The following is a 288,358-nucleotide window of genomic DNA, read 5'->3' as shown; positions in this document are numbered from 1 at the left end:
AAGCCAATGGGATTTTGGCATGCATCAATAGGAGCATAGTGTCTAGATCTAAGGAAGTAATGCTACCCCTCTATTCTGCTTTAGTTAGACCACATCTGGAATATTGTGTCCAATTCTGGGCACCACAATTCAAGAGAGATATTGACAAGCTGGAATGTGTCCATAGGAGGGCGACTAAAATGATCAAGGGTCTGGAGAACAAGCCCTATGAGGAGCGGCTTAGGGAACTGGGCATGTTTAGCCTGAAGAAGAGAAGGCTGAGAGGAGATATGATAGCCATGTATAAATATGTGAGAGGAAGCCACAGGGAGGAGGGAGCAAGCTTGTTTTCTGCTTCCTTGGAGACTAGGACGCGGAACAATGGCTTCAAACTACAAGAGAGGAGATTCCATCTGAACATTAGGAAGAACTTCCTGACTGTGAGAGCCGTTCAGCAGTGGAACTCTCTGCCCCGGAGTGTGGTGGAAGCTCCTTCTTTGGAAGCTTTTAAGCAGAGGCTGGATGGCCATCTGTCAGGGGTGATTTGAATGCAATATTCCTGCTTCTTGGAAGGGGGTTGGACTGGATGGCCCATGAGGTCTCTTCCAACTCTTTGATTCTATGATTCTATGATTCTATGATTCTATATTATATGATTTGATACTATATATTATTATCATCATTTATTTTCCTTGCATGCTTTTGCTTTGCCTCATTGGTATGGAACAGACTGTTTGTGGAGGCAGGAGCTTGTCTGTGTAAATGGACACCTTAGCCACACACATACATATTTTCACTAGTATTATGTGTATAGATTGTGCATTCCTTTTTTCCTCCCTCCCCAAAGGGGTTTAATGAAGGTATACTTTGGGGGGGAAATATACATTAAAGAGGTGCGATTTTCCTTTGTGGGAAACAGCAGTTGTAGAGAGGGATACAGTTGTCTTAACCGTCTGGTTTCTCTCCCTTAGATGATAATGGGGGCCACGGTGTGATGTGCCAGACGTTGACCGGAAGAGGTACAGATCCACCGTCGCACCAGCCACCTTTCCCCCCTGATTTTCTCTTTCTTATTTTTTGAAAACTGTTGGGTTTGTTCTCCCTCAAGAGAGGTTGCCTTTCCTCCGAAGGCTGTTGGAAAGGATAGCATAAATGGAGCCCTCCCCAAAGCAACAAGAGCGAATGTAGCCCTTAAGGAGCAAAGGAAACCGAGTGGGAAAGGGACACGATGGAGGGGAAATGCCACGCTTGATATGTTCCTTACCGCAATGGGAGATGAAGCCGTCATCATGGATCGTTTTGGTTCCCAAGGAGTTTTGCTGGAGGGTTTCGGGATGGCAAAAGGGGTCACAACATTCCATATTCCTCCATTTCATTCCGCATTTTGGGAAACTACACAGTTTGCCAGGTTTGCCATTAACCAGAACTTGTTTCCCAAGCCTTTGAGGATCGCCTTAAATTCAACCAAGCCATTCTGGAAATGTGTACCTTTCAGGCGACTTCTTCCATGCCCCCAACTTCCATTCCTTAGACCTCAATGCAGGGTTTGGAATAGAATTCTGGGCAAAGCAGAGAAAGCAATGGTTGGAGACTATTAACTCTCTTTGCTACACCCTTTACATGTCAAGGTCCCATTTTTTTGCCCCAAAATGCCATCTAGAGGCATCTTACCATGATCTTAGGCCTAAGAGTTACCTTTTAAAGTCTGTCCTGGGCTTACAATGAACCAGGGAGTCAATAAAATCATATTTGGAAATGCCTGCTACACTCCTGAAGGTCACTTGAGGGTCCAACCTTTCCCCCCTGAATATATTTCCCCCCAAAATATACTGTACTGTAAGGTAGATATAACACAGGCAGAACAGAAGAGCAGTAATCGAGATACAAGAAGTGATTTGCAAAGGAATCTGTGGAGCAGACTCCATCTTCTAGTATCCCCCTCATCGGCTGCTGTGCATTGCAGTGCAGTCAGAAAGCCCTGCAGACCCTTTCCTAGTCTAACGTCGGGACCGAAACTGAGCCTTTCCATACACACCGAGCCTGATGCTTTGAAACGTGAGAGAAACAATGCTTTGAAATGCAACCTTCCTGTTTATATTTACTTCTTGCCTTCCCCTGGTATTTGCAGGATTTTAAGGGGGTCCAATGGATTCTTAAACATTATTCGGAGTCATGAGATGAACTTGCCCACCTCAGATTTGTAAAGGAAGCCTGTTTAAATGTCTCTCCGTTCCATGAAAGGGCCCAAATTTGGGGAGACCACTGGATGAGGCTTGAAACGCTTGCTTGCATGAGTCTGCAAAAAACCCTGGCTATTTTCCTTCAGAAGAGAGAATTGTTCTTCGAAATGGGACCAGTGCGGAGCCAGGCTTTGGCCCTTCGATTTTTTTTTTGTTCTCGACCAGAAATCAATCTGCTAATCCTCAAATAAAGACAAATAAACACACTGTCCTTGGTTGTCTTTTCTACTTCAATCGTGACATTGGAAGACTGAGCTATGGGCTTCAGAGAGGATAATAATAATAACAATCTATATAAATAATAATAATAATAATAATAATAATAATACGTTATTTATACCCTGCCACCATCTCCCCAAGGGGACTCGGGGCGGCTTACATGACGCCAAGCCCAACAGTACAGCAAAGCAAATATACAATATAAAATACAAACAGTAAAATATAATCAAAATAAAAAAATAATAAAATTAATAAAATACAAAAACAGTATAAATAAACACACAAACTATGGTCACAGTAATTGGGCAGGGCGAATTGCAAGGATTAAAAGTTTAAAACACTGGGTAAGCAGGCCATGTAGTGTATCTAGACAGAGGGTCGGAGGGATGAAAGTGAAGTTTAATTGCACTAGAAGATAGGATAAAGTGCTTCTGAGGACATTTTATGCAGGGTTTGGTCAAGATCAGGGATTATTGTTCATTCATTGAAGGCACACTGGCATAGCCAAGTTTTCAGACACTTCCTAAAGACTTCCAGGGCGAGGGCTTGCCTAATTTATCTGGGGAGCAAGTTCCAGAGCTCAGGGGCCACCATGGAGAAGGCCCTCTCTCTCATCCCCACAAGTCGCACTTGCGATGTGGGCGGAAACGAGAGAAGGGCCTCTCCAGGAGATCGAAGGGGTCGTGTAGGTTCGTAATAGGAGAAATGTAAATGACTGTTCAAAACCTCAAATCTTCACTGATTGCTTTGAAATTTGAGCACAATGTAGCATTCACTTAGGTGCATGTTTTTATGTTTTCACATACCTATTATATACACTTCACACCTGTGACAGGTAAAAATATGCTTTTAAAAGAAAAACAGCACCATCTGTTGGATGCCAAAGCAACACATATTTTACAATTTCATTTAAATGTTCCCGAATGCATTGTTAAATTGATTTTTCATACAATTCCATTTAGTAGTATTTAGATTTCCTTGTTTTGTGTGAGATTGTGCTGAATTGTGTCATTTACCTTAGCGGTCATTTCGTGAGCATAGTTTATTGTTGTCCTTTTTCACTTTGACGCTGTTCACTTTGCCCTGAAGGGGGCGGGATTGCCCGGGGGTGCACCTTTGCCTTCCCCCCTCAACGCTGCATCTCTGCCATAGTCCGAAGTTGCACCCGAGGGAGAGGATGCGCACCTTGGCCACTCACCCACTCAGCCAGGCTTCTTTAGGCAGGTAAGTCAGGCAATGCCTCTTGGATATACTGTAAGTAATTTTTATTATAATAAATATGTACTACAAATACTCAGCCCTAAACGGTTCTGGCCCTACTTACCTCTCCGAACGCATCTCCTATGAACCGACTAGGACACTAAGATCATCTGGGGAGGCCCTGCTCTCTGTCCCGCCTGCATCACAAACGCACTTGGCGGGGACGAGAGACAGGGCCTTCTCAGTGGAGGCCCCTCAGCTGTGGAACACCCTGCCTGCAGATATCAGATCGGCCCCCTCCCTGCTGGCGTTCCGGAGGAAAGTGAAGACCTGGCTGTTCGAACAAGCATTTGATTAAACAGTGTAATTGAACATAGAAATACGGAATAATGGATGACGAGACTGGATTCTGATTTTACTGTTGAGGCGCTAATGATTGTTATACTGATGTTAATGATTTGTGTTACAATTGTTTTTAATTGCCCTATACTTGTCTCGTGATGTTTTGTATCGATGTTGTTCACCGCTTTGAGCCGCCTGAGAGCTGAGAAAAGCGGTATACAAATAAAGTAAATAAATTAATAAACATTGGTTAACAATTACAATCAAATGAGACATAGTTTTGCAAGGGGTTGCTGATAAGTCTTTGGCTTTGTGTTCTTGTTTTGTTTCTATGGTAACGAATGTTACATCACATGAAAGCCTTGTGTGTCTAATATATGTTTTCAAAATTTTGTGTTTGTAGCTTATGGTGACAATGATCTAGGCACGTGGAAAAACAAAATGGCGAAGTCTAATGTGATATTCACAGCAAATGACAGCAGAGGAGTGATAAAATTCTTGTTTCTGCAAGGAAAGTCCACGTAGGACATTCATGGTGATATGTTGCAGACATTGGGGGATCAATGCCCTTCATATTCTACAGTTAAGAACTGGGTTGCCAAATCTAAAATGGGCCAATGATGAGCACCAATGATGAGGAAGGTTCTGGACGACCGAGAGTGGTTGTTCTTCCAGAGATCGCACAACCTCATACTGGAGAATTGGTGAATTTCATCTAAAGGAATAGCAGATATCATGGGGATTTCTCATGAACGTGTTTGTGTCATTATCCATGAACATTTGAACATGAAGAAGCTCTCTGTAAAGTGGGTCCCCAAATGTTTGACAACAGATCAGAAAAACATGCAAGTGAAAACTTCCCGGTCCATTTGTCAGCGTTTCTGGACTGATAAGAACTTTCTGGATTGACTGGTCACTATGAATGAGACCTGGATTTATTTGTATGACCCTGAAACCAAGGAGCAGTCAAAAGAGTGTTGGCACAGTGGTTCTCCTCTTCCAAAGAAGTTCAGGGTGCAAAAATCGGCCACTAAGGTGATGGCATTTGTGTTCTGGGATAAGGAGCGTGTGTTGCTAGTAGACTACCTTCAGAATGGTTCCACCATCAAATCAAGGTATTACACTGAACTTTTGAACCAATTGAAGGCAGTTCTGAAGGCCAAAAGGCACAGCAAGCTGTCCAAAAGAATCTTGTTCCTACAAGACAACACTTCCGCTCACACTGCATAATAATAATAATAATAATAATACTTTATTTATATTCTGCTCTATCTTCCCAAAGGGTCAGAAAAATTCTCAAAAGCAAGCTCAATGGAGGTAATACCATCAAGGCTGTAAACACCTGGGCCATACCTGTCATAAGATATACTGCTGGCATCATAAACTGGACACAGGCAGAACTGGACAATTTGGACAGAAAAACAAGAAAACTCATGACCATTCATAATTCATTACATCCTCGCAGTGATGTTGACCGGTTCTATCTGCCTAGAAAGACTGGTGGCAGAGGACTTTTACAAGTCAAACAAGCAGTCAAAGAAGAAAAACACGCCCTGGCAGAATATGTCAAGGAAAGCCAAGAACCTGTTTTAATTGAAGTCAATAATCGGAAACTTCTCAAAGCACAGCAGACAAAGAGTCATTACAAGAAAACTGCACTCCAAGCCAGAGCTGACAGCTGGCTCAACAAAGCCTTACATGGGCAGTTGCTTGAGAAGATTGAAGGAAAAGTTGACAAGGAGAAGACCTGGTGATGGCTCACGAATGGGACCCTGAAGAAGGAGACAGAAGGCCTGATTCTTGCAGCCCAGGAGCAAGCCATCCGAACCAATGCCATTAAGGCCAGGATTGAAAAATCAGCGGATGACCCAAAATGCAGACTGTGCAAGGAAGCTGATGAAACCATGGACCATCTCCTCAGCTGTTGCAAGAAAATTGGACTACAAACAAAGACACAACTCTGTGGCCCAGATGATTCACTGGAACTTATGTCACAAGTACCACCTGCCAGCAGTAAAGAACTGGTGGGATCATAAACCCACAAAGGTCATGGAAAATGAACATGCAAAAATACTGTGGGACTTTTGAATCCAGACTGACAAAGTTTTGGAACACAATACACCAGACATCACGATTGTGGAAAAGAAAAAAGTCTGGATTATTGAAGTCACCATACCGGGTGACAGTCGCATTGAGGAAAAACAACAGGAAAAACTCAGACCTCAAAATCGAACTGCAAAGGCTCTGGCATAAACCAGCACAGGTGGTCCCAGTGGTCATTGGTGTACTGGGTGCCGTGCCAAAAGATCTCAGTCGGCATTTGGAAACAATAAACATTGACAAAATCACAATCTGTCAACTCCAAAAGGCCACCTTACTTGGATCTGCGTGCATCATTCGAAAATACATCACACGGTCCTAGGCGCTTGGGAAGTGTTCGACTTGTGATTTTGTGATAGGAAATCGAGCATATAGATCTCGCTTGCTGTGACATACAGTGCTTTTGTGTCAGTAAAATAATAATAATAATAATAATAATAATAATAATAATAATAATAATAATTTATTTATATTCCGCTCTATCTCCCCAAAGGGACTCAGGGCAGATTCCAAACATAAAAGGCAAACATTCAATGTCTGAATACATTAACAATACATCAGTGCTAACAAAATTTATTCAACCCAACATATAAATACAAATTATAACTTAACAAATTAAAAATTAAATAAAAAGCACCTGTTCTAACAGACATAAGACAAAATATCCAACATCAAATGGAAACACTGATTTCCCATTTCTTTGGGGCAAATCATTGCTGAAGATATCTATTGAGCTGGTTGGGTGAGCAGGGCACAGATACAGATGGCAGCTATTAATCAGAGGTGTAATGGTAGTATTACCAACTACTATTCCTCCTCCTCGTAAGGAAGAGAGCAAAAGTATGTCTTCAGCTGTTTTTTGAAAGCAGGGAGGGAGGGGGCCATCTTTAACTCCTTAAGAAAGGAGTTCCAGAGGTGAGGGGCAGCCACAGAGAGGGCCCTTTCTCTCGTTCCCACCAGCCGTGCTTGGGACAGGGGTGGAACTGAGAGGAGGATCTCCTCCGATGACTGCAGTGTCCGAGTTGGTCTGTAGAGGGAGATGCGGTTTGTCAAATAGTCTGGACTTAAGCCGTTTAGGGCTTTAAAGGTAAGAACCAGCACTTTGTATTTAGCTCGGAAGCACACCGGCAGCCAGTGGAGCTGCCGCAACATGGGAGTAGTTCTCTCCCTGAACGGTGCTCCAGTTAGTAACCTGGCTGCCAATTTCTGGACACAAGCGACCATGGCAAAACTAGTGGAGCTAGGCTACCAGCTGGTTGACCACCCAGCTTATTCACCGGATCTAGCTCCCTCCGACTATCATGTTTCCAAACCTGAAGAAACACCTCAAGGGTACCAAATTTCACACCATTTCTGATACCATGGCTGCCACGGATGACTGGTTTGAGGCACGACTGAAATCCTCCTTTTTGCAAGGCTTGGAATACTGATGCAAGAAGTGTGTTGATATCAGTGAAGAATATGTGGAATAAATGGAAAGTGTCATTTTCCTATCTCGTTTCTTTCTGGGTAAAGCCAAAGACTTATCAGCAGTCCCTCGTATTTACAATGCTTGCAACATTTACATTTTCTAAATCATTACAGTTACAAAACCACTTTTGATATTACTTCACAGTTTTTCTTTCTTCTTTGGTTTCAATTAGAAATACAGTTATAGTTACAAACACAATTGCATATATCAGTTAATATGTATTTGCCCCGTTCTTTTCTTAAATTTCCTAGTTATATTTCACCTGGTCTTGCTCAGCATTATTTTTTTTTATTTTAATCATTACATTTGGCCCAGCCATATTTTTAAATGCTATTGTGTTATTGTTGATGTTTACTGCCTATTTTTGTTTTATGAGTTTTATTTCATTGCTTTGTATTGTTGTTGTTGTTTTTGCTGATGTATTGTGGGCTCGGCCTCATGTAAGCCGCACCGAGTCCCTTGGGGAGATGGTAGCGGGGTACAAATAAAGTATTATTATTATTATTATTATTATTATTATTATTATCCCCCTGGATCCCCCGGTGGTGCAGTGGGTTAAACCCCTGTGCTGGCAGGACTGAAGGACCGACAGGTCGCAGGTTCGAATCCAGGGAGAGGCGGATGAGCTCCCTCTATCAGCTCCAGCTCCTCATGCGGGGACATGAGAGAAGCCTCCCACAAGGATGATAAAAACATCAAATCATCTGGGCGTCCCCTGGCCAACGTCCTTGCAGATGGCCAATTCTCTCACACCAGAAGCAACTTGCAGTTTCTCAAGTCACTCCTGACACGACAAAAAAAAAATATTATCCCCGGTGGCACAGTGGGTTAAACCGATGAGCTGCTGAACTTGCTGGTCACAGGTTTGAATCTGGGGAGTGGGGTGAGCTCCCGCTTTTACCTCCAGCTTCTGCCAGCCTAGCAGTTTGAAAACATGCAAATGTTACCTTCCCGGCGGGAAGGTAACAGCGCTCCATGTAGTCATGCTGGCCACACGACCTTGGAGGTGTCTATGGACAACGCCGGCTCTTCGGCTTAGAAATGGAAATGAGCATCAACCCCTAGAGTTGGATACGACTGGACTTAATGCCAGGGGAAAACCTTTACCTTTACCTTATATATCAAACTTTTCAATTTTTTCTTTCGTATTAATTATCTATCTATATAAAATCTACAACCCTTCGGGTGATCCCAGGTGTGGTCTCTGCCAGCCAGTGCCAGAACTTTTTCCATTGGCCGTTTTACTCAGGACTCCTATTTTCTTGACTACCCAATTCACACTAGAGATAACATTTGCTGGGTTTTGAGTTGTTATTTCTCAACATCTCTGTAAAGCCATGGCGAGGAGAACATAAGTTGATCAACGTTGATGGTGACCAAGGAACATTGCAAAAGGCCTCCCATGACTCCCCCTGCTGTTCTCTCTTCCTGGTGTTGGCATGACCTCTGAATACCGGTTTCCGGCTCCATTCCAGAGGCCACCACCTCCCAAGGTTGAAGCGCCAAGTCTGGCCAGTCAAAGACGATGGCCACCTTTTGCCAGGTCTCTGGCGGAAGGGCAGTCCCTGATGAAATGCTCAGTGGTTGATATCGAACAAGAATTTAGGGGTCTTTGCCAGGAGGCAAAGACCAAGCAGACTCAACAAGGAGAGTCCGGAGCCCTGGCGAGACAAGCGAAGCACCCCAGATTTCCCCCTAATTTTTCCCAAATAAAGTCTCACCAAGTTAAGGAAAAACCACCAAGTTGTCTTGATTTCGTCCCAGCTGGTACGGATGTCAAACCGCAATCTCATGCCAAAGTTGACATGTTTGGCAAGGGAGAAAAGGGTACATTTTATAGAAAATACAAAGTTGTCAGATTCAAATTTCCCGCCCCTCTGCTGACTTCGTGCTGATTGGCTGGAGTGCGCCTCAACCAACGGGGAAGCCAGCGCCTCTTCGGCTCCTGAGTCAATGGGAGTTGAGGAGGCGGTACAAGCGGGAAAACAATGAACCGAGAGGAAAATGAGTTGATTAAATGGTTTTTTTTCTTTCAGCCATGGTCAGTTGCCCTTCAAATAGTATATTTGATGGTAAAATCTCCATTGAATCTCCATCAAATGCCTCTTGGGCTCTGTGTGTTTATTTGGTGGTGTGTGCATGTGCATCATGCCCGCTCCATTGAGTTTCCCAAACTTCAATGCCCACCCCCTTTAAAAAAAGCCCTCGCTATCAATCGGGCTGTGGCGCAGCTAGTTAGTAGGCTCAACAAATATCCCACTTATACAGAAAATAGAAAATAATCGAATTCAGCATATAAACTTGTTATACTATTCAATTTCACAGTAATCACAAACAATATTATATGAGCTTTTGTACACTCTGAAATGGTATCAACGTCATGTCTTCTTATGTTGAGTTGAATATGAATCAGCCGCCCACGACTGGTTTTAGCCTTACTCCAGGCCTTCCTCTGGTGGTCTAAAATTATTATATACATCAACATTTGCTGCAAATTGAACAACATATACTGAAACACATTTGAAGATACTTACAAAGTTATAAATTTAACACTTCTTATATACATCAACATTTTCTGCAAATATATCCATTAAACATCATATGTTAAAACACATTTAAAGCTACTTACAAAGTTATAAACTTGACACATTTGTTATCCTTAGAGATACAGGCTTTTTATTTAGTGGGATCTAAATCAAAGGAACAAAATGTGGCTTTAAACATTTGAAAGTTACATATATTAAAAATGAATGTTTAGTCAAAATATGAATGTATTTTACAAAACAAGAGTGTACTCACAGGACACTCTGCTGTGTGTTTGGTTCTAATAGCAATTATGAAAAAGGTCTGGGAGTTCTCTCAATTTAAAGGGGGAAGATGTGCGTGAGATGTTAAAAAAACCGAGAAGCTCAGCTAGTTAGTAGCCAGCTGCATTAATTCACTACTAACTAAGAGGTCATGAGTTTGAAGCCAGCCTCGGTCGGAGTGAGCTCCCGACCATTAATAGTCTAGCTTGCTGTTGACTTATGCAGCCTGAAATACAGTTGCATCTATCACGTGGGAAATTTAGGTACTACTTTATGCGGGGAGTCTAATTTAACTAATTTACGACACCAAAAAATCTTCCAGCAGCATGGGCAAGAATGAGGAAGAATGAGGAAGTACTCCATCAAGGACTTGGTGTCACAAGTGGATGGTGAGGTGGCAGCTCCCCCTGTGGCCGGAATCGAGCATACCCTCATGAAGCCGGAAAACTGGAATATTAAAATTGCCTCTGTGTCTGTCTATGTACAGTGTTCCCTAACTACTTTGCAGTTCGCTTTTAGCGGACTCGCTGTTCCTTGGGTTTTTGCGGTACTTGTTCTGCACATGCGTACTACGGCCACCATTGGCCTGAAGCACTGCCAGTGGTTGTCAATCTCAGCTTGTTTACCCTACCGGGTCGCCAATGAGGTTCGGAGGTGAGGCGGCCTCCCAGTTTATGAATGGTTGTTGTTGCCCAGAGTGGCATTCTAATCTTGCCTCCTGGCAACGATGGAATGTGGAAGGGGGTTTCAGCCAATCAAGGCGGCTGTGATTTACATACTGTTTCGAGGAGCATTTTCATTCATAAAAAAAGAGAGAGAGGAGATACAAAGCAGTATGTAAATCACGGCCTTATAGCCTCTTCCTTATAGCTAGGGGGAAAAAAGGTGTACGGTGCCTTTAAATCTCTCCTCGCTTCTGCCTCACCCTCGGAACACTATATCTATATCTATCTATCTATCTATCTATCTATATATATATATATCGTGTTCCAATATATATATAGTGTCCCTACCTCGCGGATTTTCACTTATTGCGGGTGGCCCTGGAACGTAACACCCGCGATAAGTGAGGGAACACTGTATGTTGCATTGAATGTTTGCCATGAGTCCCCTGTGGAGTGAGAAGGGCAGAATATAAATACTGCAAATAAATAAATAAATAAATCATTGTCTTATCTGAGGGGGGTGGGCCTTCCTCCCTCCTTCCTCCCTCCAATGCCACCCCGACCTCAGAAATGCCACTATATGTTTATTATTTACTACATTGGGGCTCCTTTGGGCACCCTGTGTCTTTCTTTAGGCCCTTTCCACACAGCTGTATATGATCCACATTGAACTGGATTACATGGCAGTCTGGACTCAGGTTACTCAGTTTAAAGAAGACATTGTGGATGATCTGCCTTGATGTTCCGGGTTATATGGCTGTAAGGTAGGGCCCTAAGTCTACTCTGACATATAATCCACTACAAAGCAGGGATTGTGGATTATCTGTCTTGGTATTCTGGGTTGAAGATGTCCTCATTCCTATGACTCCAAAAGATATGCCATTTCAGTTCAAGAGATTGCAATCCCCAATTCGATTGGCGTTTGCTATCACCATCAACAAAGCTCAGGGCCAGTCTTTAGAATTGTGCAGTTCTGATGTAGACATAGACACAGATTGCTTCTCACATTGATATCGAAGAAGAATTTAGGGGTCTTTGCCAGGAGGCAGAGACCAATCAGATCCACCAAAGAGAGTCCGTTCATCCTGGCAAGACAGACAAAAGCACCAAATAATTTTCCCTGATTTTTCCCAATAAAAGTCTCACCAAGTTGAAGAAAAGCCGCCGAGTTGTCTTTTATTTCGTCCCAGCTGGTACGGATGTCAAACTGTAATCTCTTGCCAAAAGCTGACATGCTTGGCAGGGCAGATCAGTACATTTTGTAGAAATACAGAGCTGTCAAATTCAAATTTCCCGCCCCCTCAACCGGCTTCGCGCTGATTGGTTGGAGTCCTTAGCTGGAGGGGAGGCATGGCTGGCTCAGGCACACCTCAGCCAATGGGAAAGCCAGTGCCGCTTCGGCTTCTCAGCCAATGAGGAGCGAGGAGGCAGTTCAAGCAGGAAACAATGAACCGGGAAGAAAAGATTAGTGGATTAATTTTCGCCCAATTGCCGGTGATAACCCGAAGAGTCCTCAAGCTAGCTTTTGTATTGTTTCGTGCAGGTGAAATAAACATCTGTGACTGGCGCAGATGCCAAGCCCCGATAATCTCCAGTCCTGGGTATGGGATCAATTGAAGGACTCCCTCACAAGGGATATGTGGAGCGGCTTAAAGAGCTGGGCATGTTTAGCCTGAAGAAGAGAAGGTTGAGAGGAGACATGATAGCCATGTATAAATATGTGAGAGGAAGCCACAGGGAGGAGGGAGCAAGCTTGTTTTCTGCTTCCCTGGAGACTAGGACGCGGAACAATGGCTTCAAACTACAAGAGAGGAGATTCCATCTGAACATGAGGAAGAACTTCCTGAATGAGCGCTGTGCTGGTACAGCTGTACCAGAAGCTCTCACTTTATTTGCTTTGTATTAAGTGTTTGCTTGCAGCCCAAGGCTTGGGATTCTGCAGAAGGGTGGCTTCCTGTTAAAGTTTGCAGTTATAGGGCAGGCCCCCTGTCCATCATCGTTAAGTTTGGTTCTGCCCTCTGTTCAGGACAATTGAGAAGGGAAGGGAGCCATTTTCAGTCAGTCTCAGCAAAGGAAGTCAATGTACAGGACGTGTACAGACTTTCTCCTGTACAAAGGCTTAAACTCTTAAGACCTCCCGGGGGAGAACAGTCTTAAGAGCTTCTAAAGATTCCCAAAGGCTCCCAGGGAAACAGCCTTACAGCCCCGAGGAATTTCAGAGGGAATAACAGCTTTAAGCATGAAGAACTCCAGCTAAGTGATTACAGGCCTACTGGTAAGTCCACTCGGTTTTGAGATGCAGTTCAGCCCGGTAGTGGATCCACATCAGTTAGGTTTAGGTTCACAGTTAGCCTGGGAGAAGTTTGGAAAGGGATTTTCCTTTAAAGTAAAGCAAAGATACAGTTAGAAGCCACCAGTTGCTTGAAGCCTGGAAGCATTTGTTTAACCTTTGAAGACAAAAGAAGTTCCTGTTTGATTGTTCATCAATAAAGACTTTGTTGTATTTAAGCTCAAGCCCTCTAAAGACTGTTTATGGGGGGGGGGATCTCTAAAAGCTTCTCTTCGGGCTTCCTGTTGGGCTCAAATTGCACGTCCTGTTTTAACAACAATTCATTTTAAGCCCAGCGGCGACAGAACTAGCACCGTTCAGCAGTGGAACTCTCTGCCCCGGAATGTGGTGGAGGCTCCTTCTTTGGAAGCTTTTAAACAGAGGCTGGATAGCCATCTGTCGGGGGTGCTTTGAATGCAATTTTCCTGCTTCTTGGCAGGGGGTTGGACTGGATGACTCTATGATTCTATGATAATACACTGCTAGAATTGTGAACTGTACACATTACACCCGCGTAGTGATGTCGACAGACTTGATCTGCCCAGAAAATCAGGAGGCAGAGGGCTTCTGTAGGTGAAACAGACGGTAGACGAAGAGAAACATGCCCTGGCAGATTATGGGAAAGGCAGTCAAGAACCAAGATTGATGCAAGTCAATAGTAGAAAACTGCTTAAAATGCAAAAGACAAAGAGGGAATCCCGTAAAAATACAGTGCAGAGCAGAAGAGAAAACTGGCAAAGAAGGCTCTCCATGGACAGTTCCTGGGAAAAATTGAGAGCAAAATTGACAAAGAAAAAACATGGATGTCGCTCACAAATGGAGCTTTGAAAAAGGAGACGGAGGGCCTGATTCTGGCAGCTATACAATATCCCAGAATACGAACAAACACAAACACAAAGCAATCTATGCAAGGAGAAGGTATAATATCCAAAGAACATAGAGTACACAATTTTACCAAAATCCCCGGTACCTCTCAATTCAATGGCATAAATCAAAATGAAAAGGAGCAGCCGCTCTCAAACATATGAGTTCTAGGTCTGATATAGATCCCAATGTATATAGACTTCAGGGATACATATTCAATGAAAAAACTTTTTAGACGAAGTAAGCAGATGATGAGTCATGAGGCTATATGTAGAATGGAGAGAATAATAAAGGTGGAGCACCTCTCTCAAAAAAGTAAAATCCAAGTAAAGTCCAGTGATAATGGAGCACCGCTCTCAAAAAACGTCTTTGTAAGAAGAATCCAAATAGCATCAACAGAGGTGCCTGGGTATTTTTGTACCGTTTCGGGGAAAGAAATCCCCTAAATCAGGAGTTAATTATGTTAAAAAAAACAAATATGGATCATCCACGTTGCAATCCCAGGTGATAGCAGGATTGAAGGGAAACAACTGGAAAAGCTGACACGATACGAGGATTTAAAGATCAAACTGCAAAGACTCTGGCACAAACAAGTCAAGGTGGTCCCAGTGGTGATCGGCACACTGGGTGCAGTGCTTAAAGACCTTGGTCTGCACTTAAACACAATTGGCGCTGACAAAATTACCATCTGTCATCAGCAAAAGGCCACTCTACTTGGATCTGCACGGATTATTTGCTGATACATCACACAGTCCTAGACACTTGGGAAGTGTCCGACGTGTGATCCAATAGAAGAGCCAGCAGAGTGATCTTGTTTGCTGTGGACTCATCTTGCTGTATTGCTAATAATAATAATAATAATATTTAATAATAATAATAATAATAATTTATTTATTTATATTCCTCCCTATCTCCCTGGGGGACTCAGTGTGGATTACAGTATACATATACAGCAAATATTCAATGCCGTTATACAATTAACAAGGACACAATGCATAAACAGAGGTAAAAGCTTTGCATCTTCTTCCATCTCTGGAATCTGGAAGTTGTGCTCAACTCCAGCCATGGGGTTGAGTTGCTCCATCTCCCATGTCAAGGAGCTTTGCTGTCCTTAGACACTCTCCCGATTGAATCACCACCATGTCCCCATGAGCTTCTTTTATTACCTCCCCAGCAAAGTGGTACCTATTTTCGAACTGCTAGTTGGACAGAAGCTGGGCTGACGGTTGGGAACTCACCCCAACTCGAGCTTGAACTGTCGACTTTTCGATCGGCAAGATTTTCTGCAGCTGGCAGTTTAACCCGCTGTGCTAAAGCCCTGCCCTTTTGCTATATACGCTGGTATTAATTTTAAAAAGCCAACATGGGACAGGTGGAAATGAAAGAAAACTGACGCTGTTGTCTTGTCACGGAAAAGCGATTCTTGACAGATAAGGATAAACTTCATCCCACCCCCCCGGCTGTCCATCTATCACTTTGCTTGTTGATCTGCTGTCTGTTTGCCCGCAGTTGGATATTGGCATGTAAATTGGTCTCGTTGAAAAGAGCAGTGGCAGAAGCTAGTGGGGCATCAACACGCAATAAAAACAAATGCAATTCTTTTTGTGCAGGGCGTTCTCTTCTTTTTTTTCCTGGTTCCCTTCATGAAACGCAGCACGCTGAGATGGTGTCGCCGTACTGTGACGTTATACCAGTTTGATCCCACTTTAACGTCCAAAGGCCTGCTTTTCCGAAAAGAGGGGTGCGTGTTTTCCCAGCAAGGAGTCAACAGAAGGCTTTTGAATATGGACAAGGCCATGGAAGAGTGCCCTGCCTGTGTTTGGCTTGGAAACCCAACCGAGTGAGGAGTGAAGAAGGGGAGGCAGCAGGCAGTGGGCATCCCTGTGTGGCAAAGGATGTGCTGCTGCTCGAGGCGTTAATCCACTTTGAATCGCAACGCCAGTCTCGAGCCTGACAGGCCTTGACAGCGCATGAGTGGCAAGCCTTCAACATACAGGAGGGGGAAAGCCCAGCAATCCACCGACAGAGACAGGGACAAGGGGTTGGGCATTGAAAGCAGCGGGGGGCTTTGGGAGGCCCTCTGCCTTGGCTTCACTTTTCATTGCTTTGGAGGAAAGGAACCTCGGGTGGGAAGAATGGCACCAGCCAATTCTCAATGGTGCCAATGAGTCTTCCATGGTTTTATAAACCCGTTCTTAATGGTGCCAATGAGTTTTCCATAGTTGCATAAACCAGTTCTTAATGGTGTATGGAGGTATTTATATGTATATTTGTATATATGTATTTTTTTGTCGTGTCAGGAGAGACTTGAGAATCTGCAAGTCACTTCTGGTGTGAGAGAATTGGCTGTCTGCAAGGACGTTGCCCAGGGGACGTCCGGATGATTTGATGTTTTATCATCCTTGTGGGAGGCTTCTCTTATGTCCCCGCATGAGGAGCTGGAGCTAATAGAGGAAGCTCATCCGCCTCTCCCCGGATTCGAACCTGCAACCTGTCGGTCTTCAGTCCTGCCGGCACAGGGGTTTAACCCACAACGCCACCGGGGGCTCCGTATATATGTATGCATATATGTGTGTGAGTATGTGTGTGTGTATACAGTATGTGTGTGTGTAAATGTATATTTCTATACTAGCTGTACCCAGCCATGCGTTGCTGTGGCCCAGTCTGGTTAAATGGAAAAGAAGGAAAAGAGAAAGAGCTGGTTTATAATATATGCTTGTGGGTATCCGATATTTTTTGTTGTTCCATTCTCTGTGAAATAATAATAATAATAATAATAATAATAATAATAATAATAACAGTGAAAATAATAATAATAATACTGTGGGACTTCTGAATCTAGATTGACAAAGTTTTGGAACATAATACACCAGACATCACGATTGTGGAAAAGAAAAAAGTTTGGATTATTGAAGTCGAGTCGCCATACCGTGTGACAGTCGCAATGAGGAAAAACAACAGGAAAAACTCAGTTGTTATCAGGACCTCAAAATCGAACTGCAAAGGTTCTGGCATAAACCAGTACAGGTGGTCCCAGTCGTCACTGGCACACTGGGTGCCGTGCCAAAAGACCTCAGACAGCATTTGGAAACAATAAACATTGACAAAATCACAATCTGTCAACTGCAAAAGGCCATCTTACTTGGATCTGCATGCATCATTCGAAAATACATCACACAGTCCTAGACGCTTGAGAAGTGTTCGACTTGTGATTCTGTGATACGAAATCCAGCATATAGGTCTTATTTGCTGTGACATACTGTGTTTTTGTGTCAGTAAAATAATAATAATAATAATAATAATAATAGCCTATATAATCTGTATAATAATAATACTGGTGTACATAATAATGTGGGCTGGTCCGTGAGGTCACGACGACTGAACGAATGAACAACAACACATAATAATGATAATAACAGCAATGAGACCGTTCTATATAATAATGATTAGTGTGTTTTGAAGAAACCCTTTCCTTTCCTTCCCTCCTATCTATCTCTCCCTTCCTACCATTCAATCCTTCCTTCTGACCCTCCAGTCTTCCTAGAGGCGCAGGCATGAGGCGGTGCCAGGCAAGGCCAGGCAGGATGTAAGGCTGGCTCTACCTCCTTGGCTGCCTCCTTCCCCCTCTTCCGTGAGCCCATGCCCTGCCCCTCTTCCTGGCCTGGATTTCCCTACCTTCCCTGCCGCCCTTTTCCCACTCTTCTTTTGCCAGTTCAGGTACTTAGGGGCTGGCGGGGCATGAGGCTGGGTGGGGCATGACCAGGCCACAGATACCCAATGGCAGCTCTGTGTGATGTGTTGCTTGGATGTCCAGCAGATGGCGCTGTTTTTTACCCCAAGCATGTTTTTACTTCTCACAGGTGTGACATCTATGTAATAGTAGGTATGTGACTACATGAAAACATTTGCCTGTTGAAATGCTACATTGTGTCCAAATTTTGTCACAGTTGGTGAAGTATTTTGGGAGATCTGAGGTCACTCACAAACGGACATTTACATGTATTGTCGAAGGCTTTCATGGCTGGAATCACTAGGTTCTTGTGGGTTTTTTCGGGCTATAGGGCCATGTTCTAGAGGCATTTCTCCTGACGTTTCGCCTGCATCTATGGCAAGCATCCTCAGAGGTAGTGAGGTCTGTTGGAATTAGGACAATGGGTTTATATATCTGTGGAATGGCTGGGGTGGGGCAAAGAGCTCTTCTCTGCTGGAGCTAGGTGTGAATGTTTCAACTGACCACCTTCATTAGCATTTGAAGGCCTGGCTGAGCCTGGGAAAATCCACGAGAGTAAAGATGAAGATCCACCCAGAGGAAAAGTGTTCCTGCCATACATCAAGGGAACCACTGACCGCATAGGGAAGCTGATGAGGAAACACAACATACAAACAATCTACAAACCCACCAAGAAAATCCAACAAATGCTACGTTCAGCAAAGGACAAGAGGAACCCTCTCACTTCTGCAGGAGTCTACCGTGTACCATGCCGCTGTGGACAAGTCTACATAGGGACCACCAAACGCAGCATTGCCCAAACACAAATCAAGGAACATGAAAGGCACTGCAAACTACTTCAACCAGAGAAGTCAGCCATAGCAGAGCACCTGATGAACCAGCCTGGACACAGCATATTATTTGAGAACACAGAAATGCTGGACCACACCAACAACCACCATGTCAGACTACACAGAGAAGCCATTGAAATCCACAAGCATGTGGACAATTTCAACAGAAAGGAAGAGACCATGAAAATGAACAAAATCTGGCTACCAGTATTAAAAAACTCTAAAATTACAACAGCAAAACAGCAGAGAGGAAACAACCAGGCACATCTTAACACCTCTCAACAAAAGATTTTCCCAGGCTCAGCCAGGCCTTCAAATGCTAATGAAGGTGGTCAGTTGAAACATTCACACCTAGCTCCAGCAGAGAAGAGCTCTTTGCCCCACCCCAGCCATTCCACAGATATCTAAACCCATTTTCCTAATTCCAGCAGACCTCACTACCTCTGAGGATGCTTGCCATAGATGCAGGCGAAACGTCAGGAGAAATGCCTCTAGAACATGGCCCTATAGCCCGAAAAAACCCACAAGAACCTGGACATCTACATTTTTATTTATATAGATGTAAATGGTGTTCAAACTGGGAACAGGTTTACTACATCACTTCCCTTATGAAACCTCCCAACCCCTTTGCGCATGGAGGACTGAACAAAAAACAGCCTCAATTGGACTATCCGCACTCCTTCTGCTCCATTTGGGATGCAAGACTCCCTGAAGCAAAGGTTGCGGGACATTGCCCTGGGAGAGCTTAGAGCTCACTCAAATTCACCGTGCTCCCACAGAGTCCTAAATTTACCATTCAGGGAGCCATTTAAGACATGCGAATACCTAAAAAGCCTTACAGTGACTAAATATCGCAGATTCTTTACAAAGGCGAGATTAAATGTATTTCCCTCAGAGCTGCTAAGAGGCAGACTGTCTGGAATTCCTTACCCCCAAAGAGTATGTCCCTATGGAGGTGTCATGAATGACTTTTCAATGACTTTTCAGTGCGAGAGGATATATCAGATTACAGAAAACATTTAGACAAAGAATGACATTGGACATATAGACATACAGATTCTATGCAACTACATTGGATTTACAATTACATGGCTAACAAACAAACAAAGGGGAATTACATTTTCACTCAACATTCACACCACATGTACACACATTCATCCTCAGGCATTCAAATATTACCATATCATTTTCTCCCTCCTTGGAGAAGCACCTGTTAGGCCAGAACCTGCTTTCCTACAGCCTGCCAATGCATAGTACCATAGAATCAAAGAGTTGGAAGAGACCTCATGGGCCATCCAGTCCAACCCCCTGCCAAGAAGCAGGAATATTGCATTCAAATAACCTCTGACAGATGGCCATCCAGCCTCTGTTTAAAAGCTTCCAAAGAAAGAGCCTCCACCACACTCCGGGACAGAGAGTTCCACTGCTGAACGGCTCTCACAGTCAGGAAGTTCTTCCTCATGTTCAGATGGAATCTCCTCTCTTGTAGTTTGAAACCATTGTTCCGTGTCCTAATCTCCATGGAAGCAGTAAACAAGCTTGCTCCCTCCTGCCTGTGGCTTCCTCTCACATATTTATACATGGCTATCATATCTCCTCTCATCCTTTTCTTCTTCAGGCTAAACATGTCCAGCTCCTTAAGCCGCTCCTCATAGGGTAAACAGGAAGCAGCAACTACTCACTCTGACTCACTCTGACTCATTCTGACAAACAAAGCAAACACTCAGCAGCTAATTTTAAAAATACACTCAGATTCCTAGTGCCCCCTAAGACAAGGCTTACCTGAAGCAGAAAGGAACAAAATGGCTTCTTGCTTCCTCAATTTCTGTGGGGCTTGTTCTCCAGACCCTAGATCATTTTAGTCGCCCTCCTCTGGACACATTCCAGCTTGTCAATATCTCTCTTGAATTGTGGTGCCCAGAATTGGACACAATATTCCAGGTGTGGTCTAACCAAGGTGGAATAGAGGGGTAGCATGACTTCCCTAGATCTAGACACTATGCTCCTATTGATGCAGGCCAAAATCCCATTGGCCTTTATTGCCGCCACATCACATTGTTGGTTCATGTTTAACTTGTTGTCCACGAGGACTCCAAGATCTTTTTCACACGTACTGCTCTCGAGCCAGGCATCATACTGCTCTCGAGCCCCCATTCTGTATCTTTGCATTTAACTTCCATAACGCCATAACTTCAAAACGCTGAAATGCCAAAACCTCTTTCCCTAAGAACAATGCCAAGGACCAGATCTCTGTTTTCTATACAGCAGAACCTGACTCCCTGCACAAAATCCAAGACTCCAAAAGTGCACTTCTTCCTCTTCCCTTGAGAAAGAAGGCCAAAGTGACCAGACTGCTCCCTTGCAATTCTGCCATTCTCCATATGTACACTATCTCCTTCCCATGGAGCAGAGCATAGCGGGTGAACAGCATCTCTATCTGTCACAATTTGAGCATTATTAGACTGAGTCTTTTATAGGAATATTCTGTTGATGTTGTCCCAAAGTTGTAAATTAATGATAGACGTCTTCCATCCTGGCTCCATCTCTGTTTCCTGGCCAGATGTTCATCTTCTTGATTGATGTTGATCTTATGTCGACTTCCTTCTTAACATTGTAAACATTTCTGTTATCACTATCCCACTTCCTATCAGAGTTTGCTTTTCAGCTCTTATTAGCAACTTTTAACTACAGTCCAGCAAGCAGGTAGTTAGACATTGCAAGCCTTAATATTTTATTGGTGTTTCCAAAATTATAAACTCCGTCCATCTATCCATTCTTCCATTCTTTCCCACACATCATATTAAATCCACATTTATCAAATCTGCATATTAAATTTTTCGTGACAGAGGAAATGAAACAGAAACAATAGAACACATTTTATTGCAGTGCTACTACTACACAGTGCAATGTAGCTAACTCTTATATCCAATCCTGTCCCGCATGACCAGCCATCCCCCATATGTCGAGAATTGTTAGATACCTTTGAGAGGACAAGTGCCACAGAGTGACTCTCATAGTGGCAAAATTCCTCATAGTGGCAACAAGGCTGAGAAAGTAACTATCCTTTGAAACCATGTAGATGTGTCTTGTACAATTGACTTCTCCTGAGATGGGAGAATTTATACTGACTGATGGATCTATGGACCGAAACAAATGTTGTTGTTGTGTACATGTCTGAATATATCTATATGCGTATGTTTATATAAATGTACAGTAAAATCTCGACTATCCAACATAAATGGGCTGGCAGAACATTGGATAAGCGAAAATGTTGGATAATAAGGAGGGATTAAGGGAAAGCCTATTAAATGTCATATTATGTTATGATTACATTATGATTTTATAAATTAAGCACCAAAACATCGTGTTTTATAACAAATCGACAGAAAAAACAGTTCAATACATGGTAACGTTACGTAGTAATTACTGTATTTACAAATTTAGCACCAAAACATCGCAATGTATTGAAACAGCTGTGGATCCAGGTGGGAGGCAGACTGCATTGGATAATACAGAACGTTGGATGAGCGAAGGTTGGATAAGCAAGACTCTACTGTATGTGTATGTGTGTATATATATGTGTATATATGTGTGTGGGCATCTATGTACATATATGTATATGTGTATATGTATATGTGTATGTATACACACACACATAATAAAAGTGGAAATATGCATGTGTGCATGTGGCTGGGGGCCCCACTTTCACAGACAGGCTCCCTCTTCCACAAACAGTTAGGATCTCCACCTATAAGGAGCCAACTATGGCCTCCCTCCAAGGACATTGGAGCCTATAGGGAGCACTGTAAACATGTCCAAGAGCCCTGCCAATGTCCTCCACAAATGCCATACTGTTCACCACCCTAGTGAAGGCTTTTGTATGGGGACAATTTCATCCTAGATTTTATGTTTCCTCCACCAAAGACATCTCAGTGTTTCTGACTCTCTCCATTGGTGTGGATTTTTCATGATTCCACCCACTGCCCCTCCCTTAACCCTTTCCTACTCTTCTGCAGGGCACAGCAAACAGAGTGGGATTCATCAACAACTGAACATACTGGAGGGGGTTGGGGGACTGACACAACATGATGGAAGTTGTAGTTCATCCTGCATCAAGACAGAGCACTGTGACGCCCACTGATGATGGACCTGGATCAATCTTGGCACAGAACCATCATAACAAACTGAACATATTGGAGGGGTTTGGGGAAAACTGACCTTCCTTTCTGGGAGTTGTAGTTCACCCACAACCAAAGTCACTGTGACCACCACCGATGACAGATCTGAACCAGACTTGGCACACAGAACACCCATGACCAACTGAACCTACTGGAGGGATTTGAGGGGATTGATTCACCATAGGGGGAGTTGCAGTTCACTCTACAGCCAGAAACCACACTGAACTCGACCAGTGATACATCTAGAGTGCAAACTTGCCCAACATGACAAACTTTAAGCACTGATGGAGTCTCTGGGGGTTAACCTGATATGATGTGAGTTCTAGTTCAGCCACAAACATATGCATTTCGTAAAATAAGAAACTGTTTCAAATAACGCAGGCAACACTGTGTACCCAAGCTAGTGTGTGTATATATATGTGTGTGTGTGTGTATACATATACATACATACTAGCTTCAGGACCTGGTGGTGTAAGTGGACACCTCCGCCATACATGTGCATACACATTTTCACACGAACACACACACACCCCAGGTATGGGCAAACCTAAGCCTGGAGGGCGGATGCGAACCCTTGGGCTCTTTTCTCAGGTCCTCCTCTCTCTCAGCATCCTATCTTTCCTTCCCTCCATCTTTCTCCTTCCCTACCACCATTTCATCCTTCCCTCCCTATTTCCTTCCTCCTTCCCTCCCTTGCTTACTTCCCTCTTTCTCAATCTCCTTCCTTCCCTTCCACCCTTTCGTCCTTCTATCCTTCCCTCTCTCCCTCTTTCACCTTCCTTCCTTCCCTTTCATCTTTCCTTCCTTCTCTCTTTCCTTTATCCTTCCTTCCTTACTTCATCCTCCCTTCCCTTTTGTCTGTCTTCCTTCCCTCCTTCCCTCTCTCCCTCTTTCTCCCTTCCCTTTTGTCTTTTCTTCCTTCTCCCTTTCCTTTATCCTTCCTTTCTTACTTCATCTTTCCTTCCCTTTTTTCTTTCCTTCCCTTCCTCTTCCCTCCCTCCTTCCTTCTTGTCCTCTTTCTCCTTCCTCCCTTCCCTTTTGTCTTTCCTTCCTTCTCTCTTTCCTTTATCCTTCCTTTCTTACTTCATCTTTCCTTCCCTTTTTTCTTTCCTTCCCTCCCTCTTCCCTCCCCCTTCCCTCTTGTCCTCTTTCTCCTTCCTCCCTTCTCTTTTGTCTTTCCTTCCTTCTCTCTTTCCTTTATCCTTCCTTCCTTACTTCATCCTTCCTTCCCTTTTGTCTTTCCTTCCTTCCCTCTTCCTTCCCTCCTTCCCTCTCTCCCTCTTTCTCCCTTCCCTTTTGTCTTTCCTTCCTTCTCTCTTTCCTTTATCCTTCCTTTCTTACTTCATCTTTCCTTCCCTTTTTTCTTTCCATCCCTCCCTCTTCCCTCCCCCTTCCCTCTTGTCCTCTTTCTCCTTCCTCCCTTCCCTTTTGTCTTTCCTTCCTTCCCTCTTCCTTCCCTCCTTCCCTCTCTCCCTCTTTCTTCCTTCCCTTTTGTCTTTCCTTCCTTCTCTCTTTCCTTTATCCTTCCTTTCTTACTTCATCTTTCCTTCCCTTTTTTCTTTCCTTCCCTCCCTCTTCCCTCCCCCTTCCCTCTTGTCCTCTTTCTCCTTCCTCCCTTCTCTTTTGTCTTTCCTTCCTTCTCTCTTTCCTTTATCCTTCCTTCCTTACTTCATCCTTCCTTCCCTTTTGTCTTTCCTTCCTTCCCTCTTCCTTCCCTCCTTCCCTCTCTCCCTCTTTCTCCCTTCCCTTTTGTCTTTCCTTCCTTCTCTCTTTCCTTTATCCTTCCTTTCTTACTTCATCTTTCCTTCCCTTTTGTCTTTCCTTCCTTCCCTCCTCCCTCCCTCCTTTCCTCTTGTCCTCTTTCTCCTTCCTCCCTTCCCTTTCGTCTTTCCTTCCTTCTCTCTTTCCTTTATCCTTTCTTCCTTACTTCATCCTTCCTTCCCTTTTGTATTTCCTTCCTTCCCTCTTTCCTCCCTTCCTCGCTTCCTTCCATCACCGGGCAGCCAGTCCTCCTAGTAGGGAGTGCAGGAATGCGACCCCCAAGTTAGAAAGTTTGCCCATGCCTGAGATACACACACACATACGTACACACATTATATGTATGTTTTGATGGAAAGCAGCATTACCAGAGGCTGCCAATAGGCGGCAGTGTTGTACTATATTGCAGTTTTTGAATTCTATTTGTGTTGGAAAAGGTTAAATAATGACCTTTGTAATCTATTACATTTTCTGCAACTCCTTCACCTGTACTGAGACCACACAGTAGGCAAGGGAAGTTCTCCTTGTTGCTATTTCCAAGCTTTTGGGAACGACTGAAATGCCTTTGAGTTGTAGTTAGGCTTCTTTAAAGCCCCACGGCCTCGATTGGCCTGGCATTTTCTTTGTATGGTCTCTGTGTGTGACCCCATAAATTCCATGTTGTCAAAAGCTTTGGAGTTGCTTTTGATAAAGATGAGTTTGAAATTCCATGGGTTCCCTTTAAAAAACATTTTTTTAGAAAGGTCTTTTAATTCTCCCCTGTTGCTAAAATTAATTAGGTCTCTTCTTCCACCGCTAATCGTAGTAAAATGCCAATAAAGTCACCACTCTTGGCAGGAGTTATTGATGCACTTTCGCATCCCTTTCTTCCCCACCAAAGCACATGCAAGTCTTTTTGTCCTTCTATCACTTTTGGCTTCTCTTCCCTTGTCATAATTCAGGCTTCTAACCCTCATTTGATATAGTATCCCTTTGATTTTGCAGCATGGCTTGAATTTCAGTTCTTTTGGGCCTGCAGTGGCAACGTTCAGTCACTAGGGTGCAGCAGAGCCTGAGAAATTAGAACTACAAGCTCCGCCCCCACTCCCTGATTGGTCAGGAGGAGGACTGGGCTGTGGCGCAGCTAGATAGTAGCCAGCTGCATTAAATCACTACTGAGTTCAAAGCCAGTCCAGGTTGGAGTGAGCTCCCGACCATTAATAGTCTAGCTTGCTGTTGACCTATGCAGTCCAAAAGACAGTTGCATCTGTCAAGTAGGAAATTTAGGTACCGCTGTAACGACGCCACCAGTTGAAGGGACGATCCTGATTTGTCAGAGTCTCCTACAATTTGTAATGAATCTACAAAATCGATAACACAGCCACTAGCCTGTAATAGGTTGTTTATCTTCCTTTGATATGCAGCGCAGCTTGACTCGAAAGTATACGAAACAGAGACTTGGATGTAAGAGAAACTGTAATAAGTTTATTGAAGTATAGAAGCTTAATGGTTTCAATGTTTCTTAACTCCTAGAGGTACATCCCTTTAGTGGTTACATTTATAACCTTTCATAAAACAACTCTTAAGACAGTGGTTCTCAACCTGGGGTCCCCAGATGTTGTTGACCTACAACTCCCAGAAATCTCAGCCAGTTCACCAGCTGTTAGGATTTCTTGAAGTTGAAGGCCAAAAACACCTGGGGACCCCAGGTTGAGAACCACTGTCTTAAGAGGACTGTTCTTTCCACTAGACAGGTTTTAAACTTATTTCCTTCAAAATGTGTTTCTTTCCTTAACAGATCACTCCAGGTACAAGTCTATTCTTTCCCTCTGTTATCTCTGTTACAGTAAAGATTCTTACTGGGGTTCTCTTCCCCTTTTTACTCAAACCCTAACTACTAATCTAAATAAGTCAACTTGACCTATCTAAACCACACAGGCTAAAAGCCTAAACCTTCCTGATTCTCAACACAGTAGAACCAGCTTTCCCTGCGATTCTCTGACCACAGACTGCCTATTTAAAATGCCTGCTCTTGCCAAGTGGCAGTTGGCTCCTCCCCTTTTCCATGCCAACACAGCTCAGAGTGAGCTGAGCTGGCTACCATCCCCCTAGTTATGCTATTTTAAATACTTACCCCTTTAAACACCTACCTATAATTATACATGACTGTAGGTTAAAATTCACACTTCACCACAACCGCTTTATGCGGAGAGGCTAATTTAACCAATTTACGACACCAGAAAACCTTCCAGCAGCGTGCATAAGAATGAGGAAGTACTCCATCAAGGACATGGTGTCACAAGTGGCTGGAATCGAACATACCCTCATGAAGCCTCTGTGTCTATCTATATATGTTGTATGTCTAACGGCATTGAATGTTTGCCATGTATATGTGCATTGTAATCTGCCCTGAGTCCCCTGAGGGATGAGAAGGGTGGAATAGAAATATTGTAAATAAATAAATAAATAAAGGCAGAGCTAAATGATAGTATATAAAATCAAGGCTCCACTAGCCCAGATGGAAGAAGATGGCCTAAGTCAGTGTTTCTCTACCTTCCTAATGCCGCAACCCCTTAATAGAGTTCCTCATGTTGTAGTGACCCCCAACCATAACAATATTTTCATTGCTATTTCATAACTGTAACTTTGCTACTGTTCTGAATCGTAATGTAAATTTCTGATATGCAGGATGTATCTTCATTCACTGGACCGAATTTGTCACAAATACTCATTACACCCAAATTTGAATACTGGTGGGGTTGTGGGGGGACAACGACACTGATTTTGCCATTTGGGAGTTGTAGTTGCTGGGATTTATATTTTGGGAGTTGTAGTTCACCTACATCCAGAGAGCACTGTGGACTCAAACAATGTTGGATCTGGACCAAACTTGGCACGGATACTCAATATGCCCAAATGTGAACACTGGTGGTGTTTGGGGAAAATAGACCTTGACATTGGGGAGTTGTACTTGCTGGGATTTATAGTGCATTTACAATCATTCTGAACCCCGCCAACACGAGAATTGGGCTAAACTTCCCACACAGAACCCCGATGACTAACAGAAAACACTAACAGACCCCCCAGGACTAAGTAGTAAGAAAGGTATGCTGGGAGATGGGTTTTCGATCCAAGTTGCCAAACTGTAATTTAACTGCATTGCAATGGTGATATTTATTTATTGCTACAATAATAACTATCTATAATCCATACACATAATAAAAGTGAAAATATGCGTGTGTGGCTGGGTATCCAATTACACAAACTCCCACCACTCAGGAGACACTGATGTCGAACACAAATTTAAGAGGCCTTGGCAAAGCAGAGAGCAGCCAGACCAAAAAGTAGGATCCGCAACCCTGGCGAAACAGCAAGCATCAAAATATTTTTTTCCCTAATTTTTCCCAAATAAAATCTCACCAAGTTGGAGGAAAGCCACCGAGATGTTTATTTCATTCCAGCTGGAATGGATGACAACAACAATCATTTGCCCAGAAGCCGACATGACTCGTTGGAGAAAATAATGCAATATTTATAGGAAATACAAAGCTGTCAAATCCAAATTTCCTGCACCCACTCCTTGAGCCGCCTTCATGCTGATTGGTTGGAGTCATCAGCCAGCTGGGAGGCGCGGTCGGCTAGGCTGCACTCTGTCCAATCAGAGTGCTTGCCCTGCTTCGGCTCCTAAGCCAATGGGAAGGGAGGAAGTTGGCCAAATGGGAAACAATGAAGGGAATGTAAAGATGACAGGATTAAGGTGACCAATGTTTGCCGAACGATCCAGCAATAGCTTAAGCTCTCGAGTCAAATCTAAGTTATTGTTTTAATCTTTCGAATCAGCATCTTCGTCTAGCCCTGGGAGGCTAGGTCCTTTTGTTTTACTGTCCTGGGATATGGAGTTCATTGATGAAGTTAATGTCAGGATATGACACAATGGATGAGGCTGTGGCGAAATCTCTGCTTCCTTGCAGATAGAAAATTGCCCTTTGTGTTGGGTGACCCAAAGTCCATAGACCTTATCATTCCAGGTGGCCTGGAAAAGCTCTCTGAGGTCCGCTCTGATAAGAGCCATTTATTTATTGTCCATGCAAATAGGTTTTGGTTGAGTCCTTTGTTTAGGGATTTACTGGCCCAGGAATTTGGGAAATTTCCAGAAGCCATGAGGTGCTGGTTTTATGAAAACATGGCCTTTTCCTTCATTTTTAAAATATACTAACATACACACATAGAGGCGGCACTAGGTAATTTTCAACAGTAAGCAAACAATATTTCGCCCCCCAACCAATTATTGATATATATTTTCTGTTCATCATGGGAGTTCTGTGTGCCATATTTGTTTCAATTCCATCATTGGTGGAGTTCAGAATGCTCTTTGATTGTAGGTGAACTATACATCCCAGTAACTACAACTCGCATATGTCAAGGTCTATTTTCCCCCAAGAGCGCCTCAAGAGCACCCCTGGGCAAAATCAACTCTACTGCGAATGCTTACTTTGCATAATGGGTTAGCCACCCCTGTACACACATATATGGAATGGAGAAATGGGGTATGGAAACATACAAGATATTCATAAGGAAAGGGGAAATCATGCAGGGTCTAAGGGGAAGTCACATCAGCCATCAAAGTCCATCAAAGTTCATAAAAGTTTGTGGAAGTTATTAAAAAATCCATAAGAGTTCATAGGGGTTTGGCAAACAGTCAATGGAAGTTCCCAAAGATTCTAAAAGTCCTCAAAAGTTGATAAAAGTTCTCAAAAGTTTATAGGAGTTGGAAAAAGTTCATTAAAATCCTTGGAAAGTTCATCAAAGTCCACAAGAGCTTCCAAAAGTTAATGGGAGGCGTATGGAAGCCAGTGGGAGCACTGGGGGCTTGGAGTCCATTTATTAAAGAAAAAGAAAACTGCAGATCCAATTCATAAAGGCCAGAATGGCCTGCCAGGAGTCTAGGGGGGTCCCAAGGGATATTTATTTATCGTGTCATCCGCAACCAGAACATTGTATTACATTTCTAACAGAGCAAAACAAACAAACAGATAAAAAAAAAACCCACAGATTTTGCAAACCTGGTAGTGGATTAAATGTCCTTTGACCAGTATCTGGCCACTTGGAGTGCCTCTGGGGTTGCCACAAGAAGGTCCTCCATCGTGCATGTGGCAGGGCTCAGGTTGCATTGCAGCAGGTGGTCAGTGGTTTGCTCTTCTCCGCACTCGCATGCCGTGGATTCCACTTTGTAGCCCCATTTCTTAAGATTGGCTCTGCATCTCGTGGTGCCAGAGCGCAGTCTGTTCAGCGCCTTCCAAGTCGCCCAGTCTTCTGTATGCCCAGGGGGGAGTCTCTCATCTGGTATTACCCACGGATTGAGGTGCTGGGTTTGAGCCTGCCACTTTTGAACTCTCGCTTGCTGAGGTGTTCCAGCGAGTGTCTCTGTAGATCTAAGAAAACTATGTATTGATTTAAGTCGTTGACGTGCTGGCTGATACCCAAACAAGGGATGAGCTGGAGATGTCTCTGCCTTGGTCCTTTCACTATTGGCTGCCACTGCCCGGCAGATGTCAGGTGGTGCAATACTGGCTAGACAGTGTAATTTCTCCAGTGGTGTAGGGCGCAGACACCCCGTGATAATGCGGCATGTCTCATTAAGAGCCACATCCACTGTTTTAATGTGGTGAGATGTGTTCCACACTGGGCATGCGTACTCAGCAGCAGAGTAGCACAGCGCAAGGGCAGATGTCTTCACTGTATCTGGTTGTGATCCCCAGGTTGTGCCAGTCAGCTTTCGTATGATATTGTTTCTAGCACCCACTTTTTGTTTGATCGTCCCAAGGGATGATCACAAGGGACTCTCCCAGGGTCGACAGGCTTCCGGATGCACATGAAATGGAGACACGAACATCGTTGCAGCATGGAGCCATGGAAATAAGCTTGCTGGTCTCCACATGAGGTTTTGAGACAAAAATGGTTTGCACGGGGCGCAGGGGTCAATTCCGCAAAAAGTAACATAGCAGTTAGTCTTAAAATTAATCTAGGAAAAAGATGGCACCGGTTTGGAGCCAATCGGTTAACCCGCGGATACGGGGGCCCAGTGGGTCTCCGTATCCACAGTTTGAAGGAACACAGTTTCGGCCTCCCCGGGATGCTGTAAGAGCGTCCCGGATGAGCCAGCAGTAATCTGTGGCTCGGAAAGGGAAAGGTTCATGCTAGAGCAGTGTTTCTCAACCTTTCAAATGTTGCGACCCCTTAAAACAGTTCCTCATGTTATGGTGACCCCCATTTTTGTCCCAACCATAACATTATTTTCACTGCTTCTTCATAACTGTAATTTTGCTACTGTTGTGAATTGTAATGTAAATATATGCAGGACGTATTTTCATTCACTGGACCAAATTTGGCACATATACTCAATATGCCCAAATTTGAATATTGGTGGGGTTGGGGGGAATTGCTTTTGTCATTTGGGAGTTATAGTTGCTGGGATTTATAGTTAACCTAGAATCAAAGAGCATTCTGAACTCCACCAACAATGGAACTGAACCAAACTTGGCACAGAGAACCTCCATGACAAACAGAAAATACTAGAAGGGTTAAGTGAGCATTGACCTTGTGTTCTGGAGTTGTAGTTCACCTACATCCAGAGAGCACTGTGGACTCAAACAATAATGGATCTGGACAAATCTTGGCACGAATACTTGATATGCCCAAATGTGAACATTGGTGGAGTTTGGGGGAGAATAGAGCTTGGCATTTGGGAGTTGTAGTTGCTGGGATTTACAATTCACCTCCAATCAAAGAGAATTTTGAACCCCATGAATGATAGAATTGGGCCAAACTTCCCACACAGAACCCACGTGACCAATAGAAAATAATTGTGTTTTCCAATGGTCTTTGGTAACCCCTCTGACACCCCCTGGTGACCCTTCCAGGGGTCCCGACCTCCAGGTTGAGCAACGCTGTGCGAGAGGGTGTTAGAGTCAGTAAAGGGACACAATGTATCACTCTGAAGACAGAAAAGTGGCAAGTAGAAGATACTTTTATTGGGGGAGTGTTACAAGGAAGCAGGGTGAGTTCACTAGGAAAGAGAAGGAGGGAAATGTCTCTTTGTTGAAGCCACTGGTGATGCCACAGTCCCTTCATGTTCATTTTAACTCAGGCGTCCAGGAACTGTGGAACTCCCTGCTGCGGTTGAGAGGCAGGGGCCTGCGAGCTCGTCCTCAACACCAATGGCTCTCCCTCCAATAGCATTGCAGGTTATAGTGAGCGCCAGGAACATGTTGAAGAGCCCTGCCAATGTCCTCCACACACACCATACTGCCCACCACCCAAGTGAAGGCTTTCATACAGGGACAATTTCATCCTAGATTTTCTGGTTTACCTCCACCATAGACATCCTAATGCTTCTGACTCTCTCCGTTGGTGTGGAATTTGCATGACCCTGCCTATGGCACCAGAAAACAGAGGAAATAATCAGCAACTGAACATACTATAAATGTTTGGGGAGAATTCACCATGATTTATAGGAGTTGTAGGTCCTGGGATGTATAGTTCATTTGCAATCTAAAAGCACTCTCCACCACGGATGGACTTGGAACTAATTTGGCACGCAGAGCTCCCAAGACTATATATATATATATATATGTGTGTGTGTGTGTGTGTGTGTGTGTGTGTGTGTATGTATATGTATATATATATATAGGAGATCTTTGGAGGGATTTCTAGGAGTTGTAGTTCACCTACACCCAGAGCGCACAATGAACCCAAACAAAGATGGATCTGGACCAAACTTGGCATGCATACTCAATATGCTCACATTTGAATACTGGTGGGTTTTGTGGGGAATTGGCCTGCATATTTTGTAGGTACTGGGATTTATAGTTCACCTGCAATCAAGGAGCTCTCTGAACTCCACCAAAGATGGAATTGGACCACACTTGGCACACAGAGCCCCTATGACCAGCGAAAAATACTGGAGGTCTTTGGAGGAAATTCACCTTGATTTTGGGAAGTTGTAGTTCTCCCACATTTAGAGAGCACTGTGAACCCAAACACTGATGGATCTGGACCAAACTTGGCACACATCCCTGATATGCCAAAATTGGAGAGATTTGGGGGGAACTGACCTTTCTTTCTGGGAGTTGTAGTTCATTCACAACCAGAGAAATGGTAACCCCCACTGATGATGGACCTGGACCAAATTCGGCACACAGAACCCGCATGACTAATTCAACTTACTGGAGGGGTTTATGGGGACTGACTCACCACAGTGGGACTTGTAGTTTACCCTACAGCCAGGGAGCACATTGAACCCCACCAATGACGCATCCAGAGCAAACTTGCCCATCATAACAAACTTTCAGTACTGATGGAGTTTTGGGGGGTTAACCTTGTATGATGGGAGTTGTAGTTCACCTACAACCATATGCATTTTGTAAAAAAAAACCTGACAATTTCAAATAACCTGGTCAATATCGGGGACCCAAGCTAATAAAAATTATTATTATTATTATTATTATTATTATTATTATTTCCAATAAAATACAGTAATACCCCTGCATCTGATTAGGGATTAGAAAGGTTAGGCCACTATCTGAAGGTAAATGTGCCTCTGCATCCTTTGCCCCCTCTTTTGCCCTGCTCCATTCCCAAACAGGGACACTTCACCTCCCCTCCCTTTTCGACCCATCTGCCAATCCATGACTTCTTCCTTCGCGACCTTTCTTGACCCGCAACGATCTCTAGGCATCTCTCCTCTCCAAAGCCGCAGCTGCCAATCTCTTTTTTGAAAGAGAGAAGTCTTGAATGGGGAATATCTTCACGTTCTTCGGCTCTGATAAAGAATCCTGTGTCGCTCCGAACCCAGCAAGTGGCTCCTTCCCTCTGACCTAAAGGCACGCCTAGTCTAGGACTAGGACTGCGAATGAATGCAGTTTGGCCACATTTTAAGAGCCCCGCTTCAGACCTTGTAAAACTACAACTCCTAGGACTGCACAGCAGCTAAAAAGTTGGGTTAAGCTGCATTCGTTCACCAGTGTAGGCCCTGAGTGGGCCCTTCCGATGTTTCCAAGTTTTGGTTTTTCGCAACTTTTTAAAACGTGCACCCTCTTCTGTGGAAGAGAGACCTGACTAATCAGTTGCTCATCTTGAGATATATATATATATATGTCTCGAGATATTGATCATCCATCAATCTATCACCTTGAGATATCTATTTGTTTATCTGTCTATTTCAAGGTGATCTCTCTCTCAAGGTACGTCTGTATGTATATGAATACATGTGTATATCTATATCTATCTATATCTATATCTATAATAAAAGTGAATGTTTATATGTTTGTATGTTTATATGCGGAGGTGTATCTGGCAGCTTTCTGATTGGCTGCCACATTAACAGGTTACTGTGACCAGCACAGGTGACGTACCTGGACCAAATTTGGCACACATAACCCCCATGACATCCTTTATGTCCTGTTGAGGTTTGGGGGAGGTGGGCCACGGATTATGGGATTTGTAGTACTTTCAAGTGCTTCAGTCCCCACAGACCACAAACATGGCGCACAGAGCCCCCATAATCCACTATACATCCTACTGCAGGTGGAGGAGGGTGGACCACAGATGATAGGACTTGATAGGACTGCTGTGACACTAATCCAATGACCGATAAAGGCCAAACTTGGCACACATAGCCCCCATGACCCCCTTTACATCCTGGTGAGATTTTCGGGGAGGATGGACCATGGATGATGGGACTTGAAGTACCTTCACTCACATTCTGAGACCACTGTGACCCTCATCAATGACTGATCAAGACCAACTTGGCACACAGAGCCTCCATGACCCATTCTGGTGCTGTTTCGAGGAGGACGGACCATGGACGATAGGACTTGAAGTACCCCACTCACTTCCTGAGACCACTGTGACCCTCATCCAATGACTGATCAAGGCCAAACTTGGCACACAGTGCCCCCATGACCCATTCTACATCCTGGTGCTGTTTGGAGAAGGATGGACCATGGACGATAGGACTCGCAGTATCTTCACTAACTTCCTGAGACCACTGCGAGCCACATAAATAACCGATAAAGACCAGCCTTGGCACAAAATGCCTTTGTAAAATAACCCGGGCACCGCCGGGTCCCCAGGCTAGTCTATATTTATATCTATCTATAACTATATAAATAAAAATGTAAAGTTTTGTCGAAGGCTTTCATGGCCGGAATCACTGGGTTGTTATAGTTTTTTTCAGGCTATATGGCCATGGTCTAGAGGCATTCTCTCCTGACGTTTCGCCTGCATCTATGGCAAGCATCCTCAAAGGTAGTGAGGTCTATTGGATCTAGGAAAAAGGGTTTATATATCTGTGGAATGATCAGGGTGAGACAAAGGACTCTTGTCTGCTGGAGCTAGGTGTGAATGTTTCAACTAATCGCCTTGATTAGCATACAATGGCCTGACAGTACCTAGAGCAATCTTTTGTTGAGAGGTGATTAGATGTCCTTGTTTGTTTCCTCTCTGTTGTTGTGCTGTTATAATTTTAGAGTTTTTTAATACTGGTAGCCAGATTTTGTTCATTTTCATGGTCTCTTCCTGTCTGTTGAAATTGTCCACATGCTTGTGGATTTCAATGGCTTCTCTGTGTAGTCTGACATGGTGGTTGTGAGAGTGGTCCAGCATTTCTGTGTTCTCAAATAAAATGCTGTGTCCAACAGACCTCACTACCTCTGTGGATGCTTGCCATAGATGCAGGCGAAACGTCAGGAGAGAATGCCTCTAGACCATGGCCATATAGCCCGAAAAAACCTACAACAACCCAATGTAAAGTTTGTTTGTGAGATTAACATAACTCAAAAACCACTGGACGAATTAACACAAAATTTGGACACAAGACACCTATTAGGCCAATTAGTGACCATCACTCATAAAAACACTAAAAAAAACACAGTGGAAGAGATTTAAAAAGCCAAAAAAATTATATAACAATGCATGCACAAAAACACACATATATATGCAAACAAACATATAAACATTTACGCAAATATGTACACACAAAACACATATACACAGACAGGGCTGCAGCAATGCATGGCAGGGGGTGTTTGTATGTTTGTATGTATGCGGAGGTGTATGTGGCAGCTTTCCGATTGGCTGCCACTTTCACAGGACACTGTGACCAGCATGGGCAACGGGCTTGGACCAAACTTGGCACACATAACCACCATAACACCCTAAATGTCCTGGTGTGGTTTGTGGGAGGATGGAAAATGGACGATGGGATTTGTAGTACTTTCAAACCCTTCGGTTCCCACAGACTACTGTGGCCCCCAAAAAAGACCTATAAAGACCAAATTTGGCATGCAGAGACCCCATGATCCAGTCTACATCCTACTGCAGTTTGGAGGAGGGTGGACCATGGATGATGGGACTTGAAGTACCTCCACTCACTTCCCGAGACCTCTGCGACCCTCATCCAATGACTGATCAAGACCAAACATGGCACGGAAACCATGGACGGAAAGACGGAACCATGGACGATGGGACTCGCAGTACCTTCACTAACTTCCTGTGAACACTGCGAACCACATAAATGACTGATCAAGACCAACCTTGGCACACAATGCCTTTCTCAAATTACCCGGGCAGCGCTGGGTCCACAAGCAGCACGGGTGACGGACCTGGACCAAACTTGGCATGCATAACGCCCGTGACCCCCTTTACATCCTGGTGAGGTTTGGGGGAGGACGGACAATGGATGATGGGATTTGTACTACTTTCAAACCCTTTGGTTCCCACAGATCACCTAGTGCAGTGTGGAGAGGGCGGACTATGGATGATGCGAATCACTTTCCGAGACCGCTGCAACCCTCATCCAATGAGTGATCAAGACCAAACTTGGCACACATAGCCCCCATAACCCCCTTTATGCCCTGGTGAGGTTTTGGGGAGGACGGACAATGGATGATGGAATTTGTAGTACTTTCATGCCTTCGGTTCCCACAGACCACTGCACCCCCAAACAAAAACTAATAAAGACCAAACTTGGCACACAGAGCCCGCATGACCAACTCTACATCCTGCTGCAGTTCGGAGAAGGGCGGACCATGGATGATGGGACTTGAAGAACCTCCACTGAAAGACTTTAGACCATGAATGATGGGAATTACAGTATTGTCACTCATTTCTTCAGACCATTCCGATCTACACCAATGACTGAGCAAGATCAAACTTGCCATACAGAGATTCCATTACCCACTCTACATCCTGGTGGGACTTGCGGGACGATGCATCATGGATGATGGGATTTGCAGTACCTTCATTCACTTCCTGAGACCGCTGTGACCCACACCAATGACTGATCAAGAAGAAACTAGACACGCAAAGCCCCCATGACCCACCCACCATCCTGGTGCAGTGTGGAGGAGGATGGACCATCGACGATGGGACTTGCATATGAGAGTAGTAGTTCACCCGCACCCACTGAACCACCAGACATTGGATCTAGGCTAAAATTCCTGTCATCTAGAAAACCGTGGAGCTGGGAGGCGACCACCCGCTCCAGCACCTTGCCCTGAAAAGGGAGGTTGGAGATTGGTCTGTAATTGTTCAGCACCGTGGAGTCAAGGGAGACCTTTTTAAGGAATGGCCGAACCACAGCCTGTTTTAGTCGAGATGGAAAACCCCCTGCTCCAATGATGCATTAATGATCAACACAAACCAGTCAACCCATCCCTGGTTGATTTAATTAGCCAAGACGGGCAAGGGTCTAAAGCCGACGTGGTCGCCCTCACAGCACCAAGGACCTCCTCCATGGTCTCAGGAAGAACAAGCCTAAAAGAATCCCACAAAATTGGACAAGCAGATGCCTCAATCACCTCCCCTGGCACTGTGATGAAATTGGAGTCCAACTCAAGGCGTATCTGAGCAACTTTGCCTGCAAAATGGTGTGCGAACTCGCAACACCGAGCTGCTGGGTCATCAAAAGTCTCCTCCACCACAGGTGGGTGAAGGAGTTCCCTGGCAACCCGAAACAGCTCCGATGATCTATTTGCTGCAGACGCTATACGAGCAGTCGTGAAAGACTCCTTGGCTACCCGTATAGCCGTGGTATACGCCCTAAGAGAGGCTGTAGCCCATGCTTGGTCAGACACGTCTCGAGATTTCCTCCATATGCACTCTAGCCCCCTTCTCATGCATTTCATCACAGCCAACTCCTCGGTGAACCAGGGAGATGGTGTGTCTCGATGCAGCGCGATGGGGCGTTCGGGAGCGATTGTATCTATCACCCTGGTCATCTCCCTGTTATAGTGATCAACCCAGGCGTCGACAGGATCGCCAGGCTCCATGGCAGGAAGAACTCCAAGATTCCTCAGGAATCCCTCCGGATCCATCAGTCTCCTGGGGCGGACCATCTTAATTTGTCCTCCACCCCTGCGGAGGTTAGGGGTCGCAGAAAGTCTAAAACTGATCAGATAATGGTCAGACCATGACAAAGGAAAGATGTTTTGTTCTTCCACTCTGACTATTCCACTGTCCGCCACAAAAACTAGGTCGAGTGTATGTCCAGCCTGATGGGTGGGCCCAGATATAATTTGTGAGAGCCCCATGGTCATCATGGCAGCCATGAAGTCCTGAGCTGCACCAGTCAAAGAGGTCTCAGCATGGATATTAAAATCTCCCAGCACAACCAGGTGCTGGGAGACCAAGGCCGAATTGGAGACCACATCTGCTAGCTCAGGCAGGGAAACTGCTGAGCCGTGGGGTGGCCAGTACACCAGCAGAAACCCCAAGCTCTCACTGTTCCCCACCCTCAGATGGACACACTCAAACTCAGATGATTGCACAACAGAGCATCTGACCACGGCGATGGATTGCCGAAAGAGTACTGTGACCCCTCCTCCCCGCCCCCCAAGCCTGGCCTGCTGGTGCACCCCGAAGCCCGGTAGGCACAGCTGGGTGAGATTTACCCCACCCAACTCGTCCAACCAGGTCTCAGTAATGCAAGCCAGATCTGCTCCCTCATCCAGGATCAAGTCCTGGATGGCAGCGGTCTTTCCATTGACGGATCTGGCATTTACCAGCAGAACCTTAAGGCCAATGGGTCTGTCATGGGGGCAACCACTTCCTACCTTCTCTAGGGTTGCAAGGACTCTGTTGCGTTGTACTTTAAAATCCTAACGAAACAAGCTAATGGTTACACCCTGAAGACCCAAGAAGAAATAAGAACTTACCATAACCTATCATGGTTCCAATGTAGACAATTAAAGGAGGCATTCAATAAAGGCAAGAAAGCTGGATTTGAAGATGGGGAAAAATGTGGGACAGGATCCTTCTTTCAGAAAACAAATTAATTTCCAAAATCTACAAAACAGTCCTGACATGGTTGACAGAGAAAGACCAAATAAAAGAGTGCATGGTGAAGTGGGCACAAAACATCGGTCACAACATTCAAACAATTGACTGGGAAAGCATATGTCCCATCATCCATAGTCTGTTCTCCCCCAAACCTCACCAGAATGTTGAGTTGGCCAAGGGAGCTCTCTGTGCCAAGTTTGGTCTTTCTTGGTATTTGGATAAGTGTCGCTGTGGTTTCAGGAAGTGAGTGAAGGTCCTGGAAGTCCCATCATCCATCCTTCATCCTCTTCCAAACAGCATCGGGATGTAGAGTGGGTCATGGGGGCTCTGTGTGCCAAGTTTGGTCTTGATCGGACATTAGATGAGGGTTGCAGCAGTCTTCGGAAGGGAGTGGAGGTACTTGAACTCCTATCATCCATGGTCTGTCCTCCTCGACAGTGCACTAGGATGTAGAGTGGGTCATGGGGACTCTGTGTGGCAAGTTTGGTCTTGATCAGTCATTGGCGAGGGTCTCAGTGGTCTCAAGAAGTGAGTCAAGTGACTGCAAGTCCCATCATCCATTGTCAAATTCTTCCAAACTGCACCAGGATGTAGAGTGGGTCATGCCGGCTCTCTGTGTAAATTGTGGTCCTGATCCATCATTGTTGGCAGTTGTAATGGTCTTAGGAAGGGAGTGCAGGTATTGCAAGTCCCATCGTCCATGGTGCATCCTCCTCCAAACTGCACCAGGATGTAGAGTGCATCATGGAGACTCAGTGTGCCAAGTTTGGTCTTTATTGGTAATTGGATGAGGGTTGCAGTGGTCTCAAGAATTGAGCAAAGGTACTGCAAGTCCCATAATCCATGGTCCATCCCCGGCCAAACCACACCAGGACATAAAGTGGGTCATGAGAGGTCTATGTGCCAAGTTCGGTCTGTATTGGTAATTTTCTGACTCAGCCCCTGGCCTTTTCCTTTCCTCTCTTTGTCATCTTGGAATCTTGGAATTGAGGCTGGCCAATCAGAGACCGTATGTAAATTTCCTTATCATGTCCCCGTTTCTGTCATGAACTCTTTTCTCCACCAGGGGCTCCTATTGAAGCTGGCCAATCAGAGACCATATGCAAACAGCACCACAGCGGCAGCCAATCAGAATGCTGGCACATACTCCTCCCGCCACACCGCCACATGTCCGCCGCATACAAACTTTGACTTTTTTTATATGTATAGACTAGCTTGGGGACCCGGCGCTGCCCGGGTTATTTGAGAAAGGAATTGTGTATCAAGGTTGGTCTTTATCAGTTATTTATATGGCTTGCAGTGGTCTCAGGAAATTAGTGAAGCTACTGCGAGTCCCATCATCTGTGGTCCATCCTCCTCCAAACTGCACCAGAATGGAAAGTGGGTTGTGGGGGCTCTGTGTGCCAAGTTTTGTTCTTGATCTATCATTGGATGAGGGTCACAATGGTCTCAGAAAGTGAGTTTAGGTATTGCAAGTCCCCAAACCACACCAGGATGTAGAGTGGGTCATGAGGGCTCTGTGTGCCAAGTTTGCTCTTTATCAGTCTTTGTTGGGGGCCACAGTGGTTTGAAAGTACTACAAATCCCATCAACCTTTGTCCGTCCTCCCCCAATCCTCACCAGGACGTAAAAGGGGTCATGGGGGCTATGTGTGCCAAGTGTGGTCCAGGTCCGCCACCCGTGCTGGTCACAGTGGCCTGTGAAAGTGGCAGCCAATCAGAAAGCTGCTACATACACCGTCCTCCCTCCACATACAAACACTGACTTTTATTATATACATAGATATAGATATAGATATAGATATAGATATAGATATAGATATAGACAAGCTTGGGGACCCAGCGGTGCCCGGGTTAGTAGAAAAAATGGGTAATGAGGGTTCTGTGCTCTAAGGAAGTGAGTTAAAGTACTGCAAGTCCCATCATCCATGGTCCATCCTCCTTCAAACTGCAGCAGGATGTACAGTATATCATGGGGGCTCTGCGTGCCAAGTTTGGTCTTGATCAGTCATTGGATGAGGGTCGCAGTGGTTTCAGTAAGTGAATGAAGGTACTGCAAGTCCCATCATCCATGGTCCATCCCCCTTAGAACTGCATCAGGATGTAGAGTGGGTCATGGGGGCTCTGTGTGCCAAGTTTGGTCTTTATTGATCATTGGATGAGGGTCGCAGTGGTTTCAGTAAGTGAACGAAGGTACTGAAAATCCCATCATCCATAGTCCATCCCCCTTAGAACTGCATCAGGATGTGGAGTGGGTCATGGCCTGGTCTGTGATTTGTAGGGGCTGCAGTGTTCTGTGGGAAGGGCATCGGGTTAAGGTACTGCTAATCCCATCATTCGTGGCCCAACCTGCCCTGAACTGCACCAGGTTGTAAAGTGGGCCATTGGGCCTCTGTGTGCCAAGTTTGGTCCTGATCCGTCATTGGTGTGGGCCACAGTGCTCTAAGGTATTGCAAGTCCCATAATCCATGAGACCGCTGTGACTCTCATCCAATAACTGATCAAGACCACACTTGGCACACATCATCACCACACTTGGCACCCATGACCCACTCTACATCCTGGTGCTGTTTGGAGGAGGATGGACCATGAATGATGGGACTTACAGTACCATCACTCATTTTCTGAGAGCGCTATGACTTTCATCCAATGACTGATCAAGACCAAACTTGGCACATAGACCTCTCATGACCCACTTTATGTCCTGGTGTGGTTTGGCCGGGGATGGACCATGGATTATGGGACAAGCAGTACCTTTGCTCAATTCTTGAGACCACTGCAACCCTCATCCAATTACCGATAAAGACCAAACTTGGCACACTGAGTCTCCATGATGCACTCTACATCCTGGTGCAGTTTGGAGGAGGATGCACCATGGACGATGGGACTTGCAATACCTGCACTCCCTTCCTGAGACCATAACATCTGCCAACAATGATGGATCAGGACCACAATTCACACAGAGAGCCCGTGTGACCCACTCTACATCCTGGTGCGGTTTGGGAGAATTTGGAGATGGATGATGGGACTTGCAGTCACTTCACTCACTTCCTGAGACCACTGAGACCTCGCTAATGACTGATCAAGACCAAACTTTGCACACAGAGCCCCCATGACACACTCTACATCCTGGTGCACTTTCGAGGAGGACAGACCATGGATGATGGGACTTCAAGTTCCTCCACTCACTTCCCAAGACTGCTGCAACCCTCATCTAATGACCAATCAAGACCAAACTTGGCACACTGAGCCCCCATGAGCCACTCTACTCACAGTACGTTTACTAACTTCCTGAGACCACTGCGAGCCATATGAATAACTGTGAATGTTTGTATGTATGTGGCAGCTTTCTGATTGGCTGCCACTTTCACAGGCCACTGTGATCTGCACAGATGACGGACGTGGACCAAACTTGGCACACATAACCCCCATGACCCCCTTTACGTCCTGGTGTGGTTTGTGGGAGGACAGACAACTGATGATGTGATTTGTAGTACTTCCAAATCCTTTGGTTCCCACAGACCATTGTGGCCTACAAGAAAGACCGATAAAGACCAAACTTGGCACACAGAGCCCCCATGACCCACTCTACATCCTACTGCAGTTTGGAGGAGGGTGAACCATGGATGATAGGGCTTGAAGTACTTTCACTCATTTCCTGAGACTACTGCAACCCTCATCAAATGACTGACCAAGACCAAACTTGGCACACAGAGCACCCATGAGCCACTCTACATCCTGGTGTGGTTTGAAGGAGGATTCACCATGGCTGATGGGATTTGCAGTACATTCACTCACTTCCTGAGACCATTGCGACGCACACCAATGACTGATAAAGACCAGACTTCGCACACATTGAGACCATTACGACCCACCCTACATCCTTTCGAGGAGGATGGACCATTAACGATGGGACTTGCATATGGGAGTTGTAGTTCACCCGCAACCACTGAACCCACCTGACATTGGATCTAGACTAACACTGTAGCACAGACAAACAATGCCTATCTCAAATAACGAGGGCCCCACTGGGTCCCCAAGCTAGTATACATATAAATGTTCCGTTCGTTTTGAGTGACATCATAACTCAAAATCTGCTAGATGAATTGCCACCAAATTTGGCCATACGACATCTACTAACCCAGGGAGTGACCATCACTCGAAAAAATGATTTTGTCATTTTGTCATTTGGCAGTTGTAGTTGATGGGATTTATAGTTCACTTATAATCAAAGAGGATTCTGAACTCCACCAACGATAAAATTGAACCAAACTTTCCAAATGGGACTCCGATGACCAACAGAAAATACTGGAAGGTTTTGAAGTTGCAGTTCACCTTCGTTCAGAGAGCAATGCAGAGTCAATCAATGATGGATCTGGACCAAACTTGGGACGAATACTCCATATGCCCGAATTTGAACACTGGTGGAGTTTGGGGGAAATAGACCTTGACATTTGGGAGTTGTAGTTACTGGGGTTTATAGTTCACCTAATCAAAGAGCATTCTGAACCCCACCGATAGACCCCCATGACCAACAGAAGATACTGTGCTTTCTGGTGGTCTTTGGCGACCCTTCTGACACCCCTTTGCAACCCCCCCCCCCCCGGGGCCTTGACCCCCAGGTTGAGAAATGCTGCCTTAAGGCCATCCAGTCCAACTCCCTTCACCAGGACAAGAAAACATAATCAAAGCCCTCCTGACAAAGAGACATCCAGCCATAGATATAGATAGGTAGATATGATTCACACACACACACACACACACACATATACACGTATATGACAGATATAGTATCATAGAGTTGAAAGGGACCTCTAAGGAAGGACAATTTTATGTTGCATGTTCCAGAGTAGGCAAACCAGACAATCTCTACATCAACACTGACAAAGAAATAACAAGAAATACTCTTTATCCACAAGCATAAAGAAATTGCATATATTAGAAACCAACACTTTCTCATTACTTTATTTTCCAGATCACCAGACTGGGCCACAGCAACACGTGGCAGGGGACAACTAGTGTATGTATCTGTATGTATGTATATCATACACCCCAGCCACACAGACGCATACATATTATTTTCACTTTTATTGTGTGTATAGATAGAAGATATATACATATATGTCTTCTATCTATACACATAATAAATGTGAAAATATGTATGCGTGTGTGACTGGGGTGTCCACTTACACAGACAAGCTCCTGCCTCCACAAACTCCCACTTCTCAGGAGACACCAATGGCCCTCCCTCCAATGACATTGCAGGTTATAGTGAGCACCATGAACATATCCAAGAGTCCTGCCAATTTCCTCCACAAATACCACACTGCCCACCACCCAAGTGACGGCTTTCATTTGGGAACAATTTCATCCTAGATTTTATGTGTTTCCTCCACCACAGATATCCCAGTGTTTCTTACTCTCTCCATTGGTGTGGAATTTGCTTGACCGCACCCACTGCCTCTCCCTTAACTCTTTCCTACACTTTTCCATGGCATGCAGCAAACAGAGGAATTGATCAGGAACTGAACATACTTGAGAGGTTTGGGGGGAATTCACCATGATTTAAAGGAATTGTAGGTCGTGGGATGTATAGTTCACCTGCAATCTAAGAGCACTCTAAACTCCACCAATGATGGACCTGGAACTAACTTGGCGCACAGAATCCCCATGACCAACAAAGCATACTGGAGGTCTTTGGAGGGATTTATAGGAGTTGTAGTTCACCTACATCCAGACCGTACAATGAACCCAAACAATGATGGATCTGGATCAAACTTGGTATGCATACCTGATATGGCCAAATTTGAATACTGATGGGTTTTAAGGGGAATTGGCCTAGACATTTTGGAGTCGCAGATACTGCGATTTATAATTCACCTGCAATCAGTGAGCCCTCTGAACTCCGCACAAGATTGAATTGGACCAAACTTGGCACACAGAGCCCCCATGACCAGAAAAAAATACTGGAGGTCTTTGGGGAAAATTCACCTTGATTTGGCGGAGTTGTAGTTCACCCTCATCCAGAGAGCACTGTGAACCCAAACACCGATGGATCTGGACCAAACTTGGCACACAGACCTGATATGCCGAAGTTTAATTACTGGACGGGTTTGGGGGAGAACTGACCTTCCTTTCTGGGAGTTGTAGTTCACCCACAACCAGAGAAACGGTGACCCCCACCGATGATGGACCTGGACCAAATTTGGCACGCAGAAGCCCCATGACTAACTCAACTTACTGGAGGGGTTTGCGGGGACTGACTCACCATAATGGGAGTTGTAGTTTACCCTATAGCCAGAGAGCATACTGAACCCCACCAATGATGCATCCAGAGCAAACTTGCCCAACATAACAAACTTTCAGTACTGATGGAGTTTCTGGGGGTTAACCTGGCATGATGTGAGTTGTAGTTCACTCACAACCTTATGCATTTTGTACAATTAAAAAAATGGACTTGGCAATCTGTGCATAAGGCTGGATTGATTGATACCAGGACCGGGGGGGGGGGGGGAGGGATACCCAATGCCTCATATACACACACCTGAAGTATTCCAGATTCCTAAATCTCCTTTGGGAGAGGAATAGATGGAGATTTGGGGATCTGGAATACTTCAGGTGTGTGTACATAAGGCATTGGGATCTTGCAGCAAAGAAGGGGAGGAGAGGAAGGCTAGAAAATAGGCCAAGTGAAGCGAACAACCTCGTTGGTCATCTTTCTGGAAGCCGGACAAAATGGGGAAAGAGGTTGGTTGGTGTGTACCTCAAAGGCTCCTCTGTGGCTTGATTTATTTATTTATCATATCATCCGCAACCAGAACATTGTATTACATTTCTAACAGAACAAAACAAACAAACAGATTAAAAAAACACACAAATTTTGCAAACTTGGTAGCTGATTAAGTGTCCTTTGACCAGTATCTGGCCACTTGGAGTGCCTCTGGTGTTGCCGCAAGAAGGTCCTCCATCGTGCATGTGGTAGGGCTCAGGTTGCATTGCAGCAGGTGGTCAGTGGTTTGTTCTTCTCCACACTAGCTTGTCGTGGATTCCACTTTGTAGCCCCATTTCTTAAGATTGGGTTTGAGCCTGCCACTTTTGAACTCTCACTTGCTGAGGTGTTCCAGCGAGTGTCTCTGTAGATCTAAGAACTTCCCGGTGGATGTCAGGTGGTGCAATACCGGCTAAGCAGTGTAATTTCTCCAGTGGTGTAGGGCGCAGACACCCTGTGATAATGCGGCATGTCTCATTAAGAGCCCCATCCACTGTTTTAGTGTGGTGAGATGTGTTCCACACTGGGCATGCGTACTCAGCAGCAGAGTAGCATAGCACAAGGGCAGATGTCTTCACTGTGTCTGGTTGTGATCCCCAGGTTGTGCCAGTCAGCTTTCGTATGATATTGTTTCTAGCACCCACTTTTTCTTTGATTTTCAGGCAGTGCTTCTTGTAGGTCAGAGAACGGTCCAGAGTGACTCCCAGGTATTTGGGTGCGCTGCAATGCTCCAGTGGGATTCCTTCCCAGGTGATCCTCAGAGCTCGGAATGCTTGTCTGTTCTTAAGGTGAAAGGCACATGTCTGTGTTTTAGATGGATTAGGGATCAGTTGGTTTTCCTTGTAATAGGCAGTAAGAGCACCTAGAGCTTTGGAGAGCTTCTGTTCAACCATCTCAAAGCTCCCTGCTTGAGCAGTCATGGCATGATCGTCAGCATAGATGAAACTCTCTGTCCCTTCTGGCAGTGGCTGGTCATTTGTGTAGATGTTGAACATGGATGGAGCAAGCACGCTCCCCTGAGGCAGGCCGTTCTTCTGTTTCCGCCATCTGCTTCTCTGGCCCTGGAACTCAACAAAAAAGCTCCTGTTTTGTAGCAGGTTTCCTATGAGGCGGGTGAGATGGTAGTCCTTTGTGATATTATCCATTTTTCTCAGGAGGAGGTGGTGGTTCACAGTATCATAAGCCGCTGACAGGTCTATGAAGACAGCTCCTGTGATCTGCTGCCTTTCAAAACCATCTTCTATGTGCTGAGTCAGGTTCAGCACTTGCGATGTGCAGCTTTTGCCTTTCCTGAAGCCAGCTTGCTGTGGAAGCAGACATGGGTCTATTTTTTCCATAATTCTATGCAGAATAAGTCTCTCCAGAACTTTGTAGAGGTGGCACAACAGGGAGATTGGTCTGTAGCTTTTTGGATCATTACGGTCTTTGCCTGGCTTCAAGATGGCAATGACTCTTGCTTTCCTCCAGATTTTGGGGATCTGACAGGATGCAGTGCAGTTGTTCATCAGCTCCAGTAGCAAGCACTTTGCTTTGTGGCTTGATGAATCTGGACCAAACAAAGCACATATATCATCAAATAATCGAGGAGTTTCAGATAAGAAACCCAACATTTTCAGGTCCAGAGCAGAAAATAATGGAACAAATCTGATTGGCTGTGGCTGGGTGAAGGATTGGCTGCTGCTGACCCAAAGGTTGGCAGTTTGAAGCCGCGGGTTGGGGTGAGCTCCCGCTGTTAGCCCTAGCCCCTGCCAACTTAGCAGTTCGAAACCATGCAAATGTGAGTAGATGAATAGGTACTGCTTTGGTGAAAAGATAATAAAGGTGCCCATGCAGCCATGCTGGCAACATGCCTGGGAGGTGTCTACAGACAATAGGCTTCTTGGCTTGGAAATGGAATAAGAGCAGAGCACCGCCTCCAGAAAGCCAGAGATGAAAGGAAAAGCCTTTACCTTTGTTCTGTGTATTTGCTTGTCACTGTTATTCAATTGTATTAAAGGCATTGAACGTTGGCCTATCTGTGTATGTTGTAATCCGCTCGGAGTTCCCTCGGGGAGATAGAGTAGAATATAAACAAAGTGGTGTTATTAGTATTATTATTAAAAGAAGAAGAGAAAGGAAGGGAGGGAGGGAGGGAGGGAGGAAGGGAGGAAGGGAGGAAGAGAAAGGAATGGGGAAAAGGTATGAAGGAAAGAAATAAAAAGAAGGGAAGAGAAATGAAGGGATGAAAGAAGGGACAAAAGAAAGAGGGAACAATGAAAAAGAAAGGAAGAAAGAGAACAGAAAGCAAGCAAGTAAGCATATGATGGAAAGCAAGAGAAGAAGAAAAGAAAAAAGAAAGAAGGCATATAATGTCCCCTGACATGAAGCCTAGTCCTTTCCGACTCTGAGGGGTGGTGCTCATCTCCATTTCTAAGCCGAAGAGTCAGCGTTGTCCATAGACACCTCCAAGGTCATGTGGCCACCATGGCTGCATGGAGTGTCGTTACCTTTCCACAGAAGCGGTACCTATTGATCTACTCACATTTGCATGTTTTTGACCTACTAGGTTGGCAGAATCATAGAATAGAATCATAGAATCAAAGAGTTGGAAGAGACCTCATGGGCCATCCAGTCCAACCCCCTGCCAAGAAGCAGGAATATTGCATTTAAATCACCCCTAACAGATGGCCATCCAGCCTCTGTTTAAAAGCTTCCAAAGAAGGAGCCTGCACCACACTCCAGGGCAGAGAGTTCCACTGCTGAACAGCTCTCGCAGTCAGGAAGTTCTTCTTCATGTTCAGATGGAATCTCCTTTCTTATAGTTTGAAGCCATTGCTTCGCGTCCTAGTCTCCATGGAAGCAGAAAACAAGCTTGCTCCCTCCTCCCTGTGGCTTCCTCTCACATATTTATACATGGCTATCATATCTCCTCTCAGCCTTCTCTTCTTCATGCTAAACATGCCCAGCTCCTTAAGCCGCTCCTCATAGGGCTTGTTCTCCAGATCCTTGATCATTTTAGTCGCTCTCCTCTGGACACATTCCAGCTTGTCAATATCTCTCTTGAATTGTGGCGCCCAGAATGGTTCAGCTCTCACATCCATAGGTTACTATGGGGAATACCATTGCTTTAACTATGCAGACCTTTGTTGCCTGTGTGATGTCTCTACTCTTCACTATTTTATCCAGATTGGTCATTGTTCTCCTTCCAAGAAGTAAATGTCTTCTGATTTCCTGGCTGCAGTTTGCATCTGAAGTCATCTTCACGCCTAGAAATGCTAAATCTGTCACTGCCTCCACATTTTCTCCCTCTATTTGCCAGCTATTGATCAGTCTGGTTGCCATAATAAAGTATATTATATTATTAAGGAAAGAAAGTAAGAAAGGAGAGAGGGAGAAGGTGTAAGAGGGAAACGGAGGAAGGAAAGATTGAAATAGGCCTTCCCTTTGAGGTTGTGAAATATGTTGCGCCCTTCTATTTCAGATTTCCCAACTTTTCCGGCCAAACCAAGATTTTCAAGGAAAGGAAGGGAAAGGAGGCGGATTTATTCCTCCCACAATTGCTTTATAAAAGTATAGCAACTCTTGTCTTTTTTTTTCTCTCCAGCCTTGCGTCCCCCCCCCCCCCCCCAATCTTGCCTAGACTCTCCTGGGCATTTGATGCGTCAGGTTGTGCTGAGGAGGCAAAAAACTTGACTCGATGTGTTTGGAGAGCGAGAGGAAGAAAAAGAGAGAGTGTGTCTAGTCATCTTCTCCCCGGCTTCCTTTCCATCGCAAGGTTTCAGGCAGAAAAGCCGCAAAGGGCTGCCCTGGATTCGAAATGGGTCAACGACTTCTTCCTTGCCCTTGTGGTGGAGCCTGACTTCCTCCTTTCCCTTCCCTTTCTTTCCCTTTCCTGTCTTTTCTCCCTCTTTCCATTCTTTCCTCCCTTCTCTTTCTTTTCCTTCCTCTCCTCCCCTTTTCCTCACTTCTTTCTTTCCTCCTCCTCACCTTCTTTTTCCTTTTTCTAACTCTTTTTTCAAAAGAGTTACCAATTGGGTAGATGCAGGGAATGACATAGATGGAGTGTATCTGGATTTCGACAAGGTCTCCGGGCCAATTCTCTCACACCAGAAGCGACTTGCAGTTTCTCAGGTCGCTTCTGACAAAAAAAAAAAAAAAAAGGACAAGAGGGATCCTTTCACCTCTGTAGGAGTCTACCATATACCATGCAGCTGTGAACAAGTCTACATAGGGACCACCAAACGCAACATTGCCCAGACACGAATCAAGAAACATGGAAGGCACTGCAGACGAATCCAACCAGAGAAGTCAGCCATAGCAAAGCACCTGATGAGCCAGCCTGGACACAGCATTTTATTGGAGAACACAGAAATGCTGGACCACACCAACAACCACAATGTCAGACGACACAGAGAAGCCACTGAAATCCACAAGAATGGGGACAATTTCAACATAAAGGAGGAAAACCTGAAAAAATGAACAAAATCTGGCTACCAGTAAAACTCTAAAATCAGGAAAGTAAATAAAGAGGAACACTTAAAAAAACAGGGGAATTCCAGACAGGAAACAATCAGTATCAGTACCGGTGGCGCAGTGGGTTAAAGCCCTGTGCCAGCAGGACTGAAGACCGACAAGTCGCAGGTTCGAATCCGGGGAGAGGCGGATGAGCTCCCTCTATCAGCTCCAGCTCCTCATGCGGGGACATGAGAGAAGCCTCCCACAAGGATGATAAAACATCAAAATCATCCGTGCGTCCCCTGTGCAACGTCCTTGCAGACGGCCAATTCTCTCACAACAGGACACTCCTGACATGACAAAAAAAAAAGCTAATACCTTCCAACAAAGGATTCCCGCAGGCTGGAAGCAGCCAAGCTTTGAAGTTGCAAGGCCATTCAATGCTAATCAAGGTGGCCAATTGTAACATTCACACTTGCCTTCAACAGGCAAGAGTTCTTTCTCCCACCCTGGACATTATTCCACAGGTATATAAACCCCACTTGCCTGGTCACCAACAGACCTTGGAAGTTGATGGTTGAGAGCAAAACTAGGGCAGAAGTGGGAGAAAGGGGCAGGATGCCAGCCATAGAAATGGACAAAATGTTAGGAAAGAATGCTTCCCAATCAGGGCCAGCTAACACCACTCTACAAAGGATTCCCCCAGGCAGGAAGCAACCAGGCTTTGAAGCTGCAAGGCCTTTCAGTGCTAATCAAGCAAACAAGAGTTCTTTCTCCCATCCTGGACATTATTCTACAGATATACAAACCTCACTTACGTAGTTTTCAACAGACCTTACAACCTGTGAAGATGCCTGCCGTAGATGTGGGTGAAATGTCAGCAGAGAATGCTTCTGGAACATGGCCAGACAGACTGGAAAATGCACAGCAACCCAGGATGTTAATGATTGAGAGCAAAACTAGGGCAGAAGTGGGAGAAAGGGGCAGGAGAGAGGGAGGGAGGGGAAGAAGAAGACAAGCACCCTATACTCTGCCTCCTTCCCACACACTCCCTATGTTCTCCTTCTCACCTGACGACACCGGTGATGATGATGATATTATCGTTTATCCACCCATCCATCCATGAGACACCCTGCAAAACAAAACACCGTCTTTAAGAAGAGAAGGGAGAAGAAAAGAGCTGGTTAAGTACATGACAGGGAACGGTGTTTTCCATTTGCGTTGCAAGGACGGCATTGGTTGCGTTGCAAGGTGACAATGCAGATCGCAAACACACTTGACACACACCAAAAAGAGAGAGAGAGGGGGGAGTAAAATCACAAAGCAGCCCCCCTCTTCTTTCCAACCTGACAAGGAACAATTAGGAATTGGCAGATCACAGGCAAGGCGCCGAGAGACGCCATCCTTGGCTGTGTGAGCTTCTTCTCAAAGGAAAGGTGGAGAGAAAAAATGGGGGGGGGGGGTGTTTAAGGGGCTGAACAGTCCTTTTTGGCTCAGCTTTGGGCCCTGAATGCAAAACCCTATTTGCAAGGCAGACAGCCCCCCCATTCTCCACCAAAAAGGCCATAGAGTCAATCAATCATCCCTGGTTTGAAAACATTCCGAAAATTTCCAAACACCTAGATTTTATGTATTTATTGAGTCAGAATACAGTTATAATATACAGAAAAATCACCAAGTTAAACTTGGCATGAAACTAAATTTCCTTTGACCAGAACCTGGCCACTTGGAGTGCCTTTAGTGTTGCTATAAGAAGATCCTCCGTTGTGTCCAATTCTGGGCACCACAATTCAAGAGAGATATTGACAAGCTGGAATGCGTCCAGAGGAGGGCGACTCAAATGATCAAGGGACTGGAGAACAAACCCTATGAGGAGCGGCTTAAGGAGCTGGGCATGTTTAGCCTGAAGAAGAGAAGGATGAGAGGAGATATGATAGCCATGTATAAATATGTGAGAGGAAGCCACAGGGAGGAGGGAGCAAGCTTGTTTTCTGCTTCCCTGGAAACTAGGACGCAATGGAACAATGGCTTCAAACTACAAGAAAGGAGATTTCATCTGAACATTAGGAAGAACTTCCTGACTGTGAGAGCCGTTCAGCAGTGGAACTCTCTGCCTTGGAATGTGGTGGCGGCTCCTTCTTTGGAAGCTTTTAAACAGAGGCTGGATGGCCATCTGTCAGGGGTGATTTAAATGCAATATTCCTGCTTCTTGGCAGGGGGTTGGACTGGATGGCCCATGAGGTCTCTCCCAACTGTATGATTCTATGATTATGTGGCAGGCAGAGTCGGTCCTAGGTAATTTTCAACAGTAAGCAAACAGTATTTTAGTGCCCCCCCCCCCCCCAGCCAATCATTGATATATATTTTCTGTTCGTCCTGGGAGTTCTGTGTGCCATATTTGGTTCAATTCCATCACTGGTGGGGTTCAGAATGCTCTTTGATTTTAGGTGAACTATATATACATCCCAGTAACTACAACTTGCATATGTCAAGGTCTATTTTCCCCCAAGAGTGCCTCAAGAGCGTTCCTAGGCAAAATCAACCATACTGCAAATGCTTTCTTTGTGTAATGGTTGAGCCGCCCCTGGTGGCAGGGCTCACACCGCATTGTAGTAGGTGGTCTGCAGCTTGCTCTTCTCCACACTCACATGTTGTGGACTCCACTTTGTGGCCCCATTTCTTCAGGTTGGCTTTGCATCTCGTGGTGCCAGAGCACAGTCTGTTCAGCGCTTTCCAAGTTGCCTAGTCTTCTGTGTGCCCAGAAGGGAGTTTCTCATCCGGTCTCAGCCACTGATTGAGGTTCCATGTTTTCGCCTGCTGCTTTTGGGCTCTCGCTTGCTGAGGTGATCCTGCAAGTATCTCTGTAGATCTTAGAAAGCTATTTCTTGATTTAAGGTGTTGGCTTGCTGGCTGATATCCAAACAGAGGATGGACCGGAGATGTCACTGCTTTGGTCCTTTCATTATTGGCTGCCTCTTCCCGGCAGATGTCCGGTGGTACAATACTGGCTAAAAAGTGTAATTTCTCCAGCGGTGTTGGGTGTAGATATCCCGTGATAATACAGCATGTCTCATTAAGAGCTACATCCACTGTTTTAACGTGGTGAGATGTCTTCCACACTGGGCATGCATACTCAGCAGCAGAGTAGCAAAGTGCAAGGGCAGATGTCTTCATTGTATCTGGTTGTGATCCCCAGGTTTTACCAGTCAGCTTTTCTTTGATATTATTTCTAGTGCCCACCTTTTGCTTGATAGTCAAGCAGTGTTTCTTGTAAGTCAGAGCACGGTCCAGGGTAACTCCCAGGTACTTTGGTGTGCTGTAATGTTCCAGTGGGATTCCTTCCTAGGTAATCCTCAGAGCTCGAGATGCTTTTATTTATTTATTTATTTATTTAATCAATTTTATATACCACTTGTCTGTTCTTAAGGTGAAAAACATGTCTGGGTTTTAGATGGATTAGGAATCAGCTGGTTTTCCCTGTCATAGGCAGCAAGAGCATCTAAAGCTTTGGAGAGCTTCTGTTCAACTATTACAAAGCCCCCTGCTTGGGTGGTGATGGCATGATCGTCAGCATAGATTAAACTCTCTGTCTCTTCTGGCAGTGGCTGATCATTTGTGTAGATGTTAAACACTGGTGAAGCAAGCATGCTTTTATCTACTACAGCATATATACTGGGTGTTGGAGAGGTCACTTGCCTACTTTCCCCCTTCTCCAGCTCTACCTACCTGAAGGCCTTCTGAGGGCCTTCTCAGTGGTGGCCCCTTGGCTGTGGAATGCCCTTCCTATAGATATCCCTATTGGCGTTTTGGAGGAAAGTGAAGACCTGGCTGTTCGAACAAGCATTCGATTAAGCAGTGTAATGAATATAGGAACACGGATTAACGGATGATGAGATTGGATTCTGATTTTACTGATGAGACGCTAATGATTGTTATATTGATGTTTAATTGTTGATGATGCTATTGTTTTAACTGTCCCATAATCGTTTTATGATGTTTTGAGTCGCCTGAGGGCTGAGAAAAGCGGTATATAAATGAAGTAAATAATAATAATAATAATAATAATAATAATAATAATAATATCTTACAATGGCTCCATGGCAATGATTTTGGCAACAGTGGACAGGTCTTCCTTCCTCTGTTTCTCTCATATACCTTCTCACTCTTTCTTTCATTTCTTCCCTTTCTTCTTCCCTTGCTTTCCCCGATATACTTTCTATCCTTCCTTTTTAAACTCTTCCTTCCCCTTCTTTCTCCCTTTCCTTTCTCTTGCCATCTTTCTTTTTCTTTCCTTCCTTCTTTCTCCCTTTCCTTTCTCTTGCCATTTCTCTTTCTTTCCTATTTTCTTTCTTCTCCTTCTTTCTTTTCCCTCTAAATAAAAGGGAGAGATAAACATATGAGAAACAAATAGATACATTTATCGTGTCATCAGCAACCAGACATTTGTATTACATTTTTAACAAAAACAAACAAACAAACAGGCAAAACACAGAATTTGCAAGCTTGGTAGTTGATTAAATGTCCTTTGACCAGTATCCGGCCACTTGGAGTGCCGCTGGTGTTGCCGCAAGGAGGTCCTCCATTGTGCATGTGGCCGGGCTCAGGTTGCATTGAAGCAGATGGTCTGTGGTTTGCTCTTCTCCGCACTCGCATGTCGTGGATTCAACTTTGTAGCCCCATTTCTGAAGGTTGGCTCTGCATCTCGTGGTGCCAGAGCGCAGTCTGTTCAGCGCCTTCCAAGTCACCCAGTTTTCTGTGTGCCCAGGGGGGAGTCCTTCATTTGGTATCAGCCATTGATTGAAGTTCTGGGTTTGAGCCTGCCACTTTTGGACTTTGGCTTGCTGGGGTGTTCCAGAGAGTGTCTCTGTAGATCTTAGAAAACTATTTTGTGATTTAAGTCATTGACGTGCTGGCTGATACCCAAACAAGGGATGAGCTGAAGATGTCGCTGCCTTGGTCCTTTCACTATCCTTCTAAATAAAAGGGAGGGATAAACATGTGAGAAACAAATAGATTAAAAAGGGTGCAGATACAGGTGCAAACTACCCAAAGTCACATAAAGTGGGATTATCTCTTTCCTCCATTTCCTTATGGTGCACATTGGTTTTTATTGCTGCTGCGTCGTTCTCTTGGCTCATATGTTCCATCAAGATCTCGATGAGAGACTATATACTGTGCTGTTTCCCATTATCCCGCATCCTAACCCCAGGCTGGCTGTGGCCGATGGAAACCGGGGTTCAACTGTATCTGAAAGGCTTACATTTACTACCCTTCTGTCCGCCTCGGGTTAGCACATCCAACTTTGACCCAGAGCATCCAGTGCTGGTCTGGTTTTCATATAGTTTAATTGTATTTGCTGCTGGCCCTGCCCTTGGCGCAAGAAGACGTTTGGGCACTGCCTTGGAGGGAGAGCATTTGCTTTGCTGGGAGGTGCTGCATGCGCATGCAGAAAAGGGCCAATGAATAATTGAGTAACCTGCAACCAGGGGATAAAAAAGAGCTGTATAAATGCATATGATTATTGCATAATTAGTGCCATAGGTTTTTTCAGTCTCCCAACTCTCTCGTACAATCCACATACTGACTAATGCCATACACACCCACACACAACACATATATACATATATATGTGTGTGTGTACACACACACACACATATATATATACATACACACACCCCGATATATACATGTGCATGTACATATATGTATTTATTTATGGTATATATCCCATAGGTTTTCTCACTCCCCCAACTGTCTCGTACAATCCACATACGGACACATGCCACAAATCTATATAAATAAAAATGTCATGTCCGTTTGTGGGATTAACAGAACTCAAAAACCACTGGACGAATTGACACCAAATTTAGACACGAGACACCTAACAACCCAATGTATGTCCTTCACTCAAAAAATTGATTTTGTCATTTGGGAGTTGTAGTTGCTGGGATTTATAGTACACCTACAATCAAAGAGCATTCTGAACTCCACCAATGATGGAATTGAACCAATCTTGGCACACAGAACTCCCATGACCAACAGAAAATACTAGAAGGGTTTGGTGGGCATTGACCTTGAGTTTGGGAGTTGTAGTTCACCTACATCCAGAGAGCACTGTGGACTCAAACAATGATAGATCTGTACCAAACTTGGTACGAATATTCCATATGCCCAAATATGAATACAGATGGAGTTTGGGGGAAATAGACCTTGACATTTGGGAGTTGTAGTTACTGGGATTTATAGTTCACCTACAATCAAAGAGTGTTCTGAACCCCCCAATGACAGAATAGGGGCAAACTTCCCACACAGAACCCCCATGACCAACAGAAAATACTTAAGGCCATCCAGTCCAACTCCCTTCACCAGGGCAAGAAAACGTAATAAAAGCCCTCCTGACAAACGGCCATCCAGCCATAGATATAGATAGATAGATATGATTCACACACAGGGAGATATAGTATCATAGATTTGAAATGGACCCCTAAAGAAGGACTATGATATGTTGCATGTTCCAGAGTAGGCAAACCAGACACTCTCCACATCAACACTGACAAAGAAACAGGAAGAAATACTGTTTACCCAAAAGCATAAAGAAATTACATATATTAGAAACCAGTACTTTCTAATTACTTTATTTTCCAGATCACTAGACTGGGCCACAGCAACGCGTGGCAGAGGATGGCTAGTCTATATAAATAAAAATGTCATGTCCGTTTGTGGGATTAACAAAACTCAAAAACCACTGGACAAATTGACACCAAATTTGGACACAACACACCTATCACGTCAACACGTGACCATCACTCATAAAAACACAGAGGAAGAGACTTTTAAGCCAACCCCCCCCCCCCCAAATACATTACAACTCATATGCAAAACCACATATATAAACACTCATATATACACAAATATATACACACATATATGCATACACAAAACATATACACAGAAAGGGAGAAGGAAGGAAGGAAGGAGAGAAGGAGGGAAAGAAGGAGGGAATGACAGAAGGAAGGAAAGAGAGAAAGGTAGAGAAGGAAGGAGATAAGGAAATAAAAAAGTTAAAGGAAGGAAAGAGAGAGGGAAGGAAGGAAGGAAGGAAGGAAGGAAGGAAGGAAGGAAGGAGAGAAGGAACGAAAGAGAGGAAGAGGGAGGGAAGAAATGAAAGAGACAAGGAAGGATGGAATCAAAGAACAAAGGAAGCAAGGAAAGAAACGGGAAGAGAAGGAAGAAGAAGGGAAAGAAAAAGAGGGAAGGAAGGAAAGATGAAGGGAAGGAAGGAGAGAAAGAAAAAAGAGAGAAAGAGGGGGGAAGGTTGGCTACAGCAACGCATGGTGGGTACAGCTAGTATATATCTATACACATAATAAACATGAAAATATATGTGTGTGTGTGGCTGGGGTGTTCACTTACACAGACAGGCTCCCACTTCCACAAACAGCTATAGCTCCCACTACTTAGACGGCACCAATGGCCCTCCCTCCAAAGACATTGCAGGTTATAGTGAGCAATGTAAACAAGTCCAAGAGCCCTGCTAATGTCCTCCACAAACACCACACTGCCCACCAGCCAAGTGAAGGCTTTCATACAGGTACAATTTCATCCTAGATTTTATACGTATTTCCTCCACCACAGTCATCTCAGTGTTTCTGACTCTATCCATTGGTGTGGAATTTGCATGATCCCGCCCACTGTCTCTCTCTTAACCCTTTCCTGTTCTTTTTTATAGCATACAGCAAACAGAGGAATTGATCAGTAACTGAACATACTAGAGAGGTTTAGAGAAAGTTCACCATGATTTATAGGAGTTGTAGATACTGGAATGTACAGTTCACCTGCAATCAATGAGCACTCTGAACTCCACCAACGATGGACCTGGTACTAACTTGGCACACAGAACTCCCATGACCAACACAAAATACTGGAGGCCTATGGAGGGATTTATAGGATTGTAGTTCACCTACACCCAGAGCGCACTATGAACCCAAACAAGGATGGATCTGGACCAAACTTGGTATGCATATCCAATATGCCCAAATATGAATACTGGTGGGGTTTGGGGGGAACTGACCTTCCTTTCTGGGAATTGTAGTTTACCCTACAGCCACAACCAGAGAAACAGTGACCTCCACCAATGATGGACCTGGACCAATCTTGGCACACAGAACCCCCATGATTAAGGATTTTGAGGAGAATTGTCCTGGATATTTTGTAGGTACTGTGATTTATAGTTCACCTGCAATCAATGAGCTCTCTGAACTCCAGCAGAGATGGAGTTGGAACAAACTTGGTACACAGAACCCCCATGACCAGCAAAACATACTGGAGGTCTTTGGGGAAAAGTCACCTTGATTTGGGAGAGTTGTAGTTCACCTACATCCAGAGAGCACTGTGAATCCAAGCACCGAGGGATCTGGACCAAACTAGGAACACATACCTGATATGCCAAAATTTGATTACTGGAGGGGTTTGAGGGGAACTGACCTTCCTTTCTGGGAATTGTAGTTTACCCTACAGCCACAACCAGAGAAACAGTGACCTCCACCAATGATGGACCTGGACCAATCTTGGCACACAGAACTCCTATGATTAACTCAGCCTACTGGAAGAGTTTGAGGGGATCCACTCATCATAGTGGGAGTTGTAGTTTACCCTACAGCCAGAGGGAGCACTGAACCCCACCAATGATGAATCTAGAGCAAACTTGCGCAACATAACAAACTTTATGTCCTGATGGAGTTTCAGGGGGTTACTCTGGCATGATGTGAGTTGTAGTTCATTCACAACCTTATGCATTTTGGACAATTAAAAAATTGGTGTTTTCAAATAACTTGGGCCATGCTGGGTACTAAAGCTAGTAGATATATAAATAATGTGATATCTATCTATCTATCTCTATTTATTTATATATTATATTTATTATATTATGTAATATTATATATATATATATATATATATATTATAAAACATATCAATATTGCATACTATAGAATCATAGAATCAAGCAGACAAGAGTTCTTTCTCGAATCCTGGACATTATTCCACAGATATACAAACCTCACTTGCGTAGTTTTCATAGAATCATAGAGTTGGAAGAGACCTCATGGGCCATCCAGTCCAACCCCCTGCCAAGTAGCAGGAAATTTACATTCAAATTTTTGGCTTTTTAAGCCTATTCCGCTGTGTTTTTCAATGTTTTTATGAGTGATGGTCATTTGTTGGTCAGATATGTGGATTGTGTCCAAATTTGGTGTCAATTCATCCAGTGGTTTTTGAGTTATGTTAATCCCACAAACGAACATTACATTTTTACTTATATAAATAATATAATATTACACAATATTATAATATATATATATATATATATATATAATTATATATATATCACATTATTTATATATATACTAGCTTGGGTTTATTTATTTTTTTGTTGTGTCAGGAGCAACTTGAGAAACTGCAAGTCGCTTCGGGTGTGAGAGAATTGGCCATCTGCAAGGACGTTGCCCAGGGGACGCCTGGATGATTTGATGTTTTTATCATCCTTGTGGAAGGCTTCTCTCATGTCCCCACATGAGGAGCTGGAGCTGACAGAGGGAGCTCATCCGCCTCTCCCCGGATTCGAACCTGCGACCTGTCGGTCTTCAGTCCTGCCGGATCAGGGGTTTAACCCACTGCGCCACCGGGGGCTCCACTAGCTTGGGTATAGATATAAGCCGCTCCTCATAGGGCTTGTTCTCCTGACCCTTGATATCTATATCTATAACTAGCTTGGGTATAGATGTAGATATCAAGGGTCTGGAGAACAAGCCCTATGAGGAGCGGCTTAAGGAGCTGGGCATGTTTAGCCTGAAGAAGAGAAGGCTGAGAGGAGATATGACAGCCATGTATAAATATGTGAGAGGAAGCCACAGGGAGGAGGGAGCAAGCTGGTTTTCTGCTTCTTTGGAGACTAGGACGTGGAACAATGGCTTCAAACTACAAGAAAGGAAACTCCATCTGAACATGAGGTAGAACTTCCTGACTGTGAGAGCCGTTCAGCAGTGGAACTCTCTGCCCCGGAGTGTGGTGGAGGTTACTTCTTTGGAAGCTTTTAAACAGAGACTGGATGGCCATCTGTCAGGGGTGATTTGAATGCAATATTCCTGCTTCTTGGCAGAATGGGGTTGGACTGGATGTCCCATGAGGTCTCTTCCAACTCTTTGATTCTATGATAGATGTATAATATAATATAATATTCTATATAGTGTATATATTATACATATTATATATTATATCCATATATATATTGCCAAGATATTTTTTGGAGATGAACATAAATTCCTTTTCCTTATATGTAGATATATCTATATCTATCTATTCTATGAGTAAGAGAGAGAAAAAAAGGCATGTTCTCCTGGGCTCCCACTCATTCACTCGCCTCTTTCCTCCCCTCTCCCCTTTCCCAATAGAGCTGAATTGAGGGACTACAGGAGGAAACCCCTCCCACCAGGAGGGAGGCGGGGCTAAACCTCGCCGGCCAACCAACCTTGCGTGGGCGGCGTGGGCGTGGCTTGTGTTGGCCACGCCCCTTTTCGCGAGGCGCGGGAGGGGAGAAGGCAAGAGCCAGCGGTTAGTTTAGGGTGAGTGATCAAATGGCAACAATGTCTCTCTTGCAACTGTAGCAGGGTTCTTTCCCCCCTTTTGCAGAAACCAATTGCATTTTCCCCAGTTTGCTGCACCAGGGAAAAAAAAGAGAAAAATATATATGTAAAGGTGGGAAGCATGTTTTTTTAATATATCTATATCTATATATATCTATCTATCTATGTCTCTATCTCAAAGTGCAAATGCATGCCCTAACAGGGGGGTGGAGAGGGCAATCTGTGAATGTGGATGGCTTTTGGGACAGCCCCCTCCCCTTTCCTCCCTTTTTTCCCTTTGCAATATTGCCTCTGTTTCTTCTCTGATCCCTCCTCTTTCTTCCCAGTTGCAAAAGAGAGCTTATTGCATGTTTCTTTTTTCTTTCTTTTTTTTTGTCAATGAGAGAAAAAAGGAGGAGGGGGAAAAAAAGTGGGTTTTCCTGCTTCTTTGCCTTGTCTTTGTCAAGAGTTAGAAACCTGTTGTGATTGTCTGGGACACAAGGTTTTGGAAGGAAAGGCTTAGAATTTGCAAAAACTAAATAAATCCATCTTTAATTTCTGATTTTTTGCTTTCAATCCCTTTTTTTGATGGAAGTGCATTTCTTTTTCTTTTGACACAGGAGCAATTTGGTGCTTTGTTCCCTCGAGCCAAACTTGGGACGGACGCTGAGTTTTGTGGGGCAGTTTTGGAGTTTTCCTTCTTCTTGATCTGTTTTGGAAATTTTATTTTGCATTGATCAACTGGACAAAAAAAAATTTAAAATCATTTCCTTCTCTATTATATATATATATATATATATATTGGATTTTTTTAAAAAAATTGGACATATCCTTTTTTAATGAGATGCGAGGCATGGCCGAAGCCCGGCGAAGCAGAACGAAGAAGCCCAACTTTGCCGCCTGATGCCATTTCTTTGCAAGGAGTTTTGTGGAATGAGAGACAAGGCTCTTTTGGAAATGAGTGAGAAGCCGTCCCTTTCCCCCAGTTTTCTGAGCATCTTTCTTCCATTGGACTGAAGGACTTCCATTATTATTATTATTATTATTATTATTATTATTATTAAACTGATGACTTCTCTTTTCTGTCTCTGAGGATCTAGAGACGAAAACAGAGGACTTTTCCCTTAATGTGGGATTGAAAAAGCAACACAACCCCACAAAAGGACAGCCCCACACTGTTACTCTCTCCTTACGGGACACATGTGAAGTCCACCTACCCTTTGCCATAGACTTGACCCCGCTTGGGATGCTTTTGCCGTTGTTTTGCAAAGAGACCCCGAACGCATTGGGGTCTGTTTGGAAAGGTATGAATTAAGGATGTCTTGTGTTTTTGGGGTTTTGCAAGAAAGCACTGTTTTGGTTGGAAAAACAAGAGAACAACTTTGGACAGAAGCATGAGCTGGACCCCTTCTCCCTAAAGGAAAGCAAAGCTCGCTTGCAGAACAGCACAAATTGAGCCTCGTCTCTGAAGAAGACGACAACAAGCTGAGAAAGGAAAGAAAAGGGGCGGAAATCCGGTACGATGCCGCAATTGGAGGTAGCTGCCTTGCTTGTCACCCTCGTCGGGGTCTGCGTCTGGACAGAGGACAACAGCAAAGTCATTTCGGACCGCTACGCCGTGTACTGGAACAAGAGCAACCCCAGGTAAGGTGGGCCACAGGTCCAGGCCTCTCAAGCCGAGAACTGGATTTGGGGGGGTATTGGTTCTCCTCGCAGAGGCCAAAACTGGGCTCTTTTCTATCTTTGCGTTGGGACCGTCTTGACTTTTCCAGGCTGGCACTTGACTTGATTTGATGTCCCCAAAATCCCACACCAGCGTTGTCATTTACGTCGCCGTGCAAAGCAGGCGATGGGGAAAGGCGATAGTTCGGTGCGGCTTATGTGTCAGATTATTTTTATTGTAGTTAGATTTTTATTGTAGTTAGATGTTGTATTATTATTGTAGGTAGATATTGTGGATCGCTGCAGCTGTCAGATTATTATTGTAGTTAGATGTTGTATTATTATTGTAGGTAGATATTGTGGATCGCTGCGGCTGTCAGATTATTATTGTAGTTAGATGTTGTATTATTATTGTAGGTAGATATTGTGGATCGCTGCAACTGTCAGATTATTATTGCTGTTGTTGTTAGATGTTGTATTATTATTGTAGTTAAATATTGTAGATAGCTCAGTGCAGCTGTCAGATTCTTGTTGTTGTTCTTGTTGTTGGAAAAGTGCTTCTAAGTCCAGGTTGTCTAAGTTTGACTCGGGATTGGGAAACGGCCGGCAGGTAAATGCCATCCAAGGTCCGCATGTCTCTCCTTTTTTACGTCACTTTGTCAGTTGCATTTTGTCTGTTTATTCTTCGTCTTGGCAACAAGCAGATGTGGGACTGCACAAATGTACCCTCTGGTACTGCCATACACACACATACATATGTATACCTATAAATACACACATATGGGGCAAAAAAACATATAGGGCAAAAAAACCTAGACTGGAATGATTTGGCTCCTTCCTTCCTTCCTTCCTTAGAAATACCATCAACACAAACTTATTCTTTTTGTTTGAGTAACATCAAAAATGTCAGATAGTAAACACTTCCAAGCGGATGGGAAATTACATATGTACATTGGCCAATTTAAGGCTAAGTTTATATAAGTTGTAATGGAGCAACATTTCTCTCTTCCTTTTTCTTTCCACACTGAGGAATAAGCATTATGTGTGTATGCATAGCTTTAAATATATGTGTGTATCCATATATATGGTGTTTTTTTTTCTGAGCACCTGTCTTACATCTGGTTCCCTGAGTGGGAATCAGACAGCCTTGCAAAGAGAGAGAGAGAGAGGGAGAGAGATGGGTAAATAAATAAATAAGACGCATCAAATGCATTCATCTAGAAGTCAATTCGAGGAAGTTGTAAGCCTGTGCAGCCAAGGAGAACAAAACGCGGACAATTTTCCAAAGCACGGCAGACTGTAAAATCAATTACGCGTCACTTAAGGACTTGCTTCTTGTCAAATTAAAACACCACTTTGCCTCTCTCTCTCTCTCTCTCTCTGTCTCCCTCCCTCCTCTCCGTCTCTCTTCTCCACTCTGGATGGAGAAGGCAATAGGTTGACCTTCTTCCTCCCGCCGTAGGGCTTTCCGACTGGCTGGTGGGCAACCTCATGCCTTGCTACCAGACCTCTAGGTCAGGAGAAATAACTTGAGCCTTTCAGGTTGCAAACTGGGGAGCATTGGGGTGGCTTTGGACATTCAGAAGGAGACATATCTGCCACTGGTGTCCAAAGGATGGTCCCCATGTTGGTAGACCTTCTTTGGATGGAGAAAGAGCTCTTTTCTATGTTGTTTTCAGACTTTATACACTCTGACCTGCAACCTAGTCATAAGTTTCAGGCAAGTCCCAAGTTTCCTTGGATTTCATTTCGTCTTTCTTCATGTTCCATCCCTTGTGAACTCTTGGAGATAAATGCCCCTGATTGTATGATACAAAAATAAAGGACTATGTGGTCCTTCAGGAAACATCTCTCTCTTTCTTGTCCTCTCTGTCCTATTTCTATCCCTCTTTTTCATCTCAAAGGATGAAAAGAGTCCTAAGAACTGTGTGTTTCCTTCTCCTTTTTGAACTCTTATCACAGCTTTCCAAAGTATGAAGCAGTTGCAGATAGGTGGTTGGACAATATTACTCATGATGGATGGGACTGTACTCCAAAGTACAAACTTTTGCTGGAATGTTGCTCTAAAGATACGGAGGTGGGTTTGTAAATCTTGGGGGGGATATCAATGGGAAACATCCTTTATCTCCCCCTATCACCCACTCCAAATAGAAAAAGAAGAGGGGGACATAGAAGTGTGGGTTCCCACTTCTGTCCATTTCACTGTGGCTCTTTTTATGGCGCGTAGCCTCTACATTTGCTTCATATTTATAAATTTGTCATATCTGTCCCCATTTAAAGCCCAGAATCCCTTGGTTTTTGTCTCGCCTTCTGTATTGTTAGCTGGCAGCGAGGGTTGAGTGGGTGGCACCCGCAGTCCCAAGGTGTGAAAAATAGGTCAATTATTATATTCGTTCTGTCAAATTTCTTTCTCTCTGTAGTTGCGCTGATCTCTTCTGTTTTCCCCGAAAGTTTCGGCAATGGGTTAGGAAACCTCTTGTGGGGGATAACTCTGTGGTGTGTGCGCCATTTTAAAAAATGTCACTGTGTTATCGCGAGCAGTGGGGTTTTCCCCCCCAACCTGCGACCCCAAAAGGGGAGAAATTTGTATGCGAAATGCACTAGTGAACCGTTGTGCAAAGGCCCTGTCCCGCCTGTGTGAAACGTGCACAAAACATCTCCGCCTGGTTCCAAGCATTCCTAAGTAGCAATCCCATTCTTTCTCAATCTTTTTGTATGTCTCAATGGAAGATCGTTTTCTCCCCTCCGTTCTTGCCGAGAGAGAGAGAGAGAAAGAGAGCTCCAAGGGGGACTTTCAGCCAAGCCCTTTGGCCCGTTTCCGGCCATTATGAATGATGGGCTTCATTCGTGGGGTGAAATGTCTGAGGCTGGAATGGGAGTTTGCTCCCTTCTTTCAATGGGGACCTCTGTGTGGGAGAAGACGGAGGGAAGTTGTTGAGGGCCTACTTCAGAGTGGGTTTCAACTTGGCTTGCATTACGAGAAAGGCTTTGGGAGATTTAGGTGCCCCAAATGTCCTGGGAGGATTTGTGATGGCTCTTGATCCTTTCAGACAAGTCTGGCTGCTTGGACCCCCACCCAAAAGAAACACAAAAATAATGGTAGGTTTCGGGTCATCACATATTTTAACTTTACAAGTCCCTTTGCTCAAGTATCTACCTTTCCTGGTAGAATTAGATGCATTTTGTGTGTTGCGGAATTTCCCCCCAGTTTATCAAATCATAATTCATTCCCCTGCAATTCCACATAGACCATGCACTTTTGCAGTGGGACCCCACTTTTCGGAGTGGAAACACCACAAATACCGTAGTAGTAGTAGTAGTACTTTATTTATACCCCACCACATCTCCCGGAAGAACTCGGAGCAGCTCACAACGCACTCAAAGGTGCAAACACACACTATACAAAAAGTGCAAAGACAACAACACAAAACAACAACAACCAACATAAAAATTGCAAATAACGTCGTCCTTGTGTAAGCTTTTTTTTTGTAACGTGAAGTCGATGATATTTCAGATATGTGATTTATTTATTTATCATTTTGGAAAACAGCAGGACAACGCTTGCTTTCTCGGGATATTTGGTTGCTTTTATATACACATTGCATTCGACCTTCTAATTGTGTTTAGAAAGCAGCCTTTACGTTGCCTTCCTGAAAAGCCCAATGTGTCCCTTAAGAAAGGGAGAATATTTGGGTCACTGTCTTTAACCCCTCCCACTGAAGCACTTGGATATTTGCAGAAATATGAGTCGTATTAAGTGGTCGTTGTCGTAATCATGATTTTTAATGATATGCTCTGAGACAGATAAGAAGCGAGCAACCACGAGCAGAGAAATGGAGGCAAATTTATGGATTTTCACTACTTAGACCAACAAGGTTCCTAGCCAATGAATGCTGCCAATTTATCCCGTTGGGACTCATATGTGTGTGCATGGTGTGTTACGTTTTTAGAGCGTGCAAATTTGCACGTTGGGGGCGATTCGTACTGTTTGCACCATTATAAGAAGGGTTTGCGGCCTTTGTCAGTCCTTCAGTTACAGGAATGATATACTGCGAGGAAAAGGGGAAAGTGCGGTTGTGTTTTGGTTCCTGACTTTGCAATAACCACAAAACCCCAATAATGTGTCTCGACATAGAGGGAGAGGGTCAGTTTCATGGAAATCAACCTGGTAGGTTTCCATGGGACCCAGTCCATGTTGGAAATATTGCCTTCAGACTCTTGAAGTTGGTATTTGTAGAATGGACGGTTGTTTCCGTAAAGCAAATTTCCTCCATTTTACAATGGCTTTGCATCTCGCTTCAGGAAGGTTTGCTCTTTGGATGAGATGTATATGGAATGAGACCTAAAACCATTTTCCCAGCAAGAGCATGTATCTAAGACTCAACTGGTTCGCTGGTATATATTGGTTATACATTTATTACAGACCGAAATCATGGTTCGCAATGGGAAAATGCCAATGTTGAACCGCGTCGGTTGGCAAAGTGTCTGTCTTTTGGAAAAGGCGAAGGAAGACGTGTTGGTTTTAAGCCAAAACGCTCCAAATGTGTCCAAAACATACATTTTCCTCCCTGCAGTATTTTCCCCATCTGGAAATCGAGGTTTCCGTTGCCTGGCAGGTACAGCTTCCTTAGGCAACGAAGAAAAGGGAAAAGAAGGAAAGATACCCTCCTTGATAATTGTGTCTAAATTAAAAATCCATCGTAAATGGAGACGCGGGAAGCTCTGCCCCTTCTGAATGTAATTTCGGATCACCCGCAGGCCTCCCTGATATCTCCCGACCCGTCGTAATGTTTTATGTTGGGAGCTGAGGGCCTGGAGAACGTTGAGAGAGAGAGATGTTTATTAAACACGTCTCTGCCTCCACCGTTGATTGAAATGTCTGCGGGAGGGAGAGGTTTGAGATGGGTTGGATGCTCTCTTGTGTGTTTTGAAATCAAGGTGTGCCTGTTGGGGAGGTTGCGAGGCCAAAACCAAGATGGGATTGCCCACAAAGGCTGGGTGCGCATTCGGGGAGAAAAAAATATGGACGCCATGTTCGATTCTGTGCACGGAGCGTTGGGAGACGGGGCCGTTTGCCATCTTGGTTGGCCTGGCGGCCAGGAGACGATGTGTTGTGCCCAACTTTATGTCACCAGGGATCATTGGTGCAGGAAGCACACTCTTTGGAACAAAAAGACATGGAGATGGAGTTGTGCTAATATAATATTGTGCTATGCTAATTATACAATACATTGTATGTACATGTAATATTGATCATAATATTATAATGCAATATAATTCTAATAATAATACAATATAGTAATATAATAATTGTATATTATATATTACATGTAATATTACTAATAACATTACAGTATAGTGGTATAGTACCATATAGTAATACATAACACTAATATTGTGCTATGCTAATAATATAATATATTGTGAACACATATAATATAATATCATAATATCATAATGCAATCCAATATAATACTAATAATAATACAATATAATAATATAATAATTGCATATTATATATTACTAATAATATTTCAGTATAGTGGCATAGTACTGTATAGTAATATATAATACTAATATTGTGCTGTGCTAATAATATAATATATTATATATACATAAAGAATCATAGAATCGTAGATACATAAATAAATTTTGTCCCTTGGTTTTTATTTTGTGCTTATGTTCTCGTTTCTCTTCTCTATGTTAAGTACCGGTTTCCTACGGAGAAACCATGTGAAATGGTAAAATCACAATTTAAAAGAGTTTTGTGGGAAATCCTTGTGTCCTTCCTTTTTTCTTTTTTTTCTCTTTCCTCCCTTCTGTTTTCTCTCCATTTTACTTTACTTTTTCCTTCCTTCCTTCCTTCCTTCCTTCCTTCCTCCTTTACTTTTTCCTTCCCTCCCTCCATCCTTTTTTCCTTTATTTTTCTTTCTTTCCTCAATTTTTGCTCTATTTTTCCTTCCTCCCATTCTTCATCCCCCCCTTTCCTCTTCTTTTACTTTTCCTTCCTTAATAATAATAATAATAATAATAATAATAATAATAATAGTCTTTATATATATATTCCATCCTATCTCCCCGAAGGGACTTGGGGCGGATTCCAATTACAAAAAAAGGCAAACATTCAGTGCCTGAGTACAACCAATACACAAATAATAACAAAAAATAATAACCCATCATATAAAAACAAATAGTAACTTATTCCTCCTTCCCTTCTTCAGCCTTTTCACCATCCCTCTTTCCTCCCTTCTCCTTCACACACTTTTGTTTTCATTAGACAACTTCAACACAAACCCAGATTGGTTTCTCTAGTTTACATCGCCTGTGTCGGTCATTTCTCGTCAAATTTTGCTCAGAATCACTAACAAGCCACATTTCGCCACACAAATCTGGGACTTAGACTCTGGCCGTGAAAGCCTTTCCTAGTGCCGAGGTGGGTGTGTTCGCACAAGCACGCATGTGCCATGGAGATGTATGTAATAATAATATCAATAAACTTTATTGGTACCCCGCCAACATCTCCCCGAAGGGACTCGGGACGGCTCACAGAAACACTCAATCCAGAGTGCTGCATATAAAAGAAACAATACACAAGCATGAAAACATCAGCAACATAAAATTATAGCAGCAACCACAACGAACACACATGTACAAGCCTGGCCCCGTTCTGTGCTTCTGTTAGAAAACTGCCTTGCTTTGCGCCGGCACGATCGGTCAAATCATTTCCAAAGTAGCGGAGAGGAAGATGCATTTCTCTCCTCCGCGCTCCCCGCAAACCGTCTAATGGACAGTTTTAGAGTAATTCGCGAATGACAGTTTGCCTTCTGCTGAACGCAATTCCCAAGGAGGCTGCCAACTGCGGAAGGGAAAAGAGAGATGGGCAAATGAGCGCCTATTTTCTCTCTCAATTGGCAACCCCGGCACATTCCCATTACCTTATTTTGCTTTGCCCCCTGGCCTGCCTTGAGCCGAACCAACGATGCTCACCTCCAATTTGGATTATGTTGTATTTTTTGAAACAAAGGGACAACTTTGCGGGACTCTTCGTGGAAGACATTTGTTTGTTTGGTGGGGGGCACTGAATTGTGGGGGGGAAGAGACATGTTTTGTGAATCCTTCCTTATTGGATTTTATGGCATGGGCTGAGAAGTGGTGTTTCTCAACTTGAGATGCCTTGCTTCTGGGTGGGGGGGGGGGTGGGGGACGGGGACCAGGACGGGACGGGACTTTTTGATCAAATCTCTTTTTTTGTGAGTTTTGCACAGAAGGAGGGAGAATTTAGGGTTCTCATTGCAGTAGGTCCGTACAACAATATTTGCTTCCATCCAAAGTTATCCTTGCTGGAAAATGCCTTGGGTAGAGCCTCCATCCCTAGGTGCTTTACCGCTAGCCCAGTGGTTCCAAAACTTTTTTTGACCAGGGACCACTTGACTAGGGACCACTCTCCAACATTAATACCAAAAGGGTTATGAATCAGTTTTAGATCAACTTTAGATTCAGTTGGGTTCTTCGGGGTGCTGATTCAGGAAAAATTGCATTGGATAGACCACATCAGCTCTAGTTTTTGATACAGAACACATGCCATCCAGTAGTCACTATTTGCTTGCCCCAAGAACACTATATTTAAAAATCTAGAACAGATGTGGTAGTAGTAATGTTTTGTGGGTAGTCAGCCTCTTCCCTCCTGAACTCCCAGTTGCATAAGACCAGTTGCTGTCGTTGCGATGTGGTTTTGAGGCAATGGTGTAGTAATGGTGAGGTCGTGGACCATATTTTCATTCCTGTGGACCACTGGTGGTCCACAGACCACAGGTTGGGAACCACTGCTCTAGCCCATTGTACATTTATGGGATTTCTAGATCTGGTGAAAAAAGAATCCCAGTCTTTGTCAAGTACTGCGTATCCTAATGTGCCTCCAACTGAACAATTATATTTTGAAAAACTCATATTATTCAATGGCTACAGCCCTTACCTTCTTCTTTGTCGTCTTTCTTCTGAACCTGGAGGTCATTTTGGTACCTTTTGTTCACCTTTATCCAATTGCATGTGAACGTTAAGAGTACGGAACTAGATTCTGAGAGACTAGGGTTCAAATCCCTATTTGGCCATGACCAGATCACACTCTCTCAGCCTCAAAGCCTCTCTCAGCCTTTGTCATACACAAAGGCGCCACTCTCTCAACCAGTTTAGGATTGTAGTATTTTTGGCTTTGGATAAGGGATGCGCAATCCATATCTTTGAAAATAACAGTGAAATATATATATTTTATAGCACAGAATTAAAAGTTTTGAGTGCAAGTTGGCTATTTCTGGATTCCAGAGCTGGCTGCGTTAGATTATGTTAAGCCAGTGTTTCTCAACCTGGGGGTCAGGAGCCCTGGGAGGGGGGGGGGGGTCGCAATGGGTGTCAGAGTGGTTGCCAAAGACTATCAGAAAACACAGTATTTTCTGTTGGTCATGGGGATTCTCTTTGGGAAGTTTGGCCCAATTCTCTTGTTGGTGGGGTTCAGAATGCTCTTTGATTGTAGGTGAACTATAAATCCCAACAACTACAACTCCCAAATGACAAAATCAACCCCCCCCCCCAACTCCACCAGTTATTCAAATTTGGGCGCCTCGGGTATTTGTGCCGAATTTGGTCCAGTGAATGAAAATATATCTTGCATATCAGATATTTACATTATAATTAATAACAGTAGCAAAATTGCAGTTATGAAGTAGCAACAAAAATAATTTCATATTTACCACAACATGAAGAACTGTATTAAGGGGTCGCGGCATTAGGGAGGTTGACATCCACTGTGTCAAGCAATACTTTTTCTCAAATATCATATTCCTTCAGTTGTAAGATGCTTCTAAAGCCACACAGGATATAATGGCAGCTGATACTGATAGAAGCAGGCAACGTCTACACCGACCATATTTCTTCAATTGTAAGACATCATTGATTGTAAGATGCATCCTTATTTCGGTACCACCAAAAACAAAACAGAAGAAAACAATGTATAAGATACACTTTGGTTCTAAGATGCACCCCATTTTTAGAGATGTTTATAATAAGTACAGGAGTTCTCTCCATTTTTCATTTGGGCAACATGTTGGAAATGGTGTCATTTGCTGGTCTTTCCCCCTCTTTGACCCAACTGTGAAACGATAAACCAAGCCGTACGGATTCCGTGGGTCTCCTCGGGAATTGCAATTTGGACGCGGGCCTCTAAGAGTGGATTATTGGCGCTCCCAAGGAGACGCGGGTCAGTGCCAGATTTCCGAGAAGGGTTCCACGGCTTTGCAAATATGACGTCTTTGTTTTCAGAGGCTCACATAGCCGTTATCGTTTGGAGAAGATGTCTCGAGAAACAAGTTCCTCCTGCCATTGGCTTCCCATCCCCCCTCCTTTCATTGCATTTGATATATTCTTTAAAAATTCTATTTTTTCCTCCCGCTTCTGAGGCTGGGAGTCGGTGGGCAAGACCTTTGGACAAACGGGTCATTTTGGGATGACGGGATTGGGCCCACATCCTCCACCATGGTTGCCGATGTGTGAGCATCTTCCCAAAGCTTATCGTGTCTTCAAGGAATTCAGTCCTTCTTAGTTTAAACCAGACTTCACCTCTTGGCAGCCATCTTTCCCCGCCCCGATTCTTTCCCAAATATCGCCCTTTGGGAATCCTCTCGTATGTTGAGCCCGCCTTCTCCGAAATGCTTGGACCAGAAGCGTTTTGGATTTCAGATTTGGGAATATTTGCACATATGTAATGAGATATTTCGGAGAAGGGACCAAGTCTAGACTAAGATTCATTTATATTTCATATACACCTTGCACACATAGCCTGAAGGTAATTTTATACACAATTTTTTTAATGTTGCGCATGAAGCAAAGTTGATGTGCACTGAAGCAAAGTAAAGATGCATCTTTCTCAGGCTCTTTTGGATTTTTTGGATGATTTTGGAGAAGGGACACTCGTTGCATTATATATCATTATTTGACCGCCTTTCTTGCTGGGTGCTTTTACGACACGGAAGCCGTTTTAGGTCTCTTTGTCTATTTATTGGTAATATTAATGACGCCTTCTTTGTGCAGGAAACCAAGTTTGTAAACAAAGCAAAGGTGCCACTCTCTCGGCCGCCTGTGCGGACAATTTCGGAGCATTTTGGGATTCCGTATTTAAAAAAAAGTTATTTGAGGAATGCATTGCTTTTTTAACCGTCTCTTTGCCCTTTTTTGTGGCCTGTGTGTTGTTTCCCCTTCGAACTCTTAAATCCGCTTAGCGGGTCTCCACAAGGTGGGAACTGTTAATAAACAGCAGATGCAAACGGAGTCCAATTGCTCTGGTTTTCTTTTTTTCCGTGCGCTCCCTCCGGCGAAACACAATTGCGTTCTCCACAGGTTATGCATTTGGCATCCAGATTTCCGTCTGTGCATGGAATCCCAAATGAAGGTGCGGAGGAAAGGTGTGGACTCTTCGACACTGATGCCGTGCGCCCACCTTTCCTCCAAGCATTTCTCTTTCCCGAAATGTCCACCATACTTTTAAGTTGGTTTGCTTTTCCATTTTAAGGTGGCATTTTCAAACCCATCGATATTAGGCGCCGTTTTGTCCCCTAACATATATATATGTGGGGATCTTTATTTTTGAATGCTTCCAAATTTCTTATGATTTTCAAACTGAGGTGCACAGAGAGATATCAGTCGACTCCATGCACTTCGGTTTGAAAATTGTACGCAGCTTAATTTACCATTTTGGCCTCATGTGATATACGTATTCTTTTTTGCAAACCGAGAAATGGAGCCCACTTCACCGGCTTCCCATGTTGTGGTTTTGGCCATAATTCAGATACGTCGCATTAAAGAAACATACACATATGTGTGCCATAAATTCTGGGATATCCCTAGAAATATAGGTAGGTCGATTGCTGTGCTTATGTGTTTAATACGTGCATTAGAAATGTAGCCATATGTATGTAATGTAGATTATTTCTTATGGAAGTTTATTTCTTCCATATTTCTTCAAATCATGCAGTTAATTTTGTCTCTCTTGGATGCATGTGCTTTATGTATTTCATTTTGCTTATATGCATATAATTTATTTCTTATATGGCATATGCATGTTCATTTGTTTCTTGTGCATTTCTTATATGTGTGTACATTTATTTATTCTGCATTTCTTATATGCATGTAAATTTATTTTTTCCACATTTCTTATATGCACGTACTTTATTTCTTTCATAGTTCCTATATGCATGTACTTTATTTCTTCCGCATTTCTCACGTGCATGTTTATTTCTTCTGTATTTCTTATATGCTTGTTAATTTGCTTGTTGTTAATTTCTTCTATATTTCTTCAATGTGTACAGTTTTGTTATTTCATTTCCCTTTTATGTGTGTTGTTTATTTCTTATGCGGCAGATGCATGTAAGTTAATTTCGTCCGCATTTCTTATAGCCGTGTATATTATTTCTTCTGTATTTTTTGTATGCATACAGTTTATTATTTCTGCCGCATTTCTCATTGCACGTCATTGATCTCTTCTCTGTGTCATTACTTCCATATTTCTTACATGCATGTGGATTATTTCTTTCATGTTTCTTATATGCATATAGTGTATTTCTTATATGCGTATAGCAGTGGTTCCCAACCTTTTTTTGACCAGGGACCACTCTCCTACACTAGTACCAAAAGGGCTACAAATCAGTTTAGATTTGGTTTGGTTATTTGGTGGTGCTGATTCAGAAAATTGCATTGGATAGACCACATCAGCTCTAGTTTCTGATACAGAACATATGCCACCCAATAGTCGCCATCTGCTTGCCCAGAGAAAAGCATATTTAATAAGCCTTGGCACTCTGAGAGGGTTTCGTGAGAGCCATCGCTCTCGTTGCAACGGTGTAGTAATGGCGAGGCTGTGGACGATATTTTAGTTCTTGCGGACCACTGATGGTCCACGGACCACAGGTTAGGAATCACTGGCATATAGTATATTTCTTCCTTATTTTTTACACACATTATTTATTTTATTCACATATTGTATTTCTTCTATGTGTATAGTTTATTTCTTTCATATTTCCTTAACGTGCATGTGATTTATTACTTCCATATTTCTTACAAGGATGTAGATTATTTCTGTTGCATTTCTTATATATGTATAGTTTCATTCTTCCTTGTTTGTTATGTGGAATAATAATAAAAATAATACTTAATAATGATAATAAAAGTTAATTATTAATAATTAAATAATTAATCATCATCATCATCATCATCATCATACTTTATTTCTCTCTCCCCAAAGGGACTTGGGGCAGTTAACAGACACAAAACAGAAAGTCAAACATTCAATGCCACAAATGAATACAAACACCCTAAAATAATACAAGATGATGCACAGAAGCAGCAGTAAACTTACAACAAGGAATTAAGCATCGAGATGAAAATAATAAAAAAAACAATCCAATAAGATATAGCAAAGTAAAACATGAGTAAAACATTACAACATATATCCTAAAAGCAATTATGATACAATTAAGTGCTACTCACCCATGCTGTGATGTTCAGGGGTGTTATTTCTTTCGCCGACTCAAAAAGAAATCATGGAAAAATGGAACATATTTATTTATCGATTTATGCAGTCAATAGGAATTGTTATCCGAGTCTGGATTTTGCTGCGGGGAGCTAGAAGGCCCCCCAAACGTACCAGAGAAGGCGGAGGGGACCCCATGGGAACCTTAAGGTGAACCTCATGAGGTTTTCTTGGCAAGGTTTGTTCAGAGGAGGTTTGCTTTTGGCTTCCTCTGAGGCTGAGAGAGCATGACTTGCTCACGGTCCTCCCAGTATTTGTCCAATCCACCCTAAATTAAGGGGACAAATCCTTCGCTAGGGGAAGCAAATACTGGATCTCATTGATGCAAACCTTACTCCTATATCTATAGACGCGTGTGTGTTTGTCTATAGCTATGTTAGTTCAATTTCATTTTATGCAGTGTTTCTTTTTCATTATCAGCATTGTTGGAACTGTTTTTTAAAGTAAACGGGGGTGTTTTTAAGACATATATTTCCCATTTAAAATATTTTAATCCATTCTACGTTACTCGAAGAGGGATGACGGTTGGGCCAAGAGGGAGTCAGTAAGCAAACACCTAATATTTCTATAGATATATGGCTATATCCCTAATATAATAGAGCCTATATATAGATCTATATCCCTAATCCCTGATTTTTAAAAAATGCATCAGACACTGGTCATGCTGTATGGCTTGATCGATGGCTTTATCTGTAGTTCTTAACCACGGACCACGAGAAGGAATGTGAACTAGGAGCACAAATATGTGTGTGTATATTTATATGTATATATGAATATATAAATACAAGTATATATGTATGCATATGCACAGACATATGCCTTATATGTGGATTATGGATATATATATATATATATATATGTGTGTGTGTGTGTGTGTGTGTGCGTGCGCGCATATGTATGTGTGTCTGAACATATATGCAGATATACCATAGATGTGTATGTATATATGTGTATCTATGTGCATATACATACACCTAGTATATGTGTGCCTATGTGCATATACAGAAACAAAAGTCCATATATCTACACACTCATACATATATATATGCTCTGACATATACCATATATGTGTATGTAAATGTAAGTATCTGTGTATCTATGTACATACAGGATATGAAGATCTATCTATCTATATATATACGCACGCACGCACCTATAATATATCAGTCATCTCTATATATACTTACATATAGGAAATGTGTGTGTGTGTGTGTGTGTGTGTATATATATATATATACACACACCGTGTACCATATATGTATATGTATATGTAAGTATCTGTGTATCTATGTACATATACATACAGGATATGAAGATCTATCTATCTATATATATACACACACGCGCGCACCTATAATATATCAGTCATCTTTATATATATTACATATAGGAAATATATGTGTATGTATATGTAAGTATCTGTGTATCTATGTACATATACATACAGGATGTGAAGATCTATCTATCTATCTATCTATCTATCTATCTATCTATCTATACACACGCACGCACGCACCTATAATATATCAGTCATCTCTATATATACTTACATATAGGAAATGTGTGTGTGTATATATATATATATGTGTATGTATATATATGTGTATGTATATATATGTGTGTGTGTGTGTATCTGTATATGTACTGTATACATACAGGAAATGAAGATATCTCTCTCTCTCTCTATATATATATATATATATATACACACACACCTATACTGTACCAGTCATCTCTATATATATACTTACATATAGGAAATGTATGTATCTGTGTGTGTGTGTGTGTGTACACACACACACACACACACCAAAAACTGATTTTCTGTCAAGAGACTATGGTTTTCCTATGGATTTTCTCGCTACATGAGAATTCTGCACAGAATGAGAACATAAGTATCTTGAATGTCCTGTCTGGATTTGAATCTTTACTTGGTGATGGCAAACCACTGGATGACACTGCGCTGGTCGCACACTCTCAGCTTCAAAGAACTGGGTCTGAGCTCCTCTATATCTTTATCTCTTTTAGGGTATAAAGAGAGAGAGAGAGAAATCTCCTAGAACTACATCTCTCCTGACACACACAAGCAGAGATGGAGATCCAGCGTAGCTGAGACCCAATTCTTTACTATTAAGAAATGTAGTTATTATTTTTGGAAATAAACCTTTTGTAATTTGAAAGACTGAACTCTGCACTTTTTGCTTCCTAAGCTCTAAATTATTTTCCAGCCACAACACGCTCTGCTTGCTATGAGCTGAATGCTCAACCTTAAGTATCCTGTTCATATTTTGGATGCTCTGCTGTATTTTTGGGAGTCTTCCCTAAAATGGATTATGGGCATAGGGGTGTAAGAGCGGTCGCTGAAGCTGCGGACTGAGGAGTGCTTCATGCTGCTGGTAGTGGTGGTGACGACAACGACTACATAGAGGAGGATGACTGAAGAATTACCATGGGGAAAAGGTGCTTCCACTGAAGCTTCATCATAAATCCTTGTTTTAACAAGAAGCCAAATTGTGCAGGTAGCTACCCGACTTCGCATGGTTCCCAGTGAAAGAAATCACTTTAAAATTATCTTATTGCAGAGCGACATAGGGGTGCGATGCCCTGAAACACTCATTGTGTTTGTGTAATAACATCACACTTTGCGCCGTGGTTTCTCTCTCTTTGTGTACAGCAGTGGTTCCCAACCATTTGACCAGGGACCACTTGACCAGGGACCACTTTGACCAGGGACCACTCTCCAACATTAGTATCAAAAGGGTTACGCACCAGTTTTTGGTCAACTTTAGATTCAGTTTGGTTATTTGGGGTGCTGATTCAGAAAAGTGCATTTGATAGATCACATCAGCTCTAGTTTCTGATACAGAATATATGCTATCCACTAGTCCCCATCTGCTAGCCCACAAAAAGCCATATTTAATAAGCCTCAGCACTATAAGAGAGTTTCGTGAGACCAGTCACTCTCGTTGCAACAATGTAGTAATGGTGAGGCCACTGACCATATTTAAGTTCTTGTGGACCACTGGTGGTCCACGGACCACATATTTGGAATCACTGCTTTAAAATTATCTTGTTGCAGAGCCGCATAGAGGTGAGATGCCCTGAAACACACATTGTGTTTGTGTAATAATGTCACACTTTGGATGGTGGCAGGGGCGGCTCAACCCATTACGCAAAGTAAGCATTCGCAGTATAGTTGATTTTGCCCAGGGGCGCTCTTGAGGCGCTCTTGGGGGAAAATAGACCTTGACATATGTGAGTTGTAGTTACTGGGATGTATAGTTCACCTACGATCAAAGAGCATTCTGAACTCCACCAATGATGGAATTGAACCAAATATGGCACACAGAACTCCCACGACGAACAGAAAATATATATCAGTGATTGGTTGGGGGGGGGGGGGCGCGAAAATAATGTTTGCTTACAGTTGAAAATTACCTAGGGCCAACTCTGGATGGTGGCTTCTCTCTCTTTGTGTACAAGGAATGGGCACTCAACCCCGGTGGCAGGGGATGATGGGTGTTGGAGTCCCGTCATCCCCAGCTTTCATGCAAGAATGTGAAACTACGTGGACAGGTCGAATGAAAACTCAGTATTGCGTTTCCCACAATGACATGTTGGATGCCTTTTTAAGGAAAGGTGTGTGAACGATACAAACGCGGTAACCTTTGTAACGTTTTCTTGCTCTTTTCCGGACTTTTGTTGAGGAATTTTCAGCAAGAATTTTCTCAATGCGAAATTTTGGCACAGAACGCATAATCCTTTTGCTTCAAGAATGGGACATTTCAAGGGGTGGGAGGGAGAGAAAGTCTTGATGTCCTATTATTGTATTTTACAGCATCCAATTCCCACTTCCTACAAAAAAAGCTCTGTCCGGCTGATGGTTCAATTTTTGAAATATCAATGCAACGAGCGCGGTGGTTTTATGTAACTATTGTCATTTTATGCAATTGTGCAATTGTACAATTTGCTCACAAAATTGCTCTCTCACTTGTAAGATCTCTCTCTGAAAAGGGCAGAAAATATATATCGCTGCTCTTGGGAGAGGAGAAAAACCCAACCTTTTCTTATATTCCTCCTCTATTAAAAGAAGAGCAGAAGGAATTGCATCCATAATATACCTGCTCATGTCGTCTGTGGTGCTTTGAAATAATTCCTAGATTCATCCTGAAAAGCTTCAAGGAGTTAACCTCCGAAATGGGAATTTAACATTGCCATTGAACAGTTCGATTCCATTCACTGTGAGTAAAATGGGAATTTCACATTTCAATGTCATGTTTCCCCTGTACATTAACACAGGATAAAAATGTAACGGCAGTCAAAATATTTAACCATTTAAAGATGATTTTTAAAAATCATTGATTTAGTTAGTATTCTTCCTTTCTTTCACTAGGGGAATCTATTTAAGTCACTTATATCCTCGACCCAATATGGATAATGTTTTAAAAACTATCTATACATCAGTGGTTCCCAACCTGTAGTCCGTGGACCACCAGTGGCCCGCAAGAACGAATATATGGTCTGCAGCCTCACCATTACTACACCGTTGCCTCGAAACCACACGGCAACAAGAGTGACTGGTCTTGCGAACCCTCTTCTAGTGCCGCAACAACAGGGATGTCGGAGGGGAGAGGCTGACTGTCCACTACTATTTATGACATTTCTACCCCGCCTTTCTCACCCCAGAGGCGGATTTACATATAGGCAATGATTCGATGCCTTAAAATACAATGTGCACTTAAATAAATATTAAAATAGAATTTAAAAGTACATTAAAAACAATTAAAACATTTAAAAACAATACAATCAGAGTTAAACACATAACTCACGTGCATAATCCGGGCTGTTCCAATGGTCATTGCACATTGTTCCAAGTTCTCTAAAAGTTTGGTCACAAAGCCACGTTTTCACTCTCTTGTGGAAGGTCAGGATGGAGGGGGTTGATGTAATATCCCTGGGGAGGGAGTTCCACAGCTGAGGGGCCACCACTGAGAAGGCTCTGTCTCTTGTCTCTGCCAGTCGCGCCTGTGAGGGAGGCGGGACTAAGAGCAGAGTCTCCACAGACGATCTTAAACTCTGCAGTGGTTCATAGTGGGAGATACTACATAGAGGGAGATACTACTACCACATCAGCTCTAGATTATTAAATATGGTTTTCTGTGGGCGAGCAGATTGTGACTACTGGATGACATAGGTTCTGTATCAGAAACTAGAGCTGATGTGGTCTATCCAATGCAATTTTCTGAATCAGCACCCCAATAACCAAACCCAATCTAAAGTTGACCAAAAACTGATTCGTAACCCTTTCGGTACTAATGCTGGAGACTGGTCCCTGGTCAGAAAAAACAAGGTGGGAACCACTGATATAGATTGTATTGTACTGGGTCCATTTTACAGCGGAATAGTTTTCTCATTGGATTAGGACACTGGGAAACTCAGGTTTGACTCTTGCTCGGCTGTGAATCTTGGGCAAGTCACACGCTCTCAGCCTCAAAGGAAGGCAAGGGGTTCTGAGCAAATCTTGCCAAGGAAAGGCCTTAGGCTTGCCATAAGTTGAAAGAGATGGAGATATCTACCTGTCTTTGGTGAAAATCCCCATATCTAGGAAAAGCCTTGCCCTTGAATCCAGGCCAAACAAACTGCCTCCCTAGGTCTCGCTATTTCTTTTCCTACAAAACCATAGAGAACTGCTGCACAAAGGTCTTATTATAGTCCGATCTGGTGGGATTACAAAATGGTCTTGGTATAGGCAAGTCTTAAAGGACTATCATTTGTTCCGTGGCAGAATATTGCTGTCCTAGAAAAATCTTAAATTATGGAAAATGTGGATTGGTGAGATTACTTCTTGCTACCTTTGTTTACTTCTGCCTCTAGAGCAGGCATGGACAAACATTCTAACTTGGGGGCGGTGATGGAAAGAAGGAAAGAAAGGAGGAAGGAAAGAGCGAAGAAAGGAAGGACGAAAGAGAGGAAAGGAAGGATGGAAGGAGAAAGAGGGAGAGAGGGAAGGAAGGAGAAAAGAAGGAGAGAAGGAGAGACAAAAGGGAGGAAGGAAGGATGAAAGGGTGGAAGGGAAGAAAGGATGGATGGATGGATGCGTAGATGGATGGAAAGAAGGAAAAAAAGAAGGGAAGGAGGAAGGAAAGAGAGAAGGAAGGACAAAAGAGAGGAAGGGGGTGGAGGGAGGGAGAATGAGAGAAGGAAGGAAAGATGGAAGGAAGGAAGGAGATAGAGAGAGAGGGAAAGAATGACAAAAGCGTGGAAGGGAAGGATGGAAGGAAGGAAGGGAAGGAGGAAGGAAAGAAAGAAGGAAGGAAGGATGAAAGGGAGGGAGGGAGAAAGAGGGCGGGAAGGAAGGGAAGGAGGAAGGAAAGAGAAGGAAGGTTAGGATGGTATGAGAGAGAAGGGCCTGAGAAAAGAGTCCAAAGGGCCGCATCCCCCAGGCCTGGGTTTGCCCATATCTGCTCTAGAGCAGTGTTTCTCAACCTGGAGTTCGGGTCCCCTGTGGGGGCCGCGAGGGGGTGTTAGAGGGGTCGCCAAAGACCATCAGGAAACACAGTATTTTCTGTGGTTATAAGGGTTCTGTGTGGGAATTTTGGTCCAATTCTATCGTTGGTGGCGTTCAGAATGTTATTTCATTGTAGGTGAACTATAAATCCCAGCAACTACAACTCCCAAATGTTAAGGTCTATTTTCCTCAAACTCCACCAGTGTTTACATTTTGGCATATTGAGTTTTGGTGCCAAGTTTGGTCCAGATCCATCATTGTTTGAGTCCACAGTGCTCTCTGGATGGAGGTGAACTACAACTCTAAAAATTCAAGATAAGTGTCCACCCGATCCTCCCAGTATTTTCTCTTGGTCATGGGAGTTCTGTGTGCCAAGTTTGGTTCAATTTCATCATTGGTGGTGTTCAGAATGCTCTTTGATTGTAGTTGAAGTATAAATCCCAGCCACTACAGCTCCCAAATGACAAAATCCATCCCCTCCCAACCCCACCAGTATTCAAATTTGGGCATATTGGGTATTTGGGATTTGAAAATACATCCTGCATATCAGATATTTACGTGACGATTCATAACAGTAGCAAAATTCCAGTTATGAAGTAGCAACGAAAATAATTTTAGGGTTGGGGGTCACCACAACATGAGGAACTGTATTAAGGGGTCGCGGCGTTAGGAAGGTTGAGAAACACTGCTCTAGAGCCTTTATCTCTGTTTACGTCCTTATTAATTGTATAACGACATTGAATGTTTGCTGTATATGTGTTCTGTAATGCGCCCTGAGTCCCCTTGGGGAGATAGGAATATAAATAAAGTATATTTTTATTATTTTTTATAGTACTCCGTTTCCATTCTTTGACTTATAGTTGATAGTCAAGCCTGATTGTGAAATAGTATCTGCTGGGATTTAGAGTGCATATCTACTGTAGGATTAATGCAGTTTGATGCTGCGTCAACTTCTGCGGCTGGGAGCGGTGGTTTTGCAAGAGATGCTTCCACACTGTAGAATGAATGCCTCTTGGCACACCACTTTAACTGCCTTGCCTCAATTCTGTAGCACCGTGGGAGTGTAATTTGGTGAGACACCAGTACTCTTTGTCAGCAAAGACTCAAGACCTTGCAAACGACAAGTCTCAGGAATCTATAGCGTTGATCCATAATGAGCAAAAGGTGTCGAACTGCATTCATTCTACAATATATATGCACCCTTGGCTCCAGGATCCCCAAATCCATAGATGCACGAGGAAAGCAATTGGATTAGAATTTAGCACTGGTTCCCATTTTTTCGACCAGAGACCACTTGACCAGGAACCACTTTGACCAGGGACCACTCTCCAACATTAGTACCAAAAGGGTTATGAATCAGTTTTGGTCACCTTTAGATTCAGTTTGTTTATTTGGGGTGCCGATTTAGAAAATTGTATTGGATAGACCACACCAGCTCTAGTTTCTGATACAGAACCACATCAGCTCTAGTTTCGCCCACAGAAAACCATATTTAACAATCTAGAGCTGATGTGGTAATAGTAATATTTTTTTGTGGGTTGTCAGCCTCTCCCTTCCCGACATCCCTGTTGCCTCGACACTATAAGAGGGTTTCATAAGACCAGTTGCTCTCATTGCCGCATTGTTTTGAGGCAACAGTATAGTAATGGTGAGCCCGCGGACCATATTTTCGTTCTTGCGGACCACTGGTGGATCACGGACTACAGGTTGGGAACCACTGGAATGTAGGAAAGATTTCTCTTTTTAGCTCAAAATTGTTTTGTTTTGTGTTTTGATTCAGGACTTTTAAGTCTCTGGAAAAAAAATCCAAGTTTGAGGCATGCTTTGGAACATTAAAACTCCTGCACACATTTTCCGTTTCCAACATCTGAGCGGCCGAAGCCGATAAGCATTTATCTTGCTTCCCTTCCTAATCGACTTGTATCTCTCGCCCAGCTGTTCTCGGCTTGTTCCGTCTCCTATTTGATATGGCAGGTTGTTGAGTGAAATCCTTGTCCTTAGGAGAGAAAAAAAAATCCTGCCAGGAAAAAGACAAATACCTTGTTTCTCACTGTTGGACTTTAGACTTGTCTTTCTTATCCATAGATTTTGCATGTGTAGATCACATATTGAATATATTGGGGTAGCAAACAAAATCCATTATTATTATTATTATTATTATTATTATTATTATCATTATCAAACAAAATTCAAAAGTTTTCAATGAGCAAATGTGTTCCTGGATTTGATGATAGCGAACCCTATTGAACAAAGGAATTCTGACCCAAGAATACCGTAAGAGTCATGCCAAAGGACCTAAAAATGCACAATGGGAGCATATTTTGTCGGATGTGGATCAACAAAACCATGGATGCTAGTCGATATGGAATCCGTACTGTACACTGGGGAAACAAGATGTTTGCAACATGCCTTCTTCAGTGACTAAACTAAAGTCAGTTGTATCCAACTAGTATTCTATTGGTGGTTGTTATTATTATTATTACTAGTTTGGGTACCCGGTGTTGCCTGGGTTATTTGAAAAAGTCAGTTTTTAATTGTACAAAATGCATAAGGTTGTGGTTGAACTACAACTCACATCATGCCAGGTTAATCCTGAAAAACTCCATCAGTAATTAAGTTTGTTATGTGGGGTTTGCTGTAGGTGCATCATGGGTGGCGTTCAGTGTGCTCCCTAGCTGTAGGGTAAACTACAACTTACACTATGGTGAGTCAGTCCCCTCAAACCCCTCCAGTAAGTAGAGTTTGTCATGGAGGTTCTGTGTGCCAACTGTGTGCCAGTTTCATCATCAGTGGAGGTCACAATTTCTCAGGTTGTGGGTGAACTACAACTCCCAGAAAGGAAAGTCAGTTCCCCCCAAACCCAGTAATCAAATTTTGGCATATCAGGTCTGTGTGCCAAGTTTGGTCCAGATCCATTGGTGTTTGGGTTCACATTGCTCTCTGGATGGAGATGAACTGCAACTCCCCCAAATCAAGGTGAATTTTCCCCAAAGAACTCCTATATTTTTTGCTGGCCATGGGGGTTCAGAGTGCTAATTGATTGCAGGTGAACTATAAATTCCAGTACCTACAACTCCAAAATGCCCAGACCAATTCACCTGAAAACCCACCAGTATTGAAATTTGGGCATATCAGATATGCATAGCTAGTTTGGTCCAGGTCTATTATTGTTTGGGTTCATAGTGCACTTTGGACTCCTATAAATCCTTCCAAAGACTGCCAGTATTTTTGTTGGTCGTGGGGGTTCTGTGTGCCAAGTTAGTTCAAGGTCCATTGTTGGTGGATTTCCGAGTGCTCTTAGACTACAGGTGTAGTATATATCCCAGTACCTACAACTTCTATAAATCATGGTAAATTCTCCCCAAACCTCTCTAGCATGTTACTGATCAATTCCTCTGTTTGCTGTGTGCCATAGAAAATAATAGGAAAGGGTGAAGGGAGAGGCAGTGCGTGGGGTCATGCAAATTCCACACCAATGGAAAGAGTAAGAAACACTGGGATGTCTATGGTGGAGGAAACACATAAAATCTAGGATGAAATTGTCCCCGTATGTAAGCCTTCACTTGTGTGGTGAGCAGTGTGGTGTTTGTGGAGGACATTGGCAGGGCTGTTGTACATGTTCATGGCGCTGACTATAACCTGCAATGTCATTGGAGGGAGGGCCATTGGTGTCTCCTGAGTAGCGGGAGTTTTAGCTGTTTTTGGAGGCAGGAGCCTGTCTATGTAAGTGGATACCCCAGCCACATACAGATTTTCACTTTTCACTTTTATTATGTGAATTTTAAAAAAATCACTATTTCTTTCATTAGCAATCACCTCTCTACTCTAGGCATCTCTAGGTCTTCTAGCACTTTTGCTGGACACTATCGTGCCTAGATTCTCAGAGAATGCTCTCTCTAGGAGTTTTTAAAGTTCTCCAGTGTGACTCTATGGTCAACATACATCGGAAGGCCCCCATCGAGTGTCACCGGAGGACTTAAAAAATTCCTAGAGACACCATATCAACCGAATCTGTGAGCCATTATAGCCATGAAAGCCGTAAGCCACAACTGTGGAGGGCTGTATTGTGTCCACCTTTCCCTTTTGAAAAGATTATTTTTTGAATGAGTTTGTGCGCTAAAATTTTGACTTCGACTCCTCTGCGCTCCTTTTTTTGTCATAAATGGCAAATGCATATTAATTAGCAGTCCCAAATTGACTGTGATAAAACGGTGGTGCAATTCGCCTCCGTGCGAATCGTCGGGCTGTGTGGATTGAAAGAACATCAAATAGATTTACTTGATTGGAATTTCTGAACAAACGTGGGATTTCTTCCCTTTTTTCGAGAGGTGCGTGTTCTTTTGAATTACTTCCCCGTAGCTGGGAAATGAACAAACGGAGGGCGGAATTGGGGTTTTCTTGGCCCCGCTTTGACGGCTTAAAAATTTATATTGGAGAGATAACTTTCCTTCCACTGTGATCCAACGGACAGAGGATCGAAGAAGACTTCTGCGGCATTTGAAAGACGGGCGCCCAGAAGAAAGTTGCAAATGGACTTGTCTTTGGACATCTTTGATAGATCAGTAACACGGTTGTTATTCTCTTCCTGTTTTTGTCTTTTTCTGCCCTTCTTATTCCGGAATATCATAGTACATAATTGTTTTGTTTGTGTTTTATGGTACAAATATATCCCCTACAGATATTGGGCTTTACTTAAATCTGTGTTTTCTTTCTATTTTGTTTGGAAAGGGAGGTAGTATTGACTGTAAGAAAGACCCAGAGCATTTATCTATTCTGATTTGCCATTGCGTCAACTTTAAGGTATGGCAATCCTATGAGTAAGAGACCTCCAAGCCTTGGTCTTGCAAACTCAGGCAGTAATGGCTTCTGTAGAATCTTAGAGTAGGAAAGGACCCCAAAGGACATCTGGTCCAATCCCATTCAGCCATATAGGAACACAATCAATCCCTCCTGACAGATGGGCAACCAGCCTCTTTTTAAAGCAGTGGTTCCCAACTGTTTTTTGACCAGGGACCACTTTGACAAGGGACCACTCTCCAACATTAGTCCCAAAATCAGTTTAGATTCGGTTTGGTTATTTGGGATGCTGATTCAAAAAAATGCATTGTATAGCCCACATCAGCTCTAGTTTCTGTTACAGAACATATGCCATCCAATAGTCGCCATCTTTTTGCCCACAGAAAACCATATTTAATAATCTAGAGCTGATGTGGTAGTAGTAATCTCTCATGGGTAGTCAGCCTCTCAGCTCCTGACATTTCCATTGCCTCGGCACTATAAGAGGGTTTCATGAGACCAGTCAGTCTCGTTGCTGCGTGGTTTCGAGGCAATGGTGTAGTAATGGTGTGGCCACTTACCATATTTTTGTTCTTGCAGACCACTAGTGGCCCATGGACACAGGTTGGGAACCACTGGTTTAATGCCTCCAAAGAAGGAGACTCCACTGGACTCCTGGGCAGCCTATTCCTCTGTCAAATACCTTTTACCACCAGGAAGGTCCTCTTAATGTTGAGGTGGAATAGCCTTTCTTACAATTTGGATCCACTGCTCCGTATTCTAGTCTTTCCAATAGCAAAAAAACCCTGTATAACATGATATCCTTGTCCGTCTCCTCCTTGAATTATGCTGGACACAGGATTATTCCAGGTGAGGTCCAAGCAAAGCAAAATAGTGTGGGTCCATGACTTTCCCCAGTCTAGAAACTAGACTCCTATTGATGTAACTGAGAATCACATTAGCTTTTCTAGCTGCCGCATCACACTCTTGACTATCTGACTATATCACACCCAAAGACTATGCCCCTGTGAAAGAAATGAAGTAGAAACAATAGAACACATTTTATTGCAGTGCCGCTATAATACAGTGCAACGTGGCCAACTTCTGTATTCAATTTTGTCTTATATGACCAGCCATCCTCCGCTAGGGATTGTTAGATATTTGTTAGAGGATAAATGCCACAGGGTGACTCTCACAGTGGCAAAATTCCTTGCAGTGGCAACAAGGCTGAGAAAGAAAGACCTCCAATCGGGGTATTACTTGAAACCATGCAGATGTATCTGGTATTTGGTAGAATGAACGTCTCCTGAGATGGGAGAATTAATAAACCATTGTCTGTTTCACTGATGGGGCTATGCACCATCTATATAAATAAAAATGTAATGTTCGTTTGTGGGATTAACATAACTTAAAAACCACTGGGCGAATTGACCTCAAATTTGGACACAATACACCTATCAGGCCAACGAGTGACCATCACTCATAAAAACACTGAAAAACACAGCAGAAGTGATTAAAAAATCCCCAATATAAATATACATTACAATGCATGCACAAAACCTCATATATACGCAAACACACATATACACAGACTGGGCCACAGTAATGCATGGCAGGGGGCAGCTAGTAATAAATATTGTTGTTGTTGACTCACGTTCCGCTTAGGCTCTGTGAATATTCCTAGACCTCTTTCTCATGGACTGCTCTCAGGCCAAGTGTCATCCATCCTATCCCTGTGAATTTATTTTTTTCTACCTAAATACTATACATACTATAATTTCTCTATGTTGTTAGTTGTGGCCTAGTTCTCCGATCTGTGAAGGTCATTTTGGATTCTGATCTTGCCCTCTGGGGAACTAGTGATGACTTTGAATTTGGTGTCACCTGCAAACTACTTGCAGCTTAAAAAGATCGCTTTTTTAGGATCACCTTCTGCTATGGAACAACAATGGGTTGTCCCTAAGTGCCAGGTTTTGGTCCAGAAATGGTGCTAAAGTGGTTTATGCTGGGATTCCCTCTTTGGGTTGCCAGGCTGGGACAATATCGAAACTCAGATTTCATGGACTGAGGAATACTGCATCTGTTGAGTCTGAGAGAGTGTGACTTTCCCAAAGGCATTCAATGGGTTGAGTGGAGATATGAACCCTGGCTTCCCGGAGACTTGGCGCAGAACATGTCTCCCAACGGAATGCATTAGTGGGGCCGTTTTATAGTGCGGATCGCAAGGCTATCCCTCGTGTGACAGATGATATGCCTCAGTGCATCCGACGGCAGGGCGGAAACCTTGGCAGCCCCAGAAAGAAAGGTCTTCCCCCGAGGGAGCCCTGACTCCAGTTTCCTGCATATGTCCTTCAGTGTCCACCCACGCCCGATTGAAGATGGTGCTTCTCGCTTACCCGCTGTGCCCAGAAAACTTCAGAGGTTCGGGGGGGGGGGGGGTCTGGGGAGTCAAAAGTGACAATTAGGGAAGGGTAATAAAGGCAGGGTGCAAATCTGCCGGAATATTAATTACGAGGTTGGATCCCTCGATTCACACAATGCCGAATTGCCAGTCCGTGTGGTTCCTCTCCTTGTTCCGTTCTCTCTCCCCGCTTAAATAGTGCCCTGTATTATTATAACACCCTCTAACTAAATACACACAACTCAGCAGCAATTGAGGAATCCACTGTGTGTATTCATTCATCTACAGTTGGTACTCTGCATTAGTCAGCTAGACATTTGCTGATTTTGGTTGTTCGCGGATTTGATTGAAATGTTCTGTCTAGGAACTTCCAAGTCCTTCAGTGCAACGCTGAGAAGGATCTCTAGGTCCTTCAGTACCAAACACTTTTCTAGGAATATATAGGTCCTTAGTGTGGTTCTTTGGTATGTTTTTGGTAGAATTTGACTATAGAGACATGCTGTTGGGGGGGGGGGGGGTGTAGAGATTCCTCTACTCCTAATTGCAGCAAATATGGAGGGCTGACTGCATGCACCATTTTCTTTTGCTTTGTTGTTTTGCACCATCTTGGTGCTTTGCTTCTTTCCAATATTTCTGAATATTGTATGTTATTCGTTAATTGGTTTGTTAACTGGAAACAACCACTTTTATCCGCAGTCACAACTGCATTTTATGAATTTTAATATTTTATTATGTGGTATTTTGTGATGTGTTTGCGATTGTGATCTTACATTATTATTGTTTTCATGTCTATGTATTGTTTACTGTATATACGGCACTTCAGAGTGCTTTGTGAGTCTCCCCAAGTCTCTTCAGGGAGAGGCTGTTGGGGTACAAATAATTTATTATTATTATTATTATTATTATTATTATTATGATACAAAACACAGTATGACATAGCAAATGAGATATATATGCTAGATTTCGTATCACAAGTTGAACACTTCTCAAACGTTTAGGACTGTGTGATGTATTTTTGAATGATACGTGCAGATCCCAGTAAGGTGGCCTTTTGCAGTTGACAGATCGTGATTTTGTCAATGTTTATTGTTTCCAAATGCTGACTGAGATCTTTTAACACGGCACCCAGTGTGCCGATGACCACTGGGACCACCTGTACTGGTTTATGCCAGAGCCTTTGCAGTTCGATTTTGAGGTCCTGATAATGGCTGAGTTTTTCCTTTTGTTTTTCCTCAATTCCATTGTCATCTGGTATGGCAACATCAATAATCCAGACTTTTTTCTTTTCCACATTCTTGATGTCTGGTGTATTGTGTTCCAAAACTTTGTCAGTCTGGATTCGAAAGTCCCACAATATTTTTGCGTGTTCATTTCCTACTACCCTTGCAGGTTTATGATCCCACCAGTTCTTTACTACTGGCAGGTGGTATTTATGATATAAGTTCCAATGAATCATTTGGGCCGGATAGTTGTGCCTCTCTTTGTGGTCCGTCTGTGCGATTTTCCTGCACCAGCTGAGGATATGATCAATGGTTTCATTTATCATAATAATAAATTATAATAGTTATTCTGGCGGTTCGAAGTTTGGGCTGGAAAGGTCTGAAAAGAAGAACAAATAGGGAGGGTATGGATGAGGTCAACATTACAGCTCCTCAGAATTGGCACAGTGGCCAAGCAGTTTTATTCACTTGCCATTGTGTTTGGAAAATTGGAAATGTCAAATATTGCAAAGGCGAAGAGGGAGAATTGCTTCTGTCTTGGGTGAAAAAGTCTAGGATATTCTTTCCCTTTCGGATTGGTTACCCAGAGGAAATGGAGGTTGCTGCCAAGGTGGATGAAGCAAAGGTGTTCGTAAGGGATTCATCTGGCTGTAAATCATCCTGGTTTATAGGAAAACAGAGACGTCAAGGGCAGGAAGGTGTGTGTTTGCAAAAAATAATTGACACGAGGTTGTCATACTTTGGTCATATCACAAAAAGATATGTCACTAGAAACGACAATAATGCTTGGAAAGGTAAGAAGGCAAAAGGAAAGAGGAGAACTGGATTAGAACTGGTTGGACACATTTGCCCTGAGTTTGCAAGGCTTGAGTTGTTGAGGATAGGGTGACATGGTATGTTGATTTTATGTCATTGGTAACAAAGGCCACACTTGATCTTTCTTGCAGCATTTTAATGGATTCCCTTGTTTTTGGTGCCACCTGCCTTTGGTCTCTTCAGGACCACTGAGGCCACATCCGCGGGTCCCCTTTCCTTGCTGTCTGCTCTTCTTGCTGCCTGCTGAAGCCTTGGCATCTGGCGCCATGAGCAAACCGGGGTTGACAAGTGCGGCGGGGGTGGTGGTGGTGGAATGGCGGCTCTGTATTAAGACAGCAATTTCCTCCTTTAAAAAAACCTGTGAGAAAGAGAAATAATGTTGACAGTCATGGCAAAGCAGACGTCTGGGGGCCATTTTGTGCTCGAGGGCTTCTGCCGAGACCTCGGTTGATGAGTCCATTTGGGCCCAGGATGGACAGCAGCAGCCGGGCAGAGAAGTTGTCAGGGAGGAGAGACTTGGATGTAGCAGAAATCATGTTTTTTCTGCCAGCGGCAAGCGGCGTGTCTCGAACATGATTTCGGTGCAGAGATACAAGTTCATTCCTGTTGCTCTTGGATCTCTCTGAGACAGAGATCCTATTTCTTTACTGTTTTAATACTGGAATAACATTACATGATAAGAACGCTTGATAGGCTTTGTGTGCCTTCGAGAGGTTTTCGACTTATGGCAACCTTATCCTGAGGTTTCGAGTGTGTAACTCTGCCCAGTGGGTTTTGGTGGCTGAGTGGGAATTCAAACCACTTTTAGCCTACCAAGTTTTATAAAATTTGGATCATCCCCGGATTTTTAGGATTTTTTTCTTTCTATAAATAAAATCTCCTTAAAAACCTTCCCACTTTCCCTCCGCTGGCCCCTTCCTCTAACTTCTCCCGGAGCAGCAGCAGGAGGGAGGCAAGGCAGGGTACCATTCCTTCTTGCCAAATGTCAAGGATGCTCCACACACCATGCACACAACCCAATGCTCAGCCCCACTATTTCACTTCTTTTTAAACTGGTGGCAATGGGGGGAATTCCTCTCCCCGTCCCATCATATTTTGGCAATTGCATGGTTTGTCCTTATATTCTTCATTATGACCTGGATTAAAAGCATCAAAGTTACTTAAGACACCACTCCTCCTGTGATGTTTTCTTCTCTGTCTGCGGAAGAGAACTGGGTTTAAAGACAGGGCTTAAGCTACCACTATTCCTGTGATGCTTTCCGCTCCGTCTGCAGAAGAGACGAGTGGCGGGCGGGCAAGGCAAGGCAGGCAGCAGGTGAGCCTGATGGCGTTCTTCTCCGCCACTTGGCCCAACAGGCAGGGCTCAGAGGAAAATAGCACCAGCAATTCTCTGCCGGCCGCATGAGGAGTGCCATGTGGGCCGAAAAACAGGCAAGGAAATGGTACCGGTTTTCTCTTTCTTTCGTTTCGAGGTTATTTTTGTACGGAGAGGGGGCGTTTTGTGCCCCCAAATGAAACAATTGACATTAGGTTGTCATACGAAAGGAATGAAACAACGAATGAAATGGGACAAACGGGTACCGCGCACTCCTCTACTAACCACTATGACATGCTGACATTATTTCCCCATCAAGAGGAAATTTCGTTCTTCCCTTTTTCCTTGTCTAAAAGCAAAGTTGTGGTGCTTTTGGAAACTTCCTTTGGGCTCTTTGGTTTGTTTTGCCATGTTTCTGCTTTTATTTCCACCTTTCCAGTCCCGTAGCCAGGATTTTGATTCGGGGGGGGGGGGGGGGGGCGCTGTGTTTGATTCGGGAGGCAGGGCTGAGGATCTACCCTAGCAAAACTTTTGTATCGTTACCCCAATACCCCATACATATGGGATATATTGAGCATGGTGAGTAGATCATGATATGAGTAAACATAACAGTTTAAATAATGTACCAGTAAGGCCTTCTCGCGGACCACCCTGAGATTTGGGGGGGGGGGGGGGCTGAAGCCCATCAAGCCCCCACCCCCGGCTACATGCCTGCATAGGAGCAAACTTTTTGACACTCAAATATTTATCTGTGCACCTTCTTTCCTGCCATGTAACCTACAAATTGGATTATAGCATGTCCATCCACTTTGCCACCATCGTGTCAGCATTTTAGTTATTGCTTTTGATTTAAAAACAGGCATATTGCATAATTGAATTGGAAAGCTCTTTCAACCTATTGATAATATCAACCAAAGCTTATTGAACACAATATTCTGTAACTTTCTCATTTCTAAAAGGGCATATTTCCCAGTATCTATTGCTGTCTTATTGGAAGCCTAGTAAAAAGGAGCCATCAGACATTCAAATTGCACACAATAACCACACAAATGTCACAATACAAGAATGGCTTTTTGCTTCTGGTTCCCACCTTACAGGAAGCCCCCAGTGCCGCAATGGGTTAAACCCTTGTGTTGGCAGGACTGAAGACCGACAGGTCAGCGGTTTGAATCTGGGGAGTGCGGGTTGAGCTCCTTCTGTCAGCTCCAGCTCCCCATGCAGAGACATGAGAGAAGCCTCCCACAAGGATGGTAAAACATCAAAACATCCGGGTGTCTCCTGGGCAACGTGCTTGCAGACGTCCAGTTCTCTCACCCAGAAGTGACTTGCAGTTTCTCAAGTTGCTCCTGATACAAAAAAAAAAAAAACCTTTCAGGAAAAAGTTATGAGTTCTCTATAACTTGTTCAGCATCAATTTAAGATTATTTTTATTTCCCAGGCAATTGGATTCAGGGGAAATGTCTTAGTGTGCTGTATGTATTTTTTACTTGTTGCCTCGTTTCATTGTGCATTTTTTACTGTGTTATGGTAGGAACAATCTATTATTTATACATGCTGCTCACTGTCTCGGAATCTGTGAACTTTAGGATAGTAAGTGTGTGTATTTGTGTGCGACAGAGAGAAAGACAATTTGTGAATATTTTGTTTTTAATGGAACACAGGTACCTGGAATCCTGAAATCTTCTGAAATCTGAAATTGCCCACCTGAGAAAGTGGCACCTTTGCTTTCCAATGGTTCAGTGTACGCAAGCAGCCGTGATGGACTGGATGAGGGCTAACAAGCTGGGGCTTCATCCAGACAAGAAAGAGGTCCTCTTGATCAGTCATGAGGCCAGTCAGGGTATAGGGTGGCAACCTGTGCTCAATAGGGTCCTACTCCGCCTGAAGACACAGGTTCGCAGTCAGGCATCAGTGGCGGCCTGGAGGGCCTTTGCACAGTTAAAGCTTGTGCGCCAGCTGCAACCATAGTTCGAAAAGCTTGACTTGGCCACAATAGTCCATGCCTTGGTTACATCCAGAATGGACTACTGTAACACACTCTACATGGGGCTGCCTTTGAAGACAGCTCAGAAATTGTAATTAGTGCAAAGATCGACAGCCAGATTACTAACTGGGACCAATTATAGGGAGTAGTACACGATGGCTCTATTAAAACAGCTCCACTGGTTGCTGATGAGTTTCCGGACTCATTTCAAAGTGCAGGCTATCACCTATAAAGCCCTATACCATGTGGTGGGGTTGTGAAGGGGTGTCAGAGGGGTTGACAGAGATAATCATAAAACACAGTATTTTCTGTTGGTCATGGGGTTCTGTGTGGGAAGTTTGGCCCAATTCTATTGTTGGTGGGGTTCAGAATGCTCTTTGATTGTAGGTGAACTATAAATTCCAGCAACTACAACTCCCAAATGTCAAGGTCTGTTTTCCCCAAACTCCACCAGTGTTCATATTTATTTATTTACTTACAGCTTTTATATTCCGCCCTTCTCACTCCGCAGGGGACTCAGGGCGGATTACACTGTACACATATATGGCAAACATTCAATGCCAATTTTTGACATACAAACATATACAGACATACACAGAGGCTATTTTACTTTTTCTGGCCCAGGGGAGCTGTCGCTTTCCCCGCCTGCTTCCCCGTTGGAATGCTTTGCTGGAGTCTTCTTTATGGCCTCATAAATCAGTTAATTTAGCCTCCCCACACTTTTTAAGGTGGTACCTAATTTTCCTACTTGACAGATGCAACTGTCTTTCGGGTTGCAAAGGTCGACAACAGGCTACACACAGTTGGTTGGAAACCCACTCCAACCCGGGTTGGCTTCGAACTCATGACCTTTTGGTCAGAGTGATCTTAATGCAGCTGACACTCAGACAGCTGCGCCACAATCCTGGTATTTGGGCATATTGAGTATTTGTGCCAAGTTTGGTCCAGATTCATCACTGTTTGAGTCCACAGTGCTCTCTGGATGTAATTGAACTACAACTCCAAAACTCAAGGTAATTTCCCACCGAACCCTTTCCATATTTTCTGTTGGTCATGAGAGTTCTGTGTTCCAAGTTTGGTTCAATCCCATCATTGGTGGAGTTCAGAATGCTCTTTGATTGTAGGTGAACTATAGACCCCAGCAACTACAACATTACAATTCATAACAGTAGCAAAATTGCAGTTAGGAAGTAGCAATGAAAATAATTGAGGGTCACCACAACATGAGGAACTGTATTAAGGGGTCGCGGCATTAGGAAGGTTGAGAAACACTGACCTATATGCTTTAGGTCCAGTCTATTTTTGAGATCGCATCTCTTTCTATGAGCCAGCACGGGTCCTGAGATCTGTTGGGAAGACCCTCCTCTTGGTCCTGCCTCAGTTTCTAATGTGGTTGTTGGGGACGAGGGAGAGGGCCTTCTTGGTGGTGACCCCCTGGCTTTGGAATGCCCTCCCCAGGGAGATCAGCTAGCCCCCACTCTTCAAGTGTTTCAAACCAAATGGAAGACTTGGCTCTTCAAACAGGCCTTTGAGCTCATTTAGTACTTGATTATATTGAGGACTTAGTTGATTATTTCTCCTTGCACTTACAGACAGGTACTGATTGCAATTTGTTTTATATCTGCTATTGTTGCACTTTATTGATTTTAACTGGTGGAGTTTTTGGTTTTATGCTGTTGTTACTGTTATTGTGATATTGTTCAGACACTTATTGTATTTTGTGTGTTGCACATTGAGTGCTTTTGTGAGCCACCCCAAGTCTCTTTGGGAGATGGTGACGGGGTACAAATAAAGTTGTTGTTATTATTATTATTAATAATAATAATAATAATTACAATTGCCCTTCTCCTATGTTTATATGGAACATAAATGGCATTTTTGCTTAGACTTGTGTCTCATCTCCAATATGGTATCTTCTAAAATCCGAAAAATTATGAAATACCATATATATTCCAAAATCCGAAAAACTATGAAATACTATTTGAGTATAAATCGACCCGAATATAAGCCGGGGCATGTAATTTTACCACTAAAAACGGGGAAAACGTATGGACTCGAGTAAAAGCCAAAGTTAAAAGATGGGAAATGCAGCAGCTACTGGTAAATTTCAAAATAAAAATAGATACCAATAAAATTACATTAATTGAGGCATCAGTAGGTTAAACGTTTTTGAATATTTACATAAAACCGTAATTTAAGATAAGACTGTCCAACTCTGATTAAACCATTATTCTAACTTTCTTCAGTGTAAATGTTCTTATGTATCCTTCCCGTAATTACCATAGTTTATTTTAACTATACATTGTGGGGACAATGTCGTGTGTATATGAAGAAGAAAAAGTGGAAAAGACTGGCACTGAGAGAGGAAGGCATGCGCTGCACTGAGAAAGGAGAGGAAGGTGTGTGCTGTGTGAAAGAGGAGGAGAAGAAGGAGAGCTGGGTTAATGCGCAGAGAGGTGAGGGTCCTGGCAGGAAGGCATGGGACTGAAAGAAGCCTTTCTTTCATCCCCACGCCTTCCGCCAGGACCCTTGCCCGAGTATAAGCCGAGGGGGGCTTTCTCAGCCAAAAAAAGGACTGAAAATCTAGGCTTATACTCAAGTATATCCAAGCATTTTGGACCAGGGACGCTCTACCTGTAGAAAAATGGAAAAGTTATAGCTACATATTTCCAATAGTGAATTTGTAAAGGGAAATTTTCAGTTAGACAGAATGATGATGCCACAATCAAGAGAGCACATCAACCAGGTGTCTTTTTGCCGATTTGGTGCATCTACAAATGGATCTAGATCAGTGGTTCCAAACCTTTTGGAATAGGAACCACTTTGACCATGGACCACTCTCCAACATTTGTACCAAAAGGGTTACGAATCAGTTTTTGATCAACTTTAGATTTGGTTTGGATATTTGGGGTGCTGATTCAGAAAATTGCATTGGATAGACCACATTAGCTCTAGTTTCTGGTACAGAACATTAGCCATCCAGTAAGTCGCCATCTGCTTGCCCACAGCAAACCATATTTAATAATCTAGAGATATTGTAGTAGTAATCTTTCGCGGGTAGTTAGCATCTCCCCTCCCAACATCCTTGTTGCCTCTGCACTATAAGATGGTTTTGCGAGACCAGTCACTCTCGTTGCCATGTGGTTTCGAGGCAACAATGTAGGCTGCGGACCATATTTTTATTTTTGCAGACTATTGGTGATCCACGGACCACTGATCTAGTTGCTCCAATTCTACTCTATTCTTTTGGGGTTCATCTATCAATTTTTTATTTAGGAGAATTCTCCTGAAAAATATTTCTTTCTGATCTTGGGTCTGGTGCAGTCAGATTGACACCCAACTCAGACGGAGACAAACAGTTGATTTTGCACCAAAATACGATAAGTGAGGGTTTGGCAGAAAGGGCATTGGATTGGCTTCTCTCTCAGCTTTAAAGCAGCCTAGTAGAAAGCTGTTCTGTTGCCTTGATTTTGTTGGATCCCCCTCTTTTGTGAGAAAACGCAATGAGGAACCCTAACCAACAAATATTTCATTGACTTTGGAGACTTGGGCATCATTTGTGAGCATCATTGGTGAATTTGAACTTTTTTTTAAAAAAAGGCAACTGATTTTCTGAGGAAACTATGTCAAAACCCTTCTCTTTAAATGAGCAAGAAATTCAGGTACCACCATCCAAAAGAATAATTCTGCTCCCCAAACGAACTGTCCATTGTCTCTAAATTTCAAGCATTGTAGCATGACGAGGTTTGGAAAAGGGGTTTGGGCATCCAAAATGAAGGGCAGTCAGAGTTTCCAAGGGAAGGAACTAAAGGAAAAAAAATATTTTGGTGGAATACAAAGGTGTATCAATCTGGAATATCAGTCTGCAAAAGAATATTGTGGCACCTTAGAGACCAACTGAAAGAGAGACGTTGAGCTTAAGCTTTGTAGCATATGCGTTCATTGACTTTTCATCCATTGTTATCTGTGGGGCACGGCCCTCATTTTGCTGCCCCGCCACAGCTATATTTCTGCCTCATTTGCACAACCAAGAACGACCCTGCGTGGGGCATTGTGTGGTTTGGGGTTGGCCTGGTTTTGATCTTCTGTTGCCATTCCAGAGGGATCGTCCACCAGAGCGCATAAAGCTACCCAAAGGGCCCCAAGACACAAACCGAGGTCGCTGGAGCCTTCTAATATACATATCAAACAAAGTTGATGCAGAGAAGGTGGGACAACATGGAAATAACAGTAGAGGGTTTTCACCAGTGGAAAGATCTGCACGAGGGTAGGGTTGGTGCACGGCGCTTGTGAGCCAACACCATTGTGGAGTTTTTTTCCGTAGTCTGCAATATTTGCATCATACGTAACTACAAGGATTATCCGGAAGGAAGGTTACAAGTTTTTTTTAGTACAAAGAATGAATATATTTTAATAAAACTTGCGTGGATTTGTAGCATAGGAATTACATTATTTTCCCACATAATCACCATTCAGTTGAATACATTTTATCATCCGTGGGACGAGATTTGATGCCTGTGTCATAGAAGTTTCCCTCCGCCTTTTTTCAGCCAGTTTGTCACTTTGATTTTCACCTCATTGCCGACAGAAAAGTGTTTTCCCACCCAGGTGTTCCATCAGTTTAGTGAACAGATGATATTCACTGGGTGTGAGATCGGGGCTGTGAGAGGGATGACTTCAAACATCCCAACCAAATGAAGTCAACAACTCTTGTGTTGCATGAGCAGCGTGTGGATGTGCATTGTCACAAAGGAGACAGACTCCCCCTGTCAGTATCCCACCATGTTTGTTTTGGATGGCTCTGCAAAGTTTCTTCTGGTCTCACAATATATTCTGTACCCATTTTGTCACATACCGTCTTGACATTTCATCCTCTCCATAAACTGAAATGATTTTGCGACGAAACGCAGTGGTATTAATAGTGGTGCTATAGGTAGTGTATTACAGTGCATACTTCGCACTTGGAGGGAAACATCTCTAACCTTTACCACAATACCAGTCGATGAGCTACTGACGACTGGCACTGCTCGTTTGCTTCCACTGTCTTCCTGCTACACTGCAGTGGTACCAACTTCCTCCAAGAAAATTCCCCTCAAGAGCTACGTGCCTTGCAACCTTATTTTCCAGATAACCCTCGAAGATACCTTGGAGATGGGATCCATGCCTAAACTCTGATGCTTTTTTAAAAATCCAGGTCTTAATGAAGGATATGGGGAAAGTTCTCTCTGGCCCATAATGGGCGCTTTCTTAACCCCGTTGCCACCAATGGGCCGAAATTTTTCATGTTTTCATACACAGAATGAAAACGTCCATTTGGAAATGCGCCTGCTTTCGGGAGGAGGGCAAAAATGGGAACGGGTTAGGGTTCAAACAAGCAGAAACCAATAGTGATTCTACACGAATGCACAACTCTAATACCTAGACGACCTGAGTGAACAAGTTTGGGTTTTGAAGTATTTTGGAATTCTAGATAGGGGTTTCTCAGCCTGCATTATAGTATATTTGAATCGTTTGGATTAATATATACAGTTCTTATTTGGGCTACCAGGCTTTCTTCTCCTTATATGCCCTTCAAAATCTCTAGCTTTGAATGGGGTTTAAAATATTCGCACAGAAAAGTTGAACATCCCTTATTGCAAATCCAGCATTTGGATTTTCAGAATACTTGCCTAGATATACATGGAGATGTGACTCGAGCTTAAATATGAAATTCATTTCTGTTTCTTAGATAGAGCGTAAATATTGTCAGTCCAGATAAGGGAGACTCCCTCTTATAGTTGTATAGTTTTGTTTTTTTTCATGTCAGGAACAACTTGAGAAACTACAAGTCGCTTCTGGTGTGAGAGAATAGGCTGTCTGCAAGGATGTTGCCCAGGGGACACCAGGATGTTTTGATGTTTTAACATCCTTGTGGGAGGCTTCTCTCATGTCCCCGCATGGGGAGCTGAAGCTGACAGAGGGAGCTCAACCTGCTCGTTCCAGATTCAAAACGCTGACCTTATTGGTCAGCAGTCCTGCCGGCACAAGTTGTGTAGTGAAAACACCATTATTCCCTCTTGTTTGGACATCTTTCTTCCATAATGTCCCAAAAGGCTTTGGGAAACTACCGCTCTGCCTCCTATTTTGCTTGTTTATTACGTCCCAGTTTCTTCTATGTTGTACTTTTGTGGGATGGCAAGAGCGACCCAATCTCTTGATTCCATAAGAATGTGGAGTGCATTATTTTAATCTGGTATGGGATCTGGTCATGCTCCATATGTAATGGCTGCAAACCACAATGCATTCAACCATGTCGGGTCTCTAAACGAGCTGTTACGGGGTGGCGAGGATGGAAAACAGTGCGCTGGAAGGCTTCCATGGACAAGTGTGCATTTTTTGTTTGCACGAGACCTGAAATGCTGCCGTTTTCCCATCCGAGTCAGAATTTGGCATTAAACCGATTTGTATTTTTACAATAAGTTTATCCCATTTCTGTTCTGGGAGGCAGTCGGCATAAATGCGGCAGTCTCTTTCAGCATCGTGTCCTTTTGTGGAACCTGCAAGTGTAAAAATCCATACATACACACACACACATATATACACGCACACACCACACACGCATGCCCTATCTTGGGTATCTGGTGGTGCCTGGGTTATTTGAATGTTTTTGGATGTTAGGTAATATCAGTTTGGTAATTTGTAATGCTATTTATTAGGAAAAAGTCAGTATTTGCTTTTGCTTTTTAAGAATGCTCCCATTCGAAAATGCATAAGGATGTGGGTGAACTGCAATTCCCAAAAATTCAAACTTGGCCCCATTGGGTCTGTGTGCCAAGTTTAGTCCAGATTGGATTCACAGTGCTCTCTGGATGTAGGTGAACTATAACTCCTATATATATTCCCACACAGACCTCCAGTATTTTTTGTTGGTCATGGGGGTTCTGTGTGCCAAGCTCCAGGTCTATCGTTGGTGGAGTTCAGAGTGCAGCTCTTAGATTGCAGGTGAACTATACATCTCAGTACCTACAACTCCTATACATCAAGGTCAATTCCCTCTCACGCCTATACAGCATTTTTTGTTTGTCATGTGGGTTCTGTGTGCCAAATGTGGTCCAGGTCCATTGTCTGTGCAGGATGAACTACAACTTCATCATGTTGAATCAGTCCCCCAAACCTCTCCAGTATGTTCAGTTGCCGAGCAATTTCTCTCTGTTTGCTGAGTTCCCTAGAGAACAGCAGGAAAGGGTTATGGAAGGGGCAGCGGGCGGGGTCATGCAAATTCTACACCAATGGAGAGAATCAGAAACACTGGGGTGCCTGTGGTGGAGGAAAAACATAAAAGCTAGGATGAAATGGTCCCCATCGGCAAGCCTTTACTTGGGTGGTGGGTGGTATTGTGTTTGTGGAGGACACTGTTAGGGCTCTTGTACATGTTCATGGTGCTCTCTATAACCTGCAATGCCATTGGAGGAGGGGTCTTTGGTATCTCCTGAGGAGTGGGAGGCAAGAGCTTGTCTGTGTAAGTGGGCACCCCAGCCACATACACACATACATATTTTCACTTTTATTATGTGTATAGATAAGGTATATAGAGATATAGATATGAAAATATGAGGTGCACATTCAGAAAAAAGTTAGTCGAAGTTGAAACCCTTCTTCGAAAGGCTGAGGGCCACAATTAGATTTATTTTGCTTGAATTTCCTTTATTCAAAATGCTTGGGACTAGAGGTGCTTTGGATTTTTGGATTTTTTTTATTTTAAAAAAATGGATAACGAAGGAGCCTCCATTATCCCAAATGTTTGGAAGTGTTTGGGATTTTGGAATGCCTGCCTTTGCCTATATGTACATCATGAGATATCTTTCAGCTGAGACCAGAATCGAAACCTGACCCCATTCTGTTTTGTACACAGCTTATGCACATAGCCTTGGAGGTCATTTCATACATCATATTTTTAAAGTCATCTTGTGGACAATCCTTTCTTCCCTCGCTCCCTCCCTCCTTCTTTCTTGCCTTTCTTCCCTCCCTCCTTTCATCCTCCCTTCCCTCTTCTTCCTTCCCTTCCTTCCCTCCCTCATTTGATCATCTTTCCCTCCCTCCCTCCCTCCCTCCCTCCCTCCCTGCCTCCCTGCCTCCCTCCCTCCCTCCCTCCCTCCCTCCTTCCTTCCTTCCTTCCTTCCTTCCTTCCCTCCCTCCCTCCCTCCCTCCTTCCTTCCTTCCTTCCTTCCTTCCTTCCTTCCTTCCTCCTTTTGTCCTTCCTCCATTCCTTTTCCTTTCCTTCCTTCCCTCCCTTCTTTCCTGCCTTCCTTTCTTCCCTTCTTTTGTCCTCCCCTCCATCCTCTTCCTTTCCTTTCTTCCCTCCCTCCCTTCTTTCTTGCCTTTCATCCCTTCCTCCTTTTATCCTCCTCTCTCTTATTTTCCATCCCTTTCCTTTCCCTCCCTCCCTCCTTTTGTCCTCCCTTCCCTCTTTCCTTTCCTTTTCCTTCCTTCCCTCCCTCCCTCATCTCTCCTTCCTCTCTCTTTTCATCTTCTTCCCTCTACTTCCTCCCCTTTTCCTTCTTTGCCTCCCTCCCTCTTCCTTTTTCCTTCCCCTTCCCTTCCTTCCCTCCTCTTCCTTTCCTTTCCTTTCCCTTCCTTCTTCCCTTCCCTTCCTCCCGCTTTCCTTTCCTTTCCTTTCCTTTCTTCTCTTTCTTCTTTCCTTCTTTCCTTCTTTCCTTCCTTCCTTCCTTCTTCCTTCCAACACATATAATGAGGAGGTGAATTGCATGCCATTTTTTAAAAAACAAAAAACAAAACAAAAATATGTATTGTCGAAGGCTTTCATGGCTGGAATCACTAGGTTTTTGTGGGTTTTTTCGGGCTATAGGGCCATGTTCTAGAGGCATTTTCTCCTGACGTTTCGCCTGCATCTATGGCAAGCATCCTCAGAGGTAGTGAGGTCTGTTGGAAATAGGAAAATGGGTTTATATATCTGTGGAATAGCTGGGGTGGGGCAAAGAGCTCTTCTCTGCTGGAGCTAGGTGTGAATGTTTCAACTGACCACCTTCATTAGCATTTGAAGGCCTGCCTGAGCCTGGGAAAATCTTTTGTTGAGAGGTGTTAAGATGTGCCTGGTTGTTTCCTCTCTGCTGTTTTGTTGTTGTAATTTTAGAGTTTTTTTTAATACTGGTAGCCAGATTTTGTTCATTTTCATGGTTTCCTCCTTTCTGTTGAAATGGTCCACATGCTTGTGGATTTCAATGGCTTCTCTGTGTAGTCTGACATGGTGGTTGTTGGTGTGGTCCAGCATTTCTGTGTTCTCAAATAATATGCTGTGTCCAGGCTGGTTCATCAGGTGCTCTGCTATGGCTGACTTTTCTGGTTGAAGTAGTCTGCAGTGCAAACAAACATAGCCACGTGTCTTCTACATCATTTAGGATTTATGGCAATGCAAATGGGTTTTTGAAGGCTGAGAGAGTGTGACTCGTCCAAGGTTACCGAATGGGGATTCGAACCCTGTTCTCCAGAGTCCCAAAAGGCATCTTTGGGGGGTTGTCAGCTATTCGGTTCTCTGGCCTCCACAAATGCCCAGCCACCAACGGGAACTTTTTTCATATATTTTCAGATTTCAGAATAAGGCCTGCTCACGCTTATCATTATCCTCATCATTTGTTTGTGGAGAAAACCCGAGAAAAAATACAGAGCAAAATGAAAATTGGCAGATGTGTCTACTCTCATTTGCAATTGTCTACACAATCCCTTGCGTAAGGGAGATGTGTTTTGGGCCTGCTGACTCGGTATGGATTTTTCTCGTCCGTCTTCTCCCCCTTTTTTATTTATCACATCCTTAGAATTACCAGATGCCGTTTATTAAACCTGAAACAATGCGGTGCTGTGCCTGAGCTTGTGTGATCGATAGTGATAGCAATTGTCCCTACCTGTGTAAAAACGAAAGGTTTGGGAGGCACCGATCTCGGAAAAGCTTCCTTTCCGTGGATGGAGACTTGATGCTGGAGGTAGCTGCGTCCCAAAAGTTACAAGCTTGGTAGAGGAAGAGCATGCTGGCGATATGGGGCATATCTCAATTTCAGGTGCTTTTACTGCCTATTACAGGGAATAGGCAGTAAAGAAGCTAGTAAAATATGAGCTAGATTTATTTCTTTATTTATCATGTCAGAAGCAAATTGAGGGGACAGTTATAATGTATTTAAAAACCTAAACAAAGTTTAAAACTTGGCATTATACTAAATTTCCTTTGACCAGAAGCCGGCCACTTGGAGTGCCCCTGGTGTCACTGTGAGAAGGTCCTCCATTGTGCATGTGGCAAAGTTCAGACTGCATTGTAGTCAGTAGTCTGTGGTTTGCTCTTCTCCACACTTGCATGTCATGGACTCCACTTTGTGCCCCCTTTCCTTAAGGTTAGTCCTGCATCTCGTGGTGCCAGAGCACAGTCTGTTCAGCGCCTTCAAAGTCACCCAGCCTTCTGTATGCCCAGGAAGGAGTCTCTCATCCAGTGTCAGGTTCCGGGTTTTAACCTGCCACTTTTGGACTCTCGCTTGCTGCAGTGTTCCTGTGAGTATCTCTGTATATCTTAGGAAGCTATTTCTTGATTTAAAGTGTTGGCTTGCTGGCTGATATCCGAACAGAGGATGGGCCGGAGATGTCACTGCCTTGCTCTTTCATTACAGGCTGCTACTTCCCGACAGATGTCAGGTGGTGCAATAATGGCTAAACAGTATGATTCCTCAAAAGGTGTTGGGCATAGACATCCTGTAATAATGCGGCATGTCTCATTAAGAGTCGCATCCACTGTTTTAATGAGGTGAGATGTATTCCACACTGGGCATGCGTATTCAGCAGAAGAGTAGCAAACGCAAGTGCAGATGATTTCACTGTGTCTGGTTGTGATCCTCAGGTTGTGCCAGTCAGCTTTCGTATGTTACTATTTCTAGCACTCACTTTTTGCTTGATAGTCAAGCAGTGCTTCTTGTAAGTCAGAGCATGGTCTAGAGCCAGGGTCCTCAAACCTTTTAAACAGAGGGAAAGGTCACAGTCCCTCAAATCGTTGGAGGGCCAGATTATAATTAGAAAAAAAACATGAATGAATTCCTATGCACACTGCACATATCTTTGTTGTAGTGCAAAAAACACTTAAAAACAATACAATAATTAAAATGAAGAACAATTTAAACAAATATAAACTTCAGTGGGAAGTGGGAAGTGTGGGCCTGCTTTTGGCTGATGACAGAGGATTGTTGTTGTTGTTGTTGTTGTTGTTGTTGTTGTGTGCTTTCAAGTTGTTTCAAACTTAGGTTGACCCTGAGTGAGGGCCGGGTAAATGACCTTGGAGGGCCGTATCCGGCGACCCCTGGTCTAGGGTACACCAGGAAATTTGGTGTGCTGCAATGCTCCAGTGGGATTCCTTCCCAGGCAATCCTCAGAGCTCGAGATGCTTGTCTGTTCTTAAGATAAAAAGCCCATCTGCATTTTAAATGGGTCAGGAATCAGTTGGTTTTCCCTGTAATAGGCAGTAAGAGCACCTGAAGCTTCAGAGAGATTCTGTTTAACCATTTCAAATCTCCCTGCTTGAGCGGTGATGGCACGATCGTCAGCATAGATGAAACTCTCTGTTCCTTCTGGCAGTGGCTGGTCATTTGTGTAGGTGTTAAACATCAATGGAGCAAACACACTCCCTTGAGGTAGGCTGTATTCGCCATCTGCTTCTCCGACCCTGGAACTCAACAAAAAAAGCAGATTTCCTATGAAGCGTGATGTCCCCAAACTACAGCCTGTGGTCCGGATGCAGTCTTCCGAGGTCCTTGACCCGCCCCCTTCCCTAAACTTTAGACTTAGGATCGCCCTGAGTCTGAAATGCCTTTTTTTGGTCATGTCTGGAGCAACTTGAGTAACTGCAAGTCGCTTCTGGTATGAGAGAATTGGCAGTCTGCAAGGATGTTGCCCAGGGGACGCCCGGATGAATTGATGTTTTTATCATCCTTGTGGGAGGCTTCTCTCACTCCCCCGCATGAGGAGCTGGAACTGATAGAGGGAGCTCATCTTCCTCTCCCTGGATTCGAACCTGCAACCTGTCAGTCTTCAGTCCTGACAGCACAGGGGTTTAACCCGCTGTGCCACCGGAAATGCCTTGAAGGCACACAACAACAACAACAGCAACAACAATCCTCATTAACTTGACTCTCTCCTCGGCCAAAAACAGGCCCACAATTCCCATTGAAATACTGGTAAGTTTATGCCATGCAAATTCCACACCAATGGAGAGAGTAAGAAACACTCTCCACCAATGGAGAGAGTAAGAAACACTCTCACCCTGGTCAGTCCACAGATATATAAACCCCTTTTTTCCCAGCTCCAGCAGACCTCTGAGGAAGCCTGCCATAGATGCAGGCGAAACGTCAGGAGAAATGCCTCTAGAACATGGCCATATAGCCCGAAAAAACCCACAAGAACTCTCCATTTTGTTTGTGGTGGAGGAAACACATAAAATTTAGGATGAGATTGTGCCCATATGAAAGCCTTCACTTGGGTGGTGGGCAGTATGGTGTTTGTGGAGGACACAGGACATGTTTATGGCACTCACTATTACCTGCAATGTGATTGGAGGGAGGGCCTTTGGTGTCTCCTGAGTAATGGGAGCTATAGTTGTCTGAGGAGGCAGGAGCTTGTCTGTGTATGTGGAAACCCCAGACACACACATACACACATTTTCACTTTTATTATGTGTATAGATTAGAAAGGATGTCCCATCGAGGCAGAGACCTGGTTTGTTTTCTGATGCTCTGAAGACTGGGACACAATGGAGCTCCAAGTTAAAATGGCAGGAAAAAAGATTCCACCTAAATCTTAGGAACAACATCCCGAAATTAAGACCTGTTCAACAGCAAAATATGTGTGTTGTATTCTTGCCCATCTGTCGGGTGGGCTTTGATTCTCTTCCTGCATGACAAGAGGTTGGATTGGCTGGCCTTTATGGTTTCTTCCAACTCTATGATTCTATGAAAATTGTAGCAAACTGGCTGATAAATACATCTGGATTTAAAAAGATAATCAGATTTTAGCAGTTGATTTCCAGCTCAGAGCGTCTATCAGCTTCATCATTTGCCATCTCCAAATCCGTTTCGGCCTCGAGATGTCAGGCGCACATATATCTGAAATGCTGTTGCTACCAACACACTCTCGCTTCACAACACAAACAACCAGATCCTTCTCTTTTCCCCCGAGGAATCATTAACCCACCCGCAAAACAGCGCAAGCAGCAGATTTTGTCTACTAAGGGATTTTGCTGCCCGCGCAGCTGTGCGGTCGTCAAAATAATTCCGCAAACCTTGGGATTTCAGGAGGTGTGAATCCGTCCTACGTTTCCCTTTTTCTCCTTCCTCAGTTGACACGATTCCTCCTTCTGTGCCAGACAGGCCAAGAAGGGGTTTGAAATTGAAATGGTTTAAATCGGTGCCTGCCCAGTGCGGACATCTCCAAAACAGATGCCAGTCCTCAGGCTTCGTTGCGCAGCTTGGAAAGACTTTTGTGAGTTGGTGGATTTGGTTAATATGGGATGCATCTCTGTAGTGCAGTGTTCCTCAACCTTCCTAAGGCTGTGACCCCTTAATACAGTTCCTCATGTTGTGGTGACCCCCAATCATAACATTATTTTCATTGCTATTTTGTAACTGTAATTTTGCTACTGTAAAGAATTCTAATGTAAATATCTTATATGCAGGATGTATTTTCATTCACTGGACCAAATTTGGTACAACTACCCGATATGCCAAAATTTGAATATTGATGGGATTAGGGGAGGGATTGATTTTGTCATTTTGGAGTTGTAGTTGCTGGGATTTATAGTTCACCTACAATCAAGAGCATTCTGAACTCCACCAATGATGGAATTGAACCAAACTTGGCACACAGAACTCCCATGACCAAGAGAAAATACTGGAAGGTTTCGGTGAGCATTGAGTTTTGGAGTTATAGTTTACCTACATCCAGAGAGCACTGTGGACTCAAACTATCATGGATCTGCACCAAACTTGGCACAAATACTCAATATGCCCAAATGTGAACACTGGTAGAGTTTGGAGAAAATAGATCTTGATATTTGGGAGTTGAGCCTATATGCTGGCTAGATTTAATATTATGCAATCTCCGCTCCATAGAGGAAGACTGAATGGTCTACCGAGCGACAAGAGTCTTTGTCCCTGTAGCACAGGACAGCTGGATTCCATTCCGCATATTCTTCTGCCCTGCCCACTCTACCAGGAACTAAGATCTGTCTTGCTACTACAAGTTATAGATTCTATGAAAAATGATACAGACCCTTTCAATGGCAAGGTTCCTGAATGAAGTTTGGAAATTGGATGTGTCACAAATGTGAAGTTTCCTATTCTATAATGCAGGAGTCCTCAAACTACGGCCCGAGGGCCGGATACGGCCCTCCAAGATCATTTACCCGGCCCTCGCTCAGGGTCAACCTAAGTCTGAAATGACTTGAAAGCACACAAAAACAACAACAATCCTATCTCATCCGCCAAAAGCAAGCCCACTCTTCCCACTGAAATACTAATAAGTTTATATTTGTTAAAATTGTTCTTCATTTTAATTATTGTATTGTTTTTAAAGTGTTTTTTTTGCACTACATCCCGATTAGATTACTGCAACGCACTCTACGTGGGGTTGCCTTTGAAGATTGTTCGGAAACTTCAACTAGTCCAGCGGGAGGCAACCAGACTGCTCACTGGAGCGGCATACAGGGAGCATACCACCCCCCTGTTGTGTCAGCTCCACTGGCTGCCGATCCAGTTCCGAGAACAATTCAAAGTGCTGGTTTTGATCTACAAAACCCTATACGGCTCCGGCCCAGTGTATCTGTCCGAACAGATCTCCCTCTACGTCCCACCTCGGAGTTTAAGATCTTCTGGGGAGGCCCTGCTCTCGACCCCGCCTCTATCACAAGTGAGGTTGGCGGGGACGAGGAGCAGGGCGTTCTCGGTGGTGGCCCCCCACCTGTGGAATTCGCTCCCCGGGGAAATTAGATCTGCGACCTCACTCCTCTCCTTCAGGAAAAAACTGAAAACATGGATTTGGGACCAGGCATTCGGACAATAGGGCAGATAAAGAAAGGACTTTGACAATGGCCAGGAAATGACTTAATGGAATGGAATTTGGAACTCTGAAAGACGAACGCTGAGCATGTGAATAGTTTTATATGATGTGTTGTATATTGATTGTTTTGATTGTTTTAACTGTGATAATTGTTTTAACTATGGTTTTGTACATTATGTGTAATTTGTATAGGCATCGAAGTGTGCCTTTTTTGTAAGCTGCCTTGAGTTGAGAAGGGCGGGGTAAAAGTACCCGAAATAAATAAATTAATTAAAGTTCAGCCCTCCAACACTTTGAGGGACTGTGATCTGGCACTCTGTTTAAAAAGTTTGAGGACCCCTGCTATAATATATACTGTATTTTACACTGTGTTGTCATATATGCCAATAAAGGCTTATTGGATTGGATTTGGACATTTGGGAGTTGTAGTTGCTGGGATTTATAGCTCACCTACAATCAAAGAGCATTCTGAACTCCACCAACGATGGAATTGGGGCAAACTTCCCACACAGAACCACCCTGCCTTGAAGGGACTCGCTAGTCCAAGCCTCCCTCCAGCCTCATACGCTCTTCCTCGGCCACACATGTGCACCACGGTGCCATGCACCAGGCACGCCTGGCTCTCCCCTCCCTGCTTGGAGTTTCAGAAACAGCTCTCCCCTTGGCTGGAAAGCTGGACAATCACAGTGGGAGGATCGCTTTTGGTGGGAAGATTTGCAGTCTGTTTCCAAATAGAAAGAGAAGGACAGGCGAAGGGATCTCCAGCCTTCTCTGCCAAAGGGGTTCCTAAGACCACCAGAAATATATGTTTTCTTATGGTCTTTGCTGACCCCTCTGAAACCCTCTCGCAACTCCCCTAAGGGTCCCGGCCCTCAGGTTAGGAAATTCAGTTTTAAAGTAACGAAGGGGTGGACAAACTAATAAATTCCTTGCCATTTTCCGCTCAAGAGAACGGGAGTCCTTTCACGGTTTCCCATTCTTCACCCATAAAACAGCCAAATCTGGCCTGTTTCTTAAGTTTCCCCCTCCTTTTCTCTTGGAGGGCTTTAATATTTGTTTCACTTTATAAATCAACCCGCTCCGGCTGACTTGTAAAAGGGGGAGAAAAATGGCAGGATTTATGAGCCCAGGTGTCGCAGAAAGGAGATGAACTTGAGGACTGGCCCCGTTCAATGTTTTCCTAATGATTTGGTTTAAAGCAAAAGGGAAAAAGGGGGGAAAGAAAGGATCTCTCCCGGCTATAAATTGTTCTTCCCGGCAAATTGTGATGTTTTTTGGGGGGTGAAAAGGGCAGCAAACAGGACGGATTTGGAAAAGACGACTGGCGTTTGACTCAGAGGAGAATCCCAACACTTGAAGTCAGCCTCCGACAGGTAATTTGGCCCCAAAATATTCCTTGACGGGCGTCTCAGCTTTCCTTCCATGGTTGTGCCCAAAATCTATGAAAGAGGATGGATTTGAGGTCGTTTAGTTCATGGTCTGGGGATGATGGAAGTTGCAGTCCAATCAGGCCATTAAAAGGTGTTGTGGGGCTTGGGAAAGTGTTGGATGAGTCTGACGGGCAAAGGAGGCTCTATGAGGCAAGGGCAGGGGTTCCTCCGGGATCGGTCCAAACCAAATGGCTCCCTTGCTGGCCACAAATGAACCAAGTAATTGGCAAGTTGTAACATTTCATGCTCATTAAGCCGTCTGCAAATTCGCTTTCTTCCATCTTCTGCCCGTGAACGGATGGGCATGAAAAGCCGAACGAAAATGGCGTTGGAGTTTTCAGGAGTTTATTTTGACTAGCAATACCCAAATCTGGGTTGCTAAAAAACCAGGAGAATTCCAGACAGGAAACAATCAGGGCCAGCTAACACCTCCCAACAAAGGATTCACCCGGGCAGGAAGCAGCCAGGCTTTGAATGAATCATAGAATCATAGAATCAAAGAGTTGGAAGAGGACCCCATGGGCCATCCAGTCCAACCCCCTGCCAAGAAGCAGGAATATTGCATTCAAATCACCCCTCACAGATGGCCATCCAGCCTCTGTTTAAAAGCCTCTAAAGAAGGAGCCTCCACCACACTCCAGGGCAGAGAGTTCCACTGCTGAACGGCTCTCACAATCAGGAAGTTCTTCCTCATGTTCAGATGGAATCTCCTCTCTTGTAGTTGAATGAAGCTGCAAGACGATTCAATGCTAATCAAGATGGCCAATTGCAACATTCACACTTTCCTCAAATGGACAAGAGTTCTTTCTCTCACCCTGGACATTATTCCACAGGTATATAAACCCCACTTGCCTAGTTTGCAGCAGACCTCGCAACCTCTGAAGATGTTTGCCACAGATGTGGGTGAAACATCAGGAGAGAATGCTTCCGGAACATGGTCATACAGCCCAGAAAACTCACAGCAACCCAGTGATTCCAGTCATGAAACCTTTGACAACACAATACCCAAATCCACACTATGAGCTTAAACCTTTCTGGGGTAGCTTTAGCAGGATGTATGTATGTATGTATCTGTCTATTGCAGCGGTTCTCAACCTGGGGGTCACAACCCCCGAGGGGTCAGTTGGCCAGTTGAGAGGGGTTGCGCTACCGTCTCTTTTGGCCCCAACCCCTCCACCTCCCCAAAATGGCTGAGGAGGCGTGAACCAGGTGAGAGGCTCTGCGCCAGGCCTGCGCCCGGCTGTGGAGTCTCTCACCCAGCCCACACCTCCTCAGCCATTCTGGGGAGGTGGAGGGGACGGGGCCAAAAGGGCCGGCAGCACAACCCCTCTCAACTAGCAAAGGTGAGAGCCGGGCGAGAGGCTCCATGCTGGACCTAGGCCCAGCTGTGGGGCCTACGTGCTCTGACTTGATGCAGGGTGAACTACAACTTCCATCATGTGGAGTGAATCCCCCAAAGTCCTCCAGTATGATTAGTTCTGCTCTGTTTATTGTGCAGACAGTTGAAAAGAGTAGGAAAGGGTTAAGGGTGCGCTCATGTAATTTCCACACCAATGAAGAGAGTAAGAAACACTGGGATGTCTGTGGTGGAGGAAACACTTAAAATCTAGGATGAAATTGTCCCTGTATAAAACTTGGCTGGTGGGCAGTATGCTGTTTGGGGAGGACATTGGCAGGGCTCTTGGACATGTTTACAGCACTCACTATAACCTGCAATGTCATTGGAGGGAACGCCATTGGTGTCTCCTCAGCAGTGGGAGCTATAGCTGTTTGTGGCAGGAGCTTGTTTGTGGCAGGAGCTTGTCTGTGTAAGTGGACATCCCAGCCACACATACATATTTTCACTTTTATTATGTGTATAGATAACCTCTCTCACAAGTCTGAGCTCATTCTACGCTTTGGCTTTTCAAACTTTCTCCCTACACATCTTTGAATTCCTCTTTCGTGATGTTTCCCTTTTTTCTTATTTCATCTACATGTCCCGTTCCAATCTCACCTCAACTGAAACTCCTTCAGACATCCATTATGGTTTCTGACTGTCGGTCTGCAAATTCTCATTAGCCAGAGATGATGGGAGATGTAGTCCAGAGACACCTGGAAGGCCACAGGTTTTCTCCAGCTGCCGACATTGCAATGCCTTTCTTTCTCAATGGAAACATTCAGTTTCTGTGCTGCTGCTGCTCCTACATCATGTCGGCTGCCAAAAAGGCAGAGGAACGCAAGGTTTTCCCCAAAGCGGAAGAGCAACGAGGGCCGATGAATGAGCCAATGAAGTGGAACGCCTGGTTGATGGCCCCGGTGCATCCTTTGCCTGGCAGCGTGACAGCGCTAATAGATATTTCCATCGCAAAAACGGCACAGTTTCCGCAGCCAAGGCATAGAAAGCGGTTTCGAGTCCCTGGACCACGAAGCGTTTGCCACAGTAGCCGTAAAAGCCTTTCCCACCCACCCCAGTGCCTCTGAGGATGTCCAGAGTGCCTTTCCCCTGTAGCTGACAACCCCCTTCTGCTCAAGCTGTGCTTCCCTTACAGCAGTGGTTCTCAACCTTCCGAATGCTGTGACCCCTTAATACAGATTCTCTTGTTGTGGTGACCCCCAACCATAACATTATTTTCGCTGCTAGTTCCTAACAGTGATTTTGCTACTGTTATGAATCGTAATGTAAATATGTGATATGCAGGATGCGTTTTCATTCATTGGACCAAATCTGACACAAATACCTGATATGCCCAAATTTAAATACTAGTGGGGTGGCGGGGTGTGTGTGTGTGTGTGTGTGATTTTGTCATTTGGGAGTTGTAGTTGCTGGGGTTTATAGTTCACCTACAATCGAAGAGCATTTTGACCTCCACCAGCTATGGAATTGAACCAAACTTGGCACACAGATCTCCCATGACCAACAGAAAATACTGGAAGGGTTTGGTGGGCATTGACCGTGAGATTTGGAGTAGTAGTTCACCTACATCCAAAGAGCACTGTGGATTCAAACATTGATGGATCTGGACCAATTGTGACATGAATACTCAAATGTGAATACTGGTGGAGTTTGGAGAAAATAGACTTTGACATTTGGGAGTTGTAGTTGTTGGGATTTATAGTTCACCCACAATCAAACAGCATTCTGAACCCCACCAATGATAGAATTGGGCCAAAGTTCCCACACAGAATCCCCGTGTCTTGAGGGGACTTGCTGGCGTGAGCCTCTCTTCAGCTTTGCACGCTCTCCCTCGAGCACATATGTGCATCACACTGCTATGCGCCGAGCATGTCTGCTCTCCCCTCCCCACTTGGAATCTCTTAACCCTTGACTAAGAGGCCGGCCAATCACAGTGGAGGAGGGCTTCTGGTGGGAGGATTCACCGTATGTTTTCAAAAAGGAAGAGGATAGGCAGAGAGATCTTTAGCTTTCTCTGCCAAAGGGGTTCCGAAGACCATCAGAAATATATGTTTTCTGATGGTCTTTGGTGACCCCTATGAAACCCCCTTGCGACCCCCCCTCCCAGGGGTACAGACCCACAGGTTGAGAAACACTGCCTTATAGCAAAAGTCTTCATAAATGTCTGCAGCGATACTGATCCCTTTGGTTGTAGGGTGAGGAATGTATGTGTTTATGTGTGACTAGCTGTCCCCTACCACACGTTGCTGTGGCCCACATGGGGGTTCTGTGCGGGAGGTTTGGCCCAAATCTATTGTTGGTGGGGTTCAGAACACTCTGTGATTATAGGTGAACTATAAATCCCAGCAACTACAAATCCCAAATATTAAGATTCTATTTTCCCAAACTCATCCAGTGTTCACATTTGGGCATGTTGAGTTATCATGTAGAGTTATGTAGAGTTTGGTCCTGATCCATCATTGTTTGAGTCCACAATGATATCTGGATGTAGGTGAACTACAAGTCCCAAACTCAAGCTCAATGCCAACCAAACCCTGCCAGTATTTTCCGTTGTTCATGGGAGAACTGTGTGCCAAGTTTGGTTCAATTCCATCGAAATGCTCTTTGATTGTAGGTGAACTATCAATCCCAGCAAGTACAACTCCCAAATGACAAAATCAATTTTTTTGAGTGAAGGACATACATTGGGTTGTTAGGTGCCTTGTGTCCAAATTTGGTGTCAATTCGTCCAGTGGTTTTTGAGTTCTGTTGATCCCACAAACGAACATTATATTTTTATTTATATAGATGGAGGGAACAAGAGAAATGCAATGCATGCATGTTTGGCGTTTTGCCCCATACAGCTTGAGCTGTATAGGGTGAAAGGCATTTCTCTGGCATTCCCAAATCCTCCAGAATCCAGATGTGTTGCTGAGAGAGTGACGCCTTGGTTCTTTGAGAGTTTGCTTTGTGCACACCGTTAGTATAAATATTGTTCATAAAATGACAATCAGGCTATGTGTAAAAGGTGGATATGAAACATCAGTGGGTTTCAGGTTCAGACTTGGGTCTCATCTCCAAGATATGCTGGTGCAAATATCTGAACATCCTCAATGTTTCTGGCCCCAAGCATTATGGAGAAGGGGGACTCAATTTGTTCCAAGTGTTTCCAATGACTGGGACTGTTCATTAGCGGAGTGGAGACGCCAATCAATACGCAGGTCGAATGGTATCAATTGATCACCTATTAGTGGCTGATGGTCAAATACTGTCAAATATCCCACAAAGCCAAGGAACCTAGCGGAGGTGTCAGTCTCACTCGGCAGATATGTAATTGAGGTTTTTATGTGTCATGTTGGATTTTCTTTTTGTATGTGTTGTTCGTTATTCAGGCAGAGACTGAGATTACTCTGAGGTTGGTTTTATTTGTTACTAGGTTGGGTTCCCAGTGTTGCCCAGGTTATTTGAAGAAGTCAGATTTTAATGGTACACAATGCATGAGGTTGTGGGTGAACTACAAATCCCATCAAGCTAGGTTAACCCCAGAAATCTCCATCAGTACTTAAAGTTTGTTATCTTGGGCAAGTTTGGTCTGGATGCCTCATCAGTGGGGTTCAGTGTGCTCTCTGGCTGTAGGATAAACTACAACTCCCACTATGGTGAGTCTGTCCCCTCAAACCCCATCCAATGGGTTAAGTTAGTCATGGGGATTCTGTGTTCCAAGTTTGGTCCAGGTCCATCATTGGCGGAAGTCACCGTTTCCTTGGTTGTGGGGGAACTACAACTCCCATAAAGGAAGGCCAGTTCCTCCCAAACCCCTCCAGTAATCAAATTTCAGCATATCAGGTCTGTGTGTCAAGTTTGGTCCAGATCTATTGATGTTTGGATTCACAGTGCTCTCTGGATATAGGTGAACTACAATACCCCCAAATCAAGGTGAATTTCCCCCAAAGACCTCTAGTATTTTTTGCTGGTCACGGAAGCTCTGTGTACCAAGTTTGGTCCAACTCCCATCTTTGGTGGCGTTCAGAGTGCTCATTGATTGCAAGTGGACTACAAATTCTAGTACCTACAACTCCAAAATGCCCAGGCCAATTCCCCTCAAAACCCACCAGTATTCAAATATGGACATATTGGGTACAGATGCCAAATTTGGTCCAGCACTATCGTTGTTTGGGTTCAGAATGTGCTCTGGATGTAGGTGAACTACAACTCCTATAAATTCCTCCAAATACCTCCAATATGTTTTGGTTTTTTTTGGTCATGGGGATTTTGTGTGCCAAGTTAGTTCCAGGTCCATCGTTGGTGGAGTTCAGAGTGCTCTTAGATGGCAGGTGAACTATACATCCCAGGACCTATAACTCCTATAAGTCATGGTGAATTCTCCCCAAACCTCTGTAGTATGTTCAGTTGCTGATCAATTCCTCTGTTTGCTATGTGCCATAGAAAATAATAGGAAAGGTTTAAGGGAGAGGCAGTGTGTGAGGTCATGCAAATTCCACACCAATGGAGAGAGTCAGAAACACTGGGATGTCTGTGGTGGAGGAAATACAAAAAAATCTAGGATGAAATGATTCCTGTATGAAAGCCTTCATTTGGGTGGTGGGCAGTATGGTGTTTGTGGAGGACATTTGCAGGGCTCTTGGACATGATTACAACACCCTATAACCTGCAATGTCATTGGAGGGAGGGCCATTGGTGTCTCTTTTTGTACTTTTTTAATACTGGGGAATCCTTTGTTGGGGTTTAAAAAAACCCTCTAAAATCAAAACAGTAAATAAAGAGCAAGACTCACATAACAGTGGAATACCAGACAAAAATCAATCAGGGCCAGCTAACACCTCCCAACAAAGGATTCCCCCAGGCATCAACCAGCCAGGCCTTGAAACTGCAGGCCATTAAATCCTAATCAAGGTGTCAACTTGCAACATTCACATGTACCTCAAGTAGAGAAGAGTTCTTTCTCCCACCCTGGACATTCCACAGATATATAAACCTCACTTGCTTAGTTTCCAACAGACCCCTCAACTTCTGAGGATGCCTGCCATAGATGTGGGCGAAACGTCAGAAGAGAATGCTTCTGGAACATGGCCATACAGCTCAGAAAACTCACAGCAACCCAGGGCATGAAATGTTGAATCTGAGTTGGCTTCTGGGGTACCACCTCCCTTTTCTGCCCTGTGATCGCTCAAGTGTGGCCCTGGGTACCTCCTGCCTTTGCAAATCCCACTGTCCAAAATGTCCCTCTTGTGTTCACATTGCACTGGGGGGTAAGCGGATAAGGGGGAGTCGACTTGGCTCCTTGCAAGGAGCCTGAATCCTTCTCCCTTGTCCGTTTTCCTGAGCCAAAGCAATAGAGAAACAAGCCCAGAGCAGATGGGCCCTTGGAGGGGATGGATTTGATCCGCCGTCTCCCCTGTCTTGCTCCCCTGGTCCCTTTTATCTTGGGACAATGGTGTTGTGCTCCATTGGCGCCCCTCCTTTGGACTTGGTGGAGGGGAACCTTGAAAGTTGGGGGCCTGGACAGAGAGGGCTAAGCCCCCCTTTGATGACATGAAGGGTTTGGGAAGTTCGGAAGTCACAGCTGGCCGCACAGCCATGAATGACCGGGCAAAGCCGGGGCAGGCAAGGAGATGCGACTCGCCGCGGAGCCAATTTCAGCCCATTAACCCTCCTCTTTAATCTGCTCGACATTAACTTTCGAATGCGTTCCAAATAATTGCAGCTAAATAGCCAAGGTTAATACCTGTCAGGTTAGATCCAGTCCCGGGGTATCTCTTGTCACGCCCTCCCTTCAGAGGAGAGAAGTAAAAAGACAAGTGCATGGGAACCAAGGGCCGGCCGGTTTGTGCCGCTGAGGAAGGGTGAAGAGGTTTTCGGCATTGGTTCGGCCCCTGCTTGAAATATAAATATTGAACAAGGAAACTTTGCCTTCTTTTAAAAAAATATCAGGTTTCATTGAGTCAAATATTTGGTGGAGAGAGACTGCTTGTATATGAGGAATTGGGCTTCCGACTGTAATAATAGCCTATTGCCAGAAAAGTATTTTTTTAGCATTTTTTATTTTTCTTTGCTTTGCACTGCATTCCTTTTTCCACTCCTTCCTTCCCTCCCCCCTCTTTCTTTCCTTCCTTCTATTCTGTTTTCCATTCCTTCCTTTTCCTCCCTCCCTCTCCTAACCTTTGCCCCATCTTTCCTTCTTTCCTTTCCTCATCCTCCCTTTGCTTCCCTACCTTTCTCCCTCCCTCTTTTCTTCCCTCCCTTTTTCTTTTCTCCTTCCTTCTTCTTTCTCTCCTTCACTCCCTCCTTTTTTCCTTCTTCCTTTTCTTTTCCTTCTTGTTGAATTCATAACCCACCTTTCTCCCAAGCTAGGATTCAGCAGCTTACTCATACACACACACACATACATGCTCCCAGAGTAAATCTCTGAGCTGCTGAACTTGCTGACCGAAAGATTGGCGGTTCAAATTTGGGGAGCGGGGTGAGCTCCTGCTGTTAGGCCCAGCTTCTGCCAACCGAAAAGTTCAAAAACATGCAAATGTGAGTAGCTCAATAGGTACCGCTCTGGCAGGAAGGTAAACAGCACTCCATGCACTCATACTGGCTACATGACCTTGGAGGTGTCTATGGACAACATCAGCTCTTTTGCTTAGGAATGGAGATGAGCATCATCGCCCCAGAGTCGGACACGACTGGACTGGACTTAATTTCAGGGGAAACCTTTACCTTTACCTTTTACACACATGCGCACATGCGTGCACACACACACACACACACACACACGTACATACACACGTACACACTCACATAATACAAATGAAAATATGTGTGTGTGTGTGTGGCTGAAGTGAACCTGGATCTAATGTGGCACACAGAAACTCCATGACCAACAAAAAATACTGGCAGTCTTTGGGTGGATTTATAGGAGACGTAGTTCATCTACATCCAGACAGCACTGTGAACCCAAACAATGATGAATCTGGACCAAAATTGGTACACACACCTGATATGCCCAAATTGGAACACTGTTGCTTTTTGGGAGGAATTGGCATGGAGATTTTGGAGTTGTAGGTACTGGGATTTATAGTTCACCTGCACTCAATGAGCACTCTGAACTCCACCAAAGATGGCATTGGACCAAACTTGGCACACAGAGCCCCCATGACCAGCACAAAATACTGGAGGTCTTTGGGGAAAATTCACCTTGAATTGGGGGAGTTGTAGTTCACTTACATCCTGAGAGCACTGTGAACCCAAATACCGATGGATCTGGACCAAACTTGACACATATGCTGAAATGGATTACTGAGGGGTTTGGAGGGAACTGACCTTTCCTTTCTGGGAGTTGTAGTTCACCCACAACCAGAAAAACTGTGACCTCCACCAATGATGGACCTGGACCAAGCTTGGCACACAGAACCCCCATGAGTAACTCAACCTACTGGAGAGGCTTGAGGGGACTGCTTCACCATAGTGGGAGCTGTAGTTTACTCTGCAGCCGGAGAGCACACTAAACCCCATCCATGATGCATTTAGAGCAAACTTGCTGAACATAACAAACTTTAAGTACTGGTGGAGTTTTTCAGAGTTAACCTGACATGATGGGAACTGTAGTTCACCCACAACCTTATGCATTTATTACAATTATAAAAATTACCTGGGCAACACCAGGTACCCAAGCTAGAATATATAAACATTTCTTAGTTTTCCACCCTCTTCGTCTCCTGGCAGTAGCTCCCAAACATTAGTGTTTGCCATTGGAGAAGAAGGGATAGCCCTTTCCTGCTCTTAGCTCTGATATGTAGTGATACAGTGTGCCCTTTATAGCCATGGGGCCATTATCCGTGGTTTCATCCACCTGCATTGGACAACATATGTCCCCTCTAGAAATGTTCTAGCTCCTCCAAGGCAATGTTACGATATCCATAGGATAACTTAAAGTTGTGCTAGAGGACCTAGAAAACACCTAGAGGGGACGCATTTTCTCGGACTTGAATGGTAGTCCTGCGAATACAGGGGTCATACTATACAGTTTCGACATTGAAGGAAGAAAGGGCATTATTGCACAAATGTGAATGTAGTGAATAGAAAGAAGAATTATAACTGAACCATTTTCAGCATGTCAATCTTGGTAATGCTACCCATTTGAGGACAGGAGGGATAATTAATTGGGACAGAATTTTTATTGGGGGGCAATGCCCTACTTTTGCCTCCCTTCCACAAGCCTTTTGTTTCTCCAGCTGCTCTGCGTGTATTCCCCCCTTTCTCCTCCTCCTCTTAGTTGGGACTCCATTTTGATCTCCTTCTCTCACACCTCGAGTAGCCTGGTTTTGATCAAGCCTGGCTTTGGGAGAAGCGGGGGCCGGAGGGCTGGAAGGAGAGGCGCCTGGGATGCTGGGGGAAGCATGTGGCTTCAATTGAAGGCTGGGCTTTGCGGAGACGGGACGCTCCTTGGTTCTGCGACCCATGCCGATGTGTCACTGGATTGCCACAGCCTCCTCTGTTTCACCCTCTGTATCACCAAATAGACCTAGTAGAGTATGTGCAGTTTTACCCTGGTTGTACCATGCACTTTTAGTATCTATTGGGGCTCATTTTCAGGATGTCTTCCTCTGGATATTGACCACCAAAACATTATAGAGGACCTGCAAATGCTTAGAGGAGAGTTATCTGTAGATCCTTCAGCACAACTTCTGCCAAAGGTTGAATATGGAGCTGTGCTGAAAGACCTAGAGAGAACACTTCTGTTGGAAGTAGACCTTTGAGTTGTGCCGAAGGAACCAAGGATTCCTAGAGAGAACACTTCCACTGGAGGGTGTCTATAGAGTTGTGCTGGAAGTCCTAGAGATTCCTAGAGAGAATACTTTTACTGGAAGGTGTCCATAGAGTTCTGCTGGAGGACATAGAAGTTCCTAGAGAAAATACCACTACTTCTGCAGGAAGGTGTCCATAGAGTTGTGCTGGAAGACCTAGAGATTCCTAGAGAGAACACTTCTGCTTGAAAGTTTATATACAGTTGTGCTGGAAGACCTAGTTTCCTAGAGAGAACACTTCTGCTGGAAATTTTATATACAGTTATGCTGGAGGACCTAGAGTTTCCTAGAGAGAACACTTCTGCTGGAAGGTGTCCATAGAATTGTGCTGGAAGACCTAGAGATTCCTAGAGAGAACAGTCTGCTAGAAAGTTTATATACAGTTGTGCTGGAGAACCTAGAGTTTCATAGAGAGAACACTTCTGTTGGAAGGTGTCCATAGAGTTGTGCTGGAGACCTAGAGGTTCATAGTGAAAATACCAGTACTTCTGCTGGAAGGTGTCTATAGAGTTGTGTTGGAAGACCTAGAGAGTCCAAGAGAGAACATATCTGCCAGAGGTTGACCATAGAGTTTGTGTTGGAGAAATTAGAGATTCCTAGAGAGGCCATATGAATCAAATCCATGAATAATCAAATCTACAAAAGTCTAACCTGCGAATGTGGGGGCCGATTGTATTTTAGTTGGGATGAACCATTGGATTTAGGCTTATGGGTTCCTATAAAGGGGCCAGACTTTTAATTTGCTTTCCTGGCTCACTTGCTGGACATGACAAAGGCAGAGATTGGATCTGGGCTTGTGTGTAACTCTTTGACACCAACAATTGAACTTTTCTCAGAGATGATCAGACAGTGTTCTCTGATTTCCAGTTTGATTAACCTATAAATCAAAGCTTGGGTTTCAGATGAAAATGCAGTGAAAGCATTTGTCATGCAGATGTGGTTCTGCGAGCAGAGGTCCTTTCAGTGGGTGTTTGTGGGATGTTTTGGTTTGATGTTAAATGTGTATAAGTGGCCTTTTGGCTCAGGCTGGCTCAACATGAGATCAAATTGTGAAATTGCTAAAGTAATGGAATATTGTTTAAAAATGGGAGTACGTTTTAAGGCAGGGAGGAAAGGAGTACGATTTGGCATGAAAGCAAATGCTGTGTCAACTGAGAGAACTGGGGAGGCTTAGCTGGAAAGAGAAGATTGAGCGGTGACAAGATAGCCATCGTTCCCTATCTGAAGGGATGTCATGTTGAAGACGGAGCAGACGAGTTTTCTGTTACACTGAATGCAGGGAGATGGAGCAATGGATTCAAATAACAGGAAGAGAGATTCAAAACATTTCAGTCGGGCTCACTGTTTTCCGTGACTTTGCATTTCCAGGTGACGCTGACAATAAAGTCACACTGGAGGACCTAGAGAATGCTTAGAGAGAACGCCTCACTATTTATTTATGTTACTTACAGTCTTTCTATTCTGCCCTTCTCACCCCAAAGGGGACTCAGAGCGAATCACAGAACACATATACGGCAAACATCCAATGCCATTATACATTGACAAGACAGACAACTGTACATAGATAAAGGTATATATAGCCCAGTGATTCTTAACCTGTGGGCTGTGGACGAAAATCTGGTCCACGAGTCCCCTTTCTCTTTATTTTATTTTATTTCCGCTCCTTTCGTGCCACCTGCCACTCCTTCTCTGTTGCTGACCAGCCCTGCCCCCTTGGATAGACCACACCAGTTCTAGATTATTGAATATAGTTTTCTGTGGGTGAGCAGATGGCAACTACTGGATGGCATATGTTCTGTATCAGAAACTAGAGCTGATGTGGTCTGTCCACTGTAATTTTCTGAATCGGCACCTCAAAGAACCAAACTGAATCTAAAGTTGACCAAAAACTGATTTTGGTACCAATGTTGGACAGTGGTCTGTGGTCAAAGTGGTCCCGGTTCAAGTGGTCCCTGGTCAAAAAAAGGTTAGGAACACTGTCTCTATGATATGCCTGTGTCAAAAGTTGACAGTAGAGTCACACTGGAGGACCAAGAAATGCTAGAGAGGTGTTCTCCCTAGAAATTTCCATGCCCTCCAGCATGATTCTGGGGCATGTTTCCTGATGTTGATTATAGAGTCATCCGGGTGGCTAAAGAAAAGATAGAGAGGCATTCTCTTTAGGAATGTATAGATCCTCCAGTGTGACTCCATAGTATGCTTGTACCAGAAGTTGATCATAGATTTGTGTTGGAGAACAAAGAAATGCTAGGGTTAAAGGGCCGGGCTTTAGCACAGCAGGTTAACCGCCAGCTGCAGTAAATCTTGCCAACCGAAAGATTGAGAGTTCAAAGCCCGGGTCAGGGTGAGCTCCTGGCCTTTAGCCTAGCTTCTGCCTACCTAGCAGTTTTGAAAACAGCAATGTGAGTAGATAAATAGGTACTGCTTAAGCAAGAAGGTATTTAAGGCACCTGTAAGGAAATGCCAGAAAAGTGCCGGCAATTCGAGCAAGGAGGAAGTTTATGAACAAAGCTCTTCGGCAGGGAAAATGGAGCGACAGCACTCACCTCCCCCCATGGCCAGAACCGAGCACAGCTTCTAAGACGTTGAAGATTCCTATTTCTTTTTTTTGACCAAGGACCACTTTGACCAGGGATTAGTCTCCAACATTAATATCAAAAGGGTTACGAATCAGTTTTGGTCAACGTCAGATTTGGTTTGGGGTTCTGATCCAGAAAATTGCATTGGATAGACCACATCAGCTGTAGTTTCTGATACAGAACCAATGCCATGGTCAGCGACAGCAAAGGAGTGGCAGGCAGCACAAAAGTAGCGGAAATAAAATATATAAATAAAATAAATAAAGAGGCAGGATGCTCGCGGACCAGATTTTCATCCTCATGGCCCACTAGTGGTCTGCTGCCCACAGGTTAAGAACCACTGTGTTATAGGAACGAAATTTTCACCAACGAAACTTCAGAAACTTTGGAAATGAAGCACCAGGGCCCCCAATTTTGTAAGTCCTTTTGAATCATTTTTTGGTGGCTCGCACATGCCTAAAACCTAGAGGCCTTTCCTCCGGAGGCCAAGTTGTTTTGGTGCAACCCCATGGAAGCTTTGACCCAGGAGGAGAGATCACGAGCCCCCCATTTTCCTCTCTGGTTGCCATGTTCCCCTCCAGGTTGGCTGGGTCTGGCCGCTGTGCCGCCCACTCTCCTATTCTTCCTTTTCTCCCTCATTTAAACTCCCTTCTTCCACTTGAAGAGGAGAGGAAGAAAAAAGCAAGGGGGAGAAGAGCAAAAGAGGTGCATTTTAACCTTCTGCCTGGAACCAATTAAAAAGGTCTTTCCGCTGAGACGAAAGTGCGCAGGCCCCTTTGTGCGGAGCGAACGGGCGGAAGAAAGGAGAAAGGCGGCTTTTGAAGCTGGAGAAGAGCCGGATCCGTTGGGATACCTCCAGGCTTTTCAAAGCCGGCATTCGTTCTCTCTCTCTCTATATATATATATTAAAAAGAGAGAGTGAGAGAGAGAGAAGGAGAGACGGCAGTGGTGTTGGCGACGGCGAAGAGAAATTATTTCAGGTTTTAAATAGCCAAATTAAAGGGCCTCCTGGTTCTTTTGCTTGCAAGGAAGCCAACTTGGAAGATCAACCGCGCCGGCTGGGGAGAATGAGAGAAATGGGTTGCAGAAGACCCATTTAGGGGGGCTGAGCTGGGATGTACGGACAGACTGGGAGATAAGAAGAGCAGAAAAAAGAGCTGAAATTGTCTAGAAATTGTAACGGGGACAGAATGCAAGAGTTTGGGGAAGTGAACATTCAAGCTTATTCTGGGCCTTTCTGGAGCTGAGAGTGTGTGACTTGCCCAAGTTGAGTTCTCAAAGGATTCGAACAACGGTCTCTGGAGTTGTGCTCCAGAGCTAAAACCATTACCACTGATTCTTAGGAAAACTGGTTGGGGTGCTCAAAAGATGAACTCACCATTCACAGATTTTGTATCCCCTTAAAGCAGTGTTTCTCAGCCTTCCCAATGCCGCGACCCCTTAATACAGTTCCTCATGTTGTGGGGACCCCCAACCATAACATTATTGTCTACTTCATAACTGTAATTTTGATACTGTTATGAATCGTCATGTAAATATCTGATATGCAGGATGTATTTTCATTCAATTGACCAAATTTGGCACCCGATACGCCCAAATTTGAATACCAGTGGGGTTGAGGGGGGGGGGGGGAGATGGATTTTGTCACTTGAGACTTGTAGTTGGTGGGATTTATAGTTCACCTACAATCAAAGAGCATTCTGAACTCCACCAACGATGGAATTGAGCCGAACTTGGCACTTTGTCTGTCTGTCTGTCCTGTTCCCAGGTGTCTCGGTGTGTCTGTCCCTCTCACCTATCTCTCTATCTGCCATTCTAGATCACTGTTTCTCAACCTTCTTAATCTTGCAATCCCTTAATACCGTTCCTCATGTTGTGGTTACTCCCAACAATAACACTATTTTCATTGCTACTTCGTAACTGTAATTTTGCTACTGTTCTAAATCATAATGTAAGTAAGTAATTTTATTGATTAGCCCTTAGGCCATATCACAATAAGAAACAGAACAACAAGAACTGTCAAGACCTTATCACACCCCACTTAGTACTGAATCGTAATGTAAATATCTGATATGCAGGATGGATTTTCATTCCCTGGCCCAAATTTGGAACAAATACCCAATACGCCCAAATTAGAATACTGGTGGGGTTGGGAGGGGGGATTGATTTTGTCATTTGGGAGTTGTAGTTGCTGGGATTTAGAGTTCACCTACAATCAAAGAGCATTCTGAACTCCACCAACAATGGAATTGAACCAAACTTGGCACACAGAAACCCCATGACTTAGAGAAAATACTGGAAGGGTTTGGTGGGGAAGTTTTGGAGTTGTAGTTCGCCTACATCCAGAGAGCACTGTGGACTCAAGCAATGATAGATCTGGTCCAAACTTCACACAAATACTCAATATTCCCAAATGTGAACACTGGTTGAGTTTGTGGAAAATAGAACTTGATATTTGGGAGTTACAGTTGCTGGGATTCATAGTTCACCTACAATTAAAGAGCATTCTGAACCCCACCAATGACAGAATTGGGCCAAACTTCCCACACAGAACTCCCTTGAAGGGACTTGCTGGTGCAAGCCTCCCTTCAGCCTTGCCCACTCTCCCTCGCCCATAGATGCCCACCACGTTGCCATGAGCCAAGCACACCTGCTCTCCCCTCTCCGCTTGGAGTCTCAGAAACAGCCCTTCCCTTGGCCGAGAGGCCGGCCAATCACAGCGGTGGAGGGCTTTTCGTGGGAGGATTTGCCTTCTGTTTACAAACAGGAAGAGAAGGACAGGCAGAGAAATCTTGAGCCTTCCCTGCCAAAGGGGTTCCTGAGACCATCAGAAATATATAATTTTGCCTTGCAACTCCCCTCCAGGGGTCTTGGCCACAAGCCTGAGAGATGCTGCCTTAAAGGATATACTGGCAGTCCAAGAGTTACAAACATCCAAGTTACAAACAACTCACAGTTAAGAACGGGGTGTGAGACAACAGGAAGTGAGAGGAATCTACCCCTTGAAGAGAAATTGACCCCTGGAAGAGTTATCATGGGAATAAGCGGCTCCACTGAAGTTTATCCTCAAACTTTGTTTCCACACCAAATGAAAAGAGATGGAAGTGAGAGGAAATCTTCTGAACAGGGGCACAGACAGCAAAAGAAACATTACAGCTCATAGATAGATAGATAGATGGATGGATGGATGGATGGATGGATGGACGGACGGACGGACGGACGGACGGACGGACGGACAGACAGACAGATAGAGATAGGGATACAAGGATGGCAAGGTAGGCAGGTGGGAGAAAGAGGAGAGTGGATAGATAGATAGATAGATAGATAGATAGATAGATAGACAGACAGACAGACAGACTCATACACTAGCTTGGGTACCCGGTGTTGCCCAGGTTATTTGAAAACATGAATTACAACTCCCATCATGCCAGGTTAACCCCAGAAAACTCCATTAGTACTTAAACTTTGTTATGTTGGGCAAGTTTGCTCTAGATGCATCATGGGTGGGGTTCAGTGTGCTCTCTGGCTGTAGGGTAAACTACAACTCCCACTATGGTGAGTCAGTCCTCTCAAACCCCTTCTGTAGTTAGTCACAGAGGTTCTGTATGCCAAGTTCGGTCCAGGACCATCACTGGTGGTGGTCACAGTTTCCCTGGTTGTGGGTGAACTATAACTCCCAGTAAGGAAAGTCACAAAGCCCTCCACTATTCAAATTTTGGCATATCAGGTCTGTGTGCCAAGTTTGGTCCAGAACCATCAGTGTTTGGGTTCACAGTGCTCTCTGCATATAGGTAAACTACAACTCCAAAACTCAAGGTCAATGCTCACCAAACTCTTTCAGTATTTTCTGTTGGTAATGGGGGCTCTGTGTGCCAAGTTAGGTTCAATTCCATCTTTGGTGGAGTTCAGAATGCTTATTGATGGCAGGTGAACTGTAAATCCCAGTACCTACAACTCCAAAATGTCCAAGCCAATTCCCCTGTAAACCCACCAGGATTCAAAATTGGGCATATTGGCTATGCATACTAAGTTTGGTCCAGATCCATAGTTGTTTGGGTTCAGAGTGCGCTCTGGATGTAAGTGAACTACAACTCCTATAAATCCCTCCAAAGACCTCCAGTATTTTTTGTTGGTCATGGGGGTTCTGTGTGTCAAGTTAGTTCCTGCTCCAGTATTGGTGGAGTTGAGAGTGCTCTTAGATTGCAGGTGAACTATACATCCCAGTACCTACAACTCCTATAAATCATGGTGAATTCTTCCCAAATCTCTAGTATGTTGAGTTGTTGATCAATTCCTCTGTTTGCCATAGAAAAGAATAGGAAAAGGTTAAGGGAGAGGCAGTGGGTGGAGTCATGCAAATTCCACACCAATGGAGAGAGTAAGAAATGTTGGGATGTCTGTTACACTTAAAAAATGTACTTGTTCCATGTATTGTCGAAGGCTTTCATGGCAGGAATCACTGGGTTGTTGTAGGTTTTTTGGGCTGTATGGCCATGTTCTAGAAGCATTCTCTCCTGACGCTTCGCCTGCATCTGTGGCAAGCATCCTCAGAGGTTGTGTACTTGTTCCAGTTTGCAAACCAAATCAGCTTAATTAAGAACAAACCTACAGAACCAATCTTGTTCATAAATTGGGGACTAGCTGTACACTTTCAGGAACTCCAACTTGCTTGTTTAGACCCCTTCTTGCTGAAAAGGAATCCGCCCCCCAAATATTAGGAAGAGCTTTGTGACTGTAAGAGCCATTTGACATTGGAATCGACACCTTCAAGGTCTTTAAACAGAGGGTTGTTGTAGGTTTTTTGGGCGGTCTGGCCATGCTCTAGAAGCATTCTCTCCTGTCGTTTCGCCTGCATCCATGGCAGACATCCTCAGAGGTTGCATCTATGGCAGGCATCCTCACAACCTCTGAGGATATCTGCCTTAGATGCAGGTGAAACATCAGGAGTGAATGCTTCTAAAACAGCGTTTCTCAACCTGGGGGCTAGGATCCCTGGGGGGGTTGCGAGGGGGTGTCAGAGGGGTCGCCAAAGACTATCAGAAAAGACAGTATTTTCCATTGGTCATGGCGGTTCTGTGTGGGAAGTTTGGCTCAATTTTATCATTAATGGGGTTCAGAATGCTATTTGATTGTAGGTGAACTATAAATCCCAGGAACCACAACTCCCAAATGTCAAGGTCTATTTTCTCCAAACTACACCAGTGTTCACATTGGAAATATTGAGCATTCCTTCCAAGTTTGATCCAGATCTGATTGTTTGAGTCCACAGTGCTCTCTGGATGTAGGTGAACTAGAACTCCAAAAACCCAAGCTCAATGCCCATCAAACCCTTCCAGTATTTTCTGCTGGCCATGGGAGTTCTGTGTGCCAAGTTTGGTTCAATTCCATCATTAGTGGGGTTCAGAATGCTCTTTGATTATAGGTAAACTATAAATCCCAGCAACTACAACTCCCAAATGACAAAATCAATGGAAGTGGTGTCAAAATTCCATTTTTTCCACAGTCTAGACCAGTGGTTCTCAACCTTCCTGATGCCACGACCCCTTAATATAGTTCCTCATGTTGTGGTGATCCCCAACCAGAAACTACAACTCTCAAATGACAAAATGACTCTCCTCAACCTCACCAGTATTCAAATTTAGGTGTATCGGGTATTTGTGCCAAATTTAATCCAGTGACTGAAAATCCATCCTGCATATCAGATATTTACATGACGATTCATAACAGTAGCAAAAATACTGTTACGAAATATCAATGAAAATAATGTTATGGTTGGGGGTCACCACAACATGAGGAATTGTATTAAGGGTTTGCGGCGTTAGGAAGGTTGAGAAACACTGTTCTAGAACATGGCCAGACAGCCCAAAAAACCTACAATAACCCAGTGATTGTGGTCATGAAAACCTTCGACAATACATCGAACATCTTTACACGGAGTTTGGATAGGCATCTTTTGGGGGTGCTTGGATTGTGCGTTTCTTCAAGGGCAGTCCAGATGGCCCTTGGGAGTCCCTTCGAACTCTGTGGTATTGGAATAAGAGTAATGCAGGATGGAGATCGAACCACACTAACAGTTGTATCAAAAAGTGGGGAGGTGAACCCTAAAGGGACCCCTTCCTCAGCCAAGACCCCCTTCTCCTTGATAGCCGCACTTGGGTGGCTTCAGTGCTCCCTTTCAAAGGGAATATGTTCAAGCCCTCTCTGTCCCCTTGCACCTCAATACCTTTTCTTTCCTCCTGATAAAAAAACCTGAAAAGGAGCAGCACATAATGCACAGGAAGATTTTAAGGCCGTGCCTCCGTATGGACCTGAATAACAAATTCTTCCGCAGAAGAAACTAAGTAAAGTTGGGCTGGAAAAGGGACAAAGAGGAGAGCTTTCCTGTGTGTTGTCGAAGGCTTTCCTGGCTGGAATCACTGGGTTGCTGTGAGTTTTCCGTGCTGAATGGCCATGTATTGCTTGTTGTTTTTATTGATGTGTTGTTGGACTTGGCCTCATGTAAGCCGCTCCGAGTCCCCTTGGCGAGATGGTGGCGGGGTATAAATAAAATTATTATTATTATTATTATTATTATTATTAATATTATTACTAGCCGTCCCCTGCCACGCGTTGCTGTGGCCCACTCTGATGCTCATGGGGGTTCTGTGTGGGAGGTTTGGCCCAATTCTATCGTTGGTGGGGTTCAGAATGCTCTGTGATTGTAGGTGAACTACAAATCCCAGCAACCACAACTCCCAAATGTCAAGATTCTATTTTCTCCAAACTCCACCAGTGTTCACATTTGGGCATATTGAGTATTTGTGTAGAGTTTGGTCCAGATCCATCATTGTTTGAGTCCACAGTGCTCTCTGGATGTAGGTGAACTACAACTCCAAAACCAAAGGACACTGCCCACCAAACCATTGCAGTATTTTCTGTTGGTCATGGGAGAACTGTGTGCCAAGTTTGGTTCAATTTCATCGTTGGTGGGGTTCAGAATGCTCTTTGATTGTAGGTGAACTATAAATCCCAGCAACTACAATTTCCAAATGACAAAATCAATCCCAGCCCCAACCTCACCAGTATTCAAATTTGGGTGTATTGGGTGTTTGTGCCAAATTTAGTCCAGCGAATGAAAATGCATCCTTCATATCAGGTATTTACATAATGATTCATAATAGTAGCAAAATTACAGTTATGAAGTAGCAATGAAAATAATTTTATAGTTGGGGGTCATCACAACATGAGGAGCGGTATTAAGAAGACGTGGCATTAGGACGGTTGAGAAGCACTGCGTTAGACTATTCAATTCTAATCAAGGTGATCAGTTGCAGCATTCACACTTGCCTCCAACAGGCAAAGGTTCTTTCTCCCACCCTGGACATCATTCCACAGGTATATAAACCTCACCTGCCTAGTTTCCAACAGACCTCACAACCTCTGGGGATGCCTGCCGTAGATGTGGGCGAAACTTCAGGAGAGGATGCTTCTGGAACATAATAATAATAATAATAATAATAATAATAATAATAATAATAAATCATCTATATAAATAAAAATGTAATGTTCGTTTGTGGGATTAACAGAACTCAAAAACCACTGGACGAATTGACACCAAATTTGGACACAAGACACCTAACAACCCAATGTAGGCAGAGAGTTCCACCGCTGAACAGCTCTCACAGTCAGGAAGTTCTTCCTAATGTTCAGATGGAATCTCCTTTCTTGTAGTTTGAAGCCATTGTTCCACGTCCTAGCCTCCAGGGAAGCAGAAAACAAGCTTGCTCCCTCCTTCCTATGACTTCCTCTCACATACTTATACGTGGCTATCAGGTCTCCTCTCAGCCTTCTCTTCTTCAGGCTAAACATGCCCAGCTCTTTAAGCCGCTCCTCATAGGACTTGTTCTCCAGACCCTTGATCATTTTAGTCGCCCTCCTCTGGACACATTCCAGCTTGTCCATTCCAGGTGTCGTGAATATTTTCTTTTTTTTATCTTTTGAAAGTTGCCTAGTTAATGGATGGACATTTACACCTTGGCCAATGTCTACCTAAATTGGCCAGCAATTGAGGAAGGGGCAAATCTCCTTCTGCCCCTGATCTTGCCCCTTCTATTTTGCCTTTATGTGCTAATATTTGTTTGAAACCGGGCCCTTCGATGTGTCTTCCCCGTCTCCAACCCCTAGTTTTGAAAGGCAGCCAAGCGGGATGCATTATTCATAAGCTCTTTGGTATGTTTGTGCATGGATTCCACCGGCAGAGGAGATAGACCGGGGCAAATGCGTTTGCACCTCGAGGTCTTGGCAGATGTCAACACAACAGTCCCACCAGTTGAATTTCAGTCTCATCATCATCGTTGTCATCATCACCACCGTCGAGAAAGACGCAGGCCCAAAATAATTCTTTAAATGTTCTTATGATAGAGTCAAACAGCAAACTGGTTTGACATTAAGTTAAGTTTGTCTTTCTTTGTCTTGATGTGCTTTTCAGGACTACATTTCAAGGCAAGTATCAAGTCCACTCCTTTTGTGGAGATAAAATAATAATAATAATAATAATAATAATAATATATGCACATAATAAAAGTGAAAATATCTTTGTATGTATGTGTGTGGCTGGGGTGTCCACTTACACAGACAGGTACCCACTTCCACAAAAACAGCTATAGTTCCCACTCCTCAGGAGACACCAAAGGCCCTCCCTCCAATGACATTGCAGGTTATAGAGAGCGCCGTGAACATGTACAACAACCCTGTCAATGTCCTCCACAAACACAAGACTGCCCACCACCCAAGGGAAGGCTTTCCTTTGGGGAAAATTTCCTCCTAGATTTTATGTGTTTCCTCCACCACAGACATCCCAGTGTTGCTTTCTCAGTGTGGGATTTGCATGACCCTGCCCACTGCCTCTCCCTTAACTCTTTCCTATTCATTGTGACCCTTACAAATGATGGGCCTAGACCAAACTTGGGGCACAAAACCCCCATGACCAACAGAGGGGTTTGAGGAACTTACCCCCCCCCCCTCGCATGGGAGTTATAGTTCGCTCTACATCCAGAGCACTCTGAACCCCATCAATGATGAATATGGCCCAAATTTTGAACACAGAACCCTTGTGACCAACAGAACATACTGGAAGTGTTTGTGGGGAGACCGCCCTACCCAGGTGGGAGTTGTAGTTCACCCTGTACCCAAAGCACTGTGAACCCCACCAAAGATGAGTCTGAACTAAACTTCGAATACAGAACCCTGATGACCAGCAGAACATACTGGAGGGTATTGTGGGGGGACTGACCTACCCGTGTGGTATATAATAATAATAATAATCCTTTATTTGTACCCTGCTACCATCTCCCGAAGGACTCGGTGCGGCTTACAAGAGGCCAAGCCCACATAAAGCCCACATAAAACAACAACAACAATACAGCAAAATAAATCAAAACAAAGCAATAACATTAACAACACACAATGACGCAATTAAAAACTATGGCAGGGCCAAATGTAATAATTAAAATTAAAAAGTGTAATTGTAGTTCACCCTGTACCCAGAGCACTCTGAACCCCACCAATGACAGCTCTGGACCAACATAGCACACAGAACCCTGGTGACCAGCACAATATTCTGAAGGCGTTTGTGGGGGACTGATGTACTTGTGTGGGTGTTGTAGTTCACCCTGTACCCAGACCACTCTGAATCCCTCCAATGATGGATTTGGACCAAACTTCGAACACAGAACCCTGCTGACCAATAGAACACACTGGAGGTGTTTATGGGGAGACCAACCTACCCATGTGGGAGTTGTAGTTCACCCGGCACCCAGAGCACTCAGAACCCCATCAATGACAAGTCTGGACCAAACATGGCACACAGACCCAACATGCCCAACTGTGAATACAGGTGGAGTTTGGGGGTAATTGCCCTGGGAATCTGGGACTTGTAGTTCACCTGCATCCAGAGAACACTGAACCCAGCCAGCATCTGATCTGGACCAAACTTGGCACACAGATGCAACATAGCCAACTGTGCATACAAACCTGGTTTGGGGAGGATTGACCCACGATTCCAGGAATTGTAGTTTACACACATCCTTATGCATTTTCTACTGGAAGCATACATTTAAAAAAAACTAATAAAATTGGCTTTTTTCTAATAAATAGTGTTACTAATTAACTAAATGATATTACTTTCACCCCAAAACAAACAATGCCTTTTTCAAACCCGGGCATCGCTAAGTACCCAAACAAGTAAATAAATAAATAGGAAAAAAGGGAGAGGGGAGTCTGCGCGTCCAAAGCTCCAATTCCTATCCATCCAATTTTGAGATGGAGTACAAAGTTGAGAAAACCAAATACAGGTGACAAGGGGTTGGACTAGATGGCCTTTGAGGACCCCTTCCTGTTCTGTGATTCTCGATTATACCAGGGGATACCCCAGGCATTCTTCTCCACTCGACATTCTCCCTTTTCTTATCCTGGCAAAGGGGGCAGGGAAGAGAGGACAAGCCGGCTTGTTGTTCCAATTAATTAATTAATGTTAATCAACTCCAGGCTTGGGCCAAGACAAAGACAGGGATGGGGAAAGGGGGGTGGATTTGGCCAAGTTTGCCAACTGCAAATGGGGTGCGTTGCAAGCTGGAGGGGAAAGAAGCAAGGGTTTTCTCCACTCCAAAAGATGCCCAAACATTGATTTCAGCCCTTCCCTGGACACAGGGAACAAAACATTCCCCCCAAACTGATCACATTTGGTGAGATTTAGCAAGAACAGCGTTATCTTGGAGGAGGAATGGACCACAGTGGCATTGCATACCCGGTGCCTCTCCCCTCCTTCTCTCTTACTTGTTCTTCCCCCCTTTCCCCCTTCTTTCTCACAGAAAGCTAATGAGATTAACAGCTTCTCCAGAAGGTGTGCTCTGCCTTTTGCCAGCATACAGTTCCCAAAGATTTTCCATCTTTTCCAGAATCAAAAGGCACGTCTCCACTGGGGAATTGATTCCAGTTTATTTATTTATTTGTTGCACTTATCTACCACTATGGAGAAAGGCAGGGAGTTTCAGAAAAACCTCTATTTCTGTTTTGTTGACTATTCTGTTTTGTTGACTGTTGTTGACTATTGTGGATCATAATAAATGGTGGCAAGTTCTTGGTGGTCTGGGGAGACCAAGCCACCTGAGGAATCTGTATAACAACGAAGTAGCAACAGTAAGAACAGACCACGGAACAACAGACTGGTTCAAGATTGGGAAAGGAGTACGGCAGGGCTGTATACTCTCATCCGACCTATTCAACTTGTATGCAGAACATATCATGCACCGTGCGGGGCTTGAGGAATCCAAGGCTAGAGTTAAAATTGCTGGATGAAACATAAACAATATCAGATATGTGGATGATACCACTTAGAATCATAGAAGCATAGAGTTGGAAGAGACCTCGTCGGCCATCCATTCCAACCCCCTGCCAAAAAGCAGGAAAATTGCATTCAAATCGCCCCTGACAGATGGCCATTCAGCCTCTGTTTAAAGGCTTCCAAAGAAGGAGCCTCCACCACACTTCGAGGCAGAGAGTTCCACTGCTGAACGGCTCTCACAGTCAGGAAGTTCTTCCTAATGTTCAGATGGAATCTCCTTTCTTGTAGTTTGAAGCCATTGTTCCGTGTCCTAGTCTCCAGGGCAGCAGAAGACAAGCTTGCTCCCTCCTCCCTATGAGTTCCTCTCACATATTTATACACGGCCAGGCCCATAGCCAGGATTTTGATTCAGGGGGTGCTGAGTTTGATTTGGAGTGGGCGGGGGGCGACTGAGGATCTACCCTAGCAAATGTTTTGTATCGTTGTTCCAATACCCCCATGCATATGGGATATATTGAGCATGGTGATCAGATCATGATATGAATAAACATAACAATTTAAATAATGTACCTGTAAGGCCTTCTTGCGGACCACCCTGAAAATTGTTTGGGGGGGGGGGAGTGAAGCCCCTGAAGCCCCCCCCCCCCAGCTACATGCCTGTACACGGCTATCATGTCTCCTCTCAGCCTTCTCTTCTTCAGGATAAACATGCCCAGCTCTTTAAGCCGCTCCTCATAGGGCTTGTTCTCCACACCCTTGATCATTTTAGTCAAACTCCTTTGGACACATTCCAGTTTGTCAATATCTCTCTTCAATTGTGGTGCTCAGAATTGGACACAATATTCCAGGTGTGGTCTAACCAAGGCAGAAAAGAGGGGTAGCATGACTTCCCTGATCTAGACACTATACTTCTATTGATGCAGGCCAAAATACCATTGGCTTTTTTTGCTGCTGCATCACATTGTTGGCACATGTTTAACTTGTTGTCCACACAGACTCCAAGATCTTTTCCACATGTACTGCTCCCAAGCCATGCGTCCCCCTTTGGTGGCTGAAAGTGAGGAGGAACCAAGGAGCCTTCTAACCAAGGTGAAGAAGAAAGGGCAAAAGCTGGGTTGCAGTATAACATTAAAAAAACAAGATGATGCCAACCAGAATGATGGATTACTGGCAAATAGAGGGAGAAAACATGGAGGCTGTGACAGACTGTATTTCCAGGCGCGAAAATGACTGCAGACGCAGACTGCAGCCAGGAAGTCAGAAGACGTTTCCTTCTGGGGAGGAGACCAAGGACCAATCTCGATAAAACAGTGAAGAGTAGAGAGATCACACTGGCAACAAAGGTTAAAGCAATAGTATTCCCGGTAGTAACCTATGGTTGTGACAGTTGGACCATAAGGAAGGCTGAGCAAAGGAATATAGATGCTTTTGAACTGTGGTGCTGGAGGAAAATTCTGAGAGAGTCTTGGACTGCGAGAAGATCAAACCAGTCCATACTCCAGGAAATAATGTCCGGCTGCTCACTGGAAGGAATAATATTAGGGGTGCTTCCTTGGAATGGGGTGGAAATGTGTAATAGAGTTGTATGTCATCTGCGTAGAGATGGCACCCAACTCCAAAATTCCAGATGACCTCACCCAGCAGTTTCAGGTAGATGTCGAAAAGCATGGGGGAAAGAATAGAACCTTGTGGGACTCCACAGGTCAATAGCCAGGGGTCTGAGCAGGTATTCCTCAGCATCACCATCTGGGTACAATCCTCTAGGATGGAGCGGAGCCACTGCAATGCAATGCCCCCAAGACCTATTCCAGAGAGCCGACTTAGAAGGAGACCATGGTCGATGGTATCGAAAGCCGCTGAGATGTCCAGGAGAACCATCAGGGACACACTCCTCCTGTCTAGCTCTCTGCAGAGGTCATCCGCCAAGGTGACTAAAGCTGTTTCCATCCCGTGACTAGGCCTAAAATCAGACTACGAGGGATCTAGATCAAGGGTCCTCAAACATTTTAAACAGAGGGCCAGGTCACAGTCCCTCAAACTGTTGGAGGACCGGATTATAGTTTGACAAAAACATGAATGAATTCCCATGCACACTGCGCATATCTTATTTGTAGTGCAAAAAACAGTTTGAAACAATACAATAATTAAAATGAATAACAATTTTAACAAATACAAACTTATTAGTATTTCAATGGGAAGTGTAGGCTTGCTTTTGGCTGATGAAATAGGATTGTTGTTGTTGTTGTTGTTTGCTTTCAAGTCATTTCAGACTTAGGTTGACCCTGAGCAAGGGCCGGGTAAATAACCTTCAAGGGCCATATCCGGCCTTAGTTTGAGGACCCCTGATCTAGATAATCGGCTTCATCCAAGAATCCATGGATGCACTCAGAGCTGCCTCTGCATCAAGTGTGGATGAAGTGAGAACTAGGACTTTTTCAAAGCAGCTGGAAAAGCAGGAAGGTGGAGGAGGAATTGTGCCAAATGCTGCAGAAAGGTGTATTTTGTGTGTGTGTGTTTTGTCGCTCACTGTGAAGGGCACCCAATTGGCGGGCCGGTGTCAGCCAAGCGTCTCCTTAAGACACGGTGCTGAAACTTGCTTCCAGATTCACATCTTGTAATTGTTTTCCCGTTCTATCGATCCCTTGCCCTTTTTTCTCCTCCGCCCCCAAATCAATGGGCCTTTTCAATTTGGGGGACAGAGAAAGTGCATGAAAAATCACTCACTCACTCACTCTCTTTCTCTTCCCTCTCCTCCTCTTCTTCTTGCTTTCGAGGAGAGGACAGATATCCCTCCGGTCCTTGAAAGATTTCGGATATTGATCAGCGGGGAAAGCGGATAGGAGCTGAACCTCGGGGGTGATCAATTAACCAAGTCATTAAATCTTGTTTGGGAAGGAAAAAAAAAACAGAGAGAAAAAGGAACAGCTGTAAGTGGGTTTACTCCAGAGAAAGCACTGAGTTCAGGGCGACATTTGGCATTAATGGTGCATTGCGTGCCGTGAATTGCTCGCTGACAGATTGTGCCTTCTTTATCTGAACTTCCGAAACAAAAGTTGATCCCTGTATCCACGGGAATTGCGTTCCCAAACTTCGCATGGATATGTGAGTCTGTGGATCTGATCAAATCCTTTTGAAATGAAGTAACTTTGGTCCAGGAATACCATAGGGTCATGCCAGAGGACTTGGAAAATGCCTAGAGACCATATTCTCTCAGACATGGATGATCAAAACTGTAGAGATCACTCCCTCGAAAATGGGAGTGTAATATATTTTAAAAATGAATTAATATTATTATGTAGTAATTACTGTTTCTACAAATTTACCACCAAAGCATCGCAAGGTATTGAAACAGCTGTGGATAATACAGAATGTTGGATGAGTGAAGGTTGGATAAGCGAGAGTCTACTGTACAATAATTACTATATGACATTGCCGTGTATTGAGCTGTTTTTTCTGTCGATTTGTTTTAAAACATGTTTTGGTGCTTAATTTGTAAAATCCTAACATAATTAGATGTTTAATAGACTTTTCCTTAATCCCTCTTTATTCAATTTCGCTTATCCAATGTTCTGCCTGCCCATATATGTTGGATAAGTGAGACTCTACTGTATATAGCAGAGTAGAAGGGGGCTAGGAGTAAAAGAGGAGGAGGAGGGAGGAAGGAAAGGAAGCAGAAGAGGAAATGGGAGAAGGGGGAGAGGAGGAGAAAGAAGAGGAGAAGGAAAAGAAGAAAATAAGGCAAGGAGGCACGGAACAGGAAGAAGAGGAAGAAAAACTAAAATAGGAGATAAAAGCCCCTCACCTTCCCCGCCTGCAGACCATATTTTAGTTCTTGCGGATCACTGGTGGATGATCCGCAAGGAGCCCCCGGTGGCGCAGTGGGTTAAACCCCTGTGCTGGCAGGACTGAAGACCGACAGGTCGCAGGTTCAAATAGATAGAGCTCCCTCTATCAGCTCCAGCTCCTCATGCGGGGACATGAGAGAAGCCTCCCACAAGGATGCTAAAAACATCAAATCATCCGGGCGTCCCCTGGGCAACGTCCTTGCAGACAGCCAATTCTCTCACACCAGAAGTGACTTACAATTTCTTAAGTCGCTCCTGACACGACAAAAAACAAAACAAAAAAAAAACAAACAAACTGGTGGATGCTGATATAGGCTGAATGCAAAATCCTGTATTTTGGGGTTCAGGCCCTCCCTAAAGGCCAAAATGTTGTTTGGGAATGTGGACAGTGTGTTCATTTTGCAGTGTAGATCAGATATGGGTAAACCTAGGCCTGGGGACCAAATATGACCCCTTGAACTCTTTTCTCAAGCCCTCCCTCTCTCACCATCCTATCCTTCCTTCCTTTTCTCTTTGCTTCTTCCTTTTCTCTCTGACTTCGTTCCTTACCTCCCACCTTGTCATCCTTCCTTCCCTCTTTCCTCCCTCTTTCCCTCTCTCTCTCCTACCTTCCTTCCCTTTTGTTTTTCCTTCTTTCTCTCTTTCCTCCCTCCCATCTTTTTCTTTCTCCCTCCTTCCCTCCCTTCCCCTTCCCCTTCCCCTTCCCCTTTCCCTTCCCCTTCCCCTTCCCCTTCCTTCTCTTTTTCCTTCTTCCTTTCCTCCTGGGGGATGTTTAGCTGGGAGAAGAGATGCTAGAGAGAGAACATGAGGACCATGTTTCAAGATTTCAAAGGGTGTCCCATTGAGGAGGAGGGGGAAAACTGATTTTCTGCTGTTTTAGAGACCAGGGCACAAGACAACAATGGGTTCAAATGGCAGGAAAAGAGAGTCAACTGAAAAGATTAAGAAGAACTTCCTGGAGAGTGCCATAGGCTGCCTGGAAGTGTGGTGGAGTCTCCTTCTCTGGAGGCTTTTCTGCAGAGGCTATCTATTGAGAGTGCTTTGATTGTGCATTCTTGCATGGCAGGGGGTTGGACTGGGCGGCCCTTGGGGGTCTCTTCCAACTCTAGGATTCTATAAGGAGTAGGCAATAGGGGTCTAATGGATGCACCTTTTCTCCCCCATCCACTATCTCATCCTGACCAAGGCCAGCCCTTTTGGGGTCCAAACGTTTCCCGTCTTTCCTTAACTTTTTGCCTCCAAAAGAGAAGAGAAAGGGGAGGAAAGGGCAGGGAGGGGGCTTTCAGAGAATTCCCTCTCTCCTGGCCCGCCCACCCTGCCATACAAGTTCGAAGGTTTGCCCATGCCTGGTGTAGATGCACCCTGTGTTGTCATCCGTATTGGGCCTTGGGGAGAGGTAGGCACAATAATAATGCTCGTATTTCTTCAAGTCTAATGCGCCATCGAAGCTAATGTGCACCTCAATTTTTAAAACCCTTACACCCCACAAAAAGTATTTGCTACTGAAAGTAATGTTCAGCGGCAAAAAGTGCCGTCTTTGTAATTTGGCCAAAAAAACGTGCATATTACAGTTGATACCTGCTTGGGATTCCGTCTTTGTAAACAAAAGTGTTAGTACACCAACGCTTCCAGCGCCTGAAAGGAACCATAGGATGTATCTATGCTGTAGAATGAATCCACTTCAATTGCCTTGGTTCAATGGTATGGAAAAAGGGCCACCAATTCCCTACCTTGTGCCCTGCTTAATAGGGAAAATGCTCCCCAAAATGATTTTTTTTGGAGCAGGGGGAGTTACAATAACCGCGGCATCCCAGTGCGAACGGGCTGGCGAGCGAACCGTCTCCTCCAGTCAATACTGCTTCTCTTTTCCATTACTCCCTGGAAATGGGGCTCCTGGAAGCTCATCCGTCATTCAATTACACCGTGGTTCAGGCCTATCATATACGTGTCATAAAGTTCCTCAGATCTGAACCGCTGTTAATTTTCTGCGCCATCCCGAGGGGATGCCTGGGACGTGAGCGGCAAGCAAGGAGGCGCGCGAAGGGCATGACGGGGAAGTGGCCGGGGAGTGGCGCCAAATGCTGCTGGCCTGTGTGCACCTGTTTCATCCTCTTTGGCAGCTTTGCAAATGTGCTGCATCAACCCGGCATTGGGACTTGTGCCGAAGGCCAGATCCTATTGTCGGCCTTACCTAGAATAAACCGGATGGATTGCTAAGACTCCAGACAGGACCAGAATTCAAAACAACCTCAACAGATTAGAGAGCCGGATGGCCTACACTGACAGCATGAATTTCAACAAGGAGAAACATAGGATACTTCACTTTGGCAGGATAAATGAAATACACAGATGTAGGATGGGTGACGCCTGGCTTGACAACAGAACATGGGAAAGAGATCTTGAAGTCTTAGTGGACAACAGGCTGAACATGAACCCAGCAATGTGATGCAGCAGCTAAAAAAGCCAATTGAATTTTGGGCTGCATCCAAAGGAGAATAGTGTCTAGAGCAACCTCACATACTCCCCCTCACGCACACATGTGCACCATGCTGCCATGCGCCAAGCACGCCTGCTCTCCCTTCCCCTGCTTGGAGTCTCAGAAAGAGCCCTCCCCTTTTTGGGAGGTCGGCCAATCATAGCAGAGGAGGGCTTTTGGTAGGAGGATTGACCTCTGTTTCCAAAAAGGAAGAGAAGGACAGGCGGAGAGATCTTCAGCCTTCTCTGCCAAAGGGGTTCCTAAGACCATCAGAAATATATGTTTTCTGGTGGTCTTTGGCAACCCCTCTGAAACCTTCTCACAACCCCGCTGTGGTCCTGACCCTCAGGATGAGAAACACTGGTCTAGATTGAGGGAAGTCATGGTGTGCCTCTCTTCTGCTTTGGTCAGACCTCACCTGGAATAATAACCCTTTGGTTTTAGGTGAACTAAACTCCCAAATGTCAAGGTCTATTTTCCCCAAACTCCGCCAGTGTTCACATTTGGACATATTAAGTATTTATGCCTAGTTTGATCCAGATCCATCATTGTTTGAGTCCACAGTGCTCTCTGGATGTAGGCAAACTACAACTCCCAAACTTCCCCAAAACTCAAGCTCAATGCCCACCAAACCCTTCCAGTGTTTTCTGTTGGTCGTGGGACTTCTGTGTGCCAAATTTGGTTCAATTCCATTGTTGGTGGAGTTCAGAATGTTCTTTGATTGCAGGTTTACTATAAATCCCAGCAACTACAACTCCCAAATGACAAAATCACTCCCCCCCCCCCCCCAATTCCAGCAGTATTCAAATTTGGGCGTATCAGGTATCTGTGCCAAAATTTGGTCCCGTGAATGAAAATATATCCTGCCTATTGGATATTTACATTACGATTCATAACAGTAGCAATGAAAATAATTTTATGGTTGGGAGGGGGGTCACTGCCACATGAAAAACTATATTAAGGGGTCATGGCATGAGGAAGGTTGTGAAACACTGGCCTAGATGGATAGAAAGATTGCGAAATCTCTTGGAGTTGGGACCCCTGCGCGAGGGGGTGAAAAGGGAGGGAAAATACTAGAAAGTGCTCAAAAAGACAATGAGATCCAGTGCCATTCCCTCCCTCCCCCGGATTTAACGCAGCGGACCCCTGAGGCATAATGGCTGCCTGTCCAGGGAAAAACACCAGCAAACGCAAATGGATTTCTCTGTTAACGAAGACCCATCATCCACTTAAGCTGTGGGGAGCCTACAGAGCGGGCAGGCTGTGATCGGCCCCTTTGGAAATGAGAGACAAAAGAGGTAGCCCCACGCCTCTGCTATGGAAATGGCCCAGAAATGCCATAATGTTGTGTTAAAAGAGAGCTAGAATAGAATCATAGAATCATAGAGTTGGATTCTGGCCAATCCCTTGCCATGCAAAACGAAAAAAATGCAATCATAAACCATTCCCTGTTTTATATACAACTAGCTTGGGTAACTGGTGTTGCCTGGGTTATTTCAAAAAGTTGGTTTTTTTATTGTACAAAATGCATACATTTGTGGGTGAACTACAACTCACATCATGCCAGGTTAACCCCGAGAAAGTCCTGGTTATGTTGCTATAGATGCATCATGGGTGGGGTTCGGTGTGCTCTCTGGCTGTAGGGTGAACTACAACTCCCACTATGGTGAGTCAGTCCCCTCAAACCCCTCCAATAGGTTCAGTTAGTCATTGAGTTGGTTCTGTGTGCCAAGTGTGGTCCAGGTCCATCATTGGTGGAAGTCACAGCTTCTCTGATTTTGGGTGAACTACAACTCCCAGAAAGGAAGGTCAGTTCCCCGCAACCCCTCCAGTAATGCAGTTTCAACGTATCAGGTCTGTGTACCAAATTTGGTCCAGATCCATAAGTGCTTGGGTTCAGGGCCGTAGCCAAAGGTGGGGGGGGGGGCATTTAAAAATTCAACCCTGCCCTGAAATGTGTCAGGTTAAAAAAGAAATCTGATTTACTTATAAATTGGTTAACCAGTAAAAATTCATCAGTAAACCAGGTTTGTGTGTGTGTGTGGGGGGGGGGGGGGTTAGAACCCTTTGGGGGGGGGATTTAGAACCCTTTACCCCCCCCCCCCCCGGCTATGGCCTTGTTTGGGTGCACAGTGCTCTCTGGATGAAGGTGAACTACAACTCCCCCAAATCAAGGTGAATTTCCTCCAAAGACCTCCAGTATTTTTTGCTGGTCATGCGGGTTCTGTGTGCCAAGTTTGGTCCAACTCCATCTTTGGTGGGGTTCCGAGTGCTCATTGATTGCAGGTGAACTATACATCCCAGTACCTACAACTCCAAAATGTCCAGGCCAATTCCCCTCAAAACCCACCAGTATTCAAGTGAGGTTGCCATTTTGGAAAATCTCCACGTAACCATTCACCACCGAGCCCAAAATGTCAAGATTAATGTAGGGTCCATGGAAAACAATCCTCCAAGACTATATTCACATACATAAGGTATTCGCTCACTGGGTCCCCTGGCTGCTCACACCTTTCCAGAAGCAGGAACAAGTCGAATGCTCTCAGGCTCCATTGACAATGTGCCATGGAAACCAGGAGGACTTTTTCAACAGACTGTTCACACAGGAGGAAAGCATGATCCATCACTATGATCCTGAGACTGAAGTCCAGTCGATGCAATGGAAGCATCATGTCTCACCACCTCCAAAGAAGGCACGTGCCCAACTCTCTGCAGGTAAGGCCATGCTCACTGTATTTTGGGACCAGCATGGAGTAGGATTGATGGATTTTCTAGTAAAGGGTCCCATCATCATTGGGGCAGACTATGCTTCACTGCTGCAGAAATGGTGAGAGGCCATCAAAACCAAGAGACAATGTGTCATGCTCACGAAAGGTGTCTGTCTGCCTTCTGCAAGATAATGCACCAGTTCACAACTCAGCTGTTGCCTAAATTTATTTATTATTTATTTACTTCATTTATATACCGCTTTTCTCAGCCCTCAGGAGACTCAAAGCGGTTGACAACAGCAAAATTCAATGCAAAACATCATAAAACGATTATGGGACAGTTAAAACAATAGCATCATCAACAATTAAACATCAATATAACAATCATTAGCATCTCATCAGTAAAATCAGAATCCAATCTCATCATCCGTTAATCCGTGTTCCTATATTCATTACACTGCTTAATCGAATGCTTGTTCGAACAGCCTGGTCTTCACTTTCCTCCAAAATGCCAATAGGGATGGGGCCGATCTGATATCTATAGGAAGTGCGTCCCACAGCCGAGGGGCCACCACTGAGAAGGCTCTGTCTCTCGTTCCCTCCAGGCGCGCCTGTGATGCAGGTGGGACTGAGAGCAGGGCCTCCCAAGATCATCTTAATGTCCTAGTTGGTTCATTGGAGGAGATGCGTTCGGATAGATAAGCTGGGCCGGAACCGTTTAGGGTTTTATAGGGTAACGGCAGCACTTCTGCCCGGTAGCAAACTGGCAGCCAATGGAGCTGGCACAACAGAGGAGTTGTATGCTCCCAGAGTGCCACTCCTGTTAGTAACCTGGCTGCCGAGCGTTGGACCATTTGAAGCTTCCGAGCAGTCTTCAAAGGCAACCCCACGTAGAGAGCGTTGCAGTAGTCTATACGGGATGTAACCAGAGCGTGGACTACCGTGGCCAAATCAGACTTCCCAAGGAAGAAGCATGCTCCCGTGGCTTTGAAATTCCACCGCATCCCCCTTATTCACCCAACCAAACACCATCGGACGTCCACCTCTTTCCAACAATGAAGTTATTTGTGAAGGGCAAGCATTTCTCAGGTGATAAGACTCTGATTTCCAAAGTCACAATGTGGCTTTTGGAGCAACCTGTCGATTTCTACAAGCGAGGTGTTTACAGTTGCTTAAAAAGATGGGAGAAGTATGTGTCCCGAGGTGGCACCGATGGAGAAAAGGACTCAGAACTGGGACAAGTTTCATTGCTCTCAGTCCACAGGAAGTGGGTCCGGGGAAAGGTTTAATGAACACCCCTCGTATCGCTGTTTGTGGAGACAGGAGCTGGTCTGTTTAAGTGGACACCCCAGCCACACACATACATATTTTCACTTTTATTATGTGTAGGTAAAGGTAAAGGTTTTCCCCTGACATGAAGTCCAGTCGTGTCTGACTCTGGGGTGTGGTGCTCAGCTCCATTTCTACGCCGAAGAGCCGGCGTTGTCCATAGACACTTCCAAGGTCATGTGGCTGGCATGACTGCATGGAGCGCCATTACCTTCCCACCGGAGCGGTACCTATTGATCTACTCACATTTGCATGTTTTCAAACTGCTAGGTTGACAGAAGCTGGGGCTGATAGCGGAAGCTCACATCGCTCCCCGGATTTGAACCTGCAACTTTTCAGTCAACAAGCTCAGCAGCTTGTTGACTGAAACCCACTGCGCCACCGGGGGCTCTTTTATTATGTGTATAGATGCTAATACTCCAAAAATACAGCATTTTTTGCTGAATTCTTGGACTCACTTTCTGAACTTTTCTCCAGACTGTTATTCCATTGTTGTGCACCTTCAAATCATTCCCAACACCAGGCAACCCAATCCTGGGGCCGAGAGAGCGTGACTTGTCCAAAGTTGCCCAAATCGTACTTCACTTGTTGAGTTGATTGGGAAAGCTGCGAAAAAACAAAGTGAAACTCATCTTTCCTTTCCCCTCCTCCTGAGTGACAGAAAGAAAGACTTTGTCGCTTCCTTGATAACTTTCCGCATTTCCAGACTTTGTGAGGAGGAAATAAATTCAGAAAGGAAGAGAATTTCTCTCGCATGAAAGGGAAAGTTTTGGAAAGGTTTTTTGTGTTTTCAGCACTTATTTTTATTTTATTCCATTGCGATTTTGCCTGCTGACGAACAAGAAGCATCTCTTTTTTTTTTTGCTTTCACAAAACAATCTTGTGGCATTTGACAGTTGGGGGATTTTTATTTTTTTGGCTTTTTGACAGCATGTCTCAGTTTCTCATTAAGGATAAAGACAATTTGCAAATTGTCTTTCCATTGCGAGTTACAAAGTTGTCTTCCTTTCCATTACGGGCTGGAAGACTGGTGTTTCTCTCTTATTTGTATCTCTCTCTCTCTCTCTCTCTCTCTCTTTGCAATCTTGATTTACCTTCCAAGGAGCCAAGACCATATTTGAAATGAAGTGGAGAATATGTGAATTTTTGAAATGTCTCTTTGGCGATTGTCCAACACCTTTCTTGAATTGTAGCCTTCACATCTGGACACAGGTCTGTTCCAGATGAGGTCTAACCCATTGTTTCTCAACCTTCCTAGTACTGCGACCCCTTAAGTTGCTCATGTTGTGGTGACCCCCAACCATAACATTATTTTCGTTGCTACTTCATAACTGTAATTTTTGCTACTCTTATGAATCGGAATATAAATATCTAATATGCAGGATGTATTTTCATTCACCGGACCAAATTTGGCACAAATACTCGATACGCCCAAATTTGAATACTGGTAGGGTTGGGGACGGGATTGACTTTGTCATTTTGGGAGTTGTAGTTGCTAAGATTTATAGTAAACCTACAATCAAGGAGCATTCTCAACCCCACCAATGATGAAATTGAACCAAACTTGGAACTCCCATGACCAAGAGAAAATACTGGAAGGGTTTGGTGGGCATTGACCTTGAATTTTGCAGTTGTAGTTCACCTACATCCAGAGAGCATTGTGGACTCAAACAATGATGGATCTGGACCAAATGTAGCACGGATACTCAATATGCCCAGATGTGAACACTGGTGGAGTTTGGGGAAAATAGACCTTGACATTTGGAAGTTGCAGTTGCTGGGAGTTCTAGTTCACCTACAATCAAAGAGCACTGTGAAAACCACCAACTATAGAACTGGGCCGAACTCTCCAAACAGAACTCCCATGCCTTGAAGAGACTCACTGGCAAGAGCCTCCTCCAGCCTCTCATGCTCTCCCTCGCCCTTACATGCGCACCATGCTTCTGTGTGCTGAGCATGCCTGCTCTCCCCTCCCCCACTTGGAATCTCAGAGGCTGGCCAATCGTATCATGAGGATGGCTTTTGGTGGAAGAATTCGCAGTCTATTTCCCAAAAGGAAGGGAAAGACAGGCAGAGAAATCTTCAGCCTTCTCTGCCAACAGGGTTCCTAAGACCACCAGAAATATATGTTTTCTGATGGTCTTTGGGCACCCCTCTTCATCTACCTCGTGACATTCCCCCCCCCCCCCCGGCAGGTGTTCCAACCCCCAGGTTGAAAAATGCTGATCTAACCAAAGCAATAGAGAGTGGGACTATGGCTTTACTTGATCTAGGCATGAGACTTCTGTTAATGCAGCCTAGAATCACATTGACTTTTTTGGCTGCCGCAACACACTCTTTGCTCGTGTGCATATTGTGGTCTACTATTTTACGTATGTATGTATGTATTTGTGTATTTATTTATTTATTTGCCGTGCCAGAAGTGAATTGAGAGTACAGTTATAATATACAGAAAGACCACAGAAAAACTTGACATTATACTAGTTTTCCTTTGCCCAGAAGCTGGCCACTTGGAGTGCCTCTGGTGTAGCTGTGAAAAGGTCCTCCATTGTGCATGTGGCAGGGCTCAGGTTGCATTGTAGTAAGTGGTCTGTGGTTTGCTCTTCTCCACACTCGCATGTCGTGGACTCCTCTTTGTGGCTCCATTTCTTAAGGTTGGCTCTGCATCTTGTGGTGAGAGAGCATAGTCTGTTCAGCACCTTCCACGTCACCCAGCCTACTTTGTGCCCAGGAGAGAGCTGGTCTCAGCCATTGATTGAGGTTCCAGGTTTTAGCCTGCCAGTTTTGGACTCTCACTTGCTGCGATGTTCTTACGAGTATCTCTGTAAATCTTAGGAAGCTGTTTCTTGATTTAAGATGTTGGCATGCTGGCTGATATTGAAACAGAGGATGTGGTGTTATTGTTACTGTTTATTGATTTGCTTATGAGTTTATTTATTGTCTGTATTGCTGGTGTTGTTGTTTTTACTAGTTTACTTGGGCTCGGCCTCTTGTAAGCCGTACCTTGTCCTTCGGGAGATGGTAGCGGGGTATAAATAAAGGTTTATTATTTATTATTATTAGACCGAGATCTCAATGTCTTGGTCCTTTCATTATTGGCTGCTACTTCATATTAGAGCAATGATGGGCAACCTTTTGAGCTTGGTGTGTCAGTACTCGCCAAAAAACCAAGCATAACTCGAGTGGGGTGTCACTTCGAGAAAAAACCCACAATTTCATGATATTTATAGTTTAATAACAAAAATATATTATTGTAATATATAACTGTATTTAATAAACCAAAAACTAATTATTTAACTCACCTGCTTTTTCTATAATGCCATGTATCTCAGCATTATAGAAAAATGCTGGTGTAGGAGCTGAGGATGAAATGTCCTTCCTGGGGATGCGGCCCCATCTTCTCTGTATGCGGCCGCATGCGACCGTGTGTCATCGAAAATGGCTACGCGTGTCAGTGTTGACACACGTGTCATAGGTTCGCCATCATGGTATTAGAGCGTGAACTTCACACTTGGAGGAAAACAGAATGAAGACGCTCATCTCTAACCTTCACCACGCCAGTTGATGAGCTACTGACGACTGGCACTGCTCGTTCGCTTTCACTAGCTTCCCACTACACTGCAGTGATAGCAACTTCCCCTGAGAAAATTCTTTGTGAGAGCTACGTGCCTTACTTTCCGGATAACCCTCATATTTATAGATCGTTTGCATTAGAAAGTAAAAGTGATCGGTTCTGTGGGCCAGGCTTTAGCACAGTAGGTTAACCGCCAGCTGCGGTAAATCTTGCCAATTGGAAGGTTAACAGTTCAAAGCCAGGATCTGGCTGAGCTGCTGGCCCTTAGCCAGCTTCTGTCTACCTAGCAGATTGAAATCAAATGTGAGTAGATAAATAGGTACTGCTTTAAAGCAGGGAGGTATTTAAGGCACCCATTAGAAAATGCCACAAAAATGCCAGTGATTTGATCAAGGAGAAAGTTTATGGATGAAGCTCTTTGGCAGGGAAAGTGGAGCGACAGCATCCCCCCCATGGCCAGAACTGAGCACAGCCTCCAAGATGCCGAAGATGGGAAAAGCCTGTATGTATTTCTATATATGTACTGTTGTCTGTTTAGTGAGTGTATAACGGCATTGAATGTTTGCCATATATGTGTTCTGTGATCCACCCTGAGTCCCCTTTGGCTTGAAATGGGCAGAATATAAATACTGTAAATAAATAGTATGAACCCATTCTGGGAGGTAGAGTCCAAAACATCTGGGGGGCTGCAGGTTGAAGAGGCTGCATGAAGGAACTATCCCTGGTGCTCAGTAAATAGGTACAGTAGAGCCTCGCTTATCCAACCTTTGCTCATCCAACATTCTGTATTATCCAACGCAGTCTGCCTCCTCCCCAGATCCACAGTGGTTTCAATGCATTACAATGTTTTGGTGCTAAATTCGTAAACACAGTAATGACTGCATAACGTTATCGTGTATTGAACTGCCTTTTTTCTGTCGATTTGTTGTAATACATGTTTTGGTGCTTAACTTGTAAAATCATAACGTAATTTGTTGTTTAAGCTTCTCCTTAATCCCTCCTTATTATCCAACATTTTTGCTCATCCAACATTCTGCCGGCCTGTTTATGTTGGATAAGTAAGATTCTACTGTAGGTACCTCCTTGAAATGGGAAGCTGCAGTTCAGGGTAGACGCAGGGAAGTTGGAACTGCCTGCCACTGCTGTCCAGCAAGTTAACCTTTGGGGACCCATGTGCTCCTCTTGTCCCACAAAGGGGGTTCCGTGCTACCACGTCTACAGCGGATGGCCTCCCCTGTTTGACATCTCCCGGCTCTCTTCCGCTCGCTCGTCAATGCGTCTATTAACTCCTATTGACTTAAACATGAAGAGCCGGAGCGATGTGTGCCAGGCCTCCGATCGTTCTCCTCTCTTTTGCGCCAAAGATATTACTGGCATGATTGCAGAGCCGTGCATCGGATTCACTTCTCGCGCTCCGTTTCCCGCTGATCAAATTATGGAGGAACGCTTTTGACAGCACATTTGGAGGGAACGCAAAAGGGGGAGAAGAGGCACAGAGCGGGAAAGGGGGGGGGAGACCATTCCCCCTATTGTTTGTATCTTAGATTTCCTTCGAATTACAGCTTTGCGGCTTGACACAATTATCTGTGCAAACGAAGGGGCCTTCCCTCTGGTGGGGGTGCCCAAGCGTGACCAAGGACCCCGTATCGGCAATCGCCCTAATCGTAATCGCAAAGCAAATGAAAATGAATTCTCTCCCCCCCCCCCCTTTAAATTATAAAAATCAAAATTGCGACGCGGAGTCAAACAGCACGGGGCGATTGAGGCTGATCGCTAACAGCTTGGTCCGTAATGGGCGCGCTTTATCTACCTCCCCTCCGCCGAGCAAATAATTTACTCGAGGGGAAAAGGGAGAGAGAGAGAGAGACTGAGAAGGAGGCCCAAATTGAATTTATCTCTTGCTTGCCAAATAAGTAGGGGAGAAATTCAACTTGCATCGAAGTGCCATAAATCACGGCTCACACATCTTTGGGGCCTTTTATTTGAACGTAGGAGGGTTGCTTGTCCCCAAAGAGGGCTTAAGCAGCACTTAGGCCGGGAAGCTGCTTCGCATGCTGAGCCGTGCCTCGGTGTGCAGCCGTGTGTCTTCCATGCATGTGCTTTCGAGGCCTCCACATTTGAAAAAGAAAGAGGGATATGCTGGAATCCTATTGGCGATTCACAATACTTGTAATAAATGTTGTACACGATGCAAAGTTTGTGTACACTGAACCGTTAGGAAGCAAAGGTGTTCCTCTCACAGACCCCCATGGGGACCATTTTGGATCTTGAGATAAGGCATGTGCAGTCTGTCAATGATTCCAGTGTTCCCTTGATTTTGTCCAAAGTATGTGGGTTATCCGGAAAGTAAGGTTCCAAGGCACATACCTCTCACGGGGAATTTTCTCAGGGAAAGTTGGTATCACTGCCATGTAGCCAGCAGAAACGAACGAGCAGTGCCAGTCGTCAGAAGCTCATCGACTGGTGTTGTGGTGAAAGTTAGAGATGAGAGTCCTTATTCTGTTTCCTTCCAAGTGCAAAGTTCATGCTGTAATATACTACCTAAATGTATTGACAGGGGGTGTTGTTTTAATTTTATGTGATTTGCTTTATACTTATGTATAAAGCGGTTTTGTATGTTATATATGCACCCCGGAGTGCCTTTGTAAGCCGCCCCGAGTCCCTTCGGGGCGATGGTGGCGGGATATACATAACGTTTATTATTATTGTTGCTGTTATTATTATTAATAATATTTATCCTTTCTTCTTCCCCTCTTTTCTCCCTCTCTCACTTTCTCCTTCCTTCCTTCCTTCCTTCCTTCCTTCCTTTCTGTCTTTCATTCCTTCTCTTTCCTTTATCCTTCCCTTCCTTCCTTCCTTCCATCATCTCTTTCCACCCTTCCTTCTTTCCTTCTTTCCTTCTTTCCTTCTTTCCTTCTTTCCTTCTTTCCTTCTTTCCTTCTTTCCTTCTTTCCTTCTTTCCTTCTTTCCTTCTTTCCTTCTTTCCTTCTTTCCTTCTTTCCTTCCTTCCTTCCTTCCTTCCTTCCTTCCTTCCACCATTCCTTGTCTTTCCTTCCTTCCCTCTCTCCATCATTCCACTTCCTTCCCTTTCATCCTTCCTTCCTTCTCTCTTTCCTACCTCTTTTGCTTCCTTCCTTTCATCACTGGGCAGGCAGTTCTCCTAGCAAGGAGTGAGAGCTTGCGGCCCCCAAGTTAGAAAGTTTGCCCATGCTTGTTTTACAGTGTAGGTTCACCCTATGTTGTCATCCGTATTGGCCCTTTGGGAGAGGTGGGTAACAAATAATACCCATATTTCCCCAAGTCTAATGTGCCATCGAAATGAATGTGCACCTCAATTTTTAAAACCCTGAAACCCCACAAAAAGTATTTGCTGCCGAAAGTAATGCACAGCGGCAAAAAGTGCCCTCTGTGTATGAGGATTATCCGTAAACTAAGGTTACAAGGCACGTAGCTCTCGTGGGGAATTTTTTCGGGGGAAGTTGGTATCACTGCCGTGTAGCGAGAAGCCAGCGGAAGCGAACAAGCCATGCCAGTCGTCAGTAGCTCATGGACTGACGTTGCGGTGAAGGTTAGAGATGAGTGTCCTCATTCCGTTTCCTTCCAAGAGCAAAGATTGTTCTTAATATGAAAAGCACACGTCTGAGTTTTCGATGGATTAGGAATCAGCTGGTTTCCCCTGTAATGGCTGTAAGAGCATCTAAGTTTCTTAGAGCTTCTGTTTGACCATTTCAAAGCTCCCTGCTTGATCATCAGCATAGATAAGGATCTATGAGGCCGAGAGATTCCTGGGGCTTAGAGAGTGGGACTTGCCCATGATTGTTGTCTTCTACCCCAATAGTTAAAAGTTAGACTGGATTTTGTTAGACTGGGGGCTCCATTGGGGGATTCAAGGCTCCTGCAAAGAAATAATAATAATAATAATAATAATAATAATAATAATAATAATAATAAAAACTTAATTGTTTTACCCCATCTCCCCGAAGGGAGTCGGGGTGGCTTACATATGGCACAATGTGCCTAAAACAACACATAAAATAAAGACACAGTACAATCTATATAAATAAAAATGTAATGTTCGTTTGTGGGATTAACATAACTCAAAAACCTCTGGGCGAATTGACACCAAATTTGGACACAATACTCCTATCAGGCCAACGAGTGACCATCACTCATAGAAACACAAAAAACCCAGCAGAACAGACTTTAAAACCTCCCCAAAATAAACCATATATACATATACACATACATTCATATACATATACACATGTACGCATACATACAGACACACACACATACATATGCAAACACACATAAATATACACATATAAACACATACATATACACCTACATGCATCTACACATACATGCACACTTATATGCATATACAAAGCACACATATTCACAATATACATATACACATACACATATAAACACAGAAATATGCATATACAAATGCGCACACACATACAGACTCACATATATATATGCAAGCAAACACAAATATACACATAAAGTATACACACACATACATATACACCTATACACATATACAGATACACATACATGCACACATATACGCATATAACAAGCATACACATATACAAAATATACATATCTATATAAATAAAAATGTAATGTTCGTTTGTGGGATTAACAGAACTCCAAAACCAGTGGGCCAATTGACACCAAATTTGGACAGCATACACCTAACAACCCAGTGTATGTCCTTCACTCAAAAAAATTGATTTTGTAATTTGAGAGTTGTAGTTGCTGGGATTTATAGTTCACTACAATCAAAGAGCACTCTGAATTCCACCAATTATGGCACTGAACCAAACATGGCATACAGGACTCCCATGACCAACAGAAAACATTAGAAGGATTTGGTGGGCATTGACCTTGAGTTTGGGAGTTGTAGTTCACCTACATCCAGAGAGCACTTTGGACTCAAACAATGATGGATCTGGACGAAACTTGGCACAAATATTCCATATACCCAAATATGAACACAGATGGAGTTTGGGGAAAATAGACATGACATTTGGGAGTTGTAGTTTCTGGGATTTATAGTTCACCTACAATCAAAGAGCATTCTGAACCCCACCAACGACAGATTTGGGACAAATTTCCCACACAGAACCCCCATGACCAACAGGAAATATTTAAAGCCACCCAGTCCAACTCTCTTCACCAGGGCAAGAAAATGTAATCGGAGCCCTCCTGATAAAGAGCCATCCAGCCATAGATATAGATAGATAGATAGATAGATAGATAGATAGACAGATAGATAGATATGATTCACACACACAGATATAGTATCATAGATTTGAAAGGGACCCCTAAAGAAGGACAGTGATATGTTGCATATTCCAGAGTAGGCAAACCAGACACTCTCCACATCAACACTGACAAAGAAACAACAAGAAATACTGTTTACCCACAAGCACAAAGAAATTACATAGATTAGAATCAAACACTTTCTCATTACTTTATTTTCCAGATCAGCAGACTGGGCCACAGCAATGTGTGGCAGGGGACGGCTAGTACACATATAAACACAAATACACAAATATATACACATGTATACACACATAAATACACACACACATATACATACACATAAACAAACATATATACACATAAACACAAATATATACACAGACAAAACACATATACACAAACTGGGCCACAGCAATGCGTGACAGGGGACGGCTAGTACAAAATAAAACCAAAAGCATGTAAAACAATAATTTAAACTCAAAACAGCAACCAATTACCTATGGCGAGAATGGTCGTAAAACCTGGCCAACTGTAAACAATAACAAGGGAATGGGATAATGCAAATTGTAGCTAATGAACAAGGGTATGGGACGAAAGTGCAGTGCTGCGAAGAAAGGCACCTACCGAGATCTCCGTGTGGCTCACGAACCACATCTCCCCTGTCCATATTTGTTATGGATTTGTTATGTGAGGAGAAGGAATACATGGATTTGCGGAACAAAGAAGCCTGACGGTGTCCAGGAACGCCTTTGTACAGTTAAAATTTCTGCGCCATCTGCTCCCGTACCTTGAGATACCTGACTTGGCCACGGTAGTCCACAACTTAGTCACATCCCGTTTAGACTACTGTAATGCTCTCTATGTGGGCTGCCTTTGAAGGTAGTTCGGAAGCTACAGCTAGACCCAAGATTGGCAGCCAGGTTACTAACTGGGGCTCCGTACAGGGAGAGAACCACTCCCATGTTACGGCAGCTCCACTGGCTGCCAGTCTGCTTCCAGGCTAAATACAAAGTGCTAGTCATTAACTATAAAGCCCTAAACCAGCGTTTCTCAACCTGGGGGTTGGGACCCCTGCGGAGGGTCACAAGGGGAGTGTCAAAGGGGTTGCCAAAGACCACCAGAATACATATTTCCGATGGTCTTAGGAACACAGTGCTCTCCAGAGCTAGGTGAACTACACCTCCCTTAAATTTATTTATTTATTTGTTTGTTTGATTGATTACATTATTTCTATCCCGCCCATATCAGCCCGAAGGCGACTCAGGGTGGCATACAAAGTTGGCACAATTCGATGCCATATAAAAAACATACATCGATAAAAAGCAAAAAAGAAACATTACGTTACATTTAAAATATAAAAACAATAAATAATAAAAAATAAACAATTTTTTAAAAAACTATGTCCTCTCATTCAAATCCTCATCCGTTCCATCGTCTTATCAATTCCTCCCAAATCCCACCAGTATTTTCAGTTGGCCATGTGGGGTTCTGTGTGGGAAGCTTGGCCCAATTCTGTTATTGGTGGGGTTCAAGGAACTCTTTGATTGTAGGTGAACTATAAATCCCAGCAACTACAACTCCCAAATGCCAAGGTTTATTTCCCCCAAACTCCAGCAGTGTTCATATTTGGGCATATTGAGCATTCATTCCAAGTTTGATCTATACCTATCATTGTTTGAGTCCACAGTGTTCTCTGGATGTAGGTGAACTACAACTCCAAAACTCAAGGTCAATGCCCACCAAACCCTTCCAGTGTTTTCTGTTGGTCATGGGAGTTCTGTGTGCCAAGTTTGGTTCAGTTCCATCGTTGGTGGAGTTCGGAATGCTCTTTGATTGTAGGTGAACTATAAATCCCAGCAACTACAACTCCCAAATGATACGATCAACCCCCCCTCCCCCCAATCCCACCATTATTCAACTTTGGGTGTGTCAGGTATTTGTGCCAAATTTGGTTCAGTGTATGAAAATACATCCTGCATATCAGATATTTACATTACGATTCATAATAGCAGCAAAATTACAGTTATGAAGTAGCAATGAAAATATGGTTGGGGGGTCACCACAACATGAGGAACTGTATTAAAGGGTCATGGCATTTGGAAGGTTGAGAAACACTGGTTTAAACACATCAAGCCATGTAACAGCCTTTGTGGTTCAAACATACATACACACATGCTTGGACTTTTGATAATCTATATAAATAAAAATGTAATGTTCGTTTGTGGGATTAACAGAACTCAAAAACCACTGCACCAATTGAGACCAAATTTGGACACAATTCGTCCAACAACCCAATGTATGTCCTTCACTAAAAAAATGATATTGTCATGTGGGAGTTGTAGTCGCTGGGATTCATAGTTCACCTACAATCAAAGAGCTTGCTGAACCCCACCAACGATGGAATTGAACCATAATTGGCACACAGTTCTCCCATGACCAACAGATAATACTGGAAGGGTTTGGTGGGCAGTGTCCTTTGGTTTTGGAGTTGTAGTTCACCTACATCCAGAGATCACTGTGGACTCAAACAATGATGGATGTGGACCAAACTCTACATGAATACTCAATATGCCCAAATGTGAACACTGGTGGAGTTTGGGGAAAATAGAATCTTGACATTTGGGAGTTGTGGTTGCTTCAATTTATAGTTCACCAACAATCGCAGAGCACACAGAATCCCCATGTGGGCCACAGCAACACGTGGCAGGGGACGGCTAGTACAGATATATAAATGGAGCTCCCGGTGGCGCAGTGGGTTAAACTTGTTGACCAAAAGGTTACAGGTTCGAAACCAAGGAGCAGCATGAGCTCCTGCTGTTAGCCCCAGCTTTTGCCAACCTAGCAGTTTGAAAACATGCAAACATGAGTAGATCAATAGGTACCGCTCCGGCGAGAAGGTAACATGGGAGTTCTGTGTGATTGTGTTCCCTCATCTCCCTTTAAAAACCTTATACCAGTTATATCCTACCTTGTTCATCCCCAGCGTTTATTTTTTAATTTTTAAACTGTTACATTTGTCCCGGCCATAGGTTAGTTATTATTTATATGTAATTTAGTTAGTTATTGTTTATATGTGATTTATATTAATTGTTAGTTAGTTATTGTTTATATGTGATTTAGTTATTGTTATATGTGATTTATATTACATATATTAGTTATTGTTATTGTTTATATGTGATTTATATTAATTGTATTGTATTTATTGTTTTTGTTTATTGCTTTTGTTTATTGATGTACTGTTGGGCTTGGCCTCATGTAAGCCGCTCCGAGTCCCTTGGGGAGATGGTGACAGGGTATAAATAAAGTTATTATTATTATTATTATTATTATTATTATTATTATTATTATTAGTTTCTATGCAGTCTGCCGGTCGCATGACCTTGGAGGTGTCTACGGACAATGCCGGCTCTTCGGCTTAGTAATGGAGATGAGCACCAACCCCCAGACTTAATGTCAGGGGAAAACCTTTACCACAACGCGAGGAACTGTATGAAGGGGTCGCAGCATTAGGCAGGTTTGAGAACCACTGGTCTAAAAGGTGCATGTCGTTTTCAAGGTGCTGCTCTCGCCCTGAGACTCCTCCTGCCCCATAGAACTACAGAGTTGTCCTTTTCTGGCTGCGTGAGGCGCATGGATTGACGGATGCAGGCTGTGTGTGTGCTGAGCACCGGGAAGGACGACCGCTTTTTGCCTGACCTCCTGCCTTTATTGTCAAGTTTAACCCGCCGGTGCGCAAACATGCCACCCAAGCCCCGGAGGATGGCAAAGGTCTCTTTTATGTGCAAATGAGATCTTTCTCTCTTTCCCTCAGTCTCTTTTTTTTCCTGCGCACTTCTTCTTCTTTCTCTTTCTTTTTTCCTGGGGGCGGGGGCCCCCCAATCTTTTGACAGCGAATGTGCTCTGTTTACATAGCGGTGCGCCCGGGCACCCGAGAGATTGGCGCTGACAGAGTTGGCAGGAGATGTTAGGAAAGATCTGACACGACTGATCTTTGCTTAGCCAGAGGCGCTGAAAGGCACCGAGAGGAACAGGGGCCGCGGTGGAGGGGGCGGGAGGGGGCGCGGGGCTCTCATGTACCAGGAGGAGGGGGGCCTCGAAGAGATCCAGCGCAAAAGCACCCCACCACACACACCACCAATTCCCAAACCCCCTCCCCTGAAGTGCCTGAGCTAAATGCATCTTTGCCCACACTAACCTTTTAGACTGTTTGGGGAGTCACCCGGTCACCCGCATGCCCTTATCTTGGAAAGTTTGGCTGTGAGGGTCCTGAGAGGGCATCTAGTCTGACCCTTGGAGGTCATAGAATCATACAATCCTAGAGTTGGAAGAGACCTCTTGGCTATCCAGTCTAACCCCCTGCTAAGAAGCAGGAAAATTGCATTCAAAGCACCCCGACAGATGGCCATCCAGGTGTGGGAAGCCAATTGTGGTCATCCAAACTCTGGGTGATTTATCCAAGGAAGTAGAGGCCATCACCCTCTAAGTTGGTTTTTCACACACTCAAACAGCTCTCTCTATATATATCAGTGATTCCCAACCTTTTTTTGACCAGGGACCACTTTACCAGGGACCACTCTTCAACATTAGTAGCAAAAGCAGCGTTTCTCAACCTGGGGGTGTTGTGAGTGGGGTGTCAGAGGAGTCACCAAAGACCATCAGAAGAGATAGTATTTTCCGTTGGTCATGGGGTTCTGTGTGGGAAGTTTGGCCCGATTCTATCGTTGGTGAAGTTCACAACGTTCTTTGATTGTAGGTGAACTATAAATCCCTGAAACTACAACTAATATCAGGGTCTATTTTCCCCAAACTCCATCAGTGTTTACATTTGGGCATATTGAGTATCCGTGCCAAGTTCGGTCCAGATCTCTCATTGTTCTGAGTACATAGTGCGCTCTGGATGTAGGGGAACTAGAACTCCAAAACTCAAGGTCAATGCCTACCAAACCCTTCCAGTGTTTTCTGTCGGTCATGGGAGTTCTGTGTGCCAAGTTTGGTTCAGTTCCATCATTGGTGGAGTTCAGAATGCTCTTTGATTGTTGTTGAACTATAAATCCCAGCAACTACAACTCCCAAATGTCAAAATCAATCCTCCCCCCCCCCCCCCCCCCAGAAACCCACCAGTATTCAACTTTGGGCGTATAGGGTATTTGTGCCAAATTTGGTCCAGTGTATGAAAATACATCCACATATCACATATTTACATTACGATTCATAACAGTAGCAAAATGTCATGAGGAACTGGATTAAGGGGTCTCAGCATTCGGAAGGTTGAGAAACACTACCCTACAGCCAGAGAGCACACTGAACCCTACCAATGATGCATCCAGAGCAAACTCATCCGACTAAGTACTGATGGAGTTGTATTGCCAAAGGCTTTCATGGCTGGAATCACTGGGTTGTTGTAGGTTTTTCGGGCTATATGGCCATGTTCTAGAAGCATTCCCTCCTGACGTTTCGCCTGCATCTATGGCAAGCATCCTCATAGATTGTGATCTCACAACCTCTGAGGATGCTTGCCATAGATGCAGGCGAAACATCAGGAGAGAATGCTTCTAGAACATGGCCATATAGCCCGAAAAACCTACAACAGCCCACTGATGAAGTTTCTCGGGATGAACCCGGCATGATGGGAGTTGTAGTTCACCCACAACCTAATTCATTTTGTACAATTTAAAAAATGACTTCTTCAAATAACCCAAGCTAGTATTATTTATTTAAAGCATTTATACTCCGCCCTTCTCACCTTGAAGGGGACTCAGGGCAGAGCACAACATCCAAACTGCAAGCATTCAATGCCGGGGCATAAATAGACTATGCACATACATAAACAATAAAATCACTATTACATACATAAGGAGATGCTTTGGAGATGGGATCTGAGCTTCAACTTGAAATTGATATGTTCCTTGTTGCCATTTGCAATGAGGGACAGCTGGGGTAGGTGCCCTTAACACCTCCGTCACCCGCCAGTCGCTTGCCCGCTTGCCATCCAGTGTACAGGTGGCCGATGTTTCACCCGCCACAATACGTGAAAATGACTTCTCTGCCCAAGCTCTCTGCCAGAGGGCTGGGTGCCACTGCCTGGCAATGATGGCTGGGCAACTGGCACAAATCTCTCTGTCCGGACGGATATATCTGCCGCACATGAACTGCTCCATCTGGGGCAAGGGGTCTTTCCAAGAGAGAGAGAACATGGTCTTCTCAGAAAAGAAGACTGAGACATGATTGTCATATTTAGATATCTGAAAGGATGTCATATTGAGTCTTCTTTGAGCTTTAACTGATCAGGATGGAGGGACATAACGTTCGGTGGATATTGTTTTCAAATGGTGAGACCCTTGTAACCGCCGAAGCCACATTCATAGTTCTTGGGGAGGGGAGAGTCTTACTGTGTTTAAAAACCCACCTCCGCAGTTCCCCATTCTGGATGGGGGGGGGGGGGAGGCAGGGGGAAGGGAAGACCCTCTAAAACAGTGTTTCTCAACCATCTTAATGCCGCGACCCCTTAAGACAGTTCCTCATGTTGTAGTGACCCCAACAGGGGTGGCTCAACCCATTACGCAACGTAAGCATTTGCAGTATAGTTGATTTTGCCCAGGGGCGCTCTCGAGGCGCTCTTGGGAGAAAATAGACCTTGACATATGCGAGTTGTAGTTACTGGGATGTATAGTTCACCTACAATCAAAGAGCATTCTGAACTCCACCAATGATGGAATTGAACCAAATATGGCACGCAGAACTCCCATGATGAACAGAAAACATATGTCACTGATTGGTTGGGGGGGGGGGGGCACCAAAATACTGTTTGCTTATTGTTGAAAATTACCTAGGGCCGCCTCTGGACCCTAACCATAACATTCTTTTCATTGGTACTTCAAAACTGTCATTTTGCTACTGCTATGAATCATAAATATCTGATATGCAGGCTGTATTTTCATTCACTGGGCCAAATTTGGCACAAACACCCAATACACCCAAATTTGAATACTGATGGGGCTGGGGGTGCAATCTTGCCATTTGGAAGTTGTAGTTGCTGAGATTTATGGTTCACCTACAATCAAAGAGCATTCTGAACTTTACCAACAATGGAATTGAACCAGACCTGAGACACAGAACTCATATGACCAACACAAAATACTGGAAGGGTTTGGTGGGCATTGACTTTGAGCTTGGGAGTTGTAGTTCACCTACATCCAGAGAGAACTGTGGACTCAAACAATGATAAGTCTGGACCAAACTTGGTACAAATTCTTAATATTACCAAATGTGAACATTGGAGTTTGGGGAATATCGACCTTGACATTTGGGAGTTGTAGTTGCTGGGATTTATAGTTCACCTACCATCAAAGAGCATCCTGAACCCGACCAATGATAGAATTGGGCAAAACTTCCCACACAGAATTGCCTTGACCAACGGAAAATACTGTGTTTTCTGATGGTCTTTGGCGACCCCTCTGACACCCCCTCGTGACCCCTCAGGGGTCCCGACCCACAGGTGGAGAAACGCTGCTCCAAAATATTTGGTATCTCCTCCAGTGTGAGCCTATGGTGTGGTTTCCCCTGGTAATTCATAAATTTAATCACTATGTTCTTTCTCAAGGAATGTCTTGTAATCAATATGTTTTTTTCTCAAGGAACTCCCAATTTGTAAGCCGCTCGGAGTTTCCTTTGGAGTAAGAAGGATGGGATATAAATACAGTAAATAAATAAACGAATAAATAAATTGTTGATCATAGTGGACCTAGCAAAAATACTTTCTAAGCCAGTGGTTCTCAACCTTACTAATGCCGCGAGCTCTTAATACAGTTTCTCATGTTGTGCTGACTCCCAGCCATAAAATTATTTTCGTTGCTACTTCACAACTGTAATTTTGCTACTTTTATGAATCGTAATGTAAATATCTGATAGGCAGGGTGTATTTTCATTCACTGGACCAGTTTTGGCACAAATACCCGATACTGCCTAATTTGAATACTGGTGAGGTTTTGGGGGAAGGAATTGATTCTGGATGAATCTGGACCAAACTTGGCACAGATACTCAACATGCCCAAATGTGAACACTGGTGGAGTTTGGGGGAAATACATTACGATTCATAACAGTGGCAAAATTACAGTGAGGTGTGACCAATGCAAAAGAGAGGCACGCCATGACTTCCTTCGTTCTAGACCAGCGTTTCTCAACCTGGGGGTCGGGACCCCGGGGGGGGGGGGGTTTGCGAGGGGGTTTCAGAAGGGTTGCCAAAGACCATCAGAAAACCCATATTTCTGATGGTCTTAGGAATCCCTTTGGCAGAGAAGGCTGAAGATCTCTCCGCCAGTCCTTCTCTTCTTTTTTGGAAACAGACTAATCTTCCCACCAAAAGCCCTTCTCCGCTGTGATTGGTCAGCATCTAGCCAAGGGAAGGGCTGTTTCTGAGACTTCAAGTGGAGAGGGGAGAGCAGGCGTGCTCAACGCAAGGCAGCATGGTGCACATGTGCGGGGAGGGAGAGTGTGGTTGGAGGGAATTTGCGCCAGCGAGTCCATTCAAGACATGGGGGTTCTGTGCGGGAAGTTTAGCCCAATTCAGAATGTGGGGTTTGTGGGGTTCAGAGTGCTCTTTGATTGTTGGTGAACTATAAATCCCACAACCCCAACTCCCAAATGTCGATGTGTATTTCCCCCAAACTCCACCAGTGTTCACATTTGGACACATTGAGTATTCATGCCAGGTTTGGTCCAGATCCATCATTGTTTGAGTCCACAGTGCTCTCTGGATGTAGATGAACTACAACTCCAAAACTCAATGTCAATGTCCACCAAACCCTTCCAGTGTTTTCTATTGGTCGTGAAAGTTCTGTGTGCCAAGTTTGGTTCAATTCCATCGTTGGTGGAGTTCAGAATTCTCTTTGATTGGAGGTGAACTATAAATCCCACAACTCCAACTCCCAAATGTCGACATCTATTTTCCCCAAACTCCACCAGTGTTCACATTTGGACATATTGAGTATTCATGCCAGGTTTGGTCCAGATCCATTATTGTTTGAGTGCTCAGTGAGTTGAGTGCTTTGAGTCCACAGTGCTCTCTGGATGTAGGCGAACTACAACTCTCAAACTCAAGGTCAATGTCCACCAAACCCTTCCAGTGTTTTCTGTTGGTCGTGAAAGTTGTGTGCCAAGTTTGGTTCAATTCCATCATTGGTGGAGTTCAGAATGCTCTTTGATTGTAGTGAACTATAAATCCCAGCAACTAAAACTCCCAAGTGATAGAATCAACCCCCCCCCCCCCCAACCCCACCAGTATTCAGATTTGGGTATATTGGGTATTTGCACCAAATTTTCCCCAGTAAATGAAAATTCCCTTTATTAAGGAGTCGTGGCATTAGGAAGGTTGAAAAACACTGCTCTAGTGTGATTCTGTGCATAGATTCTCTTCATAGAGAGATGTTCCCCTTTCATGGGTCCTATCCCTGGCCGACTATTCGCTTCTCCTCTTCCCGGCCCGTCTTGTTCCTCCATGTTTTTTTCCTGCCCAGCCCTTGCTCTCTACTTTTGTCAACAACATAAAGAAGTCTTGCTATTCCACCAGGTCCTTGAAGCGAAACACATGCGCACACACCGAAAGCCCCGCTCTGAACATCAGTCAACGCAAAGCCACCAAGGCAATTTCCGAAGCCAGATAAGGCGCCACAAATCACCGAAAAGGGTCCCGGATGGACCCCTTTTGCTGTTTGCTCACGTTTGTGCGGAGGGAGATGCCGGGCCGGAGCTCTTTCATCAAAATCTGCGCAAGACGACACACTGATCTGATACGCTGTGTTCCCTCAACCGTAGATATTAATTTGGAATTAGAATCGCAGCATTGTGGCGTTAGAAGGGGTCCTGGGGACCATTGAGTCCAAACCCTAAGCACAGCGGGAATCTGCCGCAGAAGCACCCCTCCAATGGTACAAGGATATTTCAGGACTGCGATGCCTATCACTGCCTACCCCTAGCCGGGCTGATCGTAGAATCATAGAGTTGGACAACACCACATGGGCCATTCAGTCCAACCCCCTGCCATGCAGGAAAAGCACAATCAAAGCACCCCTGATGGATGGCCATCCAGCCTGTTTAAAAGCCTCCAAGGAAGAAGTCTCCACCAGACTCCAAGGCGGTGAGTTCCACGGTTGAACAGCTCTTACTGTCAGGAAGTACTTCCTAAAGTTCAGGTGGAATCTCCTTTCCTGTCATTTGAACCCATCACTCTGTGTGCTAGTCTCCATGGCCGCAGAATGATGGGAGCTTGAGGCTAAGATCAACTACAGGGCCACACATTCCTCCATTTTCGCATTTTGAGGAACATATAGCCTTGTTGCACCCCAAAAGTGCAACATAGCTAAAGCTGTGCCACCAGTGTTTTCCTCCCCATCTGACTGAGAACTTTAGCTTGACCCTACTAAGGGTATGTCATACAACAGTATTTCTCTACCTTCATAATGCGGCGACTCCTTATGGTTGTGGTTATGGTTGTGGTTGTGGTTATGGTTGTGGTGACCCCCCAACCATAACATTATTTTCATTGATATTTCATAACAGTAATTTTGCTACTGTTGTGAATTGTAATGTAAATATCTGATAGGCAGGATATATTTTCATTGACTGGACCCAATTTGGTACAAATACCCGATATGTCAAAATTTAAATTCTTGCGCGGTTGGTGGTGGTGGTGGGGGGGGGGGGGAGGATTGATTTTGTCATTGGAGAGTTGTAATTGCTGGGATTTATAGTTCAGCTCCAATCAAAGAGCATTCTAAACTCTACCAACGATGGAATTGAACCAAACTTGGCACACAGAACTCATGACCAACATAAATACTGAAAGGGTTTGGTGGGCATTGACTTTGAGTTTTGGAGTTGTAGTTCACCTAAATCCAGAGAGCACTGTGGACTCAAACATTTTTTTTTGTTATGTCAGTAGCGACTTGAGAAACTGCAAGCTGCTTCTGGTGTGAGAGAATTGGCCGTCTGCAAGGATGTTGCCCAGGGGACACCCGAATGTTTTTGATGTTTTTATCATCCTTGTAGGAGGCTTCTCTCATGTCCCCGCATGAGGAGCTGGAGCTGATAGAGGGAGCTCATTTGCCTCTCGCCGGATTCGAACCTGCAACCTGTCAGTCTTCAGTCCTGGTGGCACAGGGGTTTAACCCACTGCACCACCGGGGGCTCCTGACTCAAACAATGATAGATCTGGACCATACTTGACACAAATACTCAATATGCCCAAATATGAACACTGGTAGAGTTTGGGAAAAATATACCTTGACATTTGGGAGTCGTATTTGCTGGAACGTATAGTTCACCTACAATCAAAGAGCATTCTGAACCCTGCCAATGAATTGGGCCAAACTTTCCACACACGACCCCCATGACCAACAGAAAATACTGTGTTTTCTGATGGTCTTTGGTGACCCCTCTGACACCCTGTCATGACCCCTCCCCCCCCCCCCCCCCCCCGCGCAGTGGTCTTAGGTTGAGAAATTCTAGTCTGCCCAGTTCCCTGCATAGATCGTCCACTAAGACGACCAAGGCTGTTTCCGTTCCATGTCCTGGCCGAAAGTCAGACTGTGATGAGCTTAGATCAGGGGTCCTGTGCTGTCGCACGCTGGGCCTGTGCATTAGACTGTAGACAGAACATAAATTCTGTGTGCCCAATGGGACGCCAGGGCTGCCTCAAATTAAAGGCTCCTGGATTCCCCCAAACAGAGTCTTTAGATTGCTTAAAGGTTCAACAAAGTTCTTTATTGATGAAAACAAACAGGTACTTTCAAGCTTTCTTAACAGTCTATTGGCTCTTGCAATCTTGTTCACAGGGAACAGGCACTATCTTCTTAACTGTAACGAATGGGGAAATCCTTAACTTCTAATCTGGGCAGTGTGTACTTGCCTCTGTTGGTGTGGAGGCCCTACACCCGGTACCAACTGCTTCTGGCTTCCTCGAGAGACCCTTACCAAGAGGAGCTTTGTAGACTTCCAGGGAAAAAGAAGGAGTTCAGGTTTCAGTGATGGCTGGTTGAAGTCCTTCAGCAAAGGAGCTGTAAGGCTGTAAAATCCTCAGCCAAGCTGTGGGGCCTTTTCTCCCCGGCCAAGCTGTAGGCTGTATATCTCCCCGGCCAAGCCATAGGGCTGTATAACCCCGGCCAAGCTGTAGAAGACGAAGCTTTCTACAGGAGCTCTTGGTTCCATGTCCTGTGCGAAAGGCTTCTCTGTGAGAACTGAACTCAAAAAGGCTCCTATTCCCTCCAAAAACCCAAAGGGAGCGGGAGCAGGGAACCTAACTATAATTGACAGGTGGCTTGCCCTGTGATTGCAGCCAAAAGAAGCCACCTATCTGCAGAGTCCCTGAAACTTAGGACTATAACAAACATTAAATGCAAAGCAAACAAAATTAGAGCTCCTGGTACAGCTGTACCAGCACAAGTCCTCAAACTATGGCCCAGGGGCTGGATACGGCCCTCCAAGGTCATTTACCCGGCCTTCGCTCAGGGTCAACCTAAGTCTGAAACTACTTGAAAGCACACAACAACAACAATCCTATCTCATCAGCCAACAGCAGGCCCACGCTTCCCATTGAGATACTAATAAGTTTATTTTTGTTAAAATTGTTCTTCATTTTAATTATTATATTGTTTTTAAGTGTTTTTTGAACTACAAATAAGATATGTTCAGTATGCATAGGAATTCATTCATGGTTTTTTTTCCCAAATTATAACCCGGCCCTCCAACAGATTGAGGGACTGTGACCTGGCCTTCTGTTTAAAAAGTTTGAGGACCCCTGGCTTAGATAATTTGAATCCAGTGGTTGAATTTCTTGTCTCTGGAGGAAACAGAAATAGTTGGCTCCATTTTCTGCACCTCCTTCTTGACCACCTTAGGTCCAATAACTTGAATGTTGATGTCTAGAACCAAATCTAAAATCCCCTTCCAACGCAACCTAGAATTTCATTAGCCTTTTTGGCTGCTGCCTCTCACTTCTGACTCTGTTAAGACTCCTACAGCCTTTTCATATGGACTGCTTCCAAGTTCACAGTGAGGTACGGCTCTGGTAAATTGCATCCTCCGCCTTTACAAAGTGAGTTATGCCAAATCAGGGGAACAGGGAAGGAGGCACGGGTGGGCAAATATAACATCCCCCCAATCTTAGTGCTTTGGTTCTTCCAATGCTGGCACCTCCGCAAGTGAGACCCAAAACGTTTCGTTTTGGGAACGGAATGATTCAAAGAAGCCACATTCACATTAAAAAAAATACGCGGAAGCATAGCAAGAAGTGCTGGAAGGAGGGGGGAAAGCAAATGAGGTGTGAGGAACTGAGACGTGAGGTGTGAGGGATCACTCTGGACTTGGCCAGGCTCTTTGCCATGTCTCAGGTGGCCAAAAGCTTTCCAACAGCTGCTCGTTGCCCCCATTTTTATGTTGGGCAGAGGGCGAAAGCAATGGACCCAAGTGATTCTGGATCTACGCCACCTTCCCTCAAAGTCAATGCAAAGGGGGACAAAAGGGGGTTGGAAAGGCAAGGCAGCCCATCTCCCTTCTGCCCAGCGAGTCAATAAAGGGCACCAGGTTGACGTGTGCCATCTTTTCCCCCCATCGTCCGAAATCAGAAACCAGCTGGAGGAAGACGCTGGGTGAAACCCACTTGGCACGAATGGTGTTTTTCCCCATTGACACCCATTTTGTTAGTTTTGGCCCAGCTCTCCAATTTGTCCGGTCATCTGGAAACATGTTCTTTCCCTCCATGTTGAAACGGTGCACTCTCTTTCTCACCCTTCTTTGCAAAATGAGGGCACCCCTCCCAAAATCCTATAGTGGGATCACGGTCAGTCTTGAATGACAGGCATTTTCTTGCTGTGATAGTTGGTATAGAAATGTCCACAAATGCAGACAGATGTTCCTACCGCATTCATTGGGAGGAAAAGGAGAGGTTTGTGTTTTGTGAACAGGGCAGGAAGAATAAGATATACAGTCAGCCCTCCAAATTCCCTATGCTTTGGGGTGCAAGACCGTTGCGAAAAAGGGGGAAAGTGCTAATTTTTAAGCTGTTTATTTATTTATCGTGTCAGAAGCAAATTGACAGTACACTTATAATGTATAGAAAAACCACAAAAAGTTAAAGACTTGGCATTATGCTAAATATCCTTTGACCAGAAGCTGGCCACTTGGGTCTCTCTGAGAAGATCCTCCGTTGTGCATGTGGCAGGGCTCAGGCTGAATTGTAGTAGGTGGTCTGTGGTTTGCTCTTCTCCACACTCGCATGTCGCGGACTTCACTTTGTGACCACATTTCTTAAGGTTGGCTCTGCATCTTGTGGTGCCAAGGCCAGTCTGTTCAGCTCCTCCCGAGTCGCCCAGTCTTCTGTGTGTCCAGGAGGGAGTTTCTCATCTGGTCTCAGACATTAATTTTAGCCTGCCACTTTTGGACTCTCGCTTGCTGAGGTGTTCTTGCGAATGTCTCTGTAGAGCTTAGGAAGCTATTTCTTGATTTAAGGCATTGGCATTTTGGCTAATATCTGAACAGAGGATGGGCCGGAGATGTCAATGCCTTGGTCCTTTCATTACTGGCTTCTACTTCCCAATGGATGTCAGGTGGTGCAATACCAGCTAAACAGTATAATTTTTCCAGTTACGTAGGACATAGACATCCTGTGATAATGCGGCAGGTCTCATTAAGAGCCACATCCACAGTCTTAACTTGGTGAGATGTATTCCACACTGAGTATGCGTATTCAGCAGCAGAGTAGCCAAGTGCAATGGCAGATGTCTTCACTGTGTCTGGTTGTGATCCCCAGGTTATGCCAGTCTGTCCCTCTTTCTCCTTCCTTCCTTTCCTCTTTACTCCTTCCTTCCCTCTCTCCTTCTTCCCTTCCTTCCTTCCATCCTTCCCTTCCTTCCTTCCATCCATCCATCACCGGGCAGCCAGTCCTCCCATCAGGGAGTGCTAGCATGCGGCCCCCAAGTTAGAAAGTTTGCCCAGGCCTGGTCTGGACACATCAAGCCATGTAGGAGCCTTTGAGGTTCAAACATACATACACACATGCTTTGACTTTTTAAATACACCAATAGATAAGTGGCTATAGATCAATTACATATGTGTGGTATGAATATTTTGGCCCTGTTTCCACCTTCCTCTTTCTCATTCCCGAGGAGCTCTCGTCCTTTTTGGGGAGAATGAAGGAGAAAGAAAACCCGCTTCACAAAAAAGCAGCAGGGAAGTGGAGGGAAAACCCATTCATTGGAAAATGCAAGATTCATTAAACAACCTCACGATAGAGGTCATTTGCATAATATATTCCAATTGCGAGATTTGGGGGAGTTTTTTTTCCTTTCCCACAACACCTTCTTGGAAACTTTGGGATTTTGTTCCTATTCTCCAGAGCTGAAAAAAAATCATAATAAAGGAACAAACCCATTGCCCGCCTTTTCGAATCCCCAAACTGCAACCACCTCGCTTTTCTCCACCCTGGGCCGGCTTTTTTGTCTTCCCATTCATTTCTGTTGACAATCCCCTAATACCGTTTCATTCAAGGGGTTTGTGGTGTATTTTTATAGCGATTCACGGGTTCCCTGACCTCTTTTAAACAGCCTGCGCTTCCGACACACACATACAGAGGCACAATTTCAAATGCAAATTCTCTCCGTCCCTGAAGAAATTTCAAGAGGCAAGCTGACGTGGGTTTTAATTCCTATTTCTCCCGCTCCTTTTCTTTCGGAAGAACACATAAGGCATCAAACGTAATCCCCCTCTTCTCTCATTCTCATTCTGTTGTAGGGCTTGTGCTTTCCCGTTTCACTCCAATAACAGCCACAACAACAACCACAACAACAATAATAACAACAACAATAGATGTTATTTCTTACACGCCTCTGCTCCAGGTGGGGTACAACATACTGAAAATCCATAACACAAAACCCCTAAAACACATATAAGACAGTGTTTCTCAACCTTCCTAATGCCATGACCCCTTAATAGAGTCCCTCATGTTGTGGTGACCCCTAACCATAACATTATTTTCGTTGCTACTTCATAACTGTCATTTTGCTACTGTGACGAATCGTAATGTAAATAGCTGATATGGAAGATGTATTTTTATTCACTGGACTGAATTTGGCACAAATATACACATTACGCCCAAATTTGAATACTAGTGGGGCTTGGGAGATTGATTTTGTCATTTGGGAGTTGTAGTTGCTGGGATGTATAGATCACCTGCAATCAAAGAGCATTCTGACTTCCACCAGCGATGGAATTTTACCAAACTTGGCACACAGAACTCCCATGACCAAGAGAAAATACTGGAAGGGTTTGGTAGGAATTGATCTTCGGATTTGGAGTTGTAGTTCACCTACCTCCAGAGAGCACTGTGGACTCAATGATGGATCTGGACCAAACTTGGCATAAATAATCTGCCCCAATGTGAACACTGGAGGAGTTTGGGGGAAATAGACCTTGACGTTTGGGAGTTGTAGTTGCTGGGATTTATAGTTCACCTACAATCAGAGACCATTCTGAACTTCACCAAGGATAGAATTGGGCCAAATTTCCCACACAGAACCCCCATGCCTTGAAGGGAGTTGCTGGTGTGAGCCTCCCTCCAGCCTCACACGTTCTCCCTTGCGTGCACATGTGCACCACGCTGTCATACGCCGAGCACGCCTGCTCTCCCCTCCCCACTTGGAGTCTCAGAAACAGCCCTCCCCTTGACTGAGAGGCCGGCCAACCACAGGGGAGGAGGGCTTTTGGTGGGAGGATTTGCTGTCTGTTTCCAAAAAGGAAGAGAAGGACAGGTGGAGAGATCTTCAGCCTTCTCTGCCAAAGGAGTTTCTAAGACCTTCAGAAATATATGTTTTCTGAGGGTCTTTGGAGGCCCCCCTGAAACCTCCTCTCGACCCCCCCCCGGGTCTCGACCTCAAAGTTGAGAAACACTGATATAAGATATTTATTTATCGTGTCAAAAGTGAGATGAAGGTACAGTTATAATGTATTTAAAAACATAAACAAAGTTAAAAACTTGGTGTTATACTAAATGTCCTTTGACCAGAATCTGGCTACTAGGAGTGCCCCTGTGAGAAGGTCCTCCATTGTGCATGTGGCAGCGCTCAGGTTGCATTGTAGTCGGTGGTCTGTGGTTTGCTCTTCTCCACACTCGCATGTTGTGGACTCCACTTTGTAGCCCCATTTCTTAAGGTTGGCTCTGCATCTCGTGGTGAGAGAGCATAGTCTGTTCAGCACCTTCCATGTCACCCAGCCTACTTTGTGCCCAGGAGAGAGCTTCTCATCTGGTCTCATCCATTGATTGAGGTTCCAGGTTTTAGCCTGCCCATTTTGAACTCTCACTTGCTGCGATGTTCTTACGAGTATCTCTGTAAATCTTAGGAAGCTGTTTCTTGATTTAAGGTGTTGGCATGCTGCCTGATATCCAAACAGAGGATAGACTGAGATCTCAATGTCTTGGTCCTTTCGTTATTGGCTGCTACTTCATATTAGAGTGTGAACTTCACACTTGGAGGAAAACAGAATGAGGACGCTCATCTCTAACCTTCACCACGCCAGTTGATGAGCTACTTTTGGACTCTCGCTTGCTGAGGTGTTCCTGGGTGTATCTCAATAGATAATAATAATAATAATAATAATAATAATATCACACAGTCCTAGATGCTTGGGAAGATCCTGTTTGCTGTGACATACTGTGCTTTTGTGTCAGTAAAATAATAATAATAATAATAATAATAATAATAGCTTTATTTTTGTATCCCTCCACCATCTCCCCGAAGGGACTTGGATGGCTTACATGGGGACAAGCCCGGTCAAGCATAGGATTAAAAACATAGCACAATATAAATGTATAAGAACAACATCATAAAAGAACTTAAAACACCATAAAATAACATCATCAGTCAACCCATTTACTTATTTACTTTATTTATATACCACTTTTCTCAGCTCTCAGGTGACTCAAAGCGGTGAACAACATGGATACAAAACATCACAAGTATAGGGCAATTAAAAACAATTGTAACTTAAATCATTAAACATCCGTATAACAATAATTAGTGCCTCAACAGTAAAATCAGAATCCAGTCTCATCATCCATTATTCCGTATTCCTATGTTCAATTACACTGTTTAATCAAATGCTTGTTCAAACAGCCAGGTCTTCACTTCCCTCCGGAACGCCAGCAGGGAGGGGGCCGATCTGATATCTGCAGGCAGGGCGTTCCACAGCCGAGGGGCCACCACTGAGAAGGCCCTGTCTCTCGTCCCCGCCAAGCGCACATGTGATGCAGGTGGGACAGAGAGCAGGGCCTCCCCAGATGATCTTAGTGTCCTACTCGGTTCATAGGAGGAAATGCGTTCGGAGAGGTAAGTAGGGCCAGAACTGTTTAGGGCTTTATAGGCTAACACCAGCACTTTGAATTGTGCCCGGTAGCAAACTGGCAACCAGTGGAGCTGCTGCAACAGAGGAGTTGTGTGCTCCCTGAGTGCCGCTCCTGTTAGCAACCTGGCTGCCGAACGCTGGACCATTTGAAGCTTCCGAGCAGTCTTCAAAGGCAACCCCACGTAGAGAGCATTGCAGTAGTCTATACGGGATGTAACCAGAGCGTGGACTACTGTGGCCAAGTCAGACTTCCCAAGGTACGGGCATCGTAATCAATTACTAAACTCGGGTGGGCAAAGGCTTGTGCAGTAAAGTTGTGGTTGCAGGGACAGGGCAGATGGAAAAAGTGCAGGAGCCAGATGATAGTTATTAACTAGGGCTAGAAGGGCAATGTTGATTAGAACACTATATCTGTAGGGCAGAGATCAGTGGTAAAGTGCGGAGGCCAGATATTGGGTTATGGCTGGGGGCAAACTTGTCTAGTGAGCTGTTTAATCAAAGACACTGTGGAACATCAATGTTTTTAGGTCTTTATGAAGAGTGGACAGGGTGGGTGCCAGGGTGAGTGCCAGTCTTATCTCCCTGGGGAGAGAGTTCCAGACCCGGGGGGCCACCACCGAGAAGGCCCTCTCCCTTGTCCCCACTAACCACACTTGTGATAGAAATGGGAGTGAGGGAAAGCCCTCCCTAGAAGATCTTAGAGCCCGTGAAGCTTAATAAAGGAAGATGCACTCGCGAAGATAGGCAGGTTCCAAACCATAGAACTTAGAAAGCTATTTCTTGATTTAAGGCGTTGGAGTGCTAGGTGATATCTGAACAGAGGATGGGCCGGAGATGTCAATGCCTTGGACCTTTTATTATTGGCTGCTACTTCCCGACAGATGTCAGGTGGTTCAATACAGGCTAAAAGTACAATTTCTCCACAGGTGTTGGGCATAGAAATCCTGTAATAATGCGGCATGTCTCATTCAGAGCCACATGCACTGTTTTGACGTGGTGAGATGTATTTATTTATTTACTTACTTACTCTATTTGTATCTCGCCTTTCTCTCCCCCGAAGGAGACTCAAGGCAGCTTTCCCTATGGCAGCTATTTTATGCCCTTAGACAACAGAAATTAAATACATTTAAGTCAAAATTTAAAAATTAGAGTTAAATTGCACATTAAAACATATAAGCATTATGATCACAATTAAAATCGCGCCATCCACAATAGTAATCTGGAGCTGTTCCAAGAATCATTGCACATATTTTGTAGTTATTGCACTGTAGTTAATCTCCAAAAGCTGGAATGCACAGCCAGGTTTTCACTTTCTTTCTGAAGGCCATGAGGGAGGGAGCTGCTCTAATATCACTTGGAGTTCCACCACTGAGAAGGCCCTGTCTCTTTATACCAGCGAAGGTGGTGGGACTGAGAGCAGGGCCTCCCTCGACTATCTTAATTTCCAAGGTGGTTCATAGGAGGAGATACGTTCAGACAGGTAAGCTGTATTCCACACTGGGCATGCATATTCAGCAGAAGAGTAGCAAAGCGCAAGAGCAAATAATAATAATAATAATAATAATAATAATAATAATAATAATAATAATAATGTTTATTTATATCCTGCCCCCTATCCCCTGGGGACCGGGGTGGCTTACAACATAAATAATACAATAAGTACAATACAATAATACAAAGAGATGTCTTCACTGTGTCGGATTATGATCCCCAGCGGTGCGGGGTGTAGACATCCTGTGATAATGTGGCATGTCTTATTAAGAGCCACATCCACTGTTTTTACGTGGTGAGATGTATCCCACACTGGGCCTGCATATTCAGCAGCAGAGTAGCAAAGCGCAAGGGCAGATGTCTTCATTGTGTCTGGTTGTGATCCCTAGGTTGTGCCAGTCAGCTTTCGTATGATGTTATTTCTAGCACCCACTTTTTGCTTGATAGTCAAGCAGTGCTTCTTGTAAGTCAGAGCACAGTCCAGAGTGACTCCCGGGTATTTTGATGTGCTGCAATGCTCCAATGGGATTCCTTCCCAGGTCATCCTCAGAGCTCGAGATACTAGTCTGGTGTTAAGATGAAAAAGCATATGTCTGCATATTAGATAGATTAGGAATCAGCTGGTTTTCCCTGTAATTGGCAGTAAGAGCACCTAAAGCTTTGGATAACTTCTGTTCAACCATTTCAAAGCTCCCTGCTTGGGCGGTGATGGCACAGTCGTCAGCATAGATGAAACTCTGTGTCCCTTCTGGCAGTGGCTGGTCATTTGTGTAAATGTTAAACATCGATGGTGCAAGCCTGCTCTCTTGGCCCAGGCATGGATTAAAGATGAAAACATTAAACTTCTCCTTAAAATGCCAATTTAAATTCATAGGTAATACTGGGTAGGAATTGATGGGGAATTTGTTGACGGCTATATCAAGATACGAGGAGTAGTTTTAAAGTAAGGTCCATTTTGTTGTAGACACGAGTAGTTCGCGCGCATACCGCAACGAGCGTGTGCGTCGTGTACTGGCATGCCTCGGGAACAACTGTGCTCAGTGTTCGCTCTGTACCTAACCTGTACGGTTCTGTTCTGTGCTTTAAAAATGTTTAAGACTATCAACTCACCCTCCGCATGTGAGGTTCGCTCAGTGATACGGTTTTTGTCAGCAAGGAACCTGCCTGCTGCAGAAATTCATCGACAGATTTGTGAAGTGTACAGTGATACTGTTATGAGTGAAACCAAAGTGCATAAGTGGGTACGACAATTGAAAGATGGCCGTGACAACGTCCATGATGAGGACTGCTCCGGTCGCCCTTCTTTGATTACAGTGAACTCTTGGTTATCAGAGCAGGCGGCAAGTTTTTATGAAGAGAGTATTTTAATACCACTTATCAGAGGTCTGATAAGTGTTTGAACAAACTTGGCAACTATGTCGAAAAATAGAGTGAAGTATGTACTTTCTGAAAATAAATTTACTTTTTTGAAATAAACTTTTGTTGTGTACTCATGTTCAAACGGATCTTACTTAAAAAATACCCCTCGTATTTCTTAAAAGACGAAACCAGACTAAGTTCAAAGCCTTTGCTTGTTTGAGTCCCCATTTACACTACCAGTATCATGGCATTTGGAACTGCATGATATGGTCAGTGTAGACGCATATAATGCAGTTTGAACTCTCTTTCCTTCTCTTCTTTCCAACCCTTTTCCCGCAATTTGCCACAATTGATGTAAGTTTCGGACAAAGGAGGAGAGAAACCAGGACATTTCAAAAGCTTCAGGAACAGTGCAGGATTAAATGGGGCAGTCCCTGCTAAATTGGGATAGTTGTGGGTATGCAATACAGGCCTCATTTCCCCTTTTCCATTCCCAAGAAGCTCCCTTATTGATGGCACTTGTTGGGGGTCTCTGTTCTTCTCCTCTGCGTTCAAAAACCCAGACTTTATTTCTCGAGTTTCCCTTCTTCTCCATTTCCTCCTTTGTTCCTCCTCCATCCCTCTCCTCCCTAATTCGTTTTCCCCCTGCATGTCATGTTGTTTCACCGTTGCTGCGACTGTTGTTATTTCCCCCCCCCCTTCCCCATCACTACAATCAAGCAACCTCATTAACAGAGATCAAAGGCAGCAGTTAATGATTTATAAAGGTGCGGCGGTTTGGAGAAATTAAATAATTTAGGCCGTGTGCACATACCAAGAGGGTCCCCAAAGACGGCCGGGTGAGATGCGCCGACGTCAGAATCCTTTCACCCATGTTTCTCTACTGCTGGGTCAGTGGCTTGCACCCATAACAATACCAGGAAAAAAAAAACCCATGATAGGTCTGGCTTAGGGTTGAAGGCACACAACAACAACGATTCCCCTTGTATTTGTACACCCTGAAATGTTCTGAGTGATTATGGGCATCCTTCTGTTAATGCTGGGTGCATTTACACTGCAGAATTAATGCAGGTCGAGGCCACCTTACCTGCCATGGCTTAGTGCTGCAAGCCAATGGGAGCAGTAGTCTGGTGAGCACTCTGGCAGAGAAGGCGAAAGAGTGAATGAAAGTACATATTCTGTTGGATCTGAATAAAGGAACAAGTTTGGCCAATACAGGGGTTGTATTGTAATTTATACAACGAGAGTCTCGTTTATCCAACATAAATGGGCTGGCAGAACGTTGGATAAGCGAAAATGTTGGAGAATAAGTAGGGATTAAGGTAAAGCCTATTAAACATCAAATTACTTTATGATTTTACAAATTACGCACCAAAACATCATATATTTTTTTGTCATGTCAGGAGCAACTTGAGAAACTGATAGGCAGGATATATTTTCATTGACTGGACCTAATTTGGTACAAATGCCCGATATGTCAAAATTTAAATTCTTGTGCGGTTGGAGGGGCGGGGGGAGGATTGATTTTGTCAATTGGGAGTTGTAATTGCTGGGATTTATAGTTCACCTCCAATCAAAGAGCATTCTGAGCTCTACCAACAATGGAATTGAACCAAACTTGGCACACAGAACTCATGACCAACAGAAAATACTGAAAGGGTTTGGTGGGTATTGACCTTGAGTTTTGGAGTTGTAGTTCACCTAAATCCAGAGAGCACTGTGGACTCAAACAATTTTTTTTTGTTGTGTCAGGAGTGACTTGAGAAACTGCAAGTCGCTTCTGGTGTGAGAGAATTGGCCGTGTGCAAGGACGTTGCCCAAGGGATGCCAGGATGTTTTGATGTTTTTATCATCCTTCTCTCATGTCCCCACATTAGGAGCTGGAGCTGATAGAGGGAGCTCACCCGTGCTCTCCCCGGATTTGAATCTGCGACCTGTCGGTCTACATTTCTGCCGGCATAGGGGTTTAACCCACTGCGCCATGGGGGCTCCTACCAAAACATCATGTTTTACACCAAATCAACAGAAAAAGCAGTTCAGTACATGGTAACACTATATAGTAATTACTGTATTTACTAATTTAGCACCAAAAGATCGTAATATATTGAAAAAGCTGTGGATCCAAGCGGGAGGCCTACTGTATTGGATAATACAGAACGTTGGATGAGCAAAGGTTGGATAAGTGAGACTCTACTGTATGTACATTTTAGACTTCCAAAGTTGGGAGCAGAGGCAACGAGATGTCGAGGAGTGCGAATGCAGCAAATAGAACTGTTCTAGGTACAAAGGATTTCCAATTTGCAATGATAGAAATGTATTTATTGGGAATTTTACGCACCATCAATAATAATCCATACACATAATAAAAGTGAAAATATGTATGTGTGTATGGCTGGGATGTCCACTGGCAAGGCCAACCTCCCTCCACAAACAGCTATAGCTTCCACTCCTCGGGAGACATCAATTGCCCGCCCTCCAATGACACTGCAGGTTATAGTGCACACCATGAACATGTACAAGAGCCCTGCCAATGTCCTCCACAAACACAATCCTGCCCACCTCACAAGTGAAGGATTTCATTCGGGGACAATTCCATCCTAGATTTCATGTGTTTCCTCCACCACAGACATCCCAGTGTTTCTTTCTCTCTCCATTGGTGTGGGATTTGCATGACCCCACCCACTGCCTCTTCCTTAACCCTTTCCCAATCTTTTCTGTGGCAGACAGCAAACAGAGGGATTGATCGGCAACTGAACATACTTAGAGAGGTTTGAGGAGAATTCACCGGGTACCCAAGCTATTAGTAGTAGTAGTAATAGCAATAATAATAATAATAATAATAATAATAATACAACAACTTTATTTGTAGATTGCTCTATCTCTCTCTGTCAGCATAGCCTTAGAGAGCACTGGATTCTCCTTTGGAGGTCTTAAAATAGAGTTTGGACGGGCATCTTTCAGGAGTGGTTTAGTTGTATATCCCTGCAGGGCAAAGAGTCAGACCAGAAGACCTTTGGGGCTTCCTTCTGACTCTTAAGATTCAATTTATTCAAAACCTTGAAGCAACAGCAGACCAAAAGCTGTACTTACCTAATGTGTGAACGCCCTTGTTCTCTTCATATTTTTTGATACAAATTTAGGGATTTTGTTTCCCTCTATAAAAAAAAACACGTTTCTTCTCATACCTATCCTTCTGGAGTTTCAATAAATGAAGGGACTTTTAAAAGAAAATTAAGGGAAATCTAAATGAGATTGCAAAGCCTTCTCCGATTTAGAAAAATCCGTTCCGAAGGCGCGTCGGTCAATATATGGCTAATTGAAAGATTTAGTTTGTAGGCCTCGTTGCACAGTATGGGCGCTTGCCAATTTACCCGAGACTGTGGCTTGGTGTCTCGTTTTTTTTTAAAAAAAAGAAAAAACGAGAACGATGATTGTCATTTTATCACTGCTGATTAGCATGGCGTTCCTGGCACATCCTGGGAAGGTGGAGAAGAAAGCAAGCAAATGCTTGGAAAAACAAGCTTCAGTGAGCCCAGCATGCATCCTATACCTGACTCCGTTCTGCCATGGCCCAACTGGGCAAAGGGATGAACGGAGAACACAGCATGTTCTTCTTCTGAGCTTGGCCTAGAAAGGTTCGGCTCCACATTTGGTAACCCTTCATGGCAACCCCTTTCTCCCCTTGAGCCAGCATTCTTTCTAAACATTTCAGGAGGTGGTGGGGAAGTGGATTTTTTGTAATGATCCAAATGTTTGGCCAGTTCTGTAATGTGATGGCATTCATTGCCCTCAGGTTTAAAATGAAATGTTTCCCCAATTTGGGGTGTTGTATGCCAGAACAGGAACACCTCTGTCTTTAAACAGCACACCAGTGTAGTAAAATCAGCAAGCAGTTTATTGGAGGATATATGTAAGCAAAGGAATAAAAAATGGTAAAAACAGTATAGTTCAAAGCAATATTAGTCCAAGATAAAAGTCAATCCATATACTTCGAGGTAACAAGGTAAAAACACAAGGTTTAAGGTATAGAATCCATAGAACAAGGCAGCATGAAAACCAATGAACAGAACAGGAACTTGGCAAAACTTGAAACATGAAACTAGAAATCCACTTGGAGAAACAAGTATCAACATTGACGAGACTAAAGTGAAACTTTCCCTGGTATCAATATGAAGCCTTTCCTGGCCCCTGAAACGAAAGGAAAGCATTTCGCTTGCCCTTATAACCAGATGAAGCTTTCTTATCTCTCTTCTCTTGACCTCCGTTGAGCCTGAGAACTATGTCTCCTTTTACAAAAGTCTAGTTCATCCTCATTAAATTCTGCACCTGACAAATAATTCATGGGAACGGGCCACAAGTTGACCTTGGTCGTCTGCAGGAGAAACACTCGGTTCATCAGACATCTCGGGCTAATCTCCTGAGCTTAACTCAGGCCCAGCAAAACCCTCATCCTCACTGATAACAAACACAGGCCCAGAAGAACCCTCATCCCCATTGACATCAGATACAATCATAGGCTGAATTAGAACAGGAGGGGAAATTGTGGGAGGAGCCAAAGTACCCTTCTCTAAGTGCATCTGCTCTGGAGAATAAATGCAGTTGGGACCCACTGCTAATGCTATTATTATTATTATTATTATTATTATTATTATTATTATTATGCCATGTCTCCATGCTGTGCAGTCCTGGGAGTCATCGTTTTCCAAGGTCCATGCCCTTCTCTTGGTGCATTTACAATATGGAATGAATGCCCTTGCACCCCACTTTAAATACTATAGCTCTATACAATGTGGTCCTGGGAGTTATAGTTTTCCAAGGTCCACACTCTTCCTTGTGGAGCAGCCGAGAGAAAGAGAGAGAGTCGCCATTTTTCCTCCCTCCCTATTTCCTTGCTTATAGAATTGAAGACACGTAACATATGACATTTCAAAGAGAGGAACTTTTTTCCCCCCACAAAGAAGGGGGGGAGGGATGGTGGGCAGTGCCTAGCGATTACAGTGTGATGGCAATTGAATTGAAAGAATGCTGAGTACAACTGAGTAGCACGGATATATTTAACAGTATGGTGATGGTAGGGAAATCATCCGTTTCATTTCAAAACTGAGTATGTCTGAGCTCTACTCTACCAAACACTTCCCTGCTTCAATGTGATGAAGTTGTGGGACTATCTCGTTCCTCCTCCAGCGTTACTCTACAGTCAACTTCCACTGGACATCTCATGATCTCCTCTTCTTCCCTTTACTTCATGAAAGCTTGCTCCACATCTTCTGCCTCCTTCTATATAACTCTTACTATTTCTTTCTTCTCTTTTTCTTCTTTTTCCTTCGCTTTTCTCCTTCTCATCTTACTCCTTCATCTTCTCCATGAGCTCTTGCTTCTCCTGCAGATAAAGAACAAACTGCCAATATGATCATTCTCCTGAATATTTTATTTTTCTCCTTTTCATCTTTCTTCACCTCTCTCCCGACTCCTCCTTTTGTTTAGACATCTTTCTTTGATGACCTCCCAATCCTTTGTTTTTATGATATCCTCCTTTTTCGTCTTCCTCCTCCTTTATGTCCCCTTCCTCCTCCTAAATCATTATCTTCCTCCATACTTTTCTCTTGATTTTCTTCTTTTTCTTCCTTCTCTATGTTCCCCTCTTCCTCCTGCTTCTTCACGCCCTCCTTCTAGATGTCTTTTTCGTGAGCTTTCTCCACACCTTCTTCATCTTCCCCTTTTGTTCCTTCTTCTCTCTGTTCTCCTTATCCTCCTTTCTGAATTTCCTCCACTCTTTCCTCTTCCTCCATGTACTCATCTTTCTCCTTGTTTATAAGATTTCTTTCTTCGTCATCTTCTCCTTCCTCCTTTTTCATCTTCTCCATGTTATCTTCTTCCTTCTCTTCCAGGATTTCTTCTTCCTTCTTTATGAGCTTCCTCCTCTATTTCTTACTGATCTTCTCTTTCTTTCTCCCTCATGTTCTCCCACTCAATATCTTTACTTCATGAGCTTTCTCTTGATTTTCTTCTTCCTTCTACAGGTTCCTCCCTTCCTCCACCACCTTCTCTTCCTCATGAATTCTCTTTATTCTTGATCTTCTTCTCCTTTTTGTTCCCTCTTCTTGATGTTCACCTCTTCCACCTCCTCCTTCATGAGCCTTCTCCTTCTCCAACATGGATCCAAATGGTGTCTTCCACTTCTTTGTTTTTAACATCTTAGGTGGCTCCTCAAGACGTACCTTCTTGGACAAAACACTAGAAGGACAAACTTGGGAGATTAAGGTTCAAAATTTACCATCTGATACTTGCAATATGACCTTTCTCTTAGGGCAGTGGTTCTCAACCTTCCTAATACCGGGACCCCTTAATACAGTTCCTCATGTTTGGCAACCCTCAATCATAACATTATTTTCGTTGCTACTTCATAAATATCATTTTGCTACTGTTATGAATCAGAATGTAAATATTTTATATGCAAGATGTATTTTCATTTACTGGACCAAATTTGGCACAAGTATCTGATACACCCAAATTTCAATACTGGTGGGGTTGATTTTGTCATTTGGGAGTTGTAGTTGCTGGAATTTATAGTTCACTTACAATCAAAGAACATTCTGAACTCCACCAACAATGTAATTGAACCAAAGTTGGCAAACAGAACTCCCATGACCACTAGAAAATACTGGAAGGGTTTGGAGGGCATTGACCTTGAATTTTGGAGTTGTAGTTCACCTACATCCAGAGGGCACTGTGGACTCAAACAATGATGGAGCTGGACCAAACTTGGCACAAATACTCAATATTCCCAAATGTGAACACTGCTAGAGTTTGGGGAAAATAGACTTGTCATTTGGGAGTTGTAGTTGTTGGGATTTATAGTTCACTTACAATCAAAGAACATTCTGAACTCCACCAACAATGGAATTGAACCAAAGTTGGCAAACAGAACTCCCATGACCACTAGAAAATACTGGAAGGGTTTGGTGGGCATTGACCTTGAGTTTTGGAGTTGTAGTTCACCTACACTCAGAGAGCACTGTGGACTCAAAGAATGTTGGAGCTGGACCAAACTTGGCACGAATATTCAGTATGCCCAAATGTGAACATTGATGGAGTTTGGGGGAAATAGACTTGACATTTTGGAATTGTATTTGCAAGGATGTATAGTTCACCTACAATGAAAGAGTATTCTGAACTCCACCAATGATAGAATTGGGCCGAACTTTCCGCAGAACCTTCATGACCAACAGAAAATATTGTGTTTTCTGATGGTCTTTGGCAACCCCTTTGACACCCCCTGGCGACCCCCCCAGGGGTCCCGACCCCCAGGTTGAGAACCACTGTCTTAGGGCAAAGAAGGGAGTGGGTCACAAATCTTGCCTCAAATTTCCTTCAGGGAGGAATAATAAAGAATCTCTTGAACAAATCAAGAAACAAGGCAAGAATGAGCTTCAATATTAGTGCTGCTTACAACTGTTGGCTTCCATGTTTTGGTAAGCAAAATTTGCAGGCTGCCTTCCCTTGCTGTCCGTTTGCTATTCTGTTCAACATCAGAGGATTAATATACTACGCAAACCTTTCTCGCTTCCCCAGTGGATATCTTCCTCCCGCTGTGAAAATGTCTTAAAAGTCATCAAGCTCCACAAACCGCAGCTTTCCCAAGGACATCTTCTATTCTTGGGAGGAACCAAGCAATACCTTATTCCGTTTTTTCCGCCCCTTCTGCTGGGAAGACGTTAAGCAGCGGCGGATTTTATACAATTGTTAGCAGATGCACGTATGTGTTTTAGGCAGAGGATCGCACAAAAGTATTTAGGGGAGAGAGTTCATCACTCAGGAAAAGTTCAAGGTAAAAATGGATATCAGAGTCAACAGCCTCAACTGGCCTCGGCAGCCGCAGAAAGCAAGTTTTTGCTCTCCTCAATGTGACATCCTTTCAGATATTTAAACATTATGTCCCTTGTATTGTCGACGGCTTTCATGGCCGGAATCACTGGGTTGTTGTGTGTTTTCTGGGCTATCTGGCCATTTTCCAGAAGCATTCTCTCCTGACGTTTCGCCTGCCTCTATGATGGGCATTCTCAAAGATTCATCACTTACGCTTGAGGCTCAGGCGTCGGCGGTGGCTGGGAGGGCCTTTGCACAATTAAGACTCGTGCGCCAACTGCGACCGTACCTCATGAAGGCGGATCTGGCCAGGGTAGTCCATGCCTTAGTCACCTCTAGACTGGATTACTGTAGTGCACTCTACGTGGGGCTGCCCTTGAAAATGGCTCGGAAATTCCAGATGGTCCAACGGGCGGCAGCCAGGTTGTTAACCGAGGCTCCTTACAGGAAGCGGTCAACCCTCCTGTTTAAGGAGCTCCACTGGCTGCCATTCATTTTCCGGACCCAATTCAAGGTACAGGTTCTCACCTACAAAGCCCTGAACAGTTTGGGACCCACCTACCTGTGTGACCGCATCTCTGTGTACGAACCCACACAATCTCTTCGATCATCTGGAGAGGCCCTGCTTACGCTCCCACCTGCATCGCAAGCGCGATTGGTGGGGACGAGAGAGAGGGCCTTTTCGGTGGTGGCCCCTCGACTCTGGAACTCACTTCCTAAGGACATCAGGCAAGCCCCAACTCTGGCAGTCTTTAGGAGGAGCTTGAAGACGTGGTTGTTCCAGAATAATGATCCCATAGCACTTTGTCCTCCAAAGCACTTTATATTGTTTGGGTCTGCTTGTATGTTTCCACAAACACCCCATCACTTTTTCGCCCATGTCCAGCATTATTTTTAACTTTTAATTATATTTGGCCTGCCCATAGATTTTAAAGTGTGTTGTCCTATTGTTAATGCTTATGTTATTGTCTTACTGTCTTGTTCATTTTAATTGCTTGTATTGTTGTTGTTATTGCTTGTATTGTTGTATTCTGGGCTCGGCCTCATGTAAGCCGCACTGAGTCCCCTGAGGAGTTGGTGGCAGGGTATAAATAAAGATTATTATTATTATTATTGTGAGGTCTGTTGGAAAATAGGCAAATGGGGTTTGTATATCTGTGGAATAATGTCCAGGGTGGGAGAAAGAACTTTTGTCTGTGTGAGGTAGGTGTGAATGTAGGAATTGGCCACCTTGATTAGTATTTAATGGCCTAGCAGTTTTCAAGGTGTGCCTTGTCGAGGGGTGATTAGCTGGCCCTGATTGTTTCTGGACTGGAATCCCCCTGTTTTTGAATGCAGCGCCCTAACACGAATCAAGGAACATGAAAGGCACTGCAGGCTACTTCAACAAGAGAAGTCAGCCGTAGCAGAGCACCTGATGAACCAACCTGGACACAACATATTATTTGAGGACACAGAAATGCTGGACCACTCTCACAACCACCATGTCAGACAACACATAGAAGCCATTGAAATCCACAATCACATGGACAATGTCAACAGAAAAGAGAAAACAATGGAAATGAACAAAATCTGGCTACCAGTATTTAAAAAAACTCTAAAATCATAACAGTAAATAAAGAACAACACTACAACTCCCATAAATCCCTCCAAAGACCTCCAGTATTTTTGTTGATCATGGGGGTTCTGTGTGCCATGTTAGTTCCAGGTCCATCTTTAGTGAGGTTGAGAGTGCCCTTAGATTGCAGGTGAACTATACATCCCAGGACCGACAACTCCTATTAATCATGGTGAATTCGCCACAAACCTCTCTAGTATGTTCAGCTGCTGATCAATTCCTTTTTTTGCTGTGTACTATAGCAAAGAATAGGAAAGGGTTAAGGGAGAAGCAGTGGGCGGGGTCGTGCAAATTCCACACCAATGGAGAGATTCAGAAACACTGGGATGTCTGTGGTGGAGGAAACACATAAAATCAAGGATGAAATTGTCCCCGAATTAAAGCCTTCACTTAGGTTGTGGGCAGTATGGTGTCTGTGGAGGACATTGGACATGTTCATGGCACTCGCTATAACGTGCAATGTCATTGGAGGGAGGGCATTTGGTGTCTCCTGAGCAGTGGGAGCTATTTCTGGAGGCAAAAGCCTATTTGTGGTATTTGTGGCAGGAACCTATCTGTGTAAGTGGACAATCCAACCACATACACACTTTTATTATGTGTACTAGTTGTCCCCTGCCACGTGTTGCTGTGGCCCACTCTGGTGGTCATGGGGGTTCCATGTGGGAGGTTTGGCCCAATTCTATCGTTGCTGGGGTTCAGAATGCTCTGTGATTCTAGGTGAACTATAAATCCCAGCAACTGCAACTCCCAAATGTCAAGATTCTATTTTCCCCAAACTCCACCAGTGTTCACATTTGGGCATATTGAGTATTTGTGTAGAGTTTGCTCCAGAGCCATCATTGTTTGTGTCCACAGTGTTCTCTCGATGTAGGTGAACTACAACTCCCAAACTCAACATCAATGCCCACCAAACCCTTCTAGTGTTTTCAGTTGGTCATGGGAGTCCTGTGTGCCAAGTTTGATTCAATTCCATCATTGGTTGAGTTCAGAATGCTCTTTGATTGTAGGTGAACTATAAATCCCAGCAACTACAACTCCCAAATGACAAAATCAATTTTTTTGAGTGAAGGACATAGATTGGGTTGTTAGGTGTCTTGTGCCCAAATTTGGTATCGATTCATCCAGTGGTTTTTGAGTTCTGTGAATACCACAAATGAACATTACATTTTTATTTATATAGATAGAAGATGTAGATAGATAGATAGATAGATAGATAGATAGATAGATAGATAGATAGATAGATCAGGCACATGCGGGTGTTTAGGACTTTAACTCCCACAATTCCTAACAGCCAAAGTTTGCCCATGCCTGGTATAGATAGACTGGCATTTGAATCTTCTGTTCACATCTTCTCTGTGGCTTTCTGTGCTTTCAGCTATCCATTGTGTTTTACTCAGTTCTTGTGGGTTTTTTCGGGCTATATGGCCATGTTCTAGAGGCATTTCTCCTGACGTTTCGCCTGCATCTATGGCAAGCATTCTCATCACCTCTGAGGATGCTTGCCATAGATGCAGGCGAAACGTCAGGAGAAATGCCTCTAGAACATGGCCATATAGCCCGAAAAAACCCACAAGAACTGAGTGATTCCGGCCATGAAAGCCTTCGACAATACATTGTGTTTTAATTCTGTGTTGTATCCTTCCTCAAGACTTGGGGAGAGGCGGGTAATAAGTGATGAGAACTGTAGAAATATTCACTTTCGATGCAACGAGAAAACTGCAGGAATTATTTGTCTTCGCTTGCAAGAGTGAAACAGTCAAAACAGCGACATCCCTGCCTAGAAAGCATTGGGATTTCTTTCTTTTCTTCTTTTTTGTATGACTGCTGGGAATTGTGATTTTGGGGGAGTGGCATCCATAATCGGGATTTATCGTTTTGGGGGAAAAGTCATGTTTGGATGATATTTTTTATTATTTAAAAAAAGCATTCAATCCCTCCCTTGCGATTCAGGGCATTCGGTGCGGCTTAGAGCGGATGCTTAACAACAGAAACAAACACAGTGTGCCTAAAGCTAACAAAATGACTTTAAAAAAATCTCTAAAGCCAATAAGAGGCTGAAAGAGCCGATTAAAAGAGATCAGAAATGCAGAAGTTTCTAAGCCGTTTGGAATAATTTGGTCCCCCCCCCCCCAACTGTCTGGGACGGGGAATGAAACAAAGCTGCCAAGATGAGCCTCCACGTCTCAGGTTGGCTCTAGACCTTCGGTTCTCAACCTGAGGATCGGGACCCCGGGGGGGGGGGGTCATGAGGGGGTGTCAGAGAAGTTGCCAAAGATTATCAGAAAACACAGTATTTTCTGTTGGTCATGGGGGTTCTTTGTGGGAAGTTTGGCCCAATTCTGTTATAGGTGGGGTTCATACTCTTTAATTGTAGGTGAACTATAAATCCCAGTAACTACAACTCTCAAATGTCAATGTCTATTTTCCCCAAACTCCACCAGTGTTTACATTTGGGCATATTGAGTATTCGTGCCAAGTTTGGTCCAGATCTATCATTGTTTGAGTCCACAGTGCTCTCTGGATGTAGGTGAACTACAACTCCCAAACTCAAGGTAAATGCTCACCAAACCCTTCCAGTTTTTTCTATCAGTCGTGGGAGTTCTGTGTGCGAAGTATGGTTCAATTCCATCGTTGGTGGGATTCTGAATACTCTTTGATTGTAGGCAAACTATAAATCCCAGCAATTCCCAAATGACAAACTCAATCCCACCAAATTCCAGCAGTTTTCAAATTTGGGCATATTGGATATTTGTACCAAATTTGGTCCAGTGAATGAAAATACATCCTGCATATCAGATATTTACATTACAATTCATAACAGTAGCAAAATTAGTTATGAAGTAGCAACAACATAATTTTCGGGTTGGGGATCACCACAACATGAGGAACTGTATTAAGGGGCCGCGGCATTAGGAAGGTTGAGAACCACTGGTCTAGACTGTGGAAGGAATGGAATTTTGACACCACTTTCACTGATTTTGTCATTTGGGAGTTGTAGTTGCTGGGATTTATAGTTCACCTACAATCATGGAGCATTCTGAACTCCACCAATGATGGAATCTAACCAAACTTGGCACACAGGACTCCCATGACCAACAGAAAATACTGGAAGGGTATGGTGGGTGTTCACCTTGAGTTTTGGAGTTGTAGTTCACCTACAGCCAGAGAACACTGTGGACTCAAACAATGTTGGATCTGGACCAAACTTGGCACGAAGTCTCAATATGCCCAAATGTAAACACTGGTTTTTGGGGTTTTTTTTGTCGTGTCAGGAGTGACTCCTGGTGTGAGAGAATTGGCCGTCTGCAAGGACATTGCCCAGGGGACGCCTGGATGATTTGATGTTTTTATCATCCTTGTAGGAGGCTTCTCTCATGTCCCTGCATGAGGAGCTGGAGCTTATAGAGGGAGCTCATCCACCTCTCCCCAGATTTGAACCTGCGACCTGTTGGTCTTCAGTCCTGCCGGCACGGGGCTTTAACCCACTGCGCCACCGGGTGCTCCGTAAACACTGGTGGAGTTTGGGGAAAATAGACATTGATATTTGAGAGTTGTAGTTACTGGGATTTATAGTTCACCTACAATTAAAGAGCATTCTGAACCAAACTTGGCACAAAAACTCAATATGCCCAAATGTGGACACTGGTGGAGATAGACCTTGACATTTGAGAGTTATAGTTCCTGCGATTTATAGTTCACCTATAAATGAACCCTACCAACGATAGAATTGGGCCAAACTTCCCACATAGAACCCCCATGACCAACATGTGTTTTCTGCTGGTCTTTGGCGACCCCTCTGACACTCCCCCCCCCCCGGCCATCCCCCCAGTGGTCCCGGCTTGAGAAACGCTGCCGTATAGACTACTGCAACAGGCTCTATGTGGGGTTGCCTTTGAAGACTGTTTGGAATCTTCAAGTTGGCTCTTCCTCCCAATTTGGTCCCATCTGCAAACTTGATGATCATGCCTTTCCACCCTTCATCAAAGTCATTAATAAAGATGTCCAACAGAACTGGGCCTAGGACAGAACCCTGCTGATGGCACTCCACTTGTCACTTCTTTCCAGGATTATGAAGAGGAAGCATGGAAAGAAGTGACCCATTGGGTTCGTTCGCTTTACCAATTACAGATCCACCTCGCCGTAGTTTTGCCTAGCCCACATTGGACTAGTTTCCTTGCCAAAAGGTCATGGGGGACCTTGTCGAAAGAAGACCTTACTGAAATTCAGATATGCTCCATCCATGGCATTCCCTGCATCTACCCATACATACATACATAGAGATAGAGAGAGATAGTAAACCTGAGCTGTGGCACATGTTCACCCCATTTGGGGATTTCTGGCTCCTCCTTTCTATCAGGCCTTCCTTGTCTTCTCATCCTTCCTATGCCAGAGATGACCTCAGAGGTGCGGATGGGATTGATAGTGTAATTTAAACGATCAATATTGAGAAAGCACTCTGCAATCCTCGGGCGGCTTGGGGGCAGGCGAGAAGGAGGCGAAATGGGCATTACTTATTAATAATTAGGTTACGCCGTTTGCATATTGCATGCTGCTGGGTTTGGGCTCAGAATCTCCAAGCAGGGAGAGCCTTCTCCAGACTCTGGCAAAAGGAAGCCTGGGTTGTCCTGAGTTTTTCAGGCTGTATGGCCATGTTCCAGGAAGCATTCTCTCCTGACGTTTCGCCTGCATCAATGGCAGGCATCCTCAGAGGTGGAGATCCTCACAACCTCTGAGAATGCCTGAGAATGCCTGCCAAGGGGGGGGGGGGTCCCTTTTATTCTTGAAGGCTTTCATGGCTGGAATCACGAGGTTGTTGAAGGCTTTCATGGCCGGAATCACTGGGTTGTTGTAGGGTTTTTTGGGCTATATGGCCATGTTCTAGAGGCATTCTCTCCTGACGTTTCACCTGCATCTATGGCAAGCATCCTCAGAGGTTGTGGCTCTGAGGTTGTGACTCTGGCCATGTTCTAGAGGCATTCTCTCCTGACGTTTCACCTGCATCTATGGCAAGCATCCTCAGAGGTTGTGAGGATCTCAACCTCTGAGAATGCCTGCCATAGATGCAGGTGAAACGTCAGGAGAGAATGCTTCCTGGAACATGGACATACAGCCTGGAAAACTCACAACAACCTAGTGATTCCAGCCATGAAAGCCTTTGGACTCAGAATCTCTAAGCAGGGAGAGCCTTCTCCAGACTCAGTGGCAAAAGGAAACCTGGGTCGTTGTGAATTTTCCGGGCTGTATGGACATGTTCCAGGAAGCATTCTCTCCTTACGTTCTCCTGCATCTATTTATTTATTGCTCTAATACCCCGCTACCATCTCCTGCAGGACTCGGTGCGGCTTACAAGAGGCCAAGCCCAACAACATCATAAAACAACAACAACAAAACAGTAAATAACTCATAAAAGGTAAAACAATACAATAATAACACAACACATTTTAAAAGCATAAGGTAGGCCAAATGTAAAAGTTTTAAAATTAAAACCTGGGAAGTCTAAAGGGGATAGTAGGAATGTTCAGGGAAAGATGGACGTGCAGACAGATCTAAATCTCTCATAAAGTGCATTGAGGACATATTGCTTAGGATTCCTTATTCTGGGAAGGCACACCGGAACATCCAGGTTTTCAAGCTCCTTCTAAAGACTGCCAATGTTGGGGCCTGCCTGATGTCTTTGGGGAGGGAGTTCCAGAGTCGCGGGGCCACCACCAAGAAGGCCCTGTCCCTTGTTCCCACCAATCGCGCCTGTGAAGCGTCACAACCTCTGAGGATGCTTGCCATAGATGCAGGCAAAACGTCAGGAGAAAATGCCTCTAGAACATGGCCAGAGTCACAAGCTCAGAGTCACAACCTCTGAGGATGCTTGCCATAGATGCAGGCGAAACGTCAGGAGAGAATGCCTCTAGAACATGGCCATATAGCCCAAAAAAACCTACAACAACCCAGTGATTCTGGCCACGAAAGCCTTTGACAACCTAGTGATTCCAGCCATAAAAGCCTTCAAGAATAAAAGGGATCCCCCCCCCCCAGATGGCAGTTTTTCTTCTTGTAATGGCATAAATCTGGAGGTAAAGGAGGCCCACAGGAGTGGGTCTTTTGTAATCTTTGATGATCTTAATCACACAAACCCAAATCATTTCTAACAGGAGCGGGTCTTTTGTAATGTTAATGGCTCTTGAGCCATATTTCTCCCCTGGTGCACTTCTCATCTTCCATGCAGCATTGAAAGCTGGCACGGTGGCAGAAAGCCATGCCCTCAAAGCCAGTAGTTGTGGGTTGCATTCCCCCCTCCATGGCATTTACTCCGCAGCGTCACTCGAACCCCTCTCCATGGCGTCTTCCATCCTTCGAACCCAATTAGAGTCTCCTTTCGTCGCTGGCGTCTGACCTGCCGAGAGATGATAACCCTCGCCTTCTTTTCTCTCCCCCCCTCCATGTTGTTTCTCGATATGTGTGTATATCGGTGATTTTATTTTATTTCATTTCCATTTTTGCCAGCGTTTAGCCTCCGCCGTGGAGGGCCCGGTAATTATGCCTTCGCCGTCAGGAAAAAAAGCCAGAAATAATTACCTGGCGGCTTCCCAGGGAGCTTTAGACCTGCCTAGCAATTCAAGTTCCTTCTGGAGAGACACAATAGCAGGGAACGTGTTCGGATTCTTCCAGAGAGCAAGGCATGTTGTTTGTTGGGTGCTTTTCGGTCAGAGTGGGACCGCTGCTGCTGCTTCCTCTGAGGCTGAGAGAGCGTGACTTCCCTCTGAGAGCATGGCCGAGCAGGGATTTGAACCCAAAGCTTGAACGATCAACTTAAGAGGTTTGCCACAACTTTTATCCAAGATTGAGAGAGTGAGGTTTGCTTCCAGAGCCTCGGATTCTGGGAGGCCGGAGTTCGAATCCCGCTTGGATTTATTGTGTCAGCAGCAAATGTGAGAAAGTCCTCCATTGTGAATGTGGCAGGGCTCAGGCTGCATTGTAGTAAGTGGTCTGTGGTTTGCTCTTCTCTGCACTTGCATGTTGTGGACTCCAATTTGTGACCCCATTTCTTAAGGTTGGCTCTGCATCTCATGGTGCCAGAGTGCAGCCTGCTCAGCGTCTTCCAAGTCGCCCAGTCTTCTGTGTGCCCAGGAGGGAGCTTCTCATCTGGTCCCAGCCATTGATTGAGGTTCTGGGTTTTAGCCTGCCACTTTTGGACTCTCGCTTGCTGAGGTGTTCCTGCGTGTATCTCTGCAGATCTTAGGAAGTTATTTCTCGATTTACGGCATTGGCTTGCTGGCTGATATTTGAACAAAGGATGGGACAGAGATGTCCACGCGTTGGTCCTTTCATTACTGTCTGCTACATCCTGGTGGATATAAGGCTAAAGAGTATAATTTCTCCAGCGGTGTGGGGTGTAGACATCCTGTGATGATGTGGCATGTCTCATTAAGAGCCACATTCACTGTTTTAACGTGGTCAAATGTATTCCACACTGGGCATGTGTATTCAGCAGCAGAATAGCCAAGCACAAGACCAGATGTCTTCACTGTATCTGATTGTGATCCCCAGGTTGTGCCAGTCAGCTTTCGTATGATATTCTTTCTCACACCTACTTTTTGCTTGATATTCAAGCAGTACTTCTTGTAAGTCAGAGCACGCTTCAGAGTGAGTCCCAGGTATTTTAGTTTTTATGTAATGCTCCAGTGGGATTCCTCCCAGGGTGAACCTCAGAGCTCGAGATGCTCGTCTGTTCTTAAGCCGAAAAGCACATGTCTGTGTTTTAGATGGATTAGGAATCAGCTGGTTTTCCCTGAAATAGGCAGTAAGAGCACCTAAAGCTTCGGAGAGCTTCTGTTCAACCATTTGAAAGCTCCCTACTCGGGCAGTGATGGCACAATCTTCAGCATAGATGAAACCCTTCTGGCCATGGCTGGTCATTTGTGTAAATGTTACACATTGATGGAGCAAGCATCAGTGCGACTTGCAGCATCCCACTGGGTGGCCTTAGGTGACTCACATTCTCTCAACCTCAGAGGAAGGCCATGGCAAACTACTTCCAAAAATCCTGTGATGGGGTCAGAAACAACACAGTAACCAACCTTGACCGTAGGATTCAAAGACCCAGATTTTGTCACAAATCTGAGACTTAATGGACTCCCATATTTTTATGAGCTTAGGAATATTTCATCAGAAGTTGTTCATTCTAGCCAGGAGCAGAGTGGAGGGTGAATCCTGGCTCAGTGAGATCCTTGGCAAGTTCACATATCAGTGAATAACATGACAGCCTCAGTTTAGTCATTTTGTCTTTGATTTGCTCTGCGACCCCATTTGTTGTTCTTTTTAACACTCCAAAGTATCTCAGAAACCTTCTCCGTTCTCATTGAGTTGATTTTCACGACCAACCCTGCTTCGAAATGGGAAACACAGCAGCATGAACCAGTCAAATGTTGGTATTCATTGAAATATTCGTACATTTCAGGACCTTGTCAGATTCCTTCCTCGCTGCTCTTCCAAATCCCCATCTTGTTCCAAGCATAGCAAATATCTTGGACGTGGTGCCTTCTCCAGGCCTCTGTATCCGTCTTCTGCTCGCAATGGTCTTCCATGCGCTAGGCGCCAGAGTCAGCCAAGGAAAAGAAATGAAGAGTGAAGTCCAAATTGCAAGGCGGTCGCAGAGGAGGAAAACTTTTCATCCGGAGAAGTCGGCAGGGGGAAGAAAGCCAAATGGGGGGACGGGGGGAGACATCAAGAGACAGACGTCCCCAGATTGCCCCAAATGTCTCTTTTCTTCATTGAGAGAGAAGAAACACAGGCGATTAGCGGCTGTTAAATGGCTCGAAATTTATAGAACTATAACCAGCCAACATTTCTTTTTGACTCTCTGTCTCTTTCGGCAAAGTGCTCGCTAATCACAGGTTGTGGCTGGGTTATTTTATTTCTTTTTATATATATATATCAAAACCACAGCCTGGGATGATGAAGACACAGACATTTTGAACAAAAGTCTTTTCTCCCCGACGGAGCCAGCATAGTGTATTGGTTTGGACCTCGTCCTTGGGTTGAAATCCCCTTTGTTTGATCATTGAAAACCCTGGGGGCTAGTCACACTGTCTCAGCCTCAGAGGGATCATTTGTACAAAAGACCAGCCATGGACAAAAGGGACAGAGAGTTTCATCTATGCTGACGATTGTGCCATCACCGCTCAACCAGGGAGCTTTGAAATGGTTGAACAGAAGCTCTCCAAAGCTTTAGGTGCTCTTACTACCCATTCTAGGGAAAACCAACTGATTTCTCATCCATCTAAAAGACAGACATGTGCTTTTCACCTTAAAAATAGATAAACACCTCACTCTGAGGATTACTGTACATGGAAAGGGATCTCAGTGGAGTATTGTAACACACCAAAATTCCTGGACAGTGCTCTGACTTACAAGAAGCACTGCTTGAATATCAAGCAAAAATTGGGTGCTAAAAACAATATAATACAAAAGCTGACTGGCACAACCTGGGGATCACAACCTGATACAGTGAAGACATCTGCCCTTGCGCTTCACTACTCTGCTGCTGAATACACATGCCCAATGTGGAATACATCTCACCATGTTAAAACAGTGGATGTGTCTCTTAACGAAACTTGTCACATGATCTACACCCTACACCACTGGAGAAATTATACTGTATTGCACCACCTGACATCTGTCAGGAAGTAGCAGCCTATAATGAAAGGACCAAGGCATTGACATCTCTGGCCTATCCTCTGTTCGGTTATCAGCCAGCAAGCCAATGCCTCAAATCAAGAAATGGCTTTCCAAGATCTACAGAGACACTCACAGGAACACCTCAGCAAGCGAGAGTCCAAAAGTGGCAGGCTAAAACCCAGAACCTCAATCAGTGGCTGAGACCAGATGAGAGACTCCCTCCTGGGCACACAGAAGACTGGGTGACTTGGAAGGCGCTGAACAGACTGGCACCACAAGATGCAGAGCTAACCTTAAGAAATGGGGCCACACAATGGAGTCTCTGACATTCAAGTGTGGAGAAGAGCAAACCACAGACCACTGTCACATGCACAATGGAGGACCTTTTCACAGCGACACCAGAGGCACTCCTAGTGACCAACTTCTGGTCAAAGGACATTTAATATAATGCCAAGTTTTTAACTTTATTTGTGGGTTTTTTAATGCATTATACCTGTCTTCTCAATTTGCTTCTAACACGATAAATAAGCTTCAGAGGGAAGGCCAGTTGAGAATCCCCACCTCATGAGATGTCATTGCAGTCCTCACATTTCTATCACTTCCATTTGAGCATAAAAAACATAAAATACAAGTAAAATATATAAACATTAGTAACAACACAATATCAAAACATAAACAACACTTCCAAAAAATAAAACCCAACCAAATTAGATAAAATATTCAATAAAAATACAGCAACTGAAATGCACAATACTAAATTCCAAGTGACATAAAGTGCCAGAGTCAGTTTGTTTGGTCAGCTGATGTCTTAGGCATTGTCGAAGTACTGTTTGAAAAACCATGTTTTCAGCTCCTTCCGAAAACATTACAGAGTAGGAGCTTGCCTAATTTCCCTGGGGAGGGTGTTCCTGAGCTGAGGGGCAACACCAAGAAGGCCCCCCACCAGCATTGCTTGAGACAGAAGTGGGACCGAGAGGAGGGCCTCCCCGGCAGATCTTAGAGCCCACGCCCATTTATAGGGGGAGATGCGGTCTCAAAGATAACGTGGACCCAAACTTTGTACGACTTTGTAGGTAATTACCTGCACTTTAAATTGGGACCGGAAACTTATCGGCAGCCAGTGGAGCTGCTTTAATAGGGGCATGGTATGCTCCCAATAGCTAGCCCCTGCTAGCAATCTGCCCGCTGACTGTCGCACTAATTGCAGTTTCCGAGCCGTCTTCAAAGGCAGCCCCACGTAGAGTGCATTGCAGTAGTCCATTCTAGATGTAACTAAGGTGTGGACTACCGTGGCCAAATTAGGATTTTTGAGGTATAGTTGCAGCTGGTGCACATGTTTAACTGTGCGAAAGCCCTTCCAGCCATCTCTGACACCTGAGCTTCACGCGTCAATGCCGAGTCCAGGAAGACCCCCAGACTGCAGACCTGTGTCCTCAGGGGGAGTGGGACCCCGCCGTGCACAGGTTGCCAGCCTAGACCCTAATTGGCCTTGTGTCTGACCAGGAGGACCTCTGCCTTGTCTGGATTAAGCCTTAGTTTGTTGGTCCTCATCCAGTCCATTGCTGCCAGGCACTGGTCCAGGATTCAGGGAGCTTCCTTGGATTGACGTGAAAAAGAGTAATAGAGTTGTGTGTCATCTGTGTAGAGATGACACCCAACTCCAAAAGTCCGGATGACCTCACCCCGCAATTTCATGTAGATATTGAAAAGCATTGGGGATAAAATCGAATCTTGCAGGACCCCCACAGGTCAATGGGCAGGGGTCCAAGCAGTTGTCCCTCAGCATCACCATCTGGGTACGATCCTCCAGGAAAGTCAAGGGTCTGGAGAACAAGCCCTATGAGGAGCAGCTTAAGGAGCTGGGCATGTTTAGCCTGAAGAAGAGAAGGCTGAGAGGAGATATTATAGCCATGTATAGATATGTGAGAGGAAGGAGGAGGGAGCAAGCTTCTTTTCTGCCTCCCTGGAATCTAGGACGTGGAACAATGGCTTCAAACTACAAGAAAGGAGATTCCATCTGAACATGAGGAAGAACTTCCTGACTGTGAGAGCCGTTCAGCAGTGGAACTCTCTGCCTTGGAGTGTGGTGGAGGCTCCCTCTTTGGAAGCTTTTAAACAGAGCCTGGATGGCCATCTGTCAGGGGTGCTTTGAATGCAATATTCCTGCTTCTTGGCAGGGGGTTGGACTGGATGGCCTATGAGGTCTCTTCCAACTCTATGATTCTAAGAGTGCAGCCACTGCAATGCAATGCCCCCAAGTCCCATTCCGGAGAGCCAATCCAGAAAGATACCATGGTTGATGGCATTGAAAGTTGCTGAGATCATCCAGGAGGACCAGCAGGGATACACTCCCCCTGTCTAGCCCTCTGCAGAGGTCATCCACCAAGACAACCAAAGCTGTCTCCATTCCGTGACCAAGCATAAAACCAGATTATGATGGTGCATATGGTTTTCATTCAAGTGTGTGAAAGGCAACATAGTGCTTTTCAAGAATTTGTGACCACAAGTGCCGGTTAGTGCCAGTGATAGCTGCCTACTGGTCTCTTCCAGATCCAGTCCAGATTTGGGCTACTTCTGAACTTTCCATGGTGCTGAAGTTCAGAACTCGGGAGACCTCCTTGACCACTCAAATTAAAACTGGGAGAGTTCGACACTGTGGGTTAAAACCTAGGGTGGAATCTGTTGGAGCACGTGAAAATCAGTTGGTGAGTGTGTTAACTGAAAAATGCAAAACACAAAGCTGATTGGTTGGGCCACGCCCAAGAGGCTACCTGAGCCTGGGAGTTTTGGCAACAGTTACATGTTTAGGTTTTCTGTGCAGGGAGCTTACCAAGTCAGTTTGTATTTTTGCTTCTCAGCTGGTGGAAGAAGATCTTTCCCATGGACACCTCTAAGGACCATTTGAATCTCTCTCAGAGGACATTATATGAGTCAGTGCAACTGTTCACATGGCTGTATATATGTTGCTCTGCATAACAAAGAGTAAACACATTGTGTGTTTTTGATAATCTGCGTGGCATACCTTTTCTCCAGCAAGACAGTGTGTGGATTGGTAAAGACGTGAATTACGTGTGATTTTCATTCTGCTACTGAGTCAACACTATTCCAGTGGGAAAGCAAGACACACATATCTGTGGGGGATACATGTCCAACGGACCCCAGTTCCAATAAAACACAACTCAGTTACTGTACTTACAATCCCAGCATACCATCGCCTCTAGGAATTTGTACGGACGGTAAGAGTTTGCCCTCCCCAATTATTCTAATATTTGATAGCTTTAGTATACTCGAATTGAAGTTTTATCTCTTTTGTAATAACTCTATACTTTTTTTGTGCATTCTCTTATTCCAATGCCATTCCAAGCTTATCATGGAATCACCTGGAGGGCTGAGGAAATTCCTAGAGAGCCCATTTCCCCGCCGGCAAGTGCAAGCATAGATAGTGGCATAATATTGCCACACGACGGGAAACCCAATCGGCTCCCTGGGCCTATTCCGGCTGGGACTAAAAATAGGCTTGAAGTCAATAAATGGAGAAAGACGGTCGGAAGGCGCTTTGCGGCAGTTAACGCGCCTCCCTCGCCAAGCTCTCGACGCTGCCAAGGCGAAGGATTTCCTCTTGTTTTCCGCGCCGGCTGTGTCAACAGCCCCGCTGAGCCTTTCCTTCATATAGTGTCTGGCTTCTGTGACACACACACACACACATATATATGAATAAGGGAGAATGAATGGGATATTTTTTCCCGGCGAATTAGCAGTGCACTACGCCGTGTCTCTCCCCCCCCCCCCCCAAAAAAAAATCCTACTCGCTTTAATTATGGCGGTTTGGCAGGCCTGCTGGGGGAATTACACCGAGTCGGCAGGAAGCCTGCCAGGTGGTTCCCTCTTCAAACTCGGATGACATTTAACGGAGAAATTTTAAGTGAACACAAACAAATGGACGGGCCTCATGCGAGTCTGCGCTGAAGGCCAGATTGGCAGGGGAGGTGAGGCAGGTCTGAGGTCAGTGGGTTAGATGGGGATGATCTGTCTCCAAGGGTCAAATAGGAATCAATGGGAACATATGTACATGAGATGAGATCCAGAGCCCAGCATAAGACCCCTCTGTGGGCTACGTCAAACCAGTACTACTTCTGGGAAGTATTCAAGCTCAAATGGAGTTTGTTATCATCCCTCTAGGTCAGTGTTTCTCAATCTGGGGGTCGGGACCCCTGTGGGGGTCGCGAGGGCGTTTCAGATGGGTCACCAAAGACCATCAGAAAACATATATTTCTGATGGTCTTAGGAACCCCTTTGGCAGAGAGGTTCCTGAGATCTCTCTGCCTGTCCTCTTCCTTTTCGGAAAAAGACGGTGAATCCACTATCAAAAGCCCTCCTCCGCTGTGATTGGCCAGCCTCTCAGCAAAGGGGAGGGCTGTTTCAGAGACTCCAAGCAGGAAGGGGAGAGCAGGCATGCTCGGCACATGGCAGCATGGTGCACATGTGCGGGCAACAGAGAGCGTATGAGGCTGGAGGGAGGCTCACACCAGCAAGTCCCTTCAAGGCACGGGGTTCTGTATGGGAAGTTTGGCCCAATTCTTTCACTGGTGTGTTCAGAATGCTCTTTGATTATAGGTGAACTATAAATCCCAGCAACTACAACTCCCAAATGTCAAGGTCTGTTTCCCCCAAACTCCACCAGTGTTCACATTTGGGCATATTGAGTATTTGGGCCGAGTTTGGTCCAGATCTATCATTGTTTGAGTCCACAGTGCTCTCTGGATGTAGCTGAACTACAACTCCAAAACTCAAGGTCAGTGCCCAAGGTCAGTGTAGGTCAGTGTAGATCTTACTAAGGTCAGTGTAGATCTTACTAAGCTGTTTCTTCATTTAAAGCATTGTCTTGCTGGTTGATATCAAAACAGAGGATGATGGGCCGGAGATGTCACTCCCTTGGTCCTTTCATTGGTGGCTGCTACTACTCGACAGTTATCAGGTGGTACAATACGGGCTAAAGAGTGTATTTTCTCCAGCGATGTGGGGTCTAGACATCTTGTAATAATGTGGCTTGTCTCATTAAGAGCCACATCCACTGTTTTAATGTGTTGATATGTATTCCACACTGAGCATTCAGCAGCAGAGTAGCACAATGGCAGATGTCTTCACTGTGTCTGGTTGTGATCTCCAGGTTGTGCTAGTCAGCTTTCATATGATATTATTTCTAGCACCTGCTTTTTGCTTCATAGTCAAGCAGTGCTTCTTATAAGTCAGAGCACGGTCCAGAGTAACTCCCAGGTATGCTGGTGTGCTGCAATGCTCCAGTGGGATTCCTTCCCAGGTTATCCTCAGAGCTCGAGATGCTTGTCTGTTCTTAAGGTGAAAAGCACACGTTTGCATTTCAGATGGATTAGGAATCAGCTGGTCTTCCCTGTAATAGGCAATAAGAGCACCTAAACCTTTGGAGAGCTTCTGTTCAAGGATTTGAAAGCTCCCTGCTTTAGCAGTGATGGCACAATCATTAGCATAGATGAAACTCTCTGTCCCTTCTGGCAGTGGTCATTTGTGTAAATGTCAACTATTGATGGAGGAAGCACACTCCCCTGAGGCAGGCTGTTCTGTTTTCGCCATCTGCTTCTCTGACCCTGGAACTCAACAAAAAAAGCTCCTGTTTTGTAGCAGATTTCCTATGAAGCGGGTGAGGTGGTAGTCCTTTGTGATATTGTACATTTTTCTCCAGAGAAGGCGATGATTTACAGTGTCATATGCTGCTGACAGGTCTATGAAGAAAGCTCCTGTAATCTGTTGTCTTTCAAAAACATCTATGTACTAAGTCAGGTTCAACACAGTCAGGTTCAAGAGGGAAATGACCTGAAGGCACACAACAACAACAACAAATGTAAGGTTAAAGAATAGGTGATACAGGATGCAGGTACATTACACTGTATTGCCTTCTCCCTGGAGCCTTTCTTGAATTTGAGCTCCATTTGCTCTATGGACTTGGATCCCCCAAATCCCAGCCCTGCCAGTTGGCCAGCATTTTCCATCCCAGAAGCCAACGGTAGCACACTCGTCCCGTCCTGGCCTGGGAGGGTCTTTTGTCTGGCAAATGGCAGCCTGGTGGCTCTGGATTGAGGAGGAGAGGCAAGGTTTTCTTCCAGGCCTCTTTCGAAGAACTGCTAATTGGGCCCCGGGGACAAGCGGCAAAGGACGGGAGAGGATTGATTAAACTTCCTGGCAAATGAAGCCGCCACCGTTTCTTCCTTCCCCTTCGGCAGCGGCGTCTGGAGGCACCTTCGGAAGATCTAAGGGAAACGGGGGAATGTGGGACTTAGGCCCTGGCGGCCCGCAAGGATCGATGCGGCACTTTGCTGAGCTACGCAGGCAGCACACAGGATGGGACGGGATGGTTCCCTGCCCTAAGCAGCCTCCAATCACCATTTTTTCGGTCTGCATAGATGAGTTACATCTCATATCCGTCCGTCTATCTATCTATCCACCCATCCATCCTTCTCCCTCGGTCTGTCTCTGGTCTGTTTGTTTGTTTGTTTCTCTCCATCCGTTCATTCAGCTATATGTCTCTCCGTCTACCCTTCTGTCCTTCTTTCTTTCACTCTATCTAGGTGCCTCTCGTCATCTATCTATTTATCTATCCATCCATCCATCCATCCATCCATCCACCTAATCTTCCTCATCTGTTTGTATGCCTGTCAGACTGACTGCTCATCTATCCAGTCTATCTATCTGTCCTACCTATCCGTTATCTTTGTCTGCGTGTCCTTTCCCCATGTGTCTGTTTGTCTCATCTATCTCCCTGTCTTTCTACATCACTAGTTTCTCAACCTTCCTAATGCCGTGACCACTTAATACCGTTCCTCATGTTGTGGTGACTCCCAACCATAACACTATTTTCGTTACTACTTCCTAACTGTAATTTTGCTACTGTTACGAATCGTAATGTAAATATCTGATATGCAGGATGGAGTTTCATTCACTGACTTAAATTTGGCACAAATATCCAATACGCCCAAATTGGAATACTGGTGGGGTTGGGGGGGATTGATTTTGTCATTTGGGAGTTGTAGTTGCTGGGATTTATAGTTCACCTCCAATCAAAGAGCATTCTGGACTCCACCAATGATGGAATTGAACCAAACTTGTCATACATAACTCCCATGACCAGCAGAAAATACTAGAAGAGTTTGGGGGCATTGACCTTGTGTTTTGGTAGTTCACCTACATCCAGAGCGCACTGTGGACTCAAACAATGATGGATCTGGACAGAAATTGGCATGGATACTCAATATGCCCAAATGTGAGCACTGGTGGAGTTTGGGGAAAATAGACCTCGACATTTGGGAATTGTAGTTCCTGGGATTTGTAGATCACCTGCAATCAAAGAGCAATCTGCACTCCACCATCGATAGAATTGGGCCAAAATTTCCACACAGAACTCCCACGACCAATAGAAAATACAGTGTTTTCTAATGGTCTTCGGCAACCCATCTGAAACTCCCTCGTGACCTCCCAGGGGTCCCGACCCCCAGGTTCAGAAACGCTGATCTAGGTGCCTCGCTTCATCTATCTATCTATCTATCTATCTATCTATCTATCTATCTATCTATCCATCCATCCATCCATCCATCCATCCATCCATCCAATCTTCTAATCCAGTGATTCTCAACCTGTGCGTCCCCAGGTGTTTTGGCCTACAACTCCCAGAAATCCCATCCAGTTTACCAGCTGTTAGGATGTCTTGGAGTTAAAGGCCAAACATCTGGGGACCCACAGGTTCAGAACCACTGTTCTAATTGATCTCTCAATCCATTCACAGTGCTTTCTGGATGTAGATGAACTATAATTCCTATAAATCAGTGGTTCCCAACCTTTTGTTGTTGTTGTTGTTGTTGTTAGCAGGAACCACAAGGTTCAGGAATAATAATAATAATAAAAACTTTAATCAAAACTTTTAACACATTTGTTAAACTTAATAGTAACATGAATTAAGAGTATTACTGTAATATGAAAATGAACATTTTTCACACACATACATATTTTCACTTTTATTATGTGTATAGATAGATAGGTAGGTAGGTGGGTAGATAAGATGTCTGTCTGTACCTCCCTGCATCTTTCTCTCTCTACCTTTCTATCTCAATGTAAATAGATTTGTTACCTACCTATAATCTATCTGTCTGCCTGTCTCTCTCTCTCTTGACATCTCTATTTAGTTCTTCCCTTATTGCTCTCTAGATAAGATCAGACCTAGCTATCTATCTATTTGAAAAAGTGAAGAAGTGGCTGTGTTTTCCTTTGAACCCTCCTCCCTCTTCATCCTAGTAAATGCATTTTTGAGAAATCTCCAATTATCCCAATGTATGTTCCTTGTTCGGCTGCACACCCAGACCAGATTTGTAACACAGGCCTTTTGCGCGTTCTTGGCGCAGCTCTGAACTCCTATTCATGCGGATTGTGTTTCGGTGTCGCCGGGAGATAACCGGCCGATAACATTCTTTCTGGGCTTGTATGGTCTGTATCTGGCAGCTGGGACACGGAGGCCGACAACAGAGCTGCCTTTGTTCCCACAACCAAGGATTCAGCAGAATTTCTTCTCTTTCGTTGCCTCAACTTTGACACCAGCATTTGGACAATATCCTTACGCATGGCATCATTCTATTGATGCCCTCCGACTGTCCAGATCGGGCAGAGACAATTCCCATATACTCCTCTGCCGTCCCACTTCTTTCAGCTGTGGTTAAAGTGTCCTTACTTCTTCTTGCCTCCTCCCACTTTCCCACCTTCACTTACTGCAATGGCTGTGAGATGAGAATCATAGAATTGGAATTTATTTATTTATCTTGTCAGAAGCAAATTGAGAATACAGTTATAATGTATAGAAAAACCACAAACAAACTTGGCATTATACTAAATGTCCATTGGCCAGAAGCTGGCCACTTGGAGCCCCTCTGGTGTCGCTGTGAGGAGGTCCTCCATTGTGCATGTGGCAGAGTTCAGGCTGCATTGTAGTAAGTGGTCTGTGGTTTGCTCTTCTCCGCACTCGTATGTCGTGGACTCCACTTTGTAGCCTCATTTCTTAAGATTGCCTGTGCATCTCGTGGTGGCAGAGCTCAGTCTGTTCAACTGCTTCCATGTCGCCCAGTCTTCTGTGTGACCAGGAGGGTGTCTCTCATCCAGTCTCAGCCACTGATTGAGGTTCCAGGTTTTAGCCTGCCACTTTTGGACTCTCACTTGCTGAGGTGTTCCTGTGTGTGTCTCTGTAGATCTTAGTAAGCTGTTTCTTCATTTAAGGCAGTGGTTCTCAACCTTCCTAAAGCCACGATCCCGTGATACAGTTCCTCATGTTGTGGTGACCCCCAACCATAAAATTATTTTCATTGCTACTTAACTGTAATTTTGCTACTGTTATGAATTGTAATGTAAATATCTGATATGCGGGATGTATGTTCATTCACTGGACCAAATTTGGCACAAATACCCAATAGGCCCAATTTTTTTCATTTGGGAGTTGAGGTTGCTGGCATTTATAGTCAACCTACAATCAAAGAGCGTTCTGAACTCCATCAACAATGGAATTGGACCAAGCTTGGCACACAGACCTCCCATGACCAACAGAAAACATTGGAAGGGTTTGGTGAGCAATGGCCTCAAATTTGGGAGTTGTAGTTCACCTACCTCCAGAGAGCACTGTGGACTCAAGCAATAATAGATCTGGACCAAACTTGGCATGGATACTCAATATGCCCAAATGTGAAGACTGTTGGGAGTTTGAGAAAAATAGACTTTGACATTTGGGAGTTGTAGTTGCTGGGATTTATAGTTCACCTACACTCAAAGAGCATTCTGAATCCCACCAATGATAGAGTTGGGTCAGACTTCCCACACAGAACCCCCATAACCAACGGAATATACTGTGTTTTGTGATGGTCTTTGGAGACCCCTCTGACACCCCCTCGCGACCCTCCCAGGGGTCCCGACCCCCAGGTTGAGAAACACTGATTTAAGGCATTGTCTTTCTGGCTGATATCCAAACAGAGGATGATGGGCCAGAGATGTCACTGCCTTGGTCCTTTCATCGGTGGCTGCTACTTCCCGACAGTTATCAGGTGGTGAAATACTGGCTAAAGAGTGTAATTTCTCAAGCGGTGTGGGGTGTAGACATCCTGTGATAATGTGGCTTGTCTCATTAAGAGCCACATCCACTGTTTTAATGTGTTGATATGTATTCCACACTGAGCATGCGTATTCAGCAGCAGAGTAGCACAATGGTAGATGTCTTCACTGTGTCTGGTTGTGATCCCCAGGTTGTGCTAGTCAGCTTTCATATGATATTATTTCTAGCACCCACTTTTTGCTTCATAGTCAAGCAGTGCTTCTTATAAGTCAGAGCACGGTCCAGAGTAACTCCCAGGTATGTTGGTGTGCTGCAATGCTCCAGTGGGATTCCTTCCCAGGTTATCCTCAGAGCTCGAGATGCTTGTCTGTTCTTAAGGTGAAAAGCACACGTCTGCATTTCAGATGGATTAGGAATCAACTGGTTTTCCCTGTAAACCTTTGGAGAGCTTCCGTTCAACCATTTTAAACCTCCCTTCTTGAGTGGTGATGGCACGATCGTCAGCATTGACAAAACTCTCAGTGGCTGATAATTTGTGTAAATGTTAAACATTGATGGAGCAAACATGCTCCCCTGAGGCAGGCCGTTCTTCTGTTCTTCTGTTTTCGCCATCTGCTTCTCTGACCCTAGAACTCAACAAAAAAGCTCCTGTAGCAGATTTCCTATGAAGCGGGTGAGGTGGAAGATACCACAAGAGTCATCCAGTCCAACCCCCTACCACCCATTAATTATCTTTTCTGTCTGTCTGTCTGCCTATCTCACCTTCCCACAGGATCTGAATGCCTATCTGTCTGTATCCTCCAACTATCTATCTATCCATCCATTCACCCACCCACCTACCAATACATTTCTTCCCCCCCCCCCATATATATACATTTGCTCACCTACATACCTACATATGTACCCATATATGTATCCATCCTTTTTTCTCTCTCTACTTGGAATCTCTGTCCATCAATATCCTCCATCTGCATCTTCATCTGTTTATTTATTTGTCTGTCTGTCTGTCTGTCTATCTATCTATCCACTCTCCTCTTTCTCCCACCTGCCTACCTTGCATCCTTGTATCCCTATTTCTATCCATCCATCCATCCATCCATCCATCCATCTATCTTATCTATCTATCGTCACTCAGAATCACTGTCTGTCTGTTGTCTGTTTGTGTGTTCATCTGTCTGCCTATCTATCTATCTATCTATCTATCTATCTATCTATCTATCTATCTATCCACTCTCCTCTTTCTCCCACCTGCCTACCTTGCCATCCTTGTATTCCCATCTCTATCTATCTATCTATCTATCTATCTATCTATCCATCCATCTATCCATCCGTCTATCTATCTTATCTATCGTTACTCAGAATCACTGTCTGTCTATCATCTGTTTGTGTGTTCATCGGTCTGCCTATCTATCTATCTATCTATCTATCTATCTATCTATCTATCTATCTATCTATCTATCTATTCACCCATTCCTTTTATACTGCCCACCTCCCTATCCATCCATCCACCCATCCATTTCTCTCTCTCTCTCTCTTGCAATGCCCACTTGGAGCCACCAGTGGTGAAATGGATTAAACCCTTGTGCCAGCGGATTGCTGACTGACAGGTCAGCAGTTCGAATCCAGGGAGAGTGGGTTGAGCTCCCTCTGTCAGCTCCAGCTCCCCATGCAGGGACATGAGAGAAGCCTCCCACAAGGATGGTAAAACATCAAAACATCAGGGCACCCCCTGGGCAACGTCCTTGCAGACGGCCAATTCTCTCACACTGAGAGCGACTTGCAGTTTCTCAAGTTGCTCCTGGCACACACAAAAAATGCCCATCTGCCAACCTTACTACGTATCGTCTACTTACCTACCTACTTACCTATATTCTGTCTATTGGGCAACTCCCTCCATTCCTTCCAGGGGACCTGTTTTTGTTGTGCTTTCCCCCTGCGCCCCCATTTGTATTGATGAGAACAGTCGCCTCCTGGCTTCTAAAAGGCTGGAGCAGGGTCTGTTTTGTGGGAAGGTGGGCTGGTGGAGGGAGGGGATTCATCCCACATTTTCAAAAGTTACCTTGCCGTGGGCAGGGTTGGCACAACGGATTAGGGAGGAGGGAGGGCAGGAAACACAGAGAGAAATGCAGGCAAACACACAAAGACCAGTCTGCCAAAAAAAAAAGCACGAAAGAAAGAAAAACCAGGAGGGAGGAGGAAGACCTTGGCATTAATGAGCTTATTTCCCGGTCTGATTGGAAACAAGTAATGAAGCAGGAAGGCTCGAAAGAGAGCCTTCTTCAGACATTCAGAAACTTTACTCTACACTAAGAGAGCCCTATGAGAACCCTATGAGAACTCAAGGGAACTCTAGGAAATGTATGCACTTCTTTGATGCTCAGGAGCATTGTCTTCCCCCTCCATCAACTCATTCAGAGCTTGGGACGGAGGTATGTCCTGCCTTGATTCTGCCCTGAGTCCCCCTTCAGCCACCCTGAGATCCCCTTTGGGGGTAGAGAAGGGCGGGGTACAAATATTTGAAATAATAATTGATTCAGGTTCTCAAAAATGTGATGTAGCTACCAAATTACCTGTCTGAATGCATCAGATTAAGATCAGATTAAGATTAAGATCCTCCAGGGAGGCCCTGCTTTCCGTCCTGCCATTGTCACAGGCATGATTGGTGCAGATGGGAGACAGGGCCTTCTTGGTAATTGCTCCCCGGCTATGGAACTCCCTTCCTGGTGAGATCAGGTCGGCCCCCTCCCTCCTGTCCTTTAGGAGGATGGTAAAAACTTGGCTGTGGGACCAAGATTTCGGGACAGGGCAATAAAGTGGCAATAGGAAAGATGACCAGGCCAATTAGATTTGATGCGGATGGCTAGGACGGTTTTAAATGGTGTATTTTAATATGTTTTTTAATGTTTATATATTGTATGTGAATTTGTGTCCCGGAGTTGAATGTTTGCTGTGTATATGCTGTGCTTTGCCCTGAGTCCCCTTCGGGGTGAGAAGGGCGGAATAGAAATGTTTTAAATAAATAATAATTTGTATTTAAAACTTTAGCCAGTTATAAAGCCTATCTAGATCAGTGTTTCTCAACCTTCCTAATGCCACGACCCCTTAATACAGTTCCTCGTGTTGTGGTGACCCCCAACCATAAAATTATTTTAGTTGCTACATCATAACTGTAATTTTGCTACTGTTATGAATCGTAGTGTAAAGATCTTGGAGTCCTCATGGACAACAAGTTAAACATGAGCCAACAATGTGATGTGGCGGCAAAAAAAGCCAATGGGATTTTGGCCTGCATCAATAGGAGCATAGTGTCTTGGTCCAGGGAAGTAATGCTACCCCTCTATTCCGCTCTGGTTAGACCACACCTGGAATATTGTGTCCAGTTCTGGGCACCACAATTCAAGAGAGATATTGACAAGCTGGAATGTGTCCAGAGGAGGGCGACTAAAATGATCAAGGGTCTGGAGAACAAGCCCTATGAGGAGCGGCTTAAGGAGCTGGGCATGTTTAGCCCGAAGAAGAGAAGGCTGAGAGGAGATATGATAGCCATGTATAAATATGTGAGAGGAAGCCACAGGGAGGAAGGAGCAAGCTTGTTTTCTGCTTCCTTGCAGACTAGGATGTGGAACAATGGCTTCAAACTACAAGAAAGGAGATTCCATCTGAACATGAGGAAGAACTTCCTGACTGTGAGAGCCGTTCAGCAGTGGAACTCTCTGCCCTGGAGTGTGGTGGAGGCTCCTTCTTTGGAAGCTTTTAAACAGAGGCTGGATGGCCATCTGTCAGGGGTGCTTTGAATGCAATATTCCTGCTTCTTGGCAGGGGGTTGGACTGGATGGCCCATGAGGTCTCTTCTGACTCTTTGATTCTATGATTCTATGAAATATCTGATATGCAGGATGTGCAGAAAATACTGTGTTTTCTGATGGTCTTTGGCGACCCCTCTGACACCCCTTGTGACACCCCCAGGGGCCCCGACCCCCAGGTTGAGAAACACTGTCTTACACCAAAGGAGGCGCTCAGCTGCAGGCAGGTGTGCACGCTTTCTCAGCCTGCATGCCACATGCATTTTCTAAGGCAAGGAGGCCTACTCTTAGTCCAGAGTAGTTGCTCGTCTGCAGGCAGACATGCACGCTTTCTGGACCTGCTCGCCACACGCACTTTCTAAGGCAAGGAGGCAAGCTCTTACTCCAGAGGAGGCACTTGGCTGCAGGCAGGCATGCGTGCTTTCTGGGCCTGCTCGACACACACTCACTCTTTCCAAGGGAAGGAGGCTACTCACAAGAAGCAAGTGACGAGCCAGGATCGGCTCCCGCTTGCTTTCATGTTGAGCTGATTTTCATACTGGGACGGGGCTTCCCATCATGTACTCCTGAAGGTAACAAAAGTAACAAAAGTACAGATTTTATTTATTTATTTGTCGTGTCAGGGCAACCAGTCAATTATATTACATTTCTATCAGAACAAAGCAAACAAACAGACAAAACACAAAATTTGTGAGTATGGTAGTTGATTAAATGTCCTTTGACCAGTATCTGGCTACTTGGAGTGCCTCTGGTGTTGCTACAAGGAGGTCCTCCATTGTGCATGTGGCAGGGCTCAGGTTGCATAGCAGCAGGTGGTCAGTGGTTTGCTCTTCTCCACACTCGCATGTCGAGGATTCCACTTTGTAGCCCCATTTCTGAAGGTTGGCTCTGCATCTCGTGGTGCCAGAGCGCAGTCTGTTCAGCGCCTTCCAAGTTGCCCAGTTTTTGGTGTGTCCAGGGGAGAGTCTCTCATTTGGTATCAGCCATTGGTTGAGGTTCTGGGTTTGAGCCTGCCACTTTTGGACTCTCGCTTGCTGAGGTTTTCCAGCGAGTGTCTCTGTAGATCTTAGAAAACTATTTCTAGATTTAAGTCGTTGACGTGCTGGCTGATACCCAAACAGGGGATGAGCTGGAGATGTCTCTGCCTTGGTACAGATGAAACGACGGAAAATGGATCCCTGCACAAGCATACTAGATCGGCTTTATGACCAACTAAAGTGCGGAAAGGGAAAAGATTATTAAGTAGTAGATAAATAGAGTGAAAGGGGTGGAGAAAGCAGTTTGAGTGTTGGGCAACCATGGAGACCAGGGTTTGAATTCCCACTTGGCCATGGCTCACCTTGGGGACATCACACTCTCTCAGCTTCAGGGAGGCAACTCTCTTCTGAGTACATCTTCCCACAAAAAAACAAAAAAAAAAAAACAACGCAATAGGGTCACTGTAATTCAGAAACGGCTTGGAGACACATCAGAATCACCACAAATCACCTCCTTGTTCATTCTTTCAGTTTTGCCGGAGCCCTGTGCTTTATGCAAAGAGAAATAAGAGCCGAGACGGCTGTATCAGCTATGCAAAGCAAGGGAAATCATGCAAGATCCACTTTAATTTCATTAAGCAAATTAATTCAATTAAAAGCAATTGTGCACATTTGCTTAATGGGTTTGAGATGATTTCCGCTGCTTTGTAAGAACACGGAGCCTGTCTAGACTGGGATCCATTTTTTACACAATGGCCAAGCAACAGTCTCCTGGGAAACCCACACCCAGGTAGCGTAGTGGATAGAGAAGCATAATGGGCAGAATATTGAGCTGGGATTTCATGACCGTGTCCTCAAATCAGCCAAAGAGGCCTTGGGGTAGTCTCACACACACAAGGAGGTTATGAGAAAAGAGCATTTCGAACTGGAGTTGGAAGAGACCCTAAAGGACACCCAGTCTGACTCCATTCTGCCATAAAGGGACACATAATCAGAGCCCTCTTGACAGTTGATCGCCTAGTCTCTATTTGAAAACCTCCACTGGATTTCCAGGAAGTTCTTCCTTATGTTTAGAGGGAATCCCTTTCCATTGCTTCAATGTGTCCCAGTCTCTGGAGCAGAAGAAAACAAGTTTACCCCCCTCCTCAGTGGGATATCCTTTCAAATTTTCAAACATGGCTATCATGTGCCCTTTCAATCTGTTTTTTCTCCGAGTGAACCATACCAGCTTCCTAATTTGCTCATCATAAGGCTTGGTTTCCAGGCTGTTGACTGTTTTGGTGACCCTTCCCTCTTATCCATCTCCTTCTTGGATTGTTTTGACCAGAACTGGCACAAAGTTATTTCAGGTGAGGTCAGAAGAGAGTGGGATTATGACTTCCCTGAATCCAAACACTAAGCTCTAGGCTTGTGCAATCCAGGTAAACCTTGACCCGTTTCGTGCCCCGATACATTAGTTGGAAGCCTCCCGAATTTGAGAGGGCAGAGACCTGTTTTTGCTCTCAGATCTGTTTGCAATCAGCTTATTTGGGGGGAAGGGGCTTCCTGGGCTCCCCTTCCTGTCATTTTAGGCATTTAAGCTATTTCTATTCTAGAGGAGAGGCACCAACTGCAGGCAGGTGCACGTGCTTTCTCTCCTGGGCCTCCACACCACACGCACTCTTTCCAAGGCAAGGAGGCAAGTTCTTAAAACTGTTTCTTACTCTAGAGCAGTGGTTCCCAACCTTACTCTAGAGGAGAGGTACTTGGCTGCAGGAAGGTGTGCAAGCTTTCTCTCCTGGGCCTGCACACCACACACTCTCTTTTCAAGACGAGTAGGTAAATTCTGCTTCTTACCTAGAGGAGAGGCGCTTGACAGCAGGAAGGTGTGGATGCCTTCTTTCCTGGGCTTGCACGCCACAGGCACTCTTTCCAAAGCAAGGAGGCAAGTTCTTAAAGCTGGTCCTTACTCTAGAGCAGTTGTTCCCAACCTGTGGTCTATGGACCACCAGTGGTCTGCAAGAACGTAAATTTGGTCTGCAGCCTCACCATTACTACACTGTTGCCTTGAAACCACGTGGCAACAAGAGCGACTGGTCTCGTGAAACTCTCTTATAGTTCCGAGGCAACAAGGATGTCAAGAAGGGAGAAACTGACTATCCATGAAAGATTACTAATACCACATCAGCTCTAGATCATTAAATATGGTTTACTGTGGACGAGCAGATGGCGACTACTGGATGGCATATGATCTGTATCAGAAACTAGAGCTGATGTGATCTGTCCAAAGCAACTTTCTGAATCAGCACCCCAAATAACGAAATCGAATCTAAAGTTGACCAAAAACTGATTCATAACCCTTTTGATACTAATGTTGGAGAGCGTTCCCTGGTCAAAATGGTCCCTGATAATAAAAAAAAAAGGTTGGGAACCACTGCTCTAGAGGAGAGGCACTCAGCTGTATGCAGGCGCACGCACTTTAAGGAGGCTTCTTGTTTTTAAAGCTGTCTTGTTTACTCTAGAGGAGAGGTGCTAGTAGGTGCGTGCGTGCACTTTCTCTCCTGGGCTGCACCATGCCAGCATCCATGCATGCACTTTTTCCCACTTTCAGGTGAGGAAGAGTGATGACCTCCTAAAAGAGGAGAGGTAACTGGTAGTAATTTTCAGGGAATTAGAGTTTTCTTTTTGTTTGCTGGGGGATTAATAAAAAAAATTAACTGTGAGGCTGAAAAGCAGTGGAGGAGCCAAGATTAGCTCCCTCTCGCTTTCATGTTGGGCGGATTTTCATACTGGGTGGCCCTTACCATTACGGGCTCCCAAAATACTGAATGTACCGAAAGTACCTGGACACCACAATTGAAGAGTGATATTGACAAGCTGGAATGTGTCCAGAGGAGGGCGACTAAAATGATCAAGGGTCTTGAGAACAAGCCGTATGAGGAGTGGCTTAAAGAGCTGGGCATGTTTAGCTTGAAGAAAAAAAGGCAGAGAGGAGACATGATAGCCATGTATAAATACATGAGAGGAAGTCATAGGGAGGAAGGAGCAAGCTGGTTTTCTGCTGCCCTGGAGACTAGGACGCGGAACAATGGCTTCAAACTACAAGAAAGGAGATTCCATCTGAACATTAGGAAGAACTTCTTGACTGTGAGAGACGTTCAGCAGTGGAACTCTCTGCCCCAGAGTGTGGTGGAAGCTTTTAAACAGAGGCTGGTCGGGGGGTGCTTTGAATGCAATTTTCCTGCTTCTTGGCAAGGGGTTGGACTGGATGGCCCATGAGGTCTCTTCCAACTCTTTGATTCTATGATTCTATGAAATGGAAGAAGTGAATTCCATGCACAAGTCTACTAAGCTCCTGTTGATGCAGCCTTGCTTCACATGGACTTTTTGGGTGCTGCATCACATTGCTGCCTAATGTTCGGTTTGTGGTCCACTCAGGTCAGTCCATGGATCCAACCACCCATGGCTTGAAAATTTGCCAAAAATCAAGTCTTGATTAATGCAATTACTACACCAAGGGACTTGGGCATCCATGTATTTGGGGATCCCACATTGCCTACACTACTTCCAAGAGCTGAAATGTGTGCAAAACACTGAAGTGGAGCCTCTTCCCTTCATGCAGCCCAACCGCACCTGCCGCACGCATGCAGCCTCTTGAATATTCAAGTTGATGCGAGTGTAAGCGCACTGCTCTGTCTGGGGGCTCTTTCCGGCGCCTGAGACCTTTGGAGAGGTGAGGAGTGGGGTCCTAATGGAGGAGGCGCACAGAGGCTACGTTCCCCTGAGAGAGATCAACACTGGAGTGCTCTCCGCCAGGCCTGAGTAATGAGACATTAAGCGGCAGGAGCCAGGAGAGACGAGCACAAGAAGGGGTGGAGGATGCCGCTGGTTTTGAAGGCAAAGCTGGGTCTGGGCTCAAATGAGGACCTGACACTTTGGTGGAATCTTTTAGCCCCATACTTTGCCAGTGTGCAACTGCTACCATCCCCAGAAGTTGTGAGGGCATGAGGACCTCACAACTTCTGAGGATGCCTGCCATAGATGCAGGTGAAACGTCAGGAGAGAAAAACCTACAACAACCCAGTGATCCCAGCCATGAAAGCCTTCGACATACCATTTTCCGTTCTTGAGTTCGGAGTAGAGCAACTCCTTTGAGAGACAGTGGTCAGGCATCCGGACAACGTGCCCAGTCCAGCGGAGTTGATGGCGGAGGACCATCGCTTCAATGCTGGTGTTCTTTGCTTCTTCCAGCACACTGACATTTGTCCGCCTTTCTTCCCAAGAGATTTGCAGGATTTTTCAGAGGCAGCGCTGATGGAATCGTTCCAGGAGTTGCATGTGACGTCTGTAGATAGTCCATGTTTCGCAGGCATATAGCAGGGTTGGGGGGACAATAACTTTATAAACAAGCACCTTGGTATCCCTACGGATGTCCCGGTTCTCAAACACTCTGTGCTTCATTCGGAAAAATGCTGCACTCGCAGAGCTCATGTGGTGTTGTATTTCAGTGTCAATGTTGACTTTTGTGGAGAGGTGGCTGCCAAGGGAGCGGAAATGGTCAACATTTTCTAATGTTACACCATTAAGCTGTATTTCTGGCATTGCAGACAGATTGTCTGGTGAGTGCTGGAAGAGTTCTTTGGTTTTCTCAATGTTCAATGACATACCGAGTTTTGCGTATGTTTCTGCAAAGGTGTTTAGATTGGCTTGTAGGTCTTCTTCTGAATGCGCACAGATGACGTTGTCATCAGCATACTGGAGTTCTATAACAGATGTTGTTCTAACCTTGGTTTTGGCTTTCAGTCTGCTGAGGTTAAATAGCTTGCCATCTGTCCGATAGATGATTTCCACTTTGGTGGGAAGCTTTCCATAAACAACATGAAGTATCATAGGGATGAAGATGAAAAATAAGGTTGGGGCAATAACACATCCCTGTTTGACACCTGATTCCACCTTAAATGGGTCACTTTGGGAGCCACTGATGTCCAAGACTGTTGCCGTCATGTCATCATGGAGGAGCTGCCGGATGTTCACAAATTTGTTAGGACACCCGATTTTTTGGAAGATGGTCCAGAGAGCGCTGCGATTCACTGTGTCGAATGCCTTTACAAGGTCAATGAATGCCATGTACAGAGGTTGATTTTGTTCCCTGCATTTTTCTTGGAGCTGTCATGCAGTGAAGATCATGTTCACTGTTCCTGAGGAACTGTATTAAGGGGTTGCGGCATTAGAAAGGTTGAAAATCATTGCCCTTGGTGGTCTCTTCTATGAAGAATGCTGTGTGACTCAGAAGTTTGCACACTTTCCTCCCAAGTTTCCTTCGTTTTCTTCTTCCTCCCCTCCATGCATCTATACTTCTGAAATATATATGCATGTAACTGAAGGGCATTCCGAAATTCCAGGGTGGTGGGGGTTTTGATCCACAAGAGTAGAAATGCATTACCCTTCGCTGTACATACATACATACAAAGATGCTTAAGCCCGGCTGAGAGATCTATAACTCTCCATGAGCCATTTTCTGGGCCCAGCGGCAGACAGGGCCGCATCTCCATTTAAATAGAGCCGGTGGTGCCGCTGAGCATCCCACTGTGCCCAGAAGTGGCAATTGAGCACAATGGGGCGGGATGCTTTCCCCGGATCCTCAGACGGACATGCACCGCTGTGTGTGTAATGTAACCGCGGCAGGAGAGAGACAGAGAGATGGACTCACTCCGAAAGAGAGCCAAGGAAAATTCCTTTGGGAGGGCTTGGATCCAGATGCCAAACACAAGCAAAGGTACGAATGAGGAGGCTGCAGTGGTTTGCTTTTGCCAGAGTCCACAGGGAAGGTCCCAATTCTGCCTTTTCCCCCTCATTCTCTTTTCCTGACTTAACTGGGTGCAAAGCACCATTCGGCCCTTGTATCCACAAACTGGGTGCCTGCAGTTTCATTTACCCAAAACATATACTCTCTAGGCATTTCCTAGGTCCTTTGGTTCGACTCGTAATTTGGAAACCAAGCTCAATGAGATTTGTGTACTTTGATTGTGCTTTTCCTGCATGGCAAGGGGATGGACTAGATGGCCCATGTGGTCTCTCTATGACCCAACTCTATGATTCTATGAAAGGAAGGACATGATAAAAGATTTGAAAGGATCAGGCATGTAGCTGGGGGGGGGGGGGGGCTTGAGGGGCTTCAGCCCCCCCCCTGAAATTCTCATGGTGGTTCGCGAAAAGGCCTTACTGGTGCACTATTTAAACTGTTATGTTTATTCATATCATGATCTGATCACCATACTCAATATATCCCATATGCATGGGGGTATTGGGGTAATGATACTAGGCTAGGCTAGACCCTCTTTCACTCAGACTCAGCCCCCCCCCCCCCGAAACTCAGCCCCCCCGAAACCCCCCCTGAAAAAAATTCAGCCCCCCCCCCCCAAAAAAAAAAACACGAAATCCTGGCTACGGGCCTGGAAAGGATGATTCCTTGAGGAAGGAGAAGGCTTGTTCTCTTCTGCTCAGGAGACCCGGACACAATGGCATGATGGATTCAAATAGCAGGAAAAGAGATTCCACCAAAACATTACGAAGAACTTCTTGATGGTGACAGCTGTCTTTGGAGGTTTTTAAGTAGAGGCTGGATGACCATCTATCGGGAGGACTTGCATTGTGCCTTTCTGCATGGCGGGGGTTGGACTGGATGACCCCCACGATGCTGATTTAGTCCCCTCGAACCCCTCCAGTAGGTTGAGTTAGTCAGGGGGATTCTGTGTGCCAAGATTGGTCCAGATCCACCATCAGTGGAGATCACAGTTTCTTTGGTTGTGGGTGAACTGAAACTCCCAGAAAGGAAGATCAGTTCCCCCCAAACCCCAAACCCCTCCAGTAGTCAAATTTCAGCATGGTGAATTCTCCACAACCCTCTCTAGTATGTTCAGTTGCTGATCAATTCCTCTGTTTGCTGTGTGCCATAGAAAAGAATAGGAAGGGGTTAAGGGAGAGGCACTGGGTGGGGTCATGTAAATTTCACTCGAATTGTGAGAGTAAGAAACACTGAGATGTCTGTGGTGGAGGAAACACAGAAAATCTAGGATGATACTGTCCCCTTATGAAAGCCTTCACGTGGGTGATGGACAATGTGGTGTTTGTGGATGACTTTGGCAGGGCTCTTGGACATGTTCATGGCACTCAGTATAACCTGCAGTGTCATTGGAGGGAGGGCCTTAGGTGTCTCCGGAGTAGTGGGAGCTAGAGCTTTTTGTGGAGGCAGGAGCTTGTATGTTTAAGTCAACAGCCATGCACACATACATATTTTCACTTTAATTATGTGTATAGATACATATAGATAGAGATATCCTTGCAGTGAATTGCTTTGTGTCTTGGTTTCAAGAAAAAGGTAGGCTTGCACTCCATTTGTCTTAGGCTGGACTCCTGCTCCCATCCAGCCTCAACGTGCAGCTGAAAGTATCTCAGAGATTTATTTGAGTCTAACAAGATTGTCGGCATCCTCTCGGATTTCCTTTAATGCCCTCTTTCATACTTGGTTTTACTCTTTCTCAAATGATTCCCAGTCAGTAAATCCCAAGGTGATCTTTCTGCTCACATTGGACGCTGGGAGGTGTGTGCGAGTCTGATCCATTCCATTCCAAATGTGGACCAAAGGAAATCCTTGCCGGCTCAAGAGATGGGCCCGTTCGCTCCATGGCTTTGCGAGGTTGTCTTTGTCTTCAGAGCAACAGCAGATGACGACAGTCCGTTTGGTGTTCAGTCCTCCATGTCGCACATATTTATAAACTTCAGAGTGTTTGGATATAGACAGTAATCCACTGGACAGCCAATTTCTGTTCCAGGCATAGAATCACAAAGCCTTAGAGTTGGAGGGAACCCCAAAGGTCATCTAGTCCAACAAGAGAATACAACTCTTCCTAAAGGATGATGTCCAAGTATCTTTTCCCAGACCTCCAATGGAGGAAAGTCCACTTCACTGTAAGAAAAGTCCATTAGCTGTACCCGCCACGCGTTGCTGTGGCCAACCTTCCCTCCCTCTTTCTCTCCTCCCTTCCCTCTTTCCTTCCTTTCCTCTTTTTCTTTCCCTATCCCTCATCTTTCTTCCATCTCTCCCTGTTTCTTTCCCCCCTTTCTTTGCTCTTTGGTTCCTTCCTTCCTTCCTTCCTTCCCTCCCTATCTTTCATTCCTTCTCTCCTTCCTTCCCTCACTTTTTCCTTTCACTTTTTTATTTCCTTCTCTCCTTCCTTGCTTCTCTATCTTTCTTTCCTTCTTTCTCTTCCTCCTTCTCTCCTCTCTCCCTTCCTTCCACCTTTCCCTCCTTCTCTCATTACTTCTTGACTGTCCCTTCCATTTAATATTGTATTTATATCTTACATAGAAAGAAGGAAAGGAAGAAGGAAGGAAGGAGGGACAGGAAGGAAGGAAGGAAAAAGGAAGGGAGGGAGGGAAGGAAAAGAAAGAAGGAGGGACAGGAAGGGAGGGAGGAAGGAAGGAGAAGGAAGGAGGAAGAAAGGATGGAAAGAAAGGAGGGGGATGAAGAAATAAGGGAGGGAAGGAAATGAAGAAAGGGAAAGAAGGAGGAAAGGGAGGGAGGAAAAGAAGGAAAGGAAAAAGGAAGTAGGGACAGGAAGGAAGGGAAGGAGGGAAAGAAAGAAAGGAAGGAGTAGGAAAGAAGAAAAGGAAAGAAAGGAAAGGGAGGAAAGAAGGGAAGGGAGGGAGAGAAGGAAAGTCCTTTATTCAAGCACCGTGGACCTTCCTCGCCTCCTCCCCCTCCTCCTCCTCCTCTTCCTCCTCCTCCCCTTGTTCCTTGTGTGGAGCACTCCGTTGCTGCTGCTGGCACTTTCCAATAGGTAAAGGAGGAGGAGACTGCTCTCCTGACATAGGAGAGGAAGAGAGGGTGCTGCATGTGGCAAGCCTCCACCTCCACTCCACTCCACTCCACTCGCTTGTGTGTGTGTGTGTGTGGCCGTGCACATGCGCCTGGCTTTAATGGCCGGCTATTTCCCCGCGAGGAGGAGGAGGGGGCGTGGCCATGGGTCTCGGTAGACATGCACTTTCCCCTTTGCGGACATGCAGTTTAGCAGTCCTTTCTGCTTTTTGTTTTCGTTGTTTTTTTGAGTGAAGAACATACATTGGGTTGTTAGGGACATAGTATCCAAATTTGGTGTCAATTGCCCCAGTGGTTTCTGAGTTCTGTGAATAGCACAAACGAACATTACATTTTTATTTATATAGGTGTCAGAAGCAAATTGAGAATACAGTTGTGCCTTCCTACAATCGACAAACAAAGTTAAAAACTTGATGCTATGCTAAATTTCCTTTTGACCGGAAGCTGGTTACTTGGAGTGACTCTGGTGTCATTGTGAGAAGGTCCTCCATTGTGCATGTGGCAGAGCTTAGACTGCATTGTAGTAAGTGGTCTGTGGTTTCCTGTCCTCCACACTCTTATGTCGTGGATTTCGTAGCCCCATTTCTTGAGGTTGGCTCTGCATCTCGTGGTGCCAGAGGGCAGCCTGTTCAGCACCTTCCAAGTTGCCCAATCTTCTGTGTGCCACTGGCTGAAGATCTGGGTTTTACCTGCCACTTTTGGACTCTCGCTTGCTGAGGTGTTCTTCTGAGTATCTCTGTAGATCTTAGGAAGTTGTTTATTGATTTCTTTTTTTAAAAAAATCATCTTTATTGCATAAGTTTTAGAATAACAGAACAATAAAATGTTTGGATAGGGTTAGGGGAAGGGATCTGGGTGGGGATGGGGTAGGATAGGAAAAAGAAAAGAGGAAAAAAAAGAGGAAAATGGGGAGGGAGAAAAATGGGACAGAAAGGGAAGTGGAGGCGTGGGTTGGGGACGTTTGTATTCTGGTATATTCCACAGAAAGTTTTCTCTTTCTTCTTAACATTTTCATGATTTGTGCTATGGTTAAACTATTCTATCTGTATATTAAGTTTCTTTCCTGGAGAAATTCTTTATATATTGACCAGTCCGTTCAACATCTGGTTTTCTGGTCCTGCAATAGAAAAGTTAAGGAGTCCATGTCCATATATTCCATTATTTTGGTAACCAAGTGTCTACTGTCAGGATTTCTTTCATGTGCCATTTCTAGGTTAGTTGTGTTCTAGCTGCAGAGGTCAGATAGTAAAATATTTTATCTTTATTTTCCCTATTTCAAAATCTGTGATGTTTAGTAAATAGTATTCAGGCCTGAGTTCGAACTTCAATTTTAGTATTTTCTGGGAGTGCTTGTGTATTATTTTCCAATATTTTTTAATTGGTTTGCAAGTCCACCAAGAGTGGAAGAAAGTTCCCACAGGAAGTTGTTTATTGATTTCAGTCATCCAAACAGAGGATGGGCCAGAGATGTCATTGCCTTGGTCCTTTCATTGCTGGCTGCTATTTCCTGGCAGATACCAGGTGGTGCAATATTGACAAAACAATATAATTTCTCCAGTGATGTTGGGTATAGACATCCTGTGATAATGCAGCATGTTTCATTAAGAGTCACATCCACTGTTTTAACGTGATGAGGTGCATTCCATACTGGGCATGCGTACTCAGCAGAAGTGTAGCAAAGCCCAAGGGCAGATGTCTTCACTATATCTGGTTGTGATCCCCAGGTTGTGCCAGTCAGCTTTTGTATGATATTATTTCTAGCACCCCCTTTTTGCTTGATAGGCAAGCAGTGCTTCTTGTAAGTCAGACCACAGTCCAGAGTCACTCTCGGGTATTTGGGTGTGCTGCAATGCTCCAGTGGGATTCCTTCCCATGCAATCTTCAGAGCTCAAGATGCTTGTCTGTTCTTAAGATGAAAAGCACATGTCTGCATTTTAGATGGATTAGGAATCAGCTGGTTTTCCCTGTAATAGGCAGTAAGAACGCCTAAAGCTTCAGAGAGCTTCTTTTCAACCATTTCAAAGCTCCCTGCTTGAGCGGTGATGGCATGATCGACAGCATAGATGAAACTTTCTGCTCCTTCTGTCAGTGTAAATGTTGAACATTAATGGAGTAAGCACGCTCCCATGAGGCAGGCAGTTCTTCTGTTTTCGCCATCTGCTTCTCTGGTCTAGGAACTCAACAAAAAAGCTCCTGTTTTGTAGTAGATTTCCTATAAAGCGGGTGAGGTGGTAATCCTTTGTGATATTATGAGTTTTTCTCAGGAGGAGGCAATGATTTACAGCAGGGGTCCTCAAACTTTTTAAACAGAGGGCCAGGTCACAGTCCCTCAAACTGTTGGAGGGCCGGATTATAATTGGGAAAAAAACAAAAACATGAATGAATTTCTATGCACTCTGCATAGGTCGCAGGTTCAATTCTGGGGAGCGGCGTGAGCTTCCGCTGTCAGCCCTAGCTTCTGCCAACCTAGCAATTCGAAAACATGCAAATGTGAGTAGATCAATAGGTATCGCTCCGGCTGGAAGGTAACGGCGCTCCATGCAGTCATGCCGGCCACATGACCTTGGAGGTGTCTACGGACAACGCTGGCTCTTTGGCTTAGAAATGGAGATGAGCACCACACCCCAGATTCAGACATGACTGGACTTAATGTCAGGGGACTACCTTTACCTTTACCTGCACATATCTTATTTGTAGTGCAAAAAAAACACTTAAAAACAAAACAATAATTAAAATGAAGAACAATTTTAACAAATATAAACTTATTAGTATTTCAATGGGAAGTGTGTTCCTGCTTTTGGCTGATGAGAAAGGATTGTTGTTGTTGTTGATGTGTGTTTTCAAGTCATTGGCGAAATGTCAGGAGAGAATGCTTCTGGAACATGGCCATACAGTCCGAAAAACTTGCAGCAACCCAGTTTAGAGCCTGGAGTGGATGACTGGGCATCATCCCCTGAAAGCCAAACTGTATGAACCACGGCACCTGCTTCTTTTAATGCAGGCCTAGCGTGCGCTTCTCCTGGATTTCCTAATCCCTTAATCTCCTGGTTGCTCTGTCCCAAAATTATAAGAAAAAGAAGAGAATGAAACAGAGGAAAGAAGCCCATCTTTCCGAGCGATATGTGCCTCTGAATATAATACCCGAGATGTCGAGGAACGATCTCCCTCCCTTCCTCGTCGGCGGTTGCCAGTTTATTAATTTTAAGAGGTGCTCGCTTTAATCTTGTAAAGTTAATGGGAGGAAGGGAGATTAAGGGGATCACGTGGGTGGGAAGGCGGTTGGGTCTGGAGTGTCTCCGGCAGGAGCTGAAATCCGCTCAGCTCAAGGGAAGGGATGGGAAAGGGTGCCGCCGTTTACCTTGCCATCGTGTGTGTGGGGGGGGGGGGGGGTGGACTACACTGGGTGACACCAAGAGGGCTGTCTATCAAATCTGCGTGCAGCATTTTAGATAAAATGCTTATTAATAAATTATCCCTGTAGTTAGATATAACCACCAAAACATTTTTGTCAGCCCAGCATACATGCCCTGTGTCGGTCATGTGCGTGTATGTGTGTGTGTGGAGGGCACTGTATTGTGTATAAAACAACCTTCAAGCTATGTGTATAAAGTTTATATCAGGCATGGGCAAACTTTCTAACTTGGGGTCCCGCATGCCAGCACTCCCCGTTAGAAGGACTGGCTGCCCAGTGATGGATGGATGGAAGGGAGGAAGGAAGGAAGGAAGGAAGGAAGGAAGGAAGGAAGGAAGGAAGGGGCGGGAGGGAAGGAGGAAGGAAAGAAAAAGAGAAGGAAGTAAGAATGAAAGGGTGAAAGGGAAGGATAGAAGGTGAAAGAGGGAAGGAGGGAGAAAAGAGGGAAGAAGAAAGACACAAGGGAAGGAAGGAAGGAAAGAGAAAGGAGGAGAGAGGAAGGGAAGAGGGAAGGAAGGACGAAAAGAGGAAAGGAAGGGTGGAAGGAAAAAGAGAAAGAAGGAAGGACGAACGGGGGAAAGAAAGGATTGAAGGAGAAAAAGGGAGAGAGGGAGGAAAGAAGGAAGAAAAGAAAGGCAAAAGGGAAGGAAGGAAGGAAGGAAGGAAGGAAGGAAGGAAGGAAGGAGAAAGAGGGGGGGAGGAAAGAGGGAAGGATGGAAGGAGAAAGAGGGAAGGAGGGAGGAAAGAAAAAGAAAAGGAAGTAAGAATAAAAGGGTGGAAGGGAAGGATGGAAGGAGAAAGAAGGAAGGAAGAGAAAAGAGAAGGATGGAAGGAAGGAAGGAAAGAGAAAGGGGGAGAGAGGAAGGGAAGAAAGAAGGAAGGACGAAAGGAGGAAAGGAAGGGTGGAAGGAAAAAGAGAAAGAAGGAAGGACGAACAGGAGGAAAGGAAGGATTGAAGGAGAAAGAGGGAGAGAGGGAGGAAAGAAGGAAGAAAAGAAAGACAAAAGGGAAGGAAGGAAATAAAAGAGAAAGGTGGAGAGAGGAAGGGAGGAGGGAAGGAAGGAAGGACGAAAGGAGGAAGGGAAGGATTGAAGGAGAAAGAGGGAAGGAGGGAGTAAAGAGGGAAGGTAGGAAAGACAAAAAGGAAGGAAGGAGAAAGAGGGAGAGAAGGAAGGAAGAATGAAAGGGTGAAAGGGAAGAATGGAAGGAGAAAGAGAGAGGGAAGGGAGAGAGATGAGGAAGGAAAGAGAGAAGGAAGGAAAGAAAAGGGTGGGATGGAAGGATGAAAGGGTGGAAGAGAATGGAGGGAGGGAGAAAGAGGGAAGGGAAGGAAGAGGGGGAGGAAAGAGAGAAGGAAGGAAAGACAAAAGAAAAGGAAGGAAGGAGAGAGAGGGGGGAATGAAGGAAAGAGGTAGAAAGAGGGAGGGAGGGAAGATCGGGAGGGAAGGAGGAAGGAAAGAGAGAAGGAAGGAAGGAAGGATAGGATAGGATAGGATAGGATAGGATAGGATAGGATAGGATAGGATAGGATAGGATAGGATAGGATAGGATAGGATGGTGAGAAAGAGGAGGGCTTGAGAAAAGAGCCCACGGGGCTGCGTCTGACCTCCGGGCCTGGGTTTGCCCATACCTGGTTTATATGAAACACCAAAGGGTTTCATGTTTGGACTTGGGTCCCATCTCTGAGACATCCTGTTTTATGTGTACATGGAAATATAGGTATTCTGAAATCCAAACAAAATCTGAAGTCTTTTCTGCAACCATGAAAACTCTTACAGGAGTGACTTTCCCTTCCAAGGAATAGCTTTCTCTGCACTTCCTGTTGTGTCATACCCATTCCTTACTACGAGTCATTTGCAAGTCATATGTTTGCAACTGAGGGACCACCTGTAGTAGCAACTGTGTTTGTAGGCTTTGGTTTTTCACTTCCTTAACTCTCCCTCGTTGTTTGCCACCACAGGTTCCACCAGAGTGACTACACTGTGGAAGTGAGCATCAACGACTACCTGGATATCTATTGCCCGCACTACGAGATCCCTTTTCCCATGGACCGCATGGAGCGCTACATCCTCTATATGGTCAATTACGAGGGTCACGACTCCTGCGATCACCGGCAAAATGGCTTCAAGCGCTGGGAATGCAACCGGCCCGACTCACCCAACGGGCCACTGAAGTTCTCCGAAAAGTTCCAGCTCTTCACCCCATTCTCCTTGGGGTTCGAATTCCGGCCTGGGCACGAATATTATTATATATGTAAGTACCAAGTATGATGATAGACCCATAAATGGTTTGAAAAAATGTGCCATCAATGGCTGCTCTTTGAAATGGAGAGAGGTCTTAAGCAGAGGGCTATGTCCTGGGGTTGGAACGCTTCTGTATTTTTTAATCGGTTATAATTCAGAAGGATTAACTGTATTAGGGAAAGGGAGCCACTTCAAGTGGACTTCATCACACTGAAGCAGGGAAGTGTTTGGCAGAGTAGAGCTCAGTCATACTCAGTTTTGAAATGAAACTGATTATTTCCCTACGCTCATCACACTGTTAAATGTATCCGTGTTACTCAGTTGTACTCAGCATTCTTTCAGTTGATTTTGCCGTCACATTGTAATAGCTAGGCACCATCCACCATCCTTCCTCCCGTGTTCTTTGTGGGGGGAAATCCCTCCTCTCTTTGAAATGTCAGCTGTTATGTGTTCTCAATTCTGGAAGCAAGGAAGCAGGGAGGGAAAGCGGTGATACTCTCTCTCTCTCTCTCTCTCTTTCTCTCACCTGCCCCACAGAGAGCAGTGTGCACTTTGGAAAACTATAACTCCCAGAATTGCTTAGTATAGAGCTATGGTATTTAAAGTAAGGTCCAGTTGCCTTCATTTCACTGTGTAGATGTACCCAGAGAAGGTTTATGGACCTTGGGAAACTGCAATTCCCAAGACCATCTCATGGAAGCATGGCATTTAAAGTAAGGTCCAACTGCATTCTGGATGCACCCAGAGAATGGTATGAACCTTGGGAAACTATAACTCCCAGGAGGACTCCATCACGTGGAGCCATGGGATTTAAAGTGGGGTGCAAGGGCATTCATTCCAAACTATAAATGCACCAAGAGAAGGGTGTGGACCTTGAAAAACTATGACTCCCATACTGCACAGCATGGACTTGGCATGATGATGATGATGATGATGATGATGATGATGATGATTAAAATGGGTCCCTACTTCATTTATTCTCCAGTGCAGATGCACACAGAGAAGGGAATGGACCTTGGGAAACTATAACTCCCAGGAGAACTCCATTGCATGGAGCCATGGCGTTTAAAGTGGAGTGCAAGGACATTCATTCCATACTGTAAATGCACCAAGAGAAGAGTTTGTACCTTGGAAAAGTTTGACTCCCAGGACTGTACAGCATGGAGACATGGCATAATAAACTTTCTCTAACTTTCCCTAACAAGGGTATCTTGTCTCCTTCCACAAATTGGGGAAACATCCCATTTTAGTCCTGAGAGCAACAAAAGTCATCACATTAGAGAATGGGCCAAACATCCAGATCAGTACTAAAAATCCACTTCCCCACCACCTCCTGAAACGTTTGAAAAGAATGCTGGCCCCACGCTTAAAATGAGGAAAGAATGCTCTACCCTACACTTGAACCCAACTTGTGACTTCATCACACTAGAAAATGAATCCACTTTAAATCCGGTTTCTGCCTCCTGCAGAATTCTGGGATTTGTAGTTTAGTAAGGCAGTTAAAGGCTCCGCTCTTTACTATAAACACCAGAATTCTGCAGGGGGCAGCAACTGGATTTAAAGTGGATTCTTTCTCTAGCGCGATGAGCTAATGTGATGAACACAGTGGTATATCACATTTTAAGTGGAGGACTCGATGGAATTCAGTAAATGTGATTAAGTGTTAGGATAGTAGCAAATGCATTGCAGAACAGGAACAGAAGTCCAAAGGACACTGGTAAACTAGAAAACTGGGCTGAAACTAATAGGATGCTGTTCAACAAACAAACAAACAAACAAATAATGATGGCGATTAATCTGGCACAAGCCAGTAAAGGTGGTCCCAGTGGTGATTGGCACACTGGGTGCAGTGCCTAAGAACCTTGGTCTGCACTTAAACACAATCGGCGCTGACAAGATTACCATCTGTCGGCTGCAAAAAGCCACCCTACTATGATCTGCACACATTATTCATTGATACATCACACAGTCCTAGACACCTGGGAAGTGTCCGACGTGTGATCCAGTACAATAGCCAGCATAGTGTTCTTTTGTACTAATCTTGTGTTTCAAATGAGAATAATAATAATAATAATAATAATAATAATAATAATAAGTGTATCCAATACAACAGCCAGCATAGTGATCTAGTTTGCTGTGTACTAATCTTGTTGTGTTTCAAATAATAATAATAATAATAATAATTAAGACTCCGGCACTACATGGAGTGAGAGTTGCTGGATGTACAAGTTGGGTTTAGAAAAGGCAGAAGAATGTGAGACCAAACTGCCAATATCTGCTGGATAATGGAGAAAGGCAGGGAATTTCAGAAAAACACCGATTTCTGTTTTATTGAGTACTAGCTATCCCCTGCCACGTGTTGCTGTGGCCCAGTCTCATAAACTGGAAAATAAAGTAATGAGAAAGTATTGGTTTCTAATATATGTAGTTCTTTGATGTTTGTGGGTAAACAGTATTTCTTGTTGTTTCTTTGTCAGTGTTGATGGGGAGATTGTCTGGTTTGCCAACTCTGGAACATGCAACATAGAATTGTCTTTCAAATCTATGATACTATATCTCTCTGTGTGTGAATCATCTATATCTAACTATATCTATGGCTGGATGGCTCTTTGTCAGGAGGGCTTTGATAAAGTTTTCTTGCCCTGTTGAAGGGAGTTGGACTTGATGAACTTAAGTATTTTCTCTTGGTTATGCCCCAGTTCTCTCGTTCATGGGGTTCAGAATGCTCTTTGGTTGTAGGTGAATTATAAATCCCAGTAACTACAACTATTTCCTTCAAACCATCTGTGTACTATAACTCCAAAACTCAAGGTCAATGCCCATCAAATCCTTCTACTGTTTTCTGTTGGTCTTGGAAGTCCTGTGTGCCAAGTTTGGTTCAATTCTATAGTTGGTGGAGTTCAGAATGCTCTTCGCAGAAGCGGTACCTATTGATCTACTCACATTTGCATGTTAGCTGGGGCTAACAGCGGGAGCTCACCTCCATTTCTAAGCCAAAGAGCCAGCATTGTCTGTAGACACTTCCAAAGTCATGTGGTGTGGCCAGCATGACTGCATGGCGCGCCATTACCTTTCTACCAAGGCGGTACCTATTGATCTACTCACATTTGCATGTTTTCGAACTGCTAGGTTGACAGAAGCTGGGGCTGACAGTGGAAGCTCGCGCCGCTCCCCGGACTCAAACCTGTGACTTTTTGGTCAACAAGTTTAGCAGCTCAGTAGTTTAACCCACTGCGCCATCGCGGGCTCCTACACATAGACAAAAAATCATAATCCAGAAGCCGTTCTAATCACATTGCCATTCACTTCGTAGCTGAATATAGCCCTGCGCTACTCTCCAAACGCTTGGACTCGATGACCTTAAGTATTTTCTGTTGGTCATGGGGGTTCTGTGTAGGAAGTTTGCCCCAGTTCTCTCGTTCATGGGGATTCAGAATGCTCTTTGATTGTAGGTGAATTATAAATCCCAGTAACTACAATTTCCAAATGTCAAGGTCTATTTTTCCCAAGCTCAACCAGTGTTCACATTTGGGCTTATGGAGTGTTCATGCCAAGTTTGGTCCAGAACCATCATTGATTCAGTCCACAGTGCTCTCTGGATGTAGGTGAACTACAACTCCCAAACTCAAAGTCAATGCCCACCAAACCCTTCCACTATTTTCTGTTGGTCATGGCAGTTCTGTGTGCCAAGTTTGGTTCAATTCTATCGTTGATGGAGTTCAGAATGCTCTTTGATTGTAGGCGAACTATAAATCCCAGCAACTGCAACTCCCAAATGACAAAATTATATATACATTTTTAGTGATGGTCACTCCTTGAGTTAGTAGGTGTCTTATGGCCAAGTATGGCGGCAATTAGTCCAGTGGTTTTTGAGTTATGTTAATCCCACAAACAAACATTACATTTTTTTTACATACTAGCCGTCCCCTGCCACATGTTGCTGTGGGCCAGTCTGTGTATATATGTTTTGTGTGTGTATTTGTATATATGTGTGATTTCTGTATATATGTGGTTTTGCATATGCGTTGTAATGCATTTTGTTTTGTATTTTGGCTTTTTAAGTGTCTTCTGCAGTGTTTTTCAGTGTTTTTATGAGTGATAGTCACTCATTGGTCCAATTGGTGTCTTCTGTCCAAATTTGGTGTCAATTAATCCAGTGGTTTTTGAGTTGTGTTAATCCCACAAACGAACATTAAATTTTTATTTATATAGACTAGCTGTCCCCTGCCACGCGTTGCTGTGGCCCACATGGGGGTTCTGTGTGGAAGATTTGGCCCAATTCTATCGTTGATGGGATTCAGAATGCTCTGTGATTATAGGTGAATTATAAATCACAGCAACTACAACTCCCAAATGTCAAGATTCTATTTTCCCGAAATTCCACCAGTGTTCACATTTGGGGATATTGAGTATTTGTGTAGAGTTTGGTCCAGATCCATCATTCTTTGAGTCCACAGTGATCTCTGGATGTAGGTGAACTATAACTCCAAAACAAAAGGACACTGCCTACCAAACCCTTCAGTATTTTTTTGTTGGTCATGGGAGAACTGTGTGCCAAGTTTGGTTCAATTCCATCGTTGGTGGGTTTCAGAATGCTCTTTGATTGTAGGTGAACTATAAATCCCAGCAACTACAACTCCCAAATGACAAAATCAATTCTTTTTGAGTAAAGGGCATACATTGCATTGTTAGGTGTCTTGTGCCCAAATTTGGTGTCAATTTGTCCAGTAGTTTTTGAGTTCTGTTAATCCCACAAACGAACATTTCATTTTTATTTATATAGATAGATAGTCATCCCCTGCCATGCGTTGCTGTGGCCCTGTCTGTGTATATGTGTTTTGTGTGTGTATATATTTGTGTATATGTGCTTATATGCGTGTTTGTGTTTATATATGTGGTTTTGCACATGTTGTAATGTATTTTTCATTTTTTATGCCCTTTTAAGTCTCTTGTACTGTGTTTTTCAGTGTTTTTATGAGTGATGGTCACTTGTTGGTCTGATAGGTGTCTTGTGTCCAAATTTGGTGTCAGTTCATCCAGTGGTTTTGGGGTTATGTTAATCCCACAAATGAACATTACATTTTTTAATATATAGACTAGCCATCCCCTGCCACGCGTTGCTGTGGCCCTGTCTGTGTATATGTGTTTTGTGTGTGTATATATTTGTGTATATGTGTATATATGTGTGTTTGTGTTTATATATGTGGTTTTGCACGTGTTGTAATGTACTTTTCATTTTTTATGCCTTTTTAAGTCTCTTGTACTGTGTTTTTCAGTGTTTTTATGAGTGATGGTCACTTGTTGGTCTGATAGGTGTCTCGTGTCCAAATTTGGTGTCAGTTCGTCCAGTGGTTTTGGGGTTATGTTAATCCCACAAACGAACATTACATTTTTTAATATATAGACTAGCCGTCCCCTGCCAGGCGTTGCTGTGGCCCTGTCTGTGTATATGTGTTTTGGAAGTGTATATATTTGTGTACATGTGTGTGTTTGTGTGTATATATGTGGTTTTGCACATGCTTTGTAATGTATTTTTCATTTTTATGCCTTTTAAAGTCGTTTCTACTGTTTTTCCTTGTTTTATGAGTGATGGTCACTCGTTGGTCTGATAGGTGTCTTGTGTCCAAATTTGGTGTCAGTTCGTCCAGTGGTTTTGGGGTTATGTTAATTCCACAAACCAACATTACATTTTTATATATAGACTAGCCATCCCCTGCCACACAATGTTGTGGCCCACATGGAGGTTCTGTGTGGGAGATTTGGCCCAATTCTATCGTTGGTGGGATTCAGAATGCTCTGTGATTGTAGGTGAACTATAAATCCCAGCAACTACAATTCCCAAATGTCATGATTCTTTGTCCCCAAACTCCACCAGTGTTCACATTTGGGCATATTGAGTATTCATGTAGAGCAGGGGTCCTCAAACTTTTTAAACAGAGGGCCAGGTCACAGTCCCTCAAACCGTTGGAGGGCCGGATTATAATTTGGAGGAAAAAATGAATTCCTATGCACACTGCACACATCTTATTTGTAGTGCAAAAACCACTTAAAAACAATACAATAATTAAAATGAAGAACAATTTTAACAAATATAAATTTATTAGCATTTCTATGGGAAGTGTGGGTGTACTTTTGGCTGATGAGATAGGATTGTTGTTGTTGTTGTGTGCTTTCAACTTGTTACTTAGGTTGATCCTGAGCGAGGGCCGGGTAAATGACCTTGGAGGGCCGCATCCGGCCCCCGGGCCTTAGTTTGAGGACCCCTGATGAAGTGTTTGGTCCAGATCTATCATTGTTTGAATCCACAGTGATCTCTAGATGTAGGTGAACTACAACTCCAAAACCAAAAGACACTGCCCACCAAACCCTTCCAGTATTTTCTGTTTGTGGGAGTTCTGTCGGCCAAGTTTGGTTCAATTCCATCGTTGGTGGGGTTCACAATGCTCTTTGATTGTAGATGAACTATAAATCCCAGCAATTACAACTCCCAAATGACAAAATCAAGTTTTTTTGAGTGAAGGACATACATTGGATTGTTAGGTGTCTTGTGTCCAAATTTGGTGTCAATTCATCCAGTGGTTTTTGAGTTCTGTTAATCCCACAAACGAACATTACGTTTTTATTTATATATATAGATAGATAGCTAGATAAGATATTTTCAAAAACTCTTGTCACCCTACTTTCCGGATATCCCTCGTATATTATATCATTTGATCCCTTTTCCTGTTTTGGATCATGACCCTGCTTTTAAGGTGCCTTTGGGTTACGTCATGCGGCCCAAGTTGAGTTTGAAAAGGGACCGATGCTGTCCCCGTCCAGCCCCTCCTTCTAGGTTTAAGAATAAGCATGAAATAAAATTGGAAGCCGCAGAGCCAATTAACGAGTCCGTCGGCACCCGAGCAAATTGGGCACAGCAAATGCCCAGCCCCAGCTGGGATCCGTATTCCAAGAAAAAGTAAAAATAAACCCACCGCCAATACCCAGAGAGGGGGGAGGGAAGGGTGGTTTTCTCTGGCAGTGCCATACGGGGAGGGGAACCATTGTAAATGATTTGAACTCGGGCCTCCCGCCGGGTCCTCTGGCCTGCTGGGTTACTGGCGGGGAAAAACAATCAAAGGCTTGAAATTAGCTCCCCGGACCACCCATTACGACGTCCCTGATTTAAGAGTATTCATTTATTTTCATTTTCTGTTTTTGAAAGGAGTTGGGGGTCTGCACTGAGAGAACTCCAGAGAGCTGGATGCTCACTAGAGTTCAGATTTGGGTCACAAGTGCAAATTCTCCACTTTATTTCTTTATTTACCACATTTATATGTCGCCCTTCTCACCCCAAAGGCGACTCAGCGTGGCTTACAATATACAGTATATATACATACAATATATTATATTATTAGCATACTACAGTATCAGTATTATACTGTATACAGGGGCAGCTCAACCCATTACGCAAAGTAAGCATTTGCAGTATAGTTGATTTTGCCCAGCGGCGCTCTTGAGGCACTCTTGGGGGGAAATAGACTTTGACATATGTGAGTTGTAGTTACTGGGATGTATAGTTCACCTACAATCAAAGAGCATTCTGAACTCCACCATGATGGAATTGAACCAGATATGGCACACAGAACTTCCACGACGAACAGAAAATATATATCAGTGATTGGTTGGGGAGGGGGGCAAAATACTGTTTGCTTACCGTTGAAAATTACCTCTGGCTATATTACTACTAGCTGTACCCACTACGCGTTGCTGTGGCCAACTTTCCCTCCCTCCTTCTCTCCTTCTTCCTCTCCTTCCTTCCCTCTCTCTTTTTCTTTCCCTTCTTCTTTCTTCCTTCTCTAGCTGTTTTTTTTCCTCGCTTCCTTTGCTCTTTGGTCCCATTCTTCCTTGTTTCTTTCCTTCCCTCCCTCTTTCTCTTTCGTTCCTTCTCTCCTTCCTTCCCACTTTCACTTTTTATTTCCTTCTCTCCTTCCTTCCTTCTCTGCCTTTCTTTCTTTCCTTCTCTCCTACCCTCCTTCGTTCCCTCTTTCTCTCCCTCCTTCTCTCCCTCCTTCTCTTCCCTTCTTTCTTTCCTTCCTTCTTTCACTTTTTTCCTTCTCTCCGTCCTTCCTTCTCTACCTTTCTTTCCTTCTTTCTCTCCTTCTTTCCCTCCCTCCCTCCTCCATCCTTCCTTCCTTCCTTCTTTCTTTCCCCCTTTCTGTGTATAGGTATTTTGTGTGTATATATATGCATATATGTGTGTGTATATAATTGTGTATATGTGTATATATGTATGTTTCTGTATATATGTCGTTTTGCTCATGCGTTGTAATGCTTTGTTTGTTTGTTTTGCTTTTTAAGTCTCTTCTGCTGCTGTTTTTCAGTGTTTTTATGAGTGACGGTCACTTGTTGGCCTGATAGGTGTATTGTGTCCTAATTTGGTGTCAGTTCGTCCAGTGGTTTTTGAGTTATGTTAATCCCACAAATGAACATTACATTTTTATTTATATAGATATTGTACTATACCATTATATTGTAATATTACTCGTAATATTACATGTAATATTAAAATATATAACTATAATATATTATTATTATCACAGTATGTCACAGCAAACAAGATCTATATGTTGGATTTCGTATCACATAATCACAAGTTGAACACTTCCCAAGCGTCTAGGACTGTGTGATGTATTTTCAAATGATGTGCGCAGATCCAAGTAAGGTGGCTTTTTGCAGTTGACAGAACGTGATTTTGTCAATGTTTATTATTTCCAAATGCCGGCTGAGATCTTTTGGCACGGCACCCAGTGCGCCAATGACCACTGGGACCACCTGTGCTGGTTTGTGCCAGAGCCTTTGCAGTTCGATTTTTGAGGTCTTGAGAGTGGCTGAGTTTTTTCTGCTGTTTTTCTTCAGTGCAACTGTCACCTGGAATGGCGACATCAATAATCCAGACTTTTTTTCTTTTCCACAATCGTGATGTCTGATGTGTCACAATTTTTCAGTGTTTTTATGAGTGATGGTCACTTGTTGGCCTTATAGGTGTATTGTGTCCAAATTTGGTGTCAATTCATCCAGTGGTTTTTGAGTTATGTTAATCCCACAAATGAACATGACATTTTTATTTATATAGATATTCTACTATACCATTATATTGTAATATTACTAGTAATATTACATGTAATATAAAAATATATAACTATAATATCATATTATTATTATTATTATTATTATTATTATTATTATTATTAGACACTTCCAAAGTCATGTGGCCAGCATGACTGCATGGCGCGCCATTACATTTCTACCAAGGCGGTACCTATTGATCTACTCACATTTGCATGTTTTCGAACTGCTAGGTTAACAGAAGCTGGGGCTGACAGTGGAAGCTCACGCCGCTCCCTGGACTCAAACCTGTGACTTTTTGGTCAACAAGTTTAGCAGTTCAGCAGTTTAACCCACTGCGCCATCGGGGGCTCCTACACATAGACTAAAAAGCATAATCCAGAAGCCGTTCTAATCACATTGCCATTCACTTCGTAGCTGAATATAGCCCTGCGCTACTCGCCAAACGCTTGGACTTGAAGACCTTAAGTATTTTCTGTTGATCATGGGGGTTCTGTGTAGGAAGTTTGCCCCAGTTCTCTCGTTCATGGGGTTCAGAATGCTCTTTGATTGTAGGTGAACTATAAATCCCAGTAACTACAATTTCCAAATGTCAAGATTCTATTTTTCCCAAGCTCAACCAGTGTTCACATTTGGGCTTATGGAATATTCATGCCAAGTTTGGTCCAGATCCATCATTGATTCAGTCCACAGTGCTCTCTGGATGTAGGTGAACTACAACTCCAAAATCCAAGGTCAATGCCCACCAAACCCTTCCAGTATTTTCTGTTGGTCATGGCAGTACTGTGTGCCAAATTTGGTTCAATTCTATAGTTGGTGGAGTTCAGAATGCTCTTTGATTGTAGGTGAACTATAAAGCCCAGCAACTACAACTCCCAGATGACTTTTTTTTTAGTGATGGTCACTCCTTGAGTTAGTTGGTGTATTGTGGCCAAATTTGGCGGCAATTCGTCCAGTGGTTTTTGAGTTGTGTTAATCCCACAAACGAAGAGCCAGCATTGTCTGTAGACACCTCCAAGGTCATGTGGCCAGCATGACTGCATGGAGTGCCATTACCTTCCCACCAAGGTGGTACCTATTGATCTACTCACATTTGCATGTTTTCAAACTGCTAGGTTGGCAGGAACTGGGGCTAACAGCAGGAGCTCACCCATGCCCTGGATCTGAACCACTGACTTTTTGGTCAGCAAGTTCAGCAGCTCAGTATATAGTATTCATATTAGTATTATATTGTATTACATTATAATATTATGAGCAATATTATATGTGTACACAATCTATTCTATTGTTAGCATAGCACAATATCAGTATTATCTATCACTGTGATGGCACAGGAGTCGTGGTGGAACTGTGTTTTTCTGGCTTCCCTGGCTTCACACTCTTTCTCTCTATTCCATCCTCTCTCTGCTTCCCTGTCTAATAATTTTCTCCCCACTTTTTTGTGCTGTCTTCTCTCGTTCCTTTTTACTTTCCCCCCTTCTTTCTGTCACGCCCGCCTTTTCCATCTCTTTCAGAGTTATCCCTTTCCCTTCTTCCACTCTGATCCCCATTCTCTCTCTCTCTCTCTCTCTCTCTCTCTCTCTCTCTCTCTCAGCCCCCTTTCTCTCTCATCCGCTTTTTCTCTCCACCCGGAAAAGGAACCAGAGAAGTCTGATCGCTTACAGAGGCTTTTGGAAATTAGGTCAAAGCCCCCGCAAAATCAGGTCAGTGAGTCGTAGGGGAAGCTACGATGGTTTGCAGCACTACATGAGACCCCCAAGGACCATCTAGTCCAACCCCTGCCTAGCCAGCCCTCTTTCCCCCAAAAAGCACCCAACGGAGGCATCCATTTAATCCCAACTGATTGGACTGCATGGTCCTTGTGGTCTCTTCCAACTGTACAATTCTATGATTTGCTTGACCTGAGTGAGTGTGACAAGCTCTCCCAGGGCCAGTACCTTTATCCCAGGAGCTTACAGGAAACAGGAGGGTGGCCAGACGCTGTTCCCTGTAAATGTGGAAGCAATCACTTCAAATGGCAAAAAAACCCACGAGATTTCCAGAAGCGGGAATATTGCAGTTTTGAGTCGAATATCTGCATCTTTGAATGTCTGTATTGGAAATCACGGGATTTTTTACAATCTGGGTTTGTTCCCAGGTTTTAGATGTTTGTTCCTGATTGGTCGGTTCCTAAAAAAAAAGTAATACTTGAGTAGAACATGAAAACTTTGCTTGTGTGCCCAAAACTTCATGAAACGTATGGAAGGCATATTTTCTCTGGCCAGAACAAAGTTGTGGCCCCCTAGTCAATGTTGTGCATCTTTTCACAAGAATAGCAATCAGGAACAGCCATGTGTAACCCAGAAACAGCATCATGTTGTTTGATGCCACAAGTACACAACCAAATCTGTCTGGACAGATGGCCAGGAAGCCAAGCTCTAAAACAGTGGTTCCCAACCTTCCGAATGCCACAACCCCTTAGTACAGTTCCTCATGTTGTGGTGACCCCCAACTATAAAATTATTTTTGTTGCTACTTCATAACTGTCATTTTGCTACTGTTATGAATCGTCATGCAAATATCTCATATGCAGGATGTATTTTCATTCACTGGACTAAATTTGGCACAAATACCCAGTATGCCCAAATTTGAATACTGGTGGGTTTGCAGGAATTGGTTTTGTCATTAGCGTATTGTAGTTGCTGGGATTTATAGTTCACCTCCAATCAAAGAGCATTCTGGACTCCACCAATGATGGAATTGAACCAAACTTGTCACACATAACTCCCATGACCAGCAGAAAATACTGGAAGGGTTTGGTGGGCATTGAGCTTGAATTTTAGAGTTGTAGTTCACCTACATCCAGAGAGCACTGTGGACTCAAGCAATGATAGATCTGGACCGAACTTGGCCCAAATACTCAAAATGCCCAAATGTGAACACTGGTCGAGTTTGGGAAAAATAGACCTTGACATTTGGGAATTGTACTTACTGGGATTTGGTGGGAATTGAGCTTGAGTTTTGGAGTTGTAGTTCACCTACATCCAGAGCGCACTATGAACCCAAACAATGATAGATCTGGATCAAACTTGGCACGGATCCTCAATATTCCCAAATGTGAACACTGATGGTTTGGGGGGAAAATAGACCTTGACATTTGGGAGTTGTAGTTACTCAGATTTATAGTTCACCTACAATCAAAGAGCATTGTGAACCCCACCGACAATAGAATTGGGCCAAACTTCCCACACGGAACCCCTATGACCAACAGAAAGTACTGTGTTTTCTAATGGTCTTTGGTGACCCCCTCTGATACCCCTTTATGACCTCCACAGGGGTCCCGACCCCCAGGATGAACAACGCTGCGCTAAGGCAACCAAGGCTGTTACTGTTTTTGTTGCATGTCTTCTAGGTGTTTCAGACTCAGGGCGACCCTCAATCTAAAGTTTACAGCCAGGGGATGGGTGGTAAATGGCCTTGGCGGGCCACATCTGGGCCGCGGGCCGTAGCTTGGTGACTCCTGGCCTACAGAGTGATCGTGCAGCAATCAAATTGAAACACCTTACTGTCTCCATTAGCCCTTGTTTAGACACCTCAGATGGAGGAAAGAACATTCTTCCACTTCAGACATGACAACTGGGATGTGTGCTGCCAAGTGATGTCAGAGTGACCAAGACATTGTCCACTAGGCTTCTGGGAAAGCACACAATTTGTTCCCAAACTAATGACTAGGAAATGGATTTTGCACTTTGAATTCTGTTGGCAGCAGTAGAAGTGGAGGACCAAGGGGGAATGAGAGCGAGAAGCTGGGACATCTTTCAAAGCATCTGAAAAAGTGGGACAGCAGAGGATTAATAGGGGCTGTCCTTGCCAAATCAGGACAAGAAAATGTTCTCGGGGAGTTTGTTTTATTATTCACCAGCTCTTAACAGAAGGAAATTCTGCCTAATGTTTAGGTGGGATCTTCTTTCCGGTCACTGGAATCCATTGGCTCAGCTCCTACGGCTTACAGAGTTTCCTATTACAGGTTGAGCACCCCGTATCCGAAATCCCAAATGCTCCGATGTTGCAAAGACAGAGGTGCCTTTGCTTTCAAATGGTTCAATGTACACAACTATTTTAAGAAATATTGTACAAAAATAGCTTCAGGTTATGTGTAGAAGGTATGCAAGTGAAATGAATTTCATGAATTTGGATCCCATCTCCAAAATAGCTCATTGTGTACATGCCAATACTGTATAGATCGGGCATGAGCAAACTTTCTAACTTGGGGGCCGCATGCTAGCACTCCCTGAAAGGAGGACTGGCTTCAAGGAAGGAAGGAAGGGGAAGGGGAAGGGGGAAGGAAAGAGAGAAGGAAGGAAGGACGAAAGGGATGAAGGGAAAAATGGAAGGAGAAAGAGGGAGAGAGGGAAGGAGTGAGGAAAGAAGGAAAGACAAAAGGGAAGGAAGGAAGGCAAAGAGGAAAGAGAGAAGGAAGGAAGGACGAAAGGGAAGAATGGAAGGTGAAAAAGGGAGAGAGGGAAGGAGGAAAGAGGGAATGAAAGACAAAAAGGAAGGGAGGAAAGATAAAGGAAAAGAGAAGGGAGAAAGAGAGGAAGAGAAGGATGGAAAGAAAGCAAGGGAAGGATAAAGGGAGGGAAGGAGAGCAGGACTAAAGGGTGGAAGGGAAGAATAGAAGAAGGGAAGAGAAGGAGGAAGAAAAGAGAGAAGGAAGGAAGGATAAAGGGGTGGAAGGGAATGGTGGGAGAAAGAGAGAGGAAAGAGAAGAAAAGATAAAAGGGAAGGAAGGAAGGAGAAAGAGGGAGAGAGGGAGGAAAGAGGGAAGGAAGGACGACAGGGTGGAAGGAAAGGAAGGATGGATGGAAGAAGAAGGGGGTTAAGGAAGGGAGGGAAGGAAGGAGGAAGGAAGGAAGGAAGGAAGGAAGGAAGGAAGGAAGGAAGGAAGGAAAAAAGGGTGGAAGGGAATGGAGGGAGGAAAGAGAGAAGGAAAGAGCAAAGGGAAGGAAGGAAGGAGAAAGAGGGAAGGACAACAGAGTAGAAGGATGAAAGGAAAAAGAGGAAGGTAAGGAAGGGAGGGAAGGAGGGAGGGAGGAATGAGAGAAGGAAGGAAGGATAAGATGGTTAGAAAGAGGAGGGCATGAAAAAAAGAGCCCAGGGGGTCCGAGTTTGCCTATACCAGGTCTTCTAAGGGCAACCCCCCCCCAAAAAAAACCCCAAAACAAAACAAAACAAAAAACCTTAAAAAAAACCCTGAAATCCAAAACACTTACAATCAGGGATACTCATCCTGTATTGATCATGTACCAACCCAAAATCCATGAAAAAGCAATACTTGTATTGACCTTTCCTGGTTTGGTGCAGTTATTTTGTGGAGTGTGTATTATTCTGAAGTCCTAGCTATTGCAAGGTGGATTTCATTGTATAGTATATGTAGTAAATAGCTCTTTGCTTGTTCTGTACTGTAAGTAACTATTCCTGGCACCAAGTTACAAGTAGCAACAACAACAACAACAACAACAACAATTTATTTATATTCTGCCCTACTCAGGGTGGATTACAGTACACATATATGGCAAACATTTAATGCCATTATAGAATTAGCAAAGACAGACAGTATATAAACCGAAGTAAAGGCTTTCCACCTTTTTCCATCTCTGGCATCTGGAGGCTGTGCTCGACTCCAGCCACGGCGAGGTGCTGTTGCTCCATCTTCTATGCTTCGTACCTTTGTTGTCTTTTCACACTTTCCCAATCGAATCGCCGGCATGTCTGCATGGGCGCCTTTTATTACCTCCCCTCCAAAGTGGTATCATTTTATCTACTAACGGTTGCACTCCAGAGCAGGAACACCTCTGTCCTTAAATACCATACCAAATTGGTATAATCAGCAAGCAGTTTATTGAAGAATATGTGTAAGCAAAGCAGTAAAAATGGTAAAAACAGTGTGGTCCAAAGATAAAAGATAGTTCATGAGCTTCGAGGCACAAAGGTAAAACATAAGATCAAAAGGTATAAAATCCATAGAACAAGGCAGCATGAAATTCCAATACACAGATCAGGAGCCTGGGAAAACTTGGAACATGAAACTAGGAACACTTCGAAACAAGAGCGTCATGAAATTCCAACACTGACAAGACTGAACTAAAACTTTCCCTTGTATCAATATAAAGCTTTTCTTGACCCCAGAACCGAAAGGAAAGCATTTCTCTTGCCCTTACAACCAGATAAGGATTTCTTATCTATCTTTTCCTACAGACCAATTGGCCTTCGTTGCGCCTGAGAACTTAGTCTGTGTTTACAAAAGTCTTGCTTTCTATCTTCACTCTAATTCAGTGGTTCTCAACCTTCCTAATGCCATGACCCCTTAATACAGTTCCTTATGTGGTGCTGAACCTCAACCATAACATTCTTTTCATTGCTACTTCACAATTATAATTTTGCTCCTGTTATGAATCATCTTGAATCAGCCGTTCAGCAGTGGAACTCTCTGCCCCGGAGTGTGGTGGAGGCTCCTTCTTTGGAAGCTTTTAAGCAGAGGCTGGATGGCCATTTGTCAGGGGTGATTTGAATGCAATATTCCTGCTTCTTGGCAGGGGGTTGGACTGGATGGCCCATGAGATCTCTTCCAACTCTTTGATTCTATGATTCTATCTTGTAAATATCCAGTATGCAGGATGTATTTTCATTCATTTGGCACAAATACTCGATACGCCCAAATTTGAATACTGGTGGGGTTGACAGGAGGATTGATTTTGTCATTTGGGAGTTGTAGTTGCTGGGATTTATAATTCACCTACAATATCAAAGAGCATTCTGAACTCCACCCATGAGGCAATTGAACCAAACTTGGGACACAGAGCTCCCATGACCAACAACAAATTCTGGAAGAGTGTGGTGGGCATTGACCTTGGGTTTTGGAGTTATAGTTTACCTACATCCAGAGAGCACTGATGCATCTGGACCAAACTTGGCATGAATACTCAATGTGACCAAATGTGGACACTGGTGCAGTTTGGGGAAGACAGACCTTGACATTTGGGAGTTGTAGTGGCTGGGATTTATAGTTCACCTATAATCAAAGAGCATTCTGAACTCCACCAATGATAGAATTGGGCCAAACTTCCCACACAGAACCCCCGCGACCAAAAAAAAATACTGTGTTTTCTAATTGTCTTTGGTGACCCCTCTGACACCCCCTCGCAACCCTCCTAGTTTCCCAACCCCCAGGTTGAGAAACACTGCTCTAATTAAATTCTGCACCTGACAGATCATCCTCAGAAGACAGTTGTTTCTCAGAGAAAGACTGTTGAGGGCCTCTCCCATGAATGTCACCTTGTGAATCTGCAGGAGAAACACTCCATTCATGAGACACCTCGGGCCTCTCGCCTGGGCTTAACTCAGCCCAAGGAAAACCCTCATCCCCAGTGCCAACAGACCCAGGCCCAGAAAAACCTTCAGCCCCATTACTAGCATGAACATCAGACACAGTCACAAGCTGAACTACGTAAAACACTCACATTACTTTTTTCAAGCTACCAGTGAGCAAAAGCTGGGCTGATGGTTGGGAGTTCACCCCAACCCGGGCTAATGATTTGTGCCATGATACCAGGGATCCGTTATTTGCATTCCCAATCGGTGGCTGGTGATTTGAAAGCTAAGTTATATTCATCAATGCATCAAAAGAGGAAATATTGTGTTTCATAGATGATTGACTTTTCTCATGCCGATTTAGTGCCCCAAGTCCAGAGGACTTTATCGCTAGATGACATTAAAATGTCATTGTTTTTGTTTGAAACTCGTTGCTGCATAGTTACAGAAAGTTCCATTGATTCAATTGACTTGGTATTTTGAAAGGGAATATCAAGCGGAGCTCATCTTTTCCTCCAATTCCCCCCTTCTCTTGTTTAAATTGTCTGTTTCTCAGCCCTCTTAATTTGGGCCTTTTATCTATATTAAATCTATATTAAATTACCACTTGGCCTCTTCCCCCTCCCCTCTGCGCAAAATGTCATGTGTTCAAATATCTGCATCTGATACAGTCCCATTCGCCCCATTGTCTCCCTTTTCCTATTTTTTGAGGGTGTGTGTTATTGACATGGTTGGGCAGGAGTAAACTGCTTTAATTAGAAAAAATATTAATCAAAAGTAATTAATTAATGATCTCTGACAGACAGACCAGATCTCTGGTATCCAACATGTGGGATCTATGGCATGTCAGTACCATGAGAAATAGTAATTAATATTGCCCAATTAATATTGATTGCCGGAATCCACTATCATGTTCAGCGTGATGTAATTATGAGGATGTTCTCAGGTTATTTGAAATAGTCAGTTTTTTAATTGTACAAAATGCATAAGGTTGTGGATGAACTACAACTCTTATCATGCTAGGTTAATCCCAAAAAGCTCCATCAGTACTGAATGTTTGCTATGTTGCGCAAGTTTGCTCTAGATTCATCCTCGGTGGGATTCAGTGTGCTCTCTGGCTGTAGAGTAAACTGCAACTCCCTCTATGGTGAGTCAGTCCCCTAAAACCTCTCCAGTAGGTTAAATTAGGCATTGAGTTGGTTCTGTGTGCCAAGTTTGGTCCAGGTCCATCATCAGTGGAGGTCACAGTTTCTCTGGTTGTGGGTGAACTACAACTCCCACAAAGGAAGGACAGTTCTCCCCAAACCCCTCCAATAATCAAATTTTGACATATCAGGTATGTGTGCCAAGTTTGGTCCAGATTCTTTGGTGTTTGGGTTCACAGTGCTCTCTGGATGTAGGTGAACTACAACTTCTGCAAAGCAAGGTGAATTTCCTCCAAAGACCTCCAGTATTTTTCGCTGGTCATGGGGGCTCTGTGTGCCAAGTTTAGTCCAATTCCATCTTTGGTGGAGTTCAGAGTGCTTATTGATTGCAGATGAACTATAAATCCTAGAACTCACAACTCCAAAATGTGCAGGCCAATCCCCCTGAAAACCTACCAGTATCCAAATTTGGGTATATTGGGTATGCATACTAATTTTGGTCCGGATCCATCATTGTTTGAGTTCATAGTGTACTCTGGATGTAGGTGAACTACAACTCCTAGAAATCCCTCCAAAGACCTCCAGTATGTTTTGTTGGTCATAGGGGTTCTGTATGCCAAGTTAGTTCCTGGTCCATCGTTGGTGGAGTTCAGAGTGCTCTTAGATTGCAGGCGAACTATACATCCCAGGACCTACAACTCCTATAAATCACTCTCTAGTATGTTCAGTTGCTGATCAATTCCTCTGTTTGCTGTGTGCCATAGAAAAGAATAGGAAAAGGTGTAGGGAGAGGCAGTGGGCAGGGTCATGCAAATTCCACAGCAATGGAGAGAGTCAGAAACACTGGGATGCCTGTGGTGGAGGAAAAATATAAAATCTAGGATGAAATTGTCCCCGTATGAAAGCCTTCACTTGGGTGGTGGGCAGTGTGGTGCTTATGGAGGACATTGGCAGGGCTCTTGGACATGTTCATGGCGGTCACTATAACCTGCAATGTCATTGGAGGGAGGGCCATTGGTGTCTTGTGAAGAGTGGGAGCTAGAGCTGTTTGTGGAAGTGGGAGCTTGTCTGTGTAAGTCAGTGTTTCTCAACCTGGAGGTTGTCACCCCTGGGGGGGGGGGTCATGAGAGGGTGTCAGAGGGGTTGCCAAAGACCAACAGAAAACACAGTATTTTCTGTTGGTCATGGGGGTTCCGTGTGGGAAGTTTGGCCCAATTCTATCATTGATGAGTTTCAGAATGCTCTTTGATTTTAGGTGAACTATAAATACCAGCAACTACAATTCCCATATGTCAAGGTCTATTTTCCCCAAACTCCACATTTTGGCATATTGAGTATTTATGCCAAGTTTTGGTCCAGATCCATCATTTTTTGAGTCCACGGTGCTCTCTGGATGTAGGTGAACTACAACTCCTAAACTCAAGGTCAATGTCCAGTATTTTCTGTTGATCATGGGAGTTCTGTGTGCCAAATTTGGCCCAATTTTATCTTTGGTCAAGTTCAGATTGCTCTTTGAGTGTACGTTTCCTATAAATCCCAGCAACTGTAACAACCAAATGACAAAATCAATCCCCCCTAACCCCCACCAGTATTTAAAAAAAAGTGTATCAGGTATTTGTGCCACATTTGGCCCAGTGAAAATACATCCTGCATATCAGATATTTACATTACGATTCGTCACAGTAGCAAAATTACAGTTACGAAGTAGCAACGAAAATAATTTTATGTTTGGGGGTCGCCACAACATGAGGAACTGTATTAAGGGGTCGCAACATTCGGAAAGGTTGAGGACCACTGGTGTAAGTGGACATCCCAGCCAGACACACATACACATTTCCAGTTTTATTATGAGCATAGATATTCAGATCTTGAATCTTGTAACCTTACTGTCCGAATAACCCTCGTATTTTTAAAATGTACAGTTCCCATTCTGTGAAGTTCCCTTTTGGTTCTCTCTTTCTAAAGGAGCGCGCAGAATGGGTCCCCCATCTCAAGGTCGGACTTGGGGACAGAAAATGCCACATCACAGAATCACAGGCGCCTCCAATCCCCCCTCCTTCGCAATCAATAAAGATATGTTAAAATAATAATAACATTATTAATTAAGAATCCGCGACCCCAGAGCTCTCGCCAACACCGAATCCCGTCTGGCTCGGTCCGGCAACGAACGAGCGGGTGGACGTTATCTTTCTTCCCATTTTACCCCTGATTCTCCCTTGCATCTGTTTCTCAGCCCTCTTAATTTGTTCCTTTTATCTATATTAAATTACATTTTTCCTCTCTCTCTTTCTTTCCCTGTGTAAAATGTCACTTGTGAAATAGCGACATCTCCTACTTGCCGGGCCTTTCTCCCTTCCTTTCTCCCCCCCGGATTCTTATTAATGTGGTTAGGGAGCGATTACACAGGAGTAAATACCGAAACCCATCACGGCTAAGCCAGTTAGAATTCACGTCATGTGGAACATTAGAAATTACGCTTCTTTGAGGGCAGCCGTATTTAGCAGACATGAAAGAAACAGCATTACCTCTGTCGGCAGCTTGCAAATTGGAATTCCATTAACCTTCCAGGCATTTGCGGCGGTTCTAGGTCAAGGTTAAGCGGCGGCTTTCCGGATGGGACTGCGGAGTTGGACGCCTTTGGCGGAAGATGAGCTGGAGAGTCCAGAGCCAAACTGGCTGAGGGATGAACGCCAAGGACTTAATTTTCAGAAGATGCCATAAGTCCAACCAAAATTCATGATTCAGCAGGGCCAGTTAATCCTCAACCTGCCCACTTTCTCTCAGCTGCTTTTAAAATGTCCCGGTTCTTCTTGCCTCCTTCCACTTTCCTCCGCTTGTCCTCTTTCAGTACTGCAGTTCATCATCCAAAAGGTGTTTGTGCTCCATTTGCCGTGAACAGACAAAAACATACTGCGGCAGCCTTCCACTAGTCTTCCTCATTAATAACTACTGCCACCTTGTTTACATTTTGCAGTTACAAGACCACACATGTCCCAGGTTTCATCTGTGTATTGCCAATTGTTGTTAACTGCCACCTGTTGTACTCCAACAGTACAACCCTTCTAACCTCAGCTGGGAAAATCCTCGCAAGAATCCTTGCAAACCGCCGAGTTATAGTTCCCAGGGTTCCTACCCATCTCTGGGTCCGTCTGTACTGGAGAATAAATGCAGCCAGGATTGATTGATTGATTGATTGATTGATTGTTGTTGTTGTTATTATTATTGTTATTATTATTATTATTATTATTCCATGTCTCCATGCTGTGCAGTCCTGGAAGTCATAGTTTCCCAAGGTCCCTACCCTTCTCTGGGTGCAACCACACCGATGAATAAATGCAGTAGGGACCCATTTTAAATGTGATGATGATGCCATGTCTCCATGCTGTGCAGTCCTGATTGTCATAGTTTCCCAAGGTCCATACCCTTCTCTGGGTGCATCCGCCCCAGAGAATAAATACAGTAGGTACCCATTTTAAATGTGGTGATGATAATGATGCCATGTTTCCATGCTGTGCAGCCCTGGGAGTCATAGTTTCCCTAGGTCCATGCCCTTCTCTGGGTGCATGTACAATATGGAATGAATACTGTTGCACTCCACTTTAAATACCATGGCTCCATGTGATGGAGTCCTCATGGAAGTTATAGCTTCCCAAGGTCCATATCCTTCTCTGGGTGCATCTGCACTGGAGAATAAATGAAGTAAAACCTTTGAATGCCATGTCTCTATGAGATGGTCTTGGGAATTGCAGTTTCCCAAGGTCCATTAACATTCTCTAGTGCAGCTACACTGTGAAATGAACACAGCTGGACCTTACTTTAAATGTCATAGCTCAAAACTATGCAGTCCCAGGAGTTATAGTTTTTCAAGGTCTAACGTTTCTCTGTGGGGCAGCCAAGAGAAAGGAAGAGGGAGAGTGCATCACCACTTTCCGACCCTCCCTCTCTGCTTCCTTGTTTCTGGAATTGAAGACATGTAACAACTGGCATTTCAAAGAGAGGAGGTTTTTTCAGAGGGGTCACTAAAGACCATCAGAAAACACATTTCTGATGTTTTAGGAACCTCTTTGGCAGCGAAGGCTGAAAATCCCTCCGCCTCTCCTTTTTGGTATTGGTGAACTACAACTCCCAGAAATCCAAAACAGCCCGCCCAACCTCACCAGTATTCAGTGTTGGCCATGTAGGTAGTGTGCCAAGATTGGTGCAAATCCTTTGTGGGCTGGGTTCAGAGTGCTCTTTGACTGGAGATTAACTATAAATCCCAGCAACTACAACTCCCAACTGTCAAGGTCTATTTTCCCCAAACTTCACCAATATTCACATTTGGGCAGATTGAGTAATCATGCCAACTTTGGTCCTGATCCATCATTGTTTGAGTCCACAGTTCTCTCTGGATGTAAGTGAACTACAACTCCAAAACTCAAGATCAATGGCCACCATACCTTTCCAGTTTTTCTCTTGGTCATGGGAGTTTTGTATGCCAGGTTTGGTTCAATTCCATCACTGGTGGAGTTCAGAATGCTTTTTGATCACAGGTGAACTACAAATCCCAGCATCTACAACTCCCAAATGTCAACATCTATTTTCCCCAAACTCTACCAATGTTCACATTTGGTCATATTGAGTATCAATGCTGCCAAGTTTGGATCACATCCATCATTGTTTGAGTCCACAGTACTCTCTGGATGTAAGTGAACTACAACTCCAAAACTCAAGGTCAATGCCCACCAAACCTTTCCAGGGAAAAAGTCCGGGAACTTCTGTGTGCCAAATTTGGTGAAGTTCAGAATGCTCTTTGGTTGTAAGTTAACTTACAAACAAAGGACGTTAAGATCGTCTGGGAAGGCCCTGCTCTCAATCCTGCCTGCATCACAAATACGTTTGGCGGGGACGAGAGACAGGGCCTTCTCAGTGGTGGCCCCTCAGCTATGGAACGCCCTTCTCAGAGATATTAGATCGGCTCCTTCACTGTTAGTATTTCGTAGGAAGGTTAAGACCTGGTTATTCGAGCAGGCATTTGAAAAGGCAGTGTAACAAATATTGGAACATGAAATGGCTGGATGTCGAGATTGGATCTTGAATTTAACTATGTAGTATTGACTTTGTAATGTTTGTATATTGATGCTATGGCTTTTAATTGTTTTAATCTGTTTTGTGATGTTCAAGCATTGAATTTTGCTACTGTAAACCACTTTGAGTCTCCTGAGGGCTGAGAAAAGTGGTATATAAATAGAGCAAATAAAGAAATAAAGAAATAAAAACAACCCCCCCAACCCCACCAGCATTCATATGTGGGCATATCGGGTATTTGTGCCAAATTTGGTCCAGTGAATGAAAATACATCCTGCACATCAGATATTTACATTATAATTCGTAACAGTCGCAAAATGACAGTTCGGAAGTAGCAACAAAAATAATTTTATAGTTAGGGATCACCACAACACGAGGAACTGTTTTAAAGGGCCACGGCATTAGGAAGGTTGAGAAGCACTGTGCTAGGGGTACGGTGTCATCAGCGTATCTCAAAGTGTCGATGTTTCTTCCTCTCCTTTTCCCATCGTCTTCCTCCAAGTCTGATCTTGCTTTATGTAGGAACTGTTCATCTTAGTATTTAAACAAAGAGAAGGATGAAATGCAACCTTGCCTGACCCCCCATTCCATGAAAACCCAAAGCGGCTCCCCACTCTGGACCCGGGACCATAACGCAACCAGAGCAGATGAGATTTAGGGTTTCGGAATACAGCTCCTGGAATCCCCCAGTCACCTTCGCCACTGGGATGCTGGGAGTTGCATGCCTATTATTCCCAACCTTTTATGTGTCCAGAGGCCACAGAATCAAGGATGACAGGAACAAGGGGAGAGATGAAGAACGGAATGAAGTATCCGGAAGAGGGGCAAGTTCTAGCCCAGCATCCAACGCCATTCAATTTTCCGCTCGCCTTTGTCCTATTCTTTCTTCAGGCCAGTTTCCTGGGGTCTGAGGTTTTTTGTGCCAGGAGAAAGACCCCCTGGGGCAATATGCAAATGACAGGGGTGTGGCTATGTAAATGAGGCCATTCCCTATGATGGGGTGACTCCCTTCCCCCTTGAGAAAGCCCCCTTTGGTTCCCATAAAGAAAGGTGACATCTCCGTCCTATTGTGTCTTCTCCAGCAACAATGCTGCCCTTCTCGCAGGGGCTGGAAGCCCTAGAAAGGGGGGCAGGAATTAAAAAGGAACCCCCCTCCATTGTTGGGGATCAATATCTCAGCAAGACACCGGGAACCATATTGTTATGTCCTGGGAACAGCTGCCTGCCTTTGCCGAAGCGCTTGGCGATGCTTTAGAGCCTTAGGGTTGGAAAGAGACCCCAAGGATCATCTAGTCTAACCCAGTGCTGGGCAGGAAGACAGTAGGATAGCAGTGCTGAAAAATGCCCATCAAAACTCCAATTCGCTCAATTTGCTTTTCACAGTTGTATTTCAATTGTAATATTAAGTCAATGCAGAGTTTATGGCATGTTATCGTAGGAGGTATAGTATTGGATTGCTATGAGTTTTCTGGCCCCATTCCAGGGTGAAATAGGACATCAATCATCATCATCATCATGATCATCATCATCATCATCTTTATTTATGAGTTTCTGTGAGTTTTCCAGCACCATTCTGGGATTTAGAAAGACATTAATAATAATAATAATAATAATAATAATAATAATAATAATAATAATAATAATCTGGGATCTCTACGCATTATTCGCCAATACATCACATAGTTCTAGACACTTGGGAAGTATCCGACATTTGATCCAATACAACAGCCAGCAGAGTGATTTTGTCTGCTGAGGACTCATCTTGTTGTGTTTCAAATTATTATTATTATTATTATTATTATTAAGACTCTGGCACAAGCGAGTCAAGGTGGTCCCAGTGGTGATCGGCACACTGGGTGCAGTGCCTAAAGACCTTGGCCTGCACTTGAACACAATCGGAGCTGACAAGATTACCATCTGCCAGCTGCAGAAGGCCACCTTACTGGGATCTGCATGCATTATTCACCGATACATCACACAGTCCTAGACACTTGGGAAGTGTGATCCAATACAACAACCAGCAGAGTGTCTGCTGTGACTCATCTTCTTGTGTTTCTAATAATAATAATAATAATAATAATAATAATAATAATAGAATAAACTTTATTTATGGGTTGCTCTGTGTTTTCTGGACTGTCTGCCCATGTTCCAGAACCATTCTCTCCTGACGTTTCGCCCGCATCTATGGCAGCATCCTCAGAGGTTGTGAGGTCTGTTGGAAACTAGGCAAGTGGGGTTTATATACCTGTGGAATGATGCCCAGGGTGAGAGAAAGAACTCTTGTCTGCTTGGGGCCAGTATGAATGTTGCAACTGGCCAGCTTGATTAGCATTGAATAACCTTTCAGCTTCAAAGCCTGGTTGCTTCCTGCCTGGGACAAGCCTTTGTTGGTTGGTGTTTGCTGGCCCTGATTGAGAAGCATTCTCTCCTGATGTTTGGAGGCAAGTCTGAATGTGGCAAATGGCCAGCTTGATTAGCATTGTGGAACTCTCTGTGGTGGAGGCTCCTTCTTTGGAAGCTTTTAAACAGAGGCTGGATGGCCATCTGTCAGGGGTGATTTGAACGCAATATTCCTGCTTCTTGGCAGGGGGTTGGACTGGATGGCCCATGAGGTCTCTTCCAACTCTTTGATTCTTTGATTCTATGAATAGCCATGCAGCTTCAAAGCCTGGCTGCTTCCTGCCGGGGATCCTTTGTTGGGAGGTGTTTGCTGGCCCTGATTGAGAAGCATTCTCTCCTGATGTTTCACCTACATGTATGGCAGGGATCCTCAGAGGTTGAGGGGTCTGTTAGAAACTAAGCAGGGGAGATTTATATACCTGTGGAATAATGTCCAGGATGGGAAAAAGAACTCTTGCCAGTTGGAGGCAAGTCTGAATGTGGCAAATGGCCAGTTTGATTAGCATTGAATAGCCATGCAGCTTCAAAACCTGGCTGCTTCCTGCCGGGGATCCTTTGTTGGGAGGTGTTAGCTGGCCCTGATTGATTCTTGTCTGGAATTCCCCTGTTTTCTGAGCGTTGTTCTTTATTTACTTTCCTGATTTTAGAGATTTTTTAATACTGGTCGCCAGATTTTGTTCATTTTCATGGGATTCATACTTGCAGTTGAAATTGTCCACATGCCTGTGGATTTCAATGGTTTCTCTGTGTCATCTGACATGGTGGTTGTGAGAGTGGTCAAGCATTTTTGTGTTCTCCAGTAATCGTCAGTGTCCAGGTTGGTTCATCGGGTGCTCTGCTATGGCTGCCTTCTCTGGTTGAATTAGTCTTCAGTGCCTTTCATGTTCCTTGGTTCGTGTTTGGGCAATGCTGCTGCGTTTGAGGATCCCTATGTAGACTTGTCCACAGCTGCATGGTACGAAATCAAGACTTGGCACTTTATAAGTTTTCAATCCGTTTTATTGTTCTGTGTTTTATTTGCTTATATGTTTTAACAGTTTCATAATTTGATTGGGCACGTTTTATTGTTATGTTTTATTTCTTTATTATTTCTTTATTTATGACATTTATATCTCACCCTCTCTCACCCCAAAGTGACTTACAAGTGATATGTACATATAATATATTATATTATAAGCATAGCACAATATTAGTGTTATATATTACTATATTGTACTATACCACTATGCTGTAATATTACAGGTAATATAAAATATATAATTATAATATATTATTATATATAATTATTATATTATTATATTGTAGAATTATTATTAGTATTATACTGTATTACCATATTATGATCAATATTATACATACATACAATATATTATAATTATTAGCATAGCACAATATTAGTATTATATATTACTATGTTGTACTATACCACTATACTACAATATTATTAGCAATATTACATGTAACATATAATATAAAATTATGATATTGTATTATTATTAGTATTCTTAGTGTATTGTCAAAGGCTTTCATGGCCAGAATCACTGAGATGTTGTGTGTTTTCCGGTCCATGTTCCAGAAGCATTCTCTCCTGACGTTTCACTTGCTTCTATGGCAGGCATCCTCAAAGGTTGTGAGTTCTCTTCACAACCTCTGAGGATGCCTGCCATAGAAGCAGGTGAAATGTCAGGAGAGAATGCTTCTGGAAAATGGACATACATCCCGGAAAACACACAACAACCCAGTGTTATTAGTATTATACTAGCCATCCCCTGCCATGCGTTGCCATGGCCCAGTCTGTGTGTATGTGTTTTGTGTGTATATATATATTTGTGTGTATGTGTATATATGTGGTTTTGCGCATGCATTGTAATGTATTTTTTTTTGTTTTTGGCTTTTAAAGTCCCTTCCGTTGTGTTTTTCAGTATTTTTATGACTGATGGTCACTTGTTGGCTTGATAGGTGTATTGTGTCCAAATTTGGTGTCAGTTTGTCCAGTGGTTTTTGAGTTATGTTAATCCCACAAACGAACATTACATATTTATTTATATAGATTGTATTATATTATACAATATATATAATGGATAGTTTTGGATGGGGCATTGAATTTTGCCAGTTTGTACTCCACCTTGAGTCCTCTGCAGGGTGAGAAAGGTGGGGTATGAATAAAGTAAGTAAATAAATAAACAGATCACAGGGTTTTCCTGGGGCTGAGAGAGTATGACTTGGTCCAGATAACCCAGTGGGTTTCTGTGCATGAGTGGGAACTCTAACCCAGGTCTCTGGAGTGATAGTCCAACACTCAACTCAATACTCCACAGAGTTGGGTTGTTGTAGGTTTTTTCGGGCTATATGGCCATGTTCTAGAGGCATTTTCTCCTGACCTTTCGCCTGCATCTATGGCAAGCATCCTCAGAGGTAGTGAGGTCTGTTGGAACTAGGAAAAAGGGTTTATATATCTGTGGAATGACCAGGGTGGGACAAAGGACTCTTGTCTGCTGGAGCCAGGTGTGAATGTTTCAACTGATCACCTTGATTAGCATTTGATTGCCTGGCAGTGCCTGGAGCAATCCTTTGTTGAGAGGTCCACAGAGTTATTAGTTTTTTATTGGAGACAAGACCATGTTTTCTCCATTTTGAACACAGGCCCACCTCTGACCAAAAGCTCTTTTTCACAAAGTTTGTTTTATTCCTGCTCAGTACCTGCCTCCTTCGTCATCTCGAAACTAGTAGCAAGTGACAGGTAAAGGTAAAGGTTTTCCCTTGACATTAAGTCTAGTTGTGTCTGATTCTGGGGGTTGGTGCTCACCTCCATTTCTAAGCTGAAGAGCTTGCATTGTCCGTAGACGCCTCCAAGGTCATGTATGACTGCATGGAATGCCATTTACCTTCCCGCCAAAGCGGTACCTATTGATCTTCTCACTTTTGCATGTTTTTGAACTGCTAGGTTGGTAGGAGCTGGAGCTAACAGTGGGAGCTCACCTACTGCCCAGATTCGTACCACTGACCTTTCGGTCAGTAAGTTCAGCAGCTCAGCGGTTTAACCTGCTGCTCCACCAGGGCTCCAGCAAGTGGGGAAAAAATGGATCAATACTAAAATGGATTAATAAAATGGTGCAATACTGGCGAAACATCTGCTGTCCCCAAATACCCAAGACGGTCACCAAGTGAAGGAACATTGTTGGTTTGATGTGAGGAAGTCTTTCTTTTCCAGGCATGATGATAGATTTTTCTCTCCTTTCCAATAAAAGAAAAGTTGTGGATGGGCAAAGGCCGGGATGGAAGGACGCAATGGCAGCCTGGCTTGGAATTTATTTCGTGCGGGACAGGAAACGGCATCCTTTTCTTCCGACAGGATGTCCCCTGCTCTGCTCGGAACGGGGCTGTCAAATCGGATCCGTTTCGGAGTGGGCTCCAAAGCCACCTTCTCAGATCTGGCTCCCCATTTTCATTTTCCTCCTATTGTTCTGCCTGCCTTTTCCTCGGCCGAACTGGGGGCCCTAATCCGGGCAGATTTCACGCCCCAAAGCGTTCCCACCCAACCCTCCTTTTCAGAAGGGCGGACTTTTGCTCCCGCTTTCTCTCGGCCTGCGTGCCGCCAACCAACCTTTCTCTCGGGATGACAGAAAGCCCACCAAAAGCATGTCATTTGCCTTGGCAGGTTTTTATTGGGGTGGGAACCGGACGTGTCTGAGGATGTTTGGGCGCTCGCTCGGAAGCCCCTCGCCCGGGGAGTCAGACAGCTCTGGGCTTTGGTCGCGGCAGATGATCAAAGACAAGGCGCTCAGAGCATTCATGCGGAAGGGACCTGGGCACCTCAGAGGCCCATAAGCCTCTTAAATGGTGTCTCTGACATTGGCGGGTCAAACGGCAAACCCGACCCTTCCATGGGGTCGGCGGAGATACCGCTTGATGGATATCGAGCCCACAAAGAATCCAGATATGACTGGCATCTTATTTTTGAGACGTATGTTACTGTAATCCTGGCATTTCATTTTTTTTATACATTACGTAAGGTGGTATCAGATAACTCTCTGTGCAATGATCGTGACATTTCGAGGTATCAGGTACTTCTTTGTGCAATGATTTGACCCAGTGGACTCGATCTCAAACAGGATTATGGAGCTGGGTTGCTGTGAGTTTTCCAGGCTGTCTGGCCATATTCCAGAAGCACTCTCTCCCAACATTTTGCCCACAACTAGGGCAGGCATCCTCAGAGGTTGTGAGGTCTGTTGGAAACGAGGCAAGTGGGGTTTATATACCTGTGGAATAATGTCCAGGGTGGGAGAAAGAACTCTTGCCTGCTTGAGGCAAGTGGGAATGTTGCAATTGGCCACCTTGATGAACATTGAATGGCCTTGCAGATTCAAAGCCTGACTGTTTCCTGTCTGGGGAAGTGTTAGCCAGCCCTGATTGAGAAGCATTCTCTCCTGATGTTTCATCCACATCTTCCTGCTTGGGGGAATCCTTTGTTGGAAGGTGTTAGCTGGTCCTGATTGAGAAGCATTCTCTCCTGATGTTTCATCCACATCTATGGCAAGGATCCTCAGAGATTTTGAGATCTGTTGGAAACAAGGCAAGTGAGATTGATATATATGTGGAATAATGTCCAGGGTGGAAGAAAGAACTCTTGACTGCTTGAGGCAAGTGTGAATGTTGCCATTGACCACCTTGATTAGCACTGAATGGCCTTGCAGCTTCAAAGCCTGGCTGCTTCCTGTCTGTGGAAGTGCTAGCCAGCCCTGATTGTTTCCTTTGTAGAATTCCCCTGTTCCTTTTTATTTACTGCACTTATTTTAGAGTTTCCAACAGACCTCACAACCTCTGAGGATGCCTGCCATAGATGTGGGTGAAACATCAGGAGGGAATGCTTCTCAGTCAGAGCTAGCTAACACCTCTCCCAGGCAGGAAACAGCCAGGCTTTGAAGATGCAAAGCTATACAACGCTAACCAAGGTGGCCAATGGCAATGTTCACATTTGCCTCTAGCAGACAAGAGTTTTTTCTCTCACCCTGGACTTTCTACCACAGATATATAAGCCCCACTTGCCTAGTTTCCAACAGACTTCGCAATCTCTGAGGGTGCCTACCATAGATGTGGGCGAAACGTCAGGAGAGAATGCTTCTCAATCAGGGCCCGCGAACACCTCCCAACAAAGGATTCCCCCAGGCAGGAAGCAGCCAGGCTTTGAAGCTGCAAGGCTATTCAGTTCTAATCAAGGTGGTCAGTGGCAACATTCACACTTGCCTCAAGCAGACAAGAGTTCTTTCTCCCACCCTGGACATTATTCCACAGGTATATAAACCCCACTTGCCTAGTTTGCAACAGACCTCACAACCTCTGAGGGTGTCTGCCATAGATGTGGGCGAAACGTCAGGAGAGAATGCTTCTGGAACATGGCCAGACAGCCCGCAAAACTCATAGGAACCCAATGATTACGGCCATGAAAGTGTTCAACACAATGTTATGAAGTTCGACATGAGTGGGAATGAACCGGCCTTCTCAGATACCGAGCTCTGTTTGCTCCAGTGCCCTAGGGTTTGAAACAAGCTGAAAAGTTTGGAAGCGAAAATGTTGTTTTATTCTGCCGTTCTTCAGTTGGTATTGTTTGCTCAGCTCGGCCTTCCAAAGATGTGTTTTACCCTAATCTCGCTTTCTCTCTCTTTCTCTCTCTCTTTCTGTTTCCTTCAGCGGCCACCCCACCGAACCCAGTCGATAAGCCCTGCTTAAAATTGAAGGTTTACGTCCGGCCGACAAGTAAGTAAAACATACACAGAGGGGCACGAACTCTCTCTATGAACCAGAATGGAAATGATCCAGAAATCCCATCACGACCCCATTGGTTTCATCACTGTTGGCCAAACAGGATTGAAAAAACCGAAGTCCCAATCAGAATAGATTTGTTGAAACAACAGGATTACACCAATGTTGATTTCTCAAGTCAAAACTGTATCAGAATTGTACTTGTTTTTGTGGCAAGATATTGTTCAGAGGGAGTTTGCCTTGGCTTTCCTCTGAGGCTGAGAGTGTGTGACTAAGCCAGGATATATTTAGTTATTTATTTACCGTATTTCTATCCCGTCCTATCTCACCCCCAAGGGGGTACTCAGGGAGACTTATGACAGTTCGATGCCGCATCAAAACATGAACATAACAGTCATAAAAACATGAAACATTCAATCATTAAACACAAAACAATCACATATAAAATACAATTTAAACAATATTTAAAACAGCAATAAAAACAACCACATCATCAATGTGTTGTCGAAGGCTTTAGTGGCTGGAATCACTGGGTTGCTGTGAGTTTTCTAGACTGTCTGGCCATGTTCCAGAAGCATTTTTTTTCTGACGTTTTGCCTGCATCTATGGCAGGCATCCTCGCAGGTTGTGAGATCTGTTGGAAACTAGGCAAGTGGGGTTTATATATCTGTGGAATAATGTCCAGGGAGGGAGAAAGAACTTTTGTCTGTTTGAGGCAAGTGTGAATGTTACTTTTGGCCACCTTGATTAGCATCCAATAGCCTTGCAGCTTCAAAGCCTGGCTGCTTTCTGCCTGGGGGAATCTTTCTTGGTGGGCGTTAGCTGGGCCTGATTGTTCCTGTCTGGAATTCCCCTGTTATGTGAGTGCTCCTTTTTATTTACTGTCCTTATTTTAGAGGACAGTAAATAAAGAGGAATACTCAATTCTAATCACGGTGTTCAATTGCAACATTCACACCTACCTCAAATGGACAAGAGTTCTTTCTCTCACCCTGGACATTCCACAGATATATAAACTCCACTTGCCTAGTTTCCAACCTCTAAGGATGCCTGCCATAGATGTGGGCGAAACGTCAGGAAAAAAATGCTTCTCAGTTAGGGCCAGCTAACACCTCCCAACAAAGGATTCCCCCAGGAAGCAGCCAGGCTTTGAAGCTGCAAGGCTATTCAATGCTAATCAAGGTCATCCAGACTGTCATAGCTTCCAAGCACTAGTTCAGGACCTAGAAGATTTCCCAAATAGGTTCCCATGGCTGAGTGAGGATTTGAACCCTGGCCTCCAGAACACAAATCATGACATCACCGTGTTTCAGCACCTTTAAAAATGTCCTGATTTTTCTGTTTCTCCCACTCTTCCCATTTTGCCATTCATAGAATCATAGAGTTGGAAGAGACCTCATGGGCCATCTAGTCTAACCCCCTGCCAAGAAGCAGGAAAATTGCATTCAAAGCTCTCCCGACAGATGGCCATCCAGCCTCTGTTTAAAAGCTTTCAAAGAAGGAGTCTCCACCACACTCCGGGGCAGAGAGTTCCACTGCTAAACGGCGCTCAGTCAGGAAGTTCTTCCTAATGTTCAGATGGAATCTCCTTTCTTGTAGTTTGAAACCATTGTTCCACGTCCTAGTCTCCAGGGAAGCAGAAAACAAGCTTGCTCCCTCCTCCCTATGACTTCCTCTCACGTATTTATACATGGCTATCATATCTCCTCTCAGCCTTCTCTTCTTCAAGCTAAACATGCTTAGCTCCTTAAGCCGCTCCTCATAGGGCTTGTTCTCCAGACCCTTGATCATTTTAGTTGCCCTCCTCTGGACACATTCCAGCTTGTCAATATCTCTCTTCAATTGTGGTGCCCAGAATTTGACACAATATTCCAGGTGTGGTCTAACCAAGGCAGACTAGAGGGGGAGCATGACTTCCCTGGATCTAGACCAATGGTCCTCAAACTTTTTAAACAGAGGGCCAGGTCACAGTCCCTCAAACTGTTGGGCCAGATTATAATTTGAAAAAAACATGAATGAATTCCTATGCACACTGCACATATCTTATTTGTAGTGCAAAAATACTTAAAAACAATACAATAATTAAAATGAAGAACAATTTTAACAAATATAAACTTATTAGTATTTCAGTGGAAAATGTGGGCATGCTTTTGGCTGATGAGATATGATTGCTGTTGTTGTTATGTGCTTTCAAGTCATTTCAGACTTAGGTTGACCTGAGTGAGGGCCGGGTAAATGACCTTGGAGGGCCGTATCCAGTCCCCAGGCCATAGTTTGAGGACCCCTGATCTAGACACTATGCTTTTTTTGCCACTGCATCACATTGTTGGCTCATGTTTAACTTGTTGTCCACGCGGACTCCAAGATGTTTTTCACGCGTACTGCTCTCGAGCCACGCATCCCCCATTCTTTATCTTTGCATTTCATTTTTTCCTGCCTAAGTGGAGTAATTCAGATTTTCCCTGCCAAATTGAAACAGTTGGACCCCATGTCTCACTTCCTTTGCTCCTGTTTTTTAACTGCTATAAAGCTATTTGAAGAACGGCCTGCCTCAGGGGAGCATGCTTGCTCCATCAATGTTTAACATTTACACAAATGGTCAGCCACAGCCAGAAGGGACAGAGAATTTCATCTATCCTGATGATAGTGCCATCACCCCTCAAGCAGGGAGCTTTGAATGTCTGAACAGAAGTTCTCCAAAGCTTTAGGTGCTCTTACTGCCCATTACAGGGAAAACCAGCTGATTCCTAATCCATTTGAAATGCAGACGTGTGCTTTTCATCTTAAGAACAGACAAGCACCTTGAACTCTGAGGATCACCTGGGAAGGAATCCCACTGGAGCATTGCAGCACACCCAAAAACCTGGGAGTCACCCTGGACTGTGCTCTGACTTACAAGAAGCACTGCCTGAATATCAAGCAAAATGTGGGTGCTAGAAAGAATATTATACAAAAGCTCACTGGCACAACCTGAGGATCACAACCAGACACAGTGAAGACATCTGCCCTTGCACTTTGCTACTTTGCTGCTGAATATACATGCCCGGTGTGAAATACGTCTCACCACATCAAAACAGTAAATGCAGTGAATGTTGCTCTTAATGTGACATGCCACATTATCACAGGATGTCTACGCCCTACATTGCTGGAGAAATTATACTATTTAGCCAGTATTGCACCACCTGACATCCACCAGGAAGTAGCAGCCTGTAATGTGAGGACCAAGGCAGTGACATCTCCGGCCCATCCTCTGTTCGGATATCAGCCCGCAAGCCAAAGCCTAAATCACGAAACAGCTTCCTAATATCTACCAACTACTTCATCACACTAGATAATGAATCCACTTTAAATCCGGTGATTGCCTCCTGCAGAATTCTTGGGTTTCTAGTTTAGTGAGGCTGTTAAAGGCTCCTCCCTAAACTACAAACCCCAGAATTCTGCAGGGGGCAGCAACCGGATTTAAAGTAGATCCATTCTCTAGTGTGATGAGGTATCTACAGTTACTCGCAGGAACACCTCAGCAAGCGAGAGTCCAAAAGTGGCAGGATAAAACCTGGAACCTCAACCAGTGGCTGAGACCAGATGAGAAACTCCCTCCTGGGCACACAGAAGACTGGACTATTGGGAAGACGCTGAACAGACTGCCCTCTGGCACTACGAGATACAGAGCTAATCTTCAGAAATGGGGCTACGTTCCACCTCGTAATTTAAGATCTACTGGGGAGGCCCTGCTCTCGGTCCCACCAGCATCTCAAACACGTCTGGTGGGGACGAGGGACAGGGCCTTCTCGATGGTGACCCCCTGCTTGTGGAATTCACTCCCCAGCGAGATTAGCTCAGCGTCCTCTCTCCTTACTTTTAGAAAAAAAACTAAAGACGTGGTTTTGGAGCCAGGCTTGTGGGCACAGCAGCACTTTAGGCACTGAACTCGGACAATAGGATTGTTATGAAAATTGGAAACGGCTATATGACTTGCGATTATGTGATTTGTTCTATGTGATTATGGAATTTTAATTAATATCACTGTTTAATTGTTATGTAATGGGATTTTATATTGTTGTTTTATATTGTTGTTATTGATACTTTTGGCATTGAATTGTTGCCTGTGTTAGCCGCCCTGAGTCCCCCCTCGGGGGTGAGAAGGGCGGAGTAGAAATGGTGTAAATAAATAAATATACAAAAAGTGGAGTCCACAGCATGGGAGTGTGGAGAAGAGCGAACCACAGACCACTGACTACAATGCAGCCTGAGCCCTGCCACAAGGTCCCCCATGACCTTCTGGCAAACAAACTAGTCCAATGTGGGCTAGGCAAAACTACGGTGAGGTGGATCTGTAATTGGTTAAATGGACGAACCCAGAGGGTGATTCTTCTCAATGCTTCCTCTTCATCCTGGAAACAGGGACAAATGCAAGATACTCCACTTTGGCAGGAAGAACGAAATGCAAAGATATAAAATGGGGGATGCCTGGCTCGAGAGCAGCACGTGAGAAAAAGATCTTGGAGTCCTCGTGGACAACAAGTTAAACATGAGCCAACAATGTGATGTGGCGGCAAAAAAAGCCAATGGGATTTTGGCCTGCATCAATAGGAGCATAGTGTCTAGATCTAGGGAAGTAATGCTACCCCTCTATTCTGTTTTGGTTAGACCACACCTGGAATATTGTGTCCAATTCTGGGCACCACAATTCAAGAGAGATATTGACAAGCTGGAATGTGTCCAGAGGAGGGCGACTAAAATGATCAAGGGTCTGGAGAACAAGCCCTATGAGGAGCGGCTTAGGGAACTGGGCATGTTTAGCCTGAAGAAGAGAAGGCTGAGAAGAGACATGATAGCCATGTATAAATATGTGAGAGGAAGCCACAGGGAGGAGGGAGCAAGCTTGTTTTCTGCTTCCCTGGAGACTAGGAAGCGGAACAATGGCTTCGAACTACAAGAAAGGAGATTCCATCTGAACATGAGGAAGAACTTCCTGACTGTGAGAGCCGTTCAGCAGTGGAACTCTCTGCCCCGGAGTGTGGTGGAGGCTCCTTCTTTGGAAGCTTTTAAACAGAGGCTGGATGGCCATCTGTCAGGGGTGATTTGAATGCAATATTCCTGCTTCTTGGCAGAATGGGGTTGGACTGGATGGCCCATGAGGTCTCTTCCAACTCTTTGATTCTATGATTCTATGACATGCACAATGGGGGACGTTCTCAGAGTGACACCAGAGGCACCCCAAGTGGCCAGCTTCTAGTCAAAGGATATTTAGTATAATGCCAAGTTTTTGACTTTGTTTGTGGTTTTTCTATACATTATAACTGCATTCTCGATTCACTTCTGACACGATAAATAAATAAATTTGAAGGGAAAGGGGAAGAACAGTCTCTCCTTCCCACTTTTACCCCTAAGTTAGAATGGATTGCTTTGATACCAGCACTTTGAAACTTCCCGACCAAGTGTGACCTTTTTCTTAGAAATGCCAGGCTGTGGACCTCGGCGGAAGGCAGCCGGGTGCCACTTCAGACCGCTGGTGGTTCAACTTTGGGGTTCAAAGGAAATCCACAGGAAAGAAAGGGCAGAAGTGGAGGCTGGCGCCTGGCAGCACCGACCCATGGGGTTGTCGCCGGCTGTTTTGTTTTGATCGGAGGCAAGGGAAAGCAAACGATTTCATTTTCCTGCCACGGAACGGGGGACAAAACAAGCGCTCTCTGCGGAGGGGCCGGGCCTCCTTCGAATCAAGAGCGCAGCTGTCGGCAAAAAGGAAAACACAAATTAATAATTTTCCCCCTCCTGTTAATGGCTAATTAGTATTTGGCTACAGTTCTTCCCAGGGAGTGTCGAAGTCGCCAGAAATGTCAGCATCAAAACAAAAACAAAAATGGAGATGTAATTCTTTCTTTTGGTTCTTTCTTTTTTCATGCCCGCCTCTACGCTTTTTGGAAGCGGGCGATTGTAAACATTTCCAACATTTTGCAGATGAAAACAGTGAGCGTGGCCGAGCCTTCTTAATGAGGAGTGAGACAAAAGCGTGGAGAGCAGTTTGCTTTCGCCTGAGCCAACTGGGAATCTCTGGGTCCTCCAGTGCTGAAGTTGACTATAGAGTTTCGCTGGGGGACCAAATAACAATACTAAGAAAGGGCGCAGAGTAGGAAGGAAAAGACACAAAAGGGTTTTTTGCCCCTCTTCTTTGTCTTGGCCTCCTCCTCCTGCCAAAACCGCCCTTAATCCAGTAATAAACTTAAGAGGAGATGGGAGGGACAGCACTAAGGCAGCTTTCTGTGTAATTTAGTGGATTCCCCAAAAGGCCACTTTGCCTCATAGGGCTCTTTGGAAAACCGGGAGTCTTGGATCTTGAGGAAGCCACAGCTCTTTGGCTTTTGGAACTTTGGCCTGACCCCTGAAAATGGTTAAAAGGGCAACCCTGATGAGCGTGCCAGGTCCCCGGCAGCGTCTCCGGCGCTTAAAGCCTTTGGCGGCTGCGAGGACTGGCTCAGTGCCACCGAGCAAAGTGCCTCCCGTGTGTTTTGAAACCGAGACCCCTTCGTCTGGGAGAGGAGCTTAGGCCCAAAGCCAGCAAAGACAGGCGTCCCCTTCTCGCAGCCTTCTTTTCTCCAAGTTCAACATTCCGGTTCTCTGAAACGCTCCTCAGGAGGATTCATGGCTTCCAGACCTTGGACCAATTTGGTAGCCTTTCTCTGGACTCCTTCCAGCTGTTTCTTTATTTATCGTGTCAGAAGCAAATTGAGAATACAGTTATAATGTGTAAAAAAACACACAAAGTAAGTTAAACTACTTGGCATTATAAATGTCGTTTGACCAGAGTGTCCTTGGTGTCGCTGTGAGAAGGTCCTCCATTGTGCATGTGGCAGGGTTCAGGCTGCATTGTAGTAGATGGTCTGTGGTCTGCTCTTCTCCACACTTGCATATCGTGGGTTCCACTTTGTAACCCCATTTCTTAAGGTTGGCTCTGCCTCTCATGGTGCCAGCGTGCAGTCTGTTCAGCGCCTTCCAAGTCACTCAGTCTTCTGTATGCCCAGGAGGGAGTCTCTCATCCGGTCTCAGCCACTGATTGAGGTTCCGTATTTCAGTCTGCCACTTTTGGACTCTCACTTGCTGAGATGTTCCATGCAAGCATCTCTGTAGATCTTAGGAAGCTCTTTCTTGATTTAAGACTTTGGCATGCAGGCTGATATCCAAACAGAGCATGGTCTGGAGATGTCAATGCCTTGGTCCTTTCATTACTGGCTGCTACTTCCCAATGGATGCCAGATGGTGCAATACTGGTGAAACAGTATAATTTCTCCAGTGGTGGTGGTCGTAGACATCCTGTGATAATGCAGCATGTCTCGTTAAGAGCCACAGCCACTGTTTTAATGTGGTGAGATGTATTCCATGCTGGGCATGCGTATTCAGCAGCAGAGTAGCCAAGCACAAGGGCAGATGTCTACACTATGTCTGGTTGTGATCCCCAAGTTGTGTCTGTCTGCTTTCGTATGATTTTATTTCTAGCACCCATGTTTTGCTTGATAGATGAAACATAGATGAAACTCTCTCTCCCTTCTGGAAGTGGCTGATCAGTTGTGTAAATGTTAAACATTGATGGAGCAAGAACGCTTCCCTGAGGCAGGCCCTTTTTCTGTTTCTGCCACCTGCTTCTCTGGCCCTGGAACTCGACAAAAAAGCTCCTGTTTTGTAGCAGATATCCGATGAAGTGGGGAGAGCTGGTAATCCTTTGTGATATTATACTTTTTTCCCCGTCCATCTGATGATCCGTATCCTTTCTCATTTCCAGTGCTAGCCCTCAGCCTTTACAGTGGTGAACCCATGTTGGGTTTTACTCTGACATTGAAAGGAGACAAACAGGAAGGAAGGAAGGAAGGAAGGAAGGAAGGAAGGAAGGAAGGAAGGAAGGAAGGAAGGAAGGAAGGAAGGAAGGAAGGAAGGAAGGAAGGAGGGGAGGAGGGGAGGCGAGGAGAGGAGAGGAGAGGAGAGGGGATGAGAGATGTGTGAGGGAAAGCAAGGCAAGAAAGTAAAAAAGAAAGCAAAGAGAGGGGGGAAGGTGTATAAGGAAAATAGAGGAAGGAAGGAAGAAAGGAAGGGAGGGAGGGAGGGAGAAGGAATATGAGGAAAATGGAGGAAAGAAAGAAAGCCCTAAAGAGAGCCTGCCCACCTTTGCCAGAGTGTTGTGAGGAAGGCCTTTTCAGAGCTGGAAAAGGGAAAAAGCAGTTGGGCAACGAAACCTGGGCAATAAAACCTGGGCAATGCCAGGTATGTACACTAGTTAAAAAGAAAAGGTGAATAGTGGGATGAAATTAATGGAAAGGCCAATGTGTTATATTGGTTTGCAGGTTGCACGAGGAACCTAGGAGGCATGGGTTCGAATCTCTACTTAGCCATAGAAACCCACTGGCTGACTTTGGGCAACTCTCTCTCAGCATTAGAGGAAGGCAATGGTGACAATCCACTTGTGAAAAACTCTTGTCAAAGTCAGAAATATAATAATAATAATAATAATAATAATTATAACTACACGGAGCCACAGTGGCGCAATGGGTTAAACTCTTGTGCTGGTGAACTGCTGACCTAAAGGTTGGCAGTTTGAATTTTCAAGACGGGGTGAGCTCCCATCTGTCAATTCCAGCTCCTGCCAACCTAGCAGTTCGAAAACATGCAAATGTGAGTAGATAAATAGGTACCGCCTCGGCGGGAAAAGGCAAAGAGATGCTCCACACAATCTTGCTAGCCGCACAGCCAGGAGGTGACAATGCAGGCTCCTCAGCCTGAAAATGAAGAAAGCACCTCCCCCAGAGCCAGAGATGAGCACCACTTCCAGAAGCCAGAAATGAAAGGAGAAGCCTCTGCCTTTGTTTGTGTTTGTGTGTCTCATTGTATATGATTGTAAAGGCATTTAATGTTCGCTTATGTATGTAAATGCTGTAATCCACTCTCAGTCCCCTAGGAGAAAAGGGTGGGATATAAATAAAGTGTATTGTTGTTGTTGTTGTTGTTGTTATTATTATTATCAAAAAGGGGTGAATGAAGATGTTGCATTTGTATATTTTTTTTCCAGAACATTCCACCTTTGTGTTTAATTTCCTTCTCTCTCTCTCTCTCTCTTCTTTTCTCCCCGATCCAGACGACTCCCTCTACGAATCTCCTGAACCGATATTCACCAGCAATAATTCCTGTTGTAGCTTCACCGTCCCAGATGCCTTCTTCGTGGTGGCTCCCGTCTTTTGGACGATTCTCACCTCCTAGCCCCAGCTCGGAGAGGATGGGAAGGAAAAACCCGAGTCTCTTTTTTGGCAGGCCCCTGGGGCAGAAGCATCCACGACGACGATAAGAAAATATTTGGGAACACAAACATGAGCGAGAGAGTGAAACAGAATGTCAGCGGGGAGAAGACAGTGTTTCCCAATGGATCGGCTACAAGGGGAAACAACTTTATCCAGTTTTCTGGGTTGGGGGGAAAAGGGGGTTTAGTTACAGTTAATTTTGGGGGAACAGAAAGGGGGAACGCAATCGGGTGGATTCCTGTTTCCTTCCCGACTTCTGTTTTCGGCGAGAAATTACGAAGTTGCCAATATGGTTCCCCGAAATATCTGGGCAAGAGAGAGAAAAAGAGGATTTTTAAAAAAATGTGTCCAGGGAGCTGAGCTGGTTCCATGCCTCCCAAACTTTCAACGGACCCATTTCGACTTTGGATTTGGATCCATTCCCCCCTCTTTGCTCTTTAGTCCTTACCTTGACAGTAAGTTTTTACTTTTTGAACGAATTCTAGACCAAATATAGTTCTCCTTTTTTTCCCTCTGTGGTTTCCCCTGCCGTCCCAATCTCTCTCTCTTTTTTGTGTGTGTCCTATATTCTGTATTTCTTTCCTGCAATCGGGACACCACCCTGAGGAGGACAAAAGGAAAAGGGGGGAGATTCTCTCCAACATGGTGCTTAATTTGGAATCCCTTCTTCTCTGTGTGCGCGTCTTTCCTTTCCGTGGGGCTACTTTGAATAATAACTCTTTTGGGTTGTGACCAACTTAACATTTCCAAGTGAGTGAAACCAACCGTTGGTCAGATCAGCAAGGCGCACACTTCGGAAAAGCCTTGCTGAGGACTACAAGACTGGTCCAGTTTGGTTGGTTGGTCCAGCAAAAGTGATCAATGAACATATCAATGTATTGGGAATGTTTTGTCCATTTCGAAGAAGGGAACTGGCAAACTATTTGCTGTTTCAGAAGGAAGGACTTTTGGACCGTAACGAAACAGCCGGACAGCTACAGTTTCCTCAGCCCTCGGACTGAGAGATGGAGTCCTTCTGAACTTATTCTTTTCCTAAAGAGTTGGGGATGGGGAGGGGGGGAGGGAGAATCAAGCACAATACAATCACGGCATTGGACAGGGCAAGATGGGCAACCACCCAATGGGAGCGCACAATGTGTTCTGCGGCCAACAAGCCCTCGGCTTCCCAAAGTTTTCCTCCTCCAGGTTGGACGGCACACATTTCTGGTGTAAACAGAGATTCCCGTTTGGTTTTAGATGAGCTCTGCATTGGTTCAGGGGACGATTTGGGGATTTGGGGTTGCCCCTGCTTGTTCTTGCCTGGCTCTATCACTGCCAGCCCCTCTGGGCCCACACGTTTTTACTTCAGCATATCTTTGGCCCCAAGGCAACAAGGCACTCGCAACAAGGAAACGGAGGGGATTTGGCTTCGGAGGAGCAAGTTCGATGGGGACCCTCGTAATAATTCCTGGAATCAATTGGCAATTTAAGATACATTCCTTGACTTGACCCCTCTGGGCCCAACGTAAGGGCCAGCAGCAAAGGGAGCCCATTCAATGTCAGATCAGTTCACAAGAAGGATGGCATTTATAATACCCTCTGGGCCTTGATCAAAAGCTTCCCGTCCCCATGACAATCATGTCTCCAATACGGAGATACAATAGAGCAGTGGTTCTCAACCTGGGGTCCCCAGATGTTTTTGGCCTACAACTCCCAGAAATCCTAACACTTGATAAACTGGATGAAATTTCTGGGAGTGTAGGCCAAAAACATCTGGGGACCCCAGGTTGAGAACCACTGCAATAGAGTCTTGTTTATCCAACAAAAACAGGCCGGGAGAACGTTGGATAAGCGAAAATGTTGGATAATAAGAAGGGATTAAGGAAAAGCCTATTAAATGTCAAATTACATTACGATTTTACAAATTAAGCACTAAAATATCATGTTTTACAAGAAATCGATAGAAATAGCAATTCAGTACACGGCAGTGTTACGTAGTAATTACTGTATTTACAAATTTAGCACCAAAACATCACAATGTATTGAAACAGCTGTGGATCTGGGCAGGAGGCAGACTGTGTTGGATAATACAGAATGTTGGATGAGCGAAGGTTGGATAAGCAAGGCTCTACTGTAATTCAAACCCAGAGCCAGTGGAAAGGTAGGCAAATGGGAGACACCTGGAGCCCAGTTATATCTCTTTGATACTTCAGCTGTGGAATCTGGGAGTTGTACCTTGTGGGGTCTCGAGAGTTCTCTCTGGCAGAGAATTCTAAATACCCGCCCCCCCCCCCCCAAAACGGCAATTCCCAAGATGACATATCAAGGCAATCAAAACAGAATCGCGATGCTGCAATTAGGTATTCTGGTTATTCCCAAACTTCGGTCTCCCAAATGTTTTGGACTTCCACTATCAGCTTGGCCAAGGGTATGGCATTTTGCGGCCTGAAGTCCAAAACATCAGAAGGCCAAATTTGGGAACCACTAATAATAATAACAAAAACAACATCTTTTCACAGATATATAAACCCCACTTGCTTAGTTTCCAACAGACCTAACAACCTCTGAAGATGCCTGCCATCAATGTGGTTGAAAGGCTGGAAAGAGTCTTCCTCCAGCCTCGCATACTCTCTCTCGCCCGCACACATCCACCACGTTGCCATGCACCAAGCATGCCTGCTCTCCTCTCCCTGCTTGGAGTCTCGAGAGGCCAGCCAATCACAGTGGAAGAGGGCTTTTGGTGGGAGAATTTGCCGTCTGTTACCAAAAAGGAAGAGAAGGACAGGCGGAGAGATCTTTAGCCATCTTTGTCAAAGCGGTTCCTAAAAGTCCATCAGAAATATATGCTTTCTGATGGTCTTTGGTGACCCCTCTGAAACCCCCTCGTGACCTCCCAAGGGTCCCAACCCCCAGATTGAGAAACGCTGACGTAAAGATTGCCTTGAAATACTTTTGGCTACCAGCGAGGCTGGCATTGCCATCTCGGTGGTCCAAAAGAGCTGGGTTTCTAGAACATATGGGATGTGAGAAGGCAACCTTTGGCGCCGCATCCACATCCCCCACGTGCTCCTCAGCCGTACCAAAGGGCGTTCCAACTTTTCAGGGAAATTACACAAGACTCTTCTCCCCAAAACCCACCCCTTTCCAAACTCGCCTCCCCAAACAATCTTCCGATGCTGTCCGCAGATCACGAGGGACCCGCAAAAAAAAAAAAAAAAAAAAAAAAGAGGCAAAAATCAAAAGCCCCACCGCAACGCACAACCCTCGCTTGGGACTCGCTCTGAATCGTTTGTTAGATTTCTGTACATAGTGCCAGCAGGCATCATACTGTGACTATGAATCATTATGGATTATTATTATTATTATTATTATTTGTAATGGATTTGCCGGGGGGAAAACACGAATGGTTTTGATGGACAGGTTTTATTATTTTAAGTGTTAATTTCCTTTGGGTGGGTGGGCGGGAGGGCTTTTGATTTATTTTTATTTTTTTTATGAAAAAACCTACATTCTCTTTTTCTCTGTGTCTTTCTTCTCTCCCTCCCTCCCTCTCTTCCTCTGTCTCTTTTGAGGAAAAAAAACCACCCTGCAATAATCTCTCAATGATCAAAAAATGTTTTTCAAATGACCCTTCTGTCTCTCTCTTCCCTTCTTCTTCATTTCATCCTTTGTATATAGACCGGGGAGCATTTCTTACAAGCGGATGCAGGCACACACGCGCATTGGTTGTTAGAGCATCCTGATTTGCATCCACCTTGCCAGCTCACCCGTCCCTTGCGCATTCGAATGCACACACACACACACACACACACAAAAAGACCAGATTTTTGGAGGCAGGAGTACAACCATAGACTTCATTTCATTCACACGAATGATGCTACGTTTTTAGGCAAGGAAAGGAAACTGGAAGGACAGGCTTCTTGCGATTGAGAACTTCTAAGCATTGGAATTGCCTTGGGACACCTATGTTGGTATAATCATGGAAGGCATTGCATAAGGAGGTACGCCCAATGAAATACCCACTCAATGCCTTTCCCAGTGCTCTCATGGTGTTGCACTCCAGGTCTGGAAGCACCTATGACCACTATTGTACTCCAGAGCAGGAACACCTCTGACTTGAAACACCACACTAGCTTGATAAAATCAGCAAGCAGTTTATTGTAGAATATATGTAGCCAAAGCAGTAAAAAGCAGGTCAATTAGTACATAGAAACCCATGAAACAAGGCACTTGAAAATATGGAACAAAACAGCAGGAACTTTCAGGCAAAAACTTAGACTTGGCAACAACTTGATACATGAAACATGGAGCACTTGAAAACAAAACTGGCATGAATTAAAGACGTTGACTCAACTGAGACAATAGTCTCCCATGAATCATAAACCCTTGCCGGAACTGACAGGAAAACATTCTTTTTCACTTTCACACTAGATAACGGTTGGTTATCTTTCTTTTGTTGTAGATGAGCAGAACGCCTGAGATTCTGAAAGTTCAGCCTCTGTTTACTAAAACTTTGTTTTGTGTCCGAGGTTTCACTATCATCTCCTTCTGCACCTGGCAAAGTAATCTCATCATCATTTTCAGGCTCTTTTTTTTTTTTTTTGTCGTGTCAGGAGCGATTTGAGAAACTGCAAGTCGCTTCTGGTGTGAGAGAATTGGCCGTCTGCAAGGACGTTGCCCAGGGGATGCCCGGATGATTTTGATGTTTTTATCATCCTTGTGGGAGGCTTCTCTCATGTCCCCGCTTGGGGAGCTGGAGCCGACAGAGGGAGCTCATCTGCCTCTCCCCGGATTTGAACCTGCGACCTGTCGGTCTTCAGTCTTGTCGGCACAGGGGTTTAACCCACTACACCACCGGGGGCTCATTTTCAGGCTGCTGAAAGGTCTTTCCCAGGAATGTGACCTTGCTCGGGCACCTCTTCTGAACTTAACTCCGGCCCGGGCAAACTCGCATCCTCAAGCCCATCATCAGGAGCATCATTCCCACTCCCATTCCCATTATGTACATCAACATCATTCCTAACATGAACATCATCATGAGCATCAGACACAATCACATGCTGAACAGGCTGACATACAACGACCACCACACCACACAAGAGTCCAGAAATATAAGCAAACAGTTTATTGCAAAAAACCATTAAAAGCATATTTTAAAAAGGAATAAGAAAGGAAGATATATAATCCAAAAAGGTTTAGCAACTAGTGATAACCAAACAATAATCTGAATGGCTCATAAGGGTCCAAAGGTGACAAAGTCCAGGAACAGCCAGAAATCACAGGTACAGCTTCAGTCCACAAGCAAGGTGTAACTCATAAAAACATGAACAGGAACATAGAAAACTTCCAGGATATTAAATCCAATACCAAGGCTTGACTTGAATCAGGAACAAGAGAATACAGGCTTAGCTTCTCACTGAAATGCAGAGTTGCCTGAACTGCCCTTAAGGTAAACAACTTGTTTAATAGACACCCATAAAAGCATTATGTCTCCCATGAATTTTCTCCCCAACTTTCCCACGTAATCTTTCCGACCAACGCAATTTATTTTCAGCTCTGATTTGTAAATGAAGACGTTCGTTGCTCTCCATAGCTACAGGTGGTTTCTCCTGGGAACCCTCCTTATCACTCAGCTCTTCACTCAATTCCTTATCTGCTGTTGGTACTTCTGGCTCCTCTGACTGGCTTTGAAGCCCTGCACTTTCCAAGGCAGTTTTTTCACAGAGAGAACCAGCATTTGCCAGACCTGAATTTCCCAGACTTGAGGACTCATAACTTTGTGCCACAGGAAAGCCCAAAATCCTGTCTAAATTATCAGTTAACCCATCAGCCTCTGGCTGATCTACAACACATTGGATGGTCCTTCTGGCCAAAGAGTTTGAGTTGAGCAAATGGGAGCTATTATTCTGTAGCAGTGGTTTTTTGAGTGATGGACTGCAACTCAAGAGACCCAGGTTTGAATCCCCACTCAGTAATAGAAACCCACTGGGACAAGTCACATTCTTAGCCTCAGAAAACCCAATGAAACGTGAGAAACACTTTTTTCTTGGGCAACACACAAACAGACATTCAGTGCCTCTTTCCACAATGCCTTTCCCTAGCTGTGTGTTCCTGCCTGGCAGAAAGGGGTAGGACTAGATGGCCCTTAGGGTCCCTTCTAATTCAATGGCTCTACAGATGCATCATGCCGGCTTTATTACTTCCTTGAGAATTGCGTGAGGAGGCATGAAACACCCCCTTCCACAATGCCTTTTGCCAGAGATGCCTTTTGCAATAGGGAGGGTGCCGTGACATTTGTACTTTCTTGTGCAAGGAGGTATTCGGAAATACCTCCTTACGCAGTCCCTTGATCTGAATTCACCTCTTAGGTTCTGCCCCCAGACTCGGATTGGCTGTGCGGTTGAGTTCATCTGCTTTTCAACCTGACCTGACCTTGTATGACCTAAAATCTTCAGCGTAGCAACAGAAAAAGGCTGAGCATAGAGAGATAACATGAAAGGAGTGGAAACCAGGACACTTTAAAAACAGCTGAAAAACTAGAAAGGCACTTTTAGGACCAAACTCCTTTGATGGACATATGGAGACAAAACTGAAGATTTGTGGGACACTGAAAGGGGAGTGGCCGGAAAAAAATAAGACCCTACAATTAAAATAAAGCAACTAAAGAGTTTGTTCTTCTCCTCCAAAACTAGCCATTTCTTTCCTTTCTTCCTCATTCCTCCTTTCTGCCCTCTGCTTTTTTAACTCGCAAGGAGCAAAAGCAGAGGACAAACAATGCTATTTCATCACTGGGATTTTTTATTTTTTTTATTTTTAGGAACTGTGTTTGCATTCGCTGGTTCGCTCGGTCTCATTGGCAATTCTTCACCCCAGACATTGTGCTGATGGTAAAAGTCCATTCCCCCGCCTCCCTTCCTGTCCCCAAAACCTCACACAAACTTATTTGGAGTCTGTATTTTTTGATAATAAAAATGTTAAAATTATTGGTTCCTTCTCAGGCTGGTTTCTTTAGCAGTAAGCCTTCTTCAGACTTCAAGTGGATTGATTACCGTGGTTCACGTAATCCCATTGGGGAACCATTTATCTTAAACTACCCGTCCCCTGCCACGCGTTGCTGTCGCCCACTCTGGTGGTCATGGGGGTTCTGTGTGGGAGGTTTGGCCCAATTCTATCGTTGGTAGGGTTCAGAATGCTCTGTGATTGTAGGTGAACTACAAATCCCAGCAACTACAACTCCAAAATGTCAAGGTTCTATTTTCCCCAAACTCCACCAGTGTTCACATTTGTGCATATTGAGTATTCGTGTAGAGTTTGGTCCAAATCCATCATTGTTTGAGTCCACAGTGCTCTCTGGATGTAGGTGAACTACGACTCCAAAACCAAAGGACACTGCCCACCAAACCCTTCCAGTATTTTCTGTTGGTCATGGGAGAACTGTGTGCCAAGTTTGGTTCAATTCCATCGTTGGTGGGGTTCAGAATGCTCTTTCATTGTAGGTGAACTACAAATCCCAGCAACTACAACTCCCAAATATCAAGATTCTATTTTCCCCAAACTCCACCAGTGTTCACATTTGGGCATATTGAGTATTTGTGTAGTGTTTGGTCCAGATCCATCATTGTTTGAGTCCACAATGCTCTCTGGATGTAGGTGAACTACAACTCCAAAACTCAAGGTCAATGCCCACCAAACTCTTCCAGTATTCTCTGTTTCTCATTAGAGTTCTGTATGCCATCGTTGGTGGGGTTCAGAATGTTCCTTGAGTGTAGGAGAACTATAAATCCCAGCAACTACAACTCCCAAATGACAAAATCAATTTTTTTGAGTGAAGGACATACATTGGGTTGTTAGGTGTCTTGCGTCCAAATTTGGTGTCAATTCGTCTAGTGGTTTTTGAGTTCTGTTAATCCCACACACAAACATTACATTTTTATTTATATTGATTTTCGGAAGGTACAACATCAACAACCTAACACCAGAGTTTAGACTTGGGTATCCATACTTAACAATGTTAGCGAATTGCAAAGAGGTGCATCCAGGCACTTTCAATGTGCATGAAGCACTTGTGATGAGTCTTTGTATTCGGACCCTAAACTAACACAGTGAATGTCATCGAGGAGAAATGTAAGACTTCAGCAGAAACAGTGAAATGCACAGACTTGGCCACGGTGGTCCACACTCTCGTTACGTCCAGGATAGACTACTGCAACGCGCTCTACGTGGTGTTGTCGTTGAAGACAGTTCAGAAGCTTCAAATAGTCCAACGAGAGGCAGCCAGGTTCATAACTGGGGTGGCATACAGGGAGCACACAACTCCCATGTTGTGTCAGCTCCATGGGCTGCCTGTTTGCTACCGGGCACAATCGGAGCCCCTAGTGGTGCAATGGGCTAAACCCTTGTGCCAGCAGGACTGAAGACCGGCAGGTCACAGGTTGGAATCTGGGGAGAGTGCGGATGAGCTCTCTCTGTCAGCTCCAGCTCCCCATCAGGGACATGAGGGAAGCCTCCCACAAGGGTGGTAAAACATCAAAACATCTGGGCATCCTCTGGGCAACGCCCTTGCAGACGGCCAATTCTCTCATACCAGAAGCATCTTGCAGTTTCTCAAGTCGCTCCTGGCACGAAAAAAGGGGCACAATTCAAAGTGCTGGCTTTGGCCTATAAAGCCCTAAATGGCTCGATCCCAGTTTACCTGTCCGAATGCATCTCCCTTTACAAACCACCACAAAGACTCAAATCTTCTGGGGAGGCCCTGCTCTCGGTCCCACCACCGTCATAGGCGCATTTGGTGGGGACAAGAGAGAGGGCCTTCTCAGTGATTGCCCCCAGCTATGGACCTCCCTTCCTAGTGAGATTAGATTAGCCCCCTCCCTCCTGTCCTTCAGAAATATACTTATTTATTTATTTACGACATTTATATGATGCCCTTCTCACCCCGAATGGGAATCAGAGCGGCTTACAAGATATATATACATACAATATATTATATTATTAGCATAGTACACTATCAGTATTATATATTACTATATTGTACTATACCATTATATTGTAATATTATTAGTAATGTTACATGTAATATAAATATATATATATATTTATAATATCATTATTACTATTAGTATTGTATTGTATTACATTATAATATTGTATTATATACTATATTACATTACATTATATTATATTACATTATTAGCATAGCACAGGAGACAAGGTGGAACTGTCCTCTGGCCCCTTCTCTCTTCACTCTGGCCCAGTGCAACAATTGGTGCTGAGGGGAGGGGTCCTCAACTGATGACATATACAGGAGACAAGACGGAACTGCTCCCTGCCTCCCCCTCTCTTCACTCTGGCCCAGAATGGCAGTTGGTGTTGGGGGGAGGGGACCCCAACTGATGACATATGCAGAAGACAAGATGGAACTGTCCCCTGGCCCCCTCTCTCTTCACACTGGCCCAGAACAGCAGTTGGTGTTGGGGGGGAAGGGGTCCCCAACTGATGATATATGCAGGAGACAAGATGGAAATGTCCCCTGGGACCCCCTCTCCACTCTGGGCCAGAGTGGCAGTTGGTGCTGGGGGGGGGAGGGGTCCCCAACCGATGACATATGCAGGAGACAAGATGAAACTATCCCCTGCCCCCCCCTCTTCACTCCAGCCCAGAGCGGCAGTTGCTGCTGGGGGGAGGGGTCCTCAATTGATGACATATGAAGGAGACAAGATGGAACTGTCCTCTGGGCCCCCCTCTCTTCACTCTGGCCCAGAGCAGCAGTTGGTGCTGGGGGGGAGGGGTCCTCAACTGATGACATATGAAGGAGACAAGATGGAACTGTCCCCTGGGGCCCCCTCTCTTCACTCCTGCCCAGAGCGGCAGTTGGTACTGGGGGGAGGGGTCCTCAACTGATGACATATTCAGGAGACAAAACGGAACTGTCCCATGGGCCCCTCTCTCTTCACTCTGGCCCAGAGCGGCAGTTGGTGCTGGGGGAGGGGTCCTCAACAGATGACATATGTTGGAACTGTCCTTTGGGGCCCCTTCTCTACACTCTGGCCAAGAGTGGCAGTTGGTGTTGGGGGGAGGGGTCCTCAACTGATGACATATGAAGGAGACAAGATGGAACTGTCCCCTGGGGCCCCCTGTCTTCACTCCAGCCCAGAGAGGCAGTTGGTGCTGCGGGGGAGGGGTCCTCAACTGATGACATATGAAGGAGACAAGATGGAACTGTCCCATGGGCCCCTCTCTCTTCACTCTGGCCCAGAGCGGCAGTTGGTGCTGGGAGAGGGGTCCTCAACAGATTACATATGTTGGAACTGTCTTTTGGGGCCCCTTCTCTACACTCTGGCCAAGAGTGGCAGTTGGTGTTGGGGGGAGGGGACCCCAACTGATGACATATGCAGGAGACAAAATGGAACTGTCCCCTGGCCCCCTCTCTCTTCAATCTGTCCCAGAGCGGCAGTTGGTGCTGGGGGGGGAGGGGTCCTCAACTGATGACATATGCAGGAGACAAGATGGAACTGTCCCCTGGGGCCCCCTGTCTTCACTCCAGCCCAGAGAGGCAGTTGGTGCTGCGGGGGAGGGGTCCTCAACTGATGACATATGAAGGAGACAAGATGGAACTGTCCCATGGGCCCCTCTCTCTTCACTCTGGCCCAGAGCGGCAGTTGGTGCTGGGGGAGGGGTCCTCAACAGATTACATATGTTGGAACTGTCCTTTGGGCCCCCTTCTTTACACTCTGGCCAAGAGTGGCAGTTGGTGTTGGGGGGAGGGGTCCTCAACTGATGACATATGCAGGAGACAAAATGGAACTGTCCCCTGGCCCCCTCTCTCTTCAATCTGTCCCAGAGCGGCAGTTGGTGCTGGGGGGGGGGAGGAGTCCTCAACTGATGACATATGCAGGAGACAAGATGGAACTGCCCCCCCCCTTCTCTCTTGGCTGCCCCTCAGAGCAAGGTCTGGACTTTGGAAAACTATAATTCCCAGGATGGCATAGTATGGAGCTATGGTATTTAAAGTAAGGTTCCGCTGCATTCCTTTCACAGTGTAGATGCACCCAGATAAGGTTCATGGAGCTTGCGAAACTGCAATTCCCAAGACCTTCTCCTGGAGACATGGCATTTAAAATAAGGTCCAACTGCATTCATTCCACAGTGTAGATTCACCCAGAGAACCTTGGGAAACTATAACTCCCAGGAGGACTCCATTGCATGGAGCCATGGCATTTAAAGTGGGATGAAAGGGCATTCATTCCATACTTGTAAATGCACTAAGAGAAGGATATGGACCTTGGGAAACTATGGCTCCCAGGACTGCACAGCATGGAGACAAGTTTAAATACTTGAAAGGCTGTCATAAGGAAGTGGGAGCAGGCTTGTTTTCCCCTGGACTCAGAGCAATGTGTTCAAATGACAGGAATGGAGATTCCACCTGAACTTTAGGAAGACCTTCCTGTCTGTATGAGCTGTTCAACAGTGGAACTCAATGCTTTGGAGTCTTGTGGAAACTCCTTTTAAACAGAGACTGGATGGTCAGCCATCAGGGGTGCTTTGATTGTGCTTTTCCTGCCTGGAAGGGGTTTGGACTAGATGACCCATGTGGTCTTTTCCAACTCTATGATTCTAAGAGAGGAGTGGAATAGCTACTAGGCTTGGCTGATTAAAAAAATGGTTCAAAACTCATTTCGGATGGGCGCTGGTGGTTCGATTCGGAATTGAATTCTGAATTTTTCCCCAAAAAATCGAAACTTTCCAAAATTTCCGAATCACTTCGGTAATGGCAGACGTGATTGCTCAATGTAAGGGATTTCCAGTGACGTCTTAGGCAACTCAGAGCAAACAATGAAAAAAAGAAACAGCTCTGCCCTTTTTGCCTTGGAAGATGATTTCACTACTTTGGGAAGGAGAGTTTGTGTTCAAAGAGTGGCTTCAATTGATGGGAGATCTAGTTCTTTTGAGGCAGTGTGCAACACAAACTAAAAAACACTGAGGCCAGAGAGACCAGCTATAATGTTGGCTTTTAAAAATGTTGGAGTGAGTGCTTTGGTTCCTCCATGTTGTTTCCACCCATGCCACTCACCCACACACACACTATGTCCACGGTACCCACCCAACCCAAACCCCAAGAGCAAGAACACACAAGCGGCAAGGCAGGCTGTGCCCATTGCCCAGCCAGCCAGGCAGGCAGCCAAGCATGGCTGGCAACAGCCCTTCTCCCAGCCCTTCTTCTTTTCTGTTTGCTTGCTTGCCCGCCATGCTCTTCTTCCAACCTCCCTTTAACTCAACCTCCCTTGTCTTTGTCTTTCCCCTTCTCCCTTCTCCTTTCCCTTCCCGGCTCCGAATGAGCCTCTGAGCCAATTGCTCCCCTTTATATACAGCAATGGCTGTCAGTGCCGAAGCCCCTCCCCTCCCCAAAACTTCTCCCCGGTTGGCTGAGAGGGGAGGTAAGGAGCTTCCCAGCCTCCCAACAGGTTAGAGGGCTGAAAAATTCCGACTCACTTCCTGAGTTGTAACAAAAATGGCGGAGAAAGCTTCGGAAGGGCAAAGGGACTTCCGGGTTTTTTTAATGCTTCGAAATCGCTTCAAAAAGGTAACTTTAACGAAATTATTACGAGTAACGAGTAATCCGACGTGGTTCTATCCATGCCTTACAGCTACCCCAGATGGTAGGACTGGGTCTCATGGCCCGAAGGAATGTCTTGACCTAGAACCAATGGAACCAATGACCTGGAGAAGATGTGGAGTCTCCTTTTCTCTGAAAGTCTTCAGAAAGAGGTTGGATGACAACCTCCATGGGATGCTCTAGCTCAGTGGTTCTCAACCTGTGGGTCCCCAGTGTTTTGGCCTACAACTCTCAGAAATCCCAGCCAGTTTACCTGCTGGTAGGATTTCTCGGAGTTGAAGGCCAGAACATCTGGGGACACACAGGTTGAGAACCACTGCCTGGAGATCCTGCATTGAGAAGAACAGGATTGGGTTTGATGCCCTAGGAACCCCTTCCAACTCTTGTAGGATTCAGTGGCTAGAACCTGGATCTCTAAAATCCTAGCTCACTGTATTTCACAACCTGTCAATTACGCCCCCGCTCCCACCCACCGTTCAGCTGCCTTTGCCCTCTTTCTTTCTCCAAGACCTTTCTCAATATGTCTTTTGGCAATTTTCTCCTTTATTGATTTTCAATCATAGACGGAAAAAAACGAGACCAACCGATTCAGCGCCTAACAGCCAGCCAATGTAAAACTAATAGCAGCAATTAGCAATGGGCTGGGGACAAGTTAATGACCACTTCACCGTGACCATGCTGCCTTCACCTCTCCCTATTCTGAGTTCAGCTGTGGTCAGAAACAGCTTGAAGGCACACAACAAGGATGCATAGTTCTAGGATATTTATCTATTTATTTACAGTATTTATATTCCATTATTCTCCCCCTAAAGGGGACTCACAGAACATATATATGGCAAACATTCAATGGCATTATACAATGACAAGACGCACAACTGTACATAGATAGGGGTATCTATCCCCTCTTCAGCATCTTGGAGGCTTGTGCTCGTTTCCAGCCACAGGAGAGGGTCTGCCGAAAATCTTTGTTTGTAAACTTCCTCCTTGATCGAATTTGCCAGCATTTTTCTGGCATTTCCTTATGGATGCCTTAAACACCTCCCCGCTTTAAAGCGGCACCTATTTATCTACTCACAATTGCTGTTTCCATCTGCTAAGTAAACAGAAGCTGTGCTGAAAGACCAGGAGCTCACCCCAACCCGGGCTTCGAATTGTCAACCTTTCGATTGGCAAGATTTACTGCAGCTGGCAGTTAGCCTGCTGTGCACATCCATAACGACAACAGTGGATTCTAGTCATCATGCATTCCCCAAATGGACTTTGGCAACAACCAACCAAACAATATGTCCAATCAATCAATATTTATTGTTATAGTCAATGACCAATGATGGCTTTGTTCCATTGCCAGCAAAAAAAAAAGGTTATTGGGACTAGGAGTTGTATCTAATTGAATGATTCAGAGTTTGGGGGAAAAGATTCCACCTATTTATTTATTTATTTCGGTTTCTTCTACCCCGCCCTTCTCATCCCGAAGGGGACTCTGGGCGGCTTACAAAGGCACAATTCGATGCCAACATCACATAACAGTAGTAACACAAAATAACATCAATTAAATAGTTGAAACAGTTAAACAACAATTCCTGCATTACAGCCCTAAAACCAATAAAACCAATAAAACGATACAAAACTAATTACTCCTCATAGACGGTCAGTGTTTGCTATCTCATAGTCCAAATTCCAATTCCACATTGTCAGTCCTGTCAGTCCTAGTCGTTTGATTGTCCTTATCTAGTTGTCAGATTGCCCAAAGGCCTGGTCCCACAACCACATCTTTACTTTCCTCCTGAAGGAGAGGAGGGATGTTGATGCCTTAATCTCTCCCGGGAGTGAGTTCCACAGGTGAGGAGCCACCACCGAGAAGGCCCTGCTCCTCGTCCCCACCAACCTCACTTGTGATAGCGATGGGGTCGAGAGCAGGGCCTCCCCAGATGATCTCAGACTCCAGGGTGGGACGTAGAGGGAGATACGTTCGCACAGATACACTGGACCGGAACCGTACAGGGTTTTGTAGGTCAAAACCAGCACCTTGAATTGTGCTCAGAACTGAACCGGCAGCCAGTGGAGCTGACACAGCAGGGGGGTGGTGTGCTCCTTGTATGACGTTCCGGTGAGTAATCTGGCTGCCGCTCGCTGGACCAGTTGAAGTTTCCGAACAGTCTTCAAGGGCAACCCCACGTAGAGTGTGTTACAGTAGCCTATTCGGGATGTAACAAGACCTAAAGATTTGGAAGAACTTTCTGATGGTTAGAGCTGTTCAACTGTGGAAAATGCTGCTGCCTCGAAGTCATTGGAGTCTCAGTGTTTGGAGATTGCCTGGCCATCTGTCAGGAGGAATTTGATTGGGTGTTCCCATGCGGCAGAATGGGGTTGGACTGGATGACAATGGGGTCTCTTCCAACTCAATGATTCTAGGGACTTCATCACATTAGAGCAAGCAAGTGTTTGGCAGAGTAGAGCTCAGTCTGACTCAGTTTTGAAATGAAACGGATAGTTTCCCTACCTTCATCACACTGTTAAATGTATCCGTGTTACTCAGTTGTACTCAGCATTCTTTCAGTTGATTTGCCATCACACTGTAATTGCTAGGAACTTACCATCCCTCTCCCCATGTTCTTTGTGGGGGGAAAACTCCTCTTTTTGAAATGTCAGCTGTTACGCATCTTCAATTCCAGAAGCAAGGAAGCAGGGAGGGAGGGAGAGAAAGTGGGATGCACTCCCCCCCCCCCCACCTTCTCGGCTGCCCCACAGAAAAGGGTGTGGACCTTGGAAAACTATGACTCCAGGACTGCACAGCATGGAGACATGGCATAATAATAATAATAATAATAATAATAATAATAATAATAATAATGCCATGTCATTATTATGCAAAGGTAGTAGAAAATGAACTGTTTCGCCTTCATCTATGGCAAGCATCCTCAGACCTCACAACCTCTGAGGATGCTTGCCACAGATGCAAGTGAAACGTCAGGAGAGAATGCTTCTAGAATATGGCCACATAGCCCGAAAAACCTACAACAACCTGCTAATATAACAATTATGAAGTAGCAACTAAATAATGTTATGGTTGGGGGTCACCACAACATGAAGAACTGTATTGAGGGGTTAGGAAGGTTGAGAAATACTGCTCTGAGTGATGTCTCTGTGTCTCTCTCTGCTCATCATCCTATTCATCATAAGACCTAAAAAAGGGTAGGGTATTTCTGACCAGTCCCAATGTCACGATGTTGCAACGCATCCCTTCCCCTTTGCTCTTGGCTTCTCCCAGCCTTTTACATGCCGAGGAAAGCGGAAGCGAGACCAAAGAGATGGTTCTTGCCTGATTGATGAGTTTGCTCAGCATTTCCAATTTTCTTTCATTAAAGACAGGTGGGGAACCTCCGGGGCTGGTTTGGCTTCAATAGCAAGGCCACCGAAGCCACAGCCCTGGAGGGCGAGAAAACGCGACTTCCTCGTCCTTTCTTGTGAACAGAAGGGGGGAAAAAAGAGACACATATACCTAGAAAGAAATGAAATGTTTGCCGGCTTGGAGACCCGCGACGATAACATTAATGCCGAACATCCTCAAACGGAGTGTGAAAATGAGAATGGGATTGGCAGTGCAAGCATCCGCGAAGGCTCTTTTGGGAATGAAGGGTGTGAGGCGGGTTGGGCAAAAGTCGGCCCTGGGTTAATTTTTATGGGCCTGTCCATCCCATTTACAATTTACAAACTGCACATGTTCTTGGACTCCAATTCCTATTTATTTTATTTACTCTATTTGTGTTGCCAGCTCCCCAGATGTGTACCATCCTGTGTCTTATTACTTGAATCCAGAAAAGCACCCCTGTCAATAAGAGCCTGGTGGTGGGTACTTAAATATTGGCTCAATATCAGAGTTTTTAATATAGTATCAAAGGTTTTCATGGCCGGAATCACTGGGTTGTTGTGTGTTTTCCGGGTTGTGTGCCCATGTTCAAGAAGCATTCTCTCCTGACGTTTCGCCTGCACCTATGGCAAGCGTCCTCAGAGGTTGTGAGGTCTGTTGGAAATCAGGAAATTTGGGTTTATTTATCTGTGGAATGTCCAGGGTGGGAGAAAGAACTCTTGTCTGTTGGAGCTAAGAGTGAATACAGCCTGAAAAAACTACAACAACCCAGTGATTCCAGCCATGAAAGCCTTCGACATAACATTATTTTCATTGCTGCTTCATAACTGTAATTTTGCTACTGTTATAAATTGTAATGTAAATATCTGATATGCAGGATGGATTTTCATTCACTGGACCAAATTTGGCACAAATACCCGATATGCCCAAATTTGAATACTGGTGGGTTTGATTTTATCATTTGGGAGTTGTAGTGCAAGTAGGGTTTATATACCTGGGCCAGCTAACACCTCCCAATAAAAAGTCCTCCCAGGCAGGAAGCAGCCAGACTTTGAAGCTGCAAGGCTATTCAGTGCTAATCAAGCTAGCCATTTGCCACATTCAGACTTGCCTCCAACAGGCAAGAGTTCTTTCTCCCACCCTGGACATTATTCCACAGATATATAAACCTCCCTTGCTTAGTTTCCAACAGACCTCACAACTTCCCAACTGCACGTGTTCTTGGACTGCAATTCCTATTTATTTATATAGAGGTAAAGGAGATGAAGAGCCCCCAGTGGCACAGCAGGTTAAAACGATGAGCTGCTGAATTTGCTGACCGAAAGGTTGGCGGTTCAAATCTGGGAAGCGAGGTGAGCTTCCGCTGTCAGCCCCATCTTCTGCCAACCTAGGAGTTCAGAAACATGCAAATGTGAGTAGATCAATAAGTGGGAAGGTAACGGCGTTCTATGCAGTCATGCTGGCCACATGACCTTGGAGATGTCTATGGATAACGCTGGCTCTTCGGCTTAGAAATGGAGATGAGCACCACATCCCAGAGTCGGACACGACTGGACTTAATGTCAGGGGACAACCTTTACTTTTTCCTTTACTTATTTATTTTATTTACTCTATTTGTGTTTCCAGTTCTCCAGATGTGTACCATCCTGTGTTTTATTACTTGAATCTGGGGAAGCACCCCTGTCAATAAGAGCCTGGTGGTGGGCACTTAAATATTGGCTCAGTATCAGAGTTTTTACTATATTGTTGGATCAAGGAACATGAAAGGCACTGCAGACTGATTCAACCAGAGAAGTTAGCCATAGCAGAGCACTTGATGAACCAACCTGGACACAGAATATTATTGGAGAACACAGAAATGCTGGACCACTCCAAAAACCACTATGTCAGACTATACAGAGAAGCCATTGAAATCCACAAGCATGTGCCCATGGAAGTAGAACAGGAACCCTGTATGCCTACGGTGCAATTTGTATCCCGCTTTTCTTTACCCCAAAGGGGACTCAAGACAGCTTTACATATGGCAACTCTCCAATGCCCATGAACAAAAAAAGTTAAAATACATGAAGTTAAAGGTTTAAAATTAAAATTGAATGCACATTAAAAACATATAAAACATTACAATCTCTATTAAAAATCACACCACCCACAATCGTAATCCAGGACCGTTCCAAAACTCATTGCACATAATTCCGCAGCTATTATTGCACTGTAGTTAATCTCCAAAGGCTTGACCACAGAGCCAGGTTTTCACTTTCTTTCTGAAGGCCAGGAGGGAGGAAGCCGCTCTAATACCACTGGGGAGGGAGTTCCACAGCCGAGGGGCAACCACTGAGAAGGCCTTGTCTCTCGTCCCCGCCAGTCGTACCTGCAAAGGAGGTGGGACCGAGAGCAGGGCCTCCCCAGACGATCTTAATCTCTGAGGCGGTTCATAGTAGGAGATACGTTTGGATACGTACGCTGAGCCAGAACCATCTAGGGCAGTGGTTCTCAACCTGGGGGTCGCAACCGCAGAGGGGGTCGCTCAGCCATTTTCTGGGGGTCGTGAAGTTGCCTTGGCTGGCCTCGCCCCCTCCAAAATGGCTGCCGACGCCCTGAGCCAGCCACATGGCACTCCTGGCAGGCTCCTCCTCCTGCTCTTCCCACAGACCTGTGGGTAGTCAGCAGGAGGAGCTTTGGAGGCAAAGGCAGGGGGGAAGAAGACTCCCCTCGATTCAGGCCTACAAGGTGAGTAAACTTCCTGCCGTCCTCAATGCCAGGCCATCTGTGGAGCCTTAATCCCTGGCCTTTGCCTCCTTCCGAGCTCAGAAGGGAGTAGGGGATGGGCGGAGGGAGTTCTCTGTGTCCCACCTCCGCTCCCTCCTTTGTTTTTGCACCTACCTTCAGGAAAGGTGGGCATCTCCACCTCTCTCTCTCTCTCTCTCTCTCGGTCCCAATGGCTGAGGAGAAAGTCAGGAGAAGAGGTGACTTTTGGTGCACACGCCGGGGTCTTCAGGCACACCTCTGGACCCAAAGCAGGCCAGGCAAGGGAGCAAGTGCGGCAAGTGTAGTTACTGGGATGTATAGTTCACCTACAATCAAAAAGTATTCTGAACTCCACCAATGATGGAATTGAACCAAATATGGCACACAGAACTCCCACGACAAACAGAAAATATATATCAATGATTGGGGGGGGGGGGGGGGCAAAATACTGTTTGCTTACCGTTGAAAATTACCTAGGGCCGCCTCTGGCCAGTCTGCACCAGATCCAGATAATCAGTTTCTTCCAAGAACACCTGGAGTTGTAAGGCCACCACGAATTCCAGGATTTTGCCCAAAAAGGGGAGATTGGAAACTGGCCCAAGGATCTTGTCCATATCCTTGAGCTGCACCTATCTTTCTTTGCTTTTCTGGACCGTATCTCATATGTTCCAGTTAAGATAGCCATCTACCTGGGGGATTTTAGGAATTTTCTAGGTCCTCTAGCAGGAATCTATGGTGTTCTTGGGATTGAAGTCCTTTGTTTCAATAGAGTTCGGTATGATACCATTCATTGAGACTTCTTCCCGAAAAGAAACTCCTTCTTCTCTGGAAGCCAATGCTTATTTATTGAAGGCCTAGCAAGCCGGGCATGTTCTTCCTGATCCCGGATCATCCCTTTGACGAGACAATGGCTCCTTTCAGGTGCAAACACCGCTGCCCACCTTAATGCACCACGTTTATGCCAATCTATCATCCGCCAAGTCTCTCTCTCTCTTTCAATCTCTCTCTTTCTCATGACAGGCCTTTTAAGCGCTTCTCTCCGCTGTGCAAAGAATTTAATCCCAGCTTTCTTTGGCAGCTAATCCCAAAATTTTAATCACTGTGAGAGAAAAGGGAGGAAGAGGTTGAGATAGGAAAGAGGAATGGGGTTGCCAAGGGTGAGAGAGGTAGGGAGAGGGAATGGCAGGCGAAGGAAGGAAGGAAGAAAAGAAGGAGGGAGGGAGGGAGGGAGGGAGGGAGGGAGAAAAGAAAGAAGAAGGAAGGGTAGAGGGAGAAAGAAAGGAGGGTAGGAAGAAAGGAAAGAAGGGAGGGAGGGAGAAAAGAAAGAAGAGGAAGAAAGGGTAGAGGGAGAGAGGAAGGAGTGTAGGAAGAAAGGAAAGGAGGGAGGGAAGGAAGGAGGAAGGAGGAAAAGAAAGAAGGGGAAGAAAGGGTAGAGGGAGAGAGGGAAGGAGTGTAGGAAGAAAGGAAAGGAGGGAGGGATGGAGAAAAGAAAGCAGGGGAAGAAAGGGTAGAGGGAGAGAGGAAGGAGCGTAGGAAGAAAGAAAAGAAGGGAGGGAAGGAGGGAGGGAAGGAAGGAAGGGAGAAAAGAAAGAAGGGGAAGAAAGGGTAGAGGGAGAGAGGAAGGAGCGTAGGAAGAAAGAAAAGAAGGGAGGGAAGGGGGGAGGGAGGGAAGGAAGGAAGGAAGGAAGGGGAAGAAAGAATAGACGGAGAGAGGGAAGGAGTGTAGGAAGAAAGGAAAGAAGGGAGAAAGAAAAGAAGGGGAAGAAAGGGTAGAGGAAGAGAGGGAAGGAGCCTAGGAAGGAAGGAAAGAAGGGAAGGAAGGAAGGAAGGAAGGGTAGAGGGAGAGAGGAAGGAGGGTAGGAAGAAAGGAAAGGAGGTAGGGAGGGAGGGGGGCAGGCAGGAAGGAAGGGGAAGAAAGGGTAGAGGGAGAGAGGAAGGAAGGTAGGAAGAAAGGAAAGGAGGGAGGGATGGAGAAAAGAAAGCAGGGGAAGAAAGGGTAGAGGGAGAGAGGAAGGAGCGTAGGAAGAAAGAAAAGAAGGGAGGGAAGGAGGGAGGGAAGGAAGGAAGGGAGAAAAGAAAGAAGGGGAAGAAAGGGTAGAGGGAGAGAGGAAGGAGCGTAGGAAGAAAGAAAAGAAGGGAGGGAAGGGGGGAGGGAGGGAAGGAAGGAAGGAAGGAAGGAAGGGGAAGAAAGAATAGACGGAGAGAGGGAAGGAGTGTAGGAAGAAAGGAAAGAAGGGAGAAAGAAAAGAAGGGGAAGAAAGGGTAGAGGAAGAGAGGGAAGGAGCCTAGGAAGGAAGGAAAGAAGGGAAGGAAGGAAGGAAGGAAGGAAGGAAGGAAGGAAGGAAGGAAGGAAGGAAGGGTAGAGGGAGAGAGGAAGGAGGGTAGGAAGAAAGGAAAGGAGGTAGGGAGGGAGGGGGGCAGGCAGGAAGGAAGGGGAAGAAAGGGTAGAGGGAGAGAGGAAGGAAGGTAGGAAGAAAGGAAAGGAGGTAGGGAGGGAGGGCAGGCAGGAAGGAAGGGGAAGAAAAGGTAGAGGGAGAGAGGGAAGGAGTATAGGAAGAAAGGAAAGAAGGGAGGGAATAAAGGAAGGAGGGAGGTAAGGAAGAAAGGAAGGAAGAAAGGAAGGGGAAGAAAGGGTAGAGGGCGAGAGGGAAGGAGCGTAGGAAGAAAGGAAAGAAGGGAAGGAAGGAAGGGAGAAAGGAAAGAAGGGGAAGAAAGGGTAGAGGGAGAGAGGAAGGAGCGTAGGAAGATAAGAAAGAATTGAGGAAGGGTAGGGAGGAAGAAAGAAAAGAAATAAGGGAAAGAAAGGATAGAGGGAGAGAGGAAGGAGCTTAGGAAGAAAGGAAAGAAAGGGAGGAAAGGAAGGAAGGGCAATAGTGAATTTTTGAATGTTAAAAAAAAACTGACAAATTTGCTGCAACAGAAGCAAGCAAGGAAGGAAGGAAGGAAGAGGGAGAGAAGAAGGACTCATCTGCAATTGAAACACACACCTCTTTCTACAGGCCTTCGGAGAGGAGGAGGATGAGCTTTTATTCACCTCTTCAGCTTCGATTCTGCCTGATGAGGCTGACTGAGAACATTTTGCCCTAACTCATTGCGCAGCCACATTTTTATTGTTCACTTTTCATGTTGGTTTTATTAATTCACTATGTTACTTATGAAACCTATTATTTGTTTTAACGATTACGGTGTTATTTGTGCATTTTTAATCACTTGTTTTAATTGTTCTTTTACTGCTGTTTATCTCTATTTTGTTTTTTTGCCTTTGTAAGCTGCACTGAGTTCCTTCGGGGAGAGAGGGTGGGTTATAAATACAGTTGTTGTTGTTGTTGTTGTTGTTGTTATGATTATTATTATTATTTTTGGCATAGACATCACTTAGCGAGGGTGGACCATAGAATCATAGAATTGGAAGAGACCACTGGGCCATCCAGTCCAACCCCTTCCTATCCAGAAACAGAAAAATCTCATTCAAAGCACCCCTGACAGATGGCCATCCAGCCCCTGTTTAAAAGCCTCCAAAGAAGGAGCCTCCACCACACTCTGGAGCAGAGAGTTCCACTGCTGAACAGCTCTCTCACACAGTTAGGAAACGTTTCCTAATGTTCAGGTGAAATCTCCTTTCTTCCCTGTAGTTTGAAGCCATTGCTCCATTGGGCCTTAGTCTCCAGGGCAACAGAGAACACGCCTGCTCCCTCCTCCCTATGACTTCCCCTCACATCTTGATCCATGGCCCTCATCATGTCTCCTCTCAGCCTTCTGTTCTGCAGGCTAAACATGCCCAACTCTTTAAGCCACTCCTCATAGGGCTTGTTCTCTAGACCCTTGATCCTTTCAGTTGCCCTCCTCTGGACACATTCCAGCTTAGTCAACCTCTCCCTTCAATTTTGGTGCCCATAATTGGACAGTGTGATTACAGGTAACGTGGTCTGACCAAGGAAGAATAGAGGGGTAGCATGACTTACCTGGATCTAGACACTAGACTCCTATTGATGCAGGCCAAAATCACATTGACTTTTTAAGCTGAAGATCAATCCCGACAAGACAGAGGTCCTCCTGGTCGATCGTAAACCGGATCGGGGTATAGGGTGGCAACCTGTGCTGGATGGGGTTGCACTCCCCCTGAAGTCACAGGTCCGCAGTTTGGGTGTCCTCTTGGATTCATCGCTTACGCTTGAGGCTCAGGCGTCGGCAGTGTCCGGGAGGGCTTTTGCACAATTGAGACTCGTGCGCCAACTGCGACCGTACCTCATAAAGGCTGATCTGGCCGGGGTGGTCCATGCCTTGATCACCTCTAGATTGGACTACTGTAATGCGCTCTACGTGGGGCTGCCCTTGAAAACGGTTCGGAAATTTCAACTGGTCCAATGGGCGGCGGCCAGGTTGTTAACTGGTGCTCCTTACAGAGAGAGGTCAACCTTCCTGTTTAAGGAGCTCCATTGGCTGCCGTTCATCTTCCGGTCCCAATTCAAGGTGCAGGTGCTCACCTACAAAGCCCTAAACGGTTTGGGACCCACCTACCTGCGTAACCGCATCTCCGTATATGAACCCACACGATCCCTCCGTTCATCTGGAGAGGCCCTGCTCACAATCCCACCTGCGTCGCAAGCGCGTTTGGTGGGGATGAGGGACAGGGCCTTCTCTGTGGTAGCCCCCCGACTCTGGAACTCTCTCCCCAAGGACATCAGACAAGCCCCAACGTTGGCAGTCTTTAAGAAGAGTTTGAAGACCTGGCTGTTCCAGTGTGCCTTTCCAGAATAGGAAATTCCCAGCATCATGTCCCAAACGCACTTTACTAGAGATTTAAGATTGTCTGCACATCGCACCTACCCTAAAATCCTTATATTTCTCCTGTCATGCCCAGGACTTTTAACTTTATCCATTGCATTTCATAGAATCATAGAATCATAGAATCAAAGAGTTGGAAGAGACCTCATGGGCCATCCAGTCCAACCCCCTGCCAAGAAGCAGGAATATTGCATTCAAATCACCCCTGACAAATGGCCATCCAGCCTCTGTTTAAAAGCTTCCAAAGAAGGAGCCTCCACCACACTCCGGGGCAGAGAGTTCCACTGCTGAACGGCTCTCACAGTCAGGAAGTTCTTCCTCATGTTCAGATGGAATCTCCTCTCTTGTAGTTTGAAGCCATTGTTCCGCGTCCTAGTCTCCAAGGAAGCAGAAAACAAGCTTGCTCCCTCTTCCCTGTGGCTTCCTCTCACATATTTATACATGGCTATCATATCTCCTCTCAGCCTTCTCTTCTTCAGGCTAAACATGCCCAGTTCCCTAAGCCGCTCCTCATAGGGCTTGTTCTCCAGACCCTTGATCATTTTAGTCGCCCTCCTCTGGACACATTCCAGCTTGTCAATATCTCTCTTGAATTGTGGTGCCCAGAATTGGACACAATATTCCAGATTTGGTCTAACCAAAGCAGAATAGAGGGGTAACATTACTTCCTTAGATCTAGACACTATGCTCCTATTGATGCAGGCCAAAATCCCATTGGCTTTTTTTGCCGCCACATCACATTGTTGGCTCATGTTTAACTTGTCCACGAGGACTCCAAGATCTTTTTCACACGTACTGCTCTCGAGCCAGGCATTGTCCCCCATTATGTATCTTTGCATTTCATTTTTCCTGCCAAAGTGGAGTATCTTGCATTTGTCACTGTTGAACTTCATTTTGTTAGTTTTGGCCCATCTCTCTAATCTGTCAAGATCGTTTTGAATTCTGCTCCTGTCCTCTGGAGTATTGGCTATCCCTCCCAATTTGGTGTCGTCTGCAAACTTGATGATCCTGCCTTCTAGCCCTTCATCTAAGTCATTAATAAAGATGTTGAACAGGAC

The 288,358-nt window shown here is 44.6% G+C and overlaps 1 protein-coding gene across 2 annotated transcripts; it reads left to right on the top strand.

Moving 5' to 3' along the window:
• Positions 1 to 60,779: 60,779 nt before the first annotated feature.
• Positions 60,780 to 265,471, top strand: EFNA2 (ephrin A2). Of its 2 annotated transcripts, none has more exons than XM_067473447.1 (5): positions 60,780 to 60,852; positions 61,473 to 62,496; positions 223,424 to 223,716; positions 254,462 to 254,527; positions 263,652 to 265,471. In XM_067473447.1, the coding sequence occupies exons 2-5, from the start codon at positions 62,375 to 62,377 to the stop codon at positions 263,771 to 263,773; spliced, it is 603 nt and encodes a 200-aa protein (XP_067329548.1). In that variant the 5' UTR covers positions 60,780 to 60,852; positions 61,473 to 62,374; the 3' UTR covers positions 263,774 to 265,471. The 2 variants fall into 2 exon arrangements, with proteins under 2 accessions (XP_067329548.1, XP_067329547.1); XM_067473446.1 differs by having other exon boundaries at positions 60,780 to 60,985.
• Positions 265,472 to 288,358: the final 22,887 nt, after the last annotated feature.

Source organism: Anolis sagrei, chromosome X (genome assembly GCF_037176765.1).
Source record: "Anolis sagrei isolate rAnoSag1 chromosome X, rAnoSag1.mat, whole genome shotgun sequence".
Lineage (NCBI taxonomy): Eukaryota > Metazoa > Chordata > Lepidosauria > Squamata > Dactyloidae > Anolis > Anolis sagrei.
This window is presented reverse-complemented; position numbering and strand designations above follow the sequence as displayed.

Excerpts from the sequence above, each read along its gene's own strand:
- EFNA2 (XM_067473447.1), top strand. The coding sequence starts at position 62,375 with ATGCCGCAATTGGAGGTAGCTGCCTTGCTTGTCACCCTCGTCGGGGTC. Across the intron at positions 62,497-223,423 it reads TGGAACAAGAGCAACCCCAG|GTTCCACCAGAGTGACTACA; the intron begins GTAAGGTGGGCC and ends TTGCCACCACAG. Across the intron at positions 254,528-263,651 it reads GGTTTACGTCCGGCCGACAA|ACGACTCCCTCTACGAATCT; the intron begins GTAAGTAAAACA and ends TCCCCGATCCAG.